This window comes from Esox lucius, chromosome 5 (assembly GCF_011004845.1).
Source record: "Esox lucius isolate fEsoLuc1 chromosome 5, fEsoLuc1.pri, whole genome shotgun sequence".
NCBI lineage: Eukaryota > Metazoa > Chordata > Actinopteri > Esociformes > Esocidae > Esox > Esox lucius.
In genome coordinates, this window is record NC_047573.1 from 12892776 (window position 1) to 13181133 (window position 288358).

Sequence of the window (288358 nt, forward strand, 5' to 3'; positions counted from 1 at the left end):
ACTACTTGACACTTTGCTTCTGGTCGAGTTCTCCACAGTAGCTGTCTCTTAACTAGCGCAAACAAGAAGCTAAAAGTGTGAGTGAAGCTGCTACAGCGAGCAGTCCTCTCTGTTGGCCAATAGAAACACAACACTATTGAGACGTCGTGACATTACCGTCTTACAACGTTGTGGCAACGTTGTCCGAAGGTGATTGCATGACTACATCTTCCTCACCTGCTCAGGACGTCGCAGAAACGTAATTAAATGACGTACCGACAATGAAAAAACGTACGTACCAGTTTGGTAACGATCTTACGTAACTACAACTGGAAAAGTCAAACTCCTATTTTCGTTGCTACGAAGTACTTTGCTTACGATGTAGTTACTTGCCACCACATCAGAAACCATATTACAAATATTTCAGAGTTCAACAGAACAAACAATAATACTCCAATACACGCAATTGCTCAATTAAAATACCATAGCCTAATCTCTCACAATACCAGATGGAAGGCATACACAAATTAACTGTGCACGCACGGAAGAGCCGCAGCTCGAGGGTCCCACCATGTCTTCGCTGTAGTATGTACTCCTAAATGGTAGTGAGAAGTTCACCTCTCCATTTACATTATCGCGGTGGTTGTATACCTCTGATGTGTTAAACTATATTTATGTTTTTTACTCCAGTCTAAGATCATTCTGGTTTAGTCGTGTCTGTGAGTACTCTTCTACTCTGGTTAATCAAAAACATTAACTCTGTAGAGCAAGCAACTACCTTTAACAACTATACAGTACTGTAAGTCAACTATGCTGTAGCTAGCTCGGTTGTTTTACCCCCAGCCAGGCTGAGCTCAGTGCATGAAGTGTTTCACTTGCTGGGACAGAAATGAATACTCAAGTCGAGTTTGACAATTCAAGGTGTGACTAAGCACGCGGTAATCGTCATGTTTTCAAAGTATTTCCGTTGTGTACTTTATTGCTGTAATGTGCACTAGGCTACCGAATGGAACATTAAAATATTCATTTCCAGCGCAAGATCATTTTGACACGGAAAATATGCTAAGCAGATTCGAAGTAAACAATTTTGTGGTCATATTTTAACAAACGTTGAAATCCTTAATATGCATTCTCATTTATCGTTGCAGCTTTCCCTGACTGTAAGAAGAACCACAGGCCAAGCAACTTAAGTGTCTGTAAACACACATGATCAATAGAATAATGCTGTAACTGAGGCTTGTGCAATATGCTTGTTAGTGTTTTATTCATGCAGCTTTATGGTAAGCAAAATGTATTGATAGCTTATTGATATAAATGGCTTGTGTGTTCTTTAATATCAAGTAATATTTCACTTTCTCTAGTTATTGGGGTACCAATATGTGATGCGTAAAAAATGTAGAGCAACTTTAGCTTTTGTCATCATAAAGACAATGTCCCCTTAATATCTTCTCACTGAAGATATATAGACTGAGACCAGTAATAAAAAAATATTAATAATATACAGCTTTTGAAAAAATTAAGAGACCACACCTATTTTTTTCTTAAATCAGCATCTCTACATGGCAGCCATTCCATCCTAGTGTCTGGGATAGATTCCAACACAGGCACACCTAATTTTACTCAATGAGGTACTGATTAAATCTAGTCTAATGAGGAAAAGTATTAAAAAAAAAACACTGCTGTGGTCATCACTATTCTCTTGCAATAGAACCAGCTGGATGGCAAAAACAGTGCAAGTAGTACCTCAAAGGTAATTTGAATTAAAAAAATTACGATTCAGCATGACAAAAGAGCTGAAAAGAAAAGATTTGAGTGAGGAAAAGGTTTCAATTCTGGCTTTACTGGCAGAGGGATACAGTGAGCGTCAGGTTGCTTCCATCCGGTTAATAAGAACAAGGTCAAACAACAGACATTGGGGACAACAAATTTACAGACTGGCAGAGGGCAAAAATGGCTGACCGAGATGACCGTCAACTCATTTGAATGCCACTCAACAACTGTAGGATGACAACAAGTGACCTACAAGAAGAATAACAAACAGCAGCTGGGGTGAAGTGCATGGCGTGGACTGTTCGAAACAGGCTCCTAGGGGCAGAGCTGAAGTTGTGCAAAGCTAGAAAAAAAGCCCTTCATCAAGGAGAAGCAAAGAAGAGCCAGGCTGAAGTTTGCAAATGACCATAAGGATTGGACCGTAGAGGAATGGAGTTAGGTCATCTTCTCTGACTAGTCAAATTTTCAGCTTTGCCCAACACCTGGTCGTCTAATGGTTAGACGGAGTCATTAGATTTGGTTCAGGTAATCACCTAATCAGTACCTCATTAAGTAAAATGAGGTGTGCCTGTGTTAGAATTTAACAGACACTGGAATGGAATGGCTGCCATACATGTAGAGATGCTGATTTAAGAAAAATTAGGAGTGGTCTCTTAATTTTTTCCAGAGCTATATAACAATTGAGTCACCTCATAAGTACTCAAATGTAAAAATATTTACTGAGTTCACACAAAGCATGATTTGACAAGACATTTGATAATAATGTAAAAGTGATATAATAAAATTATTATGAAATAACTTAATCAGATTGTGGACACTTATACTCTTTTTAAACTTGTTTTTCTTGTCCATGATCAGGTGCAGTTCTGTGTCCCAACAACAAAGGAAGGTGACGATAGAATTGATGACCACTCAGACTCATTTCTGAAAACGAGGAAGAGTAAAGCATCCATTTTTGCTTTTTATTGTATTTTGACGGTTGGATAATATTTTTTCTTGTTTGATCAGTTTTTTTAGTTTAAAAACGACTTGTGATTTTTCACAATTTCTCACCATTAGAAGAACCCAGTGAAGAGGAAGGCATTAATATTGGCTAATGTACTTATACTTAAATTATTTGTAAAAATGGCCAGTTTGATAATATCTCTTATGTTATCAGTTGATAGTTGGATTTCAATTTCAGTAATTCGAGAAGGATATAACTCTATTAGTGGAAAAAGTCATTGGTTAGCCTGGTTATTGGCATTGAAGACCTGCAATTTAATTGTAGTGAACTAGGTGGGATTTCCTACTTTACCCTTCCTGTTTGTCCCAAACAGTTTTGATTTTAATTTCTGTACCGTTGACCAATTTGGGAGAGTGTGAGGTGGGGGATCAATAAAATTATTTCTTTAATGACATACATTTTCTTGATTGTTTGTAAATGTTATATTCTTTTTTACTACATTTCATCTGGGGCTCTTCTATATTATGTCATGTACTTTGTTAGGAGAAAATACCTGGAATTATGATCTAACAGCATTGACATAATTATATCTGAAAAGATGTTGATAGAATAAATGTATACATAATACCTCACATGCTCACTGTAAAACTAAAGTCTGTTTAGAGCCCTGCTGAATTGTGTTGCACCTTTAAGAGGGCATGGGACAGTTGGAGTGGATTAACACAAAGTTTGAGAGAAGTGTCATGTGAGATGTTGACTGGACAGAAATTAACTTAACTACCTATTCTAGCTGTAGGTATGAATATACTAGTACAAATATGGCATTTTAAAATACCTGGTACAAAATATTGTTTTAGAAATTACAAATTGGTTACTTTAAATAAGTTGCATTTCAGGTTGTATTTATGTAAGATCATTATCTAACTGGTTCCAAATGTAAGTTATCTTGTCGGTACGCTATGACAATGCAATATTGTTTGCTGGGAAATGACTACATGAGCAAAATATCTAGTAGGGTTGATGTGGTTTTTGCTTTAAAAAGAGCAGGAGATTATATTGGCATGTACTTGAAAAATCAACAGGAACATTGTGGAATGTAGGAATATAAGGCAGAAAACAAACCGAGTTAACTCAGACTTATTTAAAAAATAGAACAACCATGTTAATGGGACATGGTTGATGCTGAAGAAGAACAGGAGTAGAAGGCAACAGGTAGGCTACAGTAGCTGTACCTAGACCACATTGATTTTGCTAGAGCAACAATAAGCATTGCATAACCAAATACTGCAAACCTGCCAATGGTCAGCAAATGACTAATAGGCAACCTTAATTACATAACGTTGTCACGACGTACAGGTGACGAAACCAAAATATGAACCTCACTTTTCCGGTTGCTGCAACGTCAAATAGTTACGTAACCGTTACGAAAACGGACTGTCTCGCTACGTCGTGACAACGTAATATTGTTTGCTGGGTATATACAATTTTATTTAATATCTAAAAAATGACAGCAGCACAAACGAATTATCCTATTTTGATTCAGATTGGAGCATGTTGGGGGGCTGAGTGACGTCATCACCTACAATTAAAAGTTTAATATAAAAAACACCCAAGCAGCACAAACTAAACTTTTAACGACACAAACGAAGCACAAACAAATGAGACTATAGTGGTTGAATTTGGAGCATGTTGGGGGTCTGACTGACCTCAGAATGACCGATACAATTTTATTTAATATCTATAAAATGATAGGAGCACAAACGAAAAATTTCACGGCACAAACCAGCACAAACGATTGAGCCTATTTTAAGTTTTGCGTTAGGTATGGAGCCAACTTCACGTAGGTATAGGCGCAGGGGCCCGCTCTTTCATGCCACGTAAGGTCTGTTTTGAACGCACACTAAAACGGGGACTGTCCCCGATAAACTGGGACGTCTGGTCACTCAGCCAAGGTGTTATATCCAGACATATATTCTACCTTATTGAATCTGCAGAAAAGTTGGTAAATTATTTGTTATTAATTTAAAAGCGATCTAGTGTTTTGTAGCTAAAGTTACACCTTAGACACTACGTAGTGTAACTTAAGTGTTGGTTAATAGTCACATGGCATACAGATAAACAAATACAATATTGAAATATTTTTAGCAAGTGATTTATTTTAATTTTACGATTTTGTAAATTATTAGCTTTTCATGAACTAGAACCCCCTGCAGTTCCTTTACATACCCCATGGGTTTAGACGCCCTAGTTTGGGGAACCGTACATTAGACAATTACACATGCTCTAAACTAAATTTCTACTCTCAACTTATGATCCTTCTGCCTGTTGCACTTCACCTTGACAGTGGCTGTCGTGGCATCTCTGGCATATGTTCAGGACTTTGTGGTGGAGTGCTTATGTTTCGTAATGCTTCTCTTCTTTCCTTGCTTCTTGTGTATGCTGCTCTCCACTCTTTACGCCTCTGACGCTGTGCTCTCTCACTTAGGTCACTATTTTTTTTTTCTTTCCTGCCTCAACATTCCCTTTCCATCTCTGCCTCTCTCTCTCAAGGTACTGTGCCCTTTTTTCTGGGTCAGCATCTCTGCGTGCACGAAACTGCCTTTGCCTCTCTGCTGCTGATGTGGGTGCCATTTCTGACTAGGATGCCAGTTGAAGTTTAAGTGGACACATTACATCAAATATTTTATCTATAACAAAAATATGAGTTATGATTTTTGTAATAATATATTTACTGAATTATTTAAAAAAAATTGAAATCATTGATTAAATTAAGTGAATAACTCAACCCTGTCACAAATTTTACAACCCCGAAACAATGACATGTGACGGGGTTGAGTGTGATGGGGTTGAGTTTTTTTGCTCAAAATGGCGACTGCTCTTAATGTGGTGTATAAGAGTAGGCCACATGGCAACCAATGAAATAAGTATATTTTAGATTGTTATTGATTAAAATAAAATTTTGAAAAGTCATAATTTTTCTTCTTAATTGTATGTGATGGGGTTGAGTTGATAAGCTTGACAGTACCCTCCCTGACTAAAATTAATAAAAAGTGTAATATCACTCACCTTCTTCTGCACCATGCTGTTGAAGAGAGCTGAAAGTTGTTTGTAATGAAATATCTTGCATTTTTTTATTTTCAAAAGCAAAGAACACAAATAAATACTTGCATTATGGCCAAAAATTATAGACACTGTGCACATTTTATTAATTATTTTCCAAGTACAAATTCAGCGAAGAACCTCAGGGACAAGACAAAATGCTTGCAGTAAGACAGAAATAAGATAAAAATTATTTAAATGTAGAAATTATTTGTATTCATTATAAAGGACATACCAAAGTATTGTGAAAAGCTTTTAACATTTCATTTTGGTGAACCACCACTTTCTAAAATCTAGGGGACTGAAATATTACTGAATCCCAGGAATGACCCTTATACAAATACACACATGTAATATAATTTTAAATCACAGTTAATTGTTGCCTATGGAAAGAAATAAACATTTGCACTGTATTTAAAGTACTACTCTTTATCTTCCTAATTAGACCATAGCCATTGTGTACTCTTAAATGAATAAATTATTGAAAATTAATTCAAATGGATATGTTTGTTAATATTCTGAAAAGAACAGTCATTTTATGCATTATGCTATGCATGACAGTGGCTATTTATATATTACTAAGGAAATGTAACTGTTATAAGAACTGAAATGCCAATTCTACCATGTGTTTGTGTTGTAGATTGTTTAGAACAGGTTCCAGGTGAGATGGCTGTCAAATTGCTCCATTCTGGGTTATAGGGGCTCTGTGACATCATCCCATCTACTGTTCTATTATCCATGAATGTAACATTACTGACGTTTCGTTTGGGGGTTCTAATGAATGACGTGATGCTGACATAACAATGTAACTAGAACTATAATTGCAAGGTGTACAAAACAGGCTCATTTGGAAAGATTTTATGGTTTTATTTATATGCAATGTAATTTGTAATTTACAGTCAATCAGGTCCACTATATCTCTTCTCTCTCAGTCATTATGATGAGGAGAAGCCCTAGGCTGTTAGCACTGCCATCTGGAGAGTCTTCCTTAAGCATTTACCGGGAGACACCTGTCAGGTAGGTCTGTTTGTCTTTACCTGTGTTTTCCCAGTTTCAACTTATTAGATAAAAGTGATGCAAATAAATATTACTTTTATTAATAATAATAATTAATAAAACGTAACACAGCTTATGGACAACATTTTTTATGGTATATAACTTTTTACAGACAATTTGTGTGTATGCTAGCTTACGCACAAGTGTTTCATGTGTCAGAAGTATCCGTTTAGAAAGGGGTGTTAACTATCTATTGATACATGCTTTGCTAATATGAGTGTTAAATAGTACCAACCAATACAGTGTGAGAGAAAATATTAGTGATAATGACAAAATATGAAGTGTTTATAAAATCATTAAATCATGTCTATGGATCATGCGAAAAGATATGCTGGGTTGGGAAGGGACGTTGATAATTTTGCAGGCTTTGATGTGTTTTTAAATGTGTACTGAACTGTAGTATAAGTACTGTGTTTAAAGGTTGTCTTTCTCTTCCAGGATTTTCCGAAACAGGAGGGGTTGGAAAAGAGGTCGGGCCAGCAGCGTGCCTACGGAGAGAGGTGGGACAGCCACAGACACATCGCTTTCTGTCACAGCTAGGGGGTGTTCAAAGTGACAACCTCTATTTTTTGGTTCCTACATTGTGAAGCATTGTCAAGACACTTTAACATTCATAAATAATGATATTTTAACTGAATGTATCTTAAAAAATATTTGCAATTCTCAAGCGCTGCACTCTTTAGATCCATTGCCCTGGGTGAGACTTTTGTGTAGATGGGACAGAATTGGATATGTATCTACAAATGTCAACCATAACTCTTCTCTGCCTCTGTCACTTTTCTTCATCGTGTTAGGAGTGGTTCCAGCAGTGGTGTCCAGCACTATGGTTCCACCCTCGGAACCTCTGGAATCAACCATGAACTCTTCCAGTCGGCGCGTCAGACCCTGTAGCACTGGCTACAACCCTACCGTGACACAGCACACATGCTCTCGCAAGAGTGTGCACAACAGGACCAAGCCTAGCTCCAGTGCGTGTAGTGTGTGTGTGTGTGTGCGATGACACTGGACACGACCTGTTTTGTTATCTTTGTGTCTTGTTGGTTAACATTAGAATTCTCTCTGGTTCTCTGTGGCCCCTTCTAGCCCATTCAGCTTTCTTTGGGTTTCCACACGTATTCACCATCCTGCTGCTCCTTGTTGTTCTCCTGGCCTTCGGTGAGCTTGCCATCACCTGTTGCCACTCAGTGTCCTCCATTCTGACTAGAGATTTCTTCATCTAGATGTTCTACCATTTATTTATAATCTTTGTCTAACATGCTTGTCATTGTCTTCCCAGCACTGGAGTGTATCTATCTACTGATACATGTGTATCTCAACTCTTCGATTCATCTGGTTGACACTCGATCTGACACTCTTCCTTACCCTTGCCCCCACCAGAATATGGTAGGACCAGATGGCACCCTGTATATAGCTAGCCACGTATATGGGCAGCAGGTAGCCAGCGATTAGAGCTTTGGGCCAGTTACGAAAAGGTTGCTGGTTAAAATCCCTGACCTAACATAGTAAAAATAAATGTTGTGCCTTTAAGCAAAGCACTTAACTCAAATTGCTAGTGTAAGTTGCTAAGTAACAGAGTTACTAAATGACTCAAATGTAAATGGGTATCTGACCAAGCTAGGGAATAAGGAGCCAACTGAGAAATATGTTTAGCATTTTTACAATATATATATTTTTTTTGCATGACACTCCAATAGTGCTTTTGAATTTCTTCCTACAGCATGAAACTAAATATTTCTATGTCACTCTCCAAAAGCAAATGGACACTGTGCAGGTGAGAGAGAGAAAGAGTGAGAGATATGTTGGGACCAACTGCATTTCAAGGAACATTAGGAATTTTAAATTGGAATTTGGTTACGTTTCTGAATTGACTAGAATTTAAATGGAATTGAGGCCAAACTTAAACAGTCATTTATCTAGTCATGTGACCTGCTGTGTGTGCTGGCTTGCAGAAAGAAATTGAAATGCTGAAACAGTGGAAGGAGAGCAAGCCACAGAACTTACCTGTGGTGAGACGCCCCAATTACCTGTCCAACACTGAAAACACTGGCTAATAATCTTGAATGCATGTGTCAATAAAAGACCCTCAAGAATCAAGGAAAACAACTGAATTGCATTTATCGGAAATTGAATTAAAAGGTTTGTCTCCCCCAACAGGTGGTGCAAAGAATTACTAAGGACCTAAGAGACTTAAGGACTGAGGTCAACAACGTTAAAGAGATCTTGGATAGGTGGGTTTGAAACTACCCTAGCCAATCAGTATCGCTAGCCCAGAGCTTTAATCCTTTGCACCAAATCACTACCTGCTATCTTCTAACCAGTAACTGCTAGATCCTACTCCCAGTTGCTAGTTCACTAACGGCTCGCCCCTAATCCTGGCCACAAAGCCCTAACCACTGGCCCCAAGCCATTAGCTCATTGCATGTAGCATTTGGCACTCCAAGCCTCTAAAAAACATGTGTATTGTTCTAGAGGAGAAAAATACAGTTGTATTGGATTCTAGTCTTTTCTATTCTTAGTAGAGTGTCTAGTGGAGACTTCAGCAGAGCAGACCGCGGTAGTCCACTGGTTGATGAAATGGCTGACTATGCCCTCCAGGCCCAAGGTTTGTAACATCATTACTGTTCAGCACTTTCTTAAAGAACACAGTCTACATTATTGAATAATGCTTATTGTGTGTCTGTGTTTGTGCTTGTACATGTAGGTGGTACTATAGTAACTTCGAGATGCTCAAAGACTTATGACGCTAATGCAAAGGTCCTCAACATCATGGGCATCCCTCTCTTCAAAGTAACAGAGAGCCCTTGGACTGTCATTGGGGTAGCTACTCCCCCCCACCCCCACACCCCCCTGTCCCCTGTCTTTCTTTCTCCTTGTGTCTTTCTCTCTGTCTTTTAACATTATGCACCGCAAACACTGATTAAAACAAGCTTAGTGGAGTTCTCCTATATTCTATATAAAAACTATATTCTGTCAAGCTGTATCTAGTCAAAACCCACTTGTATATTTACATACCAATAATGTAGCATACAAAGTGTACCTAGTCTTCAAATTTCACTCCAGCATTTAACCCAACCTCTCCAAATTGGAGACGTGAGTGAAACTGCCAAATTTGACCCCCTGCAATCTGTTAGGGTTAACTGTCTTCCCAGGGGCAGAAAAATAGATTTGTTTTCCTTTCTGTTCCTGGTCAGGTGCTCTTACTGCTAGGCCACCTTCTTCCCCAGAGTGACTATAGTTAGTAAAATTAATTTGTACTTAATCTTAAGATACATACATATGACACTCAGTGTACCTATATTTTCCTTAATATGAACTGATCGCAATCTCATCTCTTGTCTCCTCTCTAAAGGGTCATCCACTGCAGCCTGGTAATTGTTGGCCATTCCAGGGGTCAAAGGGCAGGTTGACCGTGTCCCTGTCTCACCCTGTCCATGTCACCCACGTCAGCCTGGAACACATCCCTGCTGCGGTGTCCCCATATGGACATATCAAGAGCGCACCCAAGGAGTTTGCCATCTACGTGAGACACCTCTCGCCTCTGGACATTTACTCAGAGCCACATACAGCTCTGGAAAAAATGAAGAGACCACTGCACCTTATTCTTTCCTTTCCAAATAGGTTTTGAGTGAGGACCAGAAGCCCTCAATTTGCAGTGGTCTCTTAATGTTAACCCTTCTGTTCCTCACTCAAAACCTTCCTTTCCCACTTTTTTTTGGAAAGGAAAGAAAAAGGTGCGGTGGTCTCTTCATTTCTTCCGGAGCTGTATATCCAGTCTACAGTGTAACACCTTTATCATCTACAACAACATTGTTAGGAGTGTTTAGACTGTCTGTCTGTCTCACTCTCTTCCTATCTCTTTGTAGGGTATGTCTACTGAGCAAGGTGAAGGAAGCCTGTTGGGAACTTTTACCTACGACCAGGCTGGGGATTCTCTACAGATGTTTGAAATGCCTGTGAGTGTAAATTCTCTTTGTCTTTAAAGATGGAATCTACAGCAGGGGAAACAGTGCCACTATCTCAGGGTACTTGTTATTGCTTGTGTTCACTGGGGGAAAATGATGGATGGATGTCTGTCAGAGTATTGGAAACAAAACAACTGTGTTGTTATAAATAGACATGGCACTTTCACCATTAAGGATTACTAATTAAAGCATTTAAGCTTTTGGTTTATGTTATTCGTATTATTGGTAATTCAGCTAGGAATTGAGTAAATATATGTCTCAGTACCACAATAACATGGTCCTCCTCTTCCTCAGAGGCTTAACAATGTCTACCAGTTTGTGGAGCTCCATGTCCTCCAGAACTGGGGAGATGAAGACTACACGTGTCTGTACAGGTTCCACGTTCACGGCAAGATGACGTCTGATTGACACAAATCTCCTGTCTACCCCGATACATCCTTTGAACCGGAGCTTATTTCCCCTCACTAATTTGCTCATATTATTGAAATGCAAACTATTCACATCTAAAATGACTTTGGCTCCATTATTGGTAAAAATGCTATTGTTGGTGCCTTCAATTAGCACTTTATTGCAACAGGCTCTCTATTTGAAAGAACTGTCATTACTACCCCAAATGTAAATTTTAAATAATCAAGTATTTTTCTGGGGCCACAAGGATGTTAATACCCAAGGTTTTTCATTTAACACATTCACAGCAAAAGACATCTTAAATGCTTTGCTACCTATCAACACGACGATTTATTTCAAAATTATGGAAAGCTGCCCATGTGCTGCCACTACATGAGAGTAAAAGTAATGGCCTTGATAACTATCGTCATATGTATATCTTATGCTGGTGTTTAATGCAAGTAAAACAAATGAGCAATTATTAAACGTGCTCTCGAGTCTGGTTAGATAATGGCAATAGTTCTGTTGTTAACACAATACTAGACAATCAATAGCTCTGGTCCAGGTAAAGTGTCACCAGTAACACCAGCAATTTCACCTGTTGCCATGCTTGTTTTTTCTTGTTGAGATCTCTGTATTGATTTAATGTAGAGTTGGACAGTATGGGGTAGCCAGACACTTTTCCTCATTTTTTTGAAGGAACAAACAACTCCATTTTGTACCTTCAATGCATTTGAGCTGGGACACACCAGGGTTGCCAGATTTCTTGACAGAATACCGAACAATCATCCGTGGACTCCACCATGAAAAACACTCAAAGCAATTTTTTCTGTATTAGCCATATCTGTAAATCGACCCAGCCAAGCCCATTTTTGCCCACATATTGTCATTAAAAACAGGAAAACTGTTTCTTCTTTCAAACAATTATTTTGGCGTTGACATCTATCTCATCAAAATGGCTGTTGCTTTTGGGTTGCGTTTTATTCTTGTTGTGTCTAGCAAGCCATATGAAGTTGAGGAAAATGGACAAACCTACAGACAGTGTGAACAAACAGGACTCCTCTACCACCGATACACAGCAAGTGATGATCGTACAGTGTCTCTAGGGTGAGACAATCAGCTCCTAGGATGTGGTTGTAATCTCAATGATAACATACTGCTTATTTTTAGAGCAGAAAGAAATGCATGGAAATTGAACTCACTTGGCATAGCTCTCTCCACAAACAAATAGACCTGTAATCCTTTTGGAGAGAGAAAAGGGTAATACGACTAGCAGCAGATTGATGAGAAATGTTTATTTCTGTATCCATCATGAGGTTGGAACCCAGACAGATGAATGTGTACTTGATATATCAGTGAAGGCAGCACTAGAACAAATATTACTGCCTTGCATTTTCATGTGCTTATAAACATCACACAGCCAGTACAAATACTGATTCAAAACCAGACCACAACCAGAATTGATATTTCAAGACATGGCAAATATGCAGTATGCAGCAAACATGATAGTATTTCAACCCCCCCCCCCCCTCCCAAAACAACAATTTGTAGAAAAATGAAAATAGTAACACTGTATTTATGTCTTGAGTTTTATGAGTAGGGTGTCTCCATTGCACAGGTACAGGCCTTCAGACAGCAAGTGCATTCCTGATCAAGACACCTTTTTATCGACTTCTCCATGGAAACAATATTGTAAAAGGGACGAGATTGGGAAAATACTCAAAATAAAAAAAATTATAAAAAACAAAATTATATATATATATATATATATATATTTATATAAATATATTTAAGGGTGCAACAGTACACCTAGTACAGTATGTATTGTGGTTTTAGGGCCATGGTTTGTACAGCACAAACATGTATTGATATTCGTAATGTGACTCAAGCATCTAGAAGGTGCTGAAATCCTCCTCTCAACCACAGAATGCGTTGGGCATGTCTGCGGCTATACACACACACCCATTGCTGAATGATGCTAGGGGCCGCTTGAATTCATTGAGGGGGACAAAGCTGTGTTGTTTCTTTGCGTTTCCGTGTTGCTCCAGGGATACAGTTAATGTTTTGTCAGCACCTCTTTGTCCATTGCTGTAGTAGTCCAACTGGAGATTTTAGCAAAGCTGGCAGGATTCTACAATATTTGTTTAGCAATACCACCATCCAGCATTGTAGAGTACGGCTCACAAAACAACAGGGAAAGCACCAATAATTAACATTCTTTAGTACGATTTCCGCACAGGTTCTGTTTTAACAGAATTTAAGTTTTTTTTCTTTCTCAGATTTATTCGAACAGAATTAAAAACAGCGTAGCTAACATTTTAATTTTAATGAAAAATATGCAATATATTCATTTGGGTTCACTTGTGAACCGTAGAGACACCTGTACCATACACACGAATACGAATATGTACCGTTACAGCCCTGATGCAAATATATATATATATATATATATAATATATAATATACCCATATATGTATAAACATAAAATACTAGTTGGAAAATATTTTGGATGAATGCAAGAGTATGTAATTGCTTTGTATCAGGCCAATTCATTGTGAATGGCTGGTAGACAATACTACAGCAAACCATTGTATTACTGATGAAAAAAGTATACGATTCTGAAAGAAAATGCAATTTATTTTAACTTTTTGCCATTAGGTAACTCTGGGACAATAATAAAAAGTAAAGTTTATCACACCGTAGGAAAGTGGAAATACAAAAGTCACAGTTTTGTCATTGGTATGTGCAGATTGTTCCAAGGCCCCATCCACAGTTCCTCCTCATCGGACTGCGTGCGATCGCTCTGCGATTCTAAAGGTTCTCTCACATCCTCATTCTCAACTGTTGACTCGCGCCCCTCCGCGTTCTGCGTACTTTCGCTTCTGGCCTTGGCGATGTTGGATTTGGATGCTATGCTCTCCGGACCTGTGGCACTGGAAGCCAGAGAGCCACTGGAAGGCCGGGTGTTGAGGGTCTTGTCGGCTGAGGACGTAGTCGCCACGGGGCTGTTAAGAGGCAGTCTCTCCTCATGTGTCACCGACAGTTTGTCCAATTTCTTAAAGTGCTTGCCTAGCCGCAACGGGGAGTTGGCCTTGATGTTGTTTGAGTGGACCGCCCGACGAGTGCGTATGACGGAGCCGTTCTGTGCCACGTACACGCTGCCATTGATGTTGCTGTGGTTGGCCAGATTGGACAGGCGGTTTCTTTGGGGTTCTGGAGCGCTGTCCTCTCCGGTCGAACTGGTCTCATACTCCCTGTCCACCACCAGCTTGATCCGCTTTTTCCTCCCATACTGAACAAAACCAACAAACACAAACACACAAACAGAAGGCGTATTTATGAGACATGAAGCCTGAACATCACACTATCACACAAACATCACACATTAACATCAGGCCGGCATTAGAGACAGGTTCACATGCACTACACAGTCATTTGACAGGAAAGATACAGATGAACAGCAGCAGCGATTTATTGTCCCACTGTCATGCTGGCGAAGGAGCTCTTTAGCCATTTAACATGTCTTCTGAGGTGAATAAACCATCATCTTTTGTGTTTTTTTTCACAGACAGACTAGAAGCAATTGTTAACCATTTACTACAGAAACCTGAGAGCTTCAGAAGGAGGAATATAATGATCACACCAAAGGACATTGGTTTCACTTTTCATGAATGTAAAGTAGAAAAGGAAGCCGCAACTAAAAAGAGAAGAGAAGAAAAGAAGGCATGCGGTTTAGACAAGTAATTCAAAAGTTTGTTAAAATAGCTTGTATTACAATCAGAAATTCCACTCAGATAATTGCACACGCAATCAAAGGCATTCAGAGATCTTACTTATCACAATCGGAATTCAATTTAAGCCTTTACAGCTTCATCCGAATCAACTGGCTCATCTTTTTCAGATTCATCTTCCTCCTCCTCTTCCTCCTTCGGTTCCCCTTTGATGTTGTCAATGATGTTTCTATAACTACCGCTGGACAGTCCATTCATAGTTGCTTCATCCTCCTCATCCTCAGTGATAGGGGAAAGGTCATCTGTGCCCATCACGCTACTGTTGACCTTTGTAGAGTAGGAAGTGACGGTCAGGCCTTTTCTCCTTCCTGTTGAGAATGTTGTCTGACTCCCACTAGATCTTCCGGACGATGACTCACTATGCTCTCGTGACTCATCTTGCTCAGTCTCTTCTTCCTCCTGTCCCAATGATTCTTCCTCACTCCCCTCTTCAATGGTGTTCTCTGACCCAAGAGTGTTAGAGGAGGACTTTGATCTAGCACTTACTGTCCTGTTAGATCTACAGATTCTGGAACTTGGATCAGAGACCCATCCACTTCCATTGTTGGATGCTGTCCAGCTGCTTCGGCTGCGCTGTGTTCCGTCTGTGCCACAGCTTCTGTCACTGCTCCGGCTGGTGATCACAGAAGATCTCCCACTGGACGCAGGTCTAGATGAGAATTTGTGAGTCCCTGTGTTCTCAGTTTCTGCAGGCGTCCCACCGCTCTCGTCCTCCTCGGGCTCTGATCCTGACCCTTTATCCGACTCCTCCCCCTCAGAATCCTCAGCTTCTCTCTCCGTGTCCAAGTTGCTGACTGTCCGCGTCTCCTCATCTGTTTCTGACTCCTTTTCCGTGTCGGAGTCCCCATCAGAGTCTGACCCGCTCTCCTCCTCAGAATCCCCCTGGTTCACCCCCTGCTCATCACTCTCTTGGACTTTGCCTCCCCCAGAGTAGAGCCAGCTAACCGCTGTAGATGATGACGCAGCACTCCTCCTACTCATCCTGTCTGGGTCTTCCCCAAGGGTCTTGTTACTAATGCTCCCTGCTTCAGAGCTACTGCCCTCCTGCTGCTCACTGCTGTCTCCAGCCAGGGAGGCTTGCCACCTCCCCTTCCTCTCCTCCCCCTTAGAGTCACTGGAGCCTTGGATCCCAGACATCCTCTGCTCAGCAACATAGCTCACACTGAAGATTTCACTTGGGGATATCCTCTGCTCTTTAAGCCTGCCGTAGATGTTGATAAGGCTCAGGGCTTTTCCCAAACGCTGTTTCAGCGAGGGCTTGGCATCATCTAAAGCCTGGAAGTAGCTTCCGTCTATGACCATGCCACTGTCCACGCTCACTGTGCTGTTGGACCGCTGGGTTTTAGTTACCGCCAGGAAGTCCCCGCCCTCTCCTCCGCCCCTCTGATCCTTGGAGCCCATGGGGAATATCTTGGCTTTCTTCCACGGGAGGTGGAGTGAGGGGGGATCACCTTCTTCTTTGCTACTGGAAACTCTGAACTTGCAGAGTTTCATGACCGCCTTGAGTTTCAGAGCAGCTGTGGAGGAACCGTGGGCCTGGGAGTCTGGAGCAGCAGCGGGGCCCTTTGCTGCCCGTGGATGGCCCTGCTCCGTCCTGAGTGGTGGCCCCAGGTCTCCAAAAGGGGAGGCACCGTGGGGTCCTCTGCCCCGTATAGTAGGGCAACTCCCACCACCTATGGCCACCTGTTACAGTCACATCAGCCCCATTTACCATTAAAACCACTGTTAGCCATTACTGACCTATTCACTAGACAGGAACCCCCCCACCCCACCCCCCCGGGACATCATTTAGTTTCACTCAGTTGAAGGTTACATCATTTGGAATGGGACACGTCGCCATGAAACGATGTCACAATGAACTACCTCTCCCTCGGACTCCTGGGGGCTGTAGTAGTAGCTCCCATCATCCTCCACGACCACCTCTCCATACTCATCATAAAGGCCTGGTGGAGTTATTAACTTCCTGCGACTCCCATACTGAGGCAGTTCATACCTGGAAGGGAAGACAAAATGTTATTTGAATAGTGTACCGACAGACAGCCAGACACACACGCACACGCCAACACATATGCAGACACCCACAACAGACAGACACCCACAACAGACAGACACACACACACACACACACACACACACAGACATTCACAAACGATAGCAGCATGTATTTCATCTGCATCAATTCATATAGGTCAGTATAATCATGCCATTTGCGAAGCCAGTGTAAAAGAACTCCAGAAAAGTGCAAGTCGCCAGAGACTCTGGGCTGTGGACGACAAAGTGAGGGAAAGGTGGGTGGTAATGGAGGCTCCCTTTATGTAGGTTAAGGCCTCCTTATGGGATTTTACACTCATTAGCCCCAGGCAAGCTGTTTTTTTTTTTGTCTTTCTACTGCTACTGCTTCTTTTGTGCCAGAAGGGGGCAGACTGAGAGGCACACTTTAAGATCCAGGTCCCACTCACTACAGAGCGTAGAAGTCAGGTCACTATGCACCCAGATTAAAGGCTTTGGGCACTCCAAGGGAGAAATGGTGTGTTAAAATAGAAACAGACCATCGGCTTAGCTGGGCCGACTGCGACGTCACTGAATGGACACAGGAGAGATTGGTTACCTGTGGGAACCTTTAACCTAGAGTACACAGCGTCAGTGTTGGTTAAACGGCTGAAGGGCTCGAGGCTACAGCCAGCAGATTATTACTGTGCCTCTCCAACCCACATGAGCCAAAATGAAATGCTGTTCATGGTGGTCATGGATAGGCAACATGGCATCATGAAAAATAACACCCGGTATGGATGAAATGAGAGCCTGGATGTTCTCATTAAAAGTTGAAAAGCCGCATACAGAGAAAGGCCAGAAAGACGAGAGACTCAGAGACAGTGAGATGTAAAGGTTTCTGCTGCTACAGCTTCTGGAGAGAATTTTTTTTTCATCCTCTAAAACTATCGCCCTTTTACTCGGGAGCTGAAGGGTAGGAATCATCAGAGCATTATTCCATGCCCAAAATGTAATCAACATCTACCCTCCTTGTTGCTCGGCTATTAGATACCACATGGATAATTCTCATCGGTTAAATGAGTGATTGGCGTCGCTGTCGTTTAGTCAGGAGACCTACACGCTGGTGTTAAATCTTAAAATTGGGAAACATATTCGGGTCTTTCAGTCAAGAGGGAGTCGGGAGTCCTGTCGAGAGCTGTTTAGTTTGGATGGGTATTTAACTCTAAATGAGCCTCTGGACTTCGCAGACAACAGCCACTTCTTGGTATTTCTTGGTAATCCTTCTACAGTTATTGTATGTGCCTTCACACAGGGCCAGTCGGTGAACACACTGTACGCAATCGTACACAGACATAGCCAACATGACACACACACACATTTTATACACCGTACGAACGAAAGAACACTGTACCAGACGCACACTGTTGCACGGACAAAAACGCACGTGAACTGACAAACACAAACAAGCCCTCTTACCCATGTTCATAATTATAATAATCCTGGGGAAAGTAATCCTGGCCTGGGTCGATGCCAGATTCCATGGACAGCTCCTGTTGGGGGTCAGGTACAGTCATTACTCACTGACCAGGTTTCCATCCTACCAAATTCATGCAGATGCATTTCTTCACCCAGAAAATAGTGTCATGACATGGCTGAGGATAGCAGGAAATGTCAGTACAATTTCGTGAACACGGACAGAGATTATCATGTGTCTGTAACATTCGATGTGAAAATTGGCAGTAGAAGCCACTTTAGCCTTAAATATTAATAATAACCATCATATCCAAGTCAAGAGATGACATATTACATGCTGTGGAAATAAGTGTATCCATTTCCAACAGCTTAAAGAGAAGAGGGTTATAAGAAGCCTGACAGAGGGAGTTGAAAATCCCTAAACATTTTCATTTCATTGTAATGAACGGACAAAACTGAGATTGCATTTTGAGGCGTAGATTGGACCCGTTTATCGACATTTTAAATCTATACAGAAACAAAGTGCTTGTTTTCTTTCGTTTCCAGGACAGTCGCCTGTGTCCTGGGGTAATGGTTTTGGATTTTATATATTTTCTTACCAGATTATATAAGTTATGGTGAACATGGTGGTTGAGTGCGTAGTGATCATGCAAATTTCAAATAGGCTACATATCAAGGGTGGGCAAGTATTTGAATGCAACTGACTATTAGTGCTTAGCTGCAAATTGTCAACTAAATGGCTTTTATTCTTGCTCCATAAACACCTCTATTTAGTATCTTCAACTAGAATAAGGCAAGTTTGCTATTTGGATTATGTGAGGAAACTACTAAGCTGACAATGTGATGGAAACCTATTGAAACTGTTTTTATGGACAATAAGCTACAAAAGTGATTTTTATGTGTACTATGCCATTATGCAGAGCCTGTTTGGTGGTAACAACACTGAGGGGAAAGGCCAATTCTGATTTAAGAATTTTCTATATTTACATTCAATTCTGTCGCCAATTGGAAGGAAACCCAGCTACACACAATTAAGTGAAGGCAATCAAAATGGATCTCTGTGCTTTATTCAAGGAGAATACTTCACTGTTTTGGATAGCAAAAGGGGAGATAGTATGTTCTTTACCTCTGGTCTCAGAAGAGAGGGCCTGAGCAACTGCTGTTGCTGCCAGTGCAAGAAGAGCAAAGGCAGATGAGGAGGAAAACAAAGAAAAGAGACAAACAGATAACAGGAAGGTTTCATTAAAAAGATGGTGGATCAATGTAAATATGAATGTGAAAGGGGTAGCAAGCGAGGTCAGGAAGAATTGAATGGGAAATACGGGGAGAAAAAAGCCTGTGTCAGTGAAGTATAATCAAAGAATTTCATAACCAAACCCAAGGCATACACAGTAATTCAAAGGGATGACAGCTTCCGCCATCAGCAGAAACTTTTCAATATTTGTTCCTCACATTGCGACCCCAAATATAAGGTGCCTTGTGCACTGGAAGTGTATTTCTCCATTCTGTTTTTGTCATTCTATCAACACTGTCTGTAGATAACATGATGTTAAATAAACTGACAAGAACTCCAGTCAAAGGCAGCATTGGCAATTTCAGGCAAATGGAAACGCCAACGTACCTCATGATGTCCGTAACCGCGCCTGTAGGGGATGAAACATTGTCGAAATCAGTAAACAAGATTGTCAAGATAAAGATTGCTTGAACTTTTAGATATGAACATTGTTTTACTTACTGTAGCTGAAAATTGCTGCTTAAATCAAAAGCTGAGAGTTTTTCAGTTTTTTCAGTTTCAAGCACAGAAGGATTATAATGTAGTTGCTCATCTTCTTTGGAAGACAATAATATGAAACACTCTTAAGTGTACAGAAAGAGGAGAGATGAAGAGAGAGGAGAGATAGAAGATATAGAAGAGATGGAGAGATAGAAGAGATCGAGAGATGGAGAGATAGAAGAGATGGAGTGCGCGAGAGATGGAGTGCGCGAGAGAAGGAGAGCCAAAAGGCAACAGAAAAATAGTTGGTGAATTGCAGAATTGTAATATAATTTTTTTTTCTAGTATGCTGTATTGACTTTTCCTCCAGTTTGATGGGATATTGTTTTCTGGAGTCAAACCAATTCAGAGGATGTGCGTTGAATATGATATATTTTAGGCCTACAACCATAAAAATATAATTAGTGCCTCCAAAGCCTGAGAAAATACTGCAACCTAACTCAAATGGATCTAACTGAAATCTATGCTCAGTAGTATCCACCCAAAAGTATTCTGGTATCACGTAGCATTAGTTAATATGAAAGACAAGAGGTCATTCACACTTACAGACTTGACTAATGGCGGTTGACTTTACAAGGACCATTAAGAGAGAATGGAAAAAGGAAAACATTTAATTACACAGAGGATTAAAAAAAAGACAAAGAGGAGAGCATCTCTGTTTATCAGCCAAACCACTTTGCGTTAAACACTATTAGAATCAATTCTAAACCCCTGATCATCTGAAGCAAATTACTGCAATTGTTCCCTGATGTGAATGTAATTAGATATTCCAAATTAAGATGTATGGCTAAACAATCATTTGTGACTTTGAAAATACTTGTTTCATTCCATTTCACAGCTCCCCCACAACACGTGATGTGGTGGGATGCCTAATGTGCCCTTGGGTGGTGGAGCTGTAAGAAAGGCCCCTGTGAGCTTAATCTACACCTCTGTCCCATCCCCCTTCTCTCCTTCTCTCCCAGAGACGGACACTCTCCCTTTCTCCCCTTTTCTCACTCCTCTACTTCCTTCACTCCCCACCTGACTGAAGAGGCGATATAATAAATAATGGGATGGAGGTCAGTACGTTCAATCTGGTGGTTGCAAGGTGTTGCGTGGGCCCCGGCTCAGCCACGCCACATGGAGGTCTATTAGTACTAATCATGTAGGGCTATCAGATCATGGCTCCCCCCCAGAAAACGCTGGCTAGGATTGGGCTGCAGTGGACAGTTACGCTCCATAAACTGTGCCTGGATGTCATCACTGGCACAGTTCATTCAAAGCTTGTGGGTTTCGATGGGAGGGAAACTATCACCGGCCTATCGTATCGTGGGTCACAAGCAGGATTAACACCCCTATAGACGCAGTAGTTAATCAAGGGTTCATACCAGGAAATACAGTCGGGAATAAATGTTTGAGTGTGTGTGCGCTATCTGTGATTGAGTAAACCATCTTTGAAGTGTGCATGTTGATTTCCTTCGTAACATAAACACGCATAATTTCAAGTGAGATGCTCAATTGGGATGCACAATTTCATCTGAGCACCACAACTAATGTTTTGACCTGACTCCATGACTCGTCTAGTTTCATCTCCTCCAGTATGGTCCTGTTTCCTTACAGGAAATCCTTCATATTTTGCTAGGATTTAAGGATTCTTGAAGACTCTGTGTTATCTGGGAGGTGCTAGCAGTCTTACTGTCTTGGCTTCCCTTCTGCCGGCAAACAACACCTAGGATGGATAGGGGAAGACGCCAAGAGCATAGGATGAGCTGAGGATGAAAGGCAGGCATGACATTAAACAGTGCCATGCTGAGGGAGGAGAAGAACTGAGGATAAGCATACAGGGTAGGTAAAAAAAAAAAAATGGCAGCGGAAGGAGAGATGGAGACAGAGGTGCACATCTAGAATCAAGGCCAGAGAGGGATGACAGGCCAATGTCGTGTGTTTCCCACTGCCAATTAATCTGCTACCGCAGGCCTTATGATCAAACTGAAACTGGCTAACAGGGCACAACAAAGAGAGCAGCAGTAGTGAATATTGATGGAAGTCAGTGATAATAAGACATAATGACACAGGATACAGCCTCCATTAGTTGGCAGTCTAATGAAAAGCAGGATTAAGTAGGGGAGTAGGGGGAACGTCAGGACGAATAAATTAAATAGTTACCGCCTAGGATCAGGCAGGAGGAGACAGGAGGCCAACCAGAGGCATGATGGATCGGTTAGGTAATTAAAAGCATATGAGTCCGAAATTGACAACCTGGTAGTTCAGCGCTGCTCACTGCGAAGATGTGTAGGGGCACGAAAAACAGCCAAGTACCTCTGAAAGATGTCTGCGTTTCATTCACATAGCTGGCTTGTCTCCTCTTCAGACGAATAGTGATTCCTCTAAGTAGTCTTGTCCTTGGCTCTGTACGAGACACACTAGCTTTCTAAACGCTGCACTTGGATCCATTCAATAAAACTAGCGGGTTGGTATCGCTACAATGCTGTTGACACCTAACACTAGTGACAGATAGTAAGGATCCTACAAGCTGAGACACGGCAGCCTCTTCTCACCTCCAGTCAAAGAGCAGTGCAAAGAGCTTCAAATGTCCTCCTGCCTTCACACATGGTGGAAGCATCTTGGAAAGTTCTTTACATAATCCAGTAGACTTCAAAAGTTGCAAAGTATGTGTGTGTGTGACTGCAAATAGGGAATATCTAGGCTAGTCAAGAAGAAGAAAAGGAGAAATGAGAGCAGAGAGAGAACATGTGGTGTGGTAGTGAGCAATGCTTTATATAGCACAGCTTCTCAGTGGAGTATGACTACAAGGTAATCCCATGTTCTGTCATATATCTCTTAGGTATTAGACCGGAAAATTCCTCATGGGATTTTGACCACAAAACTCCAAGGTTGGAATTACTTCAGTGCAATGAATATTAATTTTCCATTTTATAAAACTGATTGGGGAATTCTCTGTCCTATTTGGGTCATAGAATAAACAAACTACAGGCTCACTGTAGGCTGAGTGACAACACTCTACTGATCAAAAAGAGATAAATATCTATTCACATGTATAACTAACACCCCTCTCTTGAGAAATACATACAATAGTACCTGCAGACTTGCATCTTCCTATACACAGACGACACACGGTTGTGGGAATGTCAAACAATTCTCGCTTGGGGCCCCAAAAGGCTAGAGGCGGCACTGAGTACTTGACTCACAAACAAAAGAATTAACACAAATAAAAACATAGAGATGAAGACTGGAATAAAAAAGAAAAAAAAAGGTAAAGAAAAATGAACAGTCAGTGAAGACAAGAAAAAAGAGAAGAGAAGAAGGAAAGGGTCACATTGCGGTGGACTGAGTGGGGAAGCGTTTCTCCAGCTCCTCCACTATAGAGTTCATGTTAATGACCGGCTGGACCGAGGTCACGTCCTCTGCTGCCAGACCCCCAGACTCTGGTGCTCTGGTGGGGTCTACTGTTTCTGCGATCTCCGAAGCACCATCTAAAGAGGCCACGGAATCCACAGACCCCCGGGACTTCAGTATGCTCTGCGGAAGCATCGGCTTTTTGTCTATTTGACTGTACATGTTGGCAACGGACTTCTCGATGTCCGCAATGTTTCGGATGTTCTTCAGGATTCCCTTCAGCTCCTTCCTGGGGGGCTCAGGTTCGGCGGGGAGGGGCGGTGGGTGCGGTCGCAGGGACACAGGCCTCAGGGTGTTCACCAAGGGCAGTGGGGGGAGCACAAACATGGACGGACGATTTAGGGACGGCGACAGGGGAGGAGGGAGGGGGGGCGGAGGAGGCGGGGCGGGGTTTTTGCCGTAGTTCAGGGGTGGGGGGGACGGAGGGGAGCTGGTTGGAGGCTGGGGAGGGGGAACGTCGGGGGGTTCAGGGATGAACTCCGGGTTGACGTCGTAGGGTTTGGTGGAGGCTGAGCTGTAGCTGGAGCGGCTGGAGCTGAACCTGCGCAGGACAGGCGGGGTGGGCTTGTGACTCGGTGGTGGGGTGACATCGCTCTGGGTGACGACGATGCAGGGCGGGCCATCCCTGTCTCGGCTCAGGTGGCAGAGAGCCTGGGGGCTGTCTCTACCCAGGAGGGAGCCCAGAGAGTGGCGGTCTTCTCTGGCCTGGTGCTTGGGACTGTCCAACCCCATCAGGAAGTCAGGGGACAGGGACCCACGGGAGTCGCGGCTCTGCCTCTGCTTCATCTCCCTCATGGCCTGCTGCTCAAACTGCCTGGCCTGCTCCTTCACGGACAAGGGTTTTGGCTCCAGGCAGGTGCGGCACCCCAGGTTCCCCCAGTCCAAACCATCCAGCACATCCTTACTGTCCTTCAGCTCTGTCTTCAGGAGCTCCAGTTCCCACTGTACCGGGTCCATCACCACCTGCCTCCTCAGAGCATCATACATCTCCTTCCTGTGGAGCCTTGAGGGAAGCGTCCAGGAGTGGCCCGAGCCCCCAGAGTTCAACCTCATGAAGGATTCTCGGAGGCCCTTGGACACATGCGGGAGGGATGTCCCCAGGAGTTCCGGCCTCCTCTGGTCTTTCCCCTGGGTCTCTGGACTGCTGAGTGTGACGGTGCTTTCATCAAACAGGGGGTTCTTGGTGGTCAGAGGGTTTTCATCTGAGAATAATGTGATGTTGCTCTCAGACTTGGGCATATTGTTAAGGAGGATCCCATTAACAGTGGACTGCTTGTGGGCAGTGATGGCCCGTGTGGCAAATGTGCCAATGAGCCGCTGACGATCCCCCTCCTCAAGCACACAGCGCTTACTCCTGCTTTTAAGGAGATGGCAAGAAGGAAAGATTTCAAAAAAAAGAGGGATACCAGGGCTGATGAGACAGACAAGACGCTGGGTTGAAAGAGGAAAGTGGTCTATTGGATATTACCAAGAACAAAACATCCTTACCAAAACACTTATGGACACAGCTAACGCAGAAGAGAACACGTAGAATGAAAAGGTTTCATCTGCGGCTACCTCACACAACACCATTCACCACAGAGTCCCCATCTCTAATACTTAACATTAAATTCAATTACCAAAAAGGACACTACCTATGTTTTAGACATTTACGGACACAGAGAAATAACTCAAACAGGAAAACTGTGTTTACCTACGATTAAAGCACACCTAGGAGCAATAGTGAAGAACAGACAAGAAGCACAGACTAATCTAAGAATAATTGTACTGTATTCTGGAAAATTGCAGCTATTAAATCCCACATATGGATTCCACTTACTTTAGTCTGAAGGCAGAGGAAGGGAAATGAGTGAATAGGACAGATAAGTATAGCAGAAAAAATATGGATATAAAACATGTTTTTGCTCCGGCAATGCTGGTTACTAGGTTGGTCGGTTGGTTTAGGCCAGATGGGCAGTCAATTACAAATCCAAGAAAACAAACAGAGTACACAGTACAGTACATAAGAGCTGGGTACCCACTACCCAAACAACCAAACATAACCCCAGACTTCAGCCTGCGCTCCTTGTGATCAGTACCACTGGCATTGCACCGGCACACAAAGCCAGAACCAGTACTACTCAATGTGTGCCTGAAATTACCAAAGACACTCAACAGTCCTTCACCACAGCATTAGTATGTAGTTGCATTTATTTCAATTACCTTAAACTGACATTCATTTGCCCCCCATTTTTCAGAGAACAGCCTTGTCTGATTGGAAGTCAATCGTACTCCATCTTTAATGGTAGAAAAATGTAATTCTATGTACAAGATGGGATTTTCCTTGCATATGAAATGATATTATTTTAATGACAGAGAGCGAATCAGGAAACTGCTGAGCCATGGAACAGTGATAAGAGCTTTGCCCCGTAGCCTCAATGAAGGATGTCCCTTAAATCCAGGACACGTTTAACCTCCCAGATAAACTTCAAATAATGTCCACACAGTAGCACGTTTGACCAGGGAATCCAATCACAGCACAGTAGCACGTTTGACCAGGGAATCCAATCACAGCACAGTAGCACGTTTGACCAGGGAATCCAATCACAGCACAGTAGCAAGTTTGACCAGGGAATCCAATCACAGCCATGGAGATCGGTCTGATTCGAAATCAAACAGAGAATTTGCAAGAACATCCATTATGAAATATGATAGGATATGTAACACTCACATTGTGCTGTCCCCAAGCTCTTCATATAGGTTGTTGGTGGCGGCAGCCACTGATTTGCCTGTAGGGAGGGCCATTTGGATCCGGGCAGTTTTAGCACACTCCGCCTGTCTCCTTTAGTGGTAAAATATAGAGAAAGTCAACAAAGTTGCGTTAAGTAACAGCATCAGCATATTCCAAGAGGACATTGCTACATTATACATGCACACATGAATAAATAACTTGGAACACACTGCCACCACAATATATTAAAAGAAACCAATTTTACTGGCACATTTCTTATTTATTGCCTATGACTGCAATATAACAGAGTGTATTAAAACAGGTTATGCACTATGTATTTGTATTCGATTTTCCTGACATCATTTCCTGATCCCAGTAATTCATTATGAAAACAGTGAATTAATGTATCCAAAGGAATGACAATATAAATACTGCACGCCTAATAGTAATAATACTCACTCTTTGAATCTGTTGATAAAAGGAGAGGATGAAAGACAAGGATATAAAGGAAAGGGTTGTTAGTAATTCAATTACAGACAAAATGCTTCTTACAAACATTGTCACAAACAAAGAAAGCTAAAATAATTCTCTGTCGGCTACGCCGATATAAATGAAGATGACACAGAGGATTCACTTCTCATCTGTTTAACACCCCTGGAACTGTGACTGCCATCCTTCTAACCATACACTGTGCTGCTCAGTTCGATTCGCCGGCTCAGAGCAGAGGGAGAAAATCTCCCCCAAACTGCAACAATCAGTCGGCAGTGTTTGTCTACTCTGGCATTAATTAATGTGCTTTCACGCTGTATAAATAGACGATTATGCCCGCTCTCAAAGGCATTTTCACGGTGAATCGTTGAGAGAAAGCCAGCTTCCTCTTAAAAACGATGGGTATTAGGGACAGTCTCTGAGGGCATGAGAGCAGGTAGCTTGCTGTCTAGACAACTGTTTATGTCTGCTCCATTGGATCTTTCTGCACCAGTAATTGTGTGTTGTGGTCTATGCCTTTTTCCCTTTATCCTGCCCTCTGGCCTGGTTGATAACACTAACAGTCTCCAAGACCAAGTGCCATTTGGACCAACACTTTCTACTCACTGCCTGTAGGTGATTATGACGATGAGGATGGCAGGGATGCAGCAGAGGATGATGATGATGGCAAGGGCCAGCAGGGCCCCCTCAGTGTAGCCAACGGTCTGCACGGCCTTCTTCACACTGGTCACCACATCTGGTGTGCGGATCTCGAGGATTCTCCCACCTCGGCCCAGGTACGGCTGGAACTCCTTGTTGATGTCCAGCAACTTCCCATCCAGGAACCTGAGAAGGAAACAGACAGATCATCACCGGACCACACACTGAAAGTTCCCAGAAGCACAGTGTTCTGCATCATTATGAAATCGAAGAAGTTTGGAACCACCAAGACAGGTGACCAAGAACCTAATGCCTATTCTAACAAATTATCAGAGATTCTATACAGAGATGGAGGAACCTGCCAGAAAGACAACCATCTCTGCATCACTCCATCAATCAGGCCATTATGGTGTAGCAGTTAGACAGACACCACTACCGAATAAAAGACATGTGAAATGCCGTCTGAGAGACTGAGAGCATGCAGAAAATATTTGAGCATAGTAAGTCTTCAACGCCAAACGCTACGTCTGGTGAAAACAAGGTACTGCTCATCACATGCATCTCAGTGGCAGGGGCCGGAAGATTGGTCAGAATTGATGAAAGGATGAGTGGAGAAAACTACATGACCTGAAGAAAGTGCACAGGATCTCAGAATGGACGAGTCTTTCAGCGTGACAATGATCCAAAGCACACAGGCAAGACAATGCTGGAGTGGCTTCAGGCCAAGTTTGTAAATGTCCTTAAGAGGCATAACCAAAGCCCGGACTTGAACCCCACTGAAGACCTGTGGGCAGAACTGAAAATCACACGCTCCCAATTCAATCTGACAGAGCTTGAAATAATCTACAAGAAAGAATGGAAGAAACTGCCCAAATCCAGGTGTGCAAAAGTGGTAGAGGCAAAACCATATTTTCATTTTGTCATCATAACCAGGACAATGTCTACATGTCATGCAGTGAAAATTGCCCAATACAGAAAATCCCAGTAAGTCATGAGCACCCACACTGTATGCATCTATGAATACATAATCACAGATCGCTAATGAGCACTTTTTTAGATCTGACTTATCTATGACAACAAAATGAGATTCACTAGTTTATCCTTAACTCAAGAGCACAAAATGGTACACAGAGACAGTGCAAACACTGCTCCTCCTTGTAATGCCTGGATGTAGAAATGACAGCCGTGGGGGAACACTACTTCACGATCATGTCGCTAGTGTTCACTGGGCCCCTTCGTCACGCTTTAAAGTCGCAGAGGCAACGAGTTGTAAGAAGAATGCTGATCCTGCCCTAGAGAACAGGTAGGGAGAAGTACAGAGGGTTGGCTTTGTGGTTTGTCAACCAGTTGAATGGCAGAACCTGGGCTGCTATAGTATAAGGGGGCAATGTAGAGGTTTTCTTTCTAATGAGGGCCTGACAACAACCTGGAGAGCGATAACATTCCCCACTGCCACAAACAGGCCTCTGTATGTCACTGGGTAAATACCTGCCCCACAGAAAAGCCACATCTAGATACTGCCGTGTTTTAAGTGGCAGTCACTTCTATTTTTTTTGCCCCTCGGTGCGGCAGCAGTGAAAGGCGACTCACTTGAACAGCTCCTGACGTGAAATTGCCCTGTTGGTCAGGGGGTCAATTGCATACACCATCAAGTCCGATTTGGAGTAGTCCTCCTGCTCGAAGCTGTCGCCGAACCGCTGCGGCCCAATGGACTCCACCATCACTTTGGCTCCAGGAATCTGGTCCTGCACATAACGCTCCAAGATCCTGTAGAGGGAGAGGATGTCCAACCTTAAACTGCTTTGCATGAGAACAAAACAGGAACTTGTTTTGTTGACCCATAGTGAATTATGTCACACAATGGCGAAAACAACTAGCAATTAGTGGCTTCACCAACCTGTATTTGTGCTACAATTCCCCACTTGACAATATGAGCTAATACTGCCTCACCTAAGATTAAGGTTAGGGTAGGTGTTAGTAGATAGTTCATTGAAATGTTATTGATAGCCTGTAGACAGTCTGTAAAGCATCTACAGACTGACTATCCAAATAAAGTGTATCCAAAAAGATACATATTTTCTTTCCTTCATATGTTTTCTTTTATTTATTCAGTGGAAGCACTTTGAGAACGGGTTCTCATTTACAAGTATGCCCTGATTAAACAACTTAAAAGTGAGAAAATAACTAAGCAAAAAACAGCAACATTCTTAAAACAGTAAGATAGTAAGAACAGTAAGATTTCTCAACAACAGAAACCCCCGTCAGAACTCACAAGACAATAAAAGGTTCTTTAGTTTGAGCCTTCTTTGCAGCTCTGACTGAAAGAAGATTTACCTAGCTCAGAAGCCTAGGTGTATCCAGCATTACCAGTAATCTGTTGTCATACTAAAATTTCAGATATGCTGGTTGTTTCTGCAGGAGGGTTTTGTAGATAAACAGAAAATCAGGTTGTTGTCTTGTTATATACAGATATACCGATCAGCCATAACATTATGACCACCTGCCAAATATTGTGTAGGTCCCCCTTTTGCCGCTAAAACAACCCTGACCCGTCGAGGCATGGAATCCCCTAGACCTCTGAAGGTGTGCTGTGATATCTAGCACCAAGACGTTAGCAGTTAGTGTTATTCACTTCACCTGTCAGTAGTCATAATGTTTTGGCTGATCGGTATACATTCAACTGACATGTTCTTTACATACATAAAATAATAACATTTGAGAATATACATCCGTAATAATGGACTCCACAAGACCCCTGAAGATGTCCTGTGGTATCTGGCACCAAGACATTAGCAGCAGAGCCTACATGTACTGTAAGTTGTGGAGCCGACTTGTATTAGACTTGTTGATCCAGCAAATCCCACAGATGCGCGATCAGATGGAGCTCTGGGGAATTTCACACTCCCTCCGCCGGCTTGTCGTCTTCCCACAGTGCATGTGGGGAAACAGTGCATACATACATGGCCGTCCACCTAATGTAAAAGAAAATGGGACTCATCAGACCAGGCGACCCTCTTCTACTGCTCCAAGGTCTAGTTCTGACGCTCGCGTGCCCATTGTATGCACTTTAGATGGTGGACAGGGTTCACCATGGGCACTCTGACCGGCCTGCGGCTACGCAGCCCCATACACAGCATGGTGCAATGCACTGTGTGCTGTGACACATTCTTCCCATAACCATCATCAACATTTTATCTGACTTGTGCCACAGTAGACCTTCTGTCAGTTCAGACCTGATTGGATAGCCTTTGTTGCCCTTGTGCGTCGATGAACCTTGGGTGCTTTGTTGCCGGTTTTTGGTTTGTCCCTCCTCGGACCAATGTACTCACCCTGCTGACTGGGAGCATCCCACAAGCCTTGCCGTTTCAGAGATGCTCTGACTCAGTCCCTGGCCATAACAATTTGGCCCTTGTCAAAGTCACTCTGGTTTTTACTCCTGCCCAATTCTCCTGCATTCAACATGCTGAAAATGTGAACTGATTGTTTGTTTACCATCTAATCTACCCAGACCTTGACATGTGCCCAAGCTAGGAGATTATCGACGTTATTCGCTTCACCTGTGAGTGGTCATAATGTTTTGGCTCATCAGTTTCCGGTAAGCATTTCACTCTAAACAACGCAGGGAATCAATTTCCTCAATTTCTCTAGATGGGATTGAAACACGCAACTGTATACATAGAACGGTATTGCTCACTATTTTGATTATTGAATCCCAATGCAAATGGTCTTGTGCATCATGGCACAAGTTCAGTGGACATCTATTTTGCCAACACTGACATTGTCTTGTCTGGCATAGCGCCAAAATAAATGTTTTTTATTTAGGTTCCCAAAAATGAAGAATCAGGCAGAAATGGATTGTGTTTGCAGCCGAGCGTGAAGCGGTGGGGATGAGAATCAGTACCTCCAAATCCGAGGCCATAGTCCTCAGTCGGAAAAGGGTGGCTCGCCCACTTCAGGTTGGTGGAGAGTGCCTGCCTCAAGTGGAGGAGTTTAAGTATCTAGGGGTCTTGTTCACGAGTGAGGGAAGGATGGAACGGGAGATTGACAGACGGATCGGTGCAGCTTCTGCAGTAATGTGGTCGATGTATCAGTCTGTCGTGGTGAAGAAAGAGCTGAGCCGCAAGGCGAAGCTCTCGATTTACCGGTCAATCTACGTTCCTACTCTCACCTATGGTCATGAGCTTTGGGTCATGACCGAAAGGACAAGATCCCGGATACAGGCAGCCGAAATGAGCTTTCTCCGCAGGGTGGCTGGGTGAGAAGCTCGGTCACCCGGGAGGAGCTCAGAGTAGAGCCGCTGCTCCTTGACATCGAGAGGGGTCAGCTGAGGTGGCTTGGGTATCTGTTTCGGATGCCTCCGGAACACCTTCCTGGGAAGGTGTTCCGGTCCCGTCCCACTGGGAGGAGACCCCAGGGAAGACCTAGGACACACTGGAGGGACTATGTCTCCCGGCTGGCCTGGGAACGCCTCGGTGGAGGCTGGAGGAAGTGTCTGGGGAGAGGGAAGTCTGGGCATCTCTGCTTAGACTGCTGCCCCCGCGACCCGGCCCCGGATGAAGCGGAAGAAGATGTATGTATGTATGTATGTGTATAAAAACAGAGCAAACATGCAAAACATTACAGAAACAAGTCTGGTGTACAGCAACCATTTTGTCCCAGACAGTTTTACAAATTTCCATGAGGTTTAGCCGCAATTAGCTAGACTGACCAAAGTTGTTAGACCTGCAGCTCTCTGCATCTAACTACTTCAGGAACAAAATTCGCCATTCAGAGGAGCATGATAATACACATAAGTAGTTTGTGCTAATCTTAAAAAGCAAGTTCCATATATGTCTTTTTGTATAGCAAACTAGCTATTAATTAGCAGTATTAGGTTGTGTCACGTTTGGCACTACACATTCACTGCTGTGGCTGTTTCTTGACGGCGTCCTTGTGCAATTGTTTATGTGTGACATTGAAGTGTTATTCATATTAATGAGGATTAACTATACCCCTGTTGCCTCGGTTGAAATGTCAGAGGTAGAAAATTAGGTTATAATTTGGTGAAGTTTACAGGCTCTTTCAATTTGGGTTCCATCAGGGGTAGTAATTTTATGCTCTATTAAAATATGCCCTAGACAGTAAATCATTCATATTGTACAGAGTCCCCCACTACCATATCCTCAATTTCAAGGCACCAAACATTTTGGGATGGGTTAATATTGTCCAAAACTAAGCATTATATTTATTATTTGGTTGCATATCCTTTGCACGCAATGACTGCATCTATCTACAGTTCCGGTTTGTTTTAAGATCTTTTAGCTATCTCTAAAAGGTCACTTCAATGTGATTTAAATCTGGATATTGAATTGGCAAGTTAACCATTTTCCGCTTTTTGGTTTTTAACAATTCCATAGTTGCTATTGCAATACAGTGCCACTGGATGCTATTCAGATACCTACACTTTCTTCACAATTTTTTGTATCATTAACACATTTCTGCTTGATGAAATATATTTTATTTGCCATCAACCTGAACAATACCTAATATTTAGATTAAGGGACAGCACGTTTTAAAAACAACTGAAATATCTCTTGTACATACATATTAAGAGGCTTGCCATGACAATCCACACTAAAATCTGATTCATCCTATATGATGCTTATTTCTCCAGCCACCCTAGCATTTGGTCACCCTAGCACAGACGATGCAAGTGTTTGGTTTCCTTTTTTGGGTCACAAACTTATTCTGAAGTCAAGTGTAAATATATGCAAGTCCTGATTTATAACACAAGCATCAACAATTTCTGACGTTTAGTTACATAGCTATACTATTTCAACCGCATGCAGCAATGGTAGAAACAATGTGCACACTGAACTGTAGCCTACTGGAGTGGAGTGTAGTAAGATTAACTCAAACAGCGTGGCCCCGCCGAGGCATGGACTCCACAAGACCCCTGAAGATGTCCTGTGGTATCTGGCACCAAGACATTAGCAGCAGAGCCTACATGTACTGTAAGTTGTGGAGCCGACTTGTATTAGACTTGTTGATCCAGCAAATCCCACAGATGCGCGATCAGATGGAGATCTGGGGAATTTCACACTCCCTCCGCCGGCTTGTCGTCTTCCCACAGTGCATGTGGGGAAACGGTGCATACATACATGGCCGTCCACGTAATGTAAAAGAAAATGGGACTCATCAGACCAGGCGACCCTCTTCTACTGCTCCAAGGTCTAGTTCTGACGCTCGCGTGCCCATTCTAGGCACTTTAGATGGTGGACAGGGTTCACCATGGGCACTCTGACCGGCCTGCGGCTACGCAGCCCCATACGCTGCATGGTGCAATGCACTGTGTGCTGTGACACATTCTTCCCATAACCATCATCAACATTTTATCTGACTTGTGCCACAGTAGACCTTCTGTCAGTTCAGACCTGATTGGATAGCCTTCGTTGCCCAAGGTAATCATTTTCCACTTTTTGGTGTTTAACAATTCCATAGTTGCTATGGCAATGCAGTACCACTGGATGCTATTCAGATACCTACACTTTCTCCACAATTTGTTGTATCATTAACACATTTCTGCTTGATGAAATACATTTTATTTGCTATCAACCTGAACAATACCTAATATTTAGATTAAGGGACAGCACGTTTTAAAAACAACTGAAATATCTCTTGTACATACATATTAAGAGGCTTGCCATGACAATCCACACTTAAATCTGATTCATCCTATATAATGCTTATTTCTCCAGCCACCTTAGCATTTGGTCACCCTAGCACAGATGATGCAAGTGTTTGGTTTCCTTTTTTGGGTCACAAACTTATTCTGAAGTCAAGTATAAATATATGCAAGTCCTGATTTATAACACAAGCATCAAGAATTTCTGACGTTTAGTTTCATAGCTATACTATTTCAACCACATGCAGCAATGGTAGAAACAATGTGCACACTGAACTGTAGCCTACTGGAGTGGAGTGTTGTAAGATTAACTGCCAGTGTGTGATACCTTTTACCCTTGGATATTTACATTTTGTTCACATGTTTTAATTTCTAGAAATGACTTTCATTAAATGTTTTATTTCCTAATTCGCTGCTATTTGTTCAGAAACTGCATCTAAACCTCATGCCAGTAAGGAATATAAGAAGCCCAAGAGCCCCTATCAGCTCTGTTCAATTTTTGTCCTTGTGTGTATGATTATCAATGAGAAAAATGAATTACAAATTAGAAATTTCAAGATATGAATATATCACAATTTAAAATGTGATTCCTAGTTATTAGGGGGTAAAACAAAAAGGGAGCTCTTCCGGATTTGGTTTGCTTCCCATGACTATGGTAGCCAGTCTGATCATGGCCCTTTAAATCTACTGTGAGCATTAAGGTATATTAGTGTTCAAACAAACAACATTTCTGTGGTGGAGTGTCTATCACAGATAGCCAACATAGGGGTTATACAACTAAACCATTTCTAAAGTTACATAAACACACAGCCTTACAAAAAGACAAACAATACTTGAAAGCAAAAGGGCACACTTGGGAAATACAAGAACAACGTACCAAAGAATATCTGATTGGTATTACAAAGCAACTGGACATCAGTGTATCTTCTGTCCAGTCAAAAGCACTATTCAAAGAGTTGCTTTAGGGTGCTTTGGTGAAGAAGGGAATCCTCCCAGAGAAAGGCTGATGAAAAGGTGGGCCCCTTGGACGTTCAACTGAAACTGAGCGAGTTAGAAGTAAAAGCAAAGATGGAACAATTGAAATTAGAGTTTGAGTGCAGGGAAAAACAAAAAGAACATGAGGGGATTTTGGAACAACTGATATTAGAGCTGGAGCACAGGCAAGGAAAGAAGAATGTGAGCATTTGATTCAGAGAGATGGAACTGAAAGCACTCCAAATCAAGTCTGGTCAACCTCAACAGGGTTGGATCTTTCAACAATGTTATGTTATGTCTAAGAAAACCACTGAGAGCAAAACTAATGTTGAAGATAGCAGTAATACCACAAGGCCTGATCAGTTGGAGACATTTACAGGTCGGCCTGATTTCTAGAAACATCCCGAGAGGAACAAGATTGTTGCCTCTTCAACCAGAGAAGCACAGATGACAAGTCAAAGCCAAAAAAGTAGTTGATTGGTGAACAGAGAGAAATTGTTTGCCTATCTCCTCTTTTTGCCGTCCAGAGTTAGATAATGTGTGAATTATACTTAGATAGAAATAGTGTTCTGATAACAAAATGGCATTGCAAAACTGTTGGTTTTAGTATTTAGAAACAGTTTAGTATTTGGAGATTTTTCGATGCAAAATATAGCTTATATTTTACATGCACTAAAAATCTGCAAAATGTGACCTCCTGTTTGTATAATTTGGTAGCAGAGATACACATTTTTGAGTATAATGCATTTTGATTTCTGACAATGACATTAGCTTGTATTGGGCATTACATTTATACAATAATTGTACAATTTTTTCTGGCTATACTAAGGTCTCCTGACTCTCTGGTCACTTAAAATCCCATGGCACTTAACATAACAGTAGAAGTATTAAATCTAATGTTACTTAATACATGACCAATCTGGCTCTCATACTGCATAACCACCCTTAGGTTTCAAATGGCTCATCCCCTCTCATTCGCACAATAACCATAGCTAATTATAAGAAATGGTAAAGCACTATAAGTACTAAACCTTTGCAATCACTGATGTAAGAGGGTCTGCTTAAGACTAAAATGCTAATGCTAATGTGTATACCTGTTTATAGCGCACTTTACACTACACTTTACACTGTTCTAATACATCACAACAAGTGTAGTGGTGATCAAAAGAAGTGCACTACATATTAAATAGGGTGCCATTCCAGACCCAACCCTTATGGCTGTGCCACCCAAGGAGCACTGATCTGAGAGGGAAGGAAATGGCAGTGTAGGTGTTAAGCCAATTACCCGCTGTGGCCTGGATGTTCTGTCTCCCTGGGGAAAATCCAAAAAGTATGGCATGACAGAATAGAAACCAGATGGATGTGTTTCTCCTTCGAAGGGAAGAACACTTAAAAAACAGGGCCCCATCGCTGGGGCCATAAACCTAGGAGATAAAACGAAGACCTAGGATGAGAACCAATCAGAGAAAGTCCATCACAGAGGACTGTTAATGTTTGATTGTTTGCCAATAGGTGGATAGGGTGGTTGAAGGACAGGTGTACAAATGCAGTAAAGCCAACACACACAAGCTTTTAGACATCTGTCACCTGCGCTTACTATAAAATGTCATGCAAATGGAACAACTGTCAAAAATAACGTTCTGATAAACGTAACAACTAGTCATTTCTTTTTATATGTGTGAGCCAGTTTTAAAAAAGGGGTTGAATAATAATTTTGAGTGTATAATTTGAAGCATCCATTAAAGAAGGTAAGGACTTTTATAAAACATATAGAAGACTCCGTGGAGGGTGAAGTCAGAGGTGACAGGAATCGTGACACGTTTCTGAGATAAACATGTTTCTCTTGATCAAGAATTATAATTTTCTTCAAACAATTTTACCTCAAGAAGAGGTTAGATTTCCATGATATTTTAAGCGTAAGATGAATTTGTTAAACAACAATTAAAAATGTTCATAGCCTGTTTTTGTTCCTCTTTACCAAAGGTGCCAATAATCGTGGAGGGCACAGTAAGTGATGTAAAAATAGTCATTTATAACCAATTAGAAGTTCTTACAGTTGTCTTGCTTATCACTGAGCTTTGATGAGAATTCAGAATAAAAAAGAAAAAAGTGGCTATTTTAGAGCATAAAAACAGAGAGTAAGTTTCACAAAGTAATCTAAAATTAAACTTAAATAGAAATAAGCAACAATCCTGTTAATGACTTCATGGTGTGACAGGTGTACATTATATGTTGTTGACTTCTGTCAAATATGTGAGTGATTAGCATATTTATACTTGCTAGTTCTGGTTAGCATTATACTGGTTTATTACACAAATGATTATATGCTTTATGAAGGTAAATGTTTATTTTAAGTGTTAAAATAACATACTACATATTCTATGTACGGACTTTCCAATTATGTTTTAATGCCGGTTAATTAAGTTATATAGCTGAATACTATATTTTCCTTCAGGCTAGTTCAGGCTATTTATCTCATAATCGCATGAACTTAGCTCAGAGTACTTGCCTAGAGGAATGTCAGGCATTTATTTGCAGTATTTTTTTAATGTTTCATGTTTTGCAGTAGATATTTATTGTTTTTAAAGTTGTTTAAGCCTAAATTAAACTGATACAGAGTTTCACTTCCTTATTATGGTATTGTTCTATTCCATGGCAGGTTGTCTTCATAGGGCTCTATACAGTACAGTGCAAGCAATTCACTTGCTCTATAGATCACAAAAACTGTCATAGATGTTTTCAAAGTATTTTTGCTGTTTAGTTTCATTGCTAGACTACAAATCCCTCATAACTGTATCTGACAATGCGCAGTAGTTACAGACACATACTGTACGCACTGTAAGTGGGGCAAAGATATATTGTAGAACAACTGCACAATAACCTTTTTACCCCAAAATATTGTTCAGTAAGATTTAATGCTTAAAGGTCCAGGCTAATTGTTAATTGCTAGTTTGTTCACATGATTGGAGATTTTTTCATTCATATTTTCAGTTTAAACTGTAACTGGTTGTGAAGACGGTAGATTACTAGACTAGTTGGTTTCAGGGTTAGCCACTGGCACAGTGAAGAAATAATGGCACAGAAAAACAAGTTCAAGTGGCTCCGTTACCACGATACTCCCTGCCCTTAAAGGTGGAGCTGAACATTTGTCTAAGCTGTGATATTTTGTTTAAAAGAATCAGGTCATAAAGGAAATCAAGCAGTATCCCACGTAATCTATTACTGGGAATTAATTTATTATTTATGACAAATTTCACAGCATACACATTCATTATTTGTATCTTATTATATAATGGGGCTGGTATTTTAGCTGGTGGATTGATAGATTTTTTGGTCTACCAAGCACATGGCCTGTTGGAAAAAAAACATTAGCTTCGGCCTCCCTGTATAGTTATGTGATGGTGATTTCACTGACTTTCTATTTCATACAAACACAGTGGAGGATAGGTGGGAAGGGAAAGAGAAGAGGTGGGCCTGTCATGAATTCTTTACTAAGCCAAGGGGCCATAAGCTTTATTGAATCACTATTCTTCAGAAATTGCTCATGTTTTTCTTAACAGAAGATTTGTTTAGGTTCTGAAGCTACTGAATTGGCTTATGCAGGGTCTTGTTACCCTGGGAAATTAAGCACCCCCTTATGGCCAAGTGGCCTTGCCTCTAAAAATCTGAAAATGAATCCCTGATTCCACTGTTCTAAAACATCCCAACATAGTGATATACAGCTCCGGAAAAAAAATGTGAAGACCACTGCACCTTTTCCTTTCCTTTACAAAAAAGCCGAAAAGGAAGGTTTTGAGTGAGGTAAAGAAGGGTTAAAATTAAGAGACCACTGCAAATTCAACGCTTCTGTTCCTCACTCAAAACTTTCCTTTTCGACTGTTTTGGAAAGGAAAGAAAAAGGTGCAGTGGTCTCTTAATTTTTTCCAGAGCTGTATTTGTAGTTGCTCTTTTACAGTTAACGTATTGTACTTATATTAAGGATATAAAGTACACTGCTCCAAAAAATTAAGGCAACACCTTCATCACACATCGGGTCTCAATGAACGAAATATATTAAAGATCAAAATCTTAACTGTACATAGAGTAATTTGTGACGTAACAACAGTCACAGTCACTGGAAACCAAAATCACAAACCGATTGAGGGCTGTATTCAAACTCAAACCGAAATACAAAGTATACAATTGAAATCGCAGGCCGTTTCGTGAATTTCCTCACAGCAACTCATAATGTGACTGAGTGTATTAGGGCTCAACCGATTAAATAATCTGAACTGATAATTTGTCTGATATAACTGCAGATAAAATACTTAGTTTTAAATGCGCTTTTCTGGCAGCCGCATCTCTCTGAAAGGTTTCTGCTTGTAATGCTCAATGTCCCACCCGCAGAATTATCAGATTGACTATACATCACAAGTAAAGAGCCAATCAACACTGTATGTCATATTTGTGAGAGAGTCGTGGGAAAGGAGAACGCAGGTAGATGCATGGATGAGACAAGTAAGACCGCTGACCGCTCAATTTCTTAAATTTTTCTATGATGACAATACCCAGTTACATTTTTTTGTGGACTAACGTTACTCCACCGAAAATGCCTGAAATAATGTGTTGGTATAGCTTAGCAGGAAAACAGACTGTTTTTACATGATGGTAGCTAGGTTTAGCAAAAGTAATAACGTTAAAGATTTCACCTCCGTTGTGAGGAAATTCTGTTGCCTATCATTAACACTTTACTATACTGGCTACCTAGCAAACTACATGAAAGTGAGTGTTACCCCAGTACCTAACATCGAGACTTAACCTTATTTGAATGTGATAGCTAGTGAAACTTTAACAAGTTTATTTGTTTACTGTTAATTTGGTCAGCTGACTAGCAAAAAACTTGACATAACGTTAATTCTTGCAAATTACTTATACCAAAGCTGGCCATACGCAAGATGCAATAGTAGAAATACTCCACCAGTAATAATGCTGTTTGGTTCCCTGTTATCATGTTAATACATTACGTTAATTATTTTTATCTATATGAAATGTAAGTTCACAAGAAATGCTGCTAAGAGCTCCCTGCACTATTCTTCAAAATACAATGTTTTAACTGTTCTGTTTTCTAGTACTTAAAAATGTTTACAGTAAAAAAATAAAAATGCAGAAAATATATAACGGCCCCAAAAATCGGTCATTGGTCTACTTGATCATTGGTCTCGGAATCAGCCATGAAAAAAACATTGGTTGACCCAGTAGTGTGTATGGCCCCCACATGCCTGTATGCACTCCAACAACGTCTGGGCATGCTCCTGATGAGACGGAGGACGGTATCCTGGGGGATCTCCTCGCAGTCCTGGATCAAGGCATTAGTGAACTCCTGGACAATCTGTGGCGCTGCTAAGTGATGTCGGATGCATCGATACATAACATCCCATAGGTACTCAACTGGATTAAGGTCTGGGGAGGGCCAGTCAAAGGCATCACAACTGCTGTTGTAAAAAGGGCTTTATAAATAAATTTGATTGATTGATTGATCACAGCACCAGCTTAAGGTCTGACGATGGATCTGAGGATTTCATCCAGGTACCTAACAGCAGTTGGGGTACCTTTGGTTAGCACGTGGAGGTCCGTGCGACCATCCAAGTATATGCCTCCCCAGACCATCACTGACCCAACACCAACCCGGTCATGCTGGATGATGTTGCAGACGGGATAACGTTCACCACAGCTTCTCCAGACTCTTTCACGTCTGTCACATGCTCAGTGTGAACCTGCTCTCATCTATGAAAAGAGGGGGCGCCAGTGGCGGACCTGCCAAATCTGGTGTTCTCTGGCAAATGCCAATCGAGCTGCATGGTGCTTCCTAACTGGACAGATAGATATCCTTGAAGTTTAACTGACTTGGTGTTTTACTGTGATGATTACATGCTCCCTTAATTTTTTTTTGCAGTGTATTTGTCAATAGAGTAACGGATTCTGTTGAACTGGATATGAGGAATTTATATTTTTATTTTATGACTGCCATGTTTACAAAGCCATCTATTCAAACATAAAAAAAAGTACTGTAGCTTTTAAGCCACTCAAAAATACCATGATGTGAGGCGTTTTCATTTTCAATAAAATCTAGCTTGGAGACAAAAGACCATCTATTCAGCACCATAAGAGGTGAGCATGTGAACACCATTCAACTAAGGCAGAGAAAATACAAATGAGTTTTTGAAACCGTGCCTGACGTATTTGGCGACCAATTATAACTTTATAATTATAATCTAGAAAAATGACATTCAGAAGGGCACACCTAACCCACCTACGCTCTAACATGGCTTTCCAGTATGCACTGCTGGCTCACTGAAGTAGTTCGATTTTTCTGTTAAAGCGTTTCTGTTAGCTTTTTCTTTTTCTGTACGTCAAACCATGTGTAAGCAGATGTATTTGGATTCAAACTTTCTCAAACAGTTTATTCTATACACTAAAAGTGGTGCTCCCAGAATAATGTGATTTGTACTACACACAAGACAGTCTTAGATTTTAGAAGGTGAGAACTTTTTTTTTTACTTGTACACCGGTTTGATAATGTGGGCAGTATGGTCTTTCAGTAACACGGTGCCTGCTGGCTTCCAAAAAGTGACACAATGGCACATAAGAAAAGTGTTTATACTGTAACTGCAGTCATTCTGTAAATGTAATGCGGGTTATGAAAGGTTATTCACCTCTCAACCACTAACTACAGCATTAAACACTACTTCGTTTTAAATACATAAACATCCTGTAATATCAAACATGCTCAGTTTTGAATGTATTATGGACTACAAGATATGACATATACACTTTATGAAATGCAGGCGGGTCTAGTAGTCCCACTTTCTCACTTTCGTGTGCAAGAACACATGATTGACATATCTGTTCCCATAAGCACAACAGCAGTATTCAAAATAAAGCAAAAACATCATACAAAACAACACCTTTTACCAGAAGCCCTATGTTAGAATCAACGTTCTAAGCTGTGCTTGGCCATGCAACTCTTCCAGGACAGTTGACCATTACCAGTTTATTAATCTGGCAATGGGGGAGCAGCAGCTTCCTATAACAGACAGAACTTGTCTTTGAGACACAAGTGGCATTGAATAGTGTTAATGACTTTAATGGGCAGGCTTGAAAATGCAATTAATTATTTGGGAGAGCATGGCCTACATAGTCATATTTCGTGTAGGCCCTATGGTCGGGGTATTCAACTTTTACCCTATGAGGTCCAGAGCCTGTTGGTTTTCTGTTCTCCCGAATCAATAATAGCACCCACCTGGTGCCCAGGTCTAAGTCCTTGATTAGAGGGGTTGCAATGAAAACATGGAGTGGAAATGGTTTTGAAGTCCAGGGTTGATTACCCCTGCCCCGTGGTAATAATCACACAACTATTTGTCAAAAGTTGTTTCTTGCATCATACATACCAGTATGATCCAAATAATAGTCATCCATTAGGCATCTATAAGGTTTTAGAAAAATCCAACGTCTCATGGAATGTAGCCCTGCATTAACAATGTATCTGTAGCCTTGCAGAGGTTTTACATCAATACATATTTTTCCACTGTCCTTCCTTTTTATTTATTTACAATTTATTTACAATTAGTCAATTATCCAGTATCAGAGTCCTTTGGCAATGCTTGTTGCCAAAGGACTCACCCCTGCTGCTCTGACAAAGCCCAGAGGAGAGATGTGTGGCTAGCTACTGGAAAGTAGCAGTTGCACTAAATGAACTCCAGGGCTAAAAGTAACTTTGTCAGCAAAGACGATTTGGCACAAAAATAGGCAGAAAGCGCTTCTCCAGAAATCCCAATCCTACTTTCAGGCACCATGTCACAGTGACGTTAACTAGTGAGCTGGGGCAACACTGGCATAGCCATTTCAGACATTGATTGATAGATAGGATGGAGTTAAAAGCACTCCATGGATAGCTGTTTTCATGCCAAACCTGAGTGGGATTGGTTTTGTCAGCTGGATCCCACAGACAACTTGGATAAAGGAGCCTTTGTGCACATCAGACATGATGTCCACATAAGGCTGAGATAGTTGTAAATCTTCGAGTTCATTTAGCAGTACACTGTGTGATAATATAGTAACAAGGGCATTTAAAAATGTATTTCATTTTTTAGGTACAAAACAATCAACTTTTTATTTGGGAGGGAGGATGTCTGTATCCACAAGCCATAGTGGCAGCCTACGGGCGAGCGGCATTTGATGAACCCAGTAGAGATAGAGTAAGACAGACGACTCGGTGAAGATGGATCATCCAGGACATTGTCATTTTGAAGTGTTGTGGGAATACGGTCACCTTTGTAGTAGTCAGGTACATTTGTATTAATCCAGAAGGCATTGAAGATATTCATGAGGGCATGGGAGGACTGGAGCCTTGTGGTTTTTAAAGTCTCAGAAAGGATACCATCTAATCTGCTTACCTACTAATTGAGTAGGGAAGTTAAGATGCTTTTAAGACACTTTTTCCCTGCTCAATGGTGAAATTAGCATCTCTAAGAAATTGTCAAATGGCACCGTTTCTTAGGATTCATACCACGGCGGCATGGTGAGTGGCACGCTGTTCAAGGCTTGTGCATTAACAATATTAACGTGAGGGGTATTGTTTGGAATAATGGGGAACGCTGAGGTGAGCTTTCTAAGGATCAATGCAGCATTTTTCAGGGACTGGGCTCTGAAGGAGGAAAAAAAATGTTTTAGCAGCTACTTAATTAGTTAGAGCTGAAGCACATGAGAATCAGCCCTAGCAGGCAATGAGGGGTGGGCCCTTACAGTTTAAGTTATGAAGGGAGCAGGAAATAGGAGAGAAACTGCAACCAAGCTGACTCGTGCTTACCTGTTAAACGTACTGTTTCTTATGAATCATCTCTTCTGATTACATCATGGCTTTCTTTACATATAAAGCGAGATAAATTTATTAAGATTGCATGTTTGTAATATCTAGATTAACTGAGTAAATTAGTGCAGTGCCATCTAGAATTGTTGGCACCCTAGGTAAATTTGAACAAAAAAGATGTAAGTGCTGTCCAACAGCTTAAACTTACACAAAGAAATCATATAAATCTGTCCTTTAATTTAGTGAATTTATTTTAAAATAAAATACATCCAGGCCACAATAATTGGCTCCCCTAGAAAATCATATGAACAAATTCTTTATTAAGATTTTACATTTTAAGTCTTTGGGAACTCTTAACTGGTCATCAATGACTTACTGTTTCACTGCGGTATAAATATGAGGTGCCACACAGGGTAGACTCCTTTAGTCATCTATCAAAATGGGAACATAAAATTAAATGAGACAAAGGGATGTTGACCTTCACAAATCAGCCAATGGCTATAAAATGAAAGCTACACGCCTGAACATAACCATCTCCACTATTAGGGTAATAATTAAGAAATGTAAAACAACTTGGGCTGTGATGAACCTTCTTGGAAGAAGACCCATTTGTATTTTGTCCATACAGGCAGTGAGAAAGACGATTCAAGTGGCAAAAAAAATGACAGCTGGTTACATCTTGGGGTCATGTCTCCACAATGACCATTACATGGCATACATATGCCAAGACGTTATTTGGAAAGGTTGCAAGAAGAAAAACTATGCTTTCACCAAACCAAAAACATAAGCATTTAGGTGTTTGTTAAATGTCATTGAAACTTTGACTGAAATTTGGTTCAGTGGTCTGATAAGACTAAATTGTAGTTTTTAGCCACAAATAACAGAAGTTGGTTTGGTATAAAAAGAGCCATGGTCAAGCAGAAAATAGCCTAATATCCACTGTGATGTTCTGTATGGTGATATTCTGGGGCTGTTTACGTCCAAAGCTCTTGAAACCTTATTAGGATACAAGGCAACATAGAGATTTTAGACTAAAACCAGTTTGGCTCTGCCAGTACGCTTCCTGCAAGGCACAGATCCAAAGAAAATGACCAAATCCACACACATATGGATCAAGCTTTTGCAATTTCCATCACAGTCCCCTGACCTAAATCCAATTGAAAACCTGTGGGGTGAGCTGAAGAGGAGAGTCCACGAGTGAGAACCATGGACTCTGAAGAAACTGGAGAGTTTCTGTTTGGAGGGATGGCCTCAAATCCCTTCCTACAGTATGTGTCTGCCATCAAACATTACAGGAGACTACTCAGAGCTGTTATCTTGGCAAAGGGAGGTTGCACAAAGAACATCGATTGGTTTGATATGTTCTGACAACAACGACTACAACAAGGTACAAGCGCCACTATTGTAACATGCCTGAGCGGTATCAGCAGCGCAAAGTGGACAGTAAGTTTGGGAATATTGGGAATATGTTGATATATTTCCAGCTTTCTAACAAACATCCGATAGAAAATAGCACATGCAAGCACCTCTCTACCCCAACGCGCACCCCCCCCCCCCCCCAAAGGAAAAAGAGACAGCTAAGGAGCCTCTGACACTTTGCCTCCATTCCTCTTTTGAAATTTAGCTTCAGAGAGTTGTTAGAAGGCCTACTGATCACAATGTCAATAGCAAGCCCAAGACAAGGAGGGCACCATTGGGGAACAGCTGTGTGAAGTCTACGACAGAACTCTGACAGAGCTGTGGAGGCAGGTGGGTAGCAGCTCTAATGTAAACTGACGGAAGGCTTGCGTCGCCTGACACTTTAATTCAAGCAGCCGTCAAGCAGCAGGACACCTTTTCATCTTGGTAGAAGGCAGCAATAAAACCAACGCTGCACACTGATTCATGCAGCCTCCTCCGACACCTGGACGTCTAGGAAAGGACCAAAGCTAGGTGTTGCACTTCAGGTTCGGCAGACGCCTGTAAGCACAGCTGAAGGATACAGTATCTTGCTAATTGAAATATAATAGAAAATATTTATTCTGTGTTACCCGAGGAGCTTGTCCTTGTTCTGTTCCACCACCGTAGGGGCAACGTTGGAGACCACTACTTGCATATCCAACTGATTCACCACAGACACCTAGAAAACAGAGTTCCAGAAAATTATCAAAAAAAGCATCTACCGCCTAACTTCTACACATAAGCTTTCATTCTGACAGTAGGTTATGATACACTGAAAGTATGCCTGTAGTTTGGCAGGAAGGTTGCTTTGTGTAGTCCCCATGAAATGAAAACCTGTTTGAATTAGATGAACCTAGCCACAGCATGGTTCTTCTCATTCAGGCAATGCGCTCTGGCACAGCCAGCATCTTATTTCATTAAGAGCAAAGGGAATGGGAATAAATTAGGCTGTAAAAATCGGTCCCCATCTGGCCGAGGACAGTTCAATTTAAACAAGGCAACAGTAAATGTGTTGTCCCCCAAGAATGATACACCGATCCCCTGGGCCAATCAGTGTATGTTTGCAAATGTCGGATCTCTGTGACAATACTCATGACTCACCCAAGTTTAGTCAGGATTGAGCCAATAGTGTCTGAGATATCCAGTGGATAAGCAAGAGTCATATCCCTGAGCATGTGTCACATTTCATCACTCTGAGCAAATATATCAAGACAAATACAGTGAAGGAAAAAAATTATTTGATCCCCTGCTGATTTTGTATGTTTTAATGGTAGGTTTATTTGAACAGTATAACAACCTTTAAAAAATGTTATACATTGATTTGCATTTTAATGAGTGAAATAAGTATTTGATCTCCTCTCAATCAGAAAGATTTCTGGCTTCCAGGTGTCTTTTATACAGGTAATGAGCTGAGATTAGGAGCACACTCTTAAAGGGAGTGCTCCTAATCTCAGCTTGTTACCTGTATAAAAGACACCTGTCCACAGAAGCAATCAATCAATCAGATTCCAAACTCTCCACCATGGCCAAGATCAAAGAGCTGTCCAAGGACAAGATTGTAGACCTACACAAGGCTGGAATGGGCTACAAGACCATCGCCAAGCAGCTTGGTGAGAATGTGAAAGAACTGTCAATCTCCCTCAGTCGGTGGCTGCATGCAAGATCTCACCTTGTGGACTTGGAATGATCATAAGAACGGTGAGGAATCAGCCCAGAACTACACGGGAGGATCTTGTCAATTATCTCAAGGCAGCTGGGAACACAGTCACCAAGAAAACAATTGGTAACACACTACGCCGTGAAGGACTGAAATCCTGCAGCACCCGAAAGGTTTCCCTGCTCAAGAAAGCACATGTAAAGGCCCGTCTGAAGTTTGCCAATGAACATCTGAATGATTCAGAGGAGAACTGGGTGAAAGTGTTGCGGTCATATGAGACCAAAATCAAGCTCCTTAGCATCAACTCAGCTCGCTGTGTTTGGAGGAGGTGGAAAAATGCTTTGGGGTTGTTTTTCTGCTAAGGGGACAGGACAACTTCACTGCATCAAAGGGATGATGGACAGGGCCATGTAACGTCAAATCTTGGGTGAGATGGGTATTCCAGCATGACAATTACCCAAAACACATGACCAAGGCAATAAAGGAGTGGCTCAGGAAGAAGCACATTAAGGTCCTGGAGTAGCCTAGCCAGTCTCCAGACCTTAATCCCATAGAAAATCTGTGGAGGGAGCTGAAGGTTCGAGTTGCAAAACGTCAGCCTCGAAACCTTAATGACTGTGGGACAAAATCCCTCCTGAGATGTGTGCAAACCTGGTGGCCAACTACAAGAAACGTCTGACCTCTGTGATTGCCAACATGGGTTTTGCCACCAAGTACTAAGTCATTGTTTTGCAGAGGGGTCAAATACTTATTTCACTCATTAAAATGCAAATCAATTTATATATTTTTTTGTTTTTGTTATTCTGTCTCTCACTGTTCAAATATACCTACAATTAAAATGATAGACTGATCATTTCTTTGTCAGTGGGCAAATGTACAAAATCAGCAGGGGATCAAATCATTTTCCCCCTCACTATATGTGCTTTTATAGTGCCAACATGTGGTTCATGTACATATTCAGTTTTCACCACACCTACACGACATTTTGTTATAATACTATCCTTGACTGACTTATATACAAATACGTGCCAAAGGTCAGCCAACTACATGTTGATCTGTCAATCTCTTTGTCCACAGAGGCATTATATAAAGGGTGTAAAAAAAACACTATGGCGTACCTAATGGGTTCTTCAAGCACATTTGGTCCAAGTGAGAAGGAACTACGCACAAAAGTTCATGATTTGAGGTAAAACTTGGGGAGGGATGTGACCGTTCTAAGTTTGCATTTTCAACTGCTTTTGTTTTATAGCCAGTCAGTGTCATTTAAAGCTCTTCCAGCCAATCGACTGGTCAACAATTTAAATTGTGTATTTTTCCATACATTTTCAAAATCCAAATCAATAAAAATTGCATTGGTCACAGCAGGTTTGAACGACCTTGGTTAACTTAGCACTAAAGTTGTACGTTCTGGGTCAATAAGTTCTGTGTACATATGTGTGAAGAGATGAGATGGGAACAAAGAGCTCCACCGCTCTCACTTTCTCAAACTGTCAGCAAGTCTGTGACTGAAATCTCATCTCCCCTTTCGAAATCTGAAAGATGCTAATATTTGCAAAGTCTGGATTTTGTCCACGGCACCAACACAAACACGAACGCTACCAGTGCCGCTCGTTATCTAGTTAACCACTTGCAACGAGTGATGGACTGTGAACAACTGTGGCCTCCATAATGAATAAGTCCACTGATACAGGACGATATTTCATTTTGACTGCTTGACTATAAACCTCTTGGTTGACCACAAGCCTAATGAGTAAATAATCAACTGTTCACTAAATTGGATAAGCATAGACTGAGAATGATCCATAGACTCCTCTGTGATTTCATTGTGGAGGACGGGGGTGTTCAGAGGAGGGCTGGGGTGTTTGCTCCTGGGCAGCGTAGTAAATATTGATATTGTGGATATCGACATAGTTATTGTGGTCCCTCAGTTCTTTTTAAAAGGGCCATAAGCTTGAATTGATCACCACTGGCAAAATTGCTTTTTAAAAGCAGCCAACACTGACGGAATTTAGCATGGCACGTAGTCAGGGATCACACCAGTGGGTTTTCACAGAGGAAACCAAGTCGCCATAGAGTTAAAAACACTAGAAAAATAAACATTTTATGAGGACAAACACTCACCACAACCTCTGCATTGCTGCTCAGTCCCCCCTCGCCGTAATTATCAGTGGCGACCACTTGGAACTTGAAGTAGGACCGGCGCATGTTCCGGTACATAATGGCAGACTTGATGACACCGGTATAGGGCTCGATGACAAAACCGTCCTTGCCGTCTGTAGTGGGGGGGATAATGAGCCTGTACTGCATAGAGCTGTAGTTCCCTGTGTCCTTGTCCAGGGCCTGAGACACAAACAAACACAGACATACAGAGTGAAAGCAATGAAGAGCTTCTGACACAGCAACATCAATTGCAACACAACATCAATCCCAACCAGCTCATCCGTAGAAAATAAAAGGGCACACGTTATTTTTGTCTTTTTTTTCCTTTATCAGAGCGGTTGTAGTTTCTTGTTGTTGCTGTAGGGGGAGGCTTTGAGCTGAGAGCCATTTTCTCTTTAACGGAGTCAGGGATAATGGTGTCACTCTGCCCAGCTGATTTCACCATTGCTCTGCAGTGACATTGATTTATAATACCTTTTTATGAATGGATCTGAGCTTAAAGGAGCAGAGACGGCACTGTACCTGTGCCACACCGTAGTCAGTAACACAAATGAGATATTTTCCATATTCTGCAAGACTCATTCAACATAATTGTACACCTCTCCGGCTCACAATACGCTGTGCATACTTTGATAACAGATTCAACCAGCTGGGTTTAATTATTAAAACCTTTATTTGAAAGTCAAAGTTGAAGATTGGAATATATTTGAAAATACTGTTTGAAAAAGCTGTCACGTAGGAGAAAAAAAAAAACAACTAGGAGGTAGTGAGAGAAGAGAGCCTTTGACTGTGTTCTGGAAGCAACCCTAACTTGTTTGAAACTGTGGTTCATATTTGAGGCTGATCTGCAGTGAAACCCCTCCAAAATTGGATTTGTTCTTTGCCGAGAGTCCTCTTTGTTGTTCTATCTGGACAGGGACACACGCATTTCATCAAAAGCATCTTCTCTGTGTTAAAATATAAAAATGATCAGATCAATATGTCCTTCACGGATGCGTGTCGCTCAGACAACAAGTCATTATTTATTTCAACAGTGCAGACACTTTTTTTGCATCTCAATTGCAAACGTCAATGTTGTATGATCCTCAGTCCATCCATCCTCTTTTCAGGTTGGCTGCCACTCCACAGGGATTTCAATTCCTTATTTCTTATTACTTAAAACTGTTTAAAGGATTTAAAAGCAGATCAGTCTAATCTTATGGATGCTGAGCGGCTTTTACAGAAATCCATATTCAGATCTACTTTGAATGTCCTACTAGTAAAGCAAAAGGGAATAGAAATGAATGCTATAGATAAATATATTAAGCCCTGAGAAGTTGAATGTTACCGTTAGAAGAAGGTAGCAGTGGGAGTCTAAGCTCAGTAAATCTTTGACCCAGTAATTCCATTACCTCCGGGTATAAAGGATTATGTCTCCTTATACCACAGCATTAATACTTTTTTTGATTGGCTAGTAGTGCGTTCTTGAACGGCCATTATAACCTGGTTCGATGTGGTTTTTGGTTGAGCTTTTTGTTACTTTGCACCGAGTAAACTACGATGTGTTCTGCATGTGCAGTATTTCATCATGATTAGGTTTCCCATGTATCATTCCAGAGTAAATAGTGATATTTACTCTGCAAAAACAAACTGAATAAGATACATGGCAAACACAGGTCTGACGAAGGACTTACCTAGCTAGCATTGGTTTGTGTTTGCAGATACAGCATATTTGAGGAAAATCTGATGTGGGTGGGATGAGCATGTAATTTTAAAACTGCAGCAGAAGTGCAGTAACTGCTGTCAACTTTTATATTTTGGATGCAGTTACACTATTAAATAACTGCAGTAAAAAAAATATATATATATATATTTTGGACTGCAATATATTCAATTGTAACTGTCAGTTCTTCTTCTCCACAATAAAACCTTGTAGATCTAAGAAATGCATTTTCAAAATGTTCCTTGTCTGCTGACATTTTGAGGACATGAGGTGTGGGCCCAAACCTGCGACAACTGCTGATGTAAATAAATTTGATTGATTGATAACTAACAGTATTCTGTATATAACGCAATGTTTTTTAAGCCAGACTAGTCATCCAAAATGAATTATTGCAAGGTGACATTTCAGGACATTCCTTTCTTTGTTCTTGAGCCAATCCAATGTTGCTTTGACTTCTGCACTGTCCTGCAGAAAGGTAAATTTCTACCTAAATTATTTATGTAGATTAAACCATGTACTCATGCTTTATTTCCCTGTATTTTTCTCCATCCATTCTGCCGTCAAAGTAAACATTATACCCAGTACCTCCTGATGAGAAGCATCCCCACAACATGCTGCCACCACTATACGTCACTGTGAGGACTGTTTATGTTGAGATATGGGCAGTGTTAGTGCTTTGAGTTTTGGCCAAAAAGTTCAATCTTAAGCCTTGTTTCCTTTTCGACAGGCTTGTCTTCACACCTCAAAAACTCAGAGAAAGCTCTACTGAAAATTAAACAAGCCCTTAGTCTCATCTGACCATAAAACCTTTACTCGTATTTCAGATGGTCACTCACATGCTTTCAGATGTTTTTTCGACTAACAGCTTCTTTCTTGTCACCCTTCAATACAGGCATTACTCCACTCCCAGCCACTGAACTAAGCTGAGTTTTGAGACTCAGTCTGGGTGGTGTGAAGCAGTTTCCACTTTCTGATTATGGTTATCTAGTTATGCTGACTGAGATATTCAAACACTTGGATATTATTTTTCCTAGTCAATGCATTTGTTTACTTTATCTTTAACTTTGGTAGAACGTCTTACTTTTGCAAAGGTACCACATATTACACACATAGTGTCACCAGAAAACAACTAAAATCCTACAATAAACTAAAAGCTATTTTGTTGTTAATCTGTCGTTATAGTTCGTGACCTTGCTGGTTGCAGTGGGCTAGCTACTGTAGCAAGCAAGGAACAATCATGCTGCCAGCCAGCGAGACAGATGAACATTTCGAACAAACAACTTTCCATAAATATAGAGCAACAAGATATCCCTAATTCCACAAAAGACACTTCCAGGGTCCTAATGGTTCGTCCATTATTTCCAAAGTAATGTACAGAATGTCAGTGTTAATTCCTCATTCAGCGGTTTCTGGAAAACCCATTTGTGACTCCCAGTTGTCTACACTAGACTGACTGGATAAAAAAGAGATACAGAGATAGTAAACATAGACCCAGAACAAGGAAAAAGAAAGCAGGCCGACAGAAAAACTGACAGGAAGGTAGAAGGGCAGACATTACACAGCTACAAACATCTGACAAACCAGACAAAACAACATGCATATCTGAATAAAGACTAGTCTTGCTAGGGTTCATCACTGTGCAACAGAGAATGAGATGCAAATGACCACCCAGCGGTTAGTGATTATGATCATAATGACAGTTCCTCGGCTCAACCTTTATATTCTGCCCTCTCTCTTTCTCTCTTTCTCTCAAACACACATGCAATGTTACAGTTGGAACAAACAAACACACATATCCACCGTTTCAGTCTGAGCACTCACATCCATTGTTTCATTCTGAACACAAACACACACACATCCATTGTTTCAGTAAGAACACAAACACATACACACACACATACACATCCACCGTTCCAGTCTGAGCACTCACATCCATTGTTTCAATAAGAACACAAACACACACACGCACACAAACACACACATCCACTGTTTCAGTTTGAGCACTCACATCCATTGTTTCAGTAAGAACACAAACACCCACGCACACAAACACACAGATCCACCGTTCCAGTCTGAGCACTCACATCCATTGTTTCAGTAAGAACACAAACACACACACACAAAAACACACAGATTCAGCGTTCCAGTCTGAGCACTCACATCCATTGTTTCAGTAAGAACACAAACACACACACACCCATCCACTGTTCCAGTCAGAGCACTCACATCCATTGTTTCAGTCAGAACACAAACACACACGTCCACCGTTACAGTCTGAACACACACCCAGCAGGGGTCACAGTGGCTTTTAGCTACAAAGGTGAAAGAAAAAACTATAACTAGAATAACAACACTGAACAGGGATATGCATGCTGTGGTGCACTCTAAGGGGATAATACCTATTACAAAGAACTGAGAAACATGTTATTGACAAAGGTTAGGGGTTTTGCATGTTAGAGCCTGCATCCTTAGCATTCTACAGACCGCCAGGGGTGTCTGAAAGTTAAGTTATAAGTTGTTTAAGCCTCCAGCTGGTCCAGCATTATCAACACAGGCCAAAGATAACGGCTGGGAGATAAAAGCTCTCACGGGGACACAAATACAAAACTGCGAACACCGTTAATTGCTTAACCAGACATCTGGATAAATCCTTTTCTGTTCCTGTTGGACGGTTGCACTGTGAGGAGTAGTGATCGTCAATTTCACTGCTCATTTTTCATCAGCTTGAATAGTCCAACAAAAAAAAGACTGATTGCAATACTGAAAAAAGCTGGATGTACCTGAACTTGCAATACAGAAGTGAATGTCTTGGCATCCTCTGCCACTCCTCCCAAGTACAAGCGTCTGGTGAAAACAGGTGGGTTGTCATTCTCATCCTGTACATCGATGAACACCTTTGCCGTGTTGGCTGCAAATAGGGGAGAGACACAAATAATTCAAAATAACGTCCAGGGCAAAGGTAAATCTAATTACACTTAAATAGAAATGTAGAAAAAAAACTGACGGCATTTCTAGATGCCCACAACGTGCATGTAATACAAAACATGAAGTCTACAACTCACTGCAAATAAACCGATTTAGACCTTTTGTCTAAAATAGCACCACACTGCATTGCGGTTTGTCATTTCTCATAGTAAAACCCCAGGCCACGTCGTGTAGGCCTGGAATTACGCGGAGGGACCATGCCAAATAAAACGCCATACATCATCAGACAGAGCACCCTACAGGCAACCGGGAAGACGAAATAGTACAACACGTTTTCCGTTCGTCCCTGCCAGGATGTCCAGTGGTATCGCCAATGACCACACTGAACAGGCAACAACAGGAGAGTACCCACCACTGTATTGGAAAAGACCAACACACACGCATGGACACACTCACACCTGCTGATTCAATGATGTGGCTCTAATCACTTTAACAAAATGTCTTCATTATGTTGTTGATGGTGGCCACCAGCATAGCCAAACGCAGTGGGGAGTACAAATCCACTTTACGCCTGAGAGCAGCCATTTAACACAATGCCCGCTCCAGTGGAATGTATCAGACAACAATTGCGGCAGTTGCTGAAACTTCCACTGCAGCTCAAATCTAGCTGCCAGGCCTGTTTTAAGTAGAAATATTTTGCCATCGGGGGTCCTCTGTCAGCTTGAATGACAATGTAAAATGACATAGAAATGGTAATACATTAAATGCATATTTATTAATATCATACAACAATGGCCACTGGTCTAATGAAGTGGCTCCTTCATTGTAGAATTTACTAAGTTGGCATTTACATGTGAGTGTGTGAATCAAATTGATTTGAGTGATTGTTTCTGCATTTCAAGAGACATGATAAGATTGTCCGGAAAGGAACGACTTGTTTATTCTGCTACATTTACCAATAACTACTAATTGCAGTGACTCCTCCACAGCGACTCAACATGATGTTGACTAATCAGAAAACGACATAACATGAAAGGAAGAGGCATGCTTTTGATTGTCTTTAAGAATATACTAATTTGAAAAATTATTTCTGTGACAAGCGAGAGAAAGACAGATGGTAGAACCCGATATGTGAATTTCAATTACTCCAATTAAAGCCCCAAAACCTTTCCAGGCGACTACTGCGTTCTGATTTTAAACCTCTCTTGACCAGACATTTACAGGGGGGCTTATAACCCGGGTCAAAAGTAACGCACTATAGCAAACAGCGTGGAATGTCCTCAGTGACAGGTTGAAAGGCAGGTAAGCTCACTCTTAGAGGGCACTCGAAGATTAGACTCAACGACCCCCATGGAATCCGCCTCCACTTTGAGGATGTAGCTGGCGTTGGTCTCATAGTCCAGCAGCTTGGCCGTGGAGATCACCCCGGTGCTGTTGTTGAGCCGGAATACACCTGGGGGCAGAAGAACTGACAGACTCAGACACATCCAGATCGGCACAGCAGAGCCGGAGTCAGCACCTCATCAGTCTGGGGAGACCAGTGTGAACATGCTGGAACCGTGAACAGAATGGTGCAACGCGAACCATGTCGGTGTCAGCGTTCACCTCCCACTGCGTGTGGTATCGAGTGTTAGCCCGCAGTTTCGCAAAGCGATAACAGATGTTCCACTGGAAAATCACTGAGATTAATTGATTTTGTGTGTAAGGCATAACTGATGCACGTGCACAGTGGTAATGCGCCAGAAATGCCTAACTAGTACTCAGCCTGCTTCACCTTATATTCAGACCTAAAAGTGATGTCCTCTAATATGCCATAAACCTTGAAATCCACAAAAATGAAGGACACTGTCATTATCTTCCCCGTGCTTCTTCATTGAATCTAATGAGTGCTAACAGCGTAACCAATTCCCTTTGTTTCCAAATGAATAAATGGTCCGGTAATGGGAGGCTCAATATGTGGATGTCATTCCATCTTTTTATACTTGGAGACGCGCAAGCTTAAGGTTCTAATCACAGCGAGGAACGATATTAAGGTCTTGTCATTCCTCTAGGCTTCATTACATGGCAGTAACTATGTCAGAAAACAGTGACAATGACTGGGACACACTTAAGTAAACTAAAAGCATACACATTAAACGTAACTCCTTGCAGAAGGCCACTGGTAAAAGGATTAAGGTGAATTATTAATTGTGACATGACAACAAAGTTGATTAGAGCCAAATAGAGCCAAATACAGCTGACAGTATAGTTACCTCTAAGTGTCATCAGTACTTCTTGTTGTTCGTAGTGTCAAAATAGCGGAGGAAGTTACTTCAGTGTCATCAGTTGTTCATAGTGTGCCAGAATACTATAAAGAGTTACCTCGGGTTTCATCACATGAAATGTGTTTTATATATAATTTGTCTCTGAATAACTGGGACTATCTGGAAAAAGCCAGCGTGGCCTCTGGAATCATTTCATAGGTATTATGTGTGTTAATAAATGTATTGTATAGGTTAATAAAGGCATTGTGAGTGTTAATAAAGGTATTGTGTAGGTTAATAAATGCACTGTGTAGGTTAATAAAGGTATTGTGAGTGTTAATAAAGGTGTTGTGAGGGTTAATAAAGGCATTGTGAGTGTTAATAAAGGTGTTGTGTAGGTTAATAAAGTACACTAGTCACCTTCCTCGTTACCCTCCACTATGGTGTAGATAATCGTTTGATTGACAGCCGCAGCCAGTATGACACCGACTACCTTCCCCACGGCTGCCTTCTCACTCACAGGGGGAAACCTGGAAAGAAACACACACATATAGTAGGTGACACACACACACATTTAGAACATCACACACACACACACATCTAGAAGATGAAACACAAACAGATGGCTGCGTTTCCACTGGAAGGCCAATTCCAATAACATATCTTTCATTATTTGTTCTTGATCAATTGGACTGCCTCTGAACAAAGAGTGGATGTGAAAAGATCTGATGTGATTGGAGACCAATGCCCCTGTGAAAGTTCTCATAGCAACATCGCTGCCTATTCAGAGAATATGTTCGCAGTCAACTTACTGCACTTGGTATAATTACAGAAAGCAATAAAATCTGCAAAAAGTGAAAACTCCATACTGAGAGTAAGACATGATGAGAGTAAGAAAAGTCATAACTGAACAATTATTACCACAGCCTTGTTAGCTTGCATGAGCATGCTTCATGTTCTAGCTTTATTACGGGAACATTGCCTACAAGTACATTTTTGAAATGCAAAGCGGAGCGTTATTTTATACACGAGCGAACTGTTGAAAGGTAGACACATACACATGGTGAGCGTTGTAGATAAATATACAAATTCTTTTAGCACACATTTCTACATGTCCTTCGCCATTTGAAAGTGGCCTTGTAATCCAGGATATGACTGATTGTGGAGCAATTCTGTTGCTCTAAAAATTATTTCTGCGGGAAATCTTGAAATAACACACTTAGGAACTCGGACAAAGAGACCCTGCTCACCTTTTCAGATAGTTTGATTATACCAATTTCTATTAGCATACTGAAACCTCTCCAGTCGATTTCATTTAATTAAATGAATACAATTAATTTGTTCTCTGATCACAGCAGGGTCACCTCGAAAGCATTGGTAATTAACCAGGTAAGTTAGCACAATCTCATAAGTGTTCTGTTTATTTGAATTGCATCAGAGGGCTGACACAGTCCAAGAAGCTCTAGAATTTCTCATTGATGGTACAGGTTAGTTATGAGATCAGGGAGGGAGACTTCATATAAAATGTAGGAATACAGAATATGTTGCTGGGCTCCACAATAATGATGACCCGATGGCCCCGGGCCAGTTGGGACTAATCAAACTAGCAAGTCAATGTCCCGATCGGGCTACCGCAAAAACATGTAGAGATAAAAAATAATTGCATTATAAACTTGACATCCTCCAGTTGTTTCGTAATCTGGCACACACACAAAACTATGTAGCAGCTTCTTTTGCAGGCTGTTGACAAGTTAAGAGTTGAGCAGTCATGTGATGCGTGGCTGCCTGGTATTGTTTTGCAATAAAACATTTACATTTGCGCAAGTCTCTCAATTAAAGAAGGCAGTGAAGGATAATTACGAACTCAAACGAACGTTCAAACGAAAATTTTTACCTCAGTCCAAAAAATTATTTACATGTTTCGATGTCAATGAAACTCAGATGTACAGTCGTCTGTCCTAAGTTCCCAGCTAGAGCAGTCTTTTTGCAAAAGCACTGACAACATTCGCAAACAATCTCTGACCAGCCAAGCCAATGGCAAACAGCACCTGGTCAGCATGACAGCCAAGCGGGTGGCTGAGACTCCGTCTTCAGGGTCCTTGGTTGTATCAGGAATTTAAATGCAGATGCCCATTAAGTGATTGCACGACATACCAACCGCAAACCTAGTAACCGACGGACCAGCCGGTTGCCTTGTTCCCTGAGGTGAATGAGTTAGTGTTTTGTTTGAATGTCAAATGCTTTTTTGACTTATCTTTATATTCATTTTTATAATTAGAAATGTTATGAAAGAAATAGACAAATATTTTGTTTTATATATCCAGAATGATTTTCATGAATGATTAACCATGTTAAGTAACACAAGTATTGGGTTCTATGTTGTAACACTGATAAATTACAACTTTCAGTGGCATATTTTTATTTTTTTACCTTGAGCCCTGTGTTGTTCCACATAGTAACTGATGATAATTAAGAATATGTGCATAACTTATTTTGACATTGGCGACAGAACTGTTCAAGAGTGATGGGCTGGTAATAGGAGGTCTTTGGTTTGAAATCCCTGAGCTAACCAGGTGAGAAGAAAAATGAAATCTGTTGTTGTGCCTTGAGCCAAGCACTTAAGTCTTACTACTCCTGTAAGTAGCTCTGACCAAGAGCATCTGCTAAATGACTAAAGTATAACAATAGCTCAGGGTGCAGGGAATATCAATGTGAATCAACTGTTTTGACAAGCTAAATTATAAATTGCAGTACAAGATGAAAAGACAAAATGCCGCAAATTCTTTACCCTTGGTGACCCCCACCTAACAGAAAAAATGCTTCCATTAACGCGAAGTGGCATACCACATAACCCAAGGACAGTGTGTCACTGCATTTCTGGAGTTACTGTTCATGGCCTGAGATCACCCTTCAGTAAATCTGAATACTGTTATCAAGGCTGCAGTCAGACCTACAGTACTTTTTGGCAATCATGAAAAAACCAAATCCTGTTTCTCTCGTCTCTTTGCAAACCATGAGCTGCACAGCAACAGTAACAATGTTTCAGAAGAAACAAAAACACCTCCGGCATGATAAAACAGCTGGGCTCAGGAATATTGCTCTGACCTGCATGCTACCCAATACCCTTCTATAGTAAGGAGCTGAGATTGTATTTCTGATGGGCTGTTGTTGTTAACTTTGGTAGCTGGGATGCCTTTTGGTTCACAGTGATATAGTCTAATCACTAGTCCCCAAACATCTTCATCCTCACGTCTGTCTGTGTTCACATCCCCTCTCAAGTTTTCTTCATAACATGTGAGCTGCCTACTGTAAATCAGTAGACACAGTTCAGAACATGGTGGGCATGTCGCAGACATCAAAATTCCCCCTACACACACACACACCCGCACGCACACACACACACACACACACACGCCAATGCCACACACTGAACACACACTTTCAGTAGCAAGAATGGAGATAGAGTGTTCCGCACCCTCAAGCCCCAGGTAAATCATCCCTACAGCACCAGCCTCTCTTGGAAGGATGTTAGGGAGTTGAGCTCTAATTCCTTTTCTCCTGCAGTTACGAGGCGAGCCAATTCCCAGCATGGCAGAGTGGGTGACGGGTAGCAGCTAGCCGACACACACACACACACGCACACGCACGTGCACAAACTCAAGGTTGTTGTTATGCAAGACCACGTCGAGGCAGTGGGCTCTCAGTAGCTCATTCACCCCAAGTAATCCCCCCCCCCCCCGACATTTCCCAATCAGCCCTCTCTTAGCTGCCAAAGTGAGTTGCTAGAGCTGCTCTGTTTGCACAGATAACACAGAGGATGCTCATCCGTTCCCCTGGCTCTGACACACAGCTCTAATGGTCGCTCCACACAAGCAGACGCTTAAGTGTGAGAGACTAATGAGGTCCATGGAGTAACGCCTAAATCACAGCTACTGTAGCCTCGTCCCCGCATACGCCGTCTTTATCTTGGTGCTGTACCTGAGCACGAGGCCACGTCGGGCAGCCAGGAAATAAAACTCAATGAAGAAAAGTGCGGAAGTCTCCTAACTTCATTGTTTTCTTAAAAAAAAAAAAAAAAACATCCTTGTGTAGTGTGTTTTGAACTATTTCAAATAAATCCAAATCCTGCTGCATAATTATGTATGAAATGCATGTGGTTAGTGGCTACCGTTACTTTGCAGATGATGTTACAAAACTACAACAAATAGATGCAGAGAAATAAGATACTGACTATGTGAGTTTATAACGAAATCTAGTTCACATATCTTAATCTGATCTTTGTATTAAACCACATTTTTTGATGTTCTGAAGTGTAGTAGCAAGATAACATACGGGATTGGGAGCTTGTCTGCGACACTGATATGAAAAATTGTCAAAACCCACCGCAAATATTCAATGAATGATAAAAGCCACATTTAATCCAGGTCTTGAATAAAACATGTATTCAGGATAACAATATTAATCCACTTGAATACAAATGAAATGGGGCAGTCCATAATCATTGCTAGCCAGGGCCAAGTGTGCTGAGAGGGGTCAACTAGCAACAGTAGGCTATTAGCAGAAAAAAACAAAAGTACTATGATCTGAGCTGTGTTTGTGTAAGGTCACAAACCCTTTTTCTGGAATATGTTGGCCTGAGAGACAGATGTTCATAGGTTCACTCATGTAGAACCCTCTAGAAAATCATGTGAGATTGCAACACAATAAAGCAGGCTGTCTGATACGGTCTATACACAGCAATAATCCTCACAGGCGACAGCTGACTATGCCACTATACACAGTCAGCTCCATTTTGCTGGGGTGTTAAGGAGGCGCTAGTGTCAAATGCACGTTTGTTGGCAGTTTTGGACTGTTAAAGCCAGGGCTCTGCAATAACCGTCGGAAAAAGGGTCGATTATATTTCTTTCATATGTCAGTTCACCTGTGTTGATGTGAGAAGGGTAGAATTATTTGAGACAAGGGCAAACGTGACAGTTTCATGCAGCACTAATGAGGAGATAAATCTTCGAAAATGAAAAACTTTTCCAGCATACCCAACCAAGAGATGGCCAAACACAATAACAATTAATGCTACATAGTTCTATAAAGGTCTAGAACTGGCCTCTATGGGATAATTAGCTATACTTTGCTTAGATGTTCTCACTTTTAAAGACAAGCATTATCCCTCATTATGTTTTCCTTCTTCACCAAGGTAGAGTAATAGGGCTTGTGGTGACTGGAATGTCTTTAAATAAAGTGAAAATCAAAGGATAACAGACTTACTATTAGATTTCACCTCTATTATAATTGTAGAATACATTTGGTCATATCAACAGTAGAAAGTGTTTTTTTTATGTTAAGAACTATGGATCCCCCTAAATCACAGACAGATGTGACTATGACCAAACCAAAAAACTTGATTAGCAATAATTTATCTTCCCTAAAATCTATAAACAACAGTAATGCATTTCTATGAATATGAGACTAAAATACTAACAATCCTTTGCCCCATAGATGACTAACATAAATATGAGCCAGCTGGTTAGCATAGCCAACTGTGATTGCAAATTGAGAACAACAAGTCACTCGTGACTAGTTCATTTTGAGACATATGTTGAAGCCATGGCTTGCTAGTTACGTAGCTGAAAACAGGTGGTCACAGGAAACTTGGGATCAGTTCTTGTCATGACTGCAATGCTACACCTATGGGAGAAATTCATGTAATGCAACAAAATAATTAAATACATGGAATTATTTTGAATTGTGGAGAGAATATAGTCCAACTTTTTTTTAGTGGTCTTTTATGGACATCTTTTCAGATGTCACAAAATGTCTAAACAATTTCAGATTTTGGGATACTTTGGTTTCGTCATGTCCACTTACTACCAGCTAAAAAGCTTAACAGAATTTCACACAGTCGATTAGCTTCGATAGAATGTGCCGATTCCTATTCATTTCTGGGTAAAGTTTAAAAATACTAGCATGGTAGTCTTCATCTAGCTGTGTAGGTTAAATTAGCAAATGTGACAAATATGGCTACCTCAAGTGAGAATTACCAGAGATATTTGGACAGGAATCTCTGGCAAACATCTCTTACATTATTCCTCTTGTCTTCCACAATGGGTCAACCTGTATGGCAGCTAATAAATAGAATATCATTTTAGACCAACTGTGCTTGAAGTTACGAGTATACTGTGACGTTTTGTCCTGCAGTGCTTTTGATAAAGATGTCAGAATTATTAGGTCGCATCAGCTTTATTTTTTTCAGAAGAGTCAGTCTTTCTTGGTATTTCAAGTAATTTGTGCTGTAGCTGATAGTTAACGGCCAAGAGTGGTCTATTAGCATTGTGCAGTAAAATTTCCAGTATAAGGGCGAATGGAGAGACCTTGCTGCTTCTGTAAATATGTATTAATTGATGTTGGGGCATTTACAGGGCATGCTATATACAGAAATGTCAGCTTTTGCCTGATTCCCAAAGGTGGAGGCATTTTTTGGCAGAGAGGGCTAATTAAAAGCAGGTCTTTACAGAAACACAGTTTGAAATGTCATTTTCTGAGTAAAAGTGCAACCGAACCAGCAGTGATGCACAGTGCCCTTGGAAATGTTTCATTCTTTTGTGTGCCAGTATCCTACATATGGTATTTACAAACATCTGAATAATTTGATTAAGAATGGTTGGTTTACAGCAATTCATTTATTTCCATCCAGCAGATTTTATGATATCATGTCCTCCCTCACTTCCATTACTGTCTGATTTTCATCAACATCCTGATGCAGATGTAAATCGCATCACATTTTTAGGTCCAGAGAAGGGGGTTATTGGTTCGGTCCAAAGAAGGGGTTACTGGTTCGGTCCAGAGAAGGGGTCATTGGTTCGGTCCAGAGAAGGGGTTATTGGTTCGGTCCAGAGAAGGGGTCATTGGTTCGGTCCAGAAAAGGTGTTATTGGTTTGGTCCAGAGAAGGGGTTATTGGTTCGGTCCAGAGAAGGGGTCATTGGTTCGGTCCAGAAAAGGTGTTATTGGTTTAGTCCAGAGAAGGGGTTATTGGTTGCCACCAGCCCTTCCAACAGAGCTCTGACTTGAAGCAGGATCATTGCAGAATCAATCGGCTAACTAAAAAGCTGCACTCCACTGCACCCACAACTCAGTTCCTAGCCCAACATCTAAATAGAGGCATTTATTGGAACTGTAAAACTGTAAAGATCGACATCAAGTTTAAATAAATATATAGAATATACTAACTTCGCATAGCTATACTATTTGCTGCATTCAAATGTAAGTAATTTAACAGATGCTCTAATCCAGAGTAACACATAGTAATCAGTGTGTATGCATTTTCATACTTTTTTAGATACTGTTTCCCAGGATAAACTTTGCAAGTGCCATGCTCTAGCAACAGAGCTATGAAGAATTACTTTATATATTATATTTTAATAAATAACCATCAACTGACTGAATTACTATCCATGGCCAAAACAACAATGTAAAAGACTGTAAAATACAAATAAATAACCACACATTTACCCATAAAGCATGTCCTAATTGACAAGGGACACTTTGACACTCTTAAAACAAGTATTCATCAAAACCATGCACTTCTGCACCAGCTACTACACCCATAATCTTGGTTTTAAAAATAGCAACGTATAACACTATTTCTGTCATAACCTACAGCGATACCACAAAACCTAAGAATAACTGCTTTGCTTGAATAGAGTCCTAAGGGTTTATTCACTGCACACAACAGGACTCCTCTAACTCCTATTAACACTCAACGATGCAGGGTGAAACTAAAAGGCATCCGTGTCGGCTATTTGGCTATTTTCAGACAGGACTAGTCAATAAAAAGGCTTTTAGAATTCTTCGTAAATGTTTTGAACTAAGTTTTAGACAGTGACCTTTTCAAAGGGTTTAAGATCTGTGCCGTTAGAAACCAGTTGGCATACTGTGGCTGTCCTTTCATAAACAGGCGCTAAAGGGCAACTCTTCGTCCTGTGTACTTGATGGAAATATCTTAAACCTTTCAAAACAAACGCATTCCTTCCCATTCAGATGGAATGCATAAATATAAAGCATGCATAATGGATGATATGTATGTGCATTGCTAATGGAAACACTTTTGAGACAATGAGTCCATAAACAAGTTAGCATGAGCACTTCAATAACTAGGCTAAATATTTGATCAGCTTTCTGTTCAACACTGGGGAAATAGAATACTAATATGAGTGAGTGGGTCAAAATGGCTAATGGGAAAATAAGAAGCAAAGAGACAAGCATCCTGCAAAATGATCCTTAAATACACACTTGAAAAAGTTTGAAATATTTTACAAAAAAAACAGAACACACATTTATAATTTATTATGCTATCCAGCACATTAAACCTAGGTTGTTTAATCCAAAAACCAGATTTTCCTAAAGTGCAGTTTAAAGGTAGCTTTAAAATGAAACAAACTGAAATATATGATAAATAATTTAAAGGCACAATAAATATTTTATGTCCTCATGCAGTGTGTAATTCTTTTTCAAACCATCACTGTATGTCTCATAAATCACTGTGCATTTATTAAAATGAAAATAATCTTAAATATATGCTGTACAATTTTCACTGAGATTTGATTCCTTTGGCCCTTGAAAAGCTCAGTCTAATCTGGTTGGCGTTAGGGAGATATTTATGTAAACAGCCCTGATTGGCTGATTGGTCCGGACTATAGCCATCTCTTCACGAAATGAATAGTCATTGGTCATCAATAATCATATCACATTTGTGTCTTAACATAGTCAGCCAAAACCTCTATCCCCCCTGAATAGGTGGAAATCATTTTCACAATATCAGAACTTTAACCCTCAGGATGGCGATCTGAATAGTGGAGGAATATACACTCACCTAAAGTATTATTAGGAACACCATACTAATACTGTGTTTGACCCCCTTTCGCCTTCAGAACTGCCTTAATTCTACGTGGCATTGATTCAACAAGGTGCTGAAAGCATTCTTTAGAAATGTTGGCCCATATTGATAGGATAGCATCTTGCAGTTGATGGAGATTTGTGGGATGCACATCCAGGGCACGAAGCTCCCGCTCCACCACATCCCAAAGATGCTCTATTGGGTTGAGATCTGGTGACTGTGGGGGTCATTTCAGTACAGTGAACTCATTGTCATGTTCAAGAAACCAATTTGAAATGATTCGAGCTTTGTGACATGGTGCATTATCCTGCTGGAAGTAGCCATCAGAGGATGGGTACATGGTGGTCATAAAGGGATGGACATGTTCAGAAACAATGCTCAGGTAGGCCGTGGCATTTAAACGATGCCCAATTGGCACTAAGGGGCCTAAAGTGTGCCAAGAAAACATCCCCCACACCATTACACCACCACCACCACCAGCCTGCACTGTGGTGACAAGGCATGATGGATCCATGTTCTCATTCTGTTTACGCCAAATTCTGACTCTACCATCTGAATGTCTCAACAGAAATCGAGACTCATCAGACCAGGCAACATTCTTCCAGTCTTCAACTGTCCAATTTTGGTGAGCTCGTGCAAATTGTAGCCTCTTTTTCCTATTTCACAAATGCTTTGCTGCATACCTCGGTTGTAACGAGTGGTTATTTCAGTCAAAGTTGCTCTTCTATCAGCTTGAATCAGTCGGCCCATTCTCCTCTGACCTCTAGCATCAACAAGGCATTTTCGCCCACAGGACTGCCTACTGGATGTTTTTCCCTTTTCACACCGTTCTTTGTAAACCCTAGAAATGGTTGTGCGTGAAAATCCCAGTAACTGAGCAAATTGTGAAATACTCAGATCGGCCCGTCTGGCACCAACAACCATGCCACGCTCAAAATTGCTTAAATCACCTTTCTTTCCCATTCTGACATTCAGTTTGGAGTTCAGGAGATTGTCTTGACCAGGACCACACCCCTAAATGCATTGAAGCAACTGCCATGTGATTGGTTGATTAGATAATTGCATTAATGAGAAATTGAACAGGTGTTCCTAATAATCTTTTAGGTGAGTGTACATTATCCCACCAATGATGTTTCCACCAATCAAATGTTTTGAAGATCAAAAGCAATGCATAACACATGGTACGTGAAAGTAACATATAATCTAACGTTCAAAGTGTTTCTATTTTTCCAACTCTACATTTGACAAACATTTGCTATTCAATGCAACATGCTACAACATTTTTTGCACTGAATAGCAAATGTGCCCACACTCATTTTACAGTATGATCTTGGCATCTGTACTGAAGCTAGCCAAAACAAAGGAAAGGCTACCCTATGCTATGACATAAGATTATGAATTATGTTCAAGAGCAGCATTATTTGTATTTAAAATTTTTATTGACAGTATCATTCATTTGGTTAACATGTCACTACAATCAGATGCTTGATAATTGTTGGAAAAGAGCATCAAGATAACATCCGTGCCTGTTCAGCAGCATGTACAGTATGTTCATCATGGCTCATTTAATCTGTAGCTTCTCAACGGCTACCACATAAACTGCATACTTGTCCGAGATGTATTAGGAGGAACCCAGATCATACTGTAGGTCTAACTGTGATGTTCACTAAGATGTGGTCGTTTTTTCTCTCAGTGTGAGCACATGAACGCATTTCCACCCCCATCTTTGGCATACGAAAAGATCCCACAATGTTGAATGAAAACATCATCTGTTGGCGTAAATCATAGAGTGCGTTCCACTAATATTGGCACCCGGGATAAATAGGAAAATGGGCTGTGAAAAGGATTTCATCATTGTTTATCCTCTTGATCTTTCATTCAAAATATTAACAAAAATCTCATCTCTTGTTAAAGTAATACAATTGAAAAAATATATATTTTCATTACAAATATATTTTCAAACAAATAATTATTGGCACCCCTTCATTTAATACTTTGCGCTACCTCCCTTTGCCAAGATACAGTAACAGCTCTGAGTCTTCTCCTATAATGCATAAGAGGTTGGAGAACACAAGTGATCTGAGACCATTCCTATAACAGAATATCTCCAGATCCGTCAGATTCCAAGGACCATGCCTGTGAGCTCCCCTCTTCAGCTCATCCCACAGGCTTTCCATGGGGTTTAGATCAGGGGACTGGGATGGCCTTGACTAAATAGTCAGTGAAGCATTTTTGTGCTGATTCTGAAGTGTGCTTAGGATCATTGTCCGGCTGAAAGATCCAACCATGGCCCAGTTTAAGCCTCCTATCAGAGACAGTCGGGTTTTGATTTTATGCTGGTACCTAATGGAGTCCATAATATCATATATACTAAAAAGTAGTCCAGGTTCCTTTAGAAGAAAAACAGCACCACAACATCAAAGATCAACCAACATACTTCACTTTTGGGGATAAGGGACTTTTCTGCATGGCTACTTTTCTGTCTATGCCAAACTGACCTGTTTCCCAAAAGCTACATTTTGGTCTTGTCTGACCATAGAATCTGGTTCCACTGAAAGTTTCAGGAACATTTGGCAAACTGTACAGTAGACACTTGAGTTTATTGTTTGATGACAGCAAATACTTTTTTATGACAACATGTGGTTATGTAGGTGGCGTCTGATTTGGAGATTTTCTGACTCCAAGACCAAACTAACGCCTGTAGTTCTTCAGCTGTGGTCTTTGAAGATTCTTTAGCCTCCAAACTGTGCATGATGCCAATATAGACTCACATCCTCTTCCAGGCCAATTTTTTAAGTTAAAAGCATCTCCAGATGCTTTTAACTTTTTCATTATTGCCCTGATAGTGGAAATGGGGATTTTCAACCCAATCACACAGGTGAACTCTAAGGGCGCCTAAAAATATTGTCATATTTATTTCTTCAATGATTTTACTTTATTAAAGTTATTAAAGTTTAGATTTTTGTGATTGTTTTGAATGAAAGACCAAGAGGATAAAAAGCAAATCCCTTTTATGTTTTGATCATATTTACCAAGGGAGCCAAAATTAGTGGAGGGCACCGTACTTGTCCCGTTTACATCCCACCTGATTTGTTTAATACCAGATTTATTTACTGCGAATGGAAATGTGCCTGTAATGTTGAAATATCTTCAATCATGTTTTTGACCACATTGGGACCTTGTTGTGGGGTTGACAACAAAAGAGGATGAGTATACAGGTTTGACTGAGATATCGTGGGATAAATGTGACAGGGCCCCTTTCAGATTCATCCACAAAAATCCTGATTTCATTATTCTCAGAGGGCTATATGGCAAATCTGTTTATCCAACTACTCACTATATAAACATTTGTGCACACACACACACAGACACACACACACCCGCTAATGAGACCAGTAATTATCCCAAAATCTCACTGATATGCCATAAATATTTGCAATGCATCCAGGTGCCCAAGAGAGTATTCCGTTGATTCATCTTGCTTCTCAATGTCGTGTGTACAGCAATCATGTCACCCACTTGGGATGTCTGTCGATGGGAGTTTAACCTGTTTGTTTCGGTGTCATCAGGCTGCTTACACTAAATAAAACCACAATGTATTCAGTGTGATCAACACAAATTTGCCCACAGCACTTCAGGTCTGCTCAGTGCCGTGTCGTAGCCAAGGTAACCTTGGATGTAAGTGATATTTTTGGAACAATAGTTTGGTACATTTTACGACAGTGCATTTATATAATTGTTAATATTTTAGAGCGTCTGCGAGTCGTGCGTTTGTTGGAGGATTCAAACAATTTCATAGCTGAGCAGACTTCATAATAAATGTAATAAAAGGACGAGTCATACAGCAAGTCAAAAGGAAAGGCTGTTGAGTACAGAGGACTGACAATTGCAGATTATTAAATAGATGCACTAAAAACACACAACTATGTGTTAACGCGTGTTCCAGATGGCAGTTACATTAAACACGGACCAACTATTGGCTCTGATTGGGCAAAAACACCCAATATATTCTGAATCATCTTCTCTCTCTTCTAAAGCACTGCGCTAACACACAGCAACTGCGCTATCATTTTAGACATCTTAATTCCATACTCTCTACTTTTAATTACATTCATTAACAAGCCACTCGCCCAATAGCTATCTGAGCTGCTTGCATAAGGACATGTTAACAAGCTACATCATGTTATGCTAATACCGGGTTTGTTTGCCTGACCTCAGTGCTGGTAGCAATGTGTGGTGACTGCCAACAGCTGCCTGTTTATACTGCAAGTGTTGTCCTCTAAAGGAGCGAGGCAGTCCCAATCCACTAATAATGAGAGGGAGAGAGAGAGAGAGAGAGCGATGAAGAGAGACCAAAGGAGAAGAGAGAGATTGAAAAAACGAAATCGGCTGGACAAGATACAGGAGAGAGGGATTTGGTGTGGAGGCTGGAACAAGGGGTAAGGGGAGGGGGGAGATAAAGGGGAGGGTGGGGGGAAGGGTGTTGAGTGGGGGGAGAGTGTGGGGGGAGGAGGGTGGAGCAAGTGGAGAGAGGTAATGGGGGAAGGGGATGGAGGAGGGTGGAGCGAGGGGAGAGGGGCGATTAACGGAAGGGGGACGAGGGGGATGAAGAGGGTGGAGAGAGGAAGGTGGAGAGGGTGGAGAGGAAGGTGGAGGGGGTGGAGGAGAGGAAGGTGGAGAGGGTGGAGGAGAGGAAGGTGGAGAGGAAGGTGGAGGAGAGGAAGGTGGAGAGGGTGGAGGAGAGGAAGGTGGAGAGGGTGGAGGAGAGGAAGGTGGAGAGGAAGGTGGAGAGGGTGGAGGAGAGGAAGGTGGAGAGGAAGGTGGAGAGGGTGGAGGAGAGGAAGGTAGACTAAGCCTCAAAACTCTGCCGGTTAATTGGACCAGACAGTTAGAAATGAACACACCCATGACAGATGACATTTACGGTACTGTTCTACAACACACGGCAGTGTGTGACTTCACACAACCCGTGTCTGTATTATAAACATTCCAAATGATAGGTTAGCCTAGTGCCTGGCGGCCGCGAGACCCCCCCCCCCGCTCACACTGAAAACACTCATCTTTAGGGGTGTTATGCTTTAACCCAGATGAACGCTGCAAAACACTGTCAATAAACACCCAAATAAATCCTTCAGAGGGAGTCACTTCAAAGCGTTGTGTGTGCTAAAGGTGTCAGTCTGTGTGTTTTGTGTGTGTGCGTGTGTGTGTGTGTCTGGTGTGCATGCTCCCTGGCAGAAGAGTGCTGTAGCTTTATGCCAAAACATGGTTATTTACTGAAGCAGACCCATTGGAAATGCCACTGTTAATGGTATAGAGGTTTGTTGATGTTGTTACTGTTGGTGGTAAGAGGTTAGAGGAATGCCGCTCCATTCCTGTGGTCATAGGTAGCATTCGCAGTGTGGAGAAAAAGCCGCTATTCGTATTCCTTGAGTGTTGATGCACATAAAAAGCTGTCCTGTTTGAATCCCATTTGAATGTAAATTTGATTTGTAGATTGAAGTATTTAATATGTTTGTAGCGTGTTTGCCCCATGGGTTTCTTAAATCTGGACATTCCCCCACAGAGAGACTAATCCAACAGCTGTGATGAGATCACTTACTCTCTCATCTTCCAGCATGTATGTTGGTTTCTGTCTTTCCATGTTTTATAATGTATGCCAATCAAGCCTAGGGCAGCAGCAGCAGAATTACAGGGGTATGCTTGCCACCACCAGCACCTCCACCACCAGTATCTCCACCACCTGCATCTCCACCACCATCATCGGCACCACCAGCATTTCCAACACCAGCACCTCCACCACCAGCATCTCCACCACCTGCATCTCTACCACCTGCATCTCCACCACCAGCATCTCCAACACCACCTGCACCTCCATCACCAGCACCTCCACCACCACCTGCATCTCCACCTCCAACATCTCCAAAACCACCTGCATATCCACCACAAGCACCTCCATCACCTGCATCTCCTCCACCAGCATCTACACCACCACCTGCATCTCCAACACCACCAGAATCTCCAACACCAGCTTCTCCAACACCAGCATCTCCACCACCTGCATCTCTACCACCAGCATCTCCAACACCACCTGCCTCTCCACCACCAGCATCTCCACCACCTGCATCTCCAACACCAGCTTCTCCAACACCAGCATATCCACCACCTGCACCTCCACCACCAGCATATCTAACACCATCAGCATCTCTAAAACCACCAGCATCTCCACCACCATCAGCATCTCCACTACCATCAGCATATCCAACACCACCAGCATCTCCACCACCTGCATATCCAACACCACCAGCATCTCCAACACCAGCATCTCCAACACCACCTGCATCTGCACCACCTGCATCTTCACCACCTGCATCTCAACTACCAGAATCTGTAGCACCAACAGCTTCTATACACCACCTACATATTTTATCCTTCTCTTGGCTTTAACCTATTACCAATATATACCTCAACATGTCTTTACAGCGTCTATGCAAACTCCCTCCATGACTCGGGAGACATTTTGGTCTTCATGAAATACATGGCTACTGCCAAAGAAATCCTGGTACATCTGTACCACTGTGGCCATGGGAAACTAACAGACCTTGGGGTTCTTAACAATTTTAAATCCACAATAAGCTCTTGAGATGAATCATAAAGCAGAAACACGCATCATCCCTGCTGTTGAAAATCAAAAAATAAATTGTGCGCATAAGTGGACGATAAAACCCTTGTCAAGCCCCAAACGACACAAAACAACGCCAAAAGACATCAAAATATATGTGTGATCCTGTTCACAAAGGTTTGTCCAACCCATTCATCCTTCCTTCCCTGCCTGCCCGGGACACACATGCAGCCAGTCAGGCAGCTCTGTCTCCACCTTGCTCCCTGCTCTTAACCAAACAGGGTCATAGACAAGATTTAGCCCTGCTTCACCATCGAACGGTGACTAATGTTATGATTATCGTTGCGCATCTGGCATTTAGTTACACTCCCTGCATTTTCTGCCAACCTGTCTCAGCAACCTCTCTGCTAGGAATAGACAATGGCAACTGCTGATAACATGACAACTTCTTAGTATGTAAAGTGTCTCACAATTTTCTACAATTATACCGTTAAGATGCTTTAATAATCTAACTCTACTGATAATCTAATAATCATGACTCACAGGTATCTGGGCCTACAGGGTTGCAACTACAGCTGTTTTTACATTCCTTTATTCCTCTGGTGTTCAGCAGGCACATTCCTACACAAATATACACATATACCTGCATGTAATCAAACCTCTGACATGTTGTTTCTACGCAACAGCCTTGTGTGTGTACTGTGTACTAACAAATAAACATTTGAACGCAGGGTTTTTCCACATTCAATTGATTGCAGTGCACAAAGGCGCTTTCTTCAAAGCCACGGCGTAATAGTTCACACTGCCAAGCTCCGTTCATAACATCTTGTATTGGACGATAAGTTCCCCTCATGATTATTCATGTCATAGTCTTGCACAGGAGGAGATGAAAAAGGAGAATTCGCACATGCACAGACGTAAGCAGAAAACGACAGTGATGGCTGTGATCGTCAAAACGACCAACTCCAAAGTGGCAAGGCGGTTACGCCGGTGGGTGATTTAGTGAAACTCACTGCTGCTTCATTAAGTGTTTTTATGAGATAAGCCGCGGTAAAAGGAAAATGCACAGGCGGCAGGTTAAGGTGGCCAACTTCACAGTTAGTTCACTGGTTCCACTTCCTTGACGGAGCTGCTGCCAGCCAACCTAATATCACCTCGCACTAAATACAAAATATTCTGTAATGTAAAGCACTTCGTCAGCTCTATCCAAATTCATGATCATTAACGTTCAGATTCACCCCATTCCTACTTAAAATCTCTACACATCTCAAATCTTACTGTCTATAAGTTCAAAGACTGAGCTTCAGATATCAGACAAAGGCTTTTTATCATCCAATTAGGTGATCTAATAATCTTCCGACCCAGTACAAGGATTTCAGGGTCTTACAGCGTGATGTCATATAACATTAGTTTACATCATTAACGCAATCCAACATGAACAGCTGATAAAATGCTGAATATTGGATATTATTAGCGCGCACACTGCTGTGGAGATGAAGGGAAAAGAACAGGGTAAAATTGTGTGAATCAACAGTAAATTATTGATGTGCAGTGATTGGCATCGCACAGAGACCTGAGTCTGCTGGCACTGGTTAAATTAGTTACTGGTGCCCAAGAAAAAGCGAGAGAGAAAGAGATAGTGAGGGGGGCAGTATTCTGTGGACTGTAGCTCATATGGGAGCAGAAGAACGGATGGAGAGAAACATACTAAGACAGCAGATTACGGAGACCCTGGCTGTGGAAACACCTGGCTAATATCTCCACAGGCCCTAATTAACAATGGATCCAGGCAACACTGTCTGTTTCCAAAAGCTATTGTTATTCCCACACCTGCTAGAGACGCATTGTCACCAGCAGCCTTTCACTGCAGTGTAGAACTTGGCATTAATACAAAAACCTGCATCCTTTGTTTGTTTTTGTTTTTTTTGTGGATACACTTTTTGTTTTTTTATTGTCCATTAGATTATGACACAGACGTACATGATTTGTGCATTGAAAATAAAACCTTTTAAGATATTTTAAATGGACTTAAGGGTATCCAATAATGATGTGGTGGGGGTGAAAAATCTTTGTTTTTCTCAAGAGACTTTTGGATGACATCGCTAACTTGCTTGCTTTTCATTATGAAAATCAATAATAGCAATTCAGTAAGCCTGCTTACCAGGATGCCTATCCATCAAGAGTCAATTACAGAAGGGCTAAATAAATTAGCCTCTTATGTCACATACATGTATGTACAATAGTTAATTTAATAAAGAGCTATAATGTATGCAGATTAAGTGCACTTTTTAGCCTGTGAGGCAACAACACTGTGCAGAAGTAAAGTACAATCTACACACACATAGCTATGAGGTATGACACCTATTCATACAAACACTGGCAATAAAAGCATCCCTGACGGTTTACACATATCGCCTTAAACTCTCTATAAATATATCCACACTTAATCGTTTTCTTAAAAACCTTGAGATTTCCACAGATACATTAAGCATTTATCCGTGTTCAAAACCTCTGCTCCATGTATGACCTCATAAAAGCACAGTCCTGAAGTACATTGTGTGACATTTCAATGCCTGACATGCCCTGATATTTGAACACCATGAATATTAGTGTTTCATGGCTAAGCAAATCTCAAAGAAAAGCTCCCAGAAAAATACCCAAAGGTGGGGCATTTCAGACCACATACTGTCAAATAATATGCATAATATTAAGTACCCTGTCTCAGATCGGTTGATTCTTTCTTGACCAAAGGTATGGTGCATCAAACCAATTTCACACAAAACTGTCTAATAGTGGACATGCTTAGAAGCAAGGCAGTCCAGTCCATGAACTGTACCTGTATTCATCCTGGGTGAAGACTGGTATGATGGAAGGTTGCAGGACAGTGACAACCACCAGAGTCTTGTTGATTTTGACCGGCTCCCCGTCATCATAGGCTACAATGATCAGCTGCAGAGGGAAAATAAAATCCGTTTGATAAATGGAACAGGGAAAGTGGAACATGGGGTGTCACTCAATTCTTCCACTCAATAATGTTCCCGTTAAGGACACCCCTTAGGTCTTTCATGTTTGAAAAGACACATCTTCTGGAAAATTTCTACCCAGCTGATGACTTGAGTCACTTTCAACTCATAGAAAAAAAAAAACGTTTGAAAGGAGTTCTGTGAGGAGCAATAGGCATCTACAAAGAAGCCTACCAGAAGTTTTTTGCCGGTAAGAGTTATTTGTCAGGCAGAGTGCTTGTCTTAACACCCTAGGAACTTTTTTGGGTTGAAGAAAGAGTTCTGTGATTATTCTTTGGAAGGCAAGAAGGGTTTTACACGGACCCATAAACAGAAACTCTCAAAAGTATTCACTCCCTTGGACTTTCCACATTTGATTATATACTGAAATAGTAGTCAGATCAACCTCTTGACAGTATACTGTAGTAGTAGTCAGATCATCCTCTTGACAGTATACTGTAGTAGTAGTCAGATCAACCTTATTACAGTATATTGTAGTAGTAGTGAGATCAACCTCTTGACAGTATACTGTAGTAGTAGTCAGATCAACCTTATTACAGTATATTGTAGTAGTAGTGAGATCAACCTCTTGACAGTATACTGTAGTAGTAGTCAGATCAACCTTATGACAGTATACTGTAGTAGTAGTCAGATCAACCTCTTGACAGTATACTGTAGTAGAAGTAATATCAACTTCTTGACAGTATACTGTAGTTGTAGTCATATCAACCTCATGACAGTGTACTGTAGTAGAAGTAATATCAACCTCTTGACAGTATACTGTAGTAGTGGTCAGATCAACCTCTTGACAGTATTCTGTAGTAGTGGTCAGAAAATTCATAGGCGTGTATGAACTTACACTGAACACTAGATTTGGCTCTTCATTGAGGTTGACGCGAGTAATGACACTTCCTGTCACCTGATCCACGTCAAAGATGCGGGTGCTGTAAGGGTCCTCTTCCAGTTCCAGTCTGTAACGCACGTGGCTGGCAGGAGTGCCCTGTGAAGGAAGACACACACACCTTCTGTTAACTTAATAAAAGTCCCCCTTGTCATTACCCGGGATCTTGGATCGTGGTGGAATGAAGAATGCATACGTTGACAATCAGAGGCTTTGTGGTTAATGCATTTGACCGACAGTACATTTTCTCGCCACTTCAGACATCATTTAATTTTCTGACGTTTCCCCAGAAGGCTCAGAGACTAATTGTGTTTTTCTCATTTTCCCGAACATGTGTTGCCTTATCAGGCAGGAAGGCATACAAAGAGGCAGAAGCTGGTAACTCGCAGGGTATCTGGATCATTTGGGAAGGTGAAGTGTGGAAGCAGCAGTGAAGTCTTAAACAAATCCGTCTTCCAACAGCATAAATGTCAGAGCAAATGGCCCCAGATTCAGGGGGGCTTACTGTGAAATCTGCCCAATCAATGATTCACTGATATATTATTGAAGCACTGGGAGAAAATACATAAATTCCCGAGATGAGGATCAAGCTTATGACCATACAGCTTAATCCTCCTGGGTTCCAATGGCACAGTATTCCCTACTTAGTGCCTTCATTTAGTTGTCTGGCCATTACTGTGTCAGCTGAGACATCACCAGCCTGGAATCAAGCACGGTGAAATCTGACACATCCTCCGACGTGACTCAAACACAACCTGAAACCATGCTTTTTCCCATCTCATTTTACATCACCTTATTTATTGCATTTCACCATGTAACATTCTGGGACAGTTTCACAGAATTTCCTCCATATGGTTATATTAATGATAATATTTTCCCTGCACTAATACCGCAGTTGGACACAGAGCCAAAGCTCACCGCTATTTCAGAAAACTCTCTATCCATCACTCACATGACAACCTCATTTGGCTTTGCAGGTCCCCGAGCCACCTCGGGGGATAGCAAGAGCACAATGAGACCAATAAATCCCTGCTGATGACGCCTCCCCGTCCGGGGCGATGCTGGCCAGTTTGAATCACCCACGGGACTTCACAGGCACCTGTCAGCTAGCGGCAGAGCCAGAGCTTGAACCAGGACCACGGTGGTCAGCTTGGTTCCATGACGGAGAGCCTTAGACCACTTGTGATAGTACCGCTGAACCGTCCCCAACCGTCGCTAATTTACAAATGCTGATGCATGTACCCAGGCGACATTGACGAAAACCTTCTTGTACCTTTTGCACCATGACACCCTTAATTGACAAGTCATCAATGTAAACTTCTCCCATACTTTAAACCACTTGGGTCGTACACAACTTTCAACAGGTGTAGCCTCCGCCACAGTTCACATATTTTGTGGTAATTAATCATTATTTTTTAAAATATTTACATAAATGCGGCCAATTACTTATTTCGCCCCAAGCACAAACTGTATTTAAGGATCACATCTAAAAAGAAAACATGCTTTCAGTATAATGTAAAGTAGGCCTATCTGTGTAAGGTATTGAAGGCTGTTTGGACATCCATTGCTTATTTGGTAAATAAGCAATGGATATTTTTGGATAGGCATTAAATATCACAAAATATATTTTTTCTCTTTTTGATTTGAATCCAAAAGTGGAAGTAGGCTTCATAGGGATGCTTACACTAGAGGTTCTGTTGCTCATCAGGTAATTAAAATGTTTGGTAAATTACATTTCTATTGTTCACTGCGTTTGTTTTTCTTAATGGGTGTCTTTCATATCTGTGTTTTTATTATTGCTGTAGTACAGAGCTGAACTGTAAAACGGACCTCAGTCTCAGCTTCATTTCTCCGTATAAACAAACGGAAAATAAAAATCAAAAATACAAATGGGGACAGAAGAGGGGTGAAAATAAAGTAAACAAATAATTTAAGAAAAACTGAGTATGTGAAAGGAGACTAAAATAATCCTGAGATGTTGAGAACGACAAAGAACCCGGCCCACCCAGAGGCTTAGCTGGCAGCAAAGACCAGACACATTTCCAGATTGACGTTTCAGCCCTTTAACAAACAGAAGATTAGTCCTCCCAGTCAATAGCCAGTCATGAACAGACTTGCAGTGCTTTCCCTTATGTTAATAGAGAAAAAGCTACACTACCGATTTTCCTTCAGCTTTCTCAGCTACCACAGGGAGAGTAACCCTAGTTGGAGAACCATGCTGGGGTGAATATGGCATGGGGTAAGGAATTAAGGTGGGGTAGAACGGGAAGAAAGTAGAAGTGGAGAGCTCTGAGAGGAATCTCTGACTGATCCACCATCTACTGGAGAGGGGGTGAGGCACATGATTCAAATCGAAGCGTGACAGGTTCCTACAGGATCATGCCCATTCTGGTAAAAAGATACCCTTTTCAGACTGTGGTGGCTCAGAAGGGCTTTGATTCCAGCAAAGTTGTTTATCTTTGTCACACTCCTGATTTTAAATGTAGACACAAAATGTGGAGATTTGGTGCGGCACTGAACCAACATTTCTTTAGTCAGAAATGCCATGTCTAAAGCAGCACAATGTCCATCACCACACAACCAGAAATGTCATGTCTGAAGCAGCACAATGTCCATCACCACACAACCAGAAATGTCATGTCTGAAGCACGACTAATGTCCATCCCTACACAACCAGAAATGCCATGTCTGAAGCAGGACTAATGTCCATCCCTACACAACCAGAAATGCCATGTCTGAAGCAGGACTAATGTCCATCCCTTCACAACCAGAAATGCCATGTCTGAAGCAGGACTAATGTCCATCCTTACACAACCAGAAATGCCATGTTTGAAGCAGGACTCATTTCCATCACAACACGAACAGAAATGTCAATAAAAATAACTTGAGCTACATTAGTGCAGCCTACCTGCCTGCTGCCAGGGCACTAAGCACACTTCCTTAAAAAGTACTAGGTTGATCTATTCAATGACTTAACAACACACTATTTGGTAGATATAAATGCATCCTGCTACCCTACCATTACCCAAGAAAACAAATCCATCTCGTAGCAGATCAATCTGGAACGTTTATGGTTGTCGGGGAGACAATAATGAATATTCTGTGCTGGAGCAGAATACTCCTGTCTGAAAGGTTACAAACGCTTCACTTTTTTAATTGTCTTAAAAGGTTATCAGTTGTTGTTATCGACATGTTACCGTAGCAGCATTCCTTGCCTGAAAAAGGGTTTTATCGAAGAACTTTCAATAATGAACTTGGAACTTTGGTAGAGAAACAAAATTATAATTAGTAGTATGTGGGCCACATCTTAGAAGCCTACCATTTGGGTAGGTGTTTACAATGATTCAGTCATTTTAACCATTAGCTTCACCACAGTTTGAGTGCTTTTACAGTGTATTCAAAGCTGTAAGTCTTGTTTTCGTTAAATCAAACTTATCTTAAAATCATATTGTTTCCATACTTGATCACTCCAACTCCAGTTTACCTCACCTGAAAATGTAAATTAGCTGGTTTATTTGCTGAAACAGGTTTTAAAGGCATTATAGTAAAAAACTAAAGGGTGGATCTGCAAAAAGGGCTACTGTGTAACTTCCAATGTGGTTTCAGTGAACCTACAAGGGCTTGGCACTGTATTCTAAAGCTGTGTCTGTATGTTTCCCTGTCACTTACAATCTCTATCCTTTACTATTACTACAACTGTGAATTTACTATGTAAGAGGGCAAAAGAGTTTGACTTTATGATACAGTGCCATGTACTTGTAGGTACAAAAAAACTACTCAGTATGTTTGCTTTAGAACACAGTACTAAGCCCTCACAGGTACGTTGGAACTGCATGGAAACCAGAGGGACAGATTTGCTTCAGAAAACCACTCTCACTGTGGAGGAACTACACTTGAAATACAACCCTGTTCCCCAAAAAGTTTCGTACAATTTCAGATCCTGGCTGGGGTCCTCTAGGCATCTCTATGTGCCTGGGGGTCACAGTCAGGGCCTGACCGCAGAGGTGCCTCTAGGCATTTTTGGGCAGCCATTCTGATAGGCCCTAATTAGAGGCAGCTGTCCCGCTCAAATTGGGGACCGTATTTAAGTTACCCCTAGCCTGGTTTGCCTTCTGGTTTGTTGGTCATTGTTTGATGATTGCTTCAGTTCATGTGTGTTACTCGTCTTTAATGTTTTGTTCTTGGTCCAAAGTGAGTTATGGGAATAATAAAGGAATGTTTGATGAATGCTCTGCTCCTCGCGTTCTGCCTCTACAACACCGTGACACCTTTAATCCTATATTCAATAAAACAAATTGACAACATATCAAAGACAACATATCAAATGTTGAAACTGAGACATTTTGTTTCGCAAAAAATATATTCCCACTTTGAATTTGTTGCCAGCAACATGTTTCAAAAAGGTCTTTGTACTCTTTTCAATTGAATATAGGGATACATTATTTGCACATTATTGCATTCTGTTATTAATTGCATTCCACACAGCATCCCGATTGTTTTGGAAACGGGGTTAGAGCCAAATTCAATGCGTATTAAGAGAAAAATAATCAGAAGTTACCTTCTTGTTTAAGGCGCTACAAACTATTAATGAATAGTTAGTTGTAACCTGGTTGTTGCTCTCTTAGTTTGTTTCCTGAAACTTTCCTGGTAGCCAACATCTTATTTAAGCACTGTGAACTAAAGTGCTACCGGGTGGGATATAATGCCAGTATAATGAATGCTGATTGTGAAGCTTGTTTATAGGATTGTGTTAATTGCGTATCACATTTAAAACATTATTAGACAAGATGGGGAATGAGAGGCGTAATTGAACTTTTGATAGCAGAAGCCCAACAGAGTGTGATTAAATTACCCTCCCCTCATTAACAACTGCGCTTCTCTACTATTACACCAAACATGTCTCCCTAAGTGAATATTGAACAGCGGAAAGAAAAAAATTAACAGGTATGTGATTCAAAGATTCATATCTGAGTGGAGTTTAAAAAAGTAATATTTCTTTGAAGGCCAACTTGAACATATCATATATAGCCTCTTACTGACCACTGTCTTGTATGCTAAGGACAGTGGAGGGCACAATGACAGTGACATCTACCATGTCCACCAGCATTCTCACAACCCCCATTACCATAGCATACCTGCATGAGAACATGGAAGAGAGAGAGAGAGAAAAAAAAAGGTGGAAAGATATTTTGAGAGGAAGTGAGTGAGAGAGGATGAAAAGAGAAAGCGATGGAGCTGGAAAGGAAGTGGGCGTAGACTGAAAGAGAAAAAAAAAATGAAAGTGAGATTACCTGAGGGGAGGGAGGTCTCCTCGTCTGAATGTATGATCAGTGAGTCCTGTGTGTGGGCGCGCGCGCGCGCGTGTGTGTGTGTGTGAGTAACTCTGGCAGGAGTGGCTGGCCTGCTTTGAGGCTCCAGTCAGGCAAGTTGCCAGGAAGGCTCTTTGGCATCTCCATCTCCCTCCCCGTCCCTCCCAGTGATTCATCTCATAGCTCAGCTTGAGAACTTGCCTCTCCTGTCATCTCGGAAATGCTTTACATACATCTGAGGGAGGGGAGGGATGTAGCGTAGGGTGCTGTTGGCCCCAGTCCAACCGGGGCCTCCCAGGCATGCAGAGTGATATCGTAGGGGCTCAGCTCCACCTGCCAAGTCTGCTGGCCGAGGTGTCTCCAGGGGGCCTCCTCTGGTGCCATCTAGTCTATCTTCTATCTGCTCCCTTTTACCTCCATGCCCTGTATTCTCCTCCTCTCCCGTTTGTCCTCCTCTCACATATATCTACCAACTGTTGTAAACTGTTGTAATTCAAAAAAATCGTATAAACTGGACGTTCATCTAAAACCCACAATTTGCCAAGTGGTGCTGAATGTCACAGCTGCATTTCCGGTTTAATTTTGGCAGGCATTTTTTGTAGGCAGCAAAGTCCAGGTGGAAAGGATTGGAGCACAGTTACCACGACTGTAGACATCTGTATTAGTTCCTTTTGATGTGCTGAAATAAGGGTCCTGCTTCTGCTTTGGCCTCAATAAGAAGAGTAGTGGACGACTAGCCAAAGGTAAATTTGCATGAATTGTTCTTTAGATGACTAAAATAAACACAGTTCAATGTTAAAATCAGCACCACTCCAATAGTCTTCATCACTCACCCCACTTTGGGGCGCTGAAATTTACATTTGGGTCTCAATATCAGGTGCTCCACAAATGCCGACAGCAAGTTAGAATTAACTTCTAATAAAATAATCAGAAGTCACTGTTATCATGGTGACCGCCACAAACAATGCAGTAGAACTTTGAGAAACACAACTTGAATGGTTGAAATAAAGCCCTTGGGACCTAATGAACCAGACATATGTTTAAAACAAGCTGAACTGGTATGAAAGAAAAAGCATGGATGTGTGGTTGCGCAATTCCAAATAATATGACTTCCCTACACTCTAATCTGTCATGTGCCAGAAGATAGTGACCCACTGTGGATGAAAACAGGTACAAGCTAAAAATGGTAGCTTTCAAAAACACAACCTGGAAGTTTATATGAATCTGCACATCATATCAAAGAGGACAGTGCAAAACCAAATGATCAGAGGACCCAGGAATGTTTATGGGTGGTATTATCTCAGTCGGAACATATCATACTGATCACACTCAAACCTTCCAGATGTCCTTTCAGGTACTTTTAATGGGCATTAGAATATTCCTTTGGATGTTCATATGTACAGTTGTGCTCAAAAGTTTGCATACCCCTGGAGAATTGGTAATATTTGTACCATTTGTAAAGAAAACACGAGTGAGCAGGCAAAACACATCTTTAATTTCCTATGGGATTCACATTCAACAGTAGGTTATAACAGAATGGCACAATAATAAAACAAAAAATGGCAACAGAGAAAAAAAATTAACTGACCCCTGTTCAAAGGTTTGCATACCCTTAGTTCTTAATACTGTGTATTGCCCCCTTTAGCATCAATGACAGTGTGCAGTCTTTTGTAATAGTTGTCTATGATGCTTTGAATTCTTGCAGGTGGTATAGCTGCCCATTCATCTTGGCAAAATGCCTCCAGGTCATGCAAAGTCTTTGGTCGTCTTGCATGAACCGCACATTTGAGATCTCCCCAGAGTGGCTCGATGATATTAAGGTCAGGAGACTGTGATGGCCACTCCAGAACCTTCACCTTTTTCTGCTGTAACCACTGCAGGGTCACCTTGGCCTTGTGCTTAGGGTGTCAAGCTAGAAAGTCCAAGATGGTCCCATGCGCAGCTTTCGTGCAGAAGAATAAAAATTGTCTGCCAGTACTTTCTGATTACATGCTGCATTCATCTTGTCACCAATTTTCACAAGATTCCCCATGCCTTTAGAGCTCACACACCCCAAAACATCAGTGAGCCAACACCATGCTTCACAGTGTGGATGGTATTCTGTTCACTATAGGCCTTGTTAACCATTCTCCAAACATAGCGCTTATGGTTGTGACCATAAAGCTGTATTTTGGTCTCGTCACTCCAAATTATAGTGTGCCAGAAGCTGTGAGGCGTGTCAAGGTGTTGTCGGGCATATTGTAACTGGCCTTTTCTGTGGCATTGGTGCAGTAAAGGCTTCTTTCTGGCAACTCGACCATGCAGCTCATTTTTGTTTAAGTATTGTCGTTTTGTGCTCCTTGAAACAACCACACCATCTTTATCCAGAGCAGCCTGTATTTCTCCTGAGGTTACCTGTGGGGGATCCTTTGTATCCCAAACAATTCTTCTGGCAGTTTTGGGTGAAATCTTTCTTGATCTACCTGACCTTGGCTTGGTATCAAGAAATCCCTGAATTTTCCACTTCTTAAAAAGTGATTGACCATTACTGACTGGCAAGGCTTTGGATATCTTTGGATTTGGATATATCCTATTCCATCTTTATAAAGTTCTATTACCTTGTTACGCAGGTCTTTTGGCGGTTCTTCTCTGCTCCACATGGGTCAGTATCTAGCCTGCTCAGCGCATCCATGTGAGAGCTAACAAACTCATTGACTATTTATACACAGACACTCATTCCAATTTAAAAAGCCACAGGTGTGGGAAATTCACCTTTAATTGCCAAACATTCAAGGGTATGTAAACTTTTGATCAGGGCCATTTGGGTGATTTCTGTTATCATTATGATTTAAAAAGGAGCCAAATAACTATGTGATAATGAATGGCTTCATATGATCACTATCCTTAAATAAAAGACTGTTTTTCTTGCAAGATCAGTCATATTTTCAAAATCAATGCCAACATTTCCCAGTTTCTGCCAGGGTATGCAAACTTGTGAGCACAACTGTATCTATAATACTCAATACTTCTATCATACTGTTCATACTCCCCATCCTACTCTTTCAAATATGTATGCTAGTTTAGATTAATGTAAATTACAGCCATACTTGCCATATCTATAATATATAATACTACTACCAATATTGCTGCTAGTTTACAGTACTCTTTTTAAATTGCATTGTACAGTGTATGTACAGTGTAATGTATATTATTTATTTATTCACTTGCTATATTTTTGCTGTGTCTAAATTCTTCTTCTTAAATTCTCACAATGTAATTGTAGTGTGCTATGCCACAGGTCATAAGCTTATTACACTTATATGTATCTGTAATATTCAATAATTCTAGTTTGCACTGTTATGTATATTACTGCCATACTTGTCATATCGAAATGTTTAATAACACTACCCAGATTGCTGCTAGTTTACAGAACTATTTTTTTAAGCTGCAGCTAGTGTATGGTGTTATGTATATTTTTGCTTTATTTTATTAGATTTTTTATTAGAAAACACTGCCGATTTTGCAGGTTTTCCACTTTCAAAGCATGTAGAAGCCTGTAATTTTTATCATAGGTAGTCTTCAACTGTAAATGACAGACTCTAAAACAAAAATCCAGAAAATCACATGATTTTTAAGTAATTAATTTAAAAGCAGAACTTAATATTTGTAATAATAAACCCAAAGATTTTCTATTGGGTTCAGGTCTATTGGGTTTTGTCTCATCAGACCTCATGACCTAATGGTTTTCTTTGAGACTGTGGTCCCAGCTCTCTTCAGGTCATTGACCAGGTCCTGCCGGTCTGGGCTGATTCCTCACGTTCCTCGTGATCACTGATGCCCCACGAGGTGAGATCTTTCATGGAGCCCCAGACCGAGGGAGATTGACCGTCATCTTGAACTTCTTCCATTTTCTAATAATTGCGCCAACAGTTGTTGCCTTCTCACCAAACTGCTTGCCTATTGTCCTGTAGCCCATCCCAACATTGTGCAGGTCTACAATTTTATCCCTGAGGTTCTTACACAGCTCTCTGGTCTTGGCCATTGTGGAGAGGTTGGAGTCTGTTTGATTGAGTGTGTAGACAGGTGTCTTTTATACAGGTAACAAGTTCAAACTGGTGCAGTTAATACAGGTAATGTGTGGAGAACAGGAGGGCTTCTTAAAGAAAAACTAACAAGTCTGTAAGAGACAGAATTCTTACTTGTTGGTAGGTGATGAAATACTTATGTCATGCAATAAAATGGTAATTATACGATGTGGTTTTCTGGATTTTTGTTTTAGATTCCGTCTCTCACAGTTGAAGTGTATCTATGATTAAATTACAGACCTCTACATGCTTTGTAAGTAGGAAAACCTGCAACATCGGCAGTGTATCAAATACTTGTTCTCCCCACTGTATATTATTCTTCACTCACTACAAAACTATTGGGTCCATGTCACAAGAATATCATTGTGCAGGATGACACTGTGTTGTTCAGTTCATTTGACAAAAAAAACCTTGAAACTGAACTGAAACTGAATTTAAATGGCAGTCATATGTCAAGCTACCACCTAGTATGACCACTGGTTTTTAGCTACATTTCTTACTACATTTGGCAATCAGTGGATAAGGTAAGTAATTAGCTACTACTAACATTTGTCATCACAATCAAGCACTTTGAATTTAGGTTAGCTAAAAAAAATTATTGTGCTTTTGGTAAAACAAAGTTTGTCTAATTTGCTTATTGACACCAAACCATAAGGAAGCTGTTTACAAAAATATGTCACATGACCCTTTTTTCAACTAGGGAGTTTTAGACTGCAGAGTGAGTGAGACAGAGAAATGGAGTGAGTGAGAGAAAGAGGGAAAGAGAGAGAGAGAGAGAGAAGCCCAAATCCACATAATGTATGGAATAATTTGGGAATTTGTGGATTGTATGTGAACTTTCCCTTTAAGAATACATTTACCTGAGAGAAAGAAGATTTTATGTTAATCTCTAGATAGTAGATAATCTATGGCATAATCTATAGTGTTGTGAAATGCCTTACATCAATCCCACTGAATATTCACTGACGGTTATCATTCATGAATACATTCTTGCTCTGTTTTATTTACCCTGCAAGACCTTTAGGAATTAACCTCTTAGTGATTTGTGATAAGTGATTTGTAAAAGTCAAGCATTTATAAACATTTCATGTAATAATAATGTTGTGTATTTAGGAGCTCCTGTATATTTAGGATGCAGAGGCACTGTTGATTCTCCACGCCCTGGGACATCAGGCCACAGGGCAATGAAATCACAAAAACAGTAAGCCTTTAGAATATGCTCCTGTGAGATGGACAAATCAGATTATATCTGCCTGCAGGTGCACCAATAGCTATAGGATATAGGACAACATACCAACCGCTCATGAATAACCAACAAGCTATAATATATTTTAGGCAAGGTATGTGGGTAACAACCCACCAGCACCAAATAATTAAAATGAAAGCCACAAATGAGCCAATGACTGGGGTGATGCAATCTGAGGCACACTTCTTTTTTTACTCAAAACAACTACTACCTGCAGAAAAGTTACAAATAAGTAGCTATTGAGCCATTGATGGTGTTTTCCAAACTTCAGAAATTAGCAGAGGGGAGAAAGTATCATTCGGGTCCATGCTCATTTTCCCAGTGACATTTTGTGAAGGAAAAAAGCAAATTCACATGCAGGCGTTCTGATAATTAGGCCAGGTACAAAATGGATGCATTTGAAGCTGCATTTCATGATCTTCTATAATGGTAGCCTAATAATGGTAGCCTAAGCTAATTATTCTTGTTTCCTTGTGAAGTTTTAAGCATTTTGAATGAAGAGCCATTTGGGCTCAGAATGAGCAGTCTGTTTGAACAGAGTTACATAGGTCTGCTCATAAGTCAAAATGCCCATCACTATAACACAGCAATAATAGCATAACAGCATGATAAAACACATCACAACAACTCTTACAAACATGTCTAAAATAAACCATTGAGCATTTCAACATTGAGAACCATGCTCGTTAATTTGAAAATACATAACAACCACAAGCGAACCAGACACATTTTTTCTTCTCTCCTAAATCGCCTGCTCAGGGTGAAAGCCGAGCCAATCACGCCACCACACCAGCAATTACAACTCGACCAGAAGCCATGTTTTAAAGTGACAATCACACCCAGCACGGAGCAGAGCAGGCTGTCACATTGTTATCTACTCACAGGGGGGTCTAGGTCCTCTGCGTGTACAGCTGTGACAACGGTCCCCTTGACTGCATTGGGAGCCACCATGCCTCTGTACACTGCCTGGCTGAAAACTGGAGGGTAGTCATTCATATCCTGGAGAAGAGAGAAACAGATTAGAGTTATTCCTTATACGTGAGTGTAATGCTACAGGAACTCCTACTTCCACTATGTTAGTACAATTACATCTAGTTGAAAAACAAGTACGCAGTATTTCCTACATACATAATTAATGTAAATCATTTTACAAAATACATTTGACTGTAGTTCAGGCCAGTGAAACAACAATTACAAAATACTCAAAATTAGTTTAAATGGTAGAACTAAAATATAGACAGTTCAAATGCTACTACTACTACTACTGTAATGGTCCCATAATAAAATACCACTACCAGTACTACCATATTAAAGTATTACTGCTACTACTACAACTATTACCACTAATATACAACCCTGTTACCAAGAAAGTTGGTTTGCTGCGTAAAATGCAAATGAAAACAGAATGCAGTGATGTGCATATCATTTATCCCATACATTTATTTAATTGAAAATACTACAAAAACAACATATCAAATGTTGAAACTGCGAAAGTGTATTGTTTTTGGAAAAATACATGCCCATTTGGAATTTGATGCCAGCAAAAAGTTGGGACATTCCTCTTCTTTTGACAATACTCTGTAAGCATCAACTGCGCATAGTTTTTGTTACAAATTGCGCCAAATGTTTTCAATGGGTGACAGGTCTGAACTGCAGGCAGGCCAGTTTAGCACCCTGACTTTTTTACTACGGAGCCATGCTGTTGTAGTACGTGCAATATATGGTTTGGCATTGTCTTGCTGAAATAAGCCTTCCCTGAAAAATACATTGTTTGGATGGCAGCATACGTTGCTCCAAAACCTATATACTGTATATTGTTTAGCATTAATGGTGCCTTCACAGATGTGCAAGTCAACCATGCCATGTGCACTAACGCACCCCCATGCTGGCATTTGAACTGCGCGCTGATAACAAACAGGATGGTCCCTCTCCTCTTTAGTCCGGAGGGCACGGCGTCCATTATTCCCAAAAATAATTTAAAAGTTTGATTCTTCAGACCACAGGACAGTTTTCCACTTTCCAGATAATCGGTCAATCTTAAATGAGCTTGGGCCCAGAGAAGGCAGCAGCGGTCCTGGATCTTGTTTATACATGGTTTATTCTTTAAATGGTGGAGTTTAAACACTAGAACTGCCAGGCCTTTCAGACCCCCAAGAATGTGTTTGCATTGAAGGTCTTATCATACAAAAAAAAAAGATTAAGCAAAGAAATCAAATAACTATTATTTCTAAGAACACAGACTATAGTATTTTCATTTGTTTATTAGGCCTTAAAAATGTACATAATGGAAATCACACAGCCAATCTATAGGTGACATTAACTGTCTATAGGTGACATGAACTCTCTGTAGGTAAAATGAACTGTCTGTAGGTGACATGAACTGTCTACAGGTGACATGAACTGTCTACAGGTGACATGAACTGTCTGTAGGTGAAATGAACTGTATACAGGTGACATAAATGAGTCAATTTCTCCACTTTTTACAGACCCCTTCCTCCTGGAATGATCTTTTAATATCCAATCATGTTACTGACCTCTTGCCAATTGATCTAATTAGTTGCATGAAATTCCAACAGGTTTAGTTTTCTAGCATTACATAACTATTACAGTCTTTTGTTGCCTCTCTCCCAACTTTCTTAAAACGTGTTGCTGGCATGCCATTCAAAGTGGGCATATATTTTTCCAGAAACAAAATGTCAACAAAATGTCAATATTTGACATGTTGTCTTTGCACCATTTTCTATTGAATATAGGGTTTAAATGAGTTGCACATCATTGCATTCTGTTATTATTTGACAACTTTTTTGGAAAAGGGGTTGTAATCAAAAATATATGCGGACCACCATGGCACCCATTTATTCTTAATTCATTGTCATTCATTCCCCATTAACTGCTATGCTTTACCCACTGACTTTCATTAATTCCCTTTAAACTCCCCATTCATAACCCTTTGACTGCTCTTCATTCCCCAAACACTTCCATTTATCCCCCATTGAACCCCATTCATTTTCCATAGAAACCAATTTATTCCTTATTGACCAATTTAATTCCCCATTGACCTCCATTCATTTTCCAGAGACTCCCATTGAATCACACTTGTCCTCCATTCATTCCCCATTGACCTCCATTCCTTCCCCATTGACTTCCATGCGTTTACCATAGACTCCCATTGAATTACCATTGACTCCCATTCATTCTCCACTGCCCCCCATTCATGTTCCAAAAACTCACATTCATCTGGTCTGTGCATCGCTCTAGTTGAAGATAACTTTTTTGTGTTTTAGGGAAAAAAATTAGAGCGGAAAATCCAAGATGGCAGACTTTATGGGCTCTTGAGGCAAATTTGTTCCTTAGGTAAAGAGGGACCTGTGGACCGAATTCCGACTGGTTGCATTTACAGCTGTCAGCCTGGTCCAGTGTTGCCCCCATTAGCACCATGGCAGAGCACTAAACCCAAAATGGCATATACCCAATAGCAGATCATGAAGGGCATTAAGAATGACAGAGCGGGGCTCTGGGCAGAGAAAGATGATGGCACCCAGTGTATGAACCACTAAGGCGACAGCACTATATGGTGATATGCCAAACCCATAGTCACTGGTAGAGGACATACTCTATTTCACCAGATACATTTTCTTTTCCAGACTCTGTCTGAAGACTGAAGAACCCCAGGAGTGCAAGAGTGCTGCTTGGATAGCTCGGATCAGAACACGTGTTAATCTAGAACCTGCAGAGTGGCTGCTGGGCCCTTTGTCCTTAAGACGGAGGTGCATGGCAATGCATTCAATAGAGCATGTCGCCTCACAAAGTCCAAGGAGAGGCCAGGCCAGTTTAGGTGTCCAAATTACACATATTTTCCTGGCTCCCTCTTGCTCACAGTATTTATACAGAAACGTCCTTGGTGCAGCGCCTCCTCTTATTAATAAAACCTAGTGGTTGTGTCTGTCCGCACATAAAAAAAATAGAGGGGTATTGGAGACAGCAGTTTTCATCAGTGTCCCCTTTAATATTCACACTTTTTCTGGAGAGTGATTTTTGCTCTGGCAGTCTGGCTCAGATAACAGGCCAGGCAGAGTGGAAAATGCCTCTGCACGGAATCTCAACTGGCATAGTGTTTCTGTCAATGGTTTCCTAATTAAGTCTAAAGCACCCACGGGAGCGATCTCACAGCTTAATCACTCCTCTATCCCTCTAGTCTCCGTGGACGAGGCAGCACATTACATTACCACCCTACACTACACCACATCGCACTGTTCCACCTCAACAGCAAATAATCATCAATTAGCTATGCCAGGCGGAAAGGTACAAAATCTGTTTCCCTGCCCTTTAGATACAGGCAGAGGCTGGATACACCTCATTTGTACCTTTCATTCCTTCGCTCCCCGTTGTTTGGCTGGTAAAATACACAGGTCATCGTATTCATGAGTGAGGCAGGAAGGATGCAAACACCTAAAGCTTAGCAGCAGTGCTTCACAGCTTCAGAACTCTCCGCTGCCCTTCTTTCATAGTATCCTACATCCCAAATAACTTGCAGTATCTTGCTTGGAGCTGAAGAATTTGATTCGAGCCCACGGACTGACTACCACAGCACAGCTTTGTTCAAGTGCTGTGTAATATCACAAGCCTCTGGTTACTGCTCTACTTTTCTAAGAGCGTCATGCCAAGGCCAATGGCAGGCTAATCTCCATTCAACTCATGTCTGGTGCTTAATCTTCTGAAACCTAATAAATCACACGGCCATAATACTGGCAAAATAGAGCCCTCGCAAACCTAATGATCATCCAGACATAAAATACTACAGCACTCCACTACAGAATCAATCTGTCTGTCTTCCTTTTGTCAGGCCAGGAGAAATGAAAGGTAACTGGAGGATCATTCATTTCTCTTTTGCTCTGTGGTGGTAAGGATATTTTGTGGTTTCGGCCAGAGAAGTAGGGGATGGGGAGAGAAAGAGAGAGAGAGAGAGAGAGAGAAAGAGAGAGGAAAAAGGTAGATAGAGGGGTAGAGAAAGCAGACCAAATACTTTAGCTAGCAAGCATTCACGAAAAATTAGATTAATGTCTTCCGCTATTCTTTTACATTTTCCCCTCTGAATGATGGAGTCAACTTGTGAGTGATAAACAGCCTGGGGGTGTCAGTGACGAGGCTCTGTTGTGGAGGTGCTCCTGGAAGGTCATTTGCTTACCATAATCTTCACAGTGACAGTGGCCAGGCCTGGCGGCATGCTCCCTCCACTGTCCAGAGCTTCAACCACAAAGGTCTGGGTTTGGTTCCTGGCAGGCAGCGTCTCAAAGTCCAGGGTCTGCAGCACTGACAGCTCTCCAGTCACTGGGTGAACGGCAAACAGCTGCCTGGCTTCCTGGGTCCGGATGCGAAAAGTGATGTTGGAGTTTAGGTCAGCGTCTTTGGCCTGGAGGAGAGCAGGGTGCGTTTGTTCGTCAGTATCAAACAGTTCAGTGTGTTATATTAATGGCTCTCGGGTTTAATAGACCTGATTCAGTCACTTAACTGCAGTAATAAATACTGTAAGTAAGAAAATGATGCAATGGTCAGCATTAAACTTACTGTACATGGTTGTTTTGCAACTTAGAAGTTCCTTAACTTACAGCCCGTAACAAAAAAGTTAAGTAATTTTCTACTGAATTACACAGTTAAATCACAGTGATCAGCAGTAATAACTGCTATTAAGCACCACAATTAATGACCTCTCTCCTGACAATGGATGTAGCCCTGCATTTGCAGAGGTTGTGTGTGTGGAGGCCTTTCAAGTGGAGGCGTGGGTGGGGGCATACTGCTGCCGTGGCTCTAAACAGATTACCCCCCACCATGGTAGCTTAGCCATTAGTGGTCCCATTAAAATCTGGCCCCAACCTGCTGTAAAATATCAGCAAATACCATGTGTGGGCCGGGAAGCAACGGGACATCACAGTAATGGCAGGTCTGTCACTGTGAGGCGATCAGTGCACTGGGACCCAACAGACAGACAGCGAATGTCAATCAACCAAACCCAGCTGAAATTGTCGATGATATGGCCCTCAAAAAAGTATTTTCGAGGCTGGCCGACAAATAATCACAACTCTAAACAGCCCAGCTGATATGCTATGTGCAAATGGCATGTCAAAAAACTAATATTTAAACCCTAATAATTTAAAAGGCAGAGCGAAAAACACTAGACCAACCACAATTCTGCAGGCAGGATTCCAATGAACATCATTTCAGCAGTGCTTCTTGTTAAGTTCATACTCCACTCTAAAAATCATGTTATGTTCGTAAGGTTGTTATAGATACTGGATGTAATTTGATGCAACAAAAGGCCGTGTGAGACTGCAGCTCCTGTTTGCCCTTTCCTGTCTCCACTTGACTGAATAGTGAGCCACGTAGTAATGTCCATGTCTGGGGGTTTGATATCCTCGAGGAGGCTATACTTTTGCCTCCTGGCCTTGTGGGCTTTGATGTAATATAGGATGAATTTGGACTGTGGAGCGTTTGAAGCAGTGAAAATATCCCTGCCTTATGGTTCTTGAGTGTGAATGAATCCTGCAAACAAACACATGCATTGTACACCCCCCCCACAAACACACACACACACACACACACACAGACATGCAGACTGAGAAACACACAAGACACACAGACTCACAGTTAACTGCAGTATGACCGTGTTCTTTGGACTGTTCTCCGGCAGATTGACTGTATAGGATGGCTGTGAGAAGACGGGGCTGTTATCGTCTTGGTCCAGCACGGTCACCGACAGAGACAGCGTAGTCCTCCTGGGGTCCTCCACCGCTCTGTCCTCCGCCTCCACTATAAGGTCATACTGATCTCCAACCTCTCGGTCTAGAGGCACAGCTGTGAAGATGGTGCCATTGGAGTTGATCCTGAAGAGGTTAGCGTGCTTGAGCAGTTGGTATCGCACCTGGCCATTAACCCCCGCGTCTGGATCTGTGGCCTGTGTGGGTGGATGGATGAAGGGAAGGACAACCAGGGGGGTTAGACTATCTATATGGTCGCCATTATGCAGAAACTTAATAGGGAGGTACGCCCGCACACACACACACACACACACACACACACACCAACACACACACACAAAAGGAAACACCTGTTTCGACAGCCGGGTGAGAGCGGTACACAGATCACAACATGACATCCGTACACATTCAGTGTTAGAGTTTAACCATCTCTCCAAATATCCGGCTGTGGCCCCTCTGTTACGCAAATGATTTGTTTGTTGTGCAGGGTGAAGCGGTTCTTTATATTGTAGGGATTGGCATTAATCCCTCCTTCTGATTCAAATCCATTTAAAGTTGGACAGCGGAGGAGAATTTCCAACCCACTCTAATGAGCTAATGGAAAATATAATATAAAAAGTCATGAAACTGTGTTCAGTACAGGACATCTATGTTATGCATTTGCTGCCTTTATTTCTATTTGTAGCTGTAACTGTTTCATTAGTACCTGTGCTCAGGTCCTGTGCTCTACCCTACCCTGATAGCTCTGGTCTCTAAGAGACATGGCTGTATATTCAAAATATGAAGTAGTGTTTAATTATTTACTTCTTTGCCTATTTTCTATCCTAAAAGATAAGGAAAAAAGTATCAAATGTTTTTTTACCCTCATTGTCCATTTTCCTGCAGCATACTGTGCTTATCCTTACCATTGTAGATCAGCCTGTGGGTCTGCTTGTTCCAGACACTCTACTGAATATAGAACATCATTAGTTTTTAGCTCCAAATGGTAATTTTTAAGGAATTTGTTTGTAAGTGCACCTGATGCTTTTGGTTGATAGCATAGCTTCTGGGCATCCTACAACAAAACTAAACACATCTCAAATGTGTTCCAGAGACTCGCCTTACTCAAAAGGGGTAACAACACAACGGCCACAGACAACGCCGGATGGATTCTGCTATATCTAAGGCTGTGTCTAAGAGAAAAACGATGATAACCAGCATGTTCCCCCGGCCCGCCCCTTTTCAACCGACGTATGCTGCAGATTGATATTTACAGATGCATTCTGGTAATCGACTTACAGTAATGGCTAATATCGCCGGGTTCTCAAAATTCTGCTGAACACAGTACAAGAAAAATTGTGTGACCTGACCAAATTAAATCAGGGCCACGTAATGATAGACTCGTGTGGATTGATAATCAAGGGGGTAATAACGACATTCACTCAGCACACTGACTCCAGACTTGGAGGCTGACAAAGCCACAGAAATGGTCAACATATAAACTTAGTGGGAACTTCGCAGAATTTGGTGGGAGGACCTTGTATGATTGAGATGCCATAAACCCATTGAACGAAGGAGAATCAAGACATTCAAAACGGGAGCTAGAAGTAATGGATGGAAAGATACTGTGTCGGTTGAAAATTATAAATGTTCTACTAAATGCTGGGCAATAACAGATTTTTTAGGATTTAAAGGGAGAGTAGACGAAAGGTTAATACAAAAATGCTGTACCTTCTGTTGATGTAAAAACACAATAGTCAGGCAAACTAATGAAGATAACTTTCCAGTTAGTGATGGCAAGAAGGCATTTTTATCAGCTGGTAAAGCAACCAAGGCCCGTTAATGAAAACATTAATCTTTTGCAGCAATCAATTAAAAGTTAATTAAAACATGTATCCAAGAGAATCCAAGATATGTCTAACAGTGTGCATCACACCAGACCCAAAACGATAAACACTGACATCCAGGGATAGTGTCATTATCCAAAGAGGAAAAGATGAGGGAGAGAACACAGTGATTTCTGCTTCATTTGTCTTGGTGTCTACTCTCTCTTGTAAAGGGAATCCAGCAACGTGTCTCGTTGGCTTGATAAAGTGAGTGAAATGCCACTCAGCAACAGACACAGAAGGTGGCAGGGAAAAGATGGTAGCTGAGCTGACTGCTTTAGACAACGAAATACAGCAAGTAAACAAGACAATTCGATTTCAATTATACAACACACTTTTTTTAACCCAGAAATGTTTCACGTGGCAAACATACTGTATGAAAAGTAATTAATCATGGAGCTTGTGGATCAACATTACGAGCATTATTACGATTATATCATTACAGCTTGAGGATTCATGGAAATCAGGAGAAGCTTTGTCCAGGAGGGAAACTTTAATATCAAAGTTGATAACAAAGGATTCACTTGCACTTATTGATCTTAAAATTACATTATGGGGAATGTTATATGGACAGTAATTGTTGTCTGCATTTTTCTTTATGAGTGCTATTTTATTCATTTCTGTGTTGCCTCTATGCATGTAAAAGCCCTTGTTTTGACCAAAGGAGGTACATTTCAAACTTAAAAAAATAAATAAAATTCAAACAATGTTTCAGCAACATTTAAAACCTGGAATTCCGGAAAAATGTATCCAGAAATGTGGTCAAGCCTGTTACACACATCTTCAATTCTAAATGAATCAGAAATGAGCAATACCCCTTCATTTCCTGGTTACACATAGTTCAAGAACACACCAACAACACAAGTTCTTAACTTCTTTCCTGATAGATCAGGGAAAAAAAGGTATTATATCATCATGATCAATACCATAAAATGTTTTGATACATTTACCTACATATGGTACAGTATCTTAACTGTAATTAGATGCCCACAGTTAAGTCCACATTAAAGGACTGTGGTACTTGTACATTGCAACATAACATCAATTTCTTCCATTAGTTGCCTTTTTAACAATAATGAAAGTTGCAATTTCTCAAAAGTGACCAAGTGGATTCCAGTTGTATAATTGCTGGCTATTTCATAGGACGGCTTTTGTAAACTGAAACATATACATTTTGTAAAATGTACCTGAAACATATTTTAGCAAAGCATTGTCTAAGCAAGACAAAAATGGATATTGAAAATGAAATGTGTTTAAGAAAAAACACCCATGCATGTGCAGGAGTCAACTTGTGAGAGTAAAGACACATTGGAGTTTTTGGCTTTGATCAATACTTCTATTGTAGGATAAATATTTATCTTCTGACAAAGTGCTTGCTCAATGTCAGACCTGCCGGATCATCATCGTTGGCTGACTACACTGTACACTCAAAGTAGTTCATCCGCGCCACTGGATCCCAGCATTTAATGGCTTGTTTGCAATGTATAATCTAGCAAGAACCAGCCTTTTCTCTGAATGTGCAACATTTGCCACTAACCAGATCCCATAGACGTTAGTCCTGTACTATTTCAATTAGGAAAAGTGCAGGTGGAGAATTACTGATAAGCATCAACATTTGAGTTTTCTTAAACTTTTCAGACAGAGGAAAGACACTTGAACAACTTTTCAAAATCTGTTTTTCAGTGTAAGGATACTTTAATACCTATAGGACATAGCAGTACCGAATATCAATAGAACAATATCTCATTATGCCTATTGAATGAAAAACAATTCCATATATTAACTGAACATCAACAGCCGCCGCGGAAGTAGCCTTTTATTGCAGTATCCATGCATTGCCAGATTGAAGAGGAAATTGTACTCAGCAGATTGTTTAGTTAAAGTGTTACATGATAGCCTACGCCACACATTTCGATGCATTGGCTATATTGTGCTCTAGCCACAAAATGCCCACTTGGTTGATCATATGTTAATCAATTGCACATTCCAAGATATTACTCCCGAGTTTATTATCCGGGGGTTTTTATGAAATAGTTCAGTTTAGTGGGAGAGCAAGTCTTGATGATTATGTTTAACAATGTTTGACTGAGAGAAATGTTAATAGCACACTAGCGGGTCTCTCTGCTGCTTGAATGTGGCTTGCGGTCATCTGTATTGTTCCAGGTTAGCCGTACGGGACAGATACGGGAATTATTTGGATTTGGAGCAGCTCCAGCTACTTTCCCTGCAACCCTTCACCCATGTAAACATGAATCTAATGATTTACAACAAAGCGGAATGCAGTACTGTTACGTACCAAACAAGCACAGAGTCCACAACACAACAGCCTCCTTCTGACGATATCGGACTTCATTATCCTCTGCTTATTCCACCACTGTAACAATCCTCAGCCCCTATTAATCTACACCACTAATTACAACTCCTCACAGCTTAACAGAGCCCAACAAAGCTACTCATTATAAGATGTCCCCAAAGGTAACAAATTATTTAAATGGACTTTATTTAATTGGGAAATAATAAACAGCAGAGGGGGCAGGAAGCTGGGCACGGATGCCGGGTAACGGGGGGGACCCCCAGGCCGAGACCCTTGGCACTTCTCACTCAACCTCCCTGAGAGCCCTTCATTAGACGAGGATCTACATATGCAAGCAGTGATAGATTATGCAGCAGAAATTCAGCGAGGTTCGACACAGCGGCAGACTTACCTTCACTTGGCCCACAAACGAGTTTGCCTCCTCTTCTATAACGGTTAGGTTTCGGAGCAGGGGCAAATCAAAGACGGGGTCATTATCATTGACATCAGTGACCACAATATTCACGGTGGCTGTGGAGGTCTGGAAGAAACAACAAAATGTATGTACTGTATATGCGTTCAGAGAAATGAGAGTTATTTATATTCCTAAAAAGGTTACTGCAGCTGTCACGGCAAATGTGTATGGATGTCATGCTTATGGTTGCATTCCAGGAACTTTCAATACATCCGCTGTTTTTTCCAGATTTCCTGGTGGGAGGATCCCTTCCTGATCACAGAAAGTCTCCAACGGTGATTTTGGAAAAACCAGGACATTTTACTAAAAGTTCACAGAACTATGCAGCCCTTGACATGTTTAACCCCATCACAAAGTTAATTTCTGAACTCTTTTTCTGAACTCTATTTTTAGATAATATACTTAATTTCAACATTCTGGTCATGGGGAGGGTTGTTCATCTACAATCCCACTTTTTTCCTTGATTAATGGCTACTGCACTTGCAATTATGATTACACATTTGCATTAATCATCATGTGATAAATAACAAATCTCACTAGCATTAGGTGAATTAGCATTTTAATATTTTATGTGACAACAAGATGCTCATAAACATATTTAGTTCAAAGTTCTTTAAGATTGTGCATCTTGTCAAAAGCTTTTTTCGATTAACAAAACTGCTGAACCGTATATAGTCCTTCTGTACTGAATCTTCCCAGAAAACGGCATACGTCACGAAACAGGGAAAACAATCATGAGCGTACTGATACCATAGGGACTAGCAGTCTCTTAGAGACCCCTAAAACATGGGGTTCAAGGCTTTCACAAAACTGAATCCATCAAATGGATACCCCTTTTCACTTGTAACCATTTTTCTATGACGTTAAAAAAGGTCAACAAGTGCAAGTAATTAAATTCAGTCATTTAGAAGATGCTCTTATCCAGAGCAGCATACAGCTAGAACACAGATGTCAAGGTTGCCGTGTATAAAAACCACACGGTTTATCACAGTCATAGGAAGGAGGAGTACTCAAGGTACTCTATCATGCTGTACTTAAGCCTGCCGGCTATAAAGAAGCAGTATTTAAAAGCCAATATGACAGTGTGGATAGTCCATCTGCACATTTCCCGTCATTGTGACAATTACTTCTGAACTCAAAGCGCACCTAACCAAACCGATGGAGGAGAGGAAAGGCGGTTACTGCCAGCCATCTAACACCTCAGCAGAGTTAATGCATCCACATGGAAGGTTTCCTACGTGGTCCGTGATGCTACAGCGCTCTATTTTAAAGACACAGTGTCTCCTTGTGCTACACATGCATTCGTGTTAAAGTGGATGATCATAGCTCATATTAAAACATGCTATGAGCGTAGGATTACTACGCGGTTTTGCTACTGCCATCAGTGTAACAGTGAATGCAACCTGTAGCACACTAATCCTATTATAGCCCAGACTGTGTACCGGTTGTCCTATAGTCAAACAACACAAGTGACAATGACAATCTAGATGATAATGGAAAAGCATACGAAATGTCATAGGCCTACATCGACTGTAGGTGTACAAATACATTTATGAAGTATTATTATGAGCAATAGAAGTTTCTGCCAGGCTAAAAAAAGAGGTTGGTCATTATTAAATTAATTTCTAATCTTCATTTTCAAGCTGTTGGCTGTAAGCAAAAAAACCTTTTCAACATACTAACACAATGCATGCACATTTACATTTCAAAGGGGGAAAATATCGCAATCTAAAAAAGGTTAAGTGGAACTTGGCACTACACAGAGAGCAATTTGACCAGTCAAATATACGTGATTTAAGTGCTTCAATGATCAGAAAAGACTGTTGGACTCAGGCATGTTTTGGAACACATCAAAATCCTTTAACCGTCATCATTACTTTTAACAATATATTTATACACACACAGCCCTCAAGAATTATTCAAAAAATGTATGTCCATTTTTTGCACGTCTACAAAATGAGTGATGTAATACATGACATGACATAATACAAAGATAATTGAGGACCCTTTTAGGTCCTGAGAACCCCTTTCCAGTGGCTGAAATCATACCAAAAATCTGTTAAAAAACTAAACTTTAAGTTCCTTTCTCTAGTGTAGAAAAATAAGCAAAAGAAAATACACCAAAATAACATCATATTAACTTGAAGTTCCTTTCTCTAAAGTATGGCCCGGCAAGATTTCGGACATGTTTGGAAAAGACCCCCTAAACCTTCTGACAACGTGTATCCAGAGACAACACAAGGCAACACGTCGTAAGGCCACCGCCTGCACCATGGTTGACCTATTTCTGGTGTGCCTTGAAACTTCAGATTAGTGCCGCATGAAATTGTCACCTTTGCGCTTGTTATTCAGGACACACCTCAAATTTGATCACCCCTCCAACCTCAACGCACGCCACTTGATGTTAGAAGGGATGGGAAATACATACCCAGTAAGAGGAGGACAAGGATGTCCAGGGGACTATTACATAGCATCATGGGGTTTTAAGGACATCCAAACGACACATCTTTCATTTGAGTATTTTCTACATTTCAAAATTGCTAACTAATAGATGCTTGACACTTGCACCACCCATCCTCCAGCCAAAAAAGACCCTGATGAGTGTTTTCTTCTTGAGTTCCTGTTTCACAAATATGATGGATTCTCCTCCTAAAAAGCCAATTAAGTAGTTTTCATGTTGGCGGTATCGGAGAAGGACATTTAATAAGGCTTGGGGCCATAATGATGATGCTGATTAATGAGGTCTGTGATGGACCACAAAGACTAAAGCCTCAAATATTCTCTTTAATAAAGAAATTAGACCGTCAAAGAAAACACATCCAAACAGGGCCATTTCTCCATGAAAACCATCCTTTGAATAACCAGACAATACTGGAATTGTGAGAGCCAGACAAAAGGCTGCCACATTCCGAGATCTGTCTTTTGCCCAACCGCCTATAAGTAAAAATGCTGGAAGAAAAGAAAAGAATTACAAACAAGTGGGTCATTAGGTACAGTGGGGAGAACAGGTATTTGATAGACTGCCGATTTTGCAGCTTTTCCTATTTACAAAGCATGTAGAGGTCTTTTTTTTTAATCATAGGTACACCCCAAATGTGAGAGACGGAATCTAAAAAATAAAACCAGAAAATCACATTGTATGATTTTTAAATAATTAATTAGCATTTTATTGCATGACATAAGTATTTGATCACCTACCAACCAGTAAGAATTCAGGCTCTCACAGACATGTTAGTTTTTCTTTAAGAAGACCTCCTGTTCTCCACTCATTACCTGTATTAACTGCACCTGTTTGAACTCATTGCCTGTATAAAAGACACCTGTCCACACCCTCAATCAAACAGACTGCAACCTCTCCACAATGGCCAAGACCAGAGAGCTGTTTAAGGAAAAAAGTCATTTTGTCTGATGAGACAAAAATAGAGCTTTTTGGTATAAACTCCACTCGCCGTGTTTGGAGGAAGAAGAAGGATGAGTACAACCCCAAGAACACCATCCCAACTGTGAAGCATGGACGTGGAAACATCATTCTTTGGGGATGCTGTTCTGCAAAGGGGACAGGACGACTGCACCGTATTGAGGGGAGGATGGATGGGGCCATGTATCGCGAGATCTTGGCCAACAACCTCCTTCCCTCAGTAAGAGCATTGAAGATGGATCGTGGCTGGGTCTTCCAGCATGACAACGACCCGAAACACACAGCCAGGGCAACTAAGGAGTGGCTCCCTAAGAAGGTCCTGGAGTGGCCTAGCCAGTCTCTAGACCTGAACCCAACAGAAAATCTTTGGAGGGAGCTGAAAGTCCATATTGCTCAGTGACAGCCCCAAAACCTGAAGGATCTGGAGAAGGTCTGTATGGAGGAGTGGGCCAAAATCCCTGCTGCAGTGTGTGCAAACCTGGTCAAAAACTACAGGAAACATATGATCTCTGTAATTGCAAACAAAGGTTTCTGTACCAAATATTCAGTTCTGCTTTTCTTATGTATCAAATACTTATGTCATGCAATAAAATGCTAATGAATTACTTAAAAATCATAAAATGTGATTTTCTAGATTTTTGTTTTAGATTCCTTCACTCACAGTTGAAGAGTACCTATGATAAAATTACAGACCTCTACATGCTTTGTAAGTGGGAAAACCTGCAAAATTAGCAGTGTATCAAATACTTGTTCTCCCCACTGTAGATACTGTCATCTGTTACAAAACAGGTATTCATTAACACAAGTCACTGTAGAATTCTGTACAGACACATTCTGAGGTTCGAAGTGGCGCTAAAGCTAATTCCTTAGTGTTTCTGGTATTGACAACCCAAATCACAGCCTTCATCAAAGCACAAGCCTACAGGGAGGGCTGAACCACCATTAGACAGCACATAGGGCTTCTCTTCATCAGAACGAGAACCAAGGAGAGAACAAAGGAGGCCTAGTGTGCAGGTGTGCCCTCACAGCATGCTGCCCCTTCACTCTACATCATCGCCTCCTGATGTCTCACTTCCTCATTCTCTTCTATGCATTCGGCTTTGAGAGAACATCAAAGACACTACTTCCCACGGTCGAACACCCAGAGGAATGCAAAAACCTCAGATTTTAGTAATGTCTGTAACAGCATTTAATAGGCGCTGTGTTTATTCATTTTTTTGAAACTTACTTTCTTGATTGCACTATTCTCATTTTCAATGTGTGTGGCTGTTGTTGTCTGTCAATGTTCTTTTCAATGTATCTGTAACCCAGGAATGATGCTGCTTCAGCAATAAAATAGATAACACAAAATAAAAAACCTCAGTGCCTCCTTACGACAAATACTACCAGTACAACAATGCCATGCAACATCTGTGATATGTCATGTGGGACATGGCCCTGGGCCTTATCAGATAGTAGTGGCTGGTCTTGGCCCACCCACAGAGGCCTACAGAGATATGCCTCATCCAGTAGGTAACATCACCAGGGAGCCAAGTCAAGCAGTTCTGGAGCATCAGTGATATATGTGTCTGTGTGTGTGTGTGTGTGTGTGTGTGTGTGTGTCATAAGCTACAGAGCCTTTCTTAGTCCCTACAGGACTGTTTATAAGGTTGGATAATGACCAGCTGATTTGGAAAGGTCAATGCATTTTAAAGGCCTCTGTCTCTGCCTCTACACTACCCACTCAGGCTTCACTAAACTTTGCTCAAGGCTTTATAGAATTACTGGAACCAAGGAGGACACAGAGGGGAGGGAAACGCTAGCAAGCACCAGGCAGGGAGATTTCACAGGCACTTCACCTTCCACAGTCTTACTTCACTTGCATGAGAGGACCAACTACAGGGGACGCCACCAGAAAGAAGACCAGCTCTGAGACTCTTGGCCAATTAAGATGGGTAGTGATTAATGTAGGAGGAGGGGCTTCAGTTATCAGAATGTGAGAGAGGAGAGACATTTGTGTTCATTTCTATAAAGGTCATTGCGGTAACATGTCATACGTGACTTCAATAAACCAGTGCCGGCATCAAAGAGGATAATGTCCCCGGAATCTGTCTCATTAAGTGTGTGAAATGGAAAAATATGTTTTGGTCATGGAGATAGGCAACCACAGGGAAAATATCTCCCCATCCTTAGAGTGATTTAGCAGCATGTGATTTCACCAGAGGTTTTGCCATCATTAGAGTGACGTGATAGTAAGTTAGTGCCTCAAAGGTTTTTGTGATTATTAATATTTTCTCACCACTGGATGCAACCTTTGAAGACGACCGTGATTGATGACAAATACAGATATTACGTTAGGCTGCACATTTTAATCAACCCCAATTCTCTCCAAGCATTGCTGGTATTGTTATTCATCGTTAACATAATTTACATAAATCACTGCTACTCGTGTTTGGCCAAGATTCCTTCAAAACAATGAACCGCAAAACCTCAAACAGAGTGAGTAAGACTAGCGATAAAATATGCCATGGACTTAACTGAACAGAAAGAACAGATGAATGAGTACAATTCATTCCTTGATGGTGGCAGTATGCAGATGAATGGGTGAATTCAACTTGACAGAGAACAGATTAATTGAATGGATTGAGGGACGGGTGGAAGGACAATTGATCTAGACTGGCTTACTCCATCAGGATGGCCATCTGAGGCTGTTACAACAAGGGTGTAGGAATCCTCAGACTCCCTGTCCAGTGGTTTGCCCAGCAACAACAGCCCTGACCTGGGGAGAGGAGAAACAGAGACAGAGGGCTTATTTCTTCCCAACACCAGAACACAATACACTCCCATCGTTCAATACAGTCCATTTGCGGTTTTAGTAAAACCTTCCCACTCACTCTGCTTCCTGCTGAGCCAGAAGCTTTCAGGGCATACAAGTCAAATAGATCTCATGTAGAGATATAGAATACCCACAAAACAACATTGAAGAAGTGAAGAAATACAATTTCTGAAATGATTGCATCAAAGTCAGTATTCAGACACAGTGAATGTAAAAATGGCTGCTGGAATTATTGAATCACAATTGTGACCCTTTTTTTTCTCTCCAAAAATCTATCTTGTCAGTTTAGGCCTATTGGTTGCATTTGGATTTGGGTTTGCAGTTTGCATTTTTGGTTTGCAGTTTAATTTTATGTAAATCTAGCTATTAAAACACACTCACGTCTGATACTGTGAGGTTGAGCTACATGTGGCCAGGCAAGCACATTCGAATAAAATGGAAGCTCATTCCCTCTTTCTTGCGACGGAGGGCAGATATGTGGGCAGTTAACAAGCCGATCTAACGCACACTCACATACTGCATGGGATTTTCAGTGCAAGGTGTGGGGCGAGCGGTAATCTTCGCATTCATTCGGTGCTGGTCTCAGCCCTCTCACAGAGTGATCTCTGAGTGTTTAAATGCAGAGGATGATTTTCGGCTGTCAGCTCTACATCTGTTGCCCGTCTGCGGCTGCATTCAGAAATAGGGCAGAACTAGTAGGGAGTACACAGGAAATGTTGCCGACAGCACATCACTGTTTTCCCTTCTATTTGCATGACAGTAAGTCACCAGCCATCATTTGAGCATACATTCATTAGAATAAGAAGTACTTTTTAATTCAGTGTATTTGAAGTTGATAACAAGACCAGCACTTTGTCTTCTAAGAGGCCATGGGCTCTGTGAGACAACACGTGAAATGAAATGCCCCTGTTGAAATGAAATAGCCAAATGCAAAGCAGCACCTCAAATGCTGCTGCCACCACTCTCATGTATATTTATAAGCTATTCATTGAGAGGAACATGGTTCCGATGCGAACCCCCCCCCCCCCCCCCACACACACACACACAAAATCCTCCTCCCATTCAAAAACAGCCAGGATGATGAAAATGCCTAGCTGAAATGAAAGATTGTCAGTATTAGCAGCTGGAAACACATTGGGATCAGATCGAGCAAAGGAGAGAACACACTTCACAGGGCTGTTGTCATGAAGTGCTGAATGCCTAAGAGAGCATTAGAGAAGATAGCATCTGAGAGCCGCTAAGAAGCAACACAGAGCAGAGGTTATTTAACAGATTGCAATCTGTGCGGCCTCCGCGTTGTTGGAGCTAACCACCAGTACAGCTCACTTACAGTCTTCACACTGTCGTGTCGTCAGTGTAGTTTGAAAAAATGAAATGTGTAACCCGTAAATCTGCCGTGAAAATAATCAACCAGTTTGGCTATACCAGTTGTATCAGTGCTGATAGAAGTCGGAGGCGTGGGGGGGAACTGAGGTGCTTTGTCATTTCTTTTTTTCTTCATTGAGTTTATAGGGTGAAAATATGGACAGTTTTAGGAAGTCATGTAGAATTTAGAATAATTAGCTCAGTCCTATGACGGTGAGGACACAGCACAATCTGTCTTACATTTTACGGTAATTTTGTCTACCGGATGTATCGATGAGTTGGGGCTGTATTAGGACATCCATTTGCTGTGGGACTGGGAAGCTAGGAGCCTCTACTATCCAGAAGAGATTTGGCTCATTCCCCTCCTTAACTCTCCAGTCTGTCCCCTGCTGTTTGCCTCTATATTGAGGAGACAGAGACAGGCACAGGGCTTATTACAATTTTATAGTTGTGGTGTATGCAATTTCCTGGGCCTGACAGTCTGCAAAAGGAAAGGCATGATGACAATTTTAGTTTGGAGCAGTGATTGAATTGGCCTCTGGTAGCATAGGTATGACTGCATGGTGGTGTGCTGAGTATTTCGGAAAGAATCTGAGCCGGGTAAGCGGGGTTGTGGTGATGGGGGGGGGGGGGCAGAGAGTAAAGAGCAGGAAGCACAGCGATTGCTCTACTAAAAGCCTCCGGGGGAGAAAGCTTACATGATGATAACCATACAGAAGTGTTACCTAAACAATCACCACATTTATTACTGGTTTAGATTAATTATATACAATTCAGAGAGGAAATATTTACTCCAGGCCAAGATTTCTCCTGTCAACACAAGAAATGAAGTTCAGGGGTATCCTCAGGACTACTGCTGTATCGTCTGATATGCGGTCTGTTTTTCAAAAGGGTAGAAAATTGTTTGGGTTTTAATTCATTTATTACTTATTAATTATGCATTTGAGATGCTAGGGATAATCGTATCTACACTTTCTGCCAGAAGGCCGAGTTTTTTAAAACGGTTTTCTTTCTGGATTTCGCCTATTGGATAGGATTAAATGCATAGAAATAGAATCAAAGAAAAAAAATTGAAAAAAACAAGAGAGCAGAAAAAGTCAATGACTTCCATTTCATTAATTATATTTATATGCACTTAAAGGACATGTCCAACTTTTGTCTCCACTATACAGGCACAAATTAATTGAATCCCTTGTAATCCAGTTTTAAAAAACAATGACCAATACAGCGAGAAAATATCCTTTGTCAAACCATAAAGTAATACACCGAACAACATTATAACCGCAACACTTTAGTTTTTTCCCCCATTTATCATGAGCTGAACTCAAAGATCTAAGACTTTATGTACACAAAAGGCCTATTTCTCTCAAATATTGTTCACAAATCTGTCTAAATCTGTGTTAGTGAGCATTTTCCTTTGCCGAGATAATCCATCCACCTCACAGGTGTGGCATATCAAGATGCTGATTAGACAGCATGATTATTGCACAGGTGTGCCTTAGGCGGGCCACAATAAAAGGCCACTCTAAAATGTGCAGTTTCACTGTATTGGGGGGGTCCGGGGAGGCCTGAAAACCAGTCAGTATCTGGTGTGACCACCATTTGCCTCACGCAGTGCAACACATCTCCTTCGCATAGAGTTGATCAGGTTGTTGATTGTGGCCTGTGGAATGTTGGTCCACTCCTCTTCAATGGCTGTGCGAAATTGCTCGTCTTAGATCTTTGAGTTCAGCTCATGATATATGGGGGAAAAAAGTCCATCCATCCATCTTCTTCCGCTTCATCCAGGGCCGGGTCGCGGGGGCAGCAGTTTAAGCAGAGATGCCCAGACATCCCTCTCCCCAGACACTTCCTCCAGCTCTTCCGGGGGGACACCGAGGCGTTCCCAGGCTAGCCGGGAGACATAGTCCCTCCAGCGTGTCCTAGGTCTTCCTCTGGGTCTCCTCCCGGTGGGACGGGACCGGAACACCTTCCCAGGAAGGCATTCTGGAGGCATCCGAAACAGATGCCCAAGCCACCTCAGCTGACCCCTCTCGATGTGGAGGAGCAGCGGCTCTACTCTGAGCTCCTCCCGGGTGACCGAGCATCTCACCCTATCTCTAAGGGATCGCCCAGCCACCCTGCGGAGAAAGCTCATTTTGGCCACCTGTATCAGGGATATTGTCCTTTCGGTCATGACCCAAAGCTCATGACCATAGGTGAGAGTAGGAACGTAGATTGACCGGTAAATCGAGAGCTTCGCCTTGCGGCTCAGCTCTTTCTTCACCACGACAGACTGATACATCGACCACATTACTGCAGAAGCTGCACCGATCCGTCTGTCAATCTCCCGTTCCATCCTTCCCTCACTCGTGAACAAGACCCCTAGATACTTAAACTCCTCCACTTGAGGCAGGCACTCTCCACCAACCTGAAGTGGGCACGCCACCCTTTTCCGACTGAGGACCATGGCCTCGGATTTGGAGGTACTGATTCTCATCCCCACCACTTCACACTCTGCTGCAAACCGTCCCAGTGCATGCTGAAGTTCCTGGTTTGAAGGGGCCAACACGACAACATCATCCGCAAAGAGCAGACACGAAATCGTGTGGTCCCCAAACCTGACACCCTACGGCCCCTGGCTGCGCCTAGAAATTCTGTCCATAAAAATTATGAACAGAACCGGCGACAAAGGGCAGCCCTGCCGGAGTCCAACATGCACTGGGAACAAGTCTGACTTACTGCCGGCAATGCGGACCAAGCTCCTGCTTCGGTCGTACAGGGACCTGACAGCCCTTAGCAAAGGACCCAGGACCCAATATTCCCGAAGCACTCTCCACAGGATGCAGCGAGGGACACAGTCGAATGCCTTCTCCAAATCCACAAAACACATGTGGATTGGTTGGGCAAACTCCCATGAACCCTCCAACACCCTGTAGAGGGTATAGAGCTGGTCCAGTGTTCCACGGCCCGGACGAAAACCACACTGTTTCTCCTGAATCCGAGGTTCTACTATCGGCCGTATTCTCCTCTCCAGAACCCTGGCATAGACTTTCCCAGGGTTAGGGTAACCCTAACTCCCTATAGTTGGAACACACCCTCCGGTCCCCCTTCTTAAAAAAAGGGACCACCACCCCGGTCTGCCATCCCAAAGGCACTGTCCCCGACCGCCACGCGATGTTGCACAGGCATGTCAACCAAGACAGCCCCACAACATCCAGAGACTTGAGGTACTCAGGACGGATCTCATCCACCCCCGGTGCCTTGCCACCGAGGACTTTCTTGACCACCTCAGTGACTTCAGCCCGGGTGATGGACGAGTCCACCTCTGAGCCCTCATCCTCTGCTTCCTCAATGGAAGACGTGACGGCGGGATTGAGGAGATCCTCGAAGTACTCCTTCCACCGCCCGAACGACATCCCCAGTTGAGGTCAACAGCTGCCCACCTCTACTGTAAACAGCGTTGGTAGGGCACTGTTTCCCTCTCCTGAGGCGCCGGAAGGTTTGCCAGAATCTCTTCGAGGCCAGCTGATAGTCCTTCTCCATGGCCTCACCGAACTCCTCCCAGGCCCGAGTTTTTGCCTCCACAAGCCAACCAGGCCTGATAGGACTCCTTCTTCAGCTTGACGGCATCCCTTACTTCCGGTGTCCAACACCGGGTTCGGGGATTGCCGCCTCGACAGGCACCGGAGACCTTACGGCCACAGCTCCGAACGGCCGCTTCGACAATGGCGGTGGACAACATGGTCCACTCGGACTCAATATCTCCAGCCTCCCTCGGGATCCAGTCGAAGCTCTGCCGGATGTGGGAGTTAAAGATCTCTCTGACAGGAGACTCGGCCAGACGTTCCCAGCAGACCCTTACAGTACGCTTGGGCCTGCCGAGTCTGTCCAGCTTCCTCCCCCGCCATCGGATCCAACTCACCACCAGGTGGTGATCAGTTGACAGCTCAGCCCCTCTCTTCACCCGAGTGTCCAAGACATACGGCCGCAGGTCAGATGAAACGACAACAAAGTCGATCATCGACCTGCGGCCTAGGGTGTCCTGGTGCCATGTGCACTGATGGACACCCTTATGCTTGAACATGGTGTTCGTTATGGACAAACTGTGATTAGCACAGAAGTCTAATAACTGAACACCACTCGGGTTCAGATCAGGGGGGCCGTTCCTCCCAATCACACCCATCCAGGTGTCACTGTCGTTGCCCACGTGGGCGTTGAAGTCCCCCAGTAGAACGATAGAGTCCCCAGTTGGAGCACTTTCCAGCACCCCTCCCAGAGACTCCAATAAGGTTGGGTCCTCTGCACTGGCCCGTAGGCACAAACAACAGTGGGAGACCTATCCCCGACCCGAAGGCGCAGGGAAACGACCCTCTCGTTCACCGGGGTAAACTCCAACACATGGCAGCAGAGCTGGGGAGCTATAAGCAAACCCACACCAGCCCGCCGCCTCTCACCATGGGCAACTCCAGAGTGGTGAAGAGTCCATCCTCTCTCAAGGAATGTGGTTCCAGAGCCCAAGCCGTGCGTAGAGGTGATCCCGACTACCTCTAGTTGGAACCTCTCAACCTCACACACGATCTCAGGCTCCTTCCCCGCCAGCGAGGTGACGTTCCACGTCCCTAGAGCTAGTTTCCGTGTCCAGGGATCGGGTTGTCTAGGCCCCTGCCTTCGACAGCCGCCCAATCCTCTACGCACCGACCCCTTATGGTCCCTCCTGTGGGTGGTGAGCCCACGGGAAGGCGGCCCCACGTCGCTCCTTCGGGCCTGGTCGCTCCTTGGGGCTCGCGTGCGTGGTGGAGGGGTACTCAAACCCCTCCACCACGTTAAGGTGGCAGTTCAAAATAAAAGTGTTGCGTTAATAATTTTGTTCAGTGTATGTTCAAATTATGAGATTCCTAAAACATTCATAGTGCTATGAGCCAGGGAGGCAAGTACAGAGGCTAAATATAGATGACTGCGGTTTCGTATCGAGGGTTAGAAGATAATCATTATTAACTGTCCGTTTATTTTGTTACTAGGCAACTGATGTTTGGTTATCTATGAACAATTTATTTGTAAAATAACACAAGCAGTTGCTCTGTGGTCAACTGTGGTATTGTCCAGAATTTCAAATCAAACAGTATTATAATTTACCAGAGAGGATAGACAGATGCAAGTAGTGGCCATCGGCTATTGTACATGTTGTTGTATCAAAGAGCTATCAATTAACAACGACAACTATGAGATAATGAGGTCAATCTCATTCCTCCCTAAAGTGTGTTGTAGTTTTTGCCGGACCGCGTAAGCAGAGCCGGCTATTAAGAGCGAATGTCTCTTTCTGACTGACTGACTGACTGAGTGAATGAGTGGCTGCCTGCAGGCAATTTTCTACCCTTATAGTAAGCCTAAAGTAAAAAATGTTACGGTAATTTTGCAATGAACTGCACTGACAAGGAACATATTGCTCTCGATTTCGATTCACATAGAGTAGTGGTTGGCTGTTCAACTGTCATTGTTTTTAAAGAAACGAACCATGGAGTGATTGGAGCCATTGTTTTCATTATAGGTACTGTATAACTAGACTAAAACGTTGCTGTCAACAAGCTTCAGTAGCTACATTATAGTAAGCCTAAAGTAAATCTGTTTATGGTTACTGCGATGGACAAACTGCACCGACAACGAACATATTGCTCTCGATTTAAATTTATATAGCATGGTTCATTTAGCATAGTCAGGGTTGGGTAGGTTACTTTTTAAATGTAATCTGTTACAGTTACAAGTTACCTGTCCACTTTTGTAATGCTGCTTAAGCCTGTTCTGTTATTTGTGTTTTATTCTTGTTTTTAATTGCTTCAAAACATTGTTGAAAAATGTATGGCAATTACTCGAAAAGGGTATTGACATTGTTGTATATAAAAAGATATCCGTAGCTTCAGTAGGGGCTACATCCCTCGTAGCGACGTGGACGTCCACCCCGGTCACATGGACGTCCTCGCTAGGGGGAGCCCTCGAGATGATGTTTAGCAGGACGGACGAGCAACAAAGGATGTTGAGCCGGACGGACGGGTGAGGAGGGATGTTGAGCCGGATGTTGAGCCGGACAGATGGGCGATGAAGGGAATGCTCTGGACGGACTGGAAAGTGGCCTGGACTTCAGCATCCAGCCCTAACTGGATGTACATTGAAGCGAACTGGATGTCTTGTGTATGAGCATATTTTTAACGTAATAAAATGGAGAATGAAGTGATCATTATCTTATTATCAAATGACAATATATATTCTTTCTGTGATGATTATGCTAGAATTCCGACTAGGTTGCACTGTTTCTTCTATTGGGGGAAGTGCTTTACGTATTGTTTTAGGCAAAAACGACACTGAAGTCTTAAGATGTTTTAAGATATTGTGTTTTTATAGCACAAATAGTCAATTTAATTTCACTTTGTAACAATATGTCTTAGTTTGGCTATAGTTTACACTGTTATGTATTTTATCGCTTTTTTTGGCTTAATACTTACTACGTAGATGTCGGGTGCTATGTGATAAGAATTTCATTGTGCAGGACGACGCTATGTTTTTCGGTGAATTTGATAAATAAACTGAAACTTAAACCTTAAACTTTCTTACTATAATGAAAAAAACACATAATTTGAAAGATAACCCATCTGTCAAGTCCCCCTTTGTTTAATTGTTTACCACTTTTGTCATGTCAAAATAATGAATAATAATAGTAATTTCTACATACAGAGTTTTAAATAAGACTCACAAAAATATGTTTGATTTATTTAGATATTAAAAATAGAAATACAAATTCCCAACAAAACAGTAACGGTAGTGTAAGTCCTTCAAATATAAAATATTTGAATGATAACCCATCTGTCAAGTCCCCCTTTATTAACTTGTTTCCCACTTTTGTCATGCCATGTCTGTTTTTACCAGCCATCCAACCAACCAAAACCGGATACATTTAAACTAGCACTTCCTCTGTCACCATTGCATGATGATCACACACACAACTGAGCCGCGCAATTAATATTATGGTTCAAATAACAATGCTTTTATAACATTAAATAAAAAACTCAAACATACATATTTTTTCATAATTATTTCACGCACCTATTGTTTTTCAGTTGAAGTAATCCAAAGTAATCCTACATTTTTTCTAAATCATCTGTAATCCGATTACAATATTTTGTTGGTAATGTAACAGATTACAGTTACTGTTTTTTTTTTAACTTGTAATCCGTTACTCCCCAACTCTGAGCATAGTGGTTGGCTTTCCAACAGTCACTGTTTTCTAAAGCAGCAAACCAGCCACGGAGTGATTGGAGTCATTGTTTTCATTGCTGTATATCTATTAGCTAACTATCTACAGTAATCTCTTTCTAATTTAACGGGTTGAATGTAGTGTAGTGACCCTGATATACCTGTTGTTGGTTTGGATGATAGCTAATGTAGGGAACTAGTTTTGAAAACCATGGAGTTTTGACTTATTAACAATGCAGGAGTACAGACACCACATCCCTACACATGAATCACATGCAACAACATGTGATTCATGGGAAAGATTTGTGGGAAAAATATGGAAACTTGCTATACCTAGCTTTCAAACTACAGAGCACAATGACAAGATGTTTTCAAAATCTTACATGTTGGAAACACTACCTACACAATGATTTCATTTAGGGTCTTTAGTCCTTTAATCTTCTTTAATCACTAAAAGGGAGATGTTCAGTTAATCTGTAATGGGAGGTCTACACATATTACACATCCAGGCAAAACACTCTCTAAAACCAGTCTACTTTCTTCAAAAATAATTTTCCAAATATACCACTTTGTAACAGGGAAACACTTTTGGTGGCTATGTTTAATGGATAAATTCACCATTCTAATAGGTTGTGTCGCTGATGACTAACGTTAGCTCACGTACGTTTGGGAGAGCTCAAAGTGTTGGTGGGGATCCCCGTGCTGGATGCTGTAGGTAATGGGATCTCCTTCACGGTCTTCTGCCTGTAGAGACACAGAGACAGAGAGGATCTGTCATGTTCCTGTCAAACGCCAATTCAAATGCTTTCATAAAGACTCCCAAAAAAGCATGGCAAGGCACTACATTAAATCCATAATTGCAATGCGGCAAGATCAAACCCAATTTCACAAGACTATGAATAATACCATGAAAGACTTTACTCAGCAATATCCAGTAAATTTTTTACCTGATGCATTACGAACAATAGCTTGGTAACTTTAGCAGTCACCGATAAAGTAATGACGTCAACAGCCTGCAGGGGTCTAAACAAACAGGCAATTATTTCTTATAATAATTTCTTGTATATACAGAATATACAGTAACATTTCTAACCGTCTCAGTCTCTTCCGAAACAGACTAAAAAGCCTTGTTGTCGTCAGCAGCAGTGTGGCGCGTACATGTGTGGACTGACAATGACAGGGGAGTTTCTGAAGCAGATCCTACCGGTGCCACCAAATGTCCCACTCGAGATACAGATCAGGCTACATCGTGCTACGCCTGTACTACAGAACAGCGCAGTATTGTGAAGAAGCCACGTCCCCAGGGTTTCACCTGCATACTGAGCAGAGACGCTCCGGTCCGCATGGCCTCGCTGACCTCTAGGCTGTAGAGGAGGCGGTGGAAGCGTGGAGGGCTCTGGTTGTTGGGGGGCAGCACCTCAATATACACCGAGGTGATGGAGCTCCTGGGTGCGGAGATAAGAGACATGAGAGAGATAAGAGGGTAAAATAGTTTCTAGGTTAAACAGAGGCTGTATGACAATTGCGGTGCTTGTGGAGTAAAATGTAGTGTTGTGCTGGTTGTGTGTGATTTCAGTTTGGTTTGGGGTTTCATGGAACAAAATCTAAATCTATACATATGTTGGAAAAGATGGCATATAAGCCAGCTAAAATGTATTGTAGATACTGGGATTTTCTGAGATCATGGTATGTTTATTTCCTTTTTGTTCTAATCAGCTTCTATTAAACGAGATACTTCACTAGAGACATCTGAATCCTTGTATCCATCGAACATTAAGCACCAAGTGTCTAAATTGTCCCTGTATAGAATAAACAAAAGTTAATGATGAATGACATGTATTTCAGAGAGCTATATGAGTGACTTTCAAGACTTGTTATTTTAAGATGTTAGCCCACTGGAGCAATCATGGCCATGGGATGCATCAATCAAGTGGTTTTATAGGATAGGCAGCATGTTGTGATCCGGGGCATTTGCCAAACACAGACTTATAAATCTACGTCAAGGCCAACTCTCCCTCTTGTAAAACTTTGAAACTAAGCAGTGAAATGTTCCTATTACTTTTATCTGGGTTTCCAACCGTCAATGGTTACGTCCCCATCTGGCCAATGTAAATAATTACACACCTGCTGCTTTTGCTATTACCAGAGTCTATTTCCCTGCTCGACAAGATGCCACCAGAATACAGTACGTGGTTCCCAGTCATTAGAAACATATTCACACCACTAATCATCATCATCACCACCTTGGATTGCGTCTCTGTCCTTGACTTCTGAAAACAAAGGCTTCTGCAAGTCTTTGTGTGAGGAAACGTTTACCTGCGTTGTTCCAGCAAAGGGAATGATGAAATTCAGTGCTGCTTCTGAACCCATCCAGTGTGTGCCATAATTGTCTTCCCTTCGCATATAGTACACAGACACAAGTCAGCTCCTAATTCTATACCTACATTTCTTGCACATGTAAAATCTCTTTCTATTTTAGACTGTTGTATGCTGTATTGATTCCATGGCCACCGAGCTTTACAGAGGCCACAAAGGCGACACAGATTAAATTGAGTTGGAGGGTAGGCATAGCCAATTATTGTGAAAAGCCTTTCATTTCCGCTTTGGGTGCCAGATTGGCCAGTCCTGTGAGTAATATCTATTGGCACATTGTTTCAGGGATATTTCCCTTGCAGAAAGTGTTACCCTTCACAACACAATCGATTTAGGAGAGAGCGGGGCAGGGAGAATGAGAGCAGAGAAATGAGAGAGAAAAAGAGAAAGATGCAGCGAGGGAGTGAGTCTGGGACTGCTGCAGACCAAATGGAAAGTGACTGTCCCTCTGCGACTCAGCCTTTACTGTCCACGCCAGTTGCCTGCCTCCACCGCCCTACTCCGCCTCTCTATCCTGCGGCCCACGCGCTCGTCCTCCGCTCACCCCACCCCACCGCCACTTCCAGGCCCCCACCCTTGAGGGCTAACCAGGTTCCCCTAATAACCTCACCTCCTCTGGGACTCTGGGCCATTATCCATGGCCTTCACGGTCAGGGCATAGGTGCGTCCCACGGCCAGGGAGATGCCAGGCACCGCCGTGATCACTCCTGAGCGGTTATTGATGACGAAGTGACCTTGATCCCCCGCCAGGATGGTGTAGGTCAGGAGTCCGTTGGGGCCCTCGTCAGCATCCAGGGCCATCACCTGGGGGGAGGATACATTGATCCAAATTGTCAGCATCGACAGTGTCCAGTGTAAAGCCATCTACGCACATCCTTTCCCCTGAATTAAAGAAAACGTACAAATGCTGATATATTAACACTTGGGAGAACTTGCCTTTTTGGACTAAAATGTCCAAAAACTAGCCTTTTTAGGGCTAAATTGAAATGCTTTTAACAGAATAAATATATAAAAATATATTAACAAGTGGATTATAGAGTGTATACCCAGAGCTCTGGCGTTAATGTATAGTTACTGCGCAGCTACTGGTTCCCAATGCATGCACTTGTCCGTGAAGAAATCTGCCTTATTCAACCTGTAGGAGGGATTGAGTATGAAGGGCTTTGGAGCAGAACACTGCAGTGTGTGGGTAAAGTGGAGGATAACTACAGCATGCCAACATCCATAATGTGATTGTGGTGCCACACATCATTCTGAGGCTTTACCTAAAATAATCAGTAACGTGATCATTCTTCAGTCTTCCCCTCACAAGCATAAGTGAACTCTCACGTGCGTCATTATTAGCACACGTCTGAAGCCTAACCAGTTGCTCTGAGAGGTAGTCTTCAGATCAGAAAGCAAAGAGATTAAACTGCCTGATCTTGACCTTTTTGTCAGTTGTTTGTTGCCTGTATCACAGTGACTGACTACAGCGAGCGCATGCTCTGACTACAAAACAGGGGTTATAACAAATTACCCACAATCGTCCCTGGGCACGGAGGAAAACGGCCTATTGCAGTAGACGCAGTACCCTACAGAAAGCTAAGTCAAACAAGCTGCTACCACAATTATTCCCGCTATAATCCATTAATGAATCAGGTCTACTAATGCTATTACACTAAGTAAGTGGATTGTTTGTAAAAACAGTGAGTGAGTATGGCATATTGATTACGCGTAATACTGTTTCCCCGGGCTGCATGTCTGTGTAAACATTGACACTGTAGGAGGCATTGGGGAAGGTCGGAGTGTTGTCATTGGCATCGATCACTGTGATATGAACGGTCACGGGAGTGCTCTCCTGAACTCCATCTGATGCCACCATCTGTAGAGGAGAGAGACAGGGTGTGAGAAAGAGAGAGGAATATTATTATTTTTAAATGCCTGGTTATAGAAAGCCACCTGACATTTTCATTTGTATTTATGAACTGCTGGCCATCTGAAGATTTGAATATCTTGATTGGCTTTAAAATGCCATTGTACTTTCATAATCTCCACCCTGCACAGTCAGAAGTGGACTGGCCATTTCCTAGAGCCGGGCTGCTTTATGGCTTTCTTGCTGGATTCCTTCTTTCGAGGACTATTTTCCAAGCAACTGTGTTTCAACACTTTAGTGCCGGTTTCACTGACACAATAAGCCTAGTCTTGGACTAAAATGTCAAACTCAGTAGTGATTTTCCATTGAGCTTGTTTGTTTGTTGTCAGGGAGTAGGTTAATCTGTGCTGGCGAAACGAACCCTTTAATGTTTGCTCTGTCTGTTTTCAGGGTGCATATTGTATTTAGCACTTTTCCAACTCCAATCATGATTGTTGTCTAATTATGTGTTATATTTCATTAGATAAAGAGAACAGACCCAATAATGTGGATTTGCTAATTTATACTCCTACAATTCAGTAGCATTGGTGTTTCCACTAAATCAAAATAATGTGAAATTAGGTGTAGGTATTTTCAGTTAGGTTTACTGTAGGGTTAGAGTAAGTGTTAGGGATAAGGATAGGGAATATGGATGCCTGGGTCAGAGTTACTTTATGTGTGTGTGTTCATGCAAGCATGGATCGATGTGTCAGACCAAGATTCCTAGTGCACCAACCCCACAATATGGGTGCCATGAAAGTATCAACAAGTATCCCTCTGTAAACTTTAAAACATAAAACCACACACATTAATTTATTGAGACCAACATAGACTTCAAAAACTAAGGACATCCTAGAAGTGGGAAGGAGCAAGAGAAGCGCCATGATCCTCAGATGAGCAGTAGATAAAATAGCATATTTCCCAAAGTACTTTACACCTGTTTTTCTAGTTTTATTGTAATCTTCAATAAAAAAATATATACAATGACAGTAGCAGAAACAACAGGCCCACGGAAAAACACAGCAGCGAGTGTTGGTGAACTGGAATTGAGACACAAGCCTTTAGTATTTCGTAATGTCCATAGTGCTTAGCAACAACACACTTCAAAATATTGACGGAAAAGTGCTGCCGGCTCCTCCACTGTTCCCATAGATGGTGGTGGGCAGAGAAAATGTCAAAGAGTTGTTTTTTCTCTGAGTTTCTGGTGCAATGCTCTGCCCTTGACAGTATGAGGCAGCCTGTGCCAGTCCTGCTCTGTGTCAGCCAGCATCACCAACCTCCACCAGTTCCCATCAAGCTCGCAAAAATAGAACATACAGAACACAACCTCTAGGTAAGACATAAAGGCAAAGGAGAATAGTCTTATTTTAAGCATTAAACCATCATTTGGAGAGTAGTGGTTATTTGAACTGATATTTTCCAGAATCCGCGACCCGGCCCCGGATTAAGCGGAAGATGATGCGATGTGATTTTCCAGAATGGGTGTCTTGTTGGGTGAGATATAGTGGCCACAAAGCCATATTAATAAAATCAAGTCAACATACCTTGACTGAATATGTATTGAAACATAACGCACAGGAAGGCACAGCTGAATGGACTCCTTTATGGTAATGACAGAGAGGAAACACATGTTGAGGCATTGACTGACTGGGTAGCGTTGGTTTTGTGAGACAGATCCATCATTTAACTCAGCATTGTATCAGCATGGGTAGACTTTCCAGACAAGCTCGCTTGGTCTCAGTATTTTAATCAATCTGTGACTGCCAAGGCATGGCCGAGTGCTCAGAATGCTAACCGAATGCTAACTCCGTTGCCCCAGACTTGAGGCTGTAGACACATAAGCACACACACGCACAGATACGCACACACACATGCAAACACATTTTCTGGCAAGTTAGACGTTGGAGACTTTCCACAATAATTTCACATTCTAATGTTTTTTGACGGAGCTCCTGCTCTTGAATCACTAAAAGATATCCAGACCGAAATAGTTAGAAAAGCTCCTGACGATATGGCCAGCAAAAGCACATATTCATAAGACATAACACAAGGTTGAAAAAGAAAATCTCTCCATTTAAAAACCGAGTTGTGTTGAGGAGAGCAAGATAAATTGATCTTCTTATTGGACCAATTCCAGTTCTGGTTTTGGACTGCATGGCACTTGGCAATTTCAACAGCTGACCAGACTATGGTTGGCAGGCGCAGTAATACAACCGTTGGGTGACATGTGCCAAATGAAAAGATACATATTTGTTCTTTGGGAATAGCAAATAACTCAGTGTCAATTTCTTTGCAGAGAGAAGAATAAATACACCATTTCCCATTATGGAAGAAGAGTATGGAAATTAGCAGTGTACTCTTTCCTATTATGATGCGTTGTGTTGGGCTCCACCGTGCTGAACTATGTTTTGCCGTGCTGATGGAAAACTATGATGTGTTTTCCTGTGTGGTGCTAATTGAGAACTATGATGTGTTTTCCTGTGTTTTGCTGTGTGATTCTAATTGAGAACTATGATGTGTTTTCCTGTGTTTTGCTGTGTGGTGCTAATTGAGAACTATGATGTGTTTTCCTGTGTTTTGCTTTGTGGTGCTAATTGAGAACTATGATGTGTTTTCCTGTGTGGTTCTAATTGAGAACTATGATGTGTTTTCCTGTGTTTTGCTGTGTGGTGCTAATTGAGAACTATGATGTGTTTTCCTGTGTTTTGCTGTGTGGTGCTAATTGAGAACTATGATGTGTTTTCCTGTGTTTTGCTGTGTGGTGCTAATTGAGAACTATGATGTGTTTTCCTGTGTGGTTCTAATTGAGAACTATGATGTGTTTTCCTGTGTTTTGCTGTGTGGTGCTAATTGAGAACTATGATGTGTTTTCCTGTGTGGTTCTAATTGAGAACTATGATGTGTTTTCCTGTGTTTTGCTGTGTGGTGCTAATTGAGAACTATGATGTGTTTTCCTGTGTTTTGCTGTGTGGTGCTAATTGAGAACTATGATGTGTTTTCCTGTGTTTTGCTGTGTGGTGCTAATTGAGAACTATGATGTGTTTTCCTGTGATTTGCTGTGTGGTGCTAATTGAGAACTATGATGTGTTTTCCTGTGTGGTGCTAATTGAGAACTATGATGTGTTTTCCTGTGTGGTGCTAATTGAGAACTATGATGTGTTTTCCTGTGTTTTCCTGTGTGGTGCTAATTGAGAACTATGATGTGTTTTCCTGTGTGGTGCTCATGGAGAACTATGCTTTTTCTGTGTTTTGCAAATCTGGGACACTGTGAATATGTATAATGTGTTCTATTTGGTACTACTAGATTGGGGGTTTGCTTTGATGTTGTGGACAGGGGTGGTGAATGGATGGTTAAGCTGCAAACTGATTTCAAAGTTTAAAACCACAGGGAGTTACAATTTCTGCTTATAATCCGTAAATTATTGTAAGACTGCGATTCCATTGGTAGCGTAATGAAAGGAAACCTAAGGTAACATACCATATAATACTACACTTCAAAAGGTACAGCTTGTAATTAAACGCTGTGAGGCCAGATTGTAGCACTAGCCAGTATCACAGAGGATTACTGCATGACAGCACCGTATAGTACTGGTTTCCTCATTGAAACTTTGTAGGTGTTGGCTCAGGGGACTGCAAAAATAATGAAAGGCTACTGCATTCCATTACATTAAGGATTCACCATCTATCTTTTGCCACAATTTAATTTTTCAATGAGTGCTTTTACACTGATTGCTTTCTCTTCGGTCGACAATCAATAAAATAAAAAAACAGGCATTTCACTTTTTTACTTTTGTTCTATGTGCATACACTCTGTACAAGCATGTACATACACACATGTTGAGTCATATAAACAAAGAAACACACAGAAATTAAAAGGCCCTCTTCCAGTGGTAAGCTGGGCAGATGGAAGCAGGAGACTTTTGTGCGCGCGACAATAGAGTATTATTCTTAGTCAAACTAAACAACATTGTTCTGATCATGAAGCTTAGACAACATTGTAATGATCATGAAGCTTAGAAAGAATTTGTGATGCACTCAATCACAACCAGATAAAACCATAAAATAAAAGAATGAAAGAAAAGAAACCAGCATAATGTTAGCTGAGGACACAATGTGAAAGAAGAATAAGGAAAATAAAATATTGTCAAAACATTTCAGGACATTGGAAAATGCATCTATCGGGGTTGAAATTCCAGTTCTGAATTTCAAGGAACGAGAAAAGAAGCACCTCAGTGATCTACTGCCGTGGTATTAAATAGAACCTATTGCCATTCCGGTATAAGGGCTGCAGGGAACAACTGTGACTGTGGATTCCAGTTCCGGATGTGCAGGGTTCTGTGACAGGGACTAACGCAACGGCGGTGGAGAATAAGACCCGAAAGACAGAGAGTGAAGGGTGGGACGGAGGGAGAGATGGAGGGAATAGAAAGAAAAGAGATATATGGGAGGAGGGGGGGTGGAGTGAAAAAAAAAGGGGAGAAAAGAGGGAGGAAGTAGAGAGCCCAACAGGGCGGTGTTTGTTAGATCTAGTCTTACTGTGAACGTGTAGCTGTCCTGCACTTCACGGTCCACTGGTTTCAGCAGTGTCAGATATCGAGTAATCCCTGAAGGTGTCACTGAGAAGACCGTGCTGTAGCTGTCCAAGGACACCTGCACCATCGGATCTTTCGTCTTCAAGGGAAGGAAAAAAAATCACAGAACTTTAAGTGGCATACGTCCACAAACAACATCAGAAATGACCAGGCTTGGTTTGATGAAAGCAAGGTGATGAAACCTAGTCAGTCAGTTTCGAATAAAACATTTGGAGAAGGAAATGTATGCAAGGGCAAGAAAAACATTTAAAACATGTGATATCCCCTCTGAACCAAATAGATTCTATTTTCCTAAATGTAGAAATCTCACTAGTGGAAATAATACCAGAAATAATCCTACCCTTTCAGAATGTTAAGGCGTGCAGTCAGGATAATTTACCCTGAGACTTGTATAGAATGTTCAGGGACCTTCTGTGACCCCTAAAACCCTTAGACAATCCAGTGATGAGGGGACATTGCCACTTACTCTGCATGAGGCAGTTATCAAAGTTATTCACAGGAAGGTGAGGGATCCGGAAGAGACTGAGTCACATTGCCGATATCTCTTCTCGACACAGATCAAAAGATATTGGTAAAGACTTTGCCAACAGGCTAAGTACTTTGGTGGGCAAATTATTCTAATTAGATCAGTTCAGCTTCAACACCAAGAGAAAGTTATTTTTCAAATCCCAGTCATCTTTTTAAAATAATGTACTGTACTCTGTAATGTTAAGTAATGTGGACATACTTTAGCTATTGTTTCTCCTGATGCTGAAAATCAGTTGATCAAGCAGATTGGTACTAGCTATTTCCAGGAGCTCCATGGAAATGCATTTTGGAATTATCATATGTGTATAGATTGCATTATATACATTTTTTAAATACACTCATTGACGGACCGCGTAAGCAAATGTTTGTTACTGAGTGAGTGAGGCTTGGAATTTCGTCATTTAGGGGCAAGGCCATTTGGCCTTCAGTGTCACAAAAATATTTAGGGCACCAAGGACACATGCCAGGGCACAAAGGCCATTGAGTAAAATGGGGAGGATTTGGACCTGAAATAGGAGGATTTGGATCTTCTCTGAGCGATTTCGCGGTGCGGCAAAAACTTTGATGGCTACAACCTTCAGTTGCTACGTTGTAGTAAGCCTAAACTAAAACTGTTAACGGTTATATTGTGAATATTTCTGGTGGATTTTCGAAGTATGCATCCATGCATGCCTTTTGGGATAATATAGGCTAGATCAAAACCAACTGGGCAGTAAAAGAGTACAGTAGGGGTTTCCACTGTTCTAGTGTCTTTTCACTTGACGGAAAAGTCAGTTATTGTCACCTATATTAATAGTTATTGTATCACTGTCATTCACGAATGAATGAAAAAAAAAATGTGTGCCATGAAATAAAATTGCTTTAGCAGTGTAAAGTTCATCTTCAGTGTCGCTAGAAATTGCTCAATTCTTATAACTTCCAAGTAGTAAGTTACTAGATACTAGTAAGCCTATTACTGGCTAATAAGCTGTTAAAACGGCCAGTGGCAAAAGCTATACATTGTATACATCTGGTGGAGGTAAACTTAATAAGAAACGTCAGTCAGTTTAACACAATGCTTAATGGTGTCTAGCAAATATTAAAATATGTTGCACTGCGGCGTGGTGGTTAAGGACACAGCTTCTCAAGTGGAAAACCTGCGTTCGGGCCCAGTGAGGGCAGTAACAGTTACTTTTAATTGGGGGCGGCTGAACTAGACTTGCCTTGTTCCTTTTTGTGTTTTTTCCCAGTTTAATATGCTAAGGACTGTCTGGCTCACGGACAGAACAACAAGACTTTCTGTATCAGGAATTAGAACGAGCAAGCATTTGGTTCACTAGCCCCATGCCCTAGGCCACTAGGCTATCTACTGCAACATCAGCCTTGGGAAAATTGCTAATTAGTGATTTCTACCAAGTTACTTGTGTATTTTTATCTGAATAGCGTAATTCTCCTCTCTGTACAGTTTCCTGACCAAATGAGGAGGATTGCACTGACTACTGCACATAGCAGGGCAGTGATGACTTTATCGCTCAGTAGGTTTTCACAAAGTTAGGAGAGATTTGCTCAAGAACTAACTTGATCATCTCTGTCTACAGGACCGCAGATAAATTACAACCATGTATCTTTATGAACTTCGTCTGTGTTATTCTCTTCTTCTGTGACCAACAAAAATGACTAAAAAATAATACACTCACACAATTTATATTACTATGAAATATATTGTCTGTGCAACAATGAATCACTAAAATGATTGAACATCTTTATGTAATACCTCAGCAGGCAGTCTATGGCCCTGATGTTTACATACTTATTTGTCTTATTTGTTGCTTGTCCACGGTATTTGTTTGGCGGTGCTGCTGGGTCTGTGGTGCCAATCGCAACCTGCCTCAGGACGTTAAATGGCTCTAATCCCTTCCATTGTGTTTCGGTTGTGTTCTGCACATGCAAAGCGACACTTGGTCTGGTATATGTATGAACACAGACATGTAATACAAAGTGGAGCATTATCCACTGCCCATCCCACAAGTAATACAGTGCATGTGTCCCAATGAACAATCTGTTCAGTATTAGAGTCTGGATATGGCCCTGGTCAAAGATACTGCATTATATGGCGAATACTAGAGTGCAATTTGAGATGCAGCCAGTCTCTCAATACTGGCGCATTCCAGGCTGGTGACAGCCTTCATTACTAATATGCACTCCTCAGCACTGTGGATATTGTTGATGCTGCTTTAGTGGATATTGAACTTACGCCGTTGACCGCCGGACAGAGAGAGACATAAATAAATTCAGCTGCGGCAAAAGTAATTAGAATAATAATCAACCCAGACACTTAACAAATAGCTGTGTGTTAGTAGAGGTCCCCCCTCCCATCGCACAGCAGGAGATAACACAGCTTCCATTAGCATGGGGTTTCCCTAAATAATCCAACCCACATGGCCTTATCCAGCTTCAGATAGATACGAAAGAAACCACTCAATAGGTTGTAGTGATCTCTGGATCAGGCTACACCCAGAAAGAGAACAATCTGAGTCATTTATAGGAAAAAAATTTCCTACATCCAGTTCCTCAGGTTAAAAAGAAAAAGACACTCCCACTTCAAAGACTAAGCAAGACAAAGACTAAGCAAGTCTTGGTGTACAGTCCAAGACTGTCAGCTGGGGAAAAGTGCTTGCCCCTAGAACACTAGAAGAAGACTAGGAAGTTTTTTTTTAATTTACGTTATGTAATGTAAGATGATTAGCTTCATCTTATCATAAACTGGTGAACTCTGTCTCATTAAGATCTACACAACAAATTAATTGCTGATTAATGACAAAGCACGTACTAAGTGCCTAGTTGGATATGAGAACTTACTTCTTCAACATCGTTGTCCAGGATGTTGATGCCCAGCAGGGAGGTGAGTCTGTCATTGGTGAACACTGTGGTTCCCACTGGCGCTGACTCAATGATGAACCCCTGGTAGGTGGTCTCCTGGAAATACGGTGCCTGGTTGTTCTCATCCAGAACCTCAATGTGGAGGGTAGCAAAGGCAGGCAGGGGGTGGCCATTGTCCTGCTCTGCCTAAAAGAGAATGAAAAAATATTTGTTTTGCAACGGATAAAAAAATGTTGTGTTCTTATTGGACAAATGTAGGAAGTACCTCCCAGATATACTTGTTTTCAATATGGTTTTCTCTGTAATAAAACCCCCTCAAAAAAACGAGTCAAGTGCATGCAGACCGGTATTGTCCATCAAAAATCATTAGAGGAACAAATCATGTTTGGCTCAAGCGCTAAGCATTCCAAAGATAAAAATCATAAGGTTGAATTACACTCATGCCATTTAGCAGATTGTCTTATCCAGACAGACTAACTAGGATTAAGTGCTTTGCTCAAGGGCAAAACAGATGTTTTACCTTGTCAGCGAAAGGATTCAAACCAGCAAGCTTTTGGGTAAGTCATCTTTGTAAATGTGGTGAGTTATTGTTCCTTTAACATTATACACTGTTCCAACAAACATGGGAGAGGACTGAAAACTCATTAATCCTAACAGGGCCGCTAGTTTTATTTTCCTCATCAGTGATTTTGATCCAGTCTGTGTCCAATCAGCATGGTCAAGTCAATACAGAGTAATGAGACGGGCATGCATTTATTGATCATGACAACAACAATATACTGTAGAGGGGTGATGGCTGTGCCCCACAAATAAACACTGTGCATGACTGATGACCAAATGAAGGCCTTCGTTTCCAATATCAACCAGCAGAATTTGCCATAAGCCCCCATGTTCAAAGGGGCTGTCATCATACCTCCTCCTCAAGAACTGCCTCCTGTCAGAGGCTCCACAACATCCAGTGACTGGGGTTTGTTTCATTAACTGACTGGCCTACTTAAACATATACATGAAGAAATGCAAATAGAAAAAGCTTAGTGTCAGGGGTGAATCGGGTTTTGATGAAATGGCACTTAGAAATATAATATACAGCCTTCAGATAAGCCTTCAGAAAGCATTCAGACCTATTCACATACACCACATTTTGTTTTGTTGTAGACTGAATTCATAATTTCTTGAATTAACTTTTTTGGCACAAAACCCACGAAGACAAAGCAAAAACAAATTTTAAGTAATATTTAAGAAATATCTCCCTCACGTAAGTATTCAGACACTACATTCAGGACTACACTTGTGAATTGGGGAAAACCGCAATTATTATTTTCAGTGAAATCACCATGAACCGCCCTCCTCAACTCTGTGCCAGTCTTGTGATGACTCAACGTGGAAGCCAATGTGTTAAGCTGGTGGCAGACATGGTCCTCAATTACTGGGCAAAGGAACGAGCAACTTTAAGTAACATCTACTGGGCACAGGAACATCTTGTCTAAAAAAAACTTTGCACGGTGCTAATGGAAAACAACCAAGACCACTGCCCCACCCACAAGAGACATCTTTATAACTACCCGCAAGCAGCAACCAGATCAAAAGGAATAAAAGGCAATTAATACAATTATAAAATATTTTAAGTGGTGTAATGGTGCAGAACTAAAGGCATAACGTGGGGCTTGATTTAATTCCAATAGTGGGAAAAGTGTTGGATGACATCTATCTGTTGGTGATAAAGGGTAAATCACACATACATAGAATTCTATTGAATTTATTTGCACTAATTTATTAATAAATAAAAATAAATACATTGGAAGAGTGTCAGCAACAGATGTCAAACAAGAAGTTTGAAAGCTTCCCTCCATTGTTAAAGGCTGGTGGATCTGTATCACTCTGTGTGTCTATATTTACCACAACCCCAGGGAACAATACATTATGTTGTATTTGCAGCCTGGCAAGATCAAACTCAATGAAGCCTAAAAAGAAATACGTTCAGTGGTTTCCAGCACAAACAGATGCTTATGGAAATATAATCAGTGTGTATTCTTTCTCCTTTACAAAAGAGAGAAAGAGCTTTCTCACTGAGAAGGATTAGCACTCTATAACTGTCAGCAGACAGGGCAGACTGGTAAATGGGGTTACTGCAGAACTGATCTCTCCCCCTCTTACAGCCTGGCTGGAGCAGCACTGTGTGGTAGGCCGCCTTTCTCTCTCTTGCCATAGTCATTGTAAAGCATTCACTTCTCAGCCCTGCCTGTCTGTCATCTGAGAAGGATCTTTCCAATATAGCGCAAACGGGGGGTGGCTGCCTGCTGCTCAGCTCAAGCTAGAGGGACAGAGGGAAAACGAGGAAGGAGCGAGCGGAGGGCACTCTCTGCATCACCTTCCCCCAACCGATTCCAAAAACAAAAAATCACTCAGGCCTACTACCCGATCGATAACACTAACAATCTGGCCACCAGCACGCAGAAGTGCAAGCATGACACAACAAACATACAAACGGTATGACACAACAAACATACCCAAGGTGTGACAAAACAAACATATACACGGTATGACACATCAAACATTTTCACGGTATGACACATCAAACATATACATAGTCTGACACATCAAACATTTACACGTATGACACAACAAACATTTACACGGTATTACACATTAAACATATACACGGTATGACACATCAAACATATACACGGTATGACACAACAAACATATACACGGTATGACACAACAAACATATACACGGTATGACACATCAAACATATACACGGTATGACACATCAAACATATACACGGTATGACAAAACAAACATTTACACGGTATGACACATCAAACATATACACGGTTTGACAAAACAAACATTTACACGGTATGACACATCAAACATATACACGGTATGACACATCAAACATTTACACGGTATGACACATCAAACATTTACACGGTATGACACATCAAACATATACACGGTATGACACATTAAACATATTCACGGTATGACACATCAAACATATACACGGTATGACACCAGAAACATTCCCCCGGTATGACATCTTAAACATACTCAGCTCTACTAGAGGGACAGAGGGAAAACGAGGAAGGAGTGAACGGAGGGCACTCACTGAATCACCTTTCCCCAACCGATTCCAAAAGCAGAAAATCACTCAGGCACACTACTGATCAATAACACTAACAATCTGGCTGCCAGCACGCAGAAGTGCAAGCATGACACAACAAACATACAAACAGTATTGCACAACAAACATACGTACGAAATGACAAAATAAACATATCCACAGTATGACACATCAAACATATACAGGGTATGACACATCAAATTTACACCCGGTATGACAGAACAAACCTACACATGGAATGACACAACAAGCATACACATGGTATGACACAACAAACATATACACAGTATGGCACATCAAACATTTACACGGTATGACAAAACAAACATACCCCCAATACGACATATCAAACATATACACGGTATGACACAAAACAGGATATGAAACTCAAGGAACGACACTACACATACAGCCTCAACATCTTCACACAGTAAACTCAATTGGCCTAGATATATATATATATCACACAGTAAACACACAGCAAGCATATGTGATAGTTCACACACTAAACACATAACGTACAAACCTCTCCTATACACTCACCTAAAGGATTATTAGGAACACCATACTAATACTGTGTTTGACCCCCTTTCACCTTCAGAACCTTCACGTAATTCTACGTGGCATTGATTCAACAAGGTGCTGAAAGCATTATTTAGAAATATTGGCCCATATTGATAGGATAGCATCTTGCAGTTGATTTGTAGGATGCAAATCCAGTGCACTAAGCTCCCGTTCCACCACATCCCAAAGATTCTCTATTGGGTTGAGATCTGGTGACTGTGGGGCCCATTTCAGTACAGTGAACTCATTGTCATGTTCAAGAAACCAATCCTGCTGGAAGTAGCCATCAGAGGATGGGTACATGGTGGTCATAAAGGGATGGACATGGTCAGAAACAATGCTCAGGTAGGCCGTGGCATTTAAACGATGCCCAATTGGCACTAAGGGGCCTAAAGTGTGCCAAGAAAACATCCCCCACACCATTACACCACCACCAGCAGCCTGCACAGTGGTAACAAGGCATGATGGATCCATGTTCTCATTCTGTTTACGCCAAATTCTGACTCTACCATCTGAATGTTTCAATGGAAATCGAGACTCATCAGACCAGGCAACATTCTTCCAGTCTTCAACTGTCCAATTTTGGTGAGCTCGTGCATATTGTAGCCTCTTTTTCCTATTTGTAGTGGAGATGAGTGGTATTGACAGTGAGAAATTTAACAGGTGTTCCTAATAATCCTTTAGGTGAGTGTAGTTTGAACTGAAACCATCTACATATGAACAAATTGTTATATAACCAACAGGGAAAAAAAATCTGTTTCGGTATGAGAGACATGCTAGAGGAGTTTCACCATGGCCTGCTAAGGGAGTTCAATCTAAATATGTTCATGTTCCCACCTCTGACTGTGAGGATTCTTGTAGCACACACAAACACACACACACACACACACACAAAAACACACACACATCACACACACGCATAAACACACACGCTCACACACACCTAAACACACACACACACAAACACACACACACCTACTGCATCGCCAATTGCTGCAGCTCTCCAGCTGTGATTTATTGGATCATTCCCTCTCTTAATCAGAAAAGACCGTGATCCTGTCATGAAGGAAGCATCCCAGGCTACAGAGCTTTATTCTTATTACCTTGATTACCAAGTCAAATCTGTGGTACAGGTCCCTGTTGAGCGGTTTGAGGAGCTTCAGCTCGGCAGTCGTTCGGTTCAGAGAGAAGAAGGTGGCGTATGTCTCAGGGTTGCCTAAACACGGGATAGGGAAATAAGCAACTGTCACTTTAAAAGTCATAAGAGAATGTGTACACTTCAGAAAATTACTGGTGTTCCATGCTTCACAAATGCTTTACTACACCTTTCAACACATACCGTATACAGCACATGACCATAATTGCAACGAAATGTTGAAAGCTCATCCATGAATCATAACCATTATCATATCATATTGTCGGTATAGTATGACTGAAAATACCAGGCTGCTGTCAAAAGGTTGGGGTAAACAACATGGAATTGAAGGGTTTGAACTGACAGATGGATCCGTCTCTGTCTCTGCCAACGGGCCTCTCTCTCTTTTTCTCGCAGGAATCTCCTTATTGGCTTCCCAGGGAGCGAGGACGGGAGCGTTTCACAGCTGCACCATTCCCTGCAGGGACTACAGACTTGCTTCTGCCTGCTACAGCCCTTGAGCTGCTAGGTCTCATGTCTACTCTCCACAGGTGCCCCCCCCGCTCCCCTCTGTCGGCGCCAGCGGAAATGCATCTCATCCTCCCCCGCCTTCCCTCATCTATCCATGGCATCCTCCCACCCTCCAGTACCACCACCAGTCTTTTGGCTAGAGACGCAGTGCCGAGACCCCTCGTCCACCACTCATCACAATGCAGAGAGCCAGTCTGTCTGCATCACCAGGGGTACAGCGGTGACGTAGACAATTGTAGGGCTGATAGAGCTTACCAATAAGGATGGAGTAGAGGATCCGTGGCCTTTCAGATGGAGGTTGGATATTCCTGTCCTGGTCCACTGCCTGAATGGTGGGTGTCACATTGACAGGGTTCACTTTGCTCTGGAATGAAAGGGTTGTGGTTACTTCTAACAGGTCAGTCAATACTCAGGAATTAGCTATTTGCAGCCTGTTGGATGCGGCAGGGCTTTTGTTCTCACTGTGAAGACAAAAGATGTGGAATGAATGCAATGGCGTTTAACAGTTATTTTTACAAATAATTTACATTACGCTGTACCTCGCGTTTCACAGCAACAAGAGTGAAAGATAACTTGCAGTGTTTCAGTTACACCTTCAAACATTATACATTAAAAGTGTATTCATTAAACAATGTATAATCATTAACCAAATAATGTGGGGATTTACAAATACGGATATACAGTATGATGTCACAAAAAGACATCCACTGCAGACATCTATTTCCTCCTAGAGCAACATTTATTCTTGTCATTTAAGAGGTTGAAACCGTGAGAAAGGGGTGGCAGGGAAAAGGGGAACGCAGACAGAAAGAGAGAGAGAAGGAGATAGGGTGGAAGACAGCGGGGGAGAGATAGGCATGAGAAAGAGAGTTTCAATGAAGAGAGACTCCAGAGAGAGAACAGGCAGAGAGAAATAACGATGGAGTAAGTAACAGGTCCTTCATTTCCCGTTTCGCTAGCCTAGGGGAGGTGTAAATTATATCCTACCTGTCAGCTCGTCTATGCAGATGTGCAGAATTACAAACATTAGGCCAGCCTAGTCTCAATCCTAGTAAATAAGCAGCTCATTTATAATTCAACTGAACTCAGACAAAACATGTGACACTGCTAAAAAGTGAGGTTAAGTGCAATCTTGATATTTTTACACAGACTTTTCTCTTTCACATGCAGACAAAATGGAAGTCAAATGCTTTTTCAAATTCTTAATTTGTTGTGTTCATATAACAATTGCACATATTTTCTTTGTATGTTTATTCATGTAAAACCTTTATGCCGATGCTTAGCTTATAGAAAATACAAGTTTTTCTGCTGTTCCATCAGGAGGTAATTCATCAATGAAAACAAGTGAGCTAGTTTCAGTGGCGGCCATACTGTTTATACACAAGCTCTACCATATTTCACAGATGAGGCGGTATGCCGGGGATCTTGGCAAGTTATGTTAGAGATATATTTAAGTAATTTAACAGACACTTCCAGAGCTCCTTACATAAATGAATGCATACATTTCATGTGCCATAGTTCTTTTTAGGATGACTTAACTGTTTTGTAGGTGAGACTTTCTCTGAAATACTGTTACATAGCAACACAAAGTAATACAAATGTAACTTTTGCCATAATCTAACAAATATACCACAAACCCCTGAGGTGCCATAAAGCTATAAACTGCTCACCAATGAAATCCGAACAGTAAAAATATGTATTTTGTAAGAACCATGATACAGTCGTGCTCATGAGTTTGTATACCATGGCAGAAATTGTGAAATTGTGGCATTGATTTTGAAAATCTGATCTTACAAAACAACTGTATTTTATTTTAGGATAGTGATCATATGAAGCCACTTATTATAACATAGTTGTTTGTTTCCTTTTTAAATCATAATGATACCAGAAATCCCCCAAATGGCCCTGATCAAAAGTTTACATACATACATTGAATGTTTGGGCTTGTTACAGACACACAGGGAGACACACACAGGTGAAAATGGGAATTTGCCACACCTGTGGCATTTTAAACTGCAATTTGTGTATGCGTATAAATAGTCTCATGTTAGCTCTCATGTGGATGCACTGAGCAGGCTATATGTTGACCCATGGGGAGCAGAAAATAACTGTCCAAAGACGTGCATAACAAGGTAATGGAACTTTATAAAGATGGAAAAAATTATGGAAAATATACCCTAAGCCTTGAAAATGCCAGTCAGTACTGTTAAATCACTTATTAAGAGGTGGAACATTTGGGGATATCTTGATGCCAAGGTCAAGTAGACCAAGAAAGATTTCAGCCAAAACTGCCAGAATAATTGTTTGGGATACAAAGAAAAACCCATAGGTAACCTCAGGAGAAATGCAGGCTGCTCTGGAAAAAGACATTGTGGTTGTGTAAAGGAGCACAATATGACAATACTTAAACAAAAATGAGCTGCATGGTTGAGTTGCCAGAAAGAAGCCTTTACTGAGCCAATGCCACAAAAAAGCCTGGTTACAATATTCCTGACAACACCTTGACACGTCTCACAGCTTCTGGCACACAGTAATTTGGTGTGACGAAACCAAAATAGAGCTTTATGGTAACAACCATAAGCAATATGTTTGGAGACGGGTCAACAAGGCCTATAGTGAACAGAATACCATTCTCACTTTGAAGCATGGTGGTGGCTCACTGATGTTTTGGGGGGCATTTTGCCAAGACGAATGAGCAGCTATACCACCAGCAAGAATTTGGGGCCTCATAGATAACTATTACAAAAGATTGCACACTGTCATTGATGCTAAAGGGGGCAATACACAGTATTAAAAACTTTGAACAGGGGTCAGTCAATTTTTTCTGTTATGACATACAGTTGAATTTGTTTTGCCTGCTCACTCAAGTTTTCTTTACAAATGGTGCATATACACTCACCTAAAGGATTATTAGGAACACCTGTTCAATTTCTCATTAATGGATTTATCTAATCAACCAATCACATGGCAGTTGTATTTAGGGGTGTGGGCCTGGTCAAGACAATCTCCTGAACTCCAAACTGAATGTCAGAATGGGAAAGAAAGGTGATTCAAGCAATTTTGAGCATGGCATGGTTGTTGGTGCCAGACGGGCCGGTCTGAGTATTTCACAATCTGCTCAGTTACTGGGATTTTCACGCACAACCATTTTTAGGGTTTACAAAGAATGGTGTGAAAAGGGAAAAACATCCAGTATGCGGCAGTCCTGTGGGCGAAAATGCCTTGTTGATGCTAGAGGTCAGAGGAGAATGGGCCGACTGATTCAAGCTGATAGAAGAGCAACTTTGACTGAAATAACCACTCGTTACAACCTAGGAATGCAGCAAAGCATTTGTGAAGCCACAACACGCACAACCTTGAAGCAGATGGGCTACAACACCAGAAGACCCCACCGGGTACCACTCATCTCCACTACAAATAGGAAAAAGAGGCTACAATTTGCACGAGCTCACCAAAATTGGACAGTTGAAGACTGGAAGAATGTTGCCTGGTCTGATGAGTCTCGATTTCCATTGAAACATTCAGATGGTAGAGTCAGAATTTGGCGTAAACAGAATGAGAACATGGATCCATCATGCCTTGTTACCACTGTGCAGGCTGCTGGTGGTGGTGTAATGGTGTGGGGGATGTTTTCTTGGCACACTTTAGGCCCCTTAGTGCCAATTGGGCATCGTTTAAATGCCACGGCCTACCTGAGCATTGTTTCTGACCATGTCCATCCCTTTATGACCACCATGTACCCATCCTCTGATGGCTACTTCCAGCAGGATAATGCACCATGTCACAAAGCTCGAATCATTTCAAATTGGTTTCTTGAACATGACAATGAGTTCACTGTACTGAAATGGGCCCCACAGTCACCAGATCTCAACCCAATAGAGAATCTTTGGGATGTGGTGGAACGGGAGCTTAGTGCACTGGATTTGCATCCTACAAATCAACTGCAAGATGCTATCCTATCAATATGGGCCAATATTTCTAAATAATGCTTTCAGCACCTTGTTGAATCAATGCCACGTAGAATTACGTGAAGGTTCTGAAGGTGAAAGGGGGTCAAACACAGTATTAGTATGGTGTTCCTAATAATCCTTTAGGTGAGTGTATTACCAATTCTCCAAGGGGATGCAAACTTTTGTGCACAACTGTTTAAAGTCTTAGGTAACATGGTGATCAGCCAATCAACATTAATTTCAGGGTTCACACCACACATTCTAAAATTGTGTAAAGACATTGCTTAATTGAGCAGGTCACAATTGGAAATATTTGGTAGTTAATAACCTTGTGTGTCTTGTTAAAAGTCCTCTTACCAGGTCCTAACCGTTCTTGAACCTGGTGTTTCATGTGGATTCCACATCACATTTAACATTGTAATTTGCAGGTGACTTTCAAATGTGTAATTATAAAGCAAACATATGTTTAATAACTACAGTACCTTTCAAATATCGTTCAAAGAAAGTGAATCCAAAATTACACATTTCTTTCCAACCGTGTAATAACTGCTTCAACAACAACCATGTTACATGTGGCTGAATAGTTATATATACATAACCTCTATGCTGTTTACTACCATTATCAATGGGTTAGCAACACAGTAATAAAGGAAACTTAATAAAAAGCACTAACAAGTTGAATTTAATTCAAGGCAAGAGGATATTGTTTGTGATACATTGATTAGATGAGAAGCCTGAATATAAAAAGCACATTACGTTCTCTATGTCTTGGCTTGTCTTTCCATTGGTCTGGAGCAGATAAGACACCTGTGACGGATCTTATACGGATCAAATCTTGTATGTGACTGAGATAAACCACCAGTCATGATGCCAAACGAATGTGTTTACTTTGATGTGAATGAAAACATAACGACGCGTCGTCAGACCAGCAGAGCCCCCCGCTCCGTTCCACATCTGTGGTCCATAATCAACGGTTGACTGAGCATTGCCTGGGCGTTTTAACGACAGAACTGAAGGAAGATCATTTCTCGGATGGACCGTTTGAAGCATGAGAGGATTTTATTACTGTAATTAACGAGGAAGGATTCTCTGACTGCTTTACTCTACACTACTTTACTCAGATGAACCCAACCTTCCAATTAAATGCTCAGCATCTCCCAGAATCCTTTATTATAAGTGGTGCGTACTGACAATGAACTTAAATTTTAAAAGGCTGCATCTGACAGATTTGCATATGACATCAGCCACCTGTGTTCAAAACGGCTAATGACTTGGGGCGCACTGTTTAGAAAATCTTAGATCTGGATTCACTTGTCTATTCATATCATCATTATTTGGTATGTCTTATTTCAGCTTTACATTTCATGCTGCAAATGAAGGCCGGTGTAGCCAGATTTCCTTTCCATTTCACACACATCAGACCAAAGAAAAAATTATGCTTCACTCAACACTGAGGTACAACACTTTCAAAGCCTCCTCTAATAACAGTCACCAGCAGTAATTTACCCACAGTCCCTAAGAGGTGTATTTCAAATCTAATATCTCAGCTCTGATGGTATGTTCGACTCCATCAACACCAGCCACAAAGTGCAGATGTGTGTGGGGGCGGGGTAGCAAAATGGTTGAATTCACATAGGAAAAGGCATTGGAGCCCTACACCTGCCTTGCTTGGGATGACCTTTCATGTTATTACTGCTCTGGAGAGGCTCACTAGCGCTCTGCTATGGAGGTCTATAAAGAGGCTGTCAGGAGTGATCAGTTTGTCTTGAGGAAAGTACCTCCACTCTCTTCTCTTTATGAGCATTCTCCCTGGGACTAGAGTGCTGCTCTTGCCTCCTGTTCTCCGCAATGTCTTCAACAAGTTTCAATCTACGTAAAAGGAAAGCCTTGTGAGGAGGTGCCGCAGCTTTGTATCTACTACCAGGAACCTAATAAATACATTTTGAAGCAGTATTTCGCTGTTTTGTCGAACACTGTGCAGAGGCAATATGAGACTAATATTTAAGAGATAGATTGGGAGCTGTCTGACACAACTGAGAAGATGCCTAAGTGAGACAAGAGGAACAAGACTTCACTATTACACATGTACATTTGAACTAGCCTGCATTTTATTAGATTCTTCACCCTGCCACCCTCACTATTCATGGCGGTATTAGGATGAATCATGGGAATGTACAGTAGGGCTATGTGGATCATTCTGACTCACAGGAAGGGAGGTCCAAAAATGCCTGGCCTTTCAGTCTTTAAAAGAGCTGATAAGAGAACATAATATTATCTTATATTGGCATTGCCAAAGCATACGCACATTAGGGCTGCATAGGTGACCTCATTGCTACAGTTCTTTGAAAGGTAGTCAGTATTATAATCCTTCAGATTACTCAAAATGAGTAACATTATTTAACTTATTTTGGTTGAGTTTAAAATGAAATTGTTTTAGGTATTTTCTGCAAATGTATAAAACAGACATTTTAAATTTACATAAGTATTCAGACCATTTAATACACTCGAAATTGAGCTAATGTGAATTCTGTTTCCACTGGTCATCCTTGAGATGTTTCGACAACTTCATTGGAGTCCACGTGTTGTACATTCAACTTACTGTCAGTGTTTTGGAATGTCAGTGTTTTGGAAAGGCACACACCTAACCACAGAAGGACCTTTAGTTCACATCGCATGTCAGAGCAAAAAACTAGTCATGAGCTCAAAGGAACTGTCTGTAGAGCTCAGAGACATGATTGTGTCCAGGCACAGATGTGCAGAAGGTCACCAAAAACTTTTGCGGCAAAGAAGGTCCCCAAGAGCACAGTGCTCTTCATCATATTTAAAGGGAAGAAGATTGAAACCACCAAAACACTCTTCCTTCAGCTGGCCCAACCAAACTAAGCAATTGGGGGAGAAGGGCCTACGTTAGAGAGGTGACCAAGAACCAGATGGTCACAGTGACAGAGTTCCTGTGTGAATATAGGAGAACATCCAGAAGAACAGCCATCTCTGCAGCACTCACCAATCAGGCCTTCATGGTATTGGTCAAATGGAGCCACTCCTCAAAAATATCAGACCATTATAAAACAAGATTCTCTGGTCTGATTACGATATATTCTTTTATAAATCTAGTAAATTACATGGAACCTTGGATTGACAATTAAGAATCTGTTAATATATTTTACCCAATTTACACAATTGTGAGATATTTCAATAGATGGAGTAAAGAATTTTACCTAGCCATCATAGAATCTACTATGAATTCTTTATAGTATCAAAGGGTGCTTGAGGTAAATGTGAAACCACCTGTAAATTAATGCTGAGGCAGATGTGGACAATGCAACATGACAATGACCCAAAACATTCCAGTTAATCCACCAAGGAAGGTCTCAAAAGAAAGAAATTGTCCATATTTATTCAAAAATCACAAAATGTTTCATGGGGTGTCCAATTTTTTTCACATTACAATAACTAGTACAGAAGAAATATTAAGATGAAGAAATAAATAATTGTGCACAGGGGCTACGTATGCAAAATCCCAGATTTGGAATGATTTGGGGGGATTTCATGTATAAGAAAAACGAACCATTAGATGATAGATGCACTGCCTCTAAAAAGTATAAGCAGGCAGATGCATGAGTATACCCTGTACTAAAAATCGGTCCTTCTGTCCTACGCCCATCTCCAAAAATCGGATCCATGCAGGACTCCTCCCCATGAGGGGAAAATAATCGCTGCATTGCCCCATGTCAACATTAACCAGAAATAAATATTTATTTTGTATTTCATATAATTTTGTGGATACATATGCAAGCTTATCTGAGTATCTGACTGTCAAACATTATGCATATTATTTTCATTATCACCAATCACAATACACCGCATTAGCCGCTTCAAGACAGTGCTTTTCCTGCAATTGCATTTTGAAATGTTGCACAATTCTGTGAGTGCATTTGAGAAGTCTTGATGATGTACTTAATGACAGACAAAAATCCTCTTGATATCAAATAAGTAATCCAAATGTAATCACCTTTTTTAACAATGTACAGTGGGGAGAACAAGTATTTGATACGCTGCTGATTTTGCAGGTTTTCTTACTTACAAAGCATGTAGAGGACAGTAATTTATCATTATCATAGGTACACTTCAACTGTGAGAGACGGAATCTAAAAAAAAAATCCAGAAAATCCCATTGTAGGATATTTTTGTAATTAATTTGCATTTTATTGCATGACATAAATATTTGGTCACCTACCAACAGTAAGAATTCCGGCTCTCACAAACCTGTTAGTTTTTCTTTAAGAAGCCCTCCTGTTCTCATCTCATTACCTGTATTAACTGCACCTGTTTGAACCCGTTACCTGTATAAAAGACACCTGTCCACACACTCAATCAAACAGACTACAACCTTGCCAAAATGGCCAAGACCAGAGAGCTGTGTAAGGACATCAGGGTTAAAATTGTAGACCTGCACTGGCTGGGATGGGCTACAGGACAATAGGCAGGCAGCTTGCTGAGAAGGCAACAACTGCTGGCGCAATTATTAGAAAGTGGAAGAAGTTCAAGATGACGGTCAATCTCCCTTGGGTCTGGGGCTCCATGCAAGATCTCACCTCGTGGGGCATCAATGATCATGAGGAAGGTGAGGGATAAGCCCAGAACTACACGGCAGGACCTGGTCAATGACCTGAAGAGAGCTGGGACCACAGTCTCAAAGAAAACCATTAGTAACACATAACGCCGTCATGGATTAAATTAATGCAGCGCACGCAAGGTCCTCCTGCTCAAGCCAGTGCATGTCCAGGCCCATCTGAAGTTTGCCAATGACCATCTGAATGATCTAGAGGAGGAATGGGAGAAGGTCATGTGGTCTGATGAGACAAAAATAGAGCTTTTTGGTCTAAACTCCACTCGCCGTGTTTGGAGGAAGAAGAAGGATGAGTACAACCCCAAGAACACCATCCCAACCGTGAAGCATGGAGGTGGAAACATCATTCTTTGAGGATGCTTTTCTGCAAAGGGGACAGGACGACTGCACCGTATTGAGGGGAGAATGGATTGGGCCATGTATCGCGAGATCTTGGTCAACAACCTCTTTCCCTCAGTAAGAGCATTGAAGATGGGTCGTAGCTGGTACTTCCAGCATGACAACGACCTGAAACACACAGCCAGGGCAACTAATGAGTGGCTCTGTAAGAAGCATCTCAAGGTCCTGGAGTGGCCTAGCCAGTCTCCAGACCTGAACCCAATAGAAAATCTTTGGAGGGAGCTGAAAGTCCGTATTGCCCAGCGACAGCCCTGAAACCTGAAGGATCTGGAGAAGGTCTGTATGGAGGAGTGGGCCAAAATCCCTGCTGCAGTGTGTGCAAACTTGGTCAAGAACTACAGGAAATGTATGATCTCTGTAATTGCAAACAAAGGTTTCTACACCAAATATTAAGTTCTGCTTTTCTGATGTATCAAATACTTATGTCATGCAATAAAATGCAAATGAATTACTTAAAAATCCTACAATGTGATTTTCTGGATTTTTTTTAGATTCCGTCACTCATAAGAATTACAGACCTCTACATGCTTTGTAAGTAGGAAAACCTGCAAAATCGGCAGTGTATCAAATACTTGTTCTCCCCACTGTAACTGTATTCCTGATTTTGTACAATATATGGGTTGATTACAATTGGCTATTAGATTTTTTTTTATAATTGTACTGTATTCGGTAATCCCCCTTCCATGTAATCTGTCACTACCCGACCATGCAGACCTCATCAGACGGCCTCTTGCATAATGTTGCCTCTCACAGGACTCGTAAAACATGTCCTTGAGTGTGTTCTAACGTTGGAGTTAAGTCCAGCCACCAAAAACACTGTTGTAAACGTGATTTAAGGCTCTGGTTACCTTGTTCTGCCACTTAGCTGAGAGTGTGGAAGGATCTCAATGTAAACTGTGTGTGGCGCACTGTATGGTAGGGGACTAGTGCGCTACTGCCTTCTCAGGGTCATATCTTCACCTACAATTCAATCTTTCTTAGGATGTACATGAATGTTCATAAAAAATGTCATACAGTTCAGCAAAAATTGTTGCTTGATAGTGTCAGTGGAATGGACCTAAAATAACACTGGCCTTCATTATATTACTACTCAAGGACTTTGTTTTTGTGTGGTCTAGTATTCAATTGTTGAGGGCATTCAAGTCATGAGTAACAATAACCATACTTTTCTAGATTCATTTAAGCATCAAACCAATTTAATGGGGTTGTCTGGAAAATGTTATGTCCCTAGTTTCTGCCAGGTTTCAAGGTATCCTGACTGTGAGTATTCATTTTACATTTGGATTAGTAGCACTTTAAACGAATCAGTGCTTCCACTCAAGGTATGAGAGTCCGAAGTGTAAAACTAATTACCTGTGAATTATCTGTCTTGTAATTCTAGCATTTCTATGCTTCCCTGACTTGGCCATTTACATCTGTTAGACTCTGATCAAGAGAGACTACCTTCCAGGAAGGGCCCTTCCCAGATCAGTGAAGAAAAATCAATGGAACTGACAAGAAGATACCATGTTGATAATCATTCTGTGTGATAAAACCTGTGTCATTCTTTTGGGCGCCTAAATTGAATCTAGTCTAAATGACTTCCACACACATTCCCTCATATGAGATATGGATGTGTTGTGAGAGCGGGGTTAGATGCTTCTTTTCGTCCATGTACCTGTCTTAACAATGTTTACTTTTACAAAGCAATTTAGAAAACCCCCCAAAAATTGCATAACCGTGATGTCTCGGGTTGATTGTCATTCTTATCTTTTTAATTTGCATCATGATAGCAAACATCTAAAAGCCCTGTGTATTCAAACCACAAACTTGAAAATCCTAAGACAGAAATCCTTCTTGATGATGGCTTTTACAATTATCTATTTTAATTGGTAAGTAAATGTTTAATATACTTGGCCTTGAAGAGCAAATCCAGTTGCCGCACTTTGTATGTTTTCATGAAAATGCGTTGTCCTTTCCTATGAGATAATGTGCACATTATGTCCAGCCCACGTTTTATTTAGCAAATCACAAGTCCTGAGCTAACAATGTTTCTCCATAGCTTAGGCTAAGGGTGACATCAAACAGAGCCCTGAGAAGCCAAACTATGCAGCACTAATCCAGTACAGAGACGAATGAGCTGTTTCAATGAAGCGGCATATCAAAGGCTTCTACTCAGCAGTTACAAAACCAGGGAGACTGAAGCTTTGGGTTGTGGAGCCTGGGCTGCAATAACACTTACTGGGTCTGTGAGCTCCAGGATGTGGGCCTGATAGGTGAGAGGGCTACAGTCCCGTGTGTTGCCGACCAGAGAGCAGGGAAGAAACATGGGCCCCAGGTCATCCCCATCTAACACATCTACAGTCAGTGTTGTGGTAGCAGTACGCCGTTCGTTAGGATCCTGGGCACGATCCTGCAGGGAAGATGACAAGGGGGGTAAACGGAGCATTAAAAAAAAAGGGGGTTTTCATTTTAGTCTTTTCCGGCAGCATGTTTTCAACCTGCCCAGACATGTAAAAGTCTATGGGAAAAGCTAGCATGCTGAGTATTATTTTTTATTATCTGCCTCTGAAATAGGTCTTCATTGCCAAAACTTTACTGCTGCAATTGTGAGTGGTGGTAGGTGATTGATAAGCCAACAACGTAGAATCCTTCAGCTTCATTTCAATCTCCAGCTTAGCATCATTTTGGCATTCCGTTAAACTACAGCGGTGATCGACACTGCATGGCAAAAGTAGCCTATGCAGCAGCTAACACCTCAAACGTGTTGACACCAGGGACGTGCAATTCACAGGCCATTTCTTCTTTAGGAATGACTTATTTTACCGGCTTGAGAGTAATGAGTCTTTTTGGAGTGACTCGATCAACTGAATTGTTTACTGGAGCGGCTTGCAGCAGATCTGTACAACCAGGGGTTGAATTGGGCGGTAGCCAGCAGGCTCCTGTACACATGGTCCAAATGAGACCTGGGGGGAGATAAGCTCCCTTACTTCCACTGGCCAGTAGTTTAACATTTTAGACACAACTGAAAAGTAGAAGTTAGGGCTCCCCCATTTCCAAAATCCCAGTTTAAACAATGCACATCTTCCTGACAGTAAGATTCGTTTTTTACTTAACAACTCGAAAAGATCTGAGTCAGTAAAAAGACTTGTCAGTGAAGTCTTCCTATCACTAGTGGACACATCTCCGGCGACATCACCCCTGTATCAGTATCACGGAAACGCAAAGAAACAACACCATCCCATCACCCCAATGTATCCAAGCAGCCCTTAGAAGCACTCTAATCGTGCTAAAGAAATGACAAGAACAATGGGTGGGTGTGTGATATGCAGATATACCCCCATATTCCAGTTGACAATAGTTGTAGAACAATTTCAGAAAGCAGATAGGCCTAGTACCCAGATTATATGATTGTAAAATACATAAGCATTATATATTCCTCCTGAAATGGTGCTGCATCTTTTGACAAATAAACTCAAAACTGATTTTCAGTAACAGTCGACAATACATTCTTGCTCAGTTCCAAAAACATGTGTACCATTATACCCTTAACATACATACATACATACATGCATACATACATACAGGTCCGGAAAAAATTAAGAGACCACTGCACCTTTTTCTTTAATTTCCAAAAAAGTTGAAAGGAAAGTTTTGAGTGAGGAACAGAAGCGTTCAATTTGCAGTGGTCTCTTTATTTTAACCCTTCTGTTCCTCACTCAAAACCTTCCTTTTCGACTTTTTTGGAAAGGAAAGAAAAAGGTGCAGTGGTCTTTTAAAAAAATATTCAGAGCTGTATAGACAGTACATACATACATACATACACTCATACATACATACTGTAAATACACACATACATACTGTACACACATACATACATACATACTGTACATACATACATACACACATACATACATACATACTGTAAATACACACATACATACATACTGTACATACATACATACATACTGTACACACATACATACATACATACTGTACATACATACATACACACATACATACATACTGTACATACACATATACAGTACATACATGCATACATACTTACATTGGCCTGGATGATGACCAGGTAGCGGGTGATCTCCTCATAGTTCAACCTTTCCCTCAGGACCACTGAGCCGGAGAGGGTAAGTGGGATATCAAATGTCCTGTTGGCCGTCTGTGACACAAAGAGACACAGCATGCTGGAGTGCACTCTATTTAGAAAAACTCCCCCTCACCCCATGAGAAATTTAGTGTCTGTCAGAGTGGTTGCAGCGATCTCTGGTGAAGAGATTACATCAGCAGAACATGTGTGACCATTTGACCCCAACTCAGTGGTTAAATTGGTATTTGGAAGATGGGATGGCCCTACTTTTGGGGTCAGAGGGGACATGTACAGTAAAGCATTTCACCCATCTCTCATCGCATTTGTAGTGACATGGAGGTGTTCCTCCCAGGATTTAAAATGTACAACAGACTTTTATGGTAAGGGAACAAATGTCTTTTGGACGTTTTATACAAATTCTTTTAACATGGTTGGCTACATGATTACATTTTTCTATGAAAGTGTTCGTCCACATCCACAGCGTCCATGTTTCCTACTATATGACAGTGAGAAGATGGGAACAAAATCATTTTCAATGAGAGTTTGTTGTATGAAAAATGTGCAACTGAAGTGTTGGGTCTCAACCCCTCCTGGCTCTTGTTAGGATCTTAGGGGCTTGGGCTCAACCAAATTTAGATCTTGCCCCTACTTAGTGAAATTAGTAATACAGTAAATTCAAATATCTCTACCAATCTTGTTTGTCTGTGCAGTGTTATTTCCTTCGACTCAAGGCTTTGAAGAGAATTACATTGGATGTGTCATTTAGAACTGTCCATGTGGTGATATGACGTACCGGGTCAGTTGGGTTGTACTGGATGATGTATTCGATCTGTCCATTTGGACCATCATCAATGTCCCTAGCTCCATTATTCCCACCGAAGCCGGAGAAGATGGTGGTGCCAACTGGTGTCAACTGTAAGACGACATTACAATATGATGACAGAGCTAATGGAAAAAAGTCTCCACACACTTCTAATGCATGTTTTATTTCATCCGCTTTTTTCTTGTTGGTTCTAAATCCTGCAGCAAAAGGAATGCAATTTATTATAGAGATACACCTCAGTAGTGGTTGATACTCGCTACATTGTTTCGTAGGTTAACATTTTAAATAGAAAATGAGAATGTTTAGAATTTTTTTTTAACTTGAAATACACTACAGGTTTTACATTTTATTCCCTGTGGGAACCTTCAACTGTAAGAGGGTTATCAAATAAAAATTCAACATCTTTAAGTCTTTGATAAACAAAGGCCTCCATGAGGACACTAACAATTTAGCCATTCTCATAACACACAGTATGGGCTAAACCAACTAACATATTGAACCGGAAATAGCAATAGCTTGGTCCAGAGTGTAATCTGAGGTGGACAGCTCAGCCAATCACTAACCTAGTTTGCTCTTGGTCTCCTTAGAGAGGACAGCGATTCACAGCACCAGGAAGCTTCCTTTCAGCTGTCATACCTGAGCCTCACAGTGCACTACTAGGAGACGTGAAAGGAGAAGTGGGCGCCTGTTGACAGCACCGAGGGAACGGGGGTATTTTAGCTCCTGAAAAACTACTCTGATACTCTTATCTGACAGGACTTTTCGGGGACATAAGGAATAGAGAAGATACCGCGACAAAACACTGCTTATATGCACTATACAGTTCAACTGGTTTTCATTGTGTCAAATAGCTCAAATTTTATAGAAAGCTACAGCAGGTTTCACAAATGTAATTTCCTAGAGGTGGTGTGATTAAAAATGGAGACAGGATGTGTGTTCCATGTGCAAATCTATTCAGTAGCAAGTCTGTCTCTTCTGTTGTCTTCGATAGATTAGAAATAGTCATTCACTCCAACTATTCTGCAGAATTGTTAGCAGCAGAAATGTATAAGCATGCATTATTTAGGAGTTAACGATGTGTGAGTCTATATTAAATGATGAATTGTGGTGTCTGTCCTCATTGGGATGCAAGCCTCTCCCTCTGCCCTGATACAGACACACCTCTGGGAACACATCCCTCCACATCAGCGCCTCATTGACAAACATTGCATAACAGGCGTTATGCATGAAGGCCGTGGTAATGAAGTCATTAATGTAGGACAAAGAACTGTACAATGTCTTTAATAACCAAGTTATGACAAGGGAGGCATCTTACAAAAACGGAAGGGTTGAATGTTTGCAGACCACCGTATGGTATAGTAAGGTATTTATAAAGATAGAGAGGCCAAAGGAGTCTCCCCACATAAGATAAAAGGTGTTGAAAGGTAAAGACATATCAAGAGCTGTCTGTGCATCTGACTGCTGTAAGTGCCAGGTGAAGGGGGAGCGATTCAGCATTAACTACAACTCTTGATCCCTGTATAAGGTGTAGATGTAGTTAATAGCATTTACCCGGCATTTACAGCAGCTAGTAAAATGGTGCAGTTTGCGACCTTAAAATGATATCTAAGAAAGAACCCACGTAATCAGCCTTCACACCCAACTACAAGGTTCCAAAAGTACACAAGATAACGATGAAAAGAATCAAATGTAAAATGATCTATCATTGATAAAGCAACAAAATGTGACTTTACCGGAAACTGTTAATAACCAGGGTCAAGGTCCATCAATAGCATATAGCTACCAAAGCATTCCCCCACACTGGATCATCATCATCAGCCCACACTGACTCATCATCATCCCACACTGACTCATCATCATCATCCCACCTGGCATCTCTACACTGACTCATCATCATCCCACACTGACTCTTCATCATCATCCCACCTGGTACCCCTACACTGACTCATCATCATCATCATCCCACACTGGCTCATAATCATCATCATCCCATACTGGCTCATCATCATCATCATCATCCCACCTGACACCCCTACACTGACTCATCATCATCATCCCACCTGACACCCCTAGACTGACTCATCATCATCAGCCCACCTGACACCCCTACACAGACTCATCATCATCATCCCACCTGACATCCCTACACTGGCTCATCATCATCAGCCCACACTGGCTCATCATCATCATCATCCCACACTGGCTCATCATCATCATCATCCCACCTGACACCCCTACACTGACTCATCATCATCCCACCTGACACCCCTACACTGACTCATCATCATCATCCCACCTGACACCCCCACACTGACTCATCATCATCATCCCACCTGGCACTCCCACACTGACTCATCATCATCATCCCACCTGTAACACTACACTGACTCATCATCATCAGCCCACACTGACTCATCATCATCCCACACTGACTCATCATCATCATCCCACCTGGCAACTCTACACTGACTCATCATCATCATCCCACCTGGTACCCCTACATTGACTCATCATCATCATCCCACACTGACTCATCATCATCCCACACTGACTCATCATCATCATCCCACCTGGCATCTCTACACTGATTCATCATCATCCTACACTGGCTCATCATCATCAGCCCACACTGGCTCATCATCCTCATCCCACACTGACTCATCATCATCATCCCACCTGGCATCTATACACTGATTCATCATCATCCTACACTGGCTCCTCATCATCAGCCCACACTGACTCATCATTATCATCCCACCTGGCATCTCTACACTGACTCATCATCATCCTACACTGGCTCATCATCATCAGCCCACACTGGCTCATCATCCTCATCCTACCTGGCACCCCTACACTGACTCATCATCATCATCCCACACTGACTCATCATCATCATCCCACCTGGCACCCACACACTGACTCATGATTATCATCCCACCTGGAAATATATAAATATATATTCACATGATCTCAGGCTCTCCAGATATATGGAATGTGGTACAGTATCGGCAAGTAAGTCTATCAAAGCTAGTCAAGATTTCACATTCCAGAAGTCATCAATCAGTTCAACACACTACTTAAAGCAGAAATCAAAAGATGAGACAGTAACAAACTGTTCTGCCTGTCCCTATTTCTGTAAGAACTAAAGGGATGAGGCTGAAGATATTTAATCACTCTATTTGTAGAAAGAGCTATGTATGCAGGATTAACCATCCATAATTAAACAGTTTCGAATCATGTTTTAAGGTTGTAGAGTGTTTGTTTACATTCACTTTGATAACCAGCACTTTATTTAAACGATGAAATCTTGGGTTGTACATGGACAAAAAAGCTAAGGTATCACTTTATTTTGAGAGTCGTAGATGCTCTACAGATTGTCTACTGACTATCTGTAACATTTTAACTTCATTATCTACTAACCATAACCCTTATCTATATCCTAACCCTAACCTTTATTCTATCTCTAACCTTAACCCTTACCCTAAACCTCATTTTAAATGTAACCCTAGCAAGCAGCTGTTTATGAACCAATTGTATGTTGAAAGTTTGTTGAAAGTTGACAGTATTCATCTGTAGAACATCTACAGATGAAAATTGGGACTCTCAAAATAAAGTGTAACCAAAGTTAAAACAAGATCATGAGGCATTGGTTATATTCATTAAGAATCAATGAATATGTATTAATTGATAACGTTAGACCTCCACTATGAGGTCTTAGACACTAGTACTATAGATGCTCCAAGTTGACCAGGAGACTGCATTATATTACAACCCTTACCTTAGTGTGTATTGCAAATTGTGAAACCCATCAGACCAAAAGCTAAGCAATAATACATTTGGATCTGACTGAAAGTGTGCAGCGACAATTTCATATCATTCCCAACTATAAAAATAAGTAAATAGAGCAGAATAGTAAAAACAACTATGCCCAAAGGCATGACAACAGTCGCTTCTGCACAAACTATCTGCTCTGCCTGCTACTTTGCGAGGCTGCATGCTAATTAGTTAAATCCAACAAAACAAAAATCTCTTAAGTAAAGAGAAGCTACAAAATCACTGCGTCGCTACTTTTGACCCTTGTGGTATACTAGCCACTCTATGGGCCTATGGCCAAAACCTACAGTTGTAAAAATAAATAAAGACCAATGGAGGTCCTACTGTTAAAACACATAAAGACCCATGGAGGTCCCACAATTAACCACAGAGACCTCAGCACTTTTAAACCACAACAAAGGGAAGTCTTCCAAATTAGACATTAAACCATTATATCATGTTTATCATCATATGAGACAGTTTAGGAAGCAAGACAGCTTCTTTATGGTTTTTGCCTCCATGGTGTGGAGTGGTGCTCCTGAGACATTTAACTGGCAATGTGTTTTGATGACTGGCTCTGGGGCAGCCCCTCCATGAGATGGGGACCATAATGGCCCAACTGGAGGTTCCAGTACTGTCTCTGATAATGTCCAACAGCAACTCCCGTTACAGCATTTTAATTACCAAGTTATAGTTATAGAGTAGAAGTTATTACTGGTACATACCAGTCCATTCCCTATTTCCTTTAAAAAATATATCCCAACTGTATGGCCCTATTGATAATATTAAGTAGTAGGTAATGAGATACTGCTTAATGTTGGCCTGTGAACTTGGAGCAGGGGTCAGACGCAGCTTCTTGGATTGTAATTAAATATTGAACTAGGATGTCCTGTGTGCCTCACCTCGTTTACGGCGACATAGTAGTGAGGCTGTTGGAACTGGGGCGTGTTGTCATTGCGGTCCCTGACCACGATGCGCACCTCATGTAGAATGACAGTTCCAACCAGCTCATTGGTGCACTGCACCTGGACCACAATGGACTGAATGTAGGCTGGGGGCTGGCAAAACAACAAGTCATTATTTAAGGGAGGAACCAAGGACACCAGGAGACAGATACTACATATCTTAAAAAAGAAAATATTTCATCATTGTGATTATATATTACGTTTTTTTTATTAGATTTTTTATATTATTATTATTTTAATGTATTTTAACTTTTATTGTGTGTAATTGTACTTTATTGTGTAATTGTACTTGAAAAGTGCTATGCAAATAAAGTTATTATTTATTATTATCTGAAGAAAATTACTTCATTTTTTTGCCATAACATTACATTAAGTACCAATCAACATACAGTACATGCAAAACAGATATTAAACATTTCTGAAAATCACATTGAACTGGAGCATGCTGGGAATTATGTTTCTATGTAGAATCCTTCTTGCCTTCCAAGGAATCATCAAAGAACCCTTTCAATTAAAAAATGTTCGAAGGGTAGTAAAGGTTTTAACTAGAACTCATTGCTTTACAAAGATCCCTTGTCTCCAATCAAGGAGTCTACAGATCAAAATGGATCTTAGCACAACCCTGTATCTCAGTGCACTCAATCAATGGTGCAAGAACATGTATCATGCAGAGGTTTCATCCACTGTACAGTACAGTATGCATACAGCACAATATTTTTTACCAAGAATGTATTGCTTGCATGTACAAAAATCTGAATTACTGTATCTATGTATGTGACATTTCTTACAAATATTTGTTTGTGTATTTGAGCAGTAAGGAGGCTTAAAGTGTCTGTCAAATCCATTAGGCATATGTAGGTATTTGCTGAAACCACATGAAGAAATGGCTTATTATCTTATTCTTTCTTTTCTAATGTATTGTACCTGAGGATGCATTGGAAGGCAATTTAAATGTACAACTTTTCGGCAGTTTATTCACTCTATATTCAGTATGTACATACAGCCCAGGAAAAAAATTAAGAGACCACTGCAACTTTTTCGTTTTGAGTGAGGAACAGAAGCGTCCAATTTGCCTCTTAATTTTAACCCTTCAGTTCCTCAATAAAAACCTTCCTTTTCAACTTTTTTGGAAAGGAAAGAAAAAGGTGCAGTGGTCTCTTAATTTTTTCCGGAGCTGTACATAGAATACGACACACAAACCCCTTTCTAGGTTAAATTATTAACAGACAAATATATAAAAAGACATGGTAAGTGTTTCAATACATACATCTCGGTCCAGGACCCTGCCGGTGCTGTTGAGATAGAGCTTTTGACTGACTGGATCCAGTATTACCCAGTTACCATAATTGTTTAAGAGGGAGAGTGAGATGGTTCTGCCTGGGTCTTCTGCTCTGCCTTGGATTTGCATATTCTCAACCAAAATTGTTCCTTATAAGACAAAAAAAGATGTTCATTAGAAATACAACCAGGCGTTGATTGACAGAGCTGCAAATAATAAAAAAGGCAACAACAAACATGACAAACAACAAAAATCGCGCAACAACCTTGGGCCAGTTGAGATATTGGATGACTAACACATTTATTCTAATTATTACGGTTATCCCTTTGAGCCATTCATTGTATTTATGAATGCAGAATATCTGTATCAAGATGCATCATTCACAAGTTTTCTAACCTCTTTTTCCTTTTGAAGTGTTTTCCCCTGTTTTCTCCCATTCCTAATTTCATGATATTTTAGTTGCGACTATGGTCTTCTTTCATCGCAGCAACTCCCACTGGGATTGTGAGAGTCAAAGATCCAGACATCTGTTTTCTGGTGCACATCTCGTCAAGCTGTTCTGCTTCTTATCACACTGCTCAACCAGGCAATATTAATCTGAACCTATGTGCATTTTTTGGCCAACAAGAAGATGTGAGCTTGCAGATTTTTTTTTTTTTTAAATGACAGATCTCTATGTCAAAATGCATAATTGGTAACTTTAGTCAAATTCGGTCAAGGGATTTCTGAGATATTGTGTGAGATGTTGGGAAGTGTGGAGAGCAGTCAGCCAAGGATAACAAAGCATTTGCCAAATCATTTAGTTTCTGACAGTCAAAACATATATATATATATATATATATATATATATATAAATATATTTACATCAAAAGAGACCAATTTGTTGAGTTCAGCAGCATTTCAGTGATGCATGACCTCAGAAAATATGTCTTAAAGTTATGTTTGTAAAAAGCAGGGAACTTGCTAAAATGACATTGGACATCTTGACCAACTTCTCTGAGGCATGCTGTGTCTGCTTTTATACACACTGCTGAAATCCAGCATTGGAAGGTTCAGCTAATTACACAATACTACCCCTTGGACACACACACACACACACACACATACACACACACCTACAGGCACACGCAGGCATGCACGTTTCTGACAATAAGAGGGGAGCAGTTATGTAGCAGTCAAACTACACATCCAGTATGAGACCAGGCCAGAGGCAGGGGAAGTGAAGGGCAGACCATGTCCCTTTCTCCCTCACCAGCCAGGTCATGGCCGGTTCAGCTTGCAATGATGTGTCTCACATTAATACCCTAAGATGGCTGAAGTATTGTAGCTAAACCCGGCTGGCTGCAGCCTCTAGCAGACCTGTCTGAGTGACCTTGACTGGCTCGTCTTAGCTAGAAGACCTTTGCAAGGTGGCCCGGAAGAGCAAAACACAACCACTAACACAATTACACACCCCAATACAAATACTCCCCTAAATGTCGCAAAACATAACCACTAACATCATGACACACGCCAAACTCAATACGATTCCCCAAATATGAATGCACTCCCCCTAATACGAAAACGTAACCACAAAGACAATTATTTCGGCAGAGTATTTGTATTGTATGTGTACCGGTATTAGTGGTTGTGTTTTGCACTTCCAGGCCACCATACCTTCGTATGAAAGACATTAAATCTACTAAACTCATCCAACCTCTTGCCTCTTCTCCTGTGACTGTACTCAGTGCATTGTAAAAACAGAAATATGAAGTCTATGAAGCCCCAGCAGGCTATAAAGACTGAAAAATACTGTATCTGTTTGGAGTTGAGTTCAATGCAGTTTAAAACCAGTGAATTGTAATATCCCTAAATGGGAACTTTAGCCACAATTTAATGGATTAATCTTGCTAATTTGTTTATAACAAAGCCTTTGATTCTCCAATTTGCTTCCTGACATTGCTGGCTGATAGCCAAACTCCCAGTTACACATTAAATTAATTAAAAAATATATTTGTAGATGAAACAAAATGACTTTGTCCTCTTTACAGATGGACAAATGACATAAGATAGAAGCTGAGATCATAACAAATTTGCAAAGCCAAATTCTCCAGCCAACTGTGCCATGTTAGCTAGAGGAGAGAGATTACTGAATGAAGAGAAGAATGAATACGGATTGAATTAATTCAGAAGAAAAATGTATGTCTCTGACCCTACTTATCCTTTTTTTCATGATTTTTTTCTATCTTGTTTTATCTATTCAGTGAAAACAAGATCTAATGTAGTTTGAAAAGGAAAAGAATCTCTGAAATAACATCTTTAATGTCCAACAGTATAACCACGTGCCACACAAACAAACTATACGTCTGTTTGTGTTTATGCAGAATCTATTAGTAAAAACCTGTTTGGATTCTTTGCTTCCATAATCTCTAAGTAGTAGAAAAGGAAGATGGTCTCAACAACGTAATAAAACACCCAATAAAACACAGGCCAGGTGCAACAGGGCAGCACTCTCCATTCAAGGTGTGTCACTGGTACATTGCCGTCCCTCCATCCTGGGACACGCTTCGATGAGACAGCGTTCAATCAGGTCTAAGTATCAACATCTGAAATGGATTAACACATTCCTTTTTTCCCCTGACGTAATCAATCAGTCGGCCCAGACAAACAGTCTCCGCTGGCTCACGGTGACCTGCTCACCTAGTCCACAGGCCACAACAAATTTGTTACATTTTTGCAGAATAATCTGCAAATCTCTCAATGGGAGAGATGCGTGCTTGTTCCCAGCCTCTTAGTCTTCACTGAACACTGAACACTAGGCCCTTTGATTCAGTGTTGCCTGGCCCAGGGTTGTGAAGGTTAACGGCAAGGCATTGGATTGACAAACCACCCTTGCTGTCTATGTCTGGCAGACTCCAGTCTCTACGCTGGAATATTGTACCCGCTGTCAAATGCTATTACGGGGACTGAACTTTTCAATATAAGGATGAATGGCGTGGCCTTAAAAGGTCATGTACTGTTATAATCCTCACCCAGCACATCCAAAAGAGGGCTGCCACCCCCCAAGAGCCCGGCTCCTTTCAAGTATATGTGCCCTGGAATCAGAAGCTTTGACCGCTTGACCACCCCAGGGCTCAGGGCATGGTTGTAAAAAGCCTGTGCTACTGAGGTCAACTCCACTGGCATAGTCTCCGTCCTGGGGAAAACGCACCAAGGTCTGATGCCAGCCGCATCAAAAAATAAAGAAAACAACAACAGGGGTCGACTAACATGGAAATACCAACTTACAGGCCCCTTCCCCAACACCGGCTCCTGAGAGCCCGAGGGCTGTGCTGAGCATCATGACGCGCTCGGAGGGTATGATGCCGTTGAACTCCGAGCTGTTGAGCTGCTTTTGTCCAGGTGAGAGAGGGAAGCGTGCAGTGCAATCAGTATTGCATTGTCTGCGGATCCTTTGGAGGAGCAGTGGGACCAGGGTGCCCAGGATAATGGTATTGATGTGAGTCATGAAAAGGCTTTTTGAAGAATTTCACGGCTGTAGACGTGAGTGCTACTGACAATAGTCATTTTGCCCGGTTGCCTTTCCATCCTCAGACACACGGACTTCGTTGGTCAGCTGGACGTCAAAGTGGTATTACGGGTTTGGTTACGGTTTACCATAGAAGAATCTGCAAAACTGTAATGCTACACATAACACAGCAAATACCAAGAGTATATGGAACGTTACTGAACTGAAAAGGTTGCCAGACAAGAGAGTGTGATGAATGTGTGTGAGATAAGATCCCAAATGATACATTTTTGTATGATGTGCTTAGGATTCTTCTCCATAATCAACATTGGGGGAAAGATTACATCCAAACCTTTTTCAGATTTAGACAGAAAATGTAAAAACTATACCAGGGCCAAATGTGAGACAGATCAGGGACAGATGTGAGACAGATCAGGGACAGATGTGAGACAGATCAGGGACACACGAGACAGATCAGGGACACACGTGAGACAGACACCCAAATGGACAACATCCTCATCACCACTGGGGTCCTTGTCAGATCAGGTTCTCAACAAGAACCATGTACAAAAATGTCAGGCTTTCCAGAAATTCAGTAACTGGTTTCAACTGGTTACGCATGGTATACCATCTATACATGATTCTAATCACGCCTTCTCCCTTGCTCTGCCCCTGTTCTGTTTGCGTAGGCCTACAGCAGCCAGATGGTTGTTATTCCACACTGACGGTTAAAGAACACATTAGCGGCGTGCTGGAGCTGTTTGAGTTACAGTACAGATCAGACAGCCCTTCCCACCGTTCCACAGCAGATGTAGACTGACATTTGACTAGCAGCTAGCGGCGCCATGCAGGTCCCTCGGCAGCTGGCACATGGGATGGCATCAGGGCATCCTGGCATGGTCCTGCAAGCTGGCAGAGCACCTGTGACTGGTGGCGGGCAGACAGGAGAAGGCTTGGCTCTCTCTGTGTGATAACGCTGGACTCTAGCCTCCAGAATGCAGGGAGAAGGCTGCTGGGTCAGCTGGTTCTGTTTACACATTGTTCTCATTCCCCCACGCTGGGCAGGGATATACAGTGGATATAAACATTCTACACACCCAGGTTCTTGTGATGTAAAAGCATGAGACAAAGGTAAATCATGTCAGAACATTTTCCACCTTTAATGTGACCCACAGTGGGGAGAACAAGTATTTGATACACTGCCGATTTTGCAGGTTTTCCCACTTACAAAGCATGTAGAAGTCTGTAATTTGTATCATAGTTACTCTTCAACTGTGAGTGACAGAATCAAAAATAATAATCCAGAAAATCACATTGTATGATTTTTAAGTAATTAATTTGCATTTTATTGCATGACATAAGTATTTGATACATCAGAAAAGCTGAACTTAATATTTGGTGTAGAAACCTTTGTTTGCAATTACAGAGATCATACGTTTCCTGTAGTTCTTGACCAAGTTTGCACACACTGCAGCAGGGATTTTGGCCCACTCCTCCATACAGACCTTCTCCAGATCCTTCAGGTTTCAGGGCTGTCGCTGGGCAATACGGACTTTCAGCTCCCTCCAAAGATTTTCTATTGGGTTCAGGTCTGGAGACTGGTTAGGCCACTCCAGGACCTTGAGATGCTTCTTACAGAGCCACTCATTAGTTGCCCTGGCTGTGTGTTTTGGGTGGTTGTCATGCTGGAAGACCCAGCTACAACCCATCTTCAATGCTCTTACTGAGGGAAGGAGGTGGTTGGCCAAGATCTCACGATATATGGCCCCATCCATCCTCCCCTCAATACGGTGCAGTCGTCCTGTCCCCTTTGCAGAAAACCATCCCCAAAGAATGATGTTTCCACCTCCATGCTTCACGGTTGGGATGGTGTTCTTGGGGTTGTACTCATCCTTCTTCTTCCTCCAAACACGGCGAGTGGAGTTTAGACCAAAAAGCTCAATTTCTGTCTCATCAGACCACATGACCTTCTCCATTTCCTCCTCTGGATCATCCAGACGGTCATTGGCAAACTTCAGACGGGCCTGGACATGCACTGGCTTGAGCAGGGGGACCTTGCGTGCGCTGCAGGATTTTAATCCATGACGGCATAGTGTGTTACTAATGGTTTTCTTTGAGACTGTAGTCCCAGCTTCTCTTCAGGTCATTGACCAGGTCCTGCCGTGTAGTTCTGGGCTGATCCCTCACCTTCCTCATGATCATTGATGCCACTGTTTTGAGCTCAACTTGTCATATGAGATATTAGGTCAAGACCAGTACAAGCTGTGATACTCTGGGCTATAGGTTTTTTTTATTAAGAAATTACTCAACACAGTTCAGCACAGACAACAACTAATGACGTCACTGGTTGATTTGCTGGAATATGCCTATTTGATTTGACAAAACAAAACAAATATATAAAAATGGGGAATCAACTACAAGCACAAAAAGAGTGAACATAAGTCTCATGTAAAAATATTTTAAAAAAAATCAGAATATAGCACTGATATTGCATGATATAAGCAGTTAGTTATTATAACTAGCCAGCTAAGTTACCAGCTACTGCTAGCCAAAGTATAAAAAAGCAGAAACCAAGGGAGAAATCATTATACATTTATGGTTTTATGCCTGTAAGTTGCTGGTTAACTGCTACTAAGCAAATATGAGATAATAATGACTCTTTAATTAAATCATAAAGTAATATGATATAAACAAAGAAATATATACAATATCAACTCATTTGAATACATTATAGTGATAAGCACTGCATTAATGTTGGGGCTCATTAGCCATTTTGTCAGTGTCAGGTAGATGGAGAGTTTTAGAAGAAAGGGCCTTGTCAGCATCATATGGGTTTTCTGACAATACAGAAAAGTTAACTGCAATATGCACTGTGTGCAAAACTCTTAGTGTTTGACAGGCAACACAACCAAACCCAGGTATAATTTCATGTAATTATTGTCCCCGTTAATGAAATCAGAAGGGAGAGTGAGTATCAAATATAACCACATATTAGGCACTACTATCTCATCCCAATTTGTGTGAATGGAGTGTCTTGACGAACTACATATCCGGTATTTACAAAATGACACTACACTAATCAATGGGTGCACAATCAAACCAAAATCTAAATGACCTCAAAAACCACTACTTGCTCATCAGCCAGTGGCACCAAAAGGGTGTCACGTCACCCAAGTCACCTAATGTTAGTCGTCAATCCCGAGCTGTTTATTATGGCATACCAAGGACCACAAAAACCGGGTATTGAAGAAATCCATTCCATCTGAGCTATAGAGTGCCTTGAAATGTGTACAGTATTGTATACTGTTGCTTTTCTAAGTACGAGTGACCAGGGCAGAGAATGTAAATCATAATTACACATTCGCCTCTCATTCTCACAGGGTTGTTACACAGCATGGAAGAACACGCCGTTTGAATGAAAAGCCTATAGGTATAAAAAAAAAAAACGAGTTTGTGATCGGTCCTCTGCCAATGTCATAACTGCCACAATCAAGCCCTAGGCATCCCCCCTGGTCTAAAGCTCTCTTTACAGCTCCATAACAAAGCCTGTGCTGCATTCAAACACATTTCACTCTCACTTGACAAACCTGATCCAAGCACCTTCAATCTATTTTTCCTCAGACGTATGAGTCAACCGTCCAATCGTATACAATGTTTTCGCTCACTTGACACACATCACCATTTGCTGTGACATCACCAAAGCTCTGGTGATTGAACAGCACATACATCCTTGGAATGTTTACTTCATAGAAGTGGCATAACAGCAGATTCAATCTTTTGCACATGCTTAATATTCTACGGATAAAGTTTTTACTATTAATGTACTATTTGTAATCTGAGGATCATAGTTCTGATGAGGCCGTGCAATAGATCAAACTGTATAGGCCTACCAATTAAAAAACAAAGTTATTCCTGTACTTCTACCTAGTTAATGCATCTACACTGGTGCAGGAAAGAGAGAACGTACTTCACAGATTCTGCCTCTAACTGAATCCAAGTTTCAAATAATGTTTTGGGCCAATGGCAATGAGGAATTGGGGGGGAGGGGGATTTCATGTAGGATGTACTGGTACATTACATAGGCTATTCGCAGAACATTAGGCAGCAACCAATTGGATGTGACCACTTGTGACCAACACATTACAGCCTTCTTCATTGTCTTCATGTCCAAGGCTTTGGCTCCGGCTGCTTCCAGACAGAATGGTGCTTGGTGAGATGTTGGACCGGACACACTACAGTACATGTATGAGGTAATGATCCAAAACAGCAAACGCTCAGGATGCTTAATGGTAAAATAGTTTTTTTTTTTTTATAGCACTGTGCATTATTGTGATACAATTCCGGGTAAAGCCTAAAGTGTATATTCTCAAGACTCCCTCGTATTGAACTATAAATGCTGGTATTTGAAATTGTTTGGCGTTTCTGTAAAGGAAAAATGCATTTATGGAACTGAAATTGCTACTTAATATAGGTAAAAAGGCATCTAATTGGTGTTTTGCAATTCCCCACCATGGTCCTCGTTATTTTGTATTATTTTTTAACCCTCAAAGACTCCTCCAGACATCTCATGGTGGCAAAATAATCCTGTAAATACTCTTTCAGTTGAAGTTCATTTAAAATTATTAATTTGATGGGTGACAAGAATAGTGAAAAGAATAGTGGGGGAACACAACAAACACAGATGCTTCCATAAAGGGAAAACAGCATGATACAATGAAGCAATTAACAAATTATTATTATTATGCTCTGTGGCATGGATTAAAGGGCTGAGCGGGCCCAGTTGACCGGGATTTTGGATCAAGGTGGCAAGAGGAAAGGATCTAAGAGACATTGAAAGAGGGTTTCAAAGGTTCTCTTCCAGGGTGACAATGACCCCATCCACCAGGGCATGAGGGGTCACTGAATGGTTTGATGAGAATGAAAATGATGTAAGACAGTGCTCTCCATCACCATCATCAAAACATCAACAGAGGGAATTTTATTTTAGAATAATGGTGTTTGATCCCTCCAGTAGTGTTCCAGAGACATGTAGAACCTATACCAAGGCATACTGAAGCTATTCTTGTGGCGTGTGGTGGTCCAACACCTTACTGAGACACTATGTCGGTACCTTTAATTTGTCACCCATCTATATGTACATGATATGTATAAAAATGACTTCAAATGGTTTCACATCTTTATTGAAATAAACTGCAGAGAACACCTAGCAGTTAGGCTACTTCTGCACTAGAGACAAACGTCCACTAACGTGCACAGCAAAAGTCACGTGTCTAGTTATACCCTTGTCTATTTATTTTCATATTAACAAAACATTATCATAAATCTATACATTAGGCTAGCTAGGCTATATATTTGTTGCATTTATGTCAACTAAATGCGCTTTAAGTGGCAAGATAATGACCTCAAACGTGTTGAATTCATGTAGGAAATGAACGTCAATGCTCTACTGCTTTGATGTTCACCAGCTAATTTAAATACAATATTAAGCTCCCTCCTTGTCGCCAGCACAGACAGCTTGCCTCAAAGCACATGCTCGCAGCCTAGTAGTTAGCTGTGAGCATGGCATGCTCAGTTAAAATCATGAACATATGTAATTTTAGTTATTTAATTCAAAGCAAAGCACATGCCTGGTTAATCAATAAGGAACAATGAGTAGAAAGGCAAAGTCACTGATTTATTATTCATTCTTTCAGTGCTTCAACAAATAACTTGTGACAGGCTGCCATGGTTTACCAAGGTTTCCAATAATTCCGGAGGGCACTGAAAATGCAATGTTTCACAAACTTTATTTGTACAGCAATTTTACTTTTAAAATGCATTTCATTAACACATCCTGCTTTTGCGACACTTTGAGTTAACTGAAATTGGTGGAATGAATACACCACGGTTGATAAAGGTATATTCAAATGAGGGCACATGCTGAAGCATATCATAGGATGCCTTCACAAGGAGTCACTGCCACATATCCAAGCTAAGATTTTAGTCAGGTCATTTTCATTTTCAAATACAGCTCAACTGCTTTAGTTACAATGAGAATACACTTCAATATCAGTTTTAACTATACAATTACAAACCCTATGAATTAAGACATTGAGGACGCTTTTTTTCATTGCTCATCCTGAGGTCATTCACCTACTTCACTATCACAGTTTCTGTACTGCGGTGGGTTTTCTTAACAGTGGTTTCACCAAAGCAGTTTTTGTTACAGCCGCAAAAGTGTCTTTGTACAGAAAATAATATGAAAAATATTAATAAGAAGGTAAGAGGACAGGTAAGTTACTTAAAGTTTGAAAATAATTTAGAGCCTTGATGAAGGTAAAAACTGTCCATTGTGGATCTGTTTCAGGTTAGCAGTATACTCAGTTTAGACAGAAAACACCACATATTAGTTTAACCATTTATTTACTGAGAACTTATATACAACAATGTACATGAAATGTCTTGGCATTAGGTTCCGCTCCTCTGGGGTAACACACTTCCATCAAACGATCGTGTATACAATACTACCAAGAATAACATCACCGTAATATTATTAACAGCAATCCGCATTGGCAATGAGCACGGTACGCAGTAACAATCCCCCCACAAAGGAAACAGAAGCAAACAGGTGGAGGCAGGGGTGGTGGGTGGATGTGACCTGCATGCAACTACGACCATCAGCATATCAGTGCTGAGTAACCTGACATTTAAACAGACAGGTATAAATCTGACATGGTGATGGGAGCAATCTGACATCAGAGGATGCATCGCTGGCTAATTACCACTCAGGTTTCCTGGCTGAACCGGCAATGCTAATATCTGTCAGACGGTTTACCTAAGCTGATACCCATCCAAAATTGACAATATCTTATCACAACAAAACACTGCAAACCATTCACAGTGATAGGCGGACAACAGATGACAGGGTGCAGAATGAGCAGGATATAAAGGACTGTCCACGGTTTATAATAGTTGAAAAGAGCAACAACTGATAATTTTGTTGATCGGTAATCAATTGGAAAAAACGTTTACTGAGGAATTTGTATTTCCCTACCCTAGATGGCAACGCACTCATTTCAAATATGAAAAATGACCTTTCATTGCACAGCTCCCCACACTTATTCAGCCTTTCACCATCCAAAACGCCATACCCTCTGCATCAGACTGATTAGCTTTATGCCGACTGAAATCACAATTTTAGGAGGTGATCCATAGAGGGGTATTACGGCAAGCATAGATAGTTGACACTGTCACACTCGTGAGGCAGGACACGAGGTTAAGAGCTGTAGCGAAACATCCTTTTTAGGTTGTTCTTGGCAAAACTGAACAAAAACAAACCCAAACAGTGAGGCTGACCAGAAACTGCCAGACAACTGACAAAACACAACTGGTGCAAACAAAGATCCACAAATGAATTATAACAAAGGCAACTTAAATAGGGTCCCCAATCAGAGGCAATGCAGAACAGTTGCCTCTATTTGGGGACAACCAAAACTGCAGTGTAGAGATGCCTAGAGGCACCTCTGTGGTCAGGTCCTGACTGTGGCCCCTAGGTGCATAGAGATGCCTAGAGGCCCCCAGGCAGGACCTGACAGACACTAACGGAACAGCAATATGTTACCAAAAAATGGGTAGTAAACACTTGAAATTGCATTTTGGTTTAACAAGAACAGTAAAATGTTGCTGTGACAGGTGAAACTAGCCGCTAAGACTGAAGCGACCACAAACAGCGGTGGACAAGTCAATTCAGGCAAGTGTAGTGAGCTTAATGACAATTGCCAAAATGCAATTCCAATAAAAACCTTTCTAACAGATGTCTCTTTCTATTCAGCTAAGTCCAGCTGCAAAGGCACATATTATGTTGCCAGTGGACAAAATGTGCGTGGGTAGTCAGGTGGAGAACCTTCTGAAGTGGATGTTTGACAATCTGATGAAAACATAATTATCAGTTGTGTTCTGCCCAATTCATGGTAATAGAAATGATAAAAGTTAATAGGGATTCTGCATATTATTTTGTGATAAGACACAAACAAAGACTCTGGGTCCAAGTCCAGTACAGGTATATAAAATGAATCAGCTTTCAATCTTGCTTTCCTAAACAGCAAAAATATTCTGAACAGAAGTAGTTAATAATAAATTGCTTGTTACATAAGCTAACAATTACAATGCCATGGCTGAATGACTTGATATATAGTCTCCTCCAATTGTATTGGTACCCTTGTAAGATTAGCAAACAAGGCTGTTTAAACTAAACAACATAGGCAATGAACAATTTTGTGTATAAGCAAGTATGACTTTATATATTTGAATTTTGTATCTTTTCTAAGTTACACATGCAAAACACCTCATTTCTTAAACATCTCCTAGGATTCTAATTGGAGTTTTCATATTGGATTTCTTCTCGTAAGATTTTTATAGCAACCAATCTTATAGGAATCTTTTTGGCCTTTTGATAAAGCCTGTTTTAGGAACCAATCCCAATCCTCTAAGTTTCCAGTACACTATACTATACATTGGCAGTAGGGTTTTTAAAGGAACACATACTTCAATATACCTTAAATCCTATAGACTTCTTCCAAATTACAATAGGAATTTGCATGTGTTTTTCCTAGTTCAATTAGTATTATTTTTTGCACACAGTTGTACTGTCCTGCCAGCTTCCTGTCTTCAGAAATATAGCGAGGCACAGCCTTAATTATTTTATGCCTTGATTTGAAAGTAGAGTGCTGAAACAATCAAAGTCCTTTTGGTAGAAGGGCAGAAGCCTGGACATGAATACCATTTTCCCAGTGTGGTTAAAACAGTTTATAATCATTGCTTTGAGCTGTGCGCTGTTGTAGCCCTCTTGTACTGTATGTAGGCCTGGTGAGAGGCTGGAAGCAGTACATACAGCTGGATCTCCTGCTCTGATGGAAGCCAGAGTTGCATGACAAGTTGTCACAGCGTCTTTGTTTCCCACCCAACCTCTCCCAACGCAACTCGACTAGGCCAGGTGTAAAGCAGGCAGCCACGTTATTGTTACTGCAGTGAATCTCTGCCGATGCTTTCCTCACTGTCACTGCAAAGGAGTTCAGCCTGGTTGACCAGGTGCCTGACTCGGCCGGGCCATTATGATGGTGGTCTAACTGCATCAAAACCTTCAGTAGAGTGAAGCTGGGTCACTCCACCCATCACAACACAGTAGATATATTTTCAGTTTTAACAAAGATAAGTAGTGACGAAGTCCTCATGATTAAATCAAGTTTTTGCATTTCATATCTCATTTCATATGTCGAATTAGCTAGCATCTTCAGCCACTGCTGTTGATTACAAAGACAGTGTACTCAGGTCTATCTGCAAAGAGTTTTCAAACAGATAAAGCAGGGTGGTTACAATAAGGAGAGAAAAACAAATAAACAAGCAAATAAATGCTGCATTGAAAATACTCTAACTGGTCCTAAAAGCTCGCTAGCACAACTGGCAACAAGCCAGCAGTTAGATCAATGCAGTTAGTGTAGTTTTCGCACCAAACAGTATGTTGACCACCAGATGCCTTTAAATATCTTCAAAGATTCAGCACTCATCACTGCATGTTTTATCAGAAAGTGGACAGACCCTCTATAAAGTATTGTAGATCAATGCATTACATTCTGTATGCTTCTAAATCACTATGGCAGAAATCTCTGTCATATTTTTTCTTCGTTTTTATCCTAAAGATGTACAGGCTACAAGATCCACTCTCGGGAGTGGAACTCTAGAAATCCCTTTCTATTTCTTTGCAGAAAAACGTTAAAAATAGAGGAGTTGGTGTTTATGTCATTTCAGATGACTGTTAGGAAACGTTCATATTGAACAATACTATTGTTCTGTAAATCGTTACCTTGTTTCTGCAAATTGTGTTTATAATTGCAACATGGTATAGTACCTGCATGACAATGCCTTGAATGCCTTGGACTCTACTTTTTATAGACAGACACAGACAGATAGACAGACGGACAGAATGGGGTCTCTAATATGAACGGTATAAGGGTTAATGATATGCATATTTAAAATAGGTATAATTTATAATTCTATAGAACTATTTATTTGTTTTAATGTTTAGGCTTAAAATGAAGTAACACTTGAAATCTACCATTGTGTTTGTACATCTTAGAAGGGATAGTTTTACTAAGTGATATGATACTCTGATGATGTGATAGTCGCTTCAGTGTGTTAAGCTTAAACAAATAAAGAATTGAAATACAGTAAACACCCACATTTGGACAGTGAAATATTTTTTTCTTTTGGCTCTGTATTCTACTACTTAATTACTATGTTGTAAAGTGTACAAAGTCAGCTTTAATTTCATGTATTTTGATCAATATTGGATGAACTATGTAGAGATTTACAGCAACATATTGTATAAAACCCATTTTAGGTTTCAAAAATATTTGGACAGTTTCTCAGGTGTTTCTCATTAGGCAGATGTGTCTGTCCCATTAGCTTTGGCTTTGCATTTGTAAACTTACATCTGACAAAATGAGAAACAAAACAAAACAAATGTGTCAATGCAAGTCAAGCAGGCCAGCATGAGGCAGATATATATGTTTCTGATAGACCAATACGTATACATTTCTTGACTGGCCAAGTCAGTAGCCCAATTTGATTTCAGTTGAGCACGCCATTGACATGCTCAAGACTGAAGGGGAAAATACCCCAAAAAAAGCTGGAACAGAAGATGGCTGGAGTCCAGCCCTGACAGAGGATCAGCGTCTGGTGACAGACTTGAGGCAAACATCTGAAACGTCTAAAAATGCAGTCAAATTTAAGCAGACGATTTGCTCTTTAATGTCAGAGTGTCAGATTGCCCAGCACTTACAGCATCAGATCCCCCAAGGTTGGGATTCTGTCCTTAAGCAAGTCAGTTAACCCCAAGTTATCCTGCTACTCACTCTGAAGAAGAGTGTATGCTAAATTATTCAAATATGAAATGTAAAATCTAAATAAATGTAAGTGTGGAACTTTGGTTTGGTGTCTCAGTCACTCTACCGTCAAAGGTAAAAGAGTGAGTGTAAGTTGGTGAATTGCACATTGAGTCCTTCCATATTGAAATTGTGTATTTTCAATTTGTAATTAACACTAGATATTAGCACTTCAAGCTAATATATATGGAAATTCTGTGGCTAATTGTTTACCACAAATGTTGACCTGCTCTTCTGTTTAAGTGTGCTTGACTTTTAAAGTTAATTTAGGACTGAGATAAAAACATCTGCCGCTGTACTAGATAATTGTTTAGAAATGAATGTTCTAAATGGCAAAATCAGAATAAATCCCAGCATTGAATGTGTTTGATTTACAGTATGGCATACATTGTACAATTCAATACAATTATTTTCTAATGAAACTACATAAACCATAACTTCCCTACAACCATCATTCTGTGGCCTATTTCTAATACTTCCAAAATATACAGCAAATGAAGGGTGTCATAATCACCAGAAAAGGTGAATCACAAGTATTCTCCAGGCTACGTTTTTAATGCTTGCACCCGTCCATGAAGTTTTACGACAGGTCAAGGTTTCTAATGGTAAATCTTAGCCAGCATCAAGTTTATAAATCTCAATATACTGCATTTAAAAGTGGCCTTTTTTTCTTTTTTTTTACCACACACAGTTATTTAGTGTGAAATGATTCTCCAGAGTTGGCAAAGGATCATAAAATATAAGTGGAATAAAGAGGCGACGAGTTCCAAGAGAGGCAAAGCAAGGAAGTGTAAAAAATATGTAATAAGGCAAGAGAAAAGTGGCTTGTACAGACTCTCAAGTAACGAACGAGGGTTGGTTGTCCTTCATTCCATCTCCTCCAACCCCATTGTGATAGTCCAATCCTGATCTTGTTGTCATTTGAATTACTTAGCATGGTGTACTATACGGCATAGAGCTGATAAAAGCCGACAGAGATCTGTTAGCAGGCTACCAATCCCCTGCCTCAGCCTTCTCTTCTGAATCATCTCTTCACACTTGCTGTCCTATCAGATCAATACCCTCTGTCCATTCTTGTGAGGTCACAATTGATTCCTATCCCTCTTGTAACTCAACCGCCACCTCCTTGTCACCTTCGCCTCCTGTGGCATTGTGGACACCCAAGGGGACCTTGAAATTGGCCTAGTGTACCTGACCGCTAACCACATTATTCCCATTCCCATTTGCCCCCGACTCTGAGCTCTGTTGGTAGGTGCACGCGGGCGCGTGAGTGCACGTGTGTTTGATTATGTGCTCAGCACGTGTGTGAGATGGAATACCTCACGACCTCTCTGCAGTCTAACACCTAATCTATGTGCCAGCCCGTCGTGTGACCCTCCAGGACTCCCTCCATCACACACAAAAGCCTCACACCTCAGATTCAATCATCCACACCTGACACTCGTAACTGTGCCTCCAATGTTGAGAGATCACAGGGTTTCAACCCACTACTGAGAAGCCAATCAAATAATGAAACCCACTTCAGAATGTCCACTGTTGTAGCCACGCTATTTGGCGGCCGACACGTTGTAACAGAAAGTCTGTAAAATGACACTTTACACACCTTGGCAATCATACATAAAATGGTCCCTAATGAAAGAGTTATAATAAAACGTCGTCAGGACCATGAATCCACTAATTTTCTATGGAATGATTCTAGCTGATGGAGTAGAGTGAGGTAGACCTACATAACCCATGAATTTGCTCAGACAAGTCCAAGTATTTAAAGAGTACTTGACTACTTCCCCATGTGACGCACCCTAACCCTTAAAAAAAGAACCTCTTGGCAGGGCAAAACAGTTAACCATGGTTGAGTTTCTTTAAACATTACCAACGTTCCCCAAAGCAAGCTAAAAATAAAGGAAAGTGATGGGGATAACAGCTGAAATCAAATCCATATTTGGATTTGACGTAACTTAAAGGGATCGTAAAGGCAACTAAACCATGAAGAAAAGTTTCTCTTGGCCCAAAGACTACTTTCAAGGTAGGGTAAAATTTTACACGGAAGAGTAAAAATAAGTGAAACCGTCCTTTAGATGGGATTGTAATTTATTGCTGATCAGATTTGATTTCACTTTGGGGTGATATCTTCCTGTTATCTGCAGAAATGTCTACTCTCCATATTCATCTCACAGAACAATGGTTTGGCAACACTCCCTTTCAGTTTCTAGATGGAAATGTACAATCGAATTCAAATCTTTGGAACATGTCTGAGAAGAACGATTAAATTCATGCTACATGGTGTTAATATATATGCTACATGGTACTTGGTCTGTGCTCGTTCATTTCTCAACTGATTTTCCAAAGGTTAGAAGAGTTCCTTTATGCCTGCACAAGTAAACTCTTTAAAATGCAAATAGGGACCCATGAAATCCATTTTATTGAATACATTGACTGGGGATCCGTGCTCAGCTACACACTATAGGAAAAACATCATAATTTTTTGTTGTGCCGATATAAAAAATATCAGTAACTTCAATTGCCGTGGATTACTATAGTGCACGGCTTAAAATACATAACAAGTCATTTCACATGATGCCTAGGCATGGTTCATCCATTAAATGAGGAATTAAAGGTGCTATCACGCTGTATGGGGTGACATTCTGAGGTAAATTTCTGTTACATGAGGAATAAATGTCTTTAAATCCTCAGGGCTGGGGCATCGCTGAGCGTGGCAAATATACAGTACAGGCTACAGCAAAAAGATTTCCCCTCATTTCGTTTACTCTCAATTTGACCACATTATTCTAACTCCTGCACCCAACCATCTCCCTATAATAGGTATATAATTCCCTGATACCTGATTAAATGCATACTTTACAATGGAAATAAATGAATGCTCTGTGAATACAAATGAGCACTGGCTTTGATAAGAAAGGTATGACACAGACCGTAAGGCAAAGAACTGCAGCAGAGGAACAGTTGTCAAAACTTATGAGGAAATACTCCAACCGTTTAATGTTTCAAACAAACACCTTCAGGGAGGGAAAACTGATCAGCATATAGCCCTGTAATTAAAAAAGTGTGGACTCCAGTCAAAGGATCCCAAACCTGGGAACCAGAACCACCTAAAAGGAGCTTTAGGCAGTCTTGTTGAGTAGGTAAGGAGAGCTGCCTGCCGACATCTCCTGCCAAGGAGCAGAGGTGTGGAGAAACTCTGATACTCATTAGGCAGTTGGTGAGGAAAACAACAGCCAGAAACGGACCTACGCTAACACCTGTCAAATGCATCACTAATGTTCAAACTCAATTACAGCCAAGGCCGCAAACGCTGCATGTAGTGACTCAAAGTGGGAAGTCTGGAAGAAAGAAGGGAAAGAGGGAGGGAGAACGACGAGATCTATTACAGAGTGGGGCCCCAAGCTGTGCAACACGCTGAACACCATCTGTGATGTGGCTGCCAGAGCCCGGTTGGCCCGGCGAGAAGCCACCGGGGGGGGTCTAAAGAGGGAGAGAAATACGGGCACAACAACAAACAGCGGCAGCACCTCCACTCATTAGTGTTAAAGACACCATAGCCGCCTCCCTCTACGGTGGCACCTGTAAATTCACTCATAAACCGGGAACGGCTAAGAACTCAGCCCTCAATTAGTTTAAGTGGTAAATACACGCGTGGTGGAAACCCTTCTAAACAAATATTCAGTTAACCACCCATTTTTCTGTTTTATTACATGGGACAAATGCTATGCTGTGTGTGGAAAAACGGCGCGATTGAAGTGTGATAAGTGTCTTTCACTTCATTAGACTCAACTAAAATGTATGACTATCCCAGCATGACAATGGCGCATTATGCAACAGCGCTGCATGTAAAGAATACATACCATTGGGGCTGTTTTCATCTATGGCAACAATGGTGGCAGGTGGACCAGTCCTAGAGAGTTTGCATTCTGAAAATCACAAAAAAGAGAAAGGAAATCACGAACCAGTAATCCCCTGTTATGCAGCATTACAGTACAGTGCTACACTATAACCGTTTTTTCTTAATATCTAAGATGAACAGAATGAGATGAGCAGAACGAAGGTATACAGATGTACTGCCATGAGGGAGGAATAGAAAGCAATGAGCATAGTGGTAATAAAAGATTAGTTCAGTGAAAGGAGTAGGAGGCTGTTTACCGGGGGGCTTGTAGGGGTTAATAGAGTGCAACAGACAGTTCACAGAGAGACACAGGGACAGAGGGAAATATCCATCGTCTTACCCTCATACTGCCAGTCTGGAGTCAAAGATAGTGTCATCAGCCAGAGAGCAGATCAGAATGATGGAAAGGAAAAAGACAAGCAGGCAGTAAGATTTCCATAAGATACTTAAAAGGAAGAAGTGAGCAAAGACAACATATCAGTAGAAAAGTACAGTAAATGTGGAAATTTGAAACGCTGTTGTGTACATTCACATTTAGGTGCCTAAGTCAACCAATGACACTGGGCGACACAACTCCCAGCCAATTCTTCCTTTCACTTGCTAACAACTGGAGAATCACTGTGAATCCAAGTATAATTTAAATGCAACTGGATGTTGGAGCACATAAACATAACTCACCATCTAGCCCAATTCTGACAACAGCTAAACAAACACTGCAAATTTCAACTGAGGCGACAATCGGCAAACATTTCACACCCTCGCGTCTTTGCGGATCAGTTTGCCTAATCATTACCCACTGTGCTAAATTTACAGTCCAGTTGGAGCAGTGGGATGAGGCTATGCTTGAGGAGGCTTCTGAATAAAGTGTCAGTGAGTGATTTGATGAACATCGTTCCTGGGTAGCTGGCTGGAAGAGATCTATTACATCTGCATCATGGGACTACATTCGTCAGCTTCACTCCATCGCTCCCAACCTCCCTTCTTTAGACACACACCTTTACAAAATATGAATGGCTAGTTATAAGAAGACAGGCAGCTCTGTATGAATCAAACCGTGTCAACATACTGTTGAAAGATAGTGGGGATGGAGAAAATGGCTTTCCAAGAGAGGGTTATTACTTCTTTTCACTTCCTGGCACAATAGCGATTCACAGACAATTATTTTTTATATATATTTTTTTTTACAAATGCTTTAAATGGCATGTTATTTTCTAATATATCGTACTCTTCTATTATATAAAAAATATACTATTGTCACACTTCATTACACTCAATAAAGACTAATGTTATATGTGTAGAAAATACTGAAAATCTAATTTAAACATGATTGGAAGTAAACAAAGTTTGGGAGCTTGCTCTAACTCTTTAGAAGATTTTTGCAAGTGGGGGTAGTACTATGACAGTACATTAAAAGTACTTTTTTTCACTTTTAGAAATTGCAATGTTACTTCAGTACTCATTGTAAAAAGAATTTGCTAATGTTCATATAGTCACCATTTTTACATGGAGATGTTAACTACAATGTTTGCCGCATGATCATTTCATACAGACATTATTGTAGACAGGAATTCTAAATAGTGCATTTAACATCCTGTTCAGTGAAACCCAGCAGGGCTTCAAGTTACAATGTGTTGGCTTAATAACTATGAAGTATTTCTGGGCTTGAATAAAACGTATTCCTACACAGTTTGGTATTAACTGTGTTTTAACCAAGCATGAGGAGTTCTGCCAGTTAACAGTCGGTCCATAAAACATTACATTTGATTTCTCGTCCAGGATGTCAACACGCTAGGCAAAAGTGAATCATCTCCGTGAGAGTTGGTGACTGATTCACCACAGCGTGTGTCCTGGGTTAGTTCTGCATTTATATTTTTGTACATTCAGGGTCCTAGCCGACTATCTTCTTCTCCTGCTGTTACAACAACAGAATTGTGGGAAAATAGTGCACAAAAGGTGAGAGCAAAAGACACTTTACACCTGTGTTTTCACTAGCTAGCTTGCTATCAGTTCCCATCATTCTTCGCGTTGCAAACTTCAGACCCCCCTGCCCCTATTGGGTAGCCCCATCCCAGTCAGCTAGCAAGACCTGCAGCAGATGCCTTCTAGGCCACAGTTTAATGTGGTGATGTGCAGTTCACAAAAAAGCATTTCTGTTGAACAGCTTTTTACACATTTTCATGAATAATTTTGTTCTGTGACTCGTTCTAATTAATCATTCATTGAATGGCTGGCAAAAACAAGTTCTACTGCAGGATCACTGGCAGGTGACCAACAACTGTTTGTTTCATGTGCTCTGAGAAAAACAGATTCATCAGCAATATGTTAAGAAATATACCTGTTTAGAACTGGTGATTAGGGGCAAAAAATGTATCATTGAATGTTTGAATTGAATGATAGACAGAGCTTTTAAAACCAAACCATACACTAAGCTTCTGCTAAACAAACAAGAATGACTGATATGTTAAACATAATTGTTTGTTTGAATGGCTGGCAGCATTGAGTGCTACAGTAGAATCACTGGCAAGATTCATACAAATTCATTAAACGTTTGTTTCATCTGCACAGAGAGAAATAGACCAAGCTGCAGGCAGCATTAGAAAAGAAAAAGACAGGTTTAGAACTGACGATTGGATGGATGGTGCAAAAAACGAACGCAGTTGAATGTCATGATAAACACAGGCTTAAAGAAACAAACAAAAAAGTACACAAAATCTGCTCAAGAAACGTAATGCTGTAAACTCAGACAAATAGCTGTATCTTTTGGTTGGTACAGTAGAAGACCAGAGACCTCCATAATTATTAGGACAGAAAAGTTACAATTGCTATTTGTTTTATGTACACTCAAGGCATAAGAAAATATGAAGGGGGGGTGGAAATATGTACATGCTGTTATTCTTACTAGGTATAAAATACTCCATTATGGGTAAAAACAATATAAGGTGGCCATCTGTACTTCTACTTAATGTTCATTTTTGATTATATTTTCATATAAATAAAAACGATTTGTAATTTCATGTTGTGTATCATGAAACCGTAAAATCAGCCTATGCTAACCAAACACCTTCTTTTAATGAACATGTTAAAAAATACATGATTGGAAATAGTATTTTAGTACTGTAACAGGGTGATATGGGATATGGCCATATACTGTTTGTTAAGCATTACGCACCACAATATACAGTACCACATACAGTGGATATAATAAGTCTACACACCCCTGTCAATGCCAGGTTTTTGTGATGTGATAGAATGGGACAAAGATAAATCATATCAGAACTTTTTCCACTTTTAATGTGACCTATAATTTGAAAAATTCAATTGAAAAACAAACTGAAATCCTTGAGGGGGAAAAATTATCATAAAAACCTTAAAATAACCTGGTTGCTTAGGTGTGCACACCCTCTTATAACTGGGGATGTGGCTGTGTTCAGAATTAACCAATCACATTAAAATGCATGTTAAATAGAAATCATTGCACACCTGCCATCAAGTGACTCTGATTAATCACAAATAAAGTTCAGCTGGTCTTGTAGGATTTTCCTGACATTTTCTTAGTTACATCTCAGAGCAAAAGCCATCGTCCACAGAGAGCTTCCAAAGAATCAGAGGGATCTCATTGTTGAAAGATATCAGTCAGGAGAAGTGTAGAAAATAATTACCAAAGCATTAGATATACCATGGACCACAGTGAAGACAGTCATCATCAAGTGGAGAAAATATGGAACAACAAAGACATTACCAAGATCTGGACGTCCCTCCAAAATTTATGAAAAGACGATAAGAAAAGTGGGAGGCAACACAAAAGGAACTGCAGAAATGTCTGGCAAGTACTGGCTGTGTGCTACATGTGACAACAATCTCCGGTATTCTTCATATGAATGGGCTATGGGGTAGGCTGGCAGGACGGAAGCCTTTTCTTACAAAGAAACACAAGCCCGGCTGTAAAAACAAACATCAAGTCTCCCAAAAGCACATGGGAAAATGTGTTATGGTCTGATGAAACCAAGGTCGAACTTTTTGGCCATAATTCCAAAAGGTATGTTTGGCGCAAAAACAACACTGCACATCACCCAAAGAACACCATTCCCAGAGTGAAGCATGGTGGTGGCCGCATCATGCTTTGGGGCTGTTTTTCTTCAGCTGGAACCGGGGCCTTAGTCAGTGTGGAGGGCATTATGAACAGTTCCAAATACCAGGCAATTTTGGCACAAAACCTTCATGCATCCGATAGAAAGCTGAAGATGAAGTTCACCTTTCAGCACAACACAGACCCAAACCACATATCCAAATCCACAAAAGCACGTCTTCACCAGAAGAAGATTAAAGTTTTGGAATGGCCCAGCCAGAGCCCAGACCTGAATCCAATTGAACATCTGTGGGGTGATTTGAAGAGGGCTGTGCACAGGAGATGTCCTCGCAATCTGACAGATTTTGGGCGCTTTTGCAAAGAAGAGTGGGCAAATATTGCCACGTCAAGAGGTGCCATGCTAACAGACTCCTACCCAAAAAGACTGAGTGCTGTAGTAAAATCAAAAGGTGCTTCGACAAAGTAATAGTTTAAGGGTGTGCACACTTATGCAACCAGGTTATTGTGAGTTTTTTTATTTTTCCCGGTCTAAGATTTGTTTTTCAATTGAATTGAAAAGACGTTATAGGTCACATTAAAGGTAGAAAAAGTTCTGACATGATTTATCTTTGTCTCATTCTTTTACATCACAAGAACCTGGCATTTTAACAGGGGAGTTTAGACTTTTATATCCATTGTATGCCTTATTGCTATTATTAACCATAAAAATGTGATGTCATAACCATTGTGTACGGTCTTTTATACAACCCCACTTCTAAAAAAGTTGGGACTCAACGTAAAATGCTAATAAAAACAGAATGCAATTATGTGCAATTCATTTATCCATGTATTTAGTTGAATATAGTACATAGACAGCATATCAAATTTTGAAACTGAGAAATGTTATTGCTTTTGGAAGAATAAATGTAAATTTGATGCCATCAACACATTGGGACAGTGTATACCACTGTCTTGTATCTTCTTTTAACAATACTCTGTAAGCATTCAGGAAATGAGGAGACCAATTGCTGTAGTTTTGAAAGTGAAATGTATTCCCATTCTTGCTTGATATAAGATTGCAGCGGTTCAACAACAGTTCGGGGTCTCCTTTGTTATAGTTTTCATTTCATAATGCGCCAAATGTTTTCAATTGGTGACAGGTCTGGACTGCAGGCAGGCCAGTTTAGCCCATGGACTCATGTAGTACGGAGCATTGCTGTTGTAATATGTACAGAATGCGGTTTGGCATTGTCTTTTAAATTAGCAAGATCTCCTTGAAAAAGACATTGTCTGGATGGTAGCTCCAAAACCTATATACAGTGGGGAGAACAAGTATTTGTACATACACTGCTGATTTTGCAGGTTTTCCTACTTACAAAGCATGTAGAGGTCTGTAATTGTTATCATAGGTACACTTCAACCGTGAGAGACGAAATCTAAAACAAAAATCCAGAAAATCACATTGTATGATTTTTAATTAATCTGCATTTTATTGCATGACATGAATATTTTATCACCTACCAACCAGTAAGAATTCCAGCTCTCACAGACCTGTTCGTTTTTATTTAAGAAGCCCTCCTGTTCTCCACTCATTACCGGTATTAACTGCACCTGTTTGAACTCGTTACCTGTATAAAAGACACCTGTCCACACACTCAATCAAACAGACTCCAACCTCTCCACAACAGCCAAGACCAGAGAGCTGTGTAAGGACATCAGGGATAAAATTGTAGACCTGCACAAGGTTGGGATTGGCTACAGGACAATAGGCAAGCAGCTTGGTGAGAAGGCAACAACTGTTGGCACAATTATTAGAAAATGGAAGAAGTTCAAGATGACGGTCAATCTCCCTCAGTCTGGGGCTCCATGCAAGATTTCACCTCGTGGGGCATCAATGATCATGAGGAAGGTGATTCTTTGGGGATGCTTTTCTGCAAAGGGGACAGGACGACTGCACCGTATTAAGGGGAGTATGGATGGGGCCATGTATCGCAAGATCTTGGCCAATACCCTCCTTCCTTCAGTAAGAGCATTGAAGATGGGTCGTGGCTGGGTCTTCCAGCATGACAATGAATATAAACACACAGCCAGGTCAACTAAGGAGTGGCTCCGTAAGAAGCATCTCAAGGTCCTGGAGTGGCCTAACCAGTTTCCAGACCTGAACCCAATACAAAATCTTTGGAGGGAGCTGAAAGTCTGTATTGCCCAGCGACAGCCCCGAAACCTGAAGGATCTGGAGAAGGTCTGTATGGAGGAGTGGGCCAAAATCCCTGCTGTAGTGTGTGCAAACCTGGTCAAGAACTACAGGAAACGTATGATCTCTGTACTGCAAACAAAGGATTCTGTACCAAATATTCAGTTCTGCTTTTCTGATGTATCAAATACTTATGTCATGCAATAAAATGCAAATTAATTACTTATAAATCATACAATGTGATTTTTTTAGATTCCGTCACTCACAGTTGAAGAGTACCTATGATAAAAATTACAGACTTCTACATGCTTTGTAAGTGGGAAAACTTGCAAAATCAGCAATGTATCAAATACTTGTTCTCCGCACTGTTTATTGTTCAGCATTAGTCGTGTTTTCACAGAAGTCACCCATGCCATGAGCAGAAATTAACCGCCATACCATCACAGAGGCTGGCTCTTGAACTGTGCGCTTATAACAAGTCAGATGGTCCCTCTCCTCTTTAGCCCAGGAAACACGGCGTCCATAATTCCCAAAAATAATTTCACATTTTGATTTGCCAGACCACAGGACAGTTTTCCACTTCGCCTCAGTCCATCTCAAAAGAGCTTGGGCCCAGTGAAGGTGCTGGCATTTCTGGATCTTTATATATGGTTTCTTCTTTGCATGGTAGAGTCTTAACTTGCATTTGTGGATGCTGTGTGTTCACAGACAATGGTTTTCAGAAGTGTTTCTTAGCCCATGCAGTGATGTCCACTACAGAACCATGTTTCTTTTTAATGCAGTGCCATCTGAGGGCCTGAAGACCTGTTGTTAAAAGAAAATGTGACGCAACACATTGGTAAACATGCCCATGTCCCAACTTTTTTTGAAACGTGTTGCTGGCATCAAATTCAAAAAGGGAATTTATTTTTCCAAAAACAATAAACATTTTCAGTTTCATCATTTTATATGATGTCTTAATATTAATATAGTAATATTTGATAGGGATTACATAATATATACATCATTATATTGTGTTTAATTTTTTTGCTTTTTATGCAGCATCACAACTTTTTTGGAAATGAGGTTATATTAAAACTTTAGTAACTACAGCTCTGGAAAAAATTATGAGACCACTGCAACTTTTTCTTTCCTTTCCAAAAAAGTTGGAAAAGGAAGGTTTTGAGTGAAGAACAGAAGCGTTACAATTAAGAGACCACTGCAAATTGAACACTTCTATTCCACACTCAAAACTTTCCTTTTTGACTTTTTTGGAAAGGAAAGAAAATGGTGCAGTGGTCTCTTAATTTCTTCACGGAGCTGTATATTTAAAATGTTTACAAATTGGAAAATGTTAAGTATTATTTTCACTAACATGTTTCAACTCTATCTAAGTACATGTATTTTCCAATTGGGTGAGCAGTGCAGTTCAGTCAGTATGTAAATACGACAAAAGCACTTCTACCTGATAAGATATCAAAAACCGTCCAGCTACCATAGAAACAGCAGGGTCTTGAGAAACAATGGGCCTTGATTACATTGGTTTTTCATGGCTGGATAATGTATATACATGGTGAATAAACAGATGATAGATACAGTATACAATGTGTCCTTATCCCTTAAGGCTGTCTGTATGGTTGACCTTCATAAATTACTAATGACCCAACAGCTGACTAAGGTTACATGACATCAGAAAGGCAGTAACCCAATAGTCCCCAGCAACCATATCCCTCCGATCAACACCAGTCAATGCAACAACCAGGAGAACAAAAAGCTAGTGACACTGAAATATTCATGAAGGGGTGTTACCTATATACACCACAGAATGAGTCATTGCCTAGGATTCCGGTCTGTGATGAACTTTCCAGATTGCAAACAGGCACAAAGAAAGTATTGACAAATTGCTTGGGACATTGTGGGGACAACAGGCAACTGGAGCCAAAACACAGCATCCACAGCTGCCTACTGATTGAAAGAAAATGTAACCATATCAGGGTCTTTTACTGGCGCAACACTGTAGACCACTAGACTGTCCCACTTTTAATGTTTTTAGTTTATATGAGATTCTATGTACGGTGATACTAAACATATTTATAAAAAACGTTGGTCACTATTCAAAGTAATGTTTCTGTTGCTGCTACCCTTCCACAAATGTGTTTTATGTCCTATGGTGTCTATGGCCATGTCATAACAAAACTGACAAAATATTTGTGTAATTGAAAATAATTTGCAGCATGCCATTCTGGTTCTTACACATACTGACCGTTCAAACAGGATTGTCAAACCATGAGGTGTGGTGTTCAGAGTCAATCCCTGAATGTACCTGCTTCTCTAAATTTGATAAACTATGTTAGAGATGAGGCTCGGATATTGGACAGAAAGTATTACATGTATTCCTGGAATTAATACATTTCCAGCAATTTGGCACCTAACATTCCTCCTGAGATGAGGCACTGAATCTTATGTTTCTTGGAGTTGGGTAAAAATTTCTTGTATTGTGATGTAATTAAATACAACCTTCTATTGCATTCACAAATTGGCATAGTCATAAAAATTTGGCAATTGTTAGCGAGACTGAAGATGAACTTTACACTGCCAAAGCTATTTCATTACATTGCACAACACCGCTCGTTTTTCTTTCATTTGTGTAAGACATTGATACAATAACTATCCATATAGGTGACGAAAAAGTGAAAAGAGGAGAGAATCATGGAAACCCCTCCTCTTTTACTGCCCAAGGGGTTGTGATCCAGCCAATATTAACCCAAAAAGCATGCACGGATTCATACTTTGAAAATCCAGCAGAAATAGGCTCAATATAATCATAAACAGTTTTATTTTAGCCTTACTATAACATAGCTACTGAAGGTTGTATCCAGCAAAGTTTTTGTCTATAATGGACCAATCCTTACGCATAATTTGTTTTGTGCTATTTCATTTCATGGCATAACAATGTTCGTTTTTCTTTCACTCGTGAATGACATTGATACAATAACTATCAATACAGGTGACAGTAACTGACTTTTTCGTCAGGTGAAAAGACAAGAATGGAAACCCCTCCTCATATACTATGCAAAGGCTTGTGATCTACTTGTGATCTACCCCAAAAAGCATGCACGGAAGCATACAAAAAATCCACCAGAAAAAGTCAGAGTATAACAATTTTATTTTAGGCTTACTATAACGTAGCGTCTAAAGGTTGGGGCCAGCAAAGTTTTTGTCTATCCTGAACAAACCCTAATGCTCGATTTGCTTTGACTGCGGCGAGGCTCGAACACCGGTTCCCTGCACCAGTTCTATGTCCCCGTGTCTCATAACACTATTTAACAAGGGGTAGTCAGTCAGTCAGTCCCTCAAGAGACATTCTTACTCAGCTCCGCTTACGTGGTCTGGGCAAAAATGCACTGAAGTGTATTTTGAAAATATTCCTTATGTGACGTGAACACGCGCTCTCCTGTATCGGTGCTGGTAAGAACCGCCGAGCCCAGTTGGAGTTGCAAAATGGGGCCGCTGAATACAGCTCACCTGCCACCCCCTGATAATGTAGAGGTGCTTCCAATCAAGTCATGTCAGGAGAAGAATGTGGGGAGTGTGTTAGATGCTGAACCTTACTGCCCAGGTTGCTGCTCTGCACCACCCTGGCATGCCCCGCCCCCGCCATGCTCCACCACAGCCATGCCCCACCCAGGCCACGCCCAACCCCGTGAAGAAGATGCAGGAAAATAGAAAAGGGAAGACTGCTGTGCTAGCCAACAACACAATCTGGATATCAAAGGTCTATGCACCCTTATGGAAAATGCAGCTTTTGTAAAAGCTGAAATCAAGATGAATCAAGTCTGACCTTATTCCCTTTGTAAAGATGTTGTAAGCAACAATATAGAATTTTGTGCAGTAAGTAAATGTGTAAGTATGTAAATACATTATACTAAAAGACAAATACGTTTAATGTACACTTGTAACAAGTGTATTAACTGTGATGATAATATATTTCTAGTTGACCAAAGGCCCACCAGGAGCAGGCAGGCTTCATACAGTGGGAAGAACAAGTATTTGATACACTGCCAATTTTGCAGGTTTTCCCACTTACAAACCACTTAGAAGTCTGTCATTTTTATCATAGGTACTCTTCCACTGTGGGTGACGGAATCTATAATCCAGAAAATCACATTGTATAATTTTTAAGTAATTAATTTGCATTTTATTGCATTGCATAGTATTTGATACATCAGAAAAGCAGAACTGAATATTTGGGACAGAATCCTTTGTTTGCAATTACAGAGATCATACGTTTCCTGTAGTTCTTGACCAGGTTTGCACACACTACAGCAGGGATTTTGGCCCACTCCTCCATACAGACCTTCTCCAGATCCTTCAGGTTTCAGGGCTGTCACTGGGCAATACAGACTTTCAGCTCCCTCCAAAGATTTTGTATTGGGTTCAGGTCTGGAAACTGGTTAGGCCACTCCAGGACCTTGAGATGCTTCTTACGGAGCCACTCCTTAGTTGCCCTGGCTGTGTGTTTCGGGTCGTTGTCATGCTGGAAGACCCAGCCACGACCCATCTTCAATGCTCTTACTGAGGGAAGGAGGTTGTTGGCCAAGATCTCGCGATACATGGCCACATCCATCCTCCCCTCAATACGGTGCAGTCGTCCTGTCCCCTTTGCAGAAAAGCATCCCCAAAGAATGATGTTTCCACCTCCATGCTTCATGGTTGGGATGGTGTTCTTGGGGTTGCACTCATCCTTCTTCTTCCTCCAAACACGGCGAGTGGAGTTTAGACCGAAAAGCTTTATTTTTGTCTCATCAGACCACATGACCTTCTCCCATTCCTCCTCTGGATCATCCAGATGGTCATTGGCAAACTTCAGATGGGCCTGGACATGCGCTGGCTTGAGCAGGGGGACCTTGCGCCAACAGTTGTTGCCTTTTCACCAAGCTGCTTGCCTATTGTCCTATAGCCAATCCTAACCTTGTGCAGGTCTAAAATTGTATCCCTGATGTCCTTACACAGCTCTCTGGTCTTGGCCATTGTGGAGAGGTTGGAGTCTGATTGAATAAGTGGACAGTGGACATCTTTTATTCAGGTAACGAGTTCAAACAGGTGCAGTTAATACAGGTAATGAGTGAAGAACAGGGGGGCTTCTTAAAGAAAAACAAACAAGCCTGTGAGAGCCGGAATTCTTACTGGTTGGTAGGTGATCAAATACTTATGTCATGCAATAAAATGCAAATTCATTATTTAAAAATCATACAATGTGATTTTCTGGATTTTTGTTTTAGATTCCGTCTCTCACAGTTGAAGTGTACCTATGATAAAAACTACAGACCTCTACATGCTTTGTAAGTAGGAAAATCTGCAAAATCTGTATATAAACTATATATAAACTATTATTGTATGTTATTTCAACACCGCCCTTACATTTTTATCCTTGCACCCCTTCCACACACACACACACACACACAAACACACATGCACTCCATCAAAAACAAAGATATCCTGGTCATTGCTAAACACAGCACCATGACCCATAGCAGGCGTAGTAGGGACCCACACCAGGGGAAAACCAAACAAGCTGTGAATCAAGGGCATAACAGACTCAAGGGAGGTCAGGAATAAGCGTGTACTTGGTTCCCTCAGAACAGAACCCCTCCACCATCCCCAGCCCGGCACAGCAGTGTTCATCGTTTTCATTAATTGCCTTCTTTTTTCAGTACGCAGTACTTGTGTGTAATTGTACGATGTGGCCAGATGCACGGCCGTGTCTGTCTTAGGTTCTCCCAGGGTGTGTCTGTCTTAGGTTCTCCCAGGGTGTGTCTGTCTTAGGTTCTCCCAGGGTAAAAGGTGGGATCTTACCCATCTTGGGCTAGGGGGGATTGGGGCAGGAACCATCTGTCAAAATAACACCCCTCAAACAGCTTGTTAACATGTTTCCTCATGCGTGTAATGGTTGTTGTGTTTATTTATATTTATACATACAACAGATGATTCTGACAAAAACGTGAACATGATTAAAAGCAAATGGAGGTTTAGTGATCATTTACAGATGGAACAGTAAGCAGGTATAAATTTATTTTTGACAGTCAATAAAGCATAGCTTCGGATCCAGGACACAAAAAACCAGCAAAGTAAATAGTAATCTCATATTTGAAGTATATTATTTGAATTTGTACTATATTTAATTACAACTGACTATACTCGTAGTTGTAATATATTAAAATATTAAATTGAAATTGGGTGTGCCAGTTTTGAGAATTGTGTTTCAGGCTATATTGGACAGTGCTAACGCTAGGCTGCAGATTTGGATGGGCTGAGGTGGTTTTCTTCAGAGACATACATTTCTTCTAAGGTCAAAGATCCTGTCTACTCCACCTGAGGTGGATGGATGAGCCCACAGGAAAAGGCATGGAATACTATCCTATTCTATTAAATACCAAATATGAGCCTCGGCTACCTGCATAAGTATGGGAAGAGGAGATAAATAAGCTGGAATTGAACGCGCTTCAAAGCGGTTAAGACTTTACTGGTGACTGAATAGATTCCACAGTGCAGTTAGTACCTCTGTTATGGAGTGTCAATTAGTCACCCAAGACACACACTGCTTGCCTTTTCATCAGGTATGCAACATTGTGGGTGCAACCTTTCAAAGCATTTAACAGCCTTATTTGCTCTTTCGATCAGTGTACTGGAAATAGGACTGAGTAGGAGTGAGGATGTTTCTCTACAAAACAAAACTCGCCACGCCATTCTGTTTACTCAACCAGGAAGTAGGCCAGAACCAGCAGGCTTAAAGGGGAGAGCTCCTCTAACTAATGATGCTTGCAAGCATCTGACCCACCACAAGGAGTCGCTAGAGTGTGACACAGCAATGCATTTGTGTCTGGCCAATTTTAATAGCCCTTTGCGGGTTTCCCAGGCATGGTCAGTGAGCCACAACCAGGAGACTGCGTTGTCGCATCACAAATACCACTGTGTCACGGGATGGCCTCCCTTTGTCTATCCTTCCCTCTCCTTTCTCTCTTTGGGGCTGGCTCACCTTCAGTGTGGTTACTAGATAGCAGAGAGAAACAATCAGACTAGCGCCACAGTCATAGCCAAACTTAGGCTGGCTATACATGCACCTTTTACAAATCACATTTCCTAAATTCTGTATGTACTCTAATCTCCACTATCAGTGCTTTACTGTGCTTGGCCTGAAAAGTAAATATATCAAAACTCAGCCATTTCAAAACTAATCTAGACATAAAATACAAATATACACAGAACCAGTCAAAGGTTTCGTCACACTTAACCATTGAAGTGAATAGGTGTGTGAGTCCAAACTTTTGACTGGTGCTCTAACTTAAAAATTCTGCAAGCATAGTTATCATTCATTTTGGTAACATAGTAATAAAGTTTTAAATACAGTGTATAGCTAGTAAAAGCAGGTCTACTGTATTAGAAAATATAATTACTTTGCATATCCATACACATAATTAAAGGATGAGCCCAGAAGGGCATGCTACACATAGCAGCAGAACGTGTGGATGTGTCAGTGAGACACTTGCCCTGCCAGGGCACCTGAGTGGTGCTGCTCAGAGGGAACCAACTCACAGTCCAAATGAATGCAGAGCACCGGATCCCCGGATAATCACCATACTGAGACACATCTTTACATAATGTAATGGATTGATGAATCTCCTTCAGACACTTATGATGGGAAACTCAACTCTTTAACAGCAGAATGATTGGAGTGAAAAGAGAGATGTAGAGACTGACGGAGAGAGAGGTGATGGAGGTGAGCACAGACAGAAGGAAAAAGAAAGGAAAAAAGAGAAAGAAATAGGTTTACCCCTTTATTGAGAAAACATGAATTGCAGGCATAGGGCCCTTTATTTTTTTATGTAATGGGCTATCAGTCCGCTCACCTATTCTGTTCCCTCTGCATTACTCAGAACAGATGAGTGAGAGACAGAGATTGAGAAAAGAAGCAAGCATAAGTTCAATCTGGATGGGGAATTTACAAGTCCTGGGACTTGCTTTAAAGAGATTTGTGGTAGCGAAATAAGAATTCTGAAATGTTGAGGAATAATGAATCTTCTGAAACGTCTCTAGCTTGTTGGGAAGGTGGTCGAAACGCCTGTTCTTTCAAGTAAGCAAGGTCTTGCTCTTTGATTTGGTTCCTTAACTGTATTTTTTGTTGTTGTACAGTTGGGCATTTTGGGCATAGCAACAAAGGCTTTGGCTAAAATGTCCTGGTAAGAGTAAAATTCATGGTGCAGCTGCCCCACAACCAGTCAATTAACCCCATACCAGACAGAGTTAAAATAGCTCATTTGCAGTGAGATAATAGTTTGACCAAATGTATGTAAACCAGAAATGCCCCTCATCAAAAAAAATCATGACTGTAACCCACCTGTACTGAGTTTCAACTTAGAGTAATGGGGGGAAGTTAATGGATTTTTGGAAGTGATGATTGTTACAGTCGTGTCAGGATATCAACCGTAGAATGTTGAAGACATCCAATGAAATGAATGAAAACAAAACAGGAAGGATAGCTTGATCATTTAAAAAAATTATATACGACACACAAAAGTAGTAACTAAGGTTGCATACAGGCACACATCCCTACAGTATATTAAAACAGGTGTAGGTTCCTGCACCATGAGAACAATAGGATGAGGAACAATACCAACTCCAGTCTACTGTAAAACCTATCCCTTATACAAGTAGTTGGGCAACAGAAAGTAAGGCACACACTTAAAAAAAAGAATAATACTAATCTGATTCATGAAACACAGGTATGGCGAAGATGCAAGTTCTTTAAACTGAAGTCCAACATTAGCAACCCAATTGGATAAATCAGTTTGAAATAGTTGGATCATGGGCAATTCCCTTACTCTCTTTTACAGCGGTTCCAGAGAGACAGATAGCTGGAGGACCGTCAATAAATCAATAGTACATTTCAGAATATTCAACTCCATTAAGGCACAGGTCAAATTCAAAGGCAGAAGCCCTCTTGACTTCAAAAACGTTAAGTAACATGTGCTTCCATGAGTCAAATATGGGCACATAAATCAAGACGAATCTGTCAGGTAAAATATGAATCCTAAAAGCAAAAGGCTATGCCTGAGCTGGTATTATATAATCAGAGCTTAGTCCTAGATAAGAATTTGAACATATCAATTAGCTTGAATCTTAAACCATGAAATCAGGTACAGTGGTACAAATTACAGAAATTCGAAAAGTTAACGAAAATGAACAAACACGCAAATGTACTTAAATATTGCATTATGTGCAAGGGAAACGTGTACTGAGGAGGTATAGAGGACTTACCATCTGAGTCCTGTGAGAGGCAACAAGTGGCTAACAGCAGAAGGCCTATCTCTATTCCTAGCCATTGGAAGTGCCATGGCTTCTTTTGCATTTTTGTCAACAGTTACTGCGTACCCACCTGAAGGAAAAGAGAGAAATAATTACTTATAAAGAAGCACCAATGTATTTACCCTGTCATTATGGACATTCACTCTGCACCCTACCCCCGGGCTATCTGAAATTTGAACATAGGCTAAGCTAGTCCAGTGCCAACAACGCAGTGTGAAGGCCTACCGTGACTTCTCTTGGCCTTATCCACTATGTCTATATCTAAGTGACGACATTGTACAACCAAGCCTAGAAAATCAAATATACCCATCCACATGTCAAATCATCAGCGCAAAACAACAAACTGTATGGACAATAATTTGCCTCTTCTTAAAACTCAAAAATGAAAATGAAGCCCTTACAGGAGAATTACAGGTATTCCAACATGAATCCGACATCGGAGCTCAGCCCATTTCAAATGAAATTTCTCAGCTAGTTTTACCTCAGTGAAACAGTCTTTTTTTCAAAAGGGTACTGTCAAATGTAGTTCCTCTTATGTATTACCACTGGGAAGGAACTACATTTAACCTTTTCCTTTGAAGAAAAGTATAGTTGATAGTGCTTTCACAGTATAGTTGATAGTGCTTCCCACCTGAGACATTTAATAGTAACTGTTAGCAAAACAGCATAGCTTTGACGTTTTCTACATGACATCAATGCTAACTAATTATATGAAAATCAGGGTCTGCCTTTTCTCCCTTAGTCACTGATACAATCACAAAAAAAAAGTTATAGGTAAATTCATTGGCAGGCGATAGTGGGAGTATGTTACTGTTAGAAATACATGCAATTGCTAAGATCCAGATGGGTGGTTGCTATGCCACAGCCTGTTGTCACTACAGTGTGTCAAAACATGCATAACTTACTTCCATTTGAGACAACTCTTTATTGAACATTTAAGGAGATACATCTTTGTTTGGATCATCTATGGACTCTTACAACAAATAAATATGTTTTATTGTTGAAAATAAAACATAATAAAATTACATTTAAAAAATACACAATTACATTCAGAAAAGAGGTCCTTAATCAATACTGAAAGAAAAGCACCAATACAGCACATATAAGTAAACTCAGAAAATCTTTCCATACATTGGGTGCAAAGAAACTAAAAGCAGTTTTTCCTATGGTGGTAAAAACAGATGGATTTGCCAGAGTAAACCTTCCCTTTGAACAAGTGTGGTAACTTCTGTGGGTAAGGATGTCAGGTAATATGGCAGGTTTTTGCAAAAGGGCTTTACAAATGAATAAGGAGCATTTCAAACAACTTGAGCTCATGCTTTCGGATAGAGCAATCAAGGATGAGTGCGCCAACAGATTCATTTTCCTCTCCAAAGTGTTGTCCTGCAATACACTCATTCAAAAATCTCAAAGGACCTTTGCATGAGGCCCAAATACAAACTCATTCAGACTGAAACCTGTACACTACTGAACAAATTCTATAAGGGGTACCTCTTTTATCCTAGGCATTTTTATCTCAGGCAACTCAAAGCTGTACGTTCTCAACCTAAACCTAAAGTCTTATGAAATCTCTCAAGAACACCCTTGAGATTCTGGGTCATATGCTATAGAGATGCAACAGGTAACATTCAACTGTTGTACAACTTGTTGGAAGATTTTGGAAGATCTTTAACTTGAAAATTAAACCTTGGTCTTTTTGCAAGAACTGCGTCAGTCTCAAAATAAAAATAAAATGACACTGCGAGCTGTGATTTTCCTTAGTAGGATGGCCACTGGTAAAAGAGTGGCATCACACATGAGGTATAAAAGCATTGGACAAAGGACCAGCACAGTCCACCAAAACCCATGGTTGAAAGGTAAGTCGTAAACAGGTACAGGCTGCAAAAGTGGAACCTGCACTGTTTGGATTGGAATCAGCTGGCGACATTTAAAGAAATCCACAACATCCTGTTTTAGGAGCAGGCAAGAAGAGTATACATTATACATACAAGATTGATTATCCCTCTTGTTTACCACATCACCATCATGAGCCAACCTCAAGATCTTTTGACGATGGGTCAATCAAGGGACTTATATTTTCTCATCAGAACACCATCCATGTCTAAGTAACACAAATTCATCAGATTCCTCCTCTGGACATATCTCAGCAAAATAAGGGTCCCTGAATGCTTCTTCTCAACAATGAATAACATTGTAAAAATTGAAGTTTTAACAGTAGGGACGGTCTTCATCTACAGTTTCTGCTTGTTTTGTGGCCTGTTTGCCTTCAGTCTTGATTTCATGATTTGAAGGTCATGATAGCAGTCCAGCAGAGAGAAAAGCGACCTGCCATTAAATAGGTGACATACACTCACCTAAAGGATTATTAGGAACACCATTAGGAACGCCTTCAGAACTGCCTTAATTCTACGTGGCATTGATTCAACAAGGTGCTGAAAGCATTCTTTAGAAATGTTGGCCCATATTGATAGGATAGCATCTTGCAGTTGATGGAGATTTGTGGGATGCACATCCAGGGCACAAAGCTCCCGTTCCACCTCATCCCTAAGATGCTCTATTGGGTTGAGATCTGGTGACTGTGGGGGCCATTTCAGTACAGTGAACTCATTGTCATGTTCAAGAAACCAATTTGAAATGATTCGAGCTTTGTGACATGGTGCATTATCCTGCTGGAAGTAGCCATCAGAGGATGGGTACATGGTGGTCATAAAGGGATGGACATGGTCAGAAACAATGTTCAGGTAGGCCGTGGCATTTAAACGATGCCCAATTGGCACTAAGGGGCCTAAAGTGTGCCAAGAAAACATCCCCCACACCATTACACCATCACGACCAGCCTGCACAGTGGTAACAAGGCATGATGGATCCATGTTCTCATTCAGTTTACACCAAATTCTGACTCTACCATCTGAATGTCTCAACAGAAATCGAGACTCATCAGACCAGGCAACATTCTTCCAGTCTTCAACTGTCCAATTTTGGTGAGCTCGTGCAAATTGTATCCTCTTTTTCCTATTTGTAGTGGAGATGAATGGTACCCGGTGGGGTCTTCTGCTGTTGTAGCCCATCCGCCTCAAGGTTGTGCGTGTTGTGACTTCACAAATGCTGTTGCTCTTCTATCAGCTTGAATCAGTCGGCCCATTCTCCTCTGACCTCTAGCATCAACAAGGCATTTTCGCCCACAGGACTGCCAGCATACTGGATGTTTTTCCCTTTTCACACCATTCTTTGTAAACCCTAGAAATGTTTGTGCGTGAAAATCCCAGTAACTGAGCAGATTGTGAAATGGTTCTGGCACCAACAACCATGCCACACTCAAAATTGCTTAAATCACCTTTCTTTCCCATTCTGACATTCAGTTTGGAGTTCAGGAGATTGTCTTGACCAGGCCCACACGCCTAAATACAACTGCCATGTGATTGGTTGATTAGATAATTGCATTAATGAGAAATTGAACAGGTGTTCCTAATAATCCTTCAGGAGAGTGTATAATGAGCACTATCTCACATGAGAGGTGGAAGACTTCTTCTATGGGATACATCAGGCCACTACTGGCCGTAGGTTGCATGTTTTGCGTTGACCATCGGTTTCTGAAAATCAGAGATACAACAGTAACTCACTTTGTTGGCTTTGGCACTGATGAGATGACATGCTGTACTGGTCAACAAGACAAACTAGGCAACGATGTTGGACGAGGCATTGTTATATCATGTGTTTATGGTTACTTCTGGTTAGGCGAGAAATTTATTTCTTCAAACATTGTTGTTTTAATCGAACCCCTAGTTGGCTAGTTATTATTTTAGCTATCAGTCTTGGTTATATTTTCTATCAACGTCACATTGTTGCCCCCCATCCGACTGGTCAATATAAAAAAACTCAGTCGATTCATTGACTGCTGTCTAAACATCTGACTAGTTGACTGAATGGTGTTAGCACACATTTTAGAGGATACAAGGATTTTCAAGTGGAATAAAAAAAATATACTAATATTACTATCTTTACCTGGTGGTAAATCTCTGTTGAATAGACATTTGGTTTGTTCTAATGACTATGATGTAACGTAACACAGTGCTTTGGTTGCCAGAATTGCCTCTTAAATACAGTAGGAGGAAGCTAAGAAGTAAACAAAGATCAGCTAGGTAATGGGCCACATTGAACTTTTGAACACTGTGAATCCATTCCTGTCAACACTGTTTCACTAACTCTGTGAGGAGAGACATCATTAGTACGGCGAACCATCTAACAGGAAACTATTCATTGGGAATAATGAGGCGTATAGCGAATTTGATGTGGCGGAACAGGAAATAACAATGAATTATTACTTGTACTGATAATTACTAGATCAGGTACAGTAAGAAAACTGCCATCTATACCTAACTTGACCTATAATTTTCATTAAAAAAATATCCCGATATTATCCTTTACAGTCCATACATCATGTTAACCCATTCAATAGTATTCTGCTGTTCAGGAAAAGAAAAGGGAAAAATTCCTTCCCATAAAGAAGTTTAAATGAGACATTTCTAAGGTTTCCACCAGAAGAAAAATACTAATTACCTTTTTAACAGCCTTGGGAAAAGATGTTATTGGAAATGGAGAACAGGTAGTGAAGTACCCTAGAGATTTAACAGTTTTTGTGAGTAAAAGTTGCCGCACAACTAGTTGGGTATTTTGTCGGTTGTGTGCAGTCAGCCCTATAGGGGGATGTTTAACTGCTATTGAGCTCCTCTTCTTTGGCAGAGCAAGGCTTCCTCTATGTCACAGCAGAGGACCCTAAGTTCAGATGTGAATCGAGCTGTGTCATACAAAAGGATGTGATGGGATACAGGTCTTCTCAGATATTTTGATATACAAAGTGACAAACATCCTGGTTCCCCAAAGGGGACGTAGATGTCAGTGTGGTAGAGTCTCAGTAGTGGTCAATGTTGAAATTGAGCACTATCTTCACAGTTCAGTGATCAGATCAGTAAGTAGTTGTTGCACTGAGAATGCACAAGATTTGGTGTGATGTAAACTCCAGCCAAAATAACTGAGTATATTTTGCAGTGTGACTGCTAAGGTATTCAGGGGATCACACAATTGTGTAGTGGGCTCATTTATCAATATTGCCATTTTAAACTCAGTTTGGAATGTTTGTATGTGTAGAAAAGGTATGATTTATCAAACTAATCTTTAAACGTCCCTCATGCACTGGTAATTTGAGGTTAATAGCTTGTGGACAATATACAATGGGATAACCAAAACAATGAACAGTCTTCATTACTAAAAACATAAGGGGGAAAGAACTTATATCTGTAAAAGAAAATTCGAACTCACTAATCAATAGAAGAATGAATAAAACCAAACTAAAACTTTAAATGAGAAGGACAGGCTATAGCACCAAACTGGCAGGCCTGTGTATTAATCTGCAAATCCGAAAGGAGTTGGAAGGGTAGAAATTGCATAGTTCAAAGTTTTGTATTCTCAATTTGCATAGCTTTAACCAGCTATCTTAATTAGCGTCTTTCTGTTTGATGCAGTCAAAACAGCTACTATAATCTGAAGAAATGATAAATAACAATAAGTTAATTTACCAGACCAGCAGGAGTGGACTTTTGTTATCTCCTGTCCACCTCATCCAATGCATTCCACACTCCCCGCTCCATACTTCCTGCTGCTACGCTTCTGTGTTGAAGCGCCACCTAATTAAGTAGTTGCTAAAACTTTGAGATATGAATTTAACCTTGTTACCCTGAGAAAGGGAACGAGCTGCAACACACCAGGGGATGCACTATGATGTGCCCGTACAACCTGAAAACAAACATGGATTGTTCCTTTTAAGGCCAAATGTGTGCATTTGTCACAAAAAAAAGCCCCAGGAGATAAAAGCCCAGGTCAACCCTGACCACAGTGATTTAGGTCTGCACTTTACCATGGCTTGAACGGTGTAGGGCCTTCAAGGTTTCATACCTCGCTCCCCTTTTCAGGGAACCATGAGGAAGGTCAATCGGTACACCACATAATATAATTGTGCCACTTAGCCAGCGAGGCTGAACTCAGAATGTGGTAGACAACCCAAGGGAACAGTCGAACAGGGCAAATATCTCTGAGGGCAACATATAACACTTAGACTGCCTACTCGCCCACTCCTGCTTGAGCCAACAGCACAACATGTGCTAAGCTGGAATCAGTAACATTGAGGATATGAAAGTTCACAAACGTGTTAGGTGAAGCACAAAAACGCGCCGTAGTCAACCTACTAAAATGCGCCATGGATGCTGCCACACCCCAAGTAAAAGGCAACTGCCACCCTTTAACGTGATATGATAATGGCACAAACACTGTTTGGATAGCATTTTTTCCCAAGCTGGTTCATAGTATGAGAGTGCAAGACATGCATTCTGATCTTAGGGTTGCTGTCGCAGGATACAGCCGGGAGCCCAGGACAGCAGGTCATTATGCCTTGGAGTCCACACAGACATACGCTGAATAGGTGGAAGACATCTGGTAAGCAAGGCTCCTTAGGCAATCAGGGAGCCACTAGAACCAAAGACAGACCAGAGGTGAGCTGTCCTGTGGTTGATATTTACCAGATCATACTGGTCCAAGAGGATTGGTCAGAAATTCTTTAGTAATAGAAAAATTGCTAAGAGTTCCAGGAATTGTGAGGCGCACACAGCGGCACAAACCAATTTCCCCTGACCGAGTCTTCATCGCACACTCTTCATTGTCTGTGGTAATCACCTAGGGTGATGTTACTCTGCCAACTGGAGCCACCGCAAGTGTAACTGCCGGTCCCTCCAGAAGGCTGGCACCTGAGACATGACATGGAAAATGGGAGCCTCCAATAAAGAAAAAAAAAAACAGGAACCAACATCCACAATGACCCAGTTGGAATTACGACTATCCCTACAAACACAAACTTAAGTCCTTAGCCAAGAACGGCCATGATTGAACGGTTCGGTATTGGTCATCCAAATGCCAATTCTCCTGTTGACTGGTGCAATGAATCCCCTGCCATTTAGTTTGGCAAGTGCCCCATCCACCACCAAGGTGTGTTTGAGGTAGGAAAAGCCAGGACAAAAAAACGAGGGTTACGTAACTTTTTATCCAGGGGTAGACAAGCACATGGAAACTTGTGAATACGATTGAACAACTTAAGGTTACACACACACAAAGTGTGCTAAATTGTCCTATCCCTTTTGGGATTGTGGAAACATCCTCTGTAGAGACTGTCATGGGCCCCGGACATGAGTACAACTGTCACTGCCGTTTCTGGAGGAGAGGGACAATCTCTATGTATGACTCTATTAGCCCCCGAGAACTCTGGGAACTCACAACAACAGGCGTTTGTATCCCTGTGTCACTGTGTCAGGAGTAGGCTCTTCTGAGAGAGAAGCCTGCCCTGGACAAATCTTGACAAAGCCACTCATGTTCCAGAGTGCACAGGTGCAACACATGTATTTTGTTGTCAATAAACCATTTACTTTTGTAAAAACCCATTTCATTTTGGGCTTGAGATACATTTGTGGCCAAGTTTTAAGCCCCAAAACACTGGAAACCAGGGTTTTGGCTTAAATGACCTAACTCACTAGTTGCTAGTGTTTGGCATGTCTGTATTGTATGTAAAGGTCTGTCCAACGAGTTTTTAGGAATTTGCTTATACTGTAATTTTACAAATAAGGTATCCTGTGGATTTTGTAGAGATTTTTCTCTATACGTTACTTTTGTGATCACTCTAGTATAGGTTTATCGCAGTCTCACCTGTCTATAATATATTTTTTCATTACTGTGCAACTCTCCTAGGAAATGTAGCAACCTGTAACCTAGCCATCCAGTTTTTGAGGTTAACTAGTAGTTTACCCTTTGCAATGTAGCCTGGTAGTTATGCTGGTGGAGTCTTCTGTGAATTAGCAATTTTTCAATATACTTTATGCCAGACTTTATATCTATTCATTTTCTGCAATGCTTTTCAGCTTCTTATCACCGGCAAAATGTGTGCTGCCATCCATACCACACCTCTGGGCTTACACCCATATTTGAAGAAGTTGTTGACCATAATGTCCTCCAACTGTGTTTATGCTATTTATTCCAAAACATTGGTAAGTGAAGTAACGCTTGTCAATGGCGATCATCAGAATTCAGAAGGTGTTACTGCAGAGAGCTGCAGCACAATAGATGACTGCCCTGAAGGTACTCCAGCACTGTTCAACACAATTGACCGCAGCCCCAAAAGCACCAGAACATGAAGAGCAGGCCCAAAAGCATGAGAACTGTTCAGTACCATGGAGAGCAAGCCCAAAAGCATGAGAACTGTTCAGTACCATGGAGAGCAGGCCCAAAAGCATGAGAACTGTTCAGTACCATGGAGAGCAGGCCCAAAAGCACCAATCCTATTCAGTGCCATTGAGAGCAGGCCCAAAAGCACAAATACTATTCAGTACCATGGGCGACAGCCCCAACAGCTAGACTGACAGATAACGTGTCTTTCAATAAGTGACCACACCATATATCTCTATGATAGCGCCATTACTAGCGATACGACCATGGCCAGCACTAGCAGGCTCAATAGCACCCGTATATCTCTAGTATTGTCAGTAGCCAAACAGCACAAGTGCTATCCAGCACCAGGTACATCAGTCCCAACAGCACAAGTACCATTCATCACCTCGGACAGCCTTGAACCATTTCCACTAGGCCTGTAGACAACACGGACCAGCACCCATCACAACCTTAACAGTGCAATAGGCACCCTCAACTGGACAGACTGCAGTTTGTCGGGTCAAAAGTTTTTAGATAAGTTCCCTGCCATTTCACTAATATCAGATGAGGAGAGGAACGCAGAGAAATAAAATACGTGAGCCAGTCATCGTATAAAACAACTTTCACAGTTGACTGCTTCCGGAAGAACATTTGGCTATTTCTGTGTGCTTTAAGATGGAAAACAGGCTCTCAATAATAAACGTGAAGCCAAACACATATTGCTCGAGTGTAAAGAAAACAAAGGTGAAAGGCTTGACATTTCTGAGCACTTTTAACTTTTTTAAGCGTAAAGTCTCATTCACATACTCTTGGAAGGTTTTGCTTTCAACATTCATGACAGAGGTCAAACCACTCTGCCAGTGTTACATTATTTGATCCTTTGCATGGAAAGGAACTGAACCCATGCGGGTGTGGGGAGAATGGATTAGACAGACACAGCAAACTCCAATGACAAGCACATTCAATGAGACCACTCGTTTGTTCCTCCCTTCTTGTTCTGTTCACTGCTGCTGGCTAGAGATTGGTCTAGGGGGTAATGATGGATGGTTGGGACAAACATCTCTAGACAGCTAATTAAAGAAACCTCATTTGATAAGGGGGTTCTAGACTTAAAGAGCATTAAATGCAGGGCCTGAAAGCAAGCAGAATCCAATTACCCATTGTCAGAGAGAGAAAGCTAAATAATCTGTTGGCACCCAGTCTGACTATGAGTATCATCCAAAAATGCTCCTCTGATGAGCAACACTGCATGAACACATTTAGAGATGCAGTACCTATATGTAAATTTATGGTCCTGTCCAATTGCTCAACTGCGCTACAATTCACTCTCTGTTCAACAGATTGCAAACAGACAAAACAGGAAAAGGAATAAGAGCCAGATATGCCTCTTGTAAACCTGGTGTTATATGCGAGTCAGCATGTATCAGGAAATGATAAATGCTAGAACCAGCTTGCTGACACTGACCAGGACATTATTCTGACTCACTAAGATCAGTGATCGGCCGATGGCAATATTTACAAATCCAAATGGTAAACACAGTAAACTGACCTGGCTAAGCATTAGCAGTGACTTTGATGTTGGAATTCTTATCTTTTACTTGGAGAAGGTTACCATTGCTTCCAGCCTAGATGTTAGGTTTAAGCAATTGGGGAACTGCAGTAGCTCAGCATGTCGGCCAATGATAAAATATGCTGAAACATATTTTATACCTCAATTCATGTGGTCTACAGTTGGGTTATGTTATGTTCCTGGTAAAGGGCACTTGAGGTGATATTAGTTAGCATGAAACCTTTAGACATTGATTTAACTTTACAAAACTCAGTGTAAAATGTGTTAAATAAATTAGAAAGTAAACATATATTATGCATTCTGTTGCTGGTGTGTGTATTATGCAAATTGTGTGTATGAATTTACATGAATCACCCTTAATAATGCACATATGCTTATACATGTTTATACATTCAAGTATGAGGGTCTTAACCGTAAAGCCTGTCCACCGGCCTTGGCTAACAGGCTTTGCCGGATACGGCAGGTGGAATGGTGGCGGGTTCACTGCACTCATTCGGTTTGAACTGCTTTGACGAAAATAAAAAATAATGGTACGTAATAAGCGGTCGGCATTTGCTATTTTCGAGTCTATTTGTGCACACAGAACAGATACATTCTCTTTACCTCAATGTTTTATTTGCCAAGTATGTGTGCTTTTAATGATTTTGTAACAGGCGACAAAATGTCAAAGCTGTGACTACTGAACTTTGCCTTTTTCGAGTCTATAGACTACCGCTTATTTTCACGAATCAGGTTGGGACATGAAGATTGAATTATACCCCATAAGGATACTTCAGTCAAGGCAAAGCTACTATTACCGTATATCTACTAAGGCAACAGATTGTTCAGAATGTTTACAGTAATTGGATGACCCCTTGCATAATCCAGCATGCTTTACGTGCGAACTATAGACTGCCAGCATACAATTCAAACCGAGAAAATAAGGGATTGTCAAGTTTTTATGTCAAACCTGTTGAAAAATAAATGTACAATTATAGAATGTCTTATAGTTACGCAGATATGGGATAACGACGTCCACGTATACGAGGATAGTGTGTCATTCTGTGTAGAGCGTTCAGACTGCAACTCAGGATTTATACATGTATTTTATCGCCAGTACTCAGCATTCCGATTTAAAACAGGATTCGGATATTGCAAATACATTTTCACCCACACCGACAAAGATATACACGAACACATAGTGACACACACTATGAGATAAAATGCTACACTTCGGTAGGACGCTAAAATGGACCGGCACTTTATTCTAAAATCCTCCGAATACAATTTTCCATACACGCGTTCCTTTTCAAACATACAAGTAAGAAAAGTCTTACCATATTAGCTCTAAAGCCATGTAAATCCACTCCAGGTAGTACTTATAAGAGAAAATGCATCCCGCGGAATCCCTGAACATCAGGAACTCTGCCGCCCTCTGTCTTTGCCTTCCTGTTCAGAACCAGAAATCACACTCGCTCCTCCTGCGATATGTGGTATAGAACCCAGTGTGGAACTTGCTTTTGTCGGACTGTTGTAGGTTTCGTATGTATTTATGGCTGCTAATAGCCCTGCTGGATTAACGTTTTAGAGACCACTTTTATACTCCTTTTGTGTTCTATGAATTAACCTAAGCGTCGCTGCTTCGAGAGTAAATGTCCATGGAATCTACGTATTCAAACCATGATTGGAACGTCCTAATCTAATTAGACTCACAACAAAAGGCATACAGATTATAAACGTAGAATACGATGCATGCACCTGGCTGCGGACATCTTTGTATCCACAGACAGAATACAGAATTCATCACATGCTTCAACCACGAAGCACAAGCTGACTTGTATACTGTAACTAAAGACTCCTCAACGTTTTTCATTATTTTGGAATACCAAGACACTATTTGGCTGTTGTTTGAGAACAGTACTGTAACCTACTCGTATTCTCGCCAAATTCCTTCATAAAAGATAAGTGAAAATGGCATAATCTATTGGTCCCACCTCTAATAGGCCTAGTAAAAGGGTTGGGGGAGCAGTGCAATTATAGCACAGTGGATTTACCTATCTGCCCATCTGTTCAGTGAGTAGGATTACATCAAATCCTGTTGAGCCAGGGTATTCAGAAATCCAAGGACTAGTAAGTGGCCATCAAATCAACTGTGATAAAATCAAGCAAAGAGAAAATGTTGTGTACTTAATTTGTTTGGTTACGGATGGGTAGAATTAGAGGGCAAAAATCCTGGTCAGTGTTCAATCACAATGACAACTACTGTACATTTAAGGGTTCTGTCAGTCACAAGGCACTGAAACATATCATTCGTTGTGGGTCAACAGTAATCCCAGTGATAAGGGAATGGATGTCATAGCCTTAGTTAGGTATCACAAATGGAATGAAAAGCATTTAGCAGTTTAGTGAGCTCAAAACTTTGACAGAGCTTATTTTGGAAAGCTATGTCAACTTTATTTGTTCGATTCTTTCAAAAATATTTACTGCACATGTATATTTACACGTATTTTTTAACATTTAAAATTTTTACTATCTGACCTGAAAATTACTCCTTGGAACACAACAAAGTGCATTTAAAACTTTAGATGTTTTAGTATAAACATACAATTATTTTTGTGAATTCCAATCCAAGATGCTGGTATCTCCATTAAATTAGGAATTAGCAAAACCGCAGACCACAGCAGTATAACATAAACATACAGATCAATAAAATGGAAAGGAATGAAAAATAAATACTCTCCCACCTGTTCACAGGAACTTAAAATATTACAATTCTATTGCATCTTAGTGGCAGAATGCCAACAATGAGCCTCTCACACTTTTCATTTCAACTACAATTCAAGAGATTCAATTGCAAGACATACAGAAAGAAAGAGAGAGAAAGAAAGAGAAGGCCTAGAAGCCAATCTACAGACAGGTAATAAAGACTTGACAGACTGGAAGCTGAATGCAGAGACTAAATGTTCTCCATTCTCATGGTTATTTAAATTATACAAGCCTAAACGATGTTTTCAGTTGGAGTGCCTGGATATGTTGTGTAATTAGTAATGAATGTGTTATTTAGAAAGCGAAAAATAAAATAAGGGCATACATGTAGGTCATTTGAACCTGCATTTAAAAGCTCATCTTTGCAATGGCTTTCTCCCTGTTCCTGATATATGACCAGACATGGAATGTATTTGGAATACCACTGCTTCACTATACAGTATGTGGACCTTACATGCAAATCTCCTAAGTAATGTATATACTGTAGCTACAAATGCATACATTCCTAATAATGTTTATGTAAACGTTTAAAAGTACATAGGATGGAAAAACACAGACAAAAGTCCTCCATCATCTAAGAAATACATGCTAAAAAGCTGTAATGGTGATATTAATTAATTTATTATGATCACACAGGCTAGCTATCTATTACCACCTGAGGCTAATTAAATATACTATTCATGGGTTGTAAATGGTGGTCCCACCCCAGAATGTTTCATATCTATACTGTGAAAATGTCATGTGTTTACGTTAAGGTAATCGGTTTCGGTCCTAAATACTGTCTCCAAAACATAATTTTACAAAAATAAAGCAATTCGTGATTTTATTCATTTTTCTGAATGAATTTTTATTAGAAGAACCTGAATTTCACTGTTAGTGAATGGGAATTAAAGTCTTTAGTTAGTTTTATTTATGAATCTACCTCATTTAAAAATGCACTAAACATGATGTCTCTACTGAAACACATAGATAAAAATGCAAACAGTTTTTTGAACAACCTGCCGATCCATGTAAGACTCTCAATTTTGAAGACTGCTCAAGTCCAACTGGTTACGTTGCTGATCTGGATTCTGAGAGGAGCAGGTTAATGTACTGAGAGATTTACTGTACTGAGAGACTTGTGCTATGCTAATATGCTAACTTCAATAATCTAGAGACAATAATCTCGAAACTACACACAGAGATATAACAAAAGTAACATAAGTTTGCATTATCACTTAAAAATTAAGAATTTCCCCAGGGGTTTGAGGCCATCTAGTCTTCTTGGTCAGCCAGCGTCTAAACTCCACTCTACAATGTACTTATTGTTTCTAAAATGTTTAGCCCTTAAACCTCAACTCAGGCAAAATACAAGTTTAATTTTTCAAAGCACAATCTTTAGACTGTATAATTTGATTGGATAAGTATTTGGAGATGTACGGTTACGTAATTTTGGACTATTTGAAACATGCACATTTATGTTGATTTCCATTTTAAAGAAGAGAAAACATGAACAGGACAGTCAGTGGTTGTATTCGGTAAATGTTACAGATTTCTTTCAACAAAGAGGCATTTAGCTACCGTAAAACAAACATATTTACACGATAAGGGTTTAATATTCTTTTAGTAGTAACCGTTGCTACTCTTGTGGAGGTACAGTCCACAGATTTTTGTCTCTTCTTGGTGTTAAGTACATAGTGGATTTTGGTTTAGTCAGCAAGATGGTATAAAACAAAAATTCCTTCCTGGTATTATAATCTGACGGTGGCTATAACCACCTCTGACCCTATGTTGGCAGCAAGCTGTCTACACCATCCTGTCTCACACTCATGCTGTCCAAACAATTCAATAACTCTCACTGTAAAACTTTTACACACTTCAATTCACCCTCACACCAGAAGTGGGTTGCCTGTTAGCTAAAGGCATTTCTTCACCTTTCAACACCTTGGGTCCTATCGCTCAGCTTCAAGCTATGTTAGGTATAGAGTTCATACAATAATGAGATGACATATAGTGTATGGAGAATTGTCAGGAAGGTTATGGTCCACAATGAAAGTGCAAATTGCTCCTCCTCTGGTGGCAGTTAGGCGGGAGCACTCTACAACACATCAACGCACACACACATGAGCGCACACAGACACACACACACACAGTGTTCAAATGTCAAAAAGTTACTGTGACTTACTAACTGGGTTATTTTTGCAGTGGTCCCCATTGACAATGTGTGGGAGTACTTACATTATGTTATGGAAGTTGTGTAGATTGGTTGACATAGCTTGCTGTACATTACGAAGCTGAGTCAAGGGTGCCTATGTCAAGAATAACTAAGTATTATTAATAAAAACACTGGATACAAAGTTTCGGGTAGCTGTACTGTAACTGTGGATGGACAAACATATATCTAATGAAAAATACGTAATAAACTGACAGATGTAGCAATATCAAACAATATCATTGTCAGCTGTGTTGTAAAGAAAGTGAGTAAACTTTAAGTGTCATCCGTCTTTTCCATTTGAATGGGTTTAATGTGTAATTTTCTACCATTGAAGGAATATCTGAAAAACCATATTCTGAAACCGTTCCTGTGAGAGATCATTAGCAAAGGTCCATGTTTCATATTGGGGGGGGGGGGGGGGGGGGCATTCTCTGAAGTTTTGAAAAGCCCAGCATCATTACATTTGCAGTTTCCAGAGACATGGTGAGATGGTGATTACTAGAGATTACTACCACCTGCCGGTGCCACCATCAGCCGTTCCTGAGGGACCCAAGGCAGACAGGGCCAGGGCCTGTTCCAGTGAACTTGCACTAATAGAACTAATTACAAGTGAACTGGAAGGACACCCAAGGTCTAACATTACAACGCTGTGCCTCAATAAATGCGGCGGTGGCAGTTGACAGGTTTTGTTGGGTTTTAAAGCAATATATTCAAGACTTGTTTACTTGGACACCTTTACAGCTCCAATCAATCTAAATGGCAAAGCCCATACATTCACTGTGAATATTAATGTGTGTGGAAAAGGTGGTATCTACATAGTGTTAAGTTATGTACCATGCTCACCCTCATTGTATTATGTAGTTCTAAACAATACGAATCCTACAGATACTGTCTAAATATTTACTGAATTTTGACCCTATGAAGGGTCAGATTCAAATGTATTTCCTCAAAATATACCTTGATATGCGCATACAGTATGTCTTCCTAGAACAGTTTTCAGGTTGAGTTTTACACCATGTTCATAGGTGTTTCATGACACGTGAGGATTGCATGACAGGCTCAGCAATCCCTTCTGAGCAAACCAGACAAGTGAGGGTCCCTCTCATCTAATCAATTGGACTTCACACTCTCCTGAAATCCCCCCTTGTTTTTCCTCTCACATGGATGATGGTTCTGGCGCTAGATGCATTTTACCATTACTCATACTGTATACTGTACATGAAAATGGAACTTGCAAAAGATCAATTATTATCATTATTTGAGAATGAGAAAAGGCATCAATAATTATTTTCAGCAGGTGAAACAAGGAAGATGAAGACTTACCAACGTGGTATCTCTATGATAGAAATCACATCTTTCCCCTTCGCCACAGTGCCAGCACCTGCAGGAGATAATTTTGTTATGGTTTTGATAAACATTTGAAAGAAAGGTCTTCTGTCAATTTCTATAAACCTGTCATAGATGATGTGGGAGAGCTATCTGACCTTTTGGGGAGGGTTGCTTCTATCTTTTCAGGTGTTGTGTGTCTGTATGTTTGGAGGGTGGAGGGTAGTGTTTTTTTGTTTACATCTTCCATTAAGGAGATTTGCTATAATCATCAGCAAGGTAATGTTCACACAGTAATAGGCTATATAGTGTGAATGTTCTAAAATGCAACTGTTGAGAAAACACTGTCCTCAAAGAACACTGCACATGTGGTTTCATTTGAAAAAAATAATATGTATACGTATATTAATTAAAAGAAGGCCTAGCATGGGTTCCTAATACAACTAGCATGGGTTCCTAATACAACTAGTATGGGTTCCTAATACAACAAGCATGGGTTTCTAATACAACAAGCATGGGTTCCTATTACAACTAGCATGGGTTCCTAATACAACAAGCATGGGTTTGTAATACAACTAGCATGGGTTCCTATTACAACTAGCATGGGTTCCTAATGCAGCTAGAATTGAGCCTTTGTTTGCTGGACACTGAAATGAATGTTAAACCAATATAGAATGTAAAAATAATTCACAATTTTGGAACGCTCTTTGCCCATTCGGGACGAATGAAACTGCACTTGCAATGATTCTCGAATGTGGCAGAACGAATTCCCTGGATGCATTTTCTGTTTGTCGAGACTGACATATTCTTATTTGATTTCAGTTATTTCAGTTCTTATTGGTTATGTGGGGCAATGAAACAGAACCCTAATAATGTGCCAGCAAAATCCTGTAGATGAACAACAACATATGGTATATAAGTAAACACAGTATTCCTATTGATGAAAACACACATTACGGTGTAATGTCACAAATGACAACTTCCTCAACCTTCCCAAGCAATGATATACCAGAAATTTGAATTTGGGCCCTTTTTTCAAAGGTCACACTGCCATCCTATTAAGATATATATTTTATGTCTGATGAAATGAGCGCGAAATCAGCTGACACGGATGGGCATTGGGCACCAAATTCTCCACTCCTTCAGAGTTAATGTCTGCTTTGCTGAGATAATGAAGAATTATAGGCTTTGTGAACCTGAAACCCATGTTTGCCTTAGTTTTAATTACCTGTCAATGTGAGGCAACTGGAACTGAAACAAATGTCACTGATCTGTAGATCGTTTAACAGGGAAGGACACTGGGCTATCTGCAGATATTATTGACAATATATATTTCCTTTTTATTACATATTTGGCTCTAGTGTTACGTAAGCAAAGGGATATGTTAAACATTTTATTGACTGTCTGCATTGGAAAAGTCACAGAAATCCACTGGGATGTCATTGGGAGCTCCTTTTTCTACTGCCCAATCTGTCTCAAGCTATCAATATCTGCAAGCATACACAACAAAATAATTTAGGATAATGTAAACAAGCTACAAGCCTGTCTGTGGTCACCTGGGCCTTCTCAAGTGCCCCGTACTGAGTATCTTCAGGGGTCCCAGTACCTCCAGTTGGGAGCCTTTGGTGAAGACAGTTAAATAATTGTTTTTATGTAGCAGCAGGAAATAGCATTATTGTGGGGTCAAGGGTATCAAGTTCATAGCAAGACATCTACATGTTCCTATAAAGGTTTGGCCAAGGTTTATCAAGCTGAATTAAGAAACACACACCACACATTACATTATCAACTGTCTGAGGCAAGAGCAATCTTAAATAAAGAAGCAATAAATCAATCCAGATATCAAGCCCAGCATTCTCTTGACAACATTTTTTATTAGCATACATTAGCACTATGATTTGGAGCTGAATGGGACAAAAGTATAATAATGTCTTAAATTAATAGGGGAAGTCAATGATAAACTGAAAGGTTTTCTTAGCTTCCTCGCAGGGGAATAATTCTATTGTTCTGTCTCAGATTATACATCAATGTGGATCTAGAGGGAAAGACCCTTCATACTTCTTTACAGCACAAACATAAGCATACGAATACTATAAATATATACTTTAGGAATATCTATATATTTTATAATAGATTTCAAGGGGAGTAACAGCAAATATGAAAACAGTTCTATGTTAATGAATCCTTCTATGTCATTGTTGGAATATATGCAGTTTCTCAAGGAGAGCAGGCTTGTGCTAAAGCGAAGGCTACATCAGAAGGTGATACATTTGAGGAACCCCAATTCATTGTGAACTTCTTGCAAAATTTCTGTCACAGGTTCACAATACCACCTTTTCTGACACCTCTGTAAAGATAAAGAAAAAGCTGTCTGGGAGTTCCCCTAATTATGTAAGTTTGCTGTGACAGAAGATTAGTTCCCACAGTAAATGTTTGTTATTCCAAATTCTATCTAGCGTGACCCGACTCTTCTTCTTGAGGGAGAGAGAGTGCTGCATGCTTAGACAGTCCAAAGACTTAAAGGGATTTATGGGCCTAGACATCTTTTCAATATTTACTGGGATTCCCCTTTAAGCAATAAGGCACGAGGGGGAGCAGTACATGGCCAACAGAACCATAGAAACAGGGCGATATTTAAGGCCCTGGTGGGTATTTATTCAGGTGTTAGCAACTTTCATCAAGCGGTGGGGACATACAGTGAATGTTTTATCAACAGCATTGTCCATTACTGTTGCAGTCAACTAGAAGGCCAAAATGCTGCCAAAAATTGAAAAAAGGTTGAAACAAAGCTGGAGTGTTGGTTAATCTATAACACCACTCGTCTTAGAGCCAGCTGTTCCTCTTTGAGTTCAGCGCTCAAAAGAAAACTTGGAAAAACAACACCAATTACAATAATTTTGACCACGCTGTGCGGGTTAGGTGGTCATCCTGATTCTAGGCCTAGCATCGTACAACAGGAGGTGTGCAAAGACCTTCTCCAGCATCACCGCCCGCGTGAACTGCCCACTGAAGATGGGCCAAGCCTTCACATGGACAGAAGAGCGCCTGGAGGCCTTCAACAATCTCAAGCAGGAACCTGAGGCCCCTGTGCTTGTCCCCCCACTGACCTCACCATGCCCCGATGTGACACAGACGTGAGTAATGTAGGAATAGCTGGCGTACTGGCCCAGGTGCAACCGAGGACTGTCCGATCTGCGGTAACCCATGGCTGTAATAAAGGCTTTCGGTATTTTGTAGTAGTTATGTATAAGCTTTACATACCTACCACATAGGTTTGTACCCTTTCCTAATTCATGGATGTTTATTAACAAACTTAAAAAACTTTCATTGGTCTACATTTTCCTCTAGATTCATAGACTATAAAGAATGCTTTAACAGTGAGGTTTTTATCCAGATGATTTGACAGCTACTTTAATGGTTCACAGGTGGGGCCAATAGTGAGGTAATGGTGTCATTATTATTATTTATTTCATCTGTGTTTATTTTTCTTACCAATATTTCCCAACATAAAACTAAAGTCACCATACATAAAATTTCAGCAGAAAAACAAATGTAAGTATATAATTTGTAATTCAGTAATAAAAGAGAATAGGTCAGGGGTTTAAATACTTTTGCAAGGGACTGCATAGGAAAGAACTGCATCTCTAATAATATATAAGTTAATTCATTTGATAATTTCATGCCCCGAAATGAGCCAAAATAAGATCACCAACCATTTAATTTCTCTTTCCAGGGTTGCCTACTAACATTTGTACAACATGAAATTCTTGCTCTTTGGATAGGAAAATAGATGAGTTGAATGAATGGACAGCCATGAAAAGGAAACCCTTGAGGATGACACGCATTGATCACATTATTTCCAGATGTGAGCTGCAGTGCTCACATTGAGAGAGACACTTTTGTAATTACAGTCTGACAGTCTGTAGGGTATTATTTTTGAAATACAACCCTGTTTCCCATAAATTTGGGACAGTGCATAAAATGCAAATAAAAACAGAATGCAATGATGTGCAATTCATTTATCCCTATATTTAATTGAAAATAGTACAAAGACAACATATTGTCAGTTCCTGGCTTTGGTGCCTCGAGGCATATCTATGTGCCTGGAGGCCACAGTCAGGGTCTGGCTGCAGAGGTGCCTCTTGGCATCTCTGCTCGCTTATGTTTAATTGTCCCCAATCAGAGGCAGCTGCTCCCTAATGCCTCTGGTTGGGGATCCTATTTAAGTTGCCCTTGTTTTCTCCTTAGTTTGTCGGTCATTGTTTGCGTTGGATGCCTCAGTTCACGGTTGTTTTCTTCTTTGTCATTTTGGCTATTAAAGAATTTACTTCCATTACCCGCTCTGCACCTCACGTCCTTTCCCTCAGCCGTGACAAAATGACCGACCGCAGCAGAACGACGCCCGAGAGACACGGCCGAGGAGATCCGCCACACTATTGAGGAGGTGTGGAGCTGGGGTCTGGATCCCTGGCCAGAGGTTCCAGGCCTCTAAAAGACCCGGCATCCTCGGAGGGGGTTGGATTGCCGGCCTGGCCCACCGCAACAGGGATCTGGTGTCCCTCTCCTGAACATTCCCAGTACCAAAGGGGTGGTCTGACCAGCACCCTGTCCTTCTTAGAGGGCGGAGCCTCCTTCCCTCTGCTCTGGCACCCTGTCCTTCTTCAGTGGGGGAACCTCCCTCCCTCCTCCGGTCCTGGAGCTACATCCTGCTCCTGGGGCGAACCTTCCACCAGACTGGGCGTTGGCACTATTGAACCCATTAGTATTTATTATTATCAGCAACATTAATTTCAGGTCATCCCCAGATAACGTGCATATGTCTTCCTGCCAATGTCAGCCTTAGATCGAAACGTTGTATTTGCATTTAGAACGTAGAGAGGTCAGCTGTGCGTATGAAAGATGGAATGTATAGTATTCCTTTTACAACATTGAGAGCTTGGCTGTGGTTGTGTGTTTTCAATCGGTGACAGGCAGGCCAGTGAACTGCAAGCAGGCCCGGTTTAGCACCCAGACCCATTTACTATGGACCCATGCTGTTGAAATAGGTGCAGAATGTGGTTTGGCATTGTATTGCTGAAATAAGCAAGGACTTCACTGAAAAAGACGTTGTCTGGATGGCAGCATACTGTATGTTGCTCCAAGACTTGTATATACTGTTCAGCATTAATGGTGCCTTCACAGATGTGCAGGTCACCCATGCCATGTGCCCAAATGCACCTCCATACCATCACAGATGCTGCCTATTGAACTGTGCGCTGATAAAAAGCAAGATGGTCCCCCTGCTCTTAAGTCTGGAGGACGCGGCATCCATGATTCCCAAAAATAATTTCTAATTTTGATTTCTCAAACCACAGGCCAGTTTTCCACTTTGGTTCTGGATCTTGTATGTATCTGGTTTCTTCTGTGCATGGTAGTTTTAACCAGCATGCAGATGCAGCGTTCACAGACAATGATTTTCGGGAAGTGTTCCTGAGCCCATGCAGTGATTTCCACTACAGAATCATGTCTGTTTTTAATTGCAGTGCCACCTGAGCGCCTGAAGATCATGGCCATTCAATATTGGTATTCACCCTTGTCCCTTGCGTACAGAGATTTATCCGGATTCTCTGAATCTGTTAATGATATTATGTACCGTAGATAATGAGATCCCCAAACTCTTCGCAGTTTTATGTTCAGACATTTTCTCAAATGATTGCACTATTTGCACAGGCAGTCTTTCACAGAGTGGTGAACTCCTCCCCATCCTTACATCTGTCAGACCAGTCCTCCCCGAAATGATCTTATAATACCCAATCATGTTACTGACCTGTTGCCAGTTGACGTTGACTGTTAGATATTCCACCAGGTTTAGTTTTTCAGTATTACACACGTTTTCCAGTCTTTTGTTGCCTCTGTCCCAACTTTTTTGAAACGTGTTGCTGGCCTCAAATTCAAAGTGGGCATATATTTTTCAAGAAACAACAAAATGTCTTAGTTTCAACATCTGATTTGTTGTCTTTGTACTATTTTCTATTGAATACATGGTTTTAATGATTTGCAAATCATTGCATTCTGTTGTTATTAACAAGGATCATAGGCCAAAGGCAATAAGCTATTTTCTTATAATATACACAATAAAAACACACATTTAGCAAAAAGAAGACAGGGAAGATTTCATAAGTCCTTTTTGCCTTAGAGAGCAAAAGATTTGGGAACCAAGCCGAAGGCTTCTGTCCTAAAACAACATTTATTAGAGGATTGGAAAGGTATACAGTAAGCAATAATGCCCTAATTCCAGTAATCCAATCAGAGTATGGCTCTAACCATGATGTCAGAAAAGCCGTGGGTAGGTTAGCTAAGACACTCAATAACTCTTAAAAAAGCTGCTAAACACTTTATATCCTATGCACTTATATTTCCTTTATTCGTCTTACCTCCACTCCTTGTCTCCTTTTGAAAACCGGTGGATGAAAAGTTCAGAGGTCCCTAACCTCTCAGTTTATAATCCAATGCATTTTCAGAAGGAGGCGAGGAGAGAGGACATACCAAATCAAGGAAATGCAATTGAGATTCTCTCAAGGATAGATGAAGCAATTTAAGATTCTTCCCTCGTTTCCTCTATTCACCTCCTCCCTCAGAAAGTGCATTGGGGCAGATAAGTTGAGGTAACTCCCCTTGAAGCCTTAATGTACTTCCAAAGAGAGGCAAGAAGTGAAGGAAATAAGGACAGAGAAAGCTATCATTTGACAAATATTTTTTACAACTAGATGTCCTCCCACGCACACAAATCATGATAATTTTATATACACAGTATAATATCGATACATATGTCCTCCACTGCACATCTTGTTAAGCAATTCTGCTTTTTATCACACAACTCACCCACCCAAAAAGTATCTGCCAGAACCTACAAGCCTAGAGGAAATTGCATTGTTTCACAACCTCGACTGAACTTGCCCTGCCTGTTTGACAACCACCACACAAACCATTTAAGATGCCACTTCTGTATTAGTTTTTTTGCATTATTTTGATGTTCACCTTGTCGGGGAACAAACATTGTCAGCTAAAACACTACACCAAAATGTGTAATTCACCATTTCTGAAAAGATAACTTCTACTGAGATTATGAGTGAACACTTTATTGAACATGCAAAGTCCTTACTCCTCCAAAAAGAAAACAGCAATCTCATTGTCTCTGGAGAATATAGGCATTAATCTAGCTGGCCCCATGGACCCTTCAGTTGGTGCACTGCTACTATGTCCCTTTGATGACTCAACAACACAGCTATCCAAAACTGTAAAAATGCCATTCATACTTCTGAGGCATTCAGCTGCCTGTCTTTTCTTTTAATATTATAAGTCTTGATGTGGAAATAGGTCATCTGGCGACCATTCACAAAGTGAAGCTATTAATAGTAGTCTTACTTTAAGTTTGTAGAGATCAACAAATCAGTTGCTCCTCATGGGCAGAGAAGTGGATGGTTACTATAGATGGAAGACATTAAGGGTGTGCGGCCGGCTTCTTCAAAAACAAATAGAACATTTAACAGGTGTGTGTTTTTTGTGGTACAGAGTAATGATGGAAATCACCCTAAAACTGAATTTTTACTGCATAAACTAATGTTATACCATCACTGAAAATAAAACTGGTCTCAAAACTTTATTAAAAAAAAAAGCAAATATTCCCACGACGATCCTCACTCTGTTGAAGCAAATTCTTAGACTCCATCAAAGTTCATTTACACACTCCCAAAATAACCAAGTGTCAACATGAAAATCATTTTTAAATATTCAGCACTAGAGATAAATAAAAAGCTATTACATTCCAGGGGGGTTTATATCACGGCTCCAGAGGGCCCGAAATCGTGTAGTTACATTACTCTGTGCAGTAGAAGAAGACACTGTGATGAGAGGGAACAGTGTTGCAGACTGGTTCCCATTCAGAGAAATCAAACGTTTCTAGCAATTCACAGATCAAAGGAGGAAGAAGCTGGATGTTCTTTCTCTGTAAATAAAAAAACCTAAATGTCCTGGATGAGCACTTGTCCTCAGATGTATTTGATTAACAAAACCAATTATATATAGTGTTTGCAGAGCTGCCTCTCTGATCTATATAGACTGATTGACTGCAACCTGTCTGTGGGTTTAAGCAGAAAACAGGAGAACAGAGAAGGGACCTTTGTAATATGAGGAGCTGACAAGGAAGTGGGGCAGACTCATATGGCAAAAATGTTATTATTTCTTTAGTGAGATCAAGTTTTACTGAATAGAACAGAAAGATATCTTCTATTTATTTCGGAGTAATGATCAAGAAATGTTCTGTTTTAACATGTTTTTAAACAGAATGATTGAACTGAGCTTGTTAACACTGTCATTTAACAGTCGTTTGTTAATTGAGACTACATGATACTCAGGGATTATACTCACTGAGGATTTGAAAGTAGTTTCACATTCAAGCAAATCTTTTGAGATGATATACAAATATTTTAGCCCTACTTGATCCTGTTTCCCGGTAATATAAAGACAACACGTGGGATTCAAAGTTGCCCTTTAGAAGTGCGAAGAGAACAGCTTTACTAAGATACGTTATATCTTAATTTTATATCTTCATTTTTCATAGATTTTTCATTCATGCTGCTTCAACTGGATCTTTTAGACATACTGCTGAGGTGCATAGCCAGCTAAATGATGACTCAGATGATAGATAATCCTCAACAAAAACAAAATTCTTACAAAATAGTTGGTGATTATAATTTTATTTTTATGCCGGACTACAATCTAGCAAAAAAGTATATGCAACTTCACAATGGCATAGCAGCATGCTTTAAATAAATGTCAAACAGAAAATTAGAGATAGGTAAATCTGTAAATCATACTCAAATCCTGTGGCATCTTTGAAAATAGGAAAAGAAATCCTACAGAGCGTGCTCCCTCTTTTACCCACCAGAAAATGTCCAAGTATGGGTAGGCAGAGCTTAAAATGTGTACAGTAATTGAGCCCTTTGTAAAAATATATATATATAAAATAACCCCATTCAAAACAACAGAAGTGGACACAATGCAGCGGCAGATAACAAGGCTAATCATAGTCAGAGCCAGTCAGTGAAGCTGCTTTCACTCCAGATTGCTATTGCAGAGGTATACAGTAAGATATGTTCTCGCAGAAACCGAGGGAATGTGCTTTATGTGGTTCTTATTAAAATCATGGTTCTCTGCTTGTGAACCTGAGAAATTCTAACAACTATCACACACAAAAAATATTTTTCATTGAACACATTTAAAATTACAGAAAAATGCATCATTCTGTAAGCTCAAGGACTCTGGTCTCGCTATGGACAAGGAAGCAAAATTGTTATTAGTAGTTAGCTTTTTATTCTATTGGTGATAAATACGTGAATTTCTCCAATTGTGGTGTATTTCCACCAAACTGACATTTGGGGACTGAAAGCAGTGTGTGAAGATATATTGCACACAAAAAGTACTTTTTCACATAAGTTTTTATACCCTGAATAGAAATCAGTGTATTCTTATTGTGTTTTGCAGTGCTATAGTGTTAAATAGCTCTAACATGAATGTGTTGAAGGATTTCTGTATAAACTTTGTTCTAATGAAGTGAACAAGTCAACCACCCTAAAAAGTTGGACGGACTCATGGGCAATGGTGATGCTTACAAACGTACATGGTTGATGTAAAAGTGATGAAATGATCTCCAACCACATTCTACTGTATACAGACCACTAAAACACAGAAAGCTCTCTCAACTAACAAACGTCACTTCACAATTCGCACCATCCCAGAAGGATTAAAGGTAAACATTTGACCAAGCACATTAGTACCTTTTTTTTTATTGAAAATGTGACATCTTATATTTGATCAATTGAGAGTAAAGAGAGTAAAATAAAAGATTATTAGAGAAGTGGATCAGGAGTAGCAGCGCTGTGAGTAGACTATAAAACAAATCTGGTCTAACATTGTCCAGCTAGCTTGTACAACCAATTTCTCTGTAGAGGTATAGGTAAATGCCTGCTAGGCTATCCATTTGTGAGATGAGAGGGGGTTCCAAGCATTGAACTGGACGACCTGTCATTTCTGCCAATTAAAAAAAAGCCATTCCTTTAACATGTGCTCCTTCATCTCACTTATGCCAGGCATGTCATAGTATTTCAGAAGTTATTTGTGGTGTTCAAGTAAGCATGCACACTCTTATTTAGGTCTAATAAATCAACCAGTGACCTTTCCTAAGGAATGCATTAATGTATACGGTTCATTCAGTTCATGCTCATCATAGTCCTCTTTCACAGGTCTTTAGACTCAAAGCCTTAGCATTTCAACAACCAACAATGCCTTGTGGTTTTTTAAATGAATTGCCACTCTAGAGAAGGAGAGTTAAAGTCTATGTGAGGACCCTTGCTTTTTCCTCTTTCTTTAATCTTTGCAATGAAAGCACAGAGATATTAATTATTCTTAGCAAATTATTATCAATGGAGTAATAAAACAAATTAGAATAAATGTTTGGAAAAATCGAAATCTTAAAGGGGCACTCTGTAGATTCCTGCCTCTAACGTTCACAAGACCAAATTAAACAATCACACAACTTTACTCCTTCTCCTCTTCCCTTATCAAACAAGCCAGGAATAGTATTAGCTGGTCCATGGTGGTTTAGGGTGGGTGATAGTACTGTGAGTGTCTAAAGCATGTATTAGGAGACTACACGTCAATGCAAATTGATAGACGGACCAGCAAGAATGTTTAAATAGGGAATGTCTCAGGCACATATTTTTGCAGAAAAGGATAATTGAAACCTTAACTTAAAGCGTTAACTTCAGACATCTTCTGGTCAGTCATGCTTTTATTTATGCTAGCAGTACAGTCAAAATCTTAAAAAATACCTACATTAATTTAAATGTTTCAGAACGGTGAAGGTTCATTGCCAAAACCAGGGTAGTAGTGATTACCATGCAGAGTGTGTCCCTAAAGGATCACTGAATAAGAAGATGCTTGAGTATCTCCCTCCTTGCTAATGATGGTGCCCAGCAATCCCAGGGCAATAAAAAGAGGGCATTCTTTTCTAAATGTGATGCAATAAGGACAAAGAAAAGAAGGACACAGCCTCCATAGTTTATGGTGATTAACGACCAAGCGAATCATTTTCAATAGTAACATTCATGTGCCCCAGGAGTACCACAGGCTGTTGAAAAATGTCATATGTGGTGTTAATGTTTCCATAGAAAACTTCAACCCTATGATCATATCATAAATAAATCTCCATAACCATTTGGATGATGAATTTCTATTTTATTAGGATATACAGCTCCGGAAAAAATTAAGAAACCACTGCACCTTTTTCTTTCCTTCCCAAAAAAGTCTAAAAGGAGGATTTTGAGTGAGGAACAGAAGGGTTAAAATTAAGAGACTACTGCAAATTGTTCTTCACTCAAAACTTTCCTTTTCAACTTTTTTGGAAAGGAAAGAAAAAGGTGCAGTGGTCTCTAAAAAAATTTCCGGAGCTGTAGGTGTAATGGTCGGGTGTCCACATACTTTTGGCCATATGGTTTATGTGCACTGCTGGACAAAACATGCCTTTGATTCTGCTTGAATAAACATGGAAAATACTGCCATCAGTCATTTCATTTAATACTACATAGTTAAGATTTTGTCTGGGATGTGTGCTCTTAGTGAAGAGTGGGTGATATAATGTGATCTACATGTACATTTGGCCAGTACTGTACTCGAATTTTACAACCTCACCTCCCAAGCTCCACCACAACTCTCTTGCATGACTACACTGGTTGACTCAACATACTTCTGGTTTTGCTAATAAATATGAACACTCAACATACAGGCTACATATGATAACATAAATAATTTAGGTTAAAATATCCAGTTTTAGAGACTACTGCTATGTACTGTATCAATCAATACATCACCTCAGGTTGACATTTTCTCACTGGCTGTCTGATCACGCTGTGACGGAGAACTCTGTCACGGTCACCATCAGATCGTGCTAAAATGCAGTACAGAATATGACATGAACAGCTTGATCTAGACTGATTCCTACAGAACCTGATGGCAATGTTTAATCTATAATATCCACATTAGGTTGAAATGAGAAAATGCAACTACCTGTGTTTAGGCAACTGTAACGTTAGCTCACTTCTCAAGAGATGGACTATTAACCTAGTTAGTTAGCTAGCTATATCTCCTAATAGTTTCATAGCTAGCACTCACTTTGTCTTTGCATAGAAAAAATGCCTGTATATCTAATTTAAGTCTCGACTGGCGTGATCTAGTTTCTAGTTGTGAGTGGGGGTGAACACTAGTGTTAATGAGTTAGATTGTTTGCTAGCCAGCGACAAAACGTTAGCTAGCAAACTAATATTTATTTTGCAACAACTGTTTAATATATAACTTTTGGTTGCAAACCACACCTAAACTGGTTCTCTTTGATAGATTAGCTAATTATCTACCTCATTCATATGTTATGGGAGGTAGTTAGCTAGAGGTAATGTCAGTAAGAATAACAAACTTTTATGAGCCAGATATCACAGTTGCTAGCAGCCTCTACTGTATTTCGGTAACCATCACCCTGTCTATGACCTTTCCAGCAACCACCTCAAAGCGAAGTGCCTGCGAATGGTCCAAAAGCCAGTCTTAATTACAAATTACTGTCCCGCCTCCCCACAATTCTAAAGCAGTGTTTTAGCTTCTCTTATAAAACTGTTCTGTTATTAAAAAGTGGGGGGACATGTCCCACTCATGTACAATGAAACCTACACCACTGCTCAAATCAAATAATATTTTATTTGCCACATGCTTCATTCACTGTTGATGACTAGCACTGATGGGCATACTAATCAAAAACAAGTCTGTAAGTAACTTGTTTAGTATTAAGAGGTACGGCTATTTGGGTCAGTGTAACTGTAGAGGTAGCAGCAGATATATAATAAACAGTAAAGGTATCAGAATATGTGAAGTGTGTGGCAGTCATGTGTATGTGTGTGCGTTAAGAACAACATAATAGCAAAACGGTAAGGAGCAACATAATAGCGAGACATTAAGGACCAAAAACACAGGGGATATGTAAATAAAAACGTAATTGCACTGATTTATCACAGTTTACAAAATAGTTCCACAATGAACATAATATCCCTAGGAGCATGGTCAAGAAGATTGGTAATAAAAGGTATATATATATATATATATATATATATATATATATATATATGGCACCAACAGCATAGAAAATAAAGTATGTACAGTGCTTATAGAAAGTATTCGCCCTCCAAAGTGAATGAAGGAGCAAGTTGGTGTCATGGAACTTCAACATTAAGTACTTACTAAAGTAAAGTATTTGCTTAAGGTAAACGAGTGGCCATGTCAGAGCATACCTAACTCCTACAAATAATGTGCTGCATGACTTAAAGATTATTGTCCATCGACACCCCCCAAGGAACTTGACAGAGCTTAAACAGTTTTGTAAAGAAGAATGGTCAAAGATTGCCAAATCTAGATGTGCAGAAGTGGGTGGAAACATATTACATTTTAATATTTTCATTTTGTATTTTAAATATATATTCTGTTTTTAAAATAGTAAAAAAAAAAAAAATAGTAAAAAATTTCAGGAAGGTGTATACTTTCTAAAGGCACTGTACATATTTAACTGGGTCAACAAGTGCATTGTGTGCAGGACTACAAAACTCAAACCTGCACGAAGCAAGCTCAGGGCTTTCAGTTTTAATATACAGTCATGTTTCTTTCTCAGTCTATGTATAGGAAACCTAACAGAAAATATTTGAAATATCAAGAAGACAAACAAGTGTTAGATTGCTGCAGAATTACAAGGTTTTCATCGTCCCACAAGACCAGGATTTAAAAAATAACTGTTGACTTATTAGACAAAAACTGGTCTCAGACCAATCAGGCAATACTATATTAACTAGGTAGGTTACAAGCTGAGAGAAAAAAGCACACCTTGGAATTTTATTTTCATCATACCTTCCAAGGCTATCTCTGGAAGAACTTACTCGGGTCAGAATGTCACTTGGTGTAATGGAGCTGATAGCAGAAGAAAACAGAGACAGAACACACCAAGTGAAATATTGTGACATTATTGCACCAACCTTGGTTGAGGTATTGCATATTTCCAGAACCTGATAAGCACAGTACAGCAGGAATCCTGCAATATCCACAGCAACCCCGGGAATGGAGTCCAATAGACACGGCTTGAAATGGACCTGAAATGGTAGTTGGGGGTCTCCTTCGCAATACATTGTAGGATGATGATAGAATTTGGGGCCAGACACTAGCTGTTTATGTGCTTTTTATATTCAGTAGCTCATATTTTAGAAAATGTAGCTCATTCTGAGAAAGAAATTGAAAAAACACTGTGAATGCCTGGGCGCCAACAATCAGTAACCTTGTCGAGAAGGCTTTAACCCTTAATCTTGTTTGTAGTTTCATTTTACAAAAACATCTATGTGATATATGTTCCCAACAAATTCATCTATTCAGAACACCGTCTGTGGCTTATGGTGGTCCTGAGGTCCAAGCTCCTGCCTCATGAGCACATGCAGTACACTGTTTTAGTCTGTGTTCGAGTCCCAACAACCGCTCTTCCAGCAAAACTCTGTCACCACCTAAAAACACATATGACAATAGACTCCCAATAATGCCATTTGCTGAGAGAAACATCAAATACGTGACATTTTTCTTTTCTCAACATATCTTTTCTTTGTCTTAACTAAAGAACTGGTCCTTCCGGTAGCACATTCAACAGGGGCACTGAAGTTCTTCAACTGCTCCAATACATTTTAAGGCTATACTTTAAAATAATCCAAAGAGCAAGCTGGAAAACACCAAGTGATGGCCAGGTTCTGTAAATTGAGTCTCCGCCCTGCCATAATCTTCCTAGCCAGGATGTGTGTGATTTCCAATTGTCAGCGAAAAACAATTTCTTCACTTATTGATGCAAAATGATTATCTTAACAGGCTCCCTGTTGATTAGACAGTTCTGTTTGTTTAAAAAAAAAACATTGGGCTACTCTTTAAGATGGTTTAATTTGAGCGACTGTAGAGGACATCAATGTTCTTTCCTTGTTTCAGACATTTAATTTCCTTATTTCAGAGTAAGGCATTTTATCCTGCATTTAAAGCTCAGTATATAGTTCACAGTGTATTACCAATTGTTTTATGTGACGCTGTGTGACTTGTAGTCAACTTTCTTAGTTGTTTGTTTCATGCAGAGGTGAAGAGGTTAATGGAACTTGAATCAAACAAGATCCAATGTAATGGATGAATATCATGGGGGGAAAGACTGTGTGTATCCTCTTTGACCCTAGCTAAATTAACTTTAATTTAGGCTATTATTGTCTATGTGTACTATGTTGAGTTTTAGACAGAGTTTTGGATTTTGTGCCAATTACAGCATTAATCTTTCACTCACAGTCTGCATATCATTGACCCCTTTAACTTATCTACGCCTTAACCCCTCCCTCCCCCATTAATGACACTCTGGTCTGTTTTCTGTGTTTGTGTCGGAATGGGGTCAATGAACTATGGTTGCTTCTGTCTGGCTAATGCAGAGAGATCCACTCTGCCTCGATTAATATCCATGGCCCAAACATTATCAATGAGGTAGAAGGGTGAGGTGATATATTCTGGGGGAAGGGTTCGAGACAGTGATGCAGGGGAAGGACTCTGGCTGGGAAAAGGGGAGGAGGGGATTATCGGGGAACGTTTCTGTTGTATGTATGTTGTGTTCTATGATTTTCACACCTGTTTACTTTTCAATTGTTCTAACAGACATTTTAAACATACACATATTTTTGGAGGAAAAAATGTTGTACTGCCAATCTGTCGTCGTCAACAAATATTTGAAACATAAAAATAACAATGGTATTGGATCTGTTATACCATGGTACTGTATGAAGTATCTGAATAATGGAAACGTACCATTTTAGATGTGAAGTAGCCTAGTAGTTAAGAGCATTGGGTTAGTAACTGGGTCTGTTTTCAACAGTATTTGCACAAATACCCATGGTTATGCCTAAAATCTGTTCAGCACTGGCTAAATTACACAATATACCATGGAAAATACAGCTCACAATTTGCATTAGTATCTTCCTGCCTCGTTAGTCACAAAAATATGACAAAGGAACCATGGCATTTCTTCCTTTTTACCCCGATTGTAGATTTTACTACGGTCACCTCCTTCAACGTGTTGAGAACTGCCTTCATTTTGAGCCACACATTAAGGGTTGGAACACAATTGAACCAGGAAGTAGAGCTACCAAGTGGTATGACGCCAATAAAAATGATTTAGTGTAGATATCCTGCAATGTCGTGGCAGACTGGAACATCATTGATAAAAGTCGAATGCCTCTATTGAACAAGGACAACTTTATCTCCTGGCTGCTAACTTGATTGTGCAATGCCCAACCAAAAGGCCCGAAAACTCCAAAACATGAATCATTTTGGAGTCTGGAACTCCTTTCAGTTTACCAGAATGACATAAGGAGTCTAAATAATGTTAATTTGAAAATGTCCCATAGAAAACTTGATGATTACATTTCCTTACAAACAAGGTTTAGAAATGCTTCTTTCCTTAAATGCAATCCAATGCAATACCTAAAAATTCTACCTTGAAATATGCAACGATACTTCACTATCCAGTGTGGAGTTGAGGGAAAGGCTTACTCTCATTTTAGAGTAGGAAAACACATCCACAGATTCCATGTCCAAATGGATAGAATGAATTTTTAGGTCTGAGTTTTTAATTGCATGTCATCCATTAACTTCAAAGTGCCGCTGACTAGATCCAAGACTTAGCTGGATCAGTAAGCCAGCCCCACTTGCAGATCCCATTCTCTGTACTCATTAGAGATTCCCTCTCCTTATCCTGTTCTTTCCTCTTTCTCTTACAGCCTAGTAGTGCCAATCACATTTCTTCATGGATGTTTCTTGCTTTGAAATGAAATTGAAACAAGGCAGCATGAAGATATTCGTCAAGAGCTCAGTGACTACTGGTGTTCTGTCGTGGCCTTTCTTCTTGGCTTTACTGGTCATATCCGTGTACTGTGAAAACAGTAGGGCATGGGTGGCCTGCAAGTTAAGGCATTGGAGATAGCGCCCCCCCCCCCCCCCCCCCCCCCCGATGGGATTAATCAAAATAATAATAATATTGGATTTATTCAATATTTGTTTAGACAGTAGAGGGCACACATCAGCTTTGAATGGATAGTCTACTGTCAGCAATCCCCTCTGAGCTACAATACACCAAGCAATATTCATGCCCAGGACAGCAACTGAAGAAATAATGAAGGAGAGAGATTGTGGAATTCTTTTCAATCATTTTCAAGCCAGCTGGAGAAATGTTAAACCTTTTTTTCAATAGTGAAGAAATCTTTAATGAAACTGATGTCCAGTCGATCTCCATCATAACCAAAAAGCTAAAAGTTCTACAATAGGTGGTCTGGGAAGGTTAGCGAGCCACAGTTGAGTCTTGAGCTGAATATGAAGAAAGAGGTTGTGGGTGTTATGGTAAAATTCTGGTCAGATTCAGTCTGAAAATTCTCCCATAAACATCTAGTTGATGTCCTCTCCTATTCACAGAATGCAAGTTATTCAGAATGCTACTGAGGTTAAAGAAAGTAATTTCTCATTGCTTTCACACATGAATCAAACGCTAAGCAACATTTTTGCAAAATAGTAAACTCTCTCAAAAGGCGAGAAACTGAGTTGAGGAAATCACATCACCCAAAACCGAACCATTTGGTCACAGCTGATGCAAACTACACTCTTTGAATTTGAACCTCTTCTGCTCACGTACAAAACATTTTTGCACAATTGTTCATCAGCAATCATTACTTATTCATGCATAAAATAGGTCACTTAGGAGTACCTATTTGCATGAATATACCAAGTAGTTTTTCACAATTGCTAACACATTGAAAGTGCTTTTATGAACAAAATACATAAAGCCATTTTGCAAAGTTCCAGAAGGAATACCATTTAGGCCTACTGCAAACCATAAGCACTACTGACCTGTTTTCACATAAATGTCTGTTTCCTTCAAACTTTAATGCAAAATCCTACACACAACTCTTGTTGTCATCATGTTGTCAAATAGAACACACTGACATTTAATATACCAAACTCAAATCATCGCAATTCTAATAATCTCAACACAGAGATAACAAGCATAATTTGTCAGGAAGCAATCAGGATGTTGACATGAAGAAAAAGAGGACGCAGGTTAGCTCACCTAGGTTTTTGAGCAACGGATGACAACATCATAGGAAGAGGTAGAGGAATAGCAAAAAAAATAGGAAATGGATGAGGATGAAGAAGAACAATAATCTCTAACGACCTTTATGACACTGTACTTGACCATGTTCATGTACACGGTATGTTCAAATAGGGTAAAAGTGCAACAGCCTAACCTGAGCCATTTCAGTCACTATTACAGACTACAGTACTGACCACCCTGTTTTCTCTACTAATCTGTATGCAATAACACATGCCAAGCAGTACAGGAAAATGACATGAGCTTGAGACTTGCATTCATCTTTTATAAAATATAACTAACTATTGAGCATGAAATGTTGGTGAAAATCTTTGGCCCAGGTCAGATACAGAATAAACATTTACTTTTATGACCATAAAGCCACACCTGCCTAAAAACACTTACTTTTGCCTTGTTATTTTCGGGGGTTAAATTTCATGTGCTGGAGAATTACAGTGCAAAATATGTAAATAATGTACAGTGCAAAAAATGAAAATGTATTTGGATTTGTGTTGGTGTATTTTCTGTACACTTCAGTATATCCTCTAGACATCATTTGTAGTCTATTTTATCATTTCCTGCAGAAAAGATTATACTATTTGGTTCCCAACATTGCAGGAGCCCCACTTATCCTGGAGGCCTTAAAAGTTAATGTTACTATGTACTAATTATATGTTATTAAATCCTCTGTACTGGATGTATGTTTCCTAGGTTTGCAGTAAGGTTGGGTAATAGCTGGCAGTGTTGTCACTTGTGTCTGTAATTCCAGCCTATAAATTGAAATCTCACCACTCTCTCTGTCTCTCTACTGTAGGAGGCAGAGAATATGAAGGCAGCACTGAAGATGCTGCTGTGACAGCTCATCTACATCTACAGTGATGTGGATGATGTCAGACAACGAAAGAGCTATGAGAAACCCAAGTCAGATGGCTGCCACTCACACACAATGTGTGTCAGAAATGCACTCAACTGAATGTTTCTACTATGTCCCACACTGTGATATTGAGACAGACTTTTCTCTTAAACTTACATTCATTTTTGAATCTACAGTATGGTACTGACTGGCCAAACACAACACAGCATGCACAAATTCCAAATGTACTCAAAACGTACGCCACTAACTAGCATTGCTTTCCAGGCAGATTTCCAGGTAGATTTGTGAGAGCCCAACCAGTTAGTCTTGAGCTGAATATGAATACTGGTAGGGGTTGTGGGTTTTATAGTTATAAAAATACAGGTCAGATCCAGTCTAAAAATTGTCCCATGACATCTAGTTAATGACCTCTAATGTCTATGGAATACAAGCTATCCCAAATGATACTGGGGTTGCAGAATTGTTTCCCAGTACTATGGGACAGAAAAAAAAGGAAAAACCAAGACATATTCGGTCAATTTTATCACATTTTTGCACCATGCACAATTTCCATTGGACTTTGATACGAGGTCTGCATTCTAATCCACAGGGGTGCCCAAAATAACAGAAACACCTAACAATATATTCATATCAAGGATCTAAAAAGGAGTAGGGCCACACATTGCCTTCATAACAGCTCCAATCCATCTTGCAGTGCTGTCATAAAAGTCCTGAGAATGGAGGTTTTTCCATTCTTTAAGTAGATAAGCCTCCAGTTCATCAAGGGTTGGAGGAGGTTTGAATCCACTTTGCAGTCTGCACCCCAGAACCTCCCATAAAGGTTCAGGGATGTTCAGATCTGGTGACTGTGGAGACCATGGAAGGCGTCTGATGTCATCCTGGTGTTTGTAAAATTATGTGAATTTGTTTAGCAGTGTGTACAGGGGCATTGTCATCCTGGATTATGGGAACATCATGAGGGAACAGTGTTTGGCCAACAGGGTGCGCCTGGTCCTGTAAAATTGCCTCATATTCCTTGGCCATTATACAACCATGCAGAGCAATCTGCAAGATGGCAGCCCATACCATTATGGATCCCCCACCATGTTGAACAGCTGACAGACGATATTATGGGATAAAGGTATCCTTTGTTTTCTCTAAACGTAAAGCCATGCAAATAACGGTGTCTCATCAGATCAGACTTTTTTTCCCATCAGGGATCCAGGTTTTGTGCTCCTTACACCAAGTTTCTGTATGTGTCTGAAGTTGACCTTGGATACAAGCAGTCCCCGAAAGCCAGCCCTGCCATCAATTCCACTCAATTCCACTCCACATTGACTTGTGACTATTGTTCCTCTTTGCCAAAGCAATGTGTCCATGTTTGGCAAATGCTGTCAACATTTTTGAGACTGTGCCCCTTGAGAAATGTATACTGTATTTATTCTCTTCCACATCTGCCATGCTTGCTTTTTGGAGTTTAAGGCTGAGATTTAAGACAACAGCTGATTTCATAGGGGCTTTTAACAATACATTTAATTGATTGGGTATTGGATTGGCCTAGATAGTCTCTTTGCCATTTGTATATATAAACAACCCATGCCGTGCTATTAGAAAACAGTACCGTCAACAAAGCCTCTGATTGGGCAGACACAAACTATAAATCTTTATATTGGCTAATCAACTTACATTAAGTAATGAGAACTAATCTAATTGAGACACCTCTTTGTTATTGCAATAGATTTTCCAGTGCTCCCTACAGTTCATCACAATTTGTTTCTAAATCCACAAGCAAACATAGAAATGGTTTTAGCCATTATATTGGATCAATAAAGAGAGGTGTATCTTGAAATTGACTTTTTATTGGAATGCAAGTGTTTATATTGGCATAGATATTAAAGCCCCATACCAGTAGAAATCGACTTTTCAGAGCTTTTTGAGACAATTGCCGGGCGGAATTTATACAAATTATTTACATTAATGTGTTCTCATATTAGTAAAAGTATGATATAGTTGGCCTATATCACACCATGACATAGCGATAAGTCTGACTGCCCCACTTTGGATATTTCCAGGAATATTCTGTGTATTTTCCTATGAGAGTTTAGGCACATTCTTTTCAGACTCTGTTTCGGTTCAGGGCTGGGTTTTATTTTAAGTCTTACCACCCACCAGCATCACAATGTTTGTTAATCAAAAACGCCTGCTGTTCATCCTTTTCGAGCTGCGACAGACAGACAACTTTTAACACTGGGCTATAAATGTGCTTCCATTGAAATAAGGGATGCAAACGTGCAAAAGTTTTTGCACCTCCACATTCTTACCATAAACAAAATAGTTAATTGGATATTTTTTATAGATTTGCTTTCTTTTTGCCACTATGCTTATCTTATTAATGGGTCCACTGATTACTGTTTCAAGCCTTTGACGCTTGATCCAGGTGAGCTAGTTCAGACCTGCGCCCACATTGTGAGAAGTCTGGATGTCAGGAAATGTTTGACAACCACTCCTTTATTCCAGGCTACCCATGCTAGGAGAGCCTATACTTTATATTTAAGCAGCTGATTCATGGCTAAGATTAGGCAGGCTAACTTGCTAAAATGACAACAGAGAAAAAGAAAAATAGACTACTAGATCAAATCAGTGTGCATGTTCAGAAACAAATTCTGTCTGGAAACCGACATAGTTCTAATGTAATTATCAAACAGCAGGAATTAGACAAATGTCAACCCAAAACAGCTGAGATACGTCTCTCAGCAAGTAATGTTGTTGGTTGTTGTTATTGCCTTGCTCCATATAGGCAACAAAGCTTTCCCACCTCCATTTAGTGAATATGTATTACAAACCTGCGTTATGCAGCCCTCAGAAGTTGAACCTATGCATGACTTTTTATTCTAGGACCAAATAACATCTAAATACAAGCAGGCTAGCCTTTAAAGACATTATGATGACACAAAGGAAATCACTGTCGTGTTAATGTCACCGCTATATTTTGCCTTTACATGCTAAAGTCAGACATATTGACATTCATGATAGGGGTGATCGACATCAAATGATGCTCAAACCAGAAATGTTTTAACTTTGTACAAACAGTATTTCAAACTTCAGACACTCTGCATTGCATGACTGTTGTGCTGTGTGCAAGATCCAAATCAATCAAAGAAGCCCACATCGCCATTTCAGGAGCGGATTAGTGACACGAACACATACACACGCTCTGTGTCACTACACTTCCAAAAGGGGCTAGAGGAATAAACATATTTCCTTTGTAGATTATCTTTGATCAAACATGCACTTTTGCATGAAAACATCTTAGATGACAAATGGAACATTTTTAGACCAATAGATTATAGCTTTTTCAGTAGTTGACCGTATTATAATGACAAAGCTCTGTTAAACTATGCAAGATTGTGCTTGCCCTCATTAAGGTTATGTGAGAGACAGCTTGCCTTCTTAAATCTTTATAATACTGCTTCTTGATTCTCAATAATATTGCAAGTGTAAACAATGGCAACCCTGCATTGACATACGAGTCCTTGAACTCTGTATTCAGCCTTGCCTCCATCATGTTCAGGCTTAACATACTGTAGTATTTGTGATGCAGATGGCTGTGTTTGCCCTTCATTTACCAAACCTTAATCAGAAGCAGAAACAAGCCAATCCAATTAAGATTTCAGGACAACAAGTGAATCCCCAGATCTTGGTTTCACTGCACTATATAGTATTACAGAAATTTAATACAACCCTGTATGGCCATCTTTTTCAGTAGTTAATTTAATTGTCCATGTCTTTCATAAGTTCCATATGTATGTTGTAGATGTTTTATGAAAACAAGATAGCCTGGCTGACGCTACTGTCTTGGCACATACAGTAGCTGGGGAGAAATACGATACACTGGTCTGCACCAAAGTCTGTTTATGCTGAAAGAGCCATGGGCTGGAGTCAAACCACTGCATCCATGGTCGTGCAGTGGAGGCAGTGGCCCAGACAGCTTGACCACCTCAGGCTACATAATAATCCTTCAGGTACTAAGATCAGATCATCTATGGGTTCCTTCTCCAATTCAGATAATTGTTATTACAGAAAAGGGTGACTTTTACCTAAATTCAATTAACATATCTTCCTAGTCAATCTAGAAACAGGGCCGGCCCTAGGCATAGGTGATGTAGGCGGCTGCTAGGGGGCCCCAGACCGCTAGAGACCCCCAAACCACTAGCCAAAGGGCTAGGGCAGGCACTGTCTAGAAATGTCATAATTTAGTGTATCCCTGTGAGAATACTGTCTATGAAGAAGTTAGCCATTTATAGCATCCAACACAATACAAGACCTTGCCCTACAAACTTGATCTTCTCTGCCAGTGATTTCCATAAACCAACACGTGGTAGCTGACTCCACCTCTCGCTTACCTAAAGTGTACACACTTCCTCTTTCAGTATGTATGACCAGATTTAGCACAGTATATTTCTAACATTAGCAAGTATTTCACATTTTTTCTCACATAAACTAACGACAACATAACATCTAAAGGAACTTATTCAACATGATGATGATTGTATTTCTTCCTACTAAAAATCTGCTTCGGTAATCTATAGCCTAATTTAGACAACAAAGTGTATTCATTTAATTCTACATTACCTTTAGTGAATGTGACAACACCCCTATGAAATAGAGTGCTAGCTAGACATACTTTGGGAAAAACATTCCTCCTGGTGAAGTTGGTTTATTAGGTGAATATTAGCTCACTTAAGCAACAAAGAAGCAATAAATATGAACACCTGCAAATTGACCGTAGAAATTGTAAATCAGTCAACATTCTAGTTGCGATGGCTAATATAGATGCAATGCTTCCATGTCCTTACTGCAGGACAGCAAAGTGCTGGACATCCAGATGTTGTGGCCAGTATCAGCAACCTGCCAGTGGATGCATCTATGACACTGTCCATTACTACTTAGAAAATGAGCTTTTAGGAATTTTACTCAAACAGGAAAATCTATTAATGTCAAAGTATCAATCTTACCGATATGTACACCTCATAGCTGCTTTACCCACTGCCCACTTCATTCAGCTGGATAGCCAAATGGGTATGTAGAAGTCATGGCATTAGAGAGGACTGAGGATAATGTTTATATTTTTGTCATGAACGATAAGCATAATGTGGACTACTAGCTCAATCGGCCGCAGTTACAATTCAACAGTCAGGGGGTGGACAACTTCCTAAGGGGTGTTCTTTCTTACATGACTGTATATACAGTGGGCTTTTGTGTGTGATTCTAAAAACCTTACTTTAATGTCGGATTCATGTTTACCTGATCCACTCCAAATCAACACATATCCAACGAGAACTGTACATGAAAGCAACTTTTTTTCAACCAAAAATCTATTGGCATCATTCAAACATTTCAAACATGGGTTTATGGCACAGTAAAAACATTCATAAAAATGTAGTCATCCATCGGAAGTGTCCAGCCATTTCTTCTCTTCATTGTTTCACCATGTTCTCTGTAACAAAAGAAAATATCAAGATACGTGTTGTGGCATGGGAGGGCATGCCCGGAGGTCAGTGCTGTGCCACCATACTTGGACGGTGCCCCAGAGGAGAAGAGTTGGGATGCTGAACACAGCACAAGCCAACAGCCCCGACGAGTCACACATTAAGAGAATCAGTGCTCGTCAGGGAAAAGACAATGGGGACACCCAGACAGGCGAGGCGAGTCTGGAAGTAATGAAAGTGGTGTTTGTTTCTCAGAAAGTGAAGGCAACGCAACCTATTCCCGACAGCCTAGAAGACAGAGGTCCAAGTCTGCGCGCACGTTCCTTTTGTTAAATCCCTGGATGTTTTGGTTTCCTTGATTTAATGTGTGTTTGGAGTTAAAATAAAGGCCCACGGGCAATTCAGCAGCTCCGCATTGTGCAACTTTTTTCTCCACTCCAACAATGTAAAGTAGGGGGAACTTTCTCGTTAACAAGGTGACACAATGTGCCTTATCTCTCCTTACTGGGATGGGACATCTGCTTTGGTGGAAACGTGGAAGATCTCATCCAGGGTCAGGCTAGAGTGATGTGTGTCCATGGACCGACAATGCATGCCAGTCTGAGTGAAGGACAGGGGTCTCCCAGATAGAATGTGGGCACCATCAACCGGTGGGTGTGTCTGTAAACATGCCTGCTCATATAAAAATGTCCTGGTTTTCATTAGGCTACCTTAGTTTGCTTGTCCAAGGTTGAGGTTTACCTTAGACAATTTATTCCCCCTCAAAATACAACTAGTAGAATGTCTTTCATGCTAGCTAACATTAGCATCCCCCATTCAAGGTATAATTCTGTCTCCTACCCAAGTCCAACCTGAATTAATTAAGTGACTTTGTTGATCTCTTGATAGCACATTAAGTGAGAGGGCTGAGAAATAGTCAGAAGGTACATTTGACACGCCATGTATATCATTGCACAAAAACACTTTATTGTCAGAACTGACAGCTAGGCACATCCACCCACTGAGCCCACTGCACTCACCCTGTTTGAAAATGGTGGATGACTATGTTTTCATAGTCTCACTCCGGGAAAAGTTTTTTTTTTACTTTGTTGATACAGAAAAAAATTAAAACCGTAGGATGGTAAGTAGAATCCATTGATATACAAACGCCTATATATTGACAAAAAACATGAAAACCCTAAACTTTCTGTAAACCTATGTACATTTACTACAGATAAATTTACTACAGATAACTACAGATAAGCTAATATCTAGTTATTTTAGTTAAAGAACAAAGCTAAAATTATCCAGAATTTTCACGAAAACTTCGAGTATAGGTGTCAGGTCAGCCAGACTGCAAATGAGGTGCATAAAGAAAAACATTTGAACGTGAAGGTGAATAGTGTAATAATGGTATGCCGTGACTGTGCGCGATTTAAGAATGTGTATGTCTCTGTGTTCACGTTGTGTATATATTTCAGAATCAAATACGAGTAAGCAGCATAAAAACATATTAAATAAATGACACTGTTTCATGTGGGCTGAGATGGGCTTGCCATTTTAGAAAAGTTGTTATTTTGAAATCCTTAACCTCACAGGGCTTATTGTTCAGTTATGGTGTCAATGTTGATTTAGTTTCAAAAGATCAAAGCAGCTATAAAAACAGACCATCATTGGTCACACAGTTACTGCCGGGAAAAAATATATATATTCAGCGAAAGATGTTTCTAAGAACATGTAATATATGAAATTACGTACAGCCAACTCAATATTAATTCTTATTATTATTGGATAATAGGTTGCATGGCCACATTTGGTACAGAAAAGGAAGAGGAAACGATCATACCTTCCAACGGCGTCTTCAAAATAGAATAGAAGTTTCTTTTAACGACGGAGCGTCTGTGTCAGACTCAGGGCAAATAAGAGAAAACATGACTGATATTCATTTCCTTTTTCACGCTCAAACGACAATATATTAAGATGCTATGGAGAGAGGATAGATAAAGCTCGTCCCACACCGCAACTGACGACGCTCCTTTTCCAACGGAGCACTTGCAAAGTTTTTTTTCTTAGCGTCTCCCAGAGAGCATTGCCCGCCTTCTCTGCGTTTACAGGTTTCAGTCCTTACGGATGGCAATGTGTGGTAAGGGATGTTGTTCTCTACTCCTGACAGGTGACGGAAAGACTTGAGAGCGATGCTAGTATTAAATGCAACACGGTTATGACAGAGAGAGAGAGAGGAGAGAGAGAGAGAGATAGAGAGAGAGAGAGAGAGAGAGAGCTTGCCTACTAATACTTTCCTTGAACTCCAGCGCCACCCTCTGCCAGTTAACCAGTCGAGTGTAAATAAAATGTTACAATAAGAGGTGGGTAGTTTTGTTAAATATAGTGTATATCCTGAGCTATTTGAAACGCATATAGGAAAATCTCAATCTAAAATAGAGGACAGGAAAGTTTCCTGGAACTGTCACTATAACTGTTGTTTGTTTTTCTTGTCATTGACAGCTGTGGAGAGGAATTACAAGAGATTGTCAAGCCAATCCTTTCCATTTTATAGTTAGTGGTTCAGATAGGACTGATTTGTTTCAGAGACTGTGTATATGTGTGTGTGTGTGCACCACTTATCAGATGATACTGTATAGAAACAGGTATTTTTGTCATGTCATTGAGGATTGAGGGCTGTCACATGGAGGACAGGCTGTCAAAATGACAGAGTGTAAATCAGACACCAAGAAAACGGAAAAGGAGGAATTGGGACCAAAAAGCTAAACTATTGAAATATAGAAGAGTGGGTGTTTATTTAGTCCCTGACATCTGCAAGGACACTGTCAGGACTCACGTGGTAGGAAATGCAGGTTGCAGAGACAAGGAATTGGCTACTGCAGAAAACTTGAGTTCAGTGGCTAAGAAAAAACAATGATAACAATGAAATATTTGATAAATACACATTGGATTCATCTGATTAGTCCTAAACTGTTCTTACTGGAATGGAATTATTAAATATGTAAAATACTGTCCAATTACATTTTAAACTCCCCAAATTGCCTGTAAAGCAAGGCCCATCTGAAGAGTTGACTATGGATAATTGAAAAATCTGGGTCTGTAGAACTGATTAGAATTGGTTAGAAAAGCACTTGAATATATGTTTGAATTGTTAATTGCCTGTTTAAAAAGGTCACAGCATTTGAATTTACGATGTTACTGAAGCAATCAGATGACATTATGAGCCTTTTAGGAAGGGGGACTACTGATCTTGAAGACCTATAGAGTGAAATCTGCAGTGCAATTAAATGGCAATACAGTAGAGAGACAATAGGAATTTGTGTGAAATTTAAAAGGTGACTGTTGTATGGAATTTCTAAAATCAGGTTATTGTATAGTTGGGTAGTGATTGAGATGAATGTTTCTACAAAAGGTTTAGACCGGGGTCATGGGAAATAAAATCTCAGTGCATTTCAAATGCCAGAATGACCATGGTATTCAATTCAATCAAATCCGCCACAGCCAAGATCTGCATAGCAGGTGTTTTGGCAGTGTTGAAGACGGAACTACATTCACCAGCTGCCCAATGTGGTAGAACCAGTTACAATATCACAGGCACTACCTCTGGACACACTTACTGCAGTAGTAACAATTCCCATTCAGCATCAACACCTCAATTATGTTGATATAAGACCTTATTCTGTTTGATTATATCCTGTTTGATGTCTTTCTTTTTTTTTTTTGGCGAATTATATATGAAGCCTACACTTTCTTGATGTGTAATTTAAACACAGTCCAAACAGGCGTGGATTTGAAAGCTCTAAAGCAGTTACACAACAAACAATGCCAAAAAACAGCTAGGCTTGACATTATCACTTGATCTTATGGAACACCGGTCAATCCCTCTCTTGATGCCAGTCAGGCAGAGAACAGACAAAATAACTTTTTAACATGTAAATACAAAGAAGTGCATTCATCAAATTTAAATTTTTCCATGTTCCATTTATATTTTTATTTTTTGTACATTAATAATCATATAGACCGGGGCTACTCAACCCTGGTCCTAGATGGCCAAAACACGTATGGTTTCATGCTGTCCTTCTAATTAGGTGCTGGTTCAGACCTGGGATTAGCACACAGGTCTAACAAATGTGGCTGGATGTGACTGGGGACAGTAAAACAAATTGAAATTAAGCTACACATTTCTAAAGTCAAACCATCAAGCCTTTTGACACAATTGCTAATTATCCTAAATTATATTTGGCACATCATAAAATAAAAGTTTAAACAAGTCCTGTAATTTGGGACTGCTCTTCCCCTGTCATCAAGTTTGATGAAACCAGTGGGTGTATTTTCTGTTTGTCAAGATTTGCGTAACCCAGAAAATCTGTTTTATATCATTATTAATATACTGTAGCATAAAACAAATGGATTTTCCTGTTGCTGATCATTGTCTGCAGCAACTCTGATCAGAAGGAGAGAGGCATCACTTGTCCATGGTGGTTTGGAAAACATCAGCTTTCTGGCCCATAGCCCTGAGTGGCATCATCTTCACTAGAATACCATGCTGAGGCAGTACAGTCGATATCCGGATTTAGAAACCACGTTTTGTACAAGGAGAGGTTTATTATTAATATTTGACAACCCCAACCATTACATTTTGAACTATCCACTGTCACTCTCTATAACTGTACCCCATCCTTGTTCACTGTGAACAGAGAAAGGAACAAATGAAGATCAACTGACATTATGATCATTTCTACAGTCTTTACACCCTCTTAGAGTGCCTTCTCCTTGTGCGGTATATTGTTCCATTCCATGCAATCAATCATCTGTCTCCGGATATCCTTTTCTGGCTGTCACCTGTGATTTTCCTCATTTGACTGACTAGTGCCTGCCACTGCAGGTAGATGAGGACTGAAATAAATCACGTGCTGCACTTAGCCCAAAGCTAACAGCCTCCTTAGGACCTTTTACACTATGATGTAGAAAAAGTGCCTTATTCTATATGATAATTTACATGACGTTTCAGTCTACGCTGGCATGAACTGACAGTTAAGGTGAGATTGGTTGATTATTAGGAATTATAAGGAAAAATCTATCCCATTTCAATGTGCATTTCACAATCTGATATAATGTATTGGGTATATATTGCGGCTTTACATTAGCGATTTATGGTTCTTGGTAGATTATAAAGCTAGATCATTATATATTTATTTTCCAGGTGAGAATATACAGTGTCTGAAAATGTTCCATCTATAGAAGGCTGGACTGATAACTTGAGTTTGGCTCTCAAAAGTATTTTCTCTATCTTAACCAAGGAAGTGTGATCATAATGAATATCTGGCTTCACTAGACATCCATAATGCTCCATGACTGCAGATGTGAGCAATACACTGAAAACTGAGATGCATTTATAGGTTATGGATGAGAAATTGAACTTGTCCCTTCCTCATTAACTCATTTGGAAACCTGGAATGTTACATTAACAGCCAGGGTTTGACTAGATGCTATAAACAAAAGCATTTACTGTACTTCATTTTAAGATTTCGTATTACAAATCCATTATTCTTTTCTTGCTCGAACCACTTGCAGCATCTGTCAAACTCTCATTTTCTCTCCAAACAAAAGGATGTCGATTCAGATGGGACTAGTGTAATCAGTGGACCTTATTACTCTCCCGTTAAGTAAAAATGATCGACATGGCAGATTCGAACAGGATTAAAATGACCAATATGGTGATTTATGCTTGTGCCCCAGTAAAATTAATCCTTTCTGAAATAGAATCTAATCTGAATTGCTGTACATTCCTGTACCAATCTTGCCTGATATTTTATGGCCAAAATTGCTCTGAAATGTATTGCAGGTTAACCACTGACAACAATGTCCATGGGCAGAAAGTGTTGCATTGCATAACATTACCATTAAAGCAACATTACCCTGATACTTCACTGTACCTGAAATTTGGCTGAAGGTAAGACATTTACCCCCCAACCCCCCGTTTTCTCTTCTGCACTTATGGAACAATTTCCATAAGTGCAAACTACAAAATAATCAGTCAGCTTCAGGATACATTTTAAAATATATAGAGCAGGGGTAGAAGGCCATTAGCTTTGGGCTATGTGAGATTTCAGCTGTTAGTAATGTAGAGCTGACAAATGCACTCTAAAAAAAGGGAAATAATTAAATAAAATTAACATTACACCTCACAATTGTGTTTAGAGGTACTCAACTTCTGTGCACAAATTGGACACATAGCGAGAACTAAAGTTGAGTTAAAAAAGAACCCATTCTTACATTGTCACTATGGCATCTACTGACATTCTGCTTGTATTGAAAAGGTAGAGAAAAGCACTTAGAGACAAACTTAAAAGGAAACCATCTATTTCCTATGCATTTAGAGTTACAGTATCATCTGTCCTCACAAATACACGTGATGCAAACCATGACTACATGCTCTTTCTTTTAAATGCTCAGCTATATATTTCAGACTGCACGTTACATTATAACATTTCCGATGCTCAAATATATTCCTGATGTAGATACTATCTACATAGTGCTCTATGATATATAAGGGTTGTCAAACCCTTTCATCATACATAATCCTCACAACTATGAAAAGCAAGTACTAATATGCCATCGATTGGCACGCAGCTCATTGATTAGCTGCCATCTTCCTAGGTTTAAATACTCTATAGAAAAACAGCCCAAAAAAATTATTTGCCCCCTTGCCATTATTTTCTGCCCCCTCAGTCATTGCATCCTGGCGCTGGGCCTGACTCTACTGTGCTGTTAAATGTGCAGTTCTGTCACAGAAGTTTTAAGGGAGCATGGTGACTGCAGGAGTGCCCACCAAAGCTGTTGCCAAAACATATACCATAATTATTTTCCACCAAAAGCCACCTCAAACATTATTTTAAAAGATTTGGCAGTACGTCCAAATCATTGTTCCGTTAACAGGCAATAACAAAAAAAAAAAGAAATGATCGGCTGCAGGCCGAATTGTCCTGAAGGTGTTTCCAGAACTTCCAAAGAATCCTCGGTGAAGTGTACCCTGGGCAAAACTGTCAAAGAGTGCCAACTCACAGCGGCAGACCTCTTTTTCATGCCTCGCCAGACCTCCAAATCTTGCTTCTTCACATACCCGATTGTTTGACAAGGCTGATGAAACTTGAAACAAGGTTGATGAAAGTGTTTGCACAAATACAAATGGTCATCTAGTAGAAAACATGCTTGACATTGTACATGCAAGCAGTTTTCTGAGGTCAAATGTTTTAAACAGTGTGCTCCAATGGTGGCGGTGGGGTTATGGTATAGGCAGGCATTAGCAACGGACAATAAAACACAATTGCATTTTATTAATGGCGATTTGAAGGCAATTTGAATGCACAAAGATACTTTGATGAGATACTTAAGCCCAATGGCATGCTATTCATATGCTGTTTCAACTTCAGTTTCAGCATGATAATGCATCCGTGTCACAATGGTCTGTAGACAATTCCTGGGAACTGAAAATGTGACCGTTCTTTCATTGCTTGCGTACTCACCGGACATGGCATCTGTTGAGCATATTTGGGATGTTCTGGATTGATATGTGTGACAGCAGGTTCCAGAAGACTGGGACAGCATTCCACCATCAACAGTATGATCAACTCTATGCAAAGGAGATGCATTGTGCTGCATGAGGCAAATAATGGTCATATTTATATTTTTCATATTTTTTTATTAATTTTTTGGAATATATAAGTAGGCTAGCATATTCATGGACTTCAATATTTGTTTTTTAAAAGATGAAAAAATTATTTATTTTCTGAGCTCCAAATTCAAGTAGGCCTACATTAAACACTTCAAACACTGTGAATTGTACTGTAAGCAACGTGAATCAAATTCAACCACAACCACACATCCATGAACTACAGTCCAGATAGGTCTACCAGACAATACAGTCTTAATTCACTGCTAAGCTTGTAGGGGTGTGGTTTGTCCCACCGCAAGTTGCCCTCAATTACTGTGTGCATTTAGCCTCCCAGAACCCATAAACAGCTGCTTGCTGTTGCCACATGCAACTTAAACTGTCACACAAAACAAACACAGTTCAACAGAGTTGTTCTTATGAGATTTTTGAGGAAAATTAAAACAAAAGGTTCTTTACTTTTAACTTTGTTGTGACAACACTGTTGTGTTGTGTTAAAAAAACATTGGCCATCTCCTTTGTCTCCTTGTAGTTTAGCGTTAGGGTTACTCCCAAGTCACTCCCAATCATGTGGCAGCAACCCTTTTAATCTTGTGTTCCCAGCCCAGATAACCAATGTGGTAAACCTGATTTCTGGCAGTGTTCGGAGCAGTCAATCTGCTGTCAACAAGGCTGAATTCATTTTGGCTTATGCCGCACTCCAGGCTCTTGACTTTCTGACCTTGATAGAGACATGGATTACCCAAGAAAATACTGCTAGTCCGGCTTCTGTCTCTTCATCTGACTATGTTTTTGCCATTGCCCAGGAGTATCTGGTTGCCGTGATGTTGGCAAAGGGCTGCTCATTTGTTTACAATGAAGATTCCATCTCTTCCCTCTTGCCCACCTACCCATTTCCTATTTTGAACACTATGCTGTCAATCTGACCTGTCCGTTCAAGCTTAACATTGTTATCACCTATCATTCGCCAGGTGCTCTTGGTGACTTCCTCAATGAGCTTGACATGCTGGTTTGCTCATTCCTAGGCAACGGTTCACCACTCATATTATCCTGTGACTCCAACCTTCCACCGTCCACGTCTGATTAATGTCTTACAACTTCGGTCTTTCCACTCCTTTCTCCTTTTGACCACGCCCTTTCCCAGTCAACCTCTACTTACAAAGCAGGCAATGCACTTGATGTAATCTTTACTCGACTACACCACTACCCCACTCCGGTCATCTAACTACTTGTTTTGTTTCCTTCTCTCTTATACCCCTACGTTGTCAGTCCACACTCATGTCTTGCACCACAACACTCTTTCTCTGTCCTCCACTGTCCTATCATCCCTCCCTTCTCCAAAATCCTTCTCACTTCTGTCTTCCAATTCTGCCCGTTCCACCCTACTCTTTAGTGCATTCCAAGAACTACAACTCTCATTGCCCCTTTTCCTCATTTGTTTTTTTCCACGTAGATAATCGTTCTTTTACAAAGTTCTATCAGAAAGAATTAGTGGGGCGAGAGCAATATAATCAAATGACGTTGCACTTGCACTCGTTCGACCCTGCTTGCCCTGAGTGAGCGAGTTGCGTGTATAGAGAGACAGTCCAACAATTATGTAAAGTGATTTATGAACTTTGTGTGATTTAAGATATTTGCCATTATTCCTCTTTAAGGAAACATACAGATTCAATCCCACAACTTCCAGGAATCCAAGTGTGCTAGTTATGTCAATTACATAATTGTAATGAAATGCCTTAATAATGTAGACAGTACACATTATGGTGACATAAAAAAGGAATGATAAAAATGCACGCGGTTTCCTTATGTTTGCAGTCAATTGGAAATGGATATCCAGCATCATTTATCTGCTCTGAGGTCACCATCTGTCTGATAAGAGGCTACAGGGAGAGGATGTGTCTGAGGCCACCTGCAGCAGGGCTGGAAGACAATCCTGGAGGATGGAATTACAGCTAAAATAGGTATGTTTTCATAAAGGGCCAATATTTGATGTCTTGTTAAACAAACAGCCATTCATCTAGTGAGTTGATGTTTTGCGGTCTGTTTGGTAAATATTGGCTGCTACTTCTGCTCAAAATATTAGATTACTGTCACAGTAAACCTTGAATTTGGCCTAATGAGAATTTTTGTCTGAGATAAAATGGTGAAGCAGCCTCTACTGCTTATAGGCAAATATTTAGGTTACAATGAACACTGCTGTGACCTAGAATGGCCCATCAGTCCAAGCTGCTGTCTCCAGTTCACGTTTTACACTGCAGCACCGTTTTAAAATCCAGCCCACAGCCTTTCAGCTGAAACTCTCTGTCTTTCCGCACTGTCGCCATTAATAAAGTGTCAATGCCTTATAAAAATATAAATAAAATACATAAAAATCGGCATAAAAATACTAATAAAATCCCTGACTGAGAGGAATGCATACTTGTTATTTCCAAAATAATGCAAAAGAAAAAAGTTTCTTTGGAAGTAATGTACATTTCTTGTGGATCTTCAATGAATGGTGAAAGATGGTAACAGGGACTTTGAGTCATGTAACATTATACCATCTACCAAAACCATTAATGCCATTTTTCTTTTCTGACTTTACCTGGCATTTCCATACCAACATGAGCCAATATCAATTGTACATACCTTTGTATGCCTCATCTGCAGGGGTGAAAGTAAGCCAGAATGGTCTGCTATGGTATCCCGAGATAAGTGGCCCAGATGGAGATGTGCACATACAGTGGTAGGCACATCAAATCTGGCATGAATGTTTTGGTTCTAATGACTGTTGGCAGTAGCAAATGTCATTACTTTTTCATTTTTTATAGCAGTTCTTTCCATTCATCAAACTGAAGTTACATAGTTCTCTGTTTGGGTGCAAAACATATTATGAGAGTGGACAATGTGAATGGATGGCTAACATAACTACCTTATGTATGCCCTGTGTAAGTCTGTTGATAGAGCATGGTGCTTATAATGCCAAGGTAGTGTATGTATGAAAGGGGCCAGTATGAAAAATGCAGTATGCAGTGACTAATGTAAGTCTGCTAAATTATATAAATGTAAATCCAATTAATTGCGTTTTATAGACCTAATCCCACAGAGATAATAGGGTGCTAACTGAATGGAGATTATACTATAAGTAATCAAAGTAATTACATGATCGTACCAACTGTGGACTATTGAGGGGTGCATCATTAGCAGATACTATCACCTAGAGCGCATACTGTACATGAGTGCTTTCATTTTTATATTGGCCCCATGGGATCAGAACCCAAGTCGAAAAGCAGTATACTGAAATTGTATTATATTTTAAATACTTCTGTTGTACCTCAGTATACTACAGTAAATAGCATGTTAATAGCGTGTCTAAGTACTATTTAAACAGTAATAAATATACTTACATGCCATTATATTAATTCATTATAATATCTCAAGTATATATCTCAAGTGTATTAACATGCTATTTCCAATCATGTTTTATAAGTATGCTAAAGTACAATAAAAATGTGTCCATTTTAACACACTGAAATATATTTCTTACTATTTACATAGTGCTTAAATACTATTTAGACATGGTTTGGTGTACTGAAGTGTTTCACACCAAAAGTGGTTCCAAAGTAATACTTTTCAAGTTTGCAGCTTTTTGACTACCTGTAGCTGCGCACTACCAAACTCACACCCAACTCTCTCGCTACAGCCTACAGCATACAGCCTACAGCCTACAGCCTACAGCATACAGCCTACAGCCTACAGCCTACAGCCTACAGCCTACAGCCTACAGCCTAGCTCTCACACTCCGCCCTCACTACATCTCATTGCATAGATATGCAATCCTTATATTGTTAATGTGTATATCAACTGTAAATCCAATGATTAAATAACTCTATATACATTTACTATAATACGTTTAAAAAGATGTATCTACAATTTGTGTCGATTTTGTATATTCTGTTTCTTAACATTGTCTACCACCTGTGTCACTGTTCACCAAGTGAATTTCTGAGTAGGAAAGTATGTAGCAAAGTAACAAATGCCACAAATTAAAAACAAGTAACAGTTGATCATACTAGAGAGAAACCACACATTACATTTTCTTTAACTACATGGCCCACCTGTCATAAAAAAGGAACATTGAAGATCGTAAACACACTGTTGCCGAATAATATTGTACACAGTCATTGTTGTGAGCATGTCTGTCAGGTAGTCATTTAGCATACCTCCTCCGAGGGCCTAGATTTAACAAATGTGAGAAGGGGTAATGGTTGGCAGTTGGGGACTCGGGGTTGTGCTCCGCCTGCCAACCCTTGGCCCTAAGCCAAGACTGTGCTGTACTTCCTGCTGGTGGAGCTGGCCTGGATGTGTACTGGAGAAGAGCTAGCCAGGAATCGTGCAGGAAGCCTGGAAGCTGACTCCTTGTGTTGGGGGATTGGATTGTGTGTTGCTGGAACAGCACAAACTATGGTGAGGCTGATCGGGTAACCTAACCAAGTTATATTCAGAAAATCTTACATTATGAATGCATTCATCTGTTTCAAAATGATTAAACAGGGATTTGCTAAACACAGGTAGAACCCCCTGGTCTGAGATTGCTTTGTGCATTTTGTAGTCCTACCCTATGCAACTGTAAGGCTAATAAAAAATAGGGGCAGAGCTCTGATTTGTAAATCTCTGCTATTCTCTCTGAAGTGCTGCTCCATGCTCTGTGCATGACTTGACAAGTCAAATAAATATAAACGGCAGGTTGCGTTGGCTGGACAAAATGCGCAAAGCTCAAGCCGCCTTATATCATAACACTCCTGACAAAACCAAGCAAAAAATCTTAATACATGGTGTAGCTAAACATTAGCAGTTTCATATTTGTAATTAATCATTAAGCACAATAGTTGATTGACATTTATTTTATTAAACCCTCAAAACTATAAATTATGAGTTCAAAGAAAATTATTCAGTTGAGTGAGCTTGCTTGTGACTAATGAGAGTTGGATGTAGGTGGATCTCAACGATAATCAGTCTTTTCTGAAGACTGTGTATCCTCGCTGGAGGCTGGATTAGGATTCACCGATAATATACGTGGGCTGTAGACCACAACAGCAGGAGTCTTTAGGCAGGATCTAGACCAGAAATACCACCTGGTGGAATTTGGAAAGGGTTTTACCAGTAGGGAAGTCAGGCAGATTCTATAGATCATAAATGGTCCAACACCAGACAGAGAAATTACACCAACAACCTAGCAGATTAGTCAAGATAAATTAGACCAGACCAGACAATTACGCCTAGCCCAGATGTTATCAATCAGAAATATGATAAAAAAAAGCCAAGGGAAAACATTGCAAAATGCATCCATTTGGTTGCAGTCTGGAACTCTGTAGATTTTTCAGACAGCCACTTGGTTAGTCAGGAACTTTGTAGCAGTGGATGACCAAAGAAAACTGTCAGTTGTAAAAAAGAATACAGTATGTTTTAAAGGAGAAGGAATTTTACAGTAGATGTGCGAACTAAAGATCTCAATAATCAATTCCCACAGGCACAGCGAGACTCAAATAAATTGCAGTTTTAACTAGCCATTCGCATTATATCCCATAACAGCTGGCAAAATAAAACCATTAACAATCATGTAGGAGTAGAAATAGTTAACAATTCTCAACTTTCACAAAATCTGGTTGTTCTGCAAGTCCTGTATGCCACTCAAGTCATGGGTGTGTCACGTGTTCGTGTCAACATTTAGAAACACCATAACAATATATCTGCTGACAGGAACATCTCGAAAAGACATCCGTTGGCTATATAATTCAAGGACAACCATGACTTTTAGCGCAATCTGTATAACATGGAGCAAAATAGCACAAGCAAAACATGATTACATTTATTTTTCAGATCTCGCACCCCTTCAGTCCGTACTCTGACATAATGCTATGGGCTTGTTGGTGCTCAAAAAAACATTCCTCGCTCCTTCTGGACTATTATGTGTGAAACAAATCTCACTGTCCCAGAAATCCTGCAGACAAGATACACACCACCTAAGTTCCCCCAGGGTGAAGTGCCCCTTTAAAGTTAATCTGTCCAAATACTTTTGGTACTCGAAAATGGAAGAAAATATAAAGTAAAATGCCCAGAAAATGAAACTGACAGTCTGCTCTGTAATTCCATAGTCAAGTGCAGGCATACAGAGCAGAACAATTTGTCAGGAGACTTTTTGCAAAGTGCCTCCCGGAATCCCAAATGAACTCCTTCCCCACTGCCCTCCATTTGTACGTTTGTGTGTACATGCCATGTTCACAAGTGTCCCAAATCTAAGGGAATTTAATTGAGGGTGTAGGGGCCAATTAGACCCTCCAGTGGGCCCCTTCCAGTAAGTGTGCCACAATGCAGCCTTCATGAGCATAGTGGAATCCGATAAGGTACCATGTTCATTTTTTGCTTGAACAATTTTACACAAAATAGGTGTGCATAATTATTTATGTCCAGTTGTATATGTCTCTCCTCAAGGCTTGACATGAAAAATACTATATAGCTCCTAAATTTTATATTTAATTGCTACTGAGGTTTATTCATTTATTCTAAAATCACAGGGGATAATGTTTAATTTTAATTGCTTTTTTTAATATATATATTTACAGTGGAACACGAGTTCCAGCCCAATGGTGTCAGCAGCGAAGAGTCAATCCCTTCTATAAATCATCATACATTTTTACAGTTGCATTGTGTCTCTGAGCTCTGTAGCACTGGTGGTCTCACTCTTCTGAGAGTCATTTAACATGAGCCATGATGTCACCCAGGTCAAGCCTGGCAACGCATTCATGCGTTCTCTTAGTCTCTGATGTATCTCATCCAACCCAAATCCTCAGTGAGGAGCTGGTATTGTGGATCCACTGGGAGTAAGGGATCAGGCCTGTACCATAATCCCAAGTTTCTTTACAGTATAGCACACATCAAGTGGTTCTGTATTGCCTGCCTGTAGCTCACAGTAAGTCTCCCTTCATTAGGACCCCACTGAACCTGGCCAATTATTGAAGACCAAGGGCTCTATGTAAACAAATGTTAAATATATTAGTGGAGGTCAAAAAAACCTACTGGTATGTTTGTCTTCTCAGATCCAGGCAATATGCAATTTGGTAGAAAAAAAACATCCAGAAATAAGCAATGTCAGGCAGTTAAGCTTGATGAGCTTTTACTTAGTCGACAGCCTATTTACAGTTGCAGCAGCATATTCAAGGAGTTTTGAGGGAACACTACCAGTGTGGATGAGGTCCTTTCATGCTCAAAGCATCTAATCCCAATTGTTGGTATGCATTTGTAAAACCAAATGTAACAGTTGGATTACATTGAAAGACACTTCAGCAGTAATTGCCTTTGAGCCATGCATTTCCCCCATATTCAAAGAAAGTATTTCCCTCTAGGTAGTCTTAAGGGATTCTGTTATTCTTTTATTCATTGCAGTAGCCTTTTGTTTCACAGGTTTACAGTTTAAGTGCTGGAAATGCAATGATTTAGCATTAGCATATACTTTTGGTAAACATGGAAACATGGAAAACCAAAAGGGGACAACATGAAGTACAACCCTGTTTCCAAAAAAGTGGTGACACTGCATAAAATGTAAATGAAAACAGAATGCAATAATGTGCAAATCAAATAAACCCTATATTCAATAGAAAACAGTAAAAAGACAACATATCACATGTTGAGACATTTTAATGTTTCTTGAAAAATATATGCCCACTTTGAACTTAATGCCAGCAACATGTTTAAAAAAAGCAGGGATAGAGGCAACAATACATTGGAAAAGTTGTGCTAAAAAACTAAACCTGGTGGAATATCACACAACCAATTAACCCAATTGGCAACAGGTCAGTAACATGATTGGGTATTAAAAGGTATACGATTCTGTCCATTGCATGGACTCAGAAACACTTCCAAAAACAATTGTCTCTGAACACAGTGCTTCACTGCAAGTTAAAACTCTACAGAAACAGAAACCATACATAAACAAGATCCAGAACCTCTGCTGCCTTCTCTGGACCAGAGTTCCTTTAAGATGGACTGAAGCAAAGTGGAAAACTGTCCTGTGGTCTGACGAATCTGAATTTTCAATTATTTTTGGGAATCATGGACACCGCGTCCTCCGGACTAACGAGGAGAGGGATCATCTGGCTTGTCAGCGCACAGTTCTAATCTCCTGAGATTGACTTTGAAATAGTGAAAGAAACTTTTCTTTTATTTAGCTGTTCAGCAAGACAGAAGGCAACAACAGCAGAGAGCAGTGCCTGCTCAATGTTACTAATTGAATATCCTTCACATCCTTCACCCCCACCCCACCCCCCCCCACCCCCCACATGCTTGAATTGGTGTCACGTCAGCATGTGCCTGTCCCATGACTGACACAGAGGTGCTGTCAAAGTAAGCCTCCACTTTGCTGTCTGTCATCCACAACATCACATTCATACAGTACATTGGATTGGTTTATGAATCTAAAAGCTGATAATCTACAAAGTATAGTTTGTATCAGCTTTAGTTTTGGTTACACTAAGGCATATTGTATGATCAACAAAATATAGGTAGCTACAAAACTGCATGAACCACCACTGTCTGATATATTTGATGCTCAGACAATAATTAGCAGAAAAGAGCACTGAACAGGGTGTCATAGAGTTTAAATTCCTTATCTGCAAGTGACCTTGAAATAAGCAGTAAGCTGTGTGCTGTTTCCCTAACATCCAAGGAAAGAGAGACAGAAAAGCACTAAGCTCTGACCTAGTGATATCTGAGATGACTTAGAAGACAACCTCCAGGGAAATCCATACATTTGGAAATAGCCATCAATTGGAAATGTATTTCAATAAACTGTGCCTTTCATTGTGATGCTGCTGTCAATAGGTCAGCCACTGGAAGAGACTCACCAAAATAGTGTATAGGAACAAAGTAGTGGAAGATTAGGACATTTTTTTGGGATCATTGTGCTTTTGCAATACCAGTATTTTTTTATTTGCCAACTGCTTCAAGTTGCTTCAATTTTCCCATTCAAAAAGCACTTGGAAAGCATTATTAAAGCACACATTTATAAAAAAAAAATGGTGCAGGCAGCTAGCAAATTTAAGCCCCAGGCACAATGTCAACACGTTTTCCAGCTCATCAATTAACATAATAAAATAGTAAAAAAAAACACAACACAACATATTATTTAACCAGCGTGAATCAGTTGCCTCAGTTTATGACTGCCAAAGATAGGCAACAGCAGGCAGTGGGCAACAAAGTAGGGAATTCTTACCTTTAGTTATTTTAAGGGCCGGTTTCACAGATATGGATTAAGCCTAGTCTAAGACAAAAAAAAATCAAGAACAGTGCAGAGCTCAGTTTACCTTCATTTTCTTGTCTTAGACTAGGCTTAATCTGGTCCTACACAGATGTAAAATGTCAGTCATAAAATAGTGAAGATAAATATAGACTACAGTTTAATTGTGGTTTTTCCGGGGGTGGGTGCTAAAGCATAATGTACATCTTAAAAGTTTGTTGTTAACGTTAACATTTTAATATTATGACAAATGTGTACTTTATTAACTGTTTAGGAAGACCTTGCCATGGGCATAGCTAGCAACATAACACATCATGTTAGGGAAAATGCTAGCTAGCTTTACCACCCTGTATAGTAAGTTTTCCTCTCTTAGATAAATGATTTATGAATTTGTTGATGAATATGCTGAGCAATTAGTAAAACAAGTTGAATCTAAGCTAATATTAGGGGCAGCTAATATTACATTAGTGCAAGGGTTGGCCCGCTATTAGCCCACAAGCAGGTTTTCAGGAAATCCATTCCCAAGAATTGCCATAAAATAAACTAAGAAATTATGTACTAACCTCGCCCTCTCTCCCCCTACATAATAAGATACATTGTATGATCATTTATCAATGTAATTAAAATGAGATTATTGTATTTTCTTTACCCAATTTTCTGATTTTTGTATCTGAATTTTGCAATGTCCAATTTGTTATTATAGACTTGTATTGTTCCAACAACTCAATAATAAGTACAGGACAGTTATATAGATATCAAAACTATGTTTCCTCCTAGCTTCTCTCCGTCACGCCCTCCGCATCCACCTCCTCAGAGTCCGGACCAGGCTTTCTCTCTCACCTGTCTGTCCATGTATGTGGGGCTTTCCCCTACTGCCCCTCAGGTCTCCGCACCTGCTATCCATTCCCTCATCAGCCAGCCTTTAAATACCCCGGTTTCCGTCTGTCCGGCGCTAGATCGTTGTTATTCACTACTACGTAGTAATGTTCATGGACGCTCCAAACCATAGTTTGAGCACCCAGTTTAGTTGTTCCTTCCAACTAACCCTGTTTATTCCCCATTACCAAGACCCACCTCACCCAGCCTCCAAACACCTCAACGTGCCTGCCTGTCAGCCACATGCTCTGCCTACCCGCTGTCCTGTCTGCCTCGCCCTACCTACCCACCTACCTACCTGCCCAGCTCCAACCTCTCCAGCCTGGCCTCAGTCCTTTAATCCCAGCCACCATAAAAACACCCTTTTTGTTTCTCTGATTGTGTCTGGTATTGTGCGCTTGGGCCCACTCGCGGCTCCCTCCGTAACACACTCACCAAGCTGTTCTGATTTTTAACATTCTTAGCAAATTTAGGAGGACATGTTAGCCGTACCCCTGTTGTTGTTTGTTTTGTTATACCTAGGAAATTTATTTTACCATCACTCCATGTAATTCCTACACAGACCTTCAATGTTAGTCTTAAAGATCAGATGGACAAACTGCACTTAATTACAATGTGCAGAAATATTAATGCTTCACGTATGGGAAAATAGATTTGACTTTGCTTTGATTTTATATTTTGAGAACAGACATAATGCTGACAATATACTTTAATTCTATACATTTAATTGTAATATATTGATATATTGTAATGCGGTGCCTCTATTAGCATACCTTATGAATGTGCTATCAATATTTTATTTATATATTTCAGTACCTTTCACCTTGCTGGCTCTGGGATTCATTCTAGCAACCTTTCAGTTACTGGTCAGATGTTCTAACAACTAGGCTACCCTGCCATGTTTGCACCAAAGATACACTATACAACCTCAGAAATATCTTACTTGGTATCTTTTCAAGTTATTTTAGATTAAGGATCATTAAGATTAGGTACTGTACGCTGAATTGCATAGGCAGAGACAGCTAGCTATTTAGTAGCTTCAGTCGCAATGTAAGGAATTAACTCCATAATAGTAAAATTTATGGTCAACATCCTTAGTTAAAGAGGTGGGGAAAAAAAACAGCCACTAAAGGCATATGTATAATCTTTAATCACTCTACTTATTCAATGCTACATTTTATGATCCGTGCCATCAACAAGCCTCAGGTAGTCTGTCTCCAATGAGAACAACGAACATTCTCCACAGGAAACATTCCCTTCTTGTACATGTTATTGGCTGCAAAAAGCAGTGTTTCTTAAGAAAAGACTCAGTGCTGCCATCAGTGGTCTGGAAAGAAATTGTTTGCATAAAGATGACTACTGTAGTGTTGTACCCAACGATTTCTTCCAAAACCCTGCCAAAGTGGTTTGCAAGGCAAAGAGCAACCTGTTATAGTAATAAACAGTAAACAAATGAGCAAACACGAAGTAAGACTTTGTTAATTTCGGTTTGCACATATTTACTAAAGTGTATGATTATCTGAGATGTGGTTCAACATAGTTAAAATAGCTTCTAATAATGAGATGGAAGTAATTTTGAATATGGCTTCCACAAGATCTCTAAAATGATATCCTTCTTTAGTCTAGCTTATACTGAGGGACTTACCTAATTAGGGCCATGATGAGTACTATAAAGACACAATATCAAATATAATCTGAAAAAAAGGAATCCATTTTGAAATCCTTACTCATCACTGAACCTTTAAATGCACAGCCACGTTGCTCCAATTCTCCGAGGTTACAAACTACATGGCGTGAGATGGACACACAACAAAGTTGACTTCCTTCATTAGTCTGAATAATCATGGCGAAAACAGGGTCGGATATCGTCAAACTCAGAGTCAAGCATGTGTGAAATCTATGTGGCACAAATCTCATGGGCTCACCTTCAGTGGTGCAATAGAGCAATGCAGAATCGTGTCCAGCACTAAATTCTCACTGACAGTGTAAAAGCAGACTTCTTTCATGATTTATGTCAACACCATGCACCTCTGCTTATGGGTGTTTGGTTACAGTGCTTTGGTATGCCATAAACTGTAATAAATGGTACCGCCTGTTTCTCCAAGAACATTATTTTCCTTGACTTTTGAGACCAATTTTATGTTTTTACTCTACTACCAAATACAAAAGTACTTTAATAATGCACCTAATCAAATATAAAAAACATGATCACAACATATCATTTTCATTAATGATTCAATTCTGATTCAATGCCTGTTGGGCCCTGTCCGGGGCCTCCCCCGGGTAGGGCCACAGTGTCACCGGACCCCCCCGTCTCAGTTTCCAAGGTGTTACGCTGCTATATTATTGTGCTGGGGGACATGAGGGATGTACTACTAACTTTTCTCAGTTTCCTCCAATTTTAAATTTTAGAAGGAGATGAGGTCCTGGTCCACACCTGCGGATTACCTGGTTTGGGGGGACCGTTGCTGTTCCTGTCCTTGTCCACCTGGTCATACTTCTGACCTAGTCTAAAATCAAATATACTCTGGATTTAGCCAAGAGAAATTTATTTATTATTCCAATTGGACTCTTAATATCTCACCCGGCACAGCCAGAAGAGGACTGGTCACCCCTCTGAGCCTGGGTCCTCTCTAGGTTTCTTCCTAAAATTCGACCTTCTTAGGGAGTTTTTCCTAGCCACTGAAATTCAACACTACTGTTGTTTGCTCCTTGGGGTTTAAGGCCGGGTGTCTCTGTAAAGCACTTTGTGACAACTGCTGTTGTAAAAAGCGCTTTATAAATAAATTTTGATTGATTGATTGAATTCTGTTGCCTATTTCCACTCAGCTACAGTAATAATTAACATAGCATGGTTCATCCAAGGCCATGGTAATGACTTATTGACAATTCCTCAACATATTTAATTAATTCAAATAGCATTTTTACCATTATACATGGTATCTCAGTACTGACAAAAATCAGATAACCCTGCACATACACTAGTTCCTCAATATGTATTAATGCCAGGCTGCTAAACGCCACACATGGTTAGCACAGATAACTTTCATAATTGTTCCATTCATTCATTGTTTATTGGTTTAGCCTCAGAATGGAAAGGGTCCACATGTAGATTCCTACATAAGAAGTTCATTATGGTTAATTAATGTTCTTTTTATTTATTTGTCAAATTACAGTAATCACTATGTCACCTGAATAAACCCTAAATCATTATTGGAAAGGAGAATCAATGCTTTCATGTGCACAATTACCAACCTGTGAAGTTTATCATTTCATTTGTAGCATAATAAATTGGATGCTTTCCCAAAAGCAGTTGTTGAAGGACAAATGCAAGAAAGGTATTTTGTGGGAACACAGCACATGTAACAAATACTGTGTATTTCTTACTTTATCAACGACAGTAGTGAAATATGTTTATGTGAATTTACATAATTTTACATATTACTTGTGACCAGTGTTCAACTTACATTATTTGTGACTTATAATTTTCCTCATAGAGTCTACTCCAAAGTTATTGGCAGCCTCGATAAAGATGAACAAAAAAGGCAGTGTAATATAAACAGTGCTCATGATCATTAAAATTGTTTGTTCATTTGTTAGCAGGACTGATCAGAACATTATGCTATGTCCATGTGATGTAGGCTTTAGGCTACTGGAATATTAGGTTATATTCTTTTTACCAAAAGCCAGTGACATAAAATAAAAATGGTTATGGATCACTGGTTAGTGGAGGTGCAGCTCATTTCTATTCATTAGTCTTTTATAGAGCTTAATTCTGGGCTACTTGTTGATTGATTGATCATTTTAACATTATGCAATAACTTATGACCACCATAGTCGATTTAGTCAATAAAGACAATTGTTGATTAGGTCATTTTAACCTTGGAGCCCACATGGAAGACAACATATGAACAGGATGCTGGAGGTATTGTGGCCTAAATTGAAATACATTTGCTAAATTATATAATAATTTATGTTTATACAGAAAAAAAAGAAATAATAGAAAATACTACACCATAGAGTATAGTTTCAGAACAGAACATCAATAGCTTATTTTCCTTTGTTGTTGTGAATTGTAAAGTATTTTGTCACATTAATAGCCTGCACATTTAGACTACAGTCTGGCATCCAACAATTGGGCAAATATAATACAGTTGATGTGGCTGTCAATGTGCCTGTCAATATGGTTGTCAATGAACAGCAATGAAAACAGTTTGGATGAGTTAGTGGACTGGTGGGCAAGCTGTGTCAATTTTTATTGGCTATTGGCATGTACTTTTGAGATTTTTTTTGGCCTTTCACACAGTGCACAGGGAGTTGCAAGTTTGCTTGAAAGGACCTGGTCCAAACACGACCAACAACAAAAATGTAGACATATTACACCTTGCTGGTTATTTAACTAAAACAGATCATGACATTTTTCAGTGTTGTTTTTTTGTTTGGGGGGGGGGGGTGTTCATCCATAAAATAGCTTTTTTTCTGGCCAGCATTACCAGCTAAACAGATATGCTGATATGTTTTTTAGAGACAAGGATTGGCATTCTTCAAAAAGCTTTTTATTTGGCTTTTCTCTGGCCATCAGTTTTAGCTACCTTGAGTACGAGGATGGGAACTTAATCTCTTCCTTTTAGCCAGAACCGAAATATACTGTAGGGCTGACTTTCCTGCTGCTGTGGCAGATGTACGCATAGACTACTAGTGTCACAACTCCTAGTTTGGGAAAAGGTACCCTATGGCACCTGGGCATAATTTGTCAGCAAATTGCTGTATGTTCTTCCAGCCTGAAAGCCCTGAGGTCTGAGTTCTGAGTTCGCACTGGGGACTACTACTACAATAAATACATTCTCTGCAAGTAGAGAGATATTTCCATTTCATGTCATATTTAGTATACTGTCAGTGGAAACATGCTGGTTATCTCAACAGCAGGCTTCATTTGATGGATTCTCCATACTCCACCACACAACTCATCACATTTACATTTTCCATGGCCACTGTTGACATATGGGTGTGTTCATGAAGTAATCAGTCACATTAATCACATTCTTCATTGTTTTTCAGGGTTCAGCATTGGGTTAAAAGTTAATGTTCAAAATAAAATTTTAAACACATTCCAATTATGACTTTTAAAATTGCACAGTGAGTCCATGAACACTTTCAGATGACATGATGGACTGATGCAAACACAATCAATTAGATCAATTAAGAACGGGACATTTTTGTTTTGGTATTACTGGTACATCTGTGAAATTATTGTTGGGCAAATTAAAATGTCCATGAGGCTTAGATAAAGAAAGTGGACTCGCTATGCAGTTTCAGTTTCAACACAGCACCTTTTCATTTCCATGAGGGATTGTGAAGTGTCTTTTTTGTACATAGATAGACATGGATATTTGAGCTGAAGACCAATAGGTGATGCCTTAATAATATAATTATTGTCAATCTAAAATGTCATAAAATAAGAACTACAGTTTATACGGGTGTTATAATATATATATTTTTATTAACAGCCTCTAATTTATGACAGAAAACCTTTGGAATATTGTTCTTCACAATCACCATCCAGGATCCCAACAACTAGTTCATTAATGGCAGTAAATTTGATTGAAATAATTTCTCTAACATCAATCTAACAAACAGGCTGTCAAACCCACAACCCTGGCATCAGAAACACAGTGCTCTGCCGACTGAGATACACAGACTGCTTGACTTAAAGAACTCTTTGAACAGCCTGGCTGTCTCCTCAGGCCATGTAGGCTGTTTATTTTTGGAATGTTCATTCAACTAGCCACAGGATTACTTGGGTCATTTAATCTTTGATGCTAAGAATTAGGATGCAGGGATGTGGGCAACATTATCAGGTCAATCAAATCAGAACCAGTGTGTTAAAAATAGAAAGGGAGGGAGGCATTTAGCAGTAGATACAGTCCTCTCCAAAATTATTGTAGACAATTAACAATGTATTCATTCTTTTGGTTACTTATCTCAGGGTGAGTTGAACTGGCTGATCAGATGTTTCTGGGTGCATTGCATCACATTATTTATGTTAGAATAAGGGATGTCAGTATTACAGTTTATTCTAGACTGTGTTCACCTTTGTCTACTATATGTATATGTCAGCATGTGGACCAAAAGGTCTCAGATAAAGTCAGGAAAGACATTGTGAGGTTGATAAAAAAAAAAGCATAAAAAAGAGCATCAAGTAAGGTCAAAGAAGTGCTCAACATAAAGACATAGGGTATACTTTGAAAGAACAAATTGACAGCAACATGAGAGCATAAAAACTTTAAGAAATCCAAGTCAGTCTTTCTTGTGGAAGTAAAAAGCATTTATTTGAGCTTCCATGACAAAGGTGCACTGGAATGCACCTGGCAGGTACTGTTTCCTCACAAGCTGATGTTTAAAGTGGAACTGATGAAATTATTGAATTACAGAAGTAATTTGCAGATATGAAGCAAATAAATCATCATAATACATTTCTTAGATTTTTACTGGACACATGTTTACTTACAAAAGATAAAATGCACAGAAATGCATTATTAAAAGTCACTATTAGTAATATAGCCCAATATCTTAACATTACTTTAAATATCAAATAGAAACTTACAAAGCAGCAAAGATAGATTTTAAATAAAGACAGCAAGAGTGCCAGGGAAATTCAGTTTTAACTCCCTGCCATCATTGTTCAGCTTTGCCCAAATCACTGCTGTAGGTTGTCCAGAGTCCTTCCCAAATGTTTTGAATGATGTGAACTGCAATGGAAAATAAATAATCCCCAGAATTGTTGTTAAGGTGTTCCAAATCACCACCTCCCCCTTGGCCCTTCATTTGCATATTTCCTGCACCTCCAACATTTGCAGAAGGGTCCCAAATTAGGGATTCATGGGATTAGATAGCCCTCAGAAGGGACCTCCGCATCCCATACTCCCGCAGCACCTCCCACAGTATCTTCCGGGGGACCCAGTCATAAGCCTTCTCCAGATCCACAAAACACATGTAGACTGGATGGGCATATTCCCAGGCCCCCTCCAGGATCCTTGCAAGAGAAAAAGAACAACTGACCAGGACGGAATCCACATTGTTCCTCTTCAATCTGAGGTTCGACTATCTGCTGAACCCTCCTTTCCAGTACCTTTGAGTAGACTTTCCCAGGGAGGCTGAGAAGTGTGATCCCCCTGTAATTGGCACACACCCTCTGGTCCCCCTTTTTGAACAGGGGAACCACCACCCCGGTCCGCCACTCCATAGGCACTTCCTCAAAGTGTTCCTTCCATCGCCCAATTACCTCCTCAGTTGAGATCAACAGTGTCCCATCCTTACAGCATGGATAGTTCCCCATTTTCACCTCCTGAGGTGGCGGACGGTTTTCCAGAAACACCTTAGTGCCAACTGAAAGTCCTTCTCCATGGCTTTCCCAAACTCTTCCCACACCCGCTGTTTTGCCTCTTTCACAGCAGAGGTCACAGCCCTTCGGGTCTGTCAGTACACTGAAACCGTCTCCGGAGTCCTCCAGGATAACATATCCCAGAAGGCCTCCTTCTTCAGTCAGACGGCTTCCCTGACCACCAGTGTCCACCAAGGTGTTCGAGGGTTACCGCCCCTTGATGCACCTAAGACCTTTAGACCACAGCTCCCCGCCGCAGCTTCGGCAATGGAGGCTTTGAACATCGACCACTCAGGTTCAATGCCCCCAACCTCCACAGGGATGCCAGAAAAGCTCTGAGGTGTGAGTTGAAGATCTTTCGGACGGGGGCCTCCTCCAGAAGTTCCCAGTTTACCCGCACTACCGTTTGGGTTTTCCCGGTCTGTCCAGAGTCTTCCCCCACCCCCTGACCCAACTCACCACTAGATGGTGATCGGTTGACAGCTCCGCCCCTCTCTTTACCCGAGTGTCCAAAACATGTGTTCTCAGATCCAATGACACGATTGACACAAAATCAATCATCGACCTTCGGGCCTAGTGTGCTTTGGTACCACGTACACTTATGAGCATCCTTATGTTCGAACATGGTGTCCGTTATAGATAATCCATGACTAGCACAGAACTCTAACCACAAACGACCACTCAAGTTCAGATCAGGGAGGCCGTTCCTCCCTATCACACCTCTCCAGGTGTCTCCATCATTGCCCACATGTGCGTTGAGGTCCCCCAGCAGAATTATGGAGTCCCCTACTGGAGCCCCATACAGGACTCAATTCAGGGTCTCCAAGAAGGCCAAATACTCCCAACTGCTGTTCGGGGCATATGCACAAACAACAGTCAGAGATTCCCCCCCCACAACCCATAGGCGTAGGGAGGCGACCCTCTCATCCAATGGGGTAAACTCCAACAGCCGGGGGCTTGTGAGTATCTCTACCCCCGCCCGGCGCCTCACACCCTGGGCATCTCCAGAGAAGAATAAAGTCCATCCCCTATCCAGGAGTACGGTTCCAGGACCGAGACTGTGTGTGGATGTAAGCCCCACCAGCTCTAACTGATAGCGCTCCACCTCCCTCACAAGTTCCTCTGAGACCACTTTGCCATGGGAAACCCTAACAGGAGCACGAAGGCCCGGACAACAAAGCCCTCAGGTTCATAGGAACACACAAACCTCTCCACTCCCGGAGAGGGAAAATCACAATGTCTGAAAATCACATTGTATGATTTTTAAATAATAAATTAACATTTTATTGCATGACATAAGTATTTGATCACCTACCAACAAGTAAGAATTCTGTCTCTTACAGACTTGTTAGTTTTTCTTTAAGAAGCCCTCCTGTTCTCCACACATTACCTGTATTAACTGCACCAGTTTGAACTTGTTACCTGTATAAAAGACACCGGTCTACACACTCAATCAAACAGACTCCAACCTCTCCACAATGGCCAAGACCAGAGAGCTGTGTAAGAACCTCAGGGATAAAATTGTAGACCTGCACAAGGTTGGGATGGGCTACAGGACAATAGGCAAGCAGTTTGGTGAGAAGGCAACAACTGTTGGCGCAATTATTAGAAAATGGAAGAAGTTCAAGATGACGGTCAATCTCCCTCGGTCTGGGGCTCCATGAAAGATCTCACCTCGTGGGGCATCAGTGATCACGAGGAACGTGAGGAATCAGCCCAGACCGGCAGGACCTGGTCAATGACCTGAAGAGAACTGGGACCACAGTCTCAAAGAAAACCATTAGTAACACACTACGCTGTCATGGATTAAAATCCTGCAGCGCACGCAAGGTCCCCCTGCTCAAGCCAGCGCATGTCCAGGCCCGTCTGAAGTTTGCCAATTACCATCTGGATGATCCAGAGGAGGAATGGGAGAAGGTCATGTGGTCTGATGAGACAAAAATGTAGCTTTTTGGTCTAAACTCCACTCGCTGTGTTTGGAGGAAGAAGAAGGATGAGTACAACCCCAAGAACACCATCCCAACTGTGGAGCATGGAGGTGGAATGCTTTCTTTGGGGATGCTTTTCTGCAAAGGGGACAGGACGACTGCACCATATTGAGGGGAGGATGGATAGGGCCATGTATCGCGAGATCTTGGCCAACAACCTCCTTCCCTCAGTAAGAGCATTGAAGATGGGTCGTGGCTGGGTCTTGCAGCATGACAACAAACCGATACACACAGCCAGGGCAACTAAGGAGTAAAACATCTCAAGGTCCTGGAGTGGCCTAGCCATTATCCAGACCTGAACCCAATAGAAAATCTTTGGAAAAAGATTTTCTGGTGCATCAAATATTATGTCATGCAATAAAATGCAAATCAATTACTTAAAAATCTGGATTTTTGTTTTAGATTCTGTCACTCACAGTTGAAGAGTACCTATGATAAAAATTACAGACTTTGTAAGTGGGAAAACCTGCAAAATCGGCAGTGTTTCAAATACTTGTTCACCCCACTTTATGTAATATTATGCATATTGTCATTCTGTTGCAGCCAAAATACACATCTGAAATTTCATCATTCATTATTTGATAATGTGCTACTGCACTAGAGCAGAGGTCTCAAACCGGTTGTGTCTGCAGGTTTTTGGGTTTTCCTTTAAATTGGTTCCCACTTCAGACCTAAACATCCAGGTGGGGGTAGAAACGAACCAATTAATGACCTAATTAGTACAAGGAAAGAGCGAAAACCTGCAGACACTCGGCCCTCCGTGGAACCGGTTTTATTAACAGCTGAAAACTGGAACCTGCTTGACGTTGCTTGCATCTAGTGTAAGAATGACCGACTTCACCACTTATCCATTTTATTACGTTTTTACATGCGTGTTTGCCTTTTGTCTTATACTTCAATTGTATTCTATTGTATTGGGCTACTGTTGAGGATGTTTTTGGAAACCAAGCATTTCATTGCCAATAATGCTATTGTTGATGTGTATACATAATATGCTTCGGATTATGCATCATATGCTTCTTTCTGATATTTTACATTAGGTACTGTTCATTTTAAAAGTGCATGTTATAGGATTTTAGGTTAGGGTTTGCTCTGTCTAAAAATGTGCTTCAGATCGCCTACATGTGATTAGGAAAGACATATCCTGCTGTCAATCAAACTCAGGCTGGTGGGGAGGGGGAGAAGAGGGAAGAGTTTGTGGCACTGTTTCTCACATTTTAATGGTTTAAAAAAAAATTACCTATGGCAGCTTTAAATCAATAATGTATGTTTTTCATAATAGTTAATGCGCATGCATTTATTTTCTTACACACTATTGATTATCATTAGAAATCGCCTAACACATGAATATACAGATACATAATACATTGAAACAGGATTGTTGTGGAACTCAAAATGTCAACTGTCCCATATTAGTTGTTTCCTTAACTCTCATACTGACATTGTTTCCCACAATCCTATATACACTACAGCAGCATAATAGAATTCATGAAATGTAGTTACAGCTTTTGGTTTTGGTGTGCCACCCTAAGATTTTCAGTGGCCCCATCGGGCCACCCCATGAACATTTCCGGGGGCGGTGATAGTAATAACAAAGACCGTTGAACTTGAGGCAGGAAACAGTCGAAGGGAGAACTGAGGACTTTTAGTAAAGAACGAAGATAACTAGAAACAGAAACCAAGACACTAAAACAGAAACAACGTTATACTGGTACAAGAACCAAAGAATGACCAGCCACAACAAAGGACACAGCAGCTGAACTGAGGACTTTAGAGAGAGGGCAAGTGACTGGTGGATAGCTCCCCCAAGAAATGTCAGTAAAGATTTTGATTGGCACTTACAAAGTCTGACTAATGTCTTTCCAAAAAGCCTGTCAATTTCATGTAAGCCTATCATACATAAATTAACACTTACATTTTGTTCATTTAATATATGGATAGATTAATTGCGACTAACAAGAGCAATTGGGATTAGTACCTTGCTCAAGAGCACAGCATTTATGTTTATCTTCTTGGCTCAGGGATTTAAACCAGTGACCTTCTAGTTACTGCTCCAACACCAAGCCATGTTCACAAGTTCGCTTTGTTTCACCCACATGCCAATATTTATAAGTGAACTTTTATGTAAATACCGCCTTCCCCCATAGATATACACAGCACACCTTTTTATATATTCCCATTGTCAATTCTATGAGACATCCATAGAATTGACAAAAGTCATATTAAACTGGAATTTCCTAATTCTGTGTTTGTGGATTTAATGCTGGAAAATATGGGGTGCAAACAATACCCTTTGATTTTGTTTCATCAACCCTTAATGAGAGTTGGTCTTTCGCTTTGAGCTGAGAAGGAGATGGGTGAATGGTTCTGGGGTGTCAATGTGTCCAAATTTCACTGCTCCCAATTATTTCTCCACCTTTGTAATGGACTGCATATATGCCACAACAAATGTATTTCATTAAGTATTCAATTTCCCTTTCCACAATAATATTGTCTTTTTGAAAACAAGTTTTAATTACAGTATCTAGTTGGCCATACGCTGTATGAAACCTGTGATGGCAATTTCTAAAATCCAAATAGTTGTACGAAAATGGTAGGTAAGACAGGAGAAATCAATTGCGCAATAAACGGTTTTAATCTTGCTTGCAAGGAGAAAGTATACAGGTTACAAAGTAACGGTGGATAGTTTCTAAATAAAAACATCATTTCGACAGTATTTATTACATAGGAAGAAGGGGTGTGGTTAGATGCTGCCATCTGTTTCATGTCAATCAAACACCTTTCCCTTTGTTCTATCACACACGTCAAATGCTATCTTCCCCCACCTTATCCTTCCTGCAATAATGTTTACCCAAAGGGGCAAACTGGCCTTACTCCCCCTGTTGTATATCTTCTCCTATCCTGTCCTAAAACCCATTGATCTGCATCTGGACAGACAATAGATGTCCCCTATGCAAATACCAGGTCCCACACATTCCTGTACCTATCTTAACAGTGCGACTCTATCCTTTATACAATGTATTCTCACTGAGTAAAGAAATTTCCACAACAATCCATCCTCTTGATACCATGTCAAACCTTGGTATCAAACCTTAAACAGTACACTCATTAGGATGTAGACTGCAACAAAACAGTACTCTTTAACAACATGACCCAGTCAATATTATTATCCTTAGTGATTAGAGAACTTAGCAAATCTGAAATGTCTGAATCCTCCTTTACATTCTTCTAGATGATTACCTTCCGTACAAAATCCAAGATCACACATTGTCATCATACAGAATCATAACATAGTACAGCAAAACTTTTATGTTAAAATCATCATAAACACCTATCACTGAATGCATCCTTCAATTCATCACTGTTACAAAGTCCTCTCATGCCAACTGCTCGATTCACTGAAAAGTCCTCTCCATGGTTCCATTTGGATGTTCTTCCAAAGTCATCACAAATGTTCTGCTCTTCCAAACGTCAGACAGTCAGTTATGAACCATTTCTTTGACAGGCCAATGTAACAGAACGAAAAAGTCAGATGTATGTTCCAAGGTGTTGTCCTTCACAGCTCAAATGCAGACACAGCTCTTGTTGTCTCCATTCTAGCTGCTTTATCAGCCAGGCCAGGAGAATCTGTGTGTTCTCCCTTGTGAATTCCAAGATGACCAGTTTTAGCTAAAGGTTCTAGAACTAAAGGCCATGTAGAAAGTGACTGGTTACTAGCACCCGAAAATTCACTTTTCCCTCAGTGACTTCAATTCACTGCGTCTAACCTTTCACCACTGAAATCCTTGTGTAGCGTGTCGTCGATCCCAGGTTCCTCTCTCAGCTACCTGGACAGCAGATGAGATGTACCTGGTATGGACCCAATCAGCGTTGCATGATGTTGTGCAGTAGATCTTTCCTACGCCTCCATCCTCTCGGTCGGAGGTTGCCTTCTCCATCACATTGCAGAACCAGCAGGACTCAAGTCAGTCCAGCTCACAGGAACTCAGCATCCTGTAGACGTGCAGCACCTAGACATGCAGCGCTCCAGAGTCGACTCCTCTCTCAGCTGTAGGACAGTTTGTCTGTGTGTCTGTGAGATCCATCTCACCTCAGCCACCCCACAGTTGTCCTTTTAAGCCAAGCTCAGTCTCTCTCTGGGCTCCAGCAAGTCCTCTGTTGCCGAATCGCTTTCAAGTGTTCTGTATCTGAATGTGTGAATTATCCTTGAGAAGATTAGTTCCAACTGCACAGTACATCATCACATATGTCCATCACGTTAGCTTGTTGCATCTCGCTGATACATTAGAACCACACACTATCAAACACTCAAACCCTATATTTCCCTACTTCTTTTCTCCAAATAGATTAGAACGGTTGAAATCAATAACAGTATCGTTAAAACATTAACATCTCTGGTGCTTCTGTTCTGCTAGTGTAGCAAAATAACAATTCCACTCTCTTATATAGTTGGTGTAACAACCAACACAAAGAACAGAAGAACACAATTTCACATTTCTCATTACTGTTCCAAAAACTCATCAGTTAAGATAGTTTGCTTGCATTGAAGTACCACTCTCTAATAGTAGTTCATGAACAATTCTCAGTTCACCTATATAATTTACATCTGATTGTGTTGTATCGGAACTACAATCAAATTCACCCATTGTTTCACATAAAGGACCAAATACCTTATTTCAAATCAAACATTTCACACCAACTTGAAGGTCAGCTAACATAACTGTTATTTAGCCTAATTTCTCTACAAGATGAAACTTAGTGTGAATGTCTCCAAGTCTCTTCTTATTATCCTAGCACATCAAACACACTCTGAAATCCTGTCATAAATCATGACCCCCCCTTTTTACTCCTTTACCACCACAGGGCTCTCCCTGGAGTGGGGGTGGTTTACTAACCTAAGGATAACAGACCCTGGTCTTGGAGGATTGTCACCTTATCACTAAGGGACACTGTTGTTATCTTGAAACACCCCAGGCATTGACAATAGTAAAACAACCTTTTTTCTCTTCATTCACCTCAAAGAAACCTCTGTTAACCATTAACTTTCCAATGATTGCTTACTAGGACAGAACTTAAATTAGAATACCCAATTTTGATAATGTCTGTTTCTCTTCTAAAGAGTCCAAACAAGTTAAAATCCATCTCAAACTGTTTTTTTTTTTTTTTGTGTCAGTGAGTGGAGTGCTCCAGTGGGTCTGTACCTCTCTTTACAATTTTGACTATGTAAGACTTCTCAACTTGGTTTTCCCGAAATATAAATTGATGCAGAATTATTTTCTCAATATCAATTAAAACATGGCAACATTTTGTAAACATGTAAGAAATAACAAAATGTGCTCCCTGCACGTTTTTACCCACTTATTCCATAGTGCATAAGATTAATATGATTACTTCTAATCAAATATTAAACTAACTGAAAAGTAACACACCCATCAAATTAGTTATTGCTTAGCTAAACCATTTCAAAATGGCAAGATGTATTCTACTCAACCATACCCATGTTAGATTTCACATAAAACATACTTTTCAAAGACCCAATTTGACAAACTAGATTATTCACGCAACTTCTTTAAGTACCTATTTAATTTGCTTTGAACTCTAAGTTCAACTCTTTTTCATTTGAACTCTAAGTTCAACTCTTTTCCACTATAGATAATCATTTCATACAATCCCCCCCTGCTTTCAAGACAGAAAATGACTTCAAGCTTGAAAGCAGAACCATTACAGGACCAAAATTAAAAAGAAAACGATAGTTGGGAGGAATCTAACATACATCCAGTAAACGTCGCAAACTGAATATCCAACCAAAACAACCGAAAATAAGAAAAACAAAGGAAATAAAAACTGTACCACACACACGGTCGCTCGTGTGAAGGAACTCCCAAAGTAGCATATAAAAATTTGCATTTCCCCAAGCAACGGCCAAACTAAGTTGAGACCAACAACATCATGACTCAATTTACCTCCTAAACTCTAGGGAATTTTCTCAATTTTAGATGTAAGTCTACGTCATTCAAAATAGTGGCGGTCACCCAAAATCGCTACTTCCATGCATATCTCATGCAAAGACATCGAATTTGTTCTAGCAATTAACAATGTTGGATGACTCAAGGTCTCCCCCCTTACTACAATTTGATTCGAAATCATAAATGTAAACATTAAAGCAACCAAAAGGAAAACTTATTCTGCTTTCACTTAATGTTTTATCATCCCAAAACTGAACATGCTTGTGTTGGTAAAATTACCACGTGTGAGAACAGGCTGAACACTCGAATTTAACCCTTAGTAATATGCTACCTTGATATAATGTTAAGGGTGGCGGAAGCCATCCCAGTGGACCTGCCCACCCTTCCTGAAGCTCTGAGCTCAACACATATATGGTAAGCCATTAGCAAGGCCAAATGTTCCTTTATGGTCCCCAGACCATCCTCTCAATTTAGCCTACATCGTTCGTTAACTGAAGATTTTAGATTTAGAGTCCAACCTATCTAATATTTTCACAGTTTGTAAAAATGTGCTTATCATTATCTATACAGAAACTCTTAAGAATGGCGCTCCAGGCAGAAAACAGATTTATGACGTCACTATAATCAAGGTACAATGAGAAATCCAAAGGAAACTCAATGTAGCCTTAAACACCTTTACATCAATACCCTATTTGTTCACAAACGTACCATTCCAGAATTTAAATTCCATGAACAAGTATCATGCGTTGGTTTTAAAAACACAAGTATTATCCCAGTTATCGTTAGAAAACACCTTTATTTAACCAAACTCAATTTAGCATTTAAAATAGGACGTCTAATTTTAGGTTAATTTAAACGGGGGATAAACTGGCTTTGGCTATTTGGGGAATAAACAGGCCGTAGTCATTTCACCCTCTTTTGCAGGCTATGACTATATTTGCTGAATCCAGTCTTCATGGAAAACAGCATATTACCTTAATACTAAAAACTTTTGCTATCGTCTGCATCCCACTCCATACAAGGAGAGAGAAAACACTATTTTAACCCCTCATTACGAAACCACAGGACCATATTTTACCAAATCACAGAATCATCATTATACCAATTTCCAAGCTATCCCTCTAATTATATTTATGCCATTATTTTCTTAAACTCCTAAGTTAGCAGGCTAACACTCCCACGTGTGCAAGCCATCAGGCAAATTCAATTTCAACACAAAGGCAAAGGCCAAAAGAGTAGGCCTCGCATAATAACCATGTTAACAACGCAATGTAAGCGTTCGCCCAAACGCACTCCAAACAAGACGAAACATTGCTATTACAAAACTTCCAAGTTAACACCAACCTCGGTAAACGAGATCCAATATTCTATCAAGGAATACTCAATGCAGCCAATCGGATCCCTCGTGCACAGGGAATACCAAAATGGACAAATGCATTTACTAGACCGACCACAACCAGACAATGACAAATGCCCTTGACTCGGGCCATAACCACATTCAGAACAGACACAAGTGGCGCGTGCATATACAACTTCTGTAGCATACTGATCCAAACCATAAGCTGACCAACAATTGCGGCAATTTACAGGAGCCTTCTACAGGCACTGAAAGTATGAGATCCAATCTCAATTGCATATTTAAGTCCAACCTAAATTGCAGATGTTCAAGCAGTCCAACCGCTTATAATCCAGCACTAATCGCAACGCAATAGGTTAGCAGCATAGGAATGGTTGTCAGGCCTAACTACAGTCGCTATTAACCAAAACACCACACTTCACAAACACACATACAGGAGCACGCTATACTCCATCACGCAGTCCAACTGCTGCACGGGAATTGGTGTCAGGACATGGAACAAAAACGACATGTTTCTAACTACAGCCGCCCTGACTGCAATACTCACACAAAGCCATCAAATCATCAACCACATTGTTTACTAAAGCATATGAAAACTGTATTAAGGAACAATCTCACCGGTTGATGCTCCCTCTGGTCCCCTGTCTGACCGTCCGCACCCCTCCCTCAGGCGGTTCAGCGTTCCTGCGTGTTCCCGTTGAATCACTCGCGGCAAGGCCAAAGAGATTACGGGTGTGTACACCTGGTGTGTACAACTCCCCACTTTTGGAACTTTTCTTGAAACTCGTAGACATGCTCAACACTTCCAAAGCGGAGCAGAAAACGGCCTCCAGCGGCCCACAGCATTTCCACGTTCACAACGAAAAAGTCCACAGAGCTTATGACTCCAACGATGCAGTGTCCCGATCGGGCCTCCAAGGAGACCCACCTATCGGTCCAACTGAACTCCGCGGGGTGGGGTGACGGGCGATCAGAGGAGAACGAGCCATCTAACCTGAGCAAAAAAAAAACTACAACACAGATCAATATACTCCACACTGTCTACACACCGTAGCCTACGCTTTCCAAACAACTTTTCATACGTTACCACGTCCATCTACCTCCAATCAGCCCGACAGGCCGCGCATCCATCACCGAATGAAAAAGCCAGTCGCCGGAAAACCTAATAACGCTCAAAGAAACATTGTTCACATGTCCAAACACCATATACGTCAGTGATAATTTTTGCCGGTCCAGCGTAAACACGAGAGACCGCCAAAGATTTACTGTCGCACGTCCCCATGTTTCAGATTTACCCAGTAAATCTAATTTATACTCAACCAACCAGAAAGCGAAGTCAAGCTCGTCAGCCCACAAATGAGATTTTAAAAAGGTCCAACCTTTTACTGCAGATTTTAAACTATAAAGTCCAACTTTAAGTTTTTAGACCGAATTGCGTTCTTGCCTCCAAATTCAATTTCCGCAGGAAACCTGTACTGATCAAGCACGAGTCACAGCTCCCGTCAGGCACTCTTTCTCAGCCCGTCAAAGGATAAGCCTTTTCTGGACGGTACTAGAATTCCAGAGCTTTCTCTGGCCGTGCACGGTTAACCTGTTAGGAAAGGACTCGAAACCGATCAGGATTAGGATCCCGGACGTGCCCCCAAATTGTGATGGCAATTTCTAAAATCCAAATAGTTGTACGAAAATGGTAGGTAAGACAGGAGAAATCAATTGCGCAATAAACGGTTTTAATCTTGCTTGCAAGGAGAAAGTATACAGGTTACAAAGTAACGGTGGATAGTTTCTAAATAAAAACATCATTTCGACAGTATTTATTACATAGGAAGAAGGGGTGTGGTTAGATGCTGCCATCTGTTTCATGTCAATCAAACACCTTTCCCTTTGTTCTATCACACACGTCAAATGCTATCTTCCCCCACCTTATCCTTCCTGCAATAATGTTTACCCAAAGGGGCAAACTGGCCTTACTCCCCCTGTTGTATATCTTCTCCTATCCTGTCCTAAAACCCATTGATCTGCATCTGGACAGACAATAGATGTCCCCTATGCAAATACCAGGTCCCACACATTCCTGTACCTATCTTAACAGTGCGACTCTATCCTTTATACAATGTATTCTCACTGAGTAAAGAAATTTCCACAACAAACCTCATAAATGTAGCATTTAGTCTAGTTCATTATAAAGCTACGTTTCATCATGTTCAAGGAACACAGCTGTATTACTTCCGGCATGTACAATATAGGCAGGCATGCACATAGGTAGGGTTCCATCTTTACAAGCAAAATGCCCCTTTGCACTACAGTGCCTTTTTTCCCCAGTAGTTGTACCGACGGGCACGAGTCATTTGTCTGTGTGAGCCAAAAACATTCGTTCGGTGGAGGACTTTATTTTGTTTTTGAAGCTTGCCTTTCAAAAGGTCTTAAGAGCTTAACATTACACCATAATTAGGACAAACTAGGCACAACAAACTCTATCAAGCTCAATCAAAATCTCAGCTTTAGTTGATTGAATTGAACCAGTGTTTAAATTGAGAGGCAGGTAGAGCTGAGCCTTGGCACCTTCAAATAGGGTCAAGCCATATCTGATGGAAATCAAATCAGTTAATAATATATATAGATTATGAGGGATTCTTGGAGGACTGAAAATAGCATTATTTTGTCCCCCGCTTCTTCATGCAGTAGGAAATATGCAGTGAACACCAACAGTACTTGAAAGGTTAGTTTTTCTCTGGCTCTTTATTTCAGTGCTTTGAAATCCAAAATGATACAAGGACGATAGAGTTATAGTCTGACTGACTCTTTTAATTTCAGGGTATTTTCTTCTACATCGGATGAACCATGTAAAAACAACAGCACTTTTTGTACACAATTCACCATTTTAGGATGCAAAATGTATTTGTACAATTGGCTTCACAGTGGTTCCTTTGTAGGCCCTTTTTTCTTTGCAGTAATAGTGCATGGACAGTAGAGCTGTCAATGTCCAGTCTGGAATCTAGGCTTTGCTTTTGTTGCTGGTATCTGACAACATAAAAAACCCACATATCACATTATGAGGAATGAGACTGCCAAAACATGTGGCAAAATTGATTTTTTTGGTGTACTAAGAAGAAAGTACCGCTTGTGAGCTCAGCAATGGAAAATATGATGATGGACCTGTACAGTGGATGAACAAATGGGAACCATCAAAAATCTAATAACGGTCTGACAGATGAGGAAAACTCATCAGGAGGTAGATGTGGAAGAGCTGAACTACAGAATCTCAGCCTGCAAGGGGCAAAACATTTATTTGCCTCATTAACAGGAAGATCTAAAATGTACTTAAAGGAACCTGCAGAGTTCTGGTGAACGTTACTGTGGATAGATCGGATAAAGATTCACAGATAAAAATGTCTGAGAAATGGCAAGAGGATTCTGTGGAGATTAAAAGGCACTGACACGCCACCTCGTTGGTGTAATGTGGTAAAAGCTGTGTCATGTTTTTTTGGTATGCCTAGCTGCCATTGGATCCATCTCACTTCTCTTCAGTGTAGAATGAACGCGCTGATGGCAGCAGCAGGATCAATTCTGAAGTGTACAGGAACATATTGTCTGCTGAGATCCAACCATCTTCGAACCCATTTGACGATGCTTCCTCATTCATCCGTACAATGACCTCAAACAACACAATAGTGCTGTGGCTACACAGGAGATTTTCAGGGCCCCAAAAATGAAGTCTGAATCAAAGTGAGCAGGGCTTTCACACTGTCAATTCAAGACTGACAGCAGGAAGGCACTACAACCAGCAGGATTCCAGGTGTCAATCGGAATGCTTTTAAGGGCATATGCCAAAGGTTTCATTATGCTACCCTTTGGGTTCTGTTCTTAACCCCCACACCCCACTTCCTGTGGGCTCTGGTTCTGGCAGTTGTTGTAACACTATGCAGATGACATTTTTTCTCCTTCCACCCAGGTGGCGACACGCGTGGCATGTGTCTGGAAGTCGCTTGCATGTGTCTGGAAGTCGCTTGCATGTGTCTGGAAGTCGCTTGCATGGTGGCACACCATCTTAAGCTGCACCTCAACAAGACGGAGCTGCTATTCCTCTGGGGAAGGCCTGAGCACTCCAAGACTTCTCCATCCCTGTTGAAACTCCACAGTGTTCCTTTTTTGTGACCGTAGACAACACCCTGTTTCTCAAGCATCGATGTGATGACACGTTCCTTTATGTTCATCCTTGATTTTACGATCTTAGCTCACACAGGAAGTGAAGCAGTTACTAATCCAGACACGCCTCTTTTCTGGACTACTTCAAATCAGTGTTTGCAGGTCCTTCTGCTTGTGCCATTAAAGATGTGCAACTTATCCACAATGCTGCAGACCATGTTGTGTTCAACCTTCTCACATCCATCCATTTCACCCTGCTCCTACCCTCACTTCACTGGTTTGCAGTTGAGGCTTCAGGTTGAAGTTAAAGGGGACACAGCCAGTGATAATGGATGAGTTAATGAAGGACATGTGTAATGGAAGATGGTCTCCAGAGAGAAAATTGGTTGACTACACAATCTGTAGAGAAGTCAGAAGATGGAAGAAGACAGCTGACCACCTGAGTAGTGGCGTGGAGGAGACAGTGTAACGACCTGGAGAGGGGTGTGGGTGAGACTGGTTGACAGACAGCATCTAGAAAAGATGAGGTCAGGCACATTGTCTGTCTTCTGAGTAGGAGGGGCTGGGAAAGATCAAAACAGGTAAGGAGAGGAAAAGTGATGGAACGGAATCGAAGGCAGACTGCAGGAGAGTCAAGTCATACAACTGCAGTTAAATGAGAGGTTAGCCATTGTCAGGAAGTGAGCTAATCAATAAATCTAAAGAAGTCTCCAAGGGCAGATGATGGATGACAATATTGTTAGGCCTGAATGGTCGAGAGATATTGACAGCATGAAATTCAAAGGAAGACAGGGGAGCGAGGGGAAGGAACAAAGATCTCCACATTGGATCAATTTGTGTTCCACTACGAAGACAAGATGATTTTGGTTATATAGGAGAACACAATCAACTGAAGAGAGAGCAGGTGGAGCCCAGGTGGAGACATGGGTGACAGCAGATCAACTTCTTATTGACAGCAGATTTACAAATCTAAAAGCAGCCAGAGACCATATACATGGCATATAAAAAGTCACCAACCCCTTTCAAAATGTATACCATTGGTTGCCTTGAAATGAAAACATACAGCCTGAAATAAAACACAAAATCAGACAGGGTCGTGGCTTACAGTTGACCTTCGACCCATCTTCTAATCATCACCTTTTAAAACATTGTCCTGTCAAAACATGCCAATAAAACGAAAACAGTAGACATTTCGCCCCCCACAAATGATGCACCACCCTCCTTTGAGCAAATTTGTGATGATTTCTATAGTGCAAAATAGTATAACTTTGTAAATGCTGGCTAGAAAAAGGTGTAGGGCCCAGCTGTCTATGAATTTGAGTGTTTTTGTTTTTTTCAGCCCTCAATCCATTTCAGAATCTGTGGAAAGTATAAAAAATTGCTGGCATCCAAAGGTAGCTATCCAATTTGAAGGAGCTCTAGCAATTTTGCAAAGAAGAATGGCCAGAAAATGCTTTGTCCAAATTTGTAAAGCTGGTAGAGATTCATGGCTGAGATTGCTGCCAAGGTTACTTCTACCAAGTACTGACTAAAGGGGAGAATACTTATGAAGTTTATTTATTTAATGGTTTGTATTTGTAATTAATTTAGAAAGAAAAGTACATTTTATTTTTCTTCATTATGCGTCATGAACAGGTGTGGATATCTTCCATGCCCTTCTGTCAGTCTGTTAAGGAGATTTAAGGACAATTTGGAGCCTGGATCATTATGTCAAGGAAAGTGATCATATGAAGCGATTTATTATCACATAGTTGTCTGGCTCCTTTTTAAATCATAATGATAACAGAAATCACCCACATGGCCCTTATCAAATATTTGGGCTTGTTACAGACACAGAAGGTGACACACACAGGTTAAAAAGGCAATTAAAGGTGCATTTGCCACACCTGTGGCTTTTTGAATTGCAATTAGGATCTGTGTATAAATAGTGAATGAGTTTGTTAGCTCTCACGTGGATGCAATGAGCAGGATAGATACTGAGCCATGGGGAGCAGAAAATAACTGTCAAAAGACCTGTGGAACAAGGTAATGGAAAAGGATATCAAAAGATATCCAAAGCCTTGCAAATGCCAGTCAGTACTGTTCAATCACTTATTAAGAAGTGGAAAATTCAGGGATCTCTTGATACCAAGCCAAGGTCAGGTAGTCCAAGAAAGCCAAAACTGCCAGAAGAATTGTTCTGGATACAAAGAAAAACCCACAGGTAACCTCAGGAGAAATACAGGCTGCTCAAAAAAGACACACAATACAATACTTGAACAAAAACTAGCTGCATGGTGGAGTTGCCAAGAAAGAAGCCTTTACTGCGCCAATGCCACAAAAAAGCCTGGTTACAATATTACTGGCAGACAATTTGCATTCTTGTGCAAGAAAGCTGCGCATGGGCTGCTTTGCAGCATGACAATGACCCCAAGCACAAGGCCAAGTTGACCCTCCAGTGGTTACAGCATAAAAAGGTCAAGGTTCTGGAGTGGCCATCACAGTCTCCTAACCTTAATATCATCAAGCCACTCTGGGGAGATCTCAAATGTGCAGTTTATGCAAGACGACCAAAGACTTTGCATGACCTGGAGACATTTTGCCAATACCACCTGCAAGAATTTGGGGCCTCATAGACAACTATTACAAAAGACTGCACACTGTCATTGATGCTAAAGGGACAATACACAGTATTAAGAACTAAGGGTATGCAGACATTTGACAGGGGTCAGTTAATTTTTCTTTGTTGCCCTGCGTTTTTAAATGATTTTACCATTCTCTTATGACCTACAGTTGTATGTGAATCCCATAAGAAATAAAAGACATGTTTTCTTCCTGCTCAATCATGTTTCCTTTACAAATGGTACATATATTATCAATTCTCCAAGGGAATAACAATCCTCATGTTGAGGGGAAATTGTAAATTGATAACTGCTACAATGGTGTGCCATGATTGATCCTTATGTATTTAAATGTTGGTTAAATTAATTGAGAGAAGATTTCGAAGACCCAAGACAACATTTCTCCGTTTTATAGTTTCCTCTGTTTATTGGAACACTGTTTTCTTGTCGGAAAAGGGTGGCTTGCCCACTTCAGGTTGGTGGAGAGTGCCTGCCTCAAGTGGAGGAGTTTAAGTATCTAGGGGTCTTGTTCACGAGTGAGGGAAGGATGGAACGGGAGATTGACAGACGGATCGGTACAGCTTCTGCAGTAATGCAGTCGATGTATCGGTCTGTCGTGGTGAAGAAAGAGCTGAGCCGCAAGGCGAAGCTCTCGATTTACCAGTCAATCTACGTTCCTACTCTCACCTATGGTCATGAGCTTTGGGTCATGACCGAAAGGACAAGATCCCGGATACAGGCGGCCGAAATGAGCTTTCTCCGCAGGGTGGCCGGGCGATCCCTTAGAGATAGGGTGAGAAGCTCGGTCACCCGGGAGGAGCTCAGAGTAGAGCCGCTGCTCCTCCACATCGAGAGGGGTCAGCTGAGGTGGCTTGGGCATCTTTTTCGGATGCCTCCGGAACGCCTTCCTGGGAAGGTGTTCCGGTCCCGTCCCACCGGGAAGAGACCCCGGGGAAGACCTAGGACACGCTGGAGGGACTATGTCTCCCGGCTGGCCTGGGAACGCCTCGGTGTCCCCCCGGAAGAGCTAGAGGAAGTGTCTGGGGAGAGGGAAGTCTGGGCATCCCTGCTTAGACTGCTGCCCCCGCGACCCGGCCCCGGATAAGCGGGAGAAGATGGATGGATGGATGTTTTCTTGGTCTCATGCCTGGCACCTGTAACAGGTTCCTCTGAGCAGTTCAAACGAGGCAAAGTTTATTTTTATGTACAGATCTCTTATGGCATGGATCAAGTCTCTCCACTGTGTAAAGGCATAATCAAGGTTGGAATTAGGGTTTTCCCGCAATTGGGAGCAGAAATGTGTCCCTTGATTTGTTTCCAGAGACCGAGAATGCTATGTATGATGGGGTAATGGTTGTAAAGTTTTTTTCTCTAGATTTAGAGGGGAGAAGCACTGTGCCCATAGAATAGGGATAACAATCCTCATGTGCCAGCAATTTTAGGTGGGCAAAGACCTTGGCCCTGCTGTTTGGCTGGTTTAAATTCTTCATATTTTAAGAGGTAAAATTAAGCCCCAACCTCTTCTTGTTCTTATCTGTTAAATAATTCTGCATAGCCTATGCTCTAATACATCAGTGTGACTTTACCCAGCATAGCACAAAGATCCATGAGCAGACTCTCGTTCTATTAGTAATTTCCCTGCACAGCGTATGTGCAGTTATTTAATTCAAGTTGAGCTAAATTTCATTGCTTTCTCTCATTCAGCGTTCTATAGAGCATTTCTTGCCTTTGTGTTGACAAGGCTGACTTAATATGGTTTTGATCTTGTCTGTTATTGCTGCTGGCTGCCTCTCCAGAGCATCAATTAGCATAGCCATCATGAGGTACTGACCATGTGGTTCCTCTGCGTCAGTGAATGGGGCTTCTGCCTTCTCTATCTTGCCTCTAATGTTGGAGTTATCACCAGGCATAAGTTGTAGGTTACACTGTGATATCACCAGGCATAAGGTGTAGGTTACACTGTGATATCACCAGGCACAAGTCATAATTTACACTATGATATCACCAGGCATAAGGTGTAGGTTTCACTGTGATATCACCAGGCACAAGTCGTAAGTTACACTATGATATCACCAGGCATAAGTTGTAAGTTACACTGTGATTTCAAAACATGAAACTTTAAAATAGTTTTTTTGTACAAAGGCCGTCTGGAGTTATTGTTTCTGTTTCTAATGTCAAAAAAACTTTTAAACAATCTAAGAGGGTGGTTTTCATGGCTTGCTGAAATTAAATGGAATTACCCTGGGGCTCCAAACTGTAAAAGTAAACTGTCTTGCTTGTCCCAAAAATGTATTATGCCAGGTCGCGGTCTGGTATTCTTAGACTGATGCTGTCAAAAATACGATCCGAAATCAGAACATTTTATCTGCAGTTTGTCTCCCAGAAGAGGGAAGGTTCAAGGGTAAAATAAAGTTTATGTAACTTTCTCTGTGTGGCATAACAATTTAGCATATATCAACAACATGGACTTACTAGATAAATGCTATTAAAGTTGGCCTGCATTGACCACAGTCATTGATAAACTGGATTGCTTTAGTTAAAAATATTACAAACATGATGTGAGTCATTATATGCCTTATGAAAGGTTTGAGTGATTGATCAAAAGCTTTTGTAAATAAATATCTACATCTATTGTTGATCTCAAGGCTGCAGCTCTCACAGCTCTCATCTATGAAGGTTTTGACATCTTTGTGTAGCAATCAAAGGGGAAAAACATGGTCTCTTTAACTCTAAAGAAAGATGACTTGACAGTAACCTAAAAAAGATTAGTTTCATACATTTCCAGTCCAAATAGTGGTGACATAACGTAGGCCAATGGAACACCAAGCCTGTATACTAAAATAATCTTACTATCTCCTCCATCTCATTGGGCCTGGGCCATAGAACTAGCCCAGCTGTAATGCATCGCTGATGTGGAGCCTCTGATGATCAAAACTGTCTCTGTCTCTAGAGCCTGTCCACTTCAATAAATGCAGAATGTCAGATTGTCCAAGCAAGGGCAACCTCACTTGCACCATTGACATTGATTCACTTGTATGTGTTGCATACTGGCAAATGTTACCGTGGCTACAGCAAAATAATTTGGTTAGGGGAGAGCAGTGAGGAGTAGAGTTGCTCAGTGTAACTGTCATCAAAAGACAAATCAGAAGTTGTACAGTAACATCAAAAGTAGGAATTATTTTAACTCATGTGCCTTTTGTGTAATTTGAGTACAATGATTTGTAACAATTTCCGATAACCATACAAAAACTACCAATTAATGAATACAGTTAATAGTTAATAGAGATGTAAACAAACAGCTAATAAGGAAAACCCTTACTTTAGTAATAATTTGCATATTTATTACCTGTTAGGTGATTTACAAATGCATTACCTGTTAATAGATTTACAAATGCAATAACTGTTAGTTGATTTAAAAATCAACTCACCTAAACACAAGCTATTTGATTTTAGAATTTTTGGCCATGCATTCATATTTTAACAATACCAAACATTTCAACAAGTTTATAGATTACCTTTTTTCTTCGTATAAGTTTGAAAGTCCAGGCGTGCTGCAGCCTGCATTTCTTTTTCTGGCATGGCAGACACAGTCACCCAAGATGGCGTTACGGACTGTCCTTCTCCCCTTGCAGTCACACTCAGCAACCTAAAGGAAGCCATGCAGGGTCTCTGCTCAACCCTTATCAGAAACTGTTGCTCACTGACCTCATGTTTGAAGTGTCACTGAATTTAATAGGAGCTTTGTCGGCAAAACCATAGCATGAAACTACAAAGGGAAAAAGTGAAAAAATTTCCTAGCCACCCAAAAAGTCTTGACCTAGAAAAATGACTGAGCCATCTGATCGGTGGAAGGAACCGATGAGGTCTGATAGAAAACGCCACATATTAGTTTAACCATTTTTGCCACATATTAGTTTAATATATTAGTTTAACCATCAGTACCATGCACAGACCTTCCAAGGGGCATGTGCTGAATCTGAAAAAGTGGGCGAAGTTGCTTATCTCCAACGCCCTTCACCTGCTGAATTCTTGGTGAAGGAGAGTAACTGACTTAATGACGCCCAACTCGGTTGCCAAATCCCAGAAAAATACGCAGTCACTCCATTCAAGCGCACACATATCAAGCAGTTATTCCCATACGCCACCATCTGGGGCCTCACCGGGCAAGATTAACCTTCATGTGTAAGAACAGCCACCTCAGCAAACACCCAGACGAACACAACCGGTTCCCAGCACACCATGTACTTGCCCCCGCTCTGTAGCGAGACCAGCACACGTCACAACTGCTTACACTGACAATCCAGACCAAATATGACATAGTAGTAGGTGCTGTACCCAACGTCAGCTGGTACGTCGCTGAACAATGACCACCCGGGTTTCCTGTCTGAACAGGCAATTTTAATTTATTCCTGATTGGTCCCAGAAACCAATGAGTTGGGCCACAGAACATAAGAGATGTTTAGAGAAAATGGGTATTCCTTAGACGTATAGAGTGGGGAGAACAAGTATTTGATACACTGCCGATTTTGCAGGTTTTCCCACTTACAAAGCATGTAGAAGTCTGTAATTTTTATCATAGATACTCTTCAACTGTGAGTGACGGAATCTAAAACAAAAATCCAAAAATCACATTGTATGATTTTTAAGTAAATGATTTGCATGAAATTAAAGCAGAACTTATATTTGGTACAGAAACCTTTGTTTGCAATTACAGAGATCATACGTATCCTGTAGTTCTTGACCAGGTTTGCACACACTGCAGCAGGAACTTTGGTCCACTCCTTCATACAGACCTTCTCCAGATCCTTCAGGTTTTGGGGCTGTCGCTTGGCAATATGGACTTTCAGCTCCCTCCAAAGATTTTCTATTTTGGAGTTTAGACCAAAAAGCTACATTTTTGTCTCATCAGACCACATGACCTTCTCCCATTCCTCTTCTGTATCATGCAGATGATCATTGGCAAACTTCAGAAGGGGCTGGCTTGAGCAGGGGGACCTTGCGTGCATTGCAGGATTTTAATCCATGACGGCGTAGTGTGTTACTAATGGTTTTCTTCGAGACTGTGGTCCCAGCTCTCTTTAGGTAATTGACCAGGTCCTGCCGTTCTGGGCTGATCCCTCACCTTCCTCGTGATCACTGATGCCCCACAAGGTGAGATCTTGCATGGAGCCCGAGACTGAGGGAGATTGACCTTGAACTTCTTCCATTTTCTAATAATTGCTCCAGCAGTGGTTGCCTTCTCACCAAGCTGCTTGCCTATTGTCCTGTAGCCCATCCCAGCCTTGTGCAGGTCTACAATTTTATCCCTAATGTCCTTACACAGCTCTCTGGTCTTGGCCGTTGTGGAGAGGTTGGAGTCTGTTTGATTGAGTGTGAAGACAGGTGTCTTTTATACAGGTAACAAGTTCAAACTGGTGCAGTTAATACAGGTAATGAGTGGAGAACAGGAGAGCTTCTTAAAGAGGTCTGTGAGAGCTGGAATTCTTACTGGTTGGTAGGTAATCAAATACTTATGTCATGCAATAAAATGCTTATAAATTATTTAAAGATCATACAATTTTCCCCTCCATGAACTGCCACCTTAACGTGGTGGAGGGGTTTGAGTACCCGAGTGACCCTAGGAGCTATGTTGTCTGGGGCTATATGCCCCTGGTAGGGTCTCCCAAGGCAAACAGGTCCTAGGCGACGGGTCAGACTAAGAGCAGTTCAAAACACCTTAATGATGATAAAAATTTTGAGGTCCGTGACGTCCCCCGGTATTGCGCAGCCGGGGCCCCACCCTGGAGCCAGGCCCGGGGTTAAGGCTCGTACACGAGTGCCTGGTGGCCCGGTCTTTCCCCATGGGCTCACCACCCACAGGAGGGACCATAAGGGGCCGGTGCAGAGAGGATCGGGCGGCAGTCGAAGGCGGGGGCCTAGACAGCCCGATCCCTGGACACGGAAACTAGCTCTAGGGACGTGGAACGTCACCTCGCTAGAGGGGAAGGAGCCTGAGATTGTGCGAGAGGTTGAGAGGTTCCGACTAGAGGTAGTCGGGATCACCTCCACGCACGGCTTGGGCTCTGGAACCACACTCCTTGAGAGTTGGCGGGGGAGGAAGCTGGATAGACTCGGCAGGCCCAAGCGTACTGTTAGAGTCTGCTGGGAACATCTGGCCGAGTCTCCTGTCAGAGAGATCTTTAACTTCCACCTCCGGCAGAGCTTCGACTGGATCCCAAGGAAGCTGGAGATATTGAGTCCGAGTGGACCATGTTCTCCACTGCCATTGTCGAAGCGGCCGATCGAAGCTGTGGCCGTAAGGTCTCCGGTGCCTGTCGACGCGGCAATCCCTGAACCCGGTGGTGGACACCGGAAGTAAGGGATGCCGTCAAGCTGAAGAAGGAGTCCTATCAGGCCTGGTTGGCTTGTGGGACTCCTGAGGCAGCTGACGGGTACCGCCAGGCCAAGCGGACTGCAGCTCGGGTGGTTGTGGAGGCAAAAACTCGGGCCTGGGAGGAGTTCGGTGAGGCCATGGAGAAGGACTATCAGCTGGCCTCGAAGAGATTCTGGCAAACCTTCCGGCGCCTCAGGAGAGGGAAACAGTGCCCTACCAACGCTGTTTACAGTAGAGTTGGGCAGCTGTTGACCTCAACTGGGGATGTCGTCGGGCGGTGGAAGGAGTACTTCGAGGACCTCCTCAATCCCGCCGTCATGTCTTCCATTGAGGAAGCAGAGGATGAGGGCTCAGAGGTGGACTCGTCCATCACCCGGGCTGAAGTCACACAGGTAGTCAAGAAACTCCTCGGTGGCAAGGCACCGGGGGTGGATGAGATCCGCCCTGAGTACCTCAAGTCTCTGGATGTTGTGGGGCTGTCTTGGTTTACACGCCTGTGCAACATCGCGTGGCGGTCGGGGACAGTGCCTCTGGGATGGCAGACCGGGGTGGTGGTCCCTCTTTTTAAGAAGGGGGACCGGAGGGTGTGTTCCAACTATAGGGGGATCACACTTCTCAGCCTCCCCGGGAAAGTCTATGCCAGGGTACTGGAGAGGAGAATACGGCCGATGGTAGAACCTCGGATTCAGGAGGAACAGTGTGGTTTTCGTCCTGGCCGTGGAACACTGGACCAGCTCTATACCCTCTACGGGGTGCTGGAGTGTTCATGGGAGTTTGCCCAACCAATCCACATGTGTTTTGTGGATTTGGAGAAGGCATTCGACTATGTCCCTCACGGCATCCTGTGGAGAGTGCTTCGGGAATATGGGGTCCTGGGTCCTTTGCTAAGGGCTGTCAGGTCCCTGTACGACCGAAGCAGGAGCTTGGTCCGCATTGCCGGCAGTAAGTCAGACTTGTTCCCAATGCATGTTGGACTCCGGCAGGGCTGCCCTTTGTCGCCGGTTCTGTTCGTAATTTTTATGGACAGAATTTCTAAGCACAGCCAGGGGTCGGAGGGTGTCAGGTTTGGGGACCACACGATTTCGTCTCTGCTCTTTGCAGATGATGTTGTTGTGTTGGCCCCTTCAAACCAGGACATTCAGCATGCACTGGGACGGTTTGCAGCCAAGTGTGAAGCAGTGGGGATGAGAATCAGTACCTCCAAATCTGAGGCCATGGTCCTCAGTCGGAAAAGGGTGGCTTGCCCACTTCAGGTTGGTGGAGAGTGCCTACCTCAAGTGGAGGAGTTTAAGTATCTAGGGGTCTTGTTCACGAGTGAGGGAAGGATGGAACGGGAGATTGACAGACGGATCGGTGCAGCTTCTGCAGTAATGCGGTCGATGTAGCGGTCTGTCGTGGTGAAGAAAGAGCTGAACCGCAAGGCGAACCTCTCGATTTATCGGTCAATCTACGTTCCTACTCTCACCTATGGTCAGGAGCTTTGGGTCACGACCGAAAGGACAAGATCCCGGATACAGGTGGCCGAAATGAGCTTTCCAGGGTGGCTGGGCGATCCCTTAGAGATAGGGTGAGAAGCTTGGTTACCCGGGAGGAGCTCAGAGTAGAGCCGCTGCTTCTCCCCATCAAGAGGGGTCAGCTGACGTGGCTTGGGCATCTTTAAATTCCGTCTCTCACAGTTGAAGTGTATCTATGACACAGAATGCTGCAATTAAAAAAATATGTAATTGCTCAATATGCACTTTTGTTATTTGACCCATTACTTCAAATACCTCCACAGAAGCTTGAATACATGACAGAGACAATCATTTACGTTAATGTTCCTAAGAAACTACTTGAGGACTCTACTGTTATGCTTACATAACAGGTTTTCATTGAAGGCTGGTGGACTGGGAAAGCCATTGCAAAAGCTTGACTGTGGGCAACAATGAATTATTTGGATCATTGTCCTTCTGGAATGTCCAACGACAACCCAATTTTAGCCTCCTGGCAGAAGAAGACAGATTTTACTCTACCTGACAGAACCAGAGTCGATGATGCCATGTATACTAACAAGGTTCCCAGTGCTGTTGGGAGAAAAACAGCTCCTCAACATCACATACGCCGACTTGCAAAAGTATTCAAACCCTGGACTCCTTTCATATTACTGAATTGCAATGGAACCTTCACAATTCTATTAATTTGATATTTTATTTTAAAACAGTGACACTAAATCATTTATTGTATGTTGACATTTGTTTTCGGAAAAATTTGATATAATATTATCACACTGAGATTTTCAAGTAAATTAATAAAAAAATATATAGATTGACTGTCATTACATTGGGACGGTCATGTCTTAGTCATACAGTTACGATTTAAAAACACAATGGCAAAGACTCTGGGCGATAAAGTTGTTACCTCCACTGCCTTTGGTACTAAAAGTGCTCAGTTTGATCATTTGGGCAATAGACAATGAGGCCCCAATTGTTTTTGCTAGAATTTCTGAAGACAATAATTTTAGGGGCAGAATTTTTAAATACTCCAATCCACCCTACATTTATTACAGTTTTTCTCAATCACTTTGGCTAAAGTTTTGAAACAGTCTTACCGTTTTTCTCAATCGCTTTGGCCCAATTCTCGAATGAGTTCAAATCTCGAAAAATAATTAGTTTCTAGCTCACACCAGATTATAATGTCTTATTCATTAAAGCAAATTGCACATGCACAATGCACATAGCTCTCTGATCAAAATTTAGTTGATTCTCAATAAAATTATCATACTCTTCACAGGTTCTGAACATTCTATCATGGTGTGAGCCATCACATGAAAATGATCCTTTCAGTTATCAAAATCTGTCAGACACGTATATTTCATAAATATTTATGACATGAAATGTTTGTGATGTCTGATAAATTGGTAAACTACCTGCCAGGTACCATAGTAATGAAATGGGAATCGCCAGGAGATTTTTCCCCTGTTGCATCGCAAAGGAAAAGATCAGATGTAATGTTGACGAAAATCTCTTGCCAGACTAAAAAGAGCAACAGGATGTCCACCAAGAAGATGGGAAAATTTAGTGTTACGTACCGTGAGGAGGTACAATTCATGTTTTTTTACTGAACTACCACTGTTTTTTTCATTGTTTTGCAGTTTTTGTTTTTCATGGATGTCATTTTGTTGCAAATTTTCAGCTCACTATCTATGACTATATGAAAAAAATATGTAAAAATGTATATGCAAATGAGAAATTTCTGTTTACATGTGACACATTGCTAAATGTATTGTATTCCAAATGCATAGTTTACTGCATACGAATGTGCATCCCCTTTTTCTGTGTACTACAGTACTGTACAGTATTGACTTTCCCCGTCCAACAATTACCTATTGTTGATACTGGTATCTAAAAAGCTGGAAAAAACTGCAAAACAACATTAAGATTAGTACTTTTTATTTTTACATGGATTAAATAACCTAAATACATTTTATATTTGTCTCTTTTAAAAATAAATGAATGAATACGTTTACATATTTCTATATGTAAACGTACAATAAATAATAAAAATGAAATATAATCATGTTTTGAACTGCACTGGGCATTTTCAAGTTGAGTCCTTGAACAAATCCTCTGCATACTTTGTGGTTTAAGGCATAACTTGTGCGATTTCATAGTCAATATCAATTCCCATATATAGATGCTTATGTTCAATAATAAACAGAACTCTGGATATTTGAATAGTCTTCAATGTCAATAATGGATTTCAAACCCTTCTGTTTTTGCTCAGTGAGTTTAAAAGATTAGCCATGGGCAAAACATGGGAATGCAGTTCAAGTGGGCAGGAAGGGGGTAGCTCTGTTTAGACAGACAGAGGGACAGATGCCCTCCAGGCCTAACTAACAGACACCAGGCATCAGGCATATCGAGGAACTCTTTAAAAACACAGTCTCATTATCTTGCTCGTGTGCTGGGCTTTAGAAACAAACTGATCGTAAAAAATATAAAAATAGTCGGGCATTACCACCAGTCTAGCTTTGTTCTAGATTTTCCTGTACTCCTACTGTAGCCTCACCAAGCTAGTGGCTGGGAAGACCCCATGGGCAATGTAAATTGGCTGACATTTCCTTGGGAATAGTGAACATTTTGACTTTGATACCGATTCCATGTTTAGTATTGAAATACTCAATTTCGAAATAATGCATAAAAACTGTAACCATGTTCGTAATCATCTTTCGCTAAAACTTGAAAAAATCAGTTTTCCCCAGATAGTTGAACTGAAATGCTTTCAAATAATTACATTTATTTCCCGAACATGCTGGCAGCACTTAGCTGTTCTAAAAAATTGAAAATATAGTCCATAACAATTATGTATTAGGCATGTAGTTTTAAAACAGAGGTTGAAAGTGATAAATCTCACAATATGTCTGACTAACACAAACAATAAAACATCAGCAATTGAATGCCATCGCCTGAGGTTTAGCTATGCAAGATTGCTCTTCCATCAAAGCGGGAGATTGGGGCTCTTCACCATTAGCAGCACATACTGAAATGGGAACAATCAAGGCGCATTTTAGCAAACAATAACATGAAGATTGGGACAAGTGAAACATAGGGTGTCACTGTACAATTTCATCCCCTTAATGAAATAGTTGCATAAATGTCATTAATTTAAAAAAATTATATATATTTATTATCGGTTATTGTGTGCAGATGGCAAAAACAATGCATATAATCAATAATAAATTATGACTATACCACAGAAATGTGGAGAAAGTGAAGGGGGCAGGAAGTGGCAGGAAGTCCTACGAAGGGGGTGCAAATTGGTCTATTAGCATCCAGGTTGGAGGGAGACATTGGTAGCGAGTGGTGCCTTGTCAAATCTAGTAACTCTTTGTAGCGGGTTGGGAGCCTGTGGAGAAAGTGAAGGGTTCAGAAAACCTTATGAAGAGAGAACTAAAGAGTTTCGATATATGTGAGGTATTTTACGCTTTATTGCAGGGGTATTCAACTCTTGCCATAAAAGTTACGGGGCCTGCTGATTTTCTGTTATGCCTCATCAAAACTTGCAAAACAGGTCCCTGATTAAAGGGTAGCCATAAAAGAAAATGGAGAAGAACTGACTTTGAGGACCGGAGTTAAATACCCCTGCTTTGTTGACAGATGAAAGAAAGTAGGTGAAGATAAAGGAGAAATTGTTCTTAAATAGGTAGGAATCAAACCCACGCTACAGTACATTTAAGCTGTGAGTGCCCTGTATAACCTGGATTTGAAGTGATTTATTCTACAAATGTTTAGAGCTGCTGAAATTGTACCTTGTTAGGAAGAGGCAGACCTACATACATTTATTAATGATTTATTCTTCATGTATTAGCTGTTTATCAATCCTTACATGTAAATGAGAGAATTGACCACCAGAGGTGTGTACAGTTATCATTTCACTATACGTGGACTATTACAGAGAACTAATTCATAATCTGGTCAGCCATAATATGTTCAGTACCAGTCAAAAGTTTACACACATGTATTTCTTTAGTTTTACTATTTTCCACATTGTAGAATAATGGTGGAGACATCAAAACTATGAAATAACACACAGGGAATCATGTTGCAACCAAACAAGTGTCATACAGATCTAAATGCATTCCAGATTCAATCATTATGTCTGTACTCAAATAAGCAAAGAGAAATGAGTCCATAATTACTTCAAGACACGAAGGTCATGAACATTTATTTAAGTGCTGTCGCAAAAAACATCAGGCACTATGATAATGCTGCCTCTAACGAGGACTGCCACTGGAAAGGAATCTTTGCAGCAGCTGGTAAGTTCATTACAATTACCAGCCTCAGAAATCATCAAGTTAACTGCACTTCCTTTGCTGCCCAAATAAATGTGTTCAAGCATCAGACATATCTGAACATCAGCCGTTCAGTAGAGAATGGGCTAATCAATTCTTTATGGTCAATTTGCTGCTAAGAAACCACTACTGAATAACACCAATAATTACTAATAAAATACTAAATAATTCCATTCCGTGTTGTTTCATAGTTTGATTCCTGAGGAACCGCTTCTGACAAGGCAATGAATATTGGGGGGAAGGCAACATCTTGAGCGTCTGTCCACCAGCATGAGGGAGGGTATTCTGCTAGTCTATTCTGCTTCCATCATTTCAAAGACTCAAGTGTTACTTTCATGTGCCTCAGAATATGTCTTTGTACTGCACTGAGAGAAGTCTAGTAAGTGAAGCTCATTTTCTTGCAATATTTTTAAATATAAAATGACCATAATCCAATTGAGTATTTTGCAATGCCAATTGCAACACCTCCAAGTGCTAACACTGCAGTAAACAATAGCTTTCTGCAGTCGCTATGGACTTGCTTGTGTGCAAATTTGATATAACTGACACTGAGAACATGTACAAGATTATTATCTCCACATATGTCTGAGTAATAGTCAGCATCTAGTGAAAGTTCTAATGTGAAAGGGCTATGAAGGGCTAAGAAGAAAAGGCATTTTCATTACTCTTGTTTATATGTGTATGTATAGAGTACATTTATAACTACCATATAATGTGAAGTAATGTAGCCTAGATAGTCAAACATTTTGTATGGTAAATAGAAAGAATACTTTTTTTCAGATTTTGACATTTTGGGCAGTTTTGCTGAGCTACGTTGTATGTACCATCCATGAGTATTTACTGAATCGTCAACCTGGTCTCAGAAGGATGACGTAGAATATTTTACGCACATTTTAGGCAGAGGATTTCGTAAGATATATTACATTTTAATAATTTCGTAATGTAACCTAACATAACGTCACATATCATACGAGATCGGGTGCCATGGATTTTCATAAAATTGTCTACGTATGCTAGAGCTGCTGGAGCTGCTGTCCCCGCGACCCGATACCGGATGAGTGGATGAAGATGAGAGCTGAGAAGAAGTCTACATATGTTCCTGAGACCAGGTTGCAACTGTTCATGAGTCGTCTCCTCAGATTGAACAGTCAATACTATGCCCTTTATGTGGTAAAATACCATATTTAAGACATTTGGAACTAACGTTTCAGATTGTCAAAAGCCTTGGCATCACAGTGTTCAATTCAATGTTTAGAAGTTAAAGTTTTATTCAAAACTGTAATAACTGGTGTTGATCAGTGACAGAAAATTACAATTAAATCATACATTAATTATATAATTACATTAACCCTGTTTCCTTTTAATATAATTTCTAACAAAAATGATAAACATTTAATTAATTTGCTTATTTAACCACTAACATTATCTTATTTACTAATTTATGAGACACCAAAGGCCCTTTCACAGTAGTGTATTCTATCCAAACAAACAATAATATACCTACTATTTCAGTCACTATCCTTACTACTGCAATCACTACCACTAATAAAAAGTACTGTATTTCAAAACTATATTTACTTTAAAATAAACTTGCAAGCACACCATATTTACTGCTGTAAATCCATTGTCTAGTTCCTTCTAGACTATCTAGGTCCTTTTATATATTTTTTGTGAAGTAGATAACAAGTAAACGCATATACTTCCAGTACCCCTTACATTCATTTTATGCTATTTGCTCATAAATATGATAAAATAAACGTACCTAAATGTAAGTTTAATGCATTTAATGAATCACAGCAATTGTTCAATTAAATGATCAAGGCCTCTCCTCAACCAATTTTACAACACATTTACATAGTGGATGAAGCTGCAAATTACTGGAAAAAAAGGGAAATTATCCTGAGTGCCTCGGCAGTCAAAAGCACTGCATTGCAGTGTAGCTGTGTCACTGCGAACTGGATTACTTCTGTGGTTGTTCCATACCAACCGTGGCAGGAAGTCCTACGAAGGGGGGTGCAAATTGGCCTATTAGCATCCCGGTTGGAGGGAGACATTGGTTAGCGAGTGGTGCCTTGTCAAATCTAGTAACTCTTTGTAGCGGGTTGGGAGCCTGTAATCTAATTGTGGACTCTGAAAAGCATTCTCCAAGTGTTTTCAGCTAACTTACTGGTTAACAGTAGTCACTAATTAAATGTCAAACAGGTGTGAGGAAAGGATGGATAAAAGGGAAAGGAAAGTAAAGAACAACAAATTTTGATCAAACCATCTGAGTAAGCTAAAAATGCAATTATTTTGGCACATACATAAAACTTCAGTGTACCTAAATACATGTTGTGCACAATTAAGTTACATTTTACTTTTTAAAAGTATACCTAAATGTATAATGTTGTCATATTAAAAGATGTACTCTCAAGAATCATGTTCCTTAATTAGGCATATTCTTTTACACCGATCAGCCATAACATTATGACAAGTAAAGTGAATAACACTGACAATCTTGTTATCATGGTACCTGTCAGTGGGTGGGATTTATTAGGCAGCAAGTGAACATTCTGTCCTCAAAGTTGATGTGTTAGAAGTAGAAAAAATGGGTGACTTTGACAAGGGCCAAATTGTGATGGCTAGACGACTAGGTCAGAACATCTCCAAAACTGCAGCCCGTGTGGGGTGTTCCCGGTCTCTAGTGGTCAGTACCTATCAAAAGTCCAAGAAAGGAAATTTGGTGAACTGGCAACAGGGTCATGGGTGGCCAAGGCTCATTGATGTACGTGGGGAGCGAAGGCTGGCCCGTGTGGTCCGATTCAACAGACGAGCTACTGTAGCTCAAATTGCTGAAAAGGTGAATGCTGGCACTGATAGAAAGGTGTCAGAACACACAGTGCATTGCAGTTTGTTGCGTATGGGGCTGTGTAGCCACAGACCAGTCAGGGTGCCCATGCTGACCCCTGTCCACTACTGAAAGTGCCTATGGGCAAGTGCCATCAGAACTGGACCACGGAGCAATGGAAGAAGGTAGCCTGGTCTGATGAATTAAGTTTTCTTCTACATCACGTGGATGGCCAGGTGTGTGTGGATCGCTTACCTGGAGAACACATGGCACCAGGATGCACTGGGAAGAAGGCAAGTCAGCGGAGGCAGTGTGATCATAATAACTTATGCTAACATCTTGATGCCAGATAACACAGCACACCTTCAGAGGTCTAGTGGAATCCACGCCTCAACGGGTCAGGGCTGTTTTGGCAGCAAAAGGGGGACCTACACAATATTAGGCAGGTGGTCATAATGTTATGGATGATCATGGTATATGGATTAAACATACATTATCATTTTAACTTTCTCTTTTAAACATTAAGGCATCGTTGAGCCTTGGGCGCCCAACAAACTTTTGCCGGATTGTGATTTCTTCCTCTTTGGACCACTGTTTAAAGGTACTCAACACTACTGACTGGGAGCACCCCACAAGCCTTACCGTTTCAGAGATGCTCTGACCCAGTCATCTGGCCAAGTCGTCTTGGCCCTTCTCAAAGTCGCTCAGGTCTTTACTCCTGCACATTTCTCCAGCAACCAACATGTAGACAACGAGAACTGAACGCTTACCATCTAATCTACCAGACCTTGAATACAATGTCCTTGGGTTGTTCCATTTTTGTCTCTTTTTATGCATGTTGAAATCATTCTGTATTATGAAAAGAGCTCCACCTTTTCATAAGGTGATGAATAGAAAAAAGTTATTGTCTCTATACTGTATTCTGTATTTGAAAGAGCTCTCCGCGTGTTCATTTGAAAGAATGTGGAAAAAGATCTTCCATCAATGTCCTGAACTGGAAAACAAAATGGGAGTATGTGTGGACTACATGTGCACATAAGAGCTGGCAAGAAGTAAGTTACTCAAAAGTACCATCTGATAGCACATCTGAAGGATTTGTGGTCAGTAGGGACCAAGGTAGAGATTTTGGACAAAGCGCAAAGCACTATGTGTGGCACAAACCTAACATTGCCAAACAAGCTATTTTGCTTTAACACATCCCTTATGTGAAGTGTGGTGGTTCCAGCATCATGCTGGGGGGATGCTTATCAATAGCACAGACAATGCATGAAAAAATGGTTGGAGCACAATACAGACAAATACTACAAGAGAACGAAGAAACATTTGCCAAAATCACTCCGACACTGTGTGCAAAGCTGGTGCATACTTGCTGTTACTGCAATACTTATGCAAGCAACATATTTCCTTTTTATCTAACAAATATTTCTCAACATTAAACAAATGTCACTTTTACAATAATATATGTTTCATTGTTTTCATGAAATGTCAATGTACCATTTGAAATTCTGTTGTATATTAGGGAAATATTTCCCTAATATATATTAGGGTCAGAGGTATGCATGGTACAGCAGATACTGGTATGAATACAAGTATATGGTAGAACAATAAACATCATTATATTGTCAATTTTTGCATTCTGATTTGTTTGCTCTGTTATCAAAAATAAAATAAAAAATAAGAACTAAAAGAAAGAACCTAGAAAAGCCCTTTACTAGAAAAGCCCTTTATTAGGGCAAAGTAATGTTTGCCCTAATACTATTAGGGCAAAGCATTACTAATAGTATTCCTACTATTATTAGTATTAGTATTATTATTACATACATCCAAAGGGACCAGGCAGTCCATTACAGGAGAGCAGGTAACGGGGCTCTGGATTCGTTATAATCATTGCTCTACATCAGCTGGTACACCAGTTCATTACAGTGTGATTCCAGACTCTTTGGCAAACTCCGAGAACACAACTCAGACAAATCCCTAGGGCTTTTTTTTTCAATGCACCTTCTCATATGTTGACAGGTCCTTGTCAAGCCAATCCATCTCTGCACAAATACTGTAGATTAGATTTTTCAACACCTGACTGACATGTAACTGCCATCCAAAAGTTTCACAGAAAAAACAACAACCGAAAAACACAAACAAAATGTTCTCCAAAGGCTGTTTGAGGGTAGCAATACGAGTAGATGGCATACCCGAAAAAGATATTTGAAAATGACTAATTAAGATTTTACCATCTTTGTAGTTTGGGTATGGTTCCAATCTGTGTTCCTGTGGACTAGTTTTCAAGGCGGTCTTTTAGCACCTACTGAGTCTTAAAGTGAGACAGCATTTCGATACTGACTGAGTTGAAAGAAACTCAATACATTCCTAAGTTTAGTCGGAAAATAAATTATGTAAAAATCATCCTCAGAGGTTTCATATCCCCAAGGGTTGACATTTCACCACAGCATTGTGAGAAGAGGAAGAGCAGCAACCTTCATTAGCAACATAATGATATCCCCTAATCTACCATTCATTTAAATGAATGATGCCAACATGATATTGGATCAGAGTTAGTATTTAAGTGGAAATGTAAATTCTCATGTAAGATAACCCTGTAGGTGAAACTGAAGATATACAGCAAGTATAACATTGTAGCAATGATTAAGGCATCATAATATAATAGGTATGCTATGTAAAGAAGGTCTTGCAGTTCACAAGTAAATAAAAATGTAACACAAAAGTATGCATCGCACACCACCCCGCATTCCATTGCTAACTAGACACTTGTCAGGGTTAGTCCTGGTTGGTCCCTGGATGAGAGACCAGTTGCTGCTGGAAATGGTGTTGAAGAGCAGGCTAAAAAAATTCCTTTGGTCTAAGGAGATCCCAAAGGCTGTAACAGCACCTACTGGACTCCAGCAATCTATTCCAACCCACCACACGCCTACAGTATATTGGGTATATCATAAACTTAGACTGAAAAATTTTTTTTTATCAGACATGGGGAAGCTTCCGATGACTACCTTGTCTCTTCCCAGATGATTCTTTCACTCCCCCCACCTTCCCTAAAATGCTCAGAGTTTTTGAATGAGGCAAAGTATCTCATTTAGACTTTTGGGCAGGTTTGCTTTCAACAAAGGAACATAGTGAACCAGCAGAAATTGATTAATGCTAGCCTGTTCCCTTAGTGTTTCTCTCACTGGCTCTGGTAGCTTACTCAGCTGAACTTTTAACACTGAATGAGCTTGTGCAGTCAATCTTTTTCTTTCTGATGGCAAGGGTCTGCAATATTATTTGTGCTCTACAGGTTTATACTGTTCCTTGGCTCTGGTAAAGGGTGGTCTTTTATTAAGGTTAATAGGTAACATCATGTTTTCTAGTAAATTACTCATTTTCAGCAATGACCAGAGGAAATTACAGTTAACTGCCCTGCTCAGGGACATAACCAAATGTTGGTGAATGGTCAAACGCTGCAACCAGAAATCCCCCCCACCCTCCAAAAAATATATAAATAATGATATAATCCTTATATATAAATAGATAAACATATCACTTTCTATCCACTTGATTTGGAAAATGACAACATTTGAGTGAATAGGAGTAAAATTGCAGATTTGAGTCTGAGTCTTTCACTGGTATTTCATCATTATTGCAGTTGCCTCACACCATCAGTAGGCACCTGTTGTTTCCCTCCTTTAGATGCCTGGTACAATTTTCAGGAGTGGAGTAATTACTTAAAAAGCACAACATAATTAATAATAGATGTTTTGTCCTGTTTGACTTTCTTTCATGTGTATGTGGAGAATAATATTGAGAGAAAATCTGTTAAAGGCTTGAGATGTTTCAATTACAAACATGAAAAGGACATTTATTTAGTGTTCTTGCTACCTCATTTTGACATACTTATGTTTTTTTTTAAATAAGTAATATTGTAAATGTAAAGACTGGTAAATAGCTGACAGATGAAAATATTGTTGTTTTAATAATTTTTTGGGACAGGGTAAACATTAAAAACAAGAAATGTGGTGGTGACCTGCAGGGTGTTTATTGAGAAAAACAATCACATTTTAATTATGAACCACTGAATTCTGTAGGCAAAGTACTGGGCCTTCAAAGGTGGAGGCTCTGGGATGTGGGTTCAGGCAGACATGTAGTTGACAACCTCAACACTCTTCAGCAGGGATATGGACTTGAGTCACATGCTTGTGAACTCAGACTTGACTTTGTAAGAAGAGAAAACACAGCTTAACTTCAACATCAGCATCTATGACTTGTGACTTAACTTGGATTTGAGCAGTATGACAGTGACATGATAGACTTGTTTAGATTTCCCCAACATCCTCTTGCATCTCAAAACAGATAGTGTTCAATGTTCTCAACATGGTTCCAGTGGGTGGGGATGGGGACAACAACACTCGACTCTAATTTGACTTTGCTGATGTGATGGACACAACGTCTAACTTTGTAAGACACCTGAAATCCCACAAAGACAGGTAGGAACGACTGCTGCGCTGTGCCTAGCTTGCTAGCTAACGTGAGCTAATAACAGAATGAAATATGCTAGCTAGCAGCGTTATCCTGGCGATTAGCTTAACAACAGTCTGATGTATGTAGGATTATACAGTATGTTCCCCCATTCATGATCATAACCATTGATTTGAAGACTCAAATTTAGAGACTTGAATCGATCTGAGCTGTGGATCTTGGGACTTACTTGAGACTTGGCCATTATTACTTGGAAATTGACTTGAGACTTGAAGGTTAAAAGAAACTTGCAAAATTGTGACTGGGTCCCATGTCTGCTCTTCTGTGTGTTCTTTAGTGCCTGTATCTTCAGAGCCTGCTTAACTTCACAGGGTGTTAGTGGGACTCTAATGCTGGAGCATGCGTATCTTGCTTCCATGGTAACCAGACAAAGTAGATGGTTTTGTGGAAAGGCTCGATCTCCCTGGGTGTTTTTAATTTCCATGGACATTCCATTCGCATCTTTGAGAATTTTTCTGCAGATATCACTAGGGAACACAGAGTATCAAAGTACAATGGCAAGATTCTACCAGTTAAAGATGACCTAATCACGTTTATTCTCAGATAATCTTTGAATGGTGTTCAAAGAAAAAGCATGTTTTTTCCTCCCAATCAGTGAAGGATGTGTGGAACAATAATGTAGCATTAACATATTTATATTAGTCTATAAATGTATAATGATTAAAGACTGCATTGGATACAATATAATTTGTGATAAAAAAGAAACTGTGTGTGTGTGTGTGTGTGTGTACGTGTGTGTCTTGTGTTTGCGTCCATGTGTGCGTGCATGCGTGTGTGTGCGTAATGTTTTGCAGAGTTTAGGTTAAACCAGGGTCAACTGTTAGAGAAGCAAGGATGGGGACAGACTGGGCACACACTCTAAACTCATGAGTAGTTGACATGGAACTGGTAACTAACTTTGTGCATGAATGGAAATTTACTAGAACAGAACGAGGAGCATCATATAAAGTGTTATCCCAAGTTTCAAATTAATTCATAGAGATTTATGCACATGCTTGTGTCAGTTGCCAGCCTCTTTCCCAGCCAACTTTGAATATCTGAGCTGCTAGTCAGTGCTCGGACTCTGTGAATCTGCTGTGACACAACTGTCTGTTGTAATAGTAATGTTTTGAAAAACCAAAGCATGACAACAGTCTGTCTAGTTATTTCATTTCAGCATTTTTTGGGCAGTGATTAAAAAATGTGACACAAACATTCAGACAACACATTTAATAAAAAGGTGATGTCCTTAAACATCTACTGTACACCAACAATGTAAAAACCTTTAAAAAGTAGAGGTTGAAGCATAGAGAGGCAACTAATTGAAGAAGTAATTAATTCAACAAACATTTTGTCATTCAATAAACAGAAGGTGCATTTCAATCCATTTTTAGCCTTCACAAAAAAGCACTATGAGGAACACCTCAGGGAGAAGGAGATTTGATCTTCAGTAAACTAAAGCAACTATTACACATATAGAGTAGTTACATGTATTAAGACAATTTGGCAAGGACTAACATAAGATTATAAAGGCAAACTCCATTCAGTTCTCCAGGAACAGGTTTGCCTAGACAATAGCCCAAACAATAAAGAACAGACATTGCGAGTATATATAACATTTCAGATGACCAGTCATAGTTTTCGTCCAAGGACAGCCCAACACTCTGTCTTGGGTACATTTATTGGCGTTTAAATGGCCTGTTTTGATGGCTTTTTAAGTGTGTGTTGACTGGCACAGCTGCGCCCCCTCCCCCCATTCCTCCTTCATTCAGTCCACCATTTCCTGTTTGGCACTGCTGTGCCTGGCCCACCCACATGAGAGCTTATCCCAGGGGTGTCAAACTGGTTCCACAGAGGGCAGAGTGTCTGCAGGTATTTGGGTTTTCCTTTAAATTGGTTCCCAGTTCAGACCTAAACAACCAGGTGAGGGTGGAAACCAAGCAGTCAGTGACCTAATTAATCAGAGCTGGTAGATAAGGACATTTTTTAGATGTCTGTGAAGACACTTGCCAGCTGGTTGGCACCCATATGGAATTTTTATATATGGCCATATACATTAAAGACTTGTTATTGTATTGTATTGTATTGTACATATATGATGTATTTTAAAATACATCATATTTGTTAATTACATATTTCAAACTGACATATATAAAAACGGACAGTTCTTGTATATTTTGACATATACTGCTCCGGAACAAATTAAGAGACCACCAGACCTTTTTCTTTCCTTTCCAAAAAGTTGAAAAGGAAGGTTTTGAGATGAGGAACAGAAGGGTTCAAATTAAGAGACCACTGCAAATTGAAAGCTTCTGTTCCTCATTCAAAACATTCCTTTTCAACTGTTTTGGAAGGAAAAGGTGCAGTGGTGTCTTAATTCTAAACATATATGTACATATGTGTTGATCAAACCAAATATATGTTTACAACATATATGCTCAAATAAGACATATATGTTACATACATATGTACACCAATCAGCCATAACATTATGACCACCTGCCTAATATTGTGTAGGTCCCCCTTTTACCGCTAAAACAGCCCTGACCCATCGAGGCATGGACTCCACTTGATCTCTGAAGGTGTGCGGTGGTATCTGGCACTAAGACGTTAGCAGTAGATCCTTTAAGTCCTATAAGTTGCGAGGCTGGGCCTCCATGGATCAGAACTGTTTGTCCAGCACATCCCACAGATGCTCGATTGGATTGAGTTATGGGAAATCTGAGGCCAAGTCAACACCTTGAACTCATTGTTGTGTTCCTGAAACCATTCCTGAACCATTTTTGCTTTGTGGCAGTGGGCATTATCCTGCTGAAAGAGGCTAATGCCATCAGGAAATACCGTTGCCATGAAAGGGTGCACATGGTCTGCAATAATGCTTAGGTAGGTGGTTCGTGTCAAAGTAACATCCACTTGGCAGGACCCAAGGTTTCCCAGCAGTGGACAGGGTTGTCATATATTACATTTCCGTCGTGGTACTTTCTGTAGCATGAAGCTAGTTTTGACCTTTGTGGGCTGTGAGAGTTGGTTGTCCTTGCCACTGGATAAGCCAGGGGTGTCAAACCGGTTCCATGGAGGTCCGAGTGTCTGCAGGTTTTCGTTCTCACCTTGTACTTGGTTGATTAATCAGTCCAGACACCA

The 288358-nt window shown here is 40.7% G+C and overlaps 2 protein-coding genes across 10 annotated transcripts; one reads left to right on the forward strand and one right to left on the reverse strand.

The window, feature by feature from the left end:
- Positions 1-8576: 8576 nt before the first annotated feature.
- On the forward strand, positions 8577-12100 carry LOC105006375 (SUN domain-containing protein 1-like). 2 transcript variants are annotated; one of them, XM_034292455.1, is made up of 8 exons: positions 8577-8621; positions 8800-8856; positions 9005-9078; positions 9367-9452; positions 9552-9667; positions 10200-10370; positions 10714-10803; positions 11107-12100. In XM_034292455.1, exons 1-8 carry the CDS (start codon positions 8607-8609, stop codon positions 11218-11220), a joined length of 723 nt encoding a protein of 240 aa, XP_034148346.1. In that variant the 5' UTR covers positions 8577-8606; the 3' UTR covers positions 11221-12100. The 2 variants fall into 2 exon arrangements, with proteins under 2 accessions (XP_034148346.1, XP_034148347.1); XM_034292456.1 differs by having other exon boundaries at positions 9370-9452.
- Positions 12101-12479: 379 nt separating this feature from the next.
- Positions 12480-226618, reverse strand: pcdh15b (protocadherin-related 15b). 8 transcript variants are annotated; one of them, XR_004575762.1, is made up of 41 exons: positions 226271-226618; positions 199839-199896; positions 183718-183835; positions 168504-168518; positions 168126-168191; positions 149848-150008; positions 148518-148673; positions 143773-143892; positions 142941-143051; positions 141114-141284; positions 130169-130277; positions 129351-129463; positions 124534-124740; positions 121112-121246; positions 116396-116545; positions 115295-115488; positions 113624-113756; positions 112976-113055; positions 103572-103665; positions 97427-97555; positions 92745-93053; positions 91290-91514; positions 86987-87103; positions 75444-75584; positions 74419-74531; positions 56496-56605; positions 55145-55285; positions 53688-53815; positions 49167-49385; positions 45979-46067; positions 29055-29231; positions 27432-27650; positions 26796-26804; positions 26337-26447; positions 20078-20099; positions 19583-19621; positions 18460-18533; positions 16855-16984; positions 15034-16674; positions 14808-14897; positions 14434-14492 (listed from the first exon to the last, which is right to left on the reverse strand). XR_004575762.1 is itself a non-coding variant. In XM_020046960.2 (40 exons), exons 3-39 carry the CDS (start codon positions 183806-183808, stop codon positions 15055-15057), a joined length of 6228 nt encoding a protein of 2075 aa, XP_019902519.2. In that variant the 5' UTR covers positions 183809-183835; positions 199839-199896; positions 226271-226618; the 3' UTR covers positions 14406-14492; positions 15034-15054. The 8 variants fall into 8 exon arrangements, 7 of the variants coding, with proteins under 7 accessions (XP_019902523.2, XP_019902519.2, XP_019902522.2 ...); XM_020046960.2 differs by lacking the exon at positions 14808-14897 and having other exon boundaries at positions 14406-14492; XM_020046964.2 differs by lacking the exons at positions 14808-14897; positions 15034-16674 and having other exon boundaries at positions 12480-14492.
- Positions 226619-288358: the final 61740 nt, after the last annotated feature.

Coding starts and splice junctions, on each gene's coding strand:
- pcdh15b (XM_020046960.2), bottom strand. CDS start 183,808: ATGCAAAAGAAGCCATGGCACTTCCAATGGCTAGGAATAGAGATAGGC. Junction 27,651..29,054: donor TCACGTCAGGAGCTGTTCAA/GTGAGTCGCCTT, acceptor TTTCCTTCTCAG/GTTCCTGGATGGGAAGTTGC. Junction 19,622..20,077: donor GCGGTTACGGACATCATGAG/GTACGTTGGCGT, acceptor TTGCACTGGCAG/CAACAGCAGTTGCTCAGGCC.
- LOC105006375 (XM_034292455.1), top strand. Junction 8,857..9,004: donor AGCCACAGAACTTACCTGTG/GTGAGACGCCCC, acceptor CTCCCCCAACAG/GTGGTGCAAAGAATTACTAA. Junction 9,079..9,366: donor GTTAAAGAGATCTTGGATAG/GTGGGTTTGAAA, acceptor TTCTATTCTTAG/TAGAGTGTCTAGTGGAGACT.